Source organism: Peromyscus eremicus, chromosome 17, assembly GCF_949786415.1.
Source record: "Peromyscus eremicus chromosome 17, PerEre_H2_v1, whole genome shotgun sequence".
Taxonomy (NCBI): Eukaryota; Metazoa; Chordata; class Mammalia; order Rodentia; family Cricetidae; genus Peromyscus; species Peromyscus eremicus.
The window spans coordinates 35,332,894-35,556,331 of NC_081433.1; the positions used below are offsets into that span (position 1 = coordinate 35,332,894).

General features: G+C 42.9%; 2 protein-coding genes across 2 annotated transcripts in view; both read left to right on the forward strand.

Moving 5' to 3' along the window:
* Window positions 1–84,149: 84,149 nt before the first annotated feature.
* Window positions 84,150–206,200, forward strand: Fat1 (FAT atypical cadherin 1). Its single transcript, XM_059245074.1, has 27 exons — window positions 84,150–84,483; window positions 99,948–103,236; window positions 139,006–139,320; window positions 159,649–159,710; window positions 162,696–163,025; window positions 163,358–163,568; window positions 166,404–166,543; window positions 170,877–171,152; window positions 171,295–171,505; window positions 176,473–180,540; window positions 181,211–181,407; window positions 183,147–183,300; window positions 184,117–184,350; window positions 185,621–186,010; window positions 187,393–187,607; window positions 187,918–188,055; window positions 189,217–189,360; window positions 189,899–190,096; window positions 190,443–191,244; window positions 191,843–191,971; window positions 193,305–193,462; window positions 194,063–194,525; window positions 195,422–195,575; window positions 195,757–195,867; window positions 197,496–198,127; window positions 198,944–199,081; window positions 204,757–206,200. The coding sequence occupies exons 2-27, from the start codon at window positions 99,966–99,968 to the stop codon at window positions 205,383–205,385; spliced, it is 13,770 nt and encodes a 4,589-aa protein (XP_059101057.1). The 5' UTR covers window positions 84,150–84,483; window positions 99,948–99,965; the 3' UTR covers window positions 205,386–206,200.
* A 10,843-nt stretch (window positions 206,201–217,043) lies between these two features.
* Mtnr1a (melatonin receptor 1A) overlaps window positions 217,044–223,438 on the forward strand; it is a 20,768-nt gene continuing 14,373 nt past the window's right edge. The window contains exon 1 of the mRNA XM_059245016.1: window positions 217,044–217,056. Coding sequence (XP_059100999.1) covers window positions 217,044–217,056 — 13 coding nt within the window. The remainder of the gene's footprint in view (window positions 217,057–223,438) is intronic.

The window sequence follows — 223,438 nt, forward strand, 5'->3', positions numbered from 1 at the left end:
TAAAACATGAACCTGGGGAACACACATTCAGTCCCAAACACTACTTTTTACTACCCTTTTAACTAATGTTCAAAAATGTCCTTCTTAAAACTTAGAAATATGAAGATTTAAAAAAACTCACCAAGTTTGGGCTATAGAGATGGCTCAGTGGTTAAGAGCACTGTCTGGTCTTGCTGAGAACTGGAGTTTTCAGTTCCCAGCAACCACGTGACACTTCATAACTGTCTATAACTCTAATTTAAGAGACCTATTGCAATAGGTCTTCTGACTTCCTTGGCCACTATATATGTGTGGTGCATATACATGCATGCAAGCAAGCTCTCATGAACATAAAATAAAATTAATAAACCTTGAAGAATACTAACAGTATTGTTACCCAATAGCCTTATTTAACAAGGAAAAAGAATTAGAACCTAAGTCTTCCTCCTCCAACTCTATGACTTTTTCCACAATAATATTCTACCTCGGATTCCACAAGTTAAGGGCTGTGATTCCATGAGGCACCTCACCTGGTCTTGTGCCTAGCAACCACATATTACTGGTGTGGAACAGGGGAATCCAACTTTTTAATGGAAACAGAGCATCTCAAGGGCCCGTGGTGGATATTGATATGAGGTGACTTCTCTTCAGTGCTCTGAATGTCCAAGTGACAAATTCAATGATGTACAGGTAGATAGTGATGTAACTGTATACGTCTATGGATTCTGCTTTGGGTTATAGTCACTCTAGATGCTGATCCTAAAATGTGGAATGGAAAAAGGAAACAGAAAGACAAAATCTTGCTGATACTTGGGTGACACACTATTGTCAACTCACTTCAAATTTTCCCTTTTCTGTATTGCTATCTTTTACGTGCTGTTTACAGGTAAAAATAAAGATGAATACCAAACTATATATTACTTGTGTGAAACAATAAAATCACTCCAAAATTGAAGTGCAAATAATACGTAATGTTTTATGTGTCTCTCTACAGACTTTTAAGCATTTGACATATTACAGGTTCACCCTTACAGAAAATAAGGGGTGATTTTATATAATACAATTTTGGCTAAAGTTTTCATTGGTAAATGAACCTGATATAAATAGAATTTGTTCAATCATTCAAAGATACTATTTAATATTTTTCATGCATAAGGCACAGTGTTGCATCAACAAAATAATCACCATATTTTTGAAACCCACGTGAATATTGAGATTAGACAGCCTTTTCTGCCTGTCATGCTTACCAGCTACTTTTATATTTGTAAATAATATTTGAACTCAGACTACGAATGAGTCCTTTCCATAACCAATAATTGCAAAACTATGCGTCTTTCTTTTTTCACCATGTGTCACAATAAATGAGGTAGAGAAAAGATCTAGCATCACCCTAATGGGACGCTTGGGACCGAAAGTCCCCAGTTATCTTTGGATGTTTCAAGTGTTATGGTAAAGACAGGAGAGAGAAACATCGCCCTAGCCAATCACAATCCACCACTCTGAAGCTTCCCACAGGACCCTGGAGCTGTTTTGTTCTTACTTAACTGATAGTTTGAAATTTCGAAGACGTGTCAAAAACTCTTCTTGTTTTCCTAGGCTCGTTATCTGTACATCACAACTCCAGATAAGATGAAAACTGCAAGACAACAAATCCAGCAGGCTTCTTTCTTGGACTTTGACTCCAGTGGTGACTAACTGTGGGGTAAAAGTACTAAAGTGGTGATGTATTGCCACTGCACCGAGGGTAAAAAGGGATGAAACTAACTGCTGAGGAGAAACATGGCAGGTGGTGACCTATCACCTATTTGATGTGAAAAAGACCTGTCATGTCCTTGAAAACATCTCTGATCTCTTGCTGAGTGTGTTTTCTTTCAGGGAAATCTGGAAGCAATGTTAACGACCCACTTACAAATTTTGCCCCTGGTTACTGTGTCCAGACTTTAGATTTGATAATTAGTAAAATATTAACGATAAATCTAGGGCTTAACCGAGAGGCACCAGTAGGTAAAACTTTTGTGGAATAAGTATACTTTTGAAAAGAAAAAAAAATAATCATTGTAGCAACAGTCATATTACAAAAACCAGAAAGAAGAGAATGTTGCAGCCAGGCCTAGAGGTGGACTGGGAAACCCCTGACTGAGAAATCTCACATTCAAAGCCAGCCTGCTCTACACAGAAAGACTTGTCTCAAGACAACAACAACAAACACATTCTAACCAGAGTAGATGAGGGAATACCATCCAAATAAAGAACAATCTTTCAAGTTGAAAAAAAAATGTTTTCAAAGTCTGTTTTTCTTTTTCTCCCTTTGGTACTCTCTCTGATGGGGCTTTCCACTTATTTAGCAATGAAGGACCATTGCAGGAGAAACAGGAGTTTGAAAGAGTCAGGGAGGGCACAAAGGAGAAAAGCATATCTGCTGTGGGATGTCCTGTATGCTGTGAATGTATGTTGCCATGATTGATTGATAAATAAAACGCTGATTGGCCAGTAGCCAGGCAGGAAGGATAGTGTAGGCGGGACAAGGAGAGAGGAGAATGCTGGGTGGAAGAAGGCTGAGTCAGATGATGCTGCCAGCCCCCTCGATGAGTAGCAAGATGTAAGTTACCAGTAAGCCACGAGCCACATGGCAAGGTATAGACTAATAGAAATGGGCTAAATATAAGAGTAAGAGCTGGACAGTGGTAGGCCTGAGCTAATGGCCGAGCAGTTTAATGAATATGAGCTTCTGAGTGATTATTTTATAAGCGGTTGTGGGGGTCTGTGGGGCTGGGCAGGACCAGAGAAAACTCCAGCTACACCTACCTATTCTCTCTTGGAACAAGCTCGCTCCCTGGAAAGGAGTTCGGCTTTCACACAGTGACCAGGCTTTGTCTTGTCTTTGTCTCCCAAGAGCCTCAGCTGAGGATGAAGTTCATGGCCACGCCACTTCACGGCACATCACTATCGCCGATAACGAGAATCGAGTGAATGAGGTCTAAAACTGCATTCCAGCCCTTGCCCAGCTGCACTGTCCTGGGAGTGCTTAATCTCTTGGTGTGTTGTTTTCATTAGGAATATAAACAGTGGTGACAACAGGACCTCCTCAGGTGGCTTCGGAGGGAAAAGGCTGCTATGGTGCCTAGTAGACTGGAGGCTCATGAAAGACTGATAATAAGATTGATAGAAGGGCCGGGCGGTGGTGGCGCACGCCTTTAATCCCAGCACTCGGGAGGCAGAGCCAGGCGGATCTCTGTGAGTTCGAGGCCAGCCTGGGCTACCAAGTGAGTCCCAGGAAAGGCGCAAAGCTACACAGAGAAACCCTGTCTCGAAAAACCAAAAAAAAAAAAAAAAAAAAAAAAAAGATTGATAGAAGGACAGATAGTCACAGCAACCTGCTCCCTGTGCTTCAGTCACACATACACATGTGCACGCGCACACGCACACACACACAAATGAACACACGCACGCTCGCATGCATGCATGCATGCATGCATGCACGCACGCGCACAGATACTTTAAAGTTTTAAAGGAACTGTAGAAATTCCTAAACATATTTCCACAGTATTTGTTCTAACATGCTGTTCATTTTTCTCGGGGTAATAATACATCATCTAAGCTATTTGGGACTTAAGGATAGTGAGTTTTCATTAAAAGGCTCATAGGGTCAGGCTGGGGAGATGGCTCAGTGGTTAAGAGCACTTCCTGTTTTTACAGAGGAGCCAGGTTTGGTACCCAGCACCCACATGGTGGCTCACAACATCTGTAACTCCAGTTCTAGGAGACCTGACACCCTCTTCTGAACTCTGTGGGCACCAGGCATGGACATGGAGCATGTCAAAACACTTGTACACCTTAAAATAAATAAATCTTCAAATGGAAGGTCTCATAAGAGCCTGTGAGATGGGTCAACAGATAAAATTGCCTGCTGCTGTGCCTGACGATCCAAGTTTGACCCCAGGACCCACAGGATAGAAACAAGGAACCAAACACTGTAAGTTGTTCTCTGGCCTCCACACATGACCTGCTTATGTCCCTTTACACACAAAAATAACTAATCCAACAATTAATGTAAATATAATTTAAAACTATAAAGGACTCTTTAGGAAAGCATTTGAAATGACTTGCTAGAGTGTCAGTCATTTGTCCTCAGGTCACATCCTAGGACTATCCAGGTGACCTTCCAGTATTTATGATGTCATCTGAGATTCAAGTGCCAGGTCTTTGGCACAGTTGGCACCAAGATGAACCCTGACCTAAAAGTTACTTCCAGTGACTGTAGATCAATGTAGCAGAGACTGAAAGAGTTCAATGAAACCATGATTACAAATAGTTCTTAAAAGTACTACAGAATAGTTCAGAAAAGTATTCTTGGGTTTTAGATTCAAAAACAACCTTGATGTTAGTTATTGCTGCAATTTCCCTAAGCATTATTAGTTAACAATAATAACAATCGCATTAGAGCACACTCTATCAAAAGGAGGGAAGAGAAAGTAGGTGGTATGTCATGATTGAAGAATGGTGGGGGGGCGGGTACAAGCATGCAGAAGGTATAGGTAAGGTTAGCTTTATACTATCCTCTTCTAGGTTTTGAAGGCTTTCTCTTGTGAAGCTAGTATGTATACATGTACAGGAGAAGAGCAGGGGTAAGTGATATCTTATTTCAAAATGTGATTTTTAATCTAAGTTGTTCTGTTTACCAATAAAGACTCGGGAGTCAGATGTTGGAGTGAAAACCTACTAGATCAGAGGAGCTGAGAAGCAACCAACTGACCTTCCTTTTGGACAGGAGACCCAGCAAGAGAGCATCTGTCCACTCGTCCGAAACCAAAAAGGCCCACAAATCTCTAAGTCCCTCCCTACTGCTTCCTGTGTGGCTCTCTATCCATTTTCCCGGGTCCTCCATATTCTCTATGGCTAATTATTGTCAACTAGTCACTGGCTCCACCCCCGATCCAAGGTTAATTTTATTTTATTATATATATATATTACACACACACACATATGTTTGTTTTTTTGAGACAGGGTTTCTCTGTGTAGCTTTTGGAGCTGGAATTTCACAATGCAATCAAATATCCTGCAACATATCAAAATAAGAAGAATGGACACATTTGAATGCCCTTAGAAAATGACACAATGAAACTAATACTAACCAGATATGTCCCCTAGAGATATCTGTAGGCACAAACCTGAGGGGAATTACGTGCACTGCTGTTAGAAAACACTGGCTACATAATCATGAATAACTTTTGAATTTTAGAGAACTGAAGTTCCTGTCAGTGATGTCTGCCTTTGTATCCAAGCACTTCAAAGTCAAGAGTAAGTGGCTATTGTGTCCCATGGACAATGTGACTGTCTCAAGAACATATTGGAAGAAATATCGCCATTTTTGTCCTTTGTACACACACTGTTAAGAAATGACTTATTGTTCTAAGGAAAAGAGTTGGCCATATTAAATTGCCAGATATAAGCTAAGCATTTCAGTTAGAAATGCCACCTGTGACATTATAACGCTTATAAATTGCTATCAGAAGTTCTCAAAAATCAATTTTAAGCTTGTACAAGATCTTAGAGCAACATAGTCATGACATGTGTGGAGCCTACGAAGAGAAAACTGTGGACCCTGGAGGGTGAAATGAATAAATCCAGGCTACATTGGCCCAATTTCCATAATCAATCAGCTCTTGTTTTTTTTAGTACTCAATGTACTTTTCTACCATTATTAAAGCAATAAATAACATCCACAAAGGAAAGCGAAGAGTGTGCATTTAAAGTCTAGTTTTATAAAATAGGAAACAAAATATTGTTATTTGCAGAGTTCTGACAACTATTTGGCTCACATGAATACCTAATGTTTGATTCTTAATGCTGGAGATTCCTGTTCTTCTGTGAGGAGAATTTAATCAATTTATAAAATACATTAATGTTCCATTCTGTCCCTTTCCCATCTCTCAACAATTGGGCACAAACAGAAAAAAAAAAAGTCATAAACAGAAGACAGTGCAATCAGGCAAATCCTGACCTCACATTTTTGAGCCTCTATTCCTTCTTCCAAATCATTGCGATGCTCCTTCCTCCCTCCTAGGCCTTATCTGAGGACTAAATGCAATTAGGTCCATGAATGCCCATCTCTTATCACGTGTAGCTAGCATTCAACAGGATGAAAGGAGGAGGAGGAGCAGTAAAAACTGCAACGGTGACGTGCGTGAATCACACCAAGGGGAAGGGGATGAATTAAACAGTTCGTGGCATCAGGAGAGACGACTTCATTCATCATTCTCACAAGCGGTTCGGTGCTGCCGGTGAATCAAATAATGTGTGTAGAGAGATGGCCTCATTAGGGGTGCTCTTGCTAGCAATATGGAAATCATTGCAGTCTGGCGACAAAGCAAAATCGGCTGGCTCTGCTGTTCCTTAATTCTTTAATTCTTATTTTTCTAGGCTTTCCTTATTGCTTATTGATTGATAGCTATTTGGGTCACTTTTCTTATCCCTGCAACCAAATACATGACTAAAAGCAATTTAAGGGGAAGGGCTTATTCTGGACCACTATTTGAGTGAGGGGATCCGGTCCATACTGATGTACTGGGAACGCATGGTGAGAGCAGGAAGCAGGGTGGTGAGTCAGCTCCACTGAACAGTGAGAGGGCTGGCTCATGTCTTGAGAGACCTAGCAGGAGATCCCTGGGGCCGGAAATAGCTGTGAAGCTATGAACCTCAGTGCCTACTCCTCCAGCTAACCAGCACCTCCTAAGCCTGGCCAACCTCCCAATGCAGTGTCACCGGCTGGGGCCCAAGGGTTCAAGCCTATGGGTCTGTGGAGGCCAACGCTTATTCAAATTTCAACAAGGTCTTTGCTACTCTTTCCTTCCATATACTATCACCCTCAAAACAGTCATCGCAGGTCCAAAGGCCATTTCCCTTTCTTCCTGTGATAAGAAACAATCAAATATGGCATCCAGCTAATAGTTTGATTTTTAGAAGGACAACTGTGGTCTCTCCATTTCATGGATTTCCAAACATACTTCCCTAAAATTTAGCATTCATGAAATTTGATAAAACAGCAGAATCAGTTTTCTCTATAGTTCACCAGGCAAGAAAAGAATTCTCTGACCTTCTTCTAAAGTAGGTCATAAGAGGCTCATGAAAGAGATGCTGTCCCCCTACCTGAGAAAAAAAAGAATGTCTTTATCTCTATAGACATGCAGACATAGAAAAGAATCTGAACAAATCTTTGGCTGACACCCTCAAGTTTATGACCAACCACAACCGTTTCATGCAGTTCATGACCAATCACAACCCTTTCACGCAATCACATTTCTGCACAAGATCTGCTGCTCATCCAATGTGTGCAAGTACTCCTGTCTTTGGATCTTCGCCTCTGAAGATCCCTGTTACGTAAATCATAGCAAGTAAATCACATGCGCTGCTCATGTTTATCTGTAGTTTGTAATAATACAGAAGGATCTCATCAATAAACCTATCAATGAGCAAATGAAAGATATTAATGGTCTCCCTTGTATAAATTTTAAGGGAACATCACAGTGAACTTCCTCTCCCAAAATAAGAAGCAAGAATACGTACAACGCATACTTATATTATTTTTCACACAGTTAATATTAGTTTAGTATGAACCCAGTTTGAACTTGAGCTGTGTTGAACCTAGGATTCAACATCTCTGGACCTATGTGGGAGACTAATAAGACCAGTCTCCCATGTTTCTATTGAAATCACAGACTAGAAGTTTCCTTAAGTCGTACCCACCTTAAGGAATGAGAGACTTAAATATAGGCCTTTAATGAGAGGATGGTGGAGTAGGTGGTAGAGATCATTCCAAGTACAGGGAAGTTTCTATTAACCACATGCTCTTTAGCATGATCATGGAGCCATGCCTATGTTCTAGAGAAAGGAGCAACAATAAAACCATGTGTAAAACTCCAAAGACCATCTGATACACAACCACTAAGAACTACGTGGCAGCAAATGCTTTGTCGTTTCTGCAGGAGCACAGCTCAAGTTAAATATCAGAATTATGGGATGTAGGAGTCTGAGGTTTAGAAGCTGGACCAGTATCTGCCATCCTCCTTGAGAAGCCCTTTGAGTGGGGAGAATCCCTCCAGTGTGCTACTCAGCCACACTCCCTTTGCAGAGGAAAGCATCCTAATGAGAAAGAACTAGTGAAGGAACAAAAAACTGAAACACCTCCTGGAATTTCCACGTAGAGCATTCCCTAAGTCAATACGGAAGATCTGAACTGGCTAGGGTTTCCACAGGGTATGCAAAGGAGTTGGTGGAACATTCAGTAATTCTGTAATGGTAATCATACTTTTATTTCCAGGCATGATGGAAACAGTGGATGAGGGTGAAAGGAACATCTTATTTCAGAAGACTCCAGATCCTAGGCTCAGCTTTATAAAACTATTTCCTTCATAGTAAACCACAGCTTGGGCAGTGGATGTAGGTGGTAGGTAGAGTGCTTGCCTAGTGGGCATGAGGTTCTGAGGCTCACACCAACATGGCAAAAAAAAATTGTTAGTGAGTGATCTAATTAAAGAAACAAACCATGACTCAAATATCCAGAAGGAATCTTGTCTTTATGCCAGAGAGAAATATTTTATAATCCACGCAAAGAAAACAAGACCAAGGATCACTACACATTGCGTTCTTTCCGATTACACTTTTCCAGGTATTGTCAAAGCAGATAGGGAGGGTGAAGACTCGGGCCTCCCACCTATAATGCCAGCACTTAGGGCTGAGGCAAGACAATGGTGGCAAGACCTGTGCCAGACCAACTCTACCTGCACAGCAAGACTCTGTTACAAAAAAAAATAAACATGAAACAACACAAAACACAGAAAAGTAGTTTTGTCATGAACACAAACACAGGAAACAAATACATGGGCTCTTGTGTTCAAAGGCCAGCTGAAGATCCCAGAGCTGTTAACCCCATGAACAAATCCTATAACTTCCTGTGTCTCACTGTCCTTACTTGTACAATGACGATAGCAAGTATAAAATGCCTTGCTGTGGTGTGGTGAGGGTTTAAAAAGGTGAATGTACTTAGTGTACTTAAAACAATGCCAGATATCTGCCTGAATTTAGCCTAGGGAAAATTAGCTAATATGTAATTGAATATGGCTTGTTCCACAAATGTTTATAGAGTGCACGCAAATAAGGAACTCTGGATACTGACAATATAAGAGAGAATAACGCATGCAAGATTACCTTTCCTAAGGAGTTGATATTCTAAACAATCTCAATACCCAAGTGCTCATAATACCACATTAAAAAGTTTTCATGCTGAGCCAGGTAGTGGTGGTGCACACCTTTAATCCCAGCAGGCAGATCTCTGAATTCAAGGTCAGCTTGGTTTACAGAGTGAATTCTAGGACAGTAAGGGCTATACAGAGAAACCAAACTAATAATAATAATAACAATAAAACAAGTTTCCATCCTGGGGCTTAAAAGAAGGTTCAACAGTTAAAATCACTGCTGGATTCCCAGCGCCCATATTGAGTGGCTCACAATCCCCTATAATGCCAGCTCCTCTGATGCACCCTCTGGCTTCAATGAGTATCTGCATACACATGGTACAAGAACACACACACCATGAACACACACACACATACACACACACACACACACACACACACACACACACACACACACACAAATAAAAATAAATAAAACCTTTAAGAACTTCCCTATAATCTGCTTTTCTGAGTTCATAGTTTCTCAGCATTGCGAACAGCACTACTAATGATCAGAACTCTGCCCAATTTTATACACTTTTTTATTGTAAAAGCTAAAATACTAGAATAAATGTTTCCAACACTATATTTTAAGGAATTTATGCATGGTTCTTCAGAGCAACTTACTATCTATAACATGTTAACACATGTAAATATTCACGATGTGCTAAAATAAAGCAATGGTTATTTCACTTTAGAAATCAGGTAAAGTAATGTTTCCTGCCATTCTGATTATAATGAGTTGATAATCAACTTAGTCTTTGGAAAAGTATAAGTAACCTTAAAGTTATTAAACTGTGCTCAAAGAATAATGCTGCACAGTAAATCTCGTTTTGGAAGATAAAATTCAAGTAGAAATCACTGGGATTGAGGGGGAGAAATCTGAATTTCTACCATTCAGATAGTCTTAAATTTTCAAGAAGTAATAAATTTCAAAAGATGAATGACCAATGTTAAGATAATTTTCAGAGCTTTACTCCACACCTGACCACTTAGATCCCTGGGTTGGAATCTGATTTACTACATCACATAGAAATTCAGTGACTTAGCCATCATTTCCCGCTAGGAGCAGACATCTCAGATTCCTACATATGGCTTTATTGAAAATATATCTACATATTATTAAATAGGAAACATGCTCATTTAAAGACTACTTGTGCTTGCAATACTCAAGTCTGAGGTGCTGTGTTTCCCTTGGGGCCCCTCCCAACACTCTTCCTCAGGAGTTCACCTTCTGTGAGAACTTGAGTGTTCTCACTGGGAAGGAGCAAAGGACAGTAGTAAAGTTTTTACCTTTCATTTGTCAAGAACTCAGAGGTAAATTGAAAGTTTGGCTTATTTAGGTTCTATGCTAGCTATAACTCTCTCTCTCTCTCTCTCTCTCTCTCTCTCTCTCTCTCTCTCTCTCTCTCTCAATTTTTCTGTTTCCTTTTTATTTTTCCTGCTTGTAATGGATTTGGCAATTCAAAGTACTATCAAATTCCTTATGGAAAAACTGAGCTCAGAAGTCATACTTGGATAGATTATATTACAGCCAATTAAAATTCTTCCCCTGGTACTGGTGATGTAGCTTAGTGGCTGGGGTACTTAACTAGCATTCTTGAGATCCTAGTTTTGATCCGTACCACTGAAAAACAATTCTTCCCCAAGATCAAATAATCAATATTTTTATCCTTGTCTTACTATGGCTCTTGGTTCTGCTGAACATGGAATCAGAATGAGTCTGACAGTCTTTTCACCACTACGTATGTAAACACAGTAATGTGTTCCACTCTGTGGTAGAACATCTTTAGGGAAGAAATTAATCTCTGCACTATGTGGGGGGTATAAATGGGAACTACTAAATTTGAACTCTAGAACTACTGTCAAGAAATAATTCATTCCTTACACAAAACCATTACCAATGCCCAAAAAGTCATTTTTAAAGGAATGTCCTGGGTTGGTGACATCATAAGCAAACAGGAATTCTGTGTACTTGTGGTCAAAATGTCAATTAACACAATCTTTGAGAAGTAACACATCCCAGCACACTGCATAAAGGCTTGGCATCCAAAGGACCCAGGTCCTGGTTCTGCTCTTCTTATATAGTGATGGTATGACTTTGGTCCAGATTTAGTGCTTTTGAAGCTCATATTCATCATCTTTAAATAGATACAATGATAGTAATGAATCTATACTGTTAAGAAGATGGAGATACAGAGTTGAGCACACTGATTTCATTATTGCTTTTGTTTTGGTTTTGTTTGTTTGGAGTTATGTTTCTTTGTTTTTTTTTTTTTGTTCTGAGTTCTCATCCCATCACTGTGTAGCCCAGGCTGACCTGGAATGATGCTTCTCCCGCCACAGCCTCCTGGGGACATGCACCACCATGCTGAACCTGATTATTCCTTTTCATACTGTGACTTGCCAGTCCAAAGTAAAGTTCTTAAACATTTGCTTCTAACCCAGGAATTCTACTTTTAGGAATTCAGCCTTAGGAAATAATTACTGACCCCCACAATGATTTAACTACTGGAACACTGTGGAATTCCAGAGTTCTAATTCTGAACATCAGTGTGGGCCTTGAGTCCTTCAGCCAGAGCCAGGAGGTACAAACTGTCTCCTTAGTGACCCTGGACCAGATGTGCTGTACCTTAGCCTTTCTAAGTGAAATAAAGGACTTAAAAGTGTGATTATGAGAATAAGACTCTTCGGATGATGTAACGATTTTCATTATGAGAATGATACTCTCAGGAATGCTGGGAATTTAGGGAACAAAAGTATGTTTAAAATAATCTTACAAGTTTTATGTAAGCTGTAAGTGTGAGGGGTTTTCTCATCTCCAGTGAAGAAATGCTCTCCGATGACAATAAATTAATGAGATTAGCCCCAGGACAATGTTTACTTGGTGAAACTCCCTAAACCCTCTGTATTAAAACCCACTGGCTCGTTTGATAAACACACAGATTCCTGTGTCTAGCGGAGCTGCTAACTCAGAGCCCTGGACAAGGCTGCACAAGCTTGTACTTCTCTTAAAGCTCCAGGAGTAAGGCAGGCTAAAATTGATTTCAGCTTAACAGAGATGAGAGTCCAGAGTCCACCCAGGAGAGCAACCGTGGGCCCGCTCAGAGCTGCCTTGGCTACGCCTGGAAACAAAAGCCAAACAATAGACGATTTCTTCAAAGGAACGTCTAAGACACCATTATTTTAGTTCACTTTTCTGGTTTGTCAGAATATACCAATCCATTTTAAATGTGCCATCTACATCTGTGTCTGTTTCTGATCATGCACATTTACAGGATTTGATCACTGGGTGTTTTTTTTTCCTAGAGTTTCATCATAAAGAACATACACATAGGCATTCCATGCTTTGAGGGGCATTTTCTTATAAACTCTTATATCCCTGACAAAACAGAACAGCTGTCCAGCCCAGCGTTCGCCAGGGTCGCATTTCTCTCTTTCCACTCTGTTCATCGGAGTAAGCCTTGAATTTATTGTCACAGATGAAAGCAGCTGAAAGATGGGCTTTCGGAGGCAAATGCCGTCTGCTCTCTGGCAAGCCTTCTACAGAGCAAAGGAATCCCTTCCTGAATGTCAATTGCTTCTCACTTAGGCTGAAGAACGTGATCGTTTACTCACTTTCATATCACTTTTTCAAACAGTCCAATTTCGAAAATAAGGTAAGGGCAGCATTTCCGTTGCCTAAACTCTTGAGATTCTGGGACTGACAACAAGAAACAGAGCTGCTTCTCCATGGCGTGTTCCATAGACAGTGCCTCAGAAATCAAGTGTTTGAGGATGACAGTAGCGCAAGGAAACTTCTGGTAGATGACCAAGAAGGATGTAGTAGGTCCAGCATACAGGAAGCTTCCTTTTGTGTGTTTGTGTTCATGTGTGCGCAGATGCACATAGATGTGTGGTTGGTTGCATGCCATGGTATGCACGTGTGGGTGGAAGTCAGAGGCCAACCTCAGGAGTTATCTACCTTGTTTTTTGACACAAGATCTTTTACTGGGACCTGGGCCTTGCTGATTAAGCCAGGCTGGTGGCTTTGAGTCCCAAGGATCTGCCTATCTCCATCAACACATTACTGGGATTGCAAGTGTGTGCCACCATGTCCAGCATTTTTTTGGTTTTTTTTTTTTTTTTTTTTTTTTTTTTTGGTTTTTCTAGACAGGGTTTCTCTGTGTAGCTTTGCGCCTTTCCTGGGACTCACTTGGTAGTCCAGGCTGGCCTCGAACTCACAGAGATCCGCCTGGCTCTGCCTCCCGAGTGCTGGGATTAAAGGCGTGCGCCACCACAGCCCCATGTCCAGCATTTTTCAACGTGGATTCTGGGGTATTAAACGTATGTCTTCATGCTTACAAAGCAAGCATTTTTTCAACTGAGCCATCTTCCCAACACTTCTAAGATTTTCATAATTGACCAGTGACTATATATATAACATACTATATATATATATATATATATATATATATATATATATATATATATACACACACACACACACATCATGTAATCGATATGTGTTAAATATATGTATATCTTAGTTTATGCAGAAGGATATGTGTGCATATCTTATTATTCCACTTCTGTTAAAGGGAGCTGGAGAAACAGATCAGTTGGTGAAGCGCTTGCTGCACAAGGACCTGGAATTGATCCCCATCACACACATAAAAAGCCAGATACGGTGGCACATACGTTCAAACCCCAGCACTGGGAGGTAGGCACAGGAGGATCATTGAGATGTCTTAACCATCCTGCCTCGCCAAGCCACCAAGTCCCAGGGAAGACCTTTTCTCAAATAACAAGATGGATGGAGCCTGAGGGGCCACATCCACTGTTGACATCTGGCCTCACACACACATGCACACACAGGTATGTGAGTGTACACACACATAGAGGCTTGCACACACATGTATATGTAATCACAAGCACCTGCACATACACACACACACACACACACACACACACACACACACACACACACACACAAGGGTTCACATTAATTACAAAAAAATTATTTAATCCAAACACTTCTTTTAAAGTCTAACCTCTACAAACCTATACATATGAAATATGAAACTATATTTTTTATTCTTGGTTAACTAGGAATGGACTAGTTCTATCTATCTTATGTCTGTTTTTGTTGTTGTTGTTGTTCACATACTTCCATATGCAAACTCCCCACATGTAAATAGGCAGGATCTTCTGATGCGATTTCTCAGCAATGGAATTTCCTCTCTTCCCTGTAACCTATCCTGTCCACATGCTTTCCAGACTGCCGTTCCTGGTGTTTTATAAAGGACATTAAGTTTCTCTCCAGTGTTTACATCTCTCTTCCACAAGGGCAGGACGCCAGACTCTTAGTCTAAGAGAGTGAGGGATACTGCCAAGGGCCAGAGAAGTAGAGGAAAGAGACGATCCCACGAGATCATGGACCTGAGAATACTGGCCAGAGATGGCCTGAGAGAAGAGAAAAGAGCAGGGCTGGAGTTAAGAAGTAGAGTAACACATCTATAGAGCTCACTAAGAAGTGCAGCTAAAGCTGGGCAGGTGGGGAAGGAATATTTGTCCCGTGTTCTTACCCCGTCCTCTGGGAATTCTGTGGAAGATATTTTGTTTTCAAAGATTTCATTAACCTAATAACCTACAATCTCCATTCATTAATTTAAAATGAAATGAATTTTAGTGTTCAATATGAAATTTAAGAGGTGTGTGTGTGTGTGTGTGTGTGTGTATAAAATAACACTTTGACATACACACATTTTCTACAAAGAGGACCTAATTGTAATTAGAGCCTGTCTTGATTTAATTAAGAAGAATTTCTGTTGCTAAGCATAAAATGGGAGCCTAAATAGTAGCACAAGAGGGAAGGAATGAGGAAGGGTAAGTCAAAGGTGTATGCACAAGCCTCACTTAACTGGTTTAGGTTTACCCAGGGCCTGTCTCTCTCGTTACTGATGGAAGCAGAAGATATATGTAAACCCTTTGGGTGTTTAATATTAGCGTGGCTGAGAACACAGTGTATTGGCCTGAATTCCACCCAGCATTATAGAGGTGTGACTGATACCTCTACTCTCCTGAATTGGTACTTCCCACTAACTCAGAGATCTGCAACAAACACCCGCGTTTCTCCACATAGAGTCAGATACTATATGGTACGATATGATACACCCACAGATACTATATGATAGTTATCTGGAAACTCTCTTGTGTCTTTGTCCTCCCCATCTTACCGCTGTACCTCCAGCCACCTCATGAATATTTAACCAATTCCAAACCAGGATTCCTACTGAGGTTTTGTTTTGTGTTTTTGCCCTGGATAAGAAATTCGTTCTCATGGTTTCATGTATAATCTTTATATCCCAAACACCCTAACCTGAGTCTTCCTCCAGGAACTCTCTCGCATTCAAGACCCTAATATTCAATCTGCACTTCACACGCCTTCTTCTCCATCCAGCAGTTGCCTCAAACATCAGTACCTCCTGTTCACCTCCACTGAAGGCTGTGTTCTCCTGCTCCACTGAAGGCAATACTGTGGAGATCACTTTGATTAGAAACGCAGGACTTAGGCTGGCCGCTTCAGTTCCGTTCATATGGGTTCTCTCCTTCCTGCCATTGGTCTTATCATTCTAAAATAATGAATGACTCTCCATTCCGTGGCTTCTAGCTGCTTTGTCCAGGCAAATAAGTAATAATAATCTCTCTCCTCTGTTGAAGCCTCCAACTGGTGTTTCCCTATTTCTTTCTGTTCTCTTTAACTTCCAGTGCAAAGACCCAGAATGTTCTTTTGAGAAATGCAAACCTCACCACACCAATATCCATGGAATGTTCTACTAAAGCGCATCATCGCTTTCCAGTTACCCACAGGTCTTTTCAACCCTGGAACTGGAGTTACAGACAGTTGTGAGTTGCCTGTGGTTTCTGGAAATTGAACCCAGGTCCTCTGGAAGAGCAGTCAGTGCTGTTAACTGCAGAGCCATCTCTCCTCCAGCCTGCTGCTCTTCTCTTTCCTTGCCAAAATGACTTTCAATCCATCTTTACACATTTTGTGGTACCACGCTCTGACTTACTTCATTGCTCACTTTCCACGTTGTTCTTTTAGCTTGAACCTGGCCTGGCCACTTCTTAGTGGGAATACTAGAATTTATTGTTAAAAAGTAAAGAGGAAAATTATGACTTGAATGTGTCCCTCAACATTCATACTCACGAAGTTGGAACAAATTCCTTAGTCCAGTATTAGGAAGAAACGGGGCTTCGGCTGGAAGTTAAGTTTGGTAGCAGAACGGATGCTTAGCGTGCACAAGGCCTTGGATTTGGTTCACTAACATAATCTCCCAAACAAGAAGTGAGACCTGTTGGGTGTGTTAGACTCTGAAGGCTTCGTCCTCCTGGGTGGGGTTAGCACTGTAAACGGCCAGAGAAAATTAGCTGTGTTTTTCTGATGATACGGATGGTCAGCCTGACAGGAAGATCCATGTGGACTCACATTCGCTGCAGCTTTATTCACAATAGCCAAGATATGGAAACAATCTAAGTGTACTTAACAGAACCGGGGATAAAAAGAAGGTGGTGAAACTGAACACATAAAAACGTGGATAAAAACAGAGGGTAGAGGGTAGAGGGATGGAGAAAATGGGGAAATCGAGATCAAATGGCACAGAGGTGCAGTTATAGAAAATAACCAGCGTAGAGATCTAATGAACACCATAATGACAATAGTTATCACTGTTTCAGCAAAGGCTGAAGATGTAGGAAGAGAATAAATTGTTAGCTGTTATCTCTGATAAAGACGCATTGATAGAGATGGCAATTTGTTAGTGTAACTACTTCATTATGTGTACAGACATCCAAACATCATGTCATAAACCTTAACTATGTACAATGATAAAAAAGTAAAATATAATGTTGAGACACAATGTAATAGTGTTCAGTGTTCCCAAACTAGGAAATCCTGTTATTCATAACATTTGAATAAATGTAGCAGTCGTGTGGTAAGTGAAGCAAGTCAGACACAGAAAGATAAATGCTGTACACTTTTGAATATTTGGTATGGAATCTAAAGCAATCACACCCATAGAATCAGGAAATAGAATTGTGGGAAAATGAAGAATTGGAGGGGAAATGGTAAGATGTTGATCAAAAAGTGTGAAGTTTCACTTAGACAGAAGAAACAAGTTCAGGAGATTAATTGTACAACATGATGACTGTAGTTAATAATGTGCCACAACCTGGAAAATTACTCTAAGAAATTGTAAATGTTCTGACAACAAAAAAAATGGTAAGTATGTAAGGTGTTAGGTATGTTAGTTTCTTTTCTTTAATCATTTCACGACCTATACATATGTCCAAACATCATGTCATATACTGTAAATATATACATTTTTTCTGAATGACAGAACCCCTAATAAAATATGGTATGTTCAGGAAATGTGCTTCCCCCAGCTCTCAGGCTAGTAACATCCCTACAAATGGCTAGCTTCTTTTCCAAATCCCCTATCCCCAGCTATCATTATAACCGAACCTAGAGTCTGTTGAATACAACAATGTGGCTGGCTAAAATAGAACAGACATATGACCTAGATTCACCCAGTAAAAGTCTGGGGGTTGCTGCTGCAGAGAGATGACTTAGTGGTAAAGGGCACATGCTGTCCTTGCAGAGGACCCAAGTTTGATACTTGGTACCCACGTCCGGCAGCTCAAAACCCCCAGTACCTCCAACCCTAAGGGATCTAATTCCCTCTTCTGGTCTCCATGGATACCCAGACAGACAGACATCCAGACACATACATACATGTGGGGGGTTGGGGGTGGGGTCCAGCTCCCACCTTTCCCACCTTTTCTAAGGTTCTTAGGAGGAGGGGAGAGGAATAAGAAATGATAGACAGACCTAGCCAATGAGAAAAAAGACAGAAACACAGGATAGCTTCAGGAGGGCCTGAATCACTACCAAACAGCCTCAGAGGTTTATTCAAAAGGATTTTTATAATACACCAAGGAGTGAGGCAAAAGATTTCCCCCTTGCAAGATCAAAGCACACTGAACAGCCAAGTGTAGACCCTTCTAAACACATGGTAACCACACCTGTGGTCAAATCATCCATTATACTGCCCTACTGGGTAAAGCAAGCTCAGATTCTCTGACCTTGAGTAATTTTGGTCTCCACACATACATACACATAAGTAAAACTAAATCTTTTTATAAAGTCTATTGGAAGTCTCCTCATGGTTTTACCAAATGATTGGTCTGATTCATTTGTTTTGTTTTGCTTTGCTTTCAGTGATGCTAGGGATAAAACTTATGTGTGTGCTAGGCAAGCTATATGCCCTTCCCACCCCCATCTCCATCCCCAGAAAATGTTGTTTAAGGAACAGATGCAGTTGGGATGTATTAATTGTATTAATTCTTTGTCTCATTTTTTTTTTTTTTTTTTTTTTTTTTTTTTTGGTTTTTCGAGACAGGGTTTCTCTGTGTAGCTTTGCGCCTTTCCTGGAACTCACTTGGTAGCCCAGGCTGGCCTCGAACTCACAGAGATCCACCTGGCTCTGCCTCCCGAGTGCTGGGATTAAAGGCATGCGCCACCACTGCCCGGCGTCTCATTATTTTTTTTTACCTCAACTCTCTCTTTGGGCTCTTGGGTGATGTCTAAATGTATGGGAGAAAGAACATTTTCGGGCTAAGGAAAAAATGTTGCCATGGTGGACCAAAACTGGATCCTAATACATTAAGATGCAGAGCCTCTTAACTCTGTAAAGCTCACTGTCTTGTTCCTTGCTATGCATTTCATGCAGTGTCAGACACAAAGTAAGAACAATAACTGTGGTGTGAATGAATTAACAGATGGGTGAAGAAAGAAAGGAGAGAAAAGGAGAACATGACCAATGGTGAGAACAATGAACATGAGCATCCTTCAAACCTAAGTTTCTTCCTTCCTGTAAAATTTGTGTGTTCTAAAGGTCTTGTGAGTCTGTGACTGTAAATATCAGGCTATGTATATATAATGTTCTTTCATTAATTATCTCATTTGAAACCTTAAGATGGTTCAAAATAAATGAATTCCACAAATAGGGAAGAACACGGGTCATTAATATTCATGCTCAAATTAGTTATTATTAAATTGGATAATCTATTCATAATTTGCTTACAGGACCCTGGGATAGTGGGACCAGGATTGCAGACAGATGTTCATGGGGAAAGCAAAGTCAGTTGAGAGGATGGTAGCTGGTGGGCAAGGTGTATTCTGGAATATATAAAGTGTCCCAGTAGTATTAACTAACCTTAAACATCATCTGCCTTAGCTCACACCGGACAGCTCCCCAAAGGCCTCTGGGTAAAATGTGGTTAATCTCCTTTACATCTGAAACCTTCCCAATATTGACAGAGCCACAGAGAGGCAGTAGCATTTGTGTTCACGGAAGCAGAGCAGCTATATCACTTGTGTTAGCTGACAGAGTTTATAGTGAAGCACTGGTGTAGGACAGGGACTGGGGTGGTGGCTGAGACTTGGGTAGAAACACCCTTTTTGTTGCAGTTAGCCTCAGCAGTACTTGAGTCATATAGGAGTTTCACACTCTTATTATAGTTAGAAATACATATCTCAGATTTCAAGAAGCCCGGGACTATTGTGCCTGGATGGAAAGGCTTTGATCAAGACCAGTTTCTTGGCTTGTAGACAGTTATCTTCTTGATGCACCTGTAACTGGTGAAAAGGGGGGGGGGGCAAGGGAATTTTCTGGATTCCTTTTTTATAAGAACAGTAATTCTATTTCTGAGGGTCCCATTCTTATGCCCTAGTCACCTGCAAGATGTTCCACCTTCTTCAACTATTTTTGTGGTAGAATTTTAATATATGGATGATGGATGGGGAGGGCAGAGACATTTGAGGCTACAATCCTCAACCTGTGGGTCACGACCCCTTTGGCTGTTGCATATCAGATATTTATGCATATCAGATATTAACATATTATAATATGTTATATATAACATATTATAATACTGTTATAATATTACAATTTATAACAGTAGAAAAATTACAGTTACGAAGTCAAAATGAAATAATTTTATGATTGAGGTTGCCACAACATGAGGAACTGTATTAAAGGGTCACAGCATTTGGGAGGGTTGAGAACCACTGGACTATAACCATATGTTCTGGGGGAACATGAAAAATAAAACGGCATTGTTTTCTGAAGGATGTTATTTAACACATTTCATGAAGACAAGAAAAGACCCCGAACTTCTTGCGAAATTTTAAAGAAAAGTGGATGCTCAATAAACTTCTTTAACAATGTGTGTCGTTGCCTGGAATCCCAACTAAGGAGGCCGAAGCAGAAGGATTGTAAGTTGGAGTCCAGGCTTGGCTAAATGGCATAACCCTGTCTCAAGAAAGAAACAGGCAATACAAGCAACAGCAACAGCTCCGAACTCATATGTCACTGAGTAGGTAAATGACTGGAAAGAACAAAGAAGGGAAAGAATTACATGTGCCTTTTCTAGCTCTTTGATGCTTAACGCTTACATTTTCAAAAAACCAAAATAGACAAAAAGCAAAGCATATTCTGTTCCAACGGTTAAAAGTTGCCAATATCTCGAACAACTCATTGAAGAGTTGACAGTTGACACAGCATTGCTCTAGGCATCAGACATCAGCCAAAGTAAATAAGACGTAAATTAATCGGAATTAGAGATTTTTGAAAGCACTTCTGTTTGGCTTTAATGAATGGAAAAATTCTGAATTCAGATAATTGAATTTAGAAGATATGCTGTTTCTCTTTTTGTTTGTTCTTCTTAATGAAAGGAATCTCACCAATGTTCTTCATGTCCTGAGTGGCTGCAGCAGTGAGCATACCATGTTAAATGCTGCGGTCTGTGACTCAAAAGAGACGTGTAGGAACAGCCCGCTGTTCAACAATTGAAGCACTGTGGGGAGGAAAGGGGACAGGAATAGGCAGGACGAGCAAGGGATGGTATTTCTGTTCTTTTTGGAGGAAAATAAACAGTTTAGATTAGGAAGGGACAAAGATTGAGAATGTACTGAAAGATGAATAGAAGGCCAAATGAGGTTGTGATAAACATGTGGTCGGAGAGAAAAATGCAACTGGTAACCTAGTCCCAGAACATCCTCAGGGGGTGTCAGATTGCCAACAGTCAAAGCCTAGGAAGCCGCCTTCCTGTGCTTTTGCCTGAAGGTGATTGTGGAGAACAAGTCAAACCCTAAGGTAGGGGAGGGGACAAGAGAAATGCAGCAAAGTCTTGAAAAGGTAGTTTGCAAATGTTTTTCTGTCTTCGCACCCCACACGTGCATAATCCACACTGACTTCAAGGAGGGGTTCCCACAGCTGAAGAAGGTAGTCACCGATGGAGTCATTCCCGCAACGAAGTAGGCGCAAGAGCATCGCCACATGTCAGGTCCAGAGTAAGATTAATCTGCATGGGCGTTATAGTTTCAAAACACTAACTCAAGAAACAGCACATCCTAAGAAATGTATAGGCTTGTGGAAGCGGACGCCCCAGGGAAAGGCCAGTACACACACACACACACACACACACACACACACACACACACGCACACACACACACACACACACACACACGCACACACGCACACACGCATGCACGCACACTTCATATTCTGACTCTCGCAAGGAACACAAGTCCACTTGGTCCCAATGAGCCAGTTCCCTTAGATGAGCGTCGCACACACAGCCAGACTCTGAGGGAACGAAAAGAATTTACCAGCAAGGAAGGTTCTCTGTGCCAGGAAGCCTACCGTCCTCCCCACTTCCTCAAACTCCTCTTGGTCTAACCCAGCCCCCTCGGAATGCTAGCCTCGTGTCTAAGGCCCTCCCTAAGCATGAACTTTCTCTTCTGCAGCCTAAGGAATGCGAGAGAAACTTACGAAAACGAAGGCGAGGCAGCAGGGCCTGTGCCGGAAGCGGCCAAAACAGCTGCCGCTTCACTTGCCTTGTTACCCTCCCCAAGAAGAAAGGGCGGGGGGTGATTAAGTCATATGGCATGAGATTGGGCATGCACCTTAAACAGCGGTGCAAAGTTCAGCAGAGTCATTGCAATGATTAGTCTCATCTATGGGGCGTTTCCTGGTTGCTCGAGCCGCAGTCGGCCGTTCCCTAGTAATTACACCTCGGGATTTTAAAACTACTTTTATTGCAGAACTTGATGAACGGAAATAAAATGACTAATTTACGTGTCTGTCTTCCCTCTCAAGGCTTCTTGAATGATGAGACTTCCACGGTAGAGCTTTATCTCTTTAACATACTCCCTGTGTCTCCAAATCTGTAGTGCATTGCACTTGTCTGACACTTTTCATATATATATATATAGATAGATATATAGATATATAGATATATAGATATATAGATATATAGATATATGGAATCAGTATACTATATACGTTCCTGAAATGATTCTATCACATTTTTGTCCTCAAATATTGGAATATCTTCAAATTAGAAAACAAAGGAACTTTTAGCATATATATATATGTTGCGTGAATTCTAAATGGTCTTGTAATAAAAACCCCAGAACCAGATATTGGGGTAAATGCAGAAAGATCAGAGAGACAAAGGAACAAGCCACGACTAGAGAAACTTCTCACCACTACCGAATCCTCAGGCCAAATGGAAGGCGAGATCCTATCTCCACAAATCCTCTCACGGAACACCTCTGAGTCCTTAGCTGAAAGGTGGCTCTTGTCTCCTCACGCCTTATATGCCGTTCTCCGCCCAGCCATTTCATTCCTTCCTAGTACTGGTATTAATGGTGTGTGTCTTTTCAAATACTGGTAGCAAAGGCATGAGATCTCCAGTGCTGGGATTCAAGGTGTGTGCCACCACACCCTGGCTCTGTTCCTCTCCTAGCCTAAGTCAATCTCATGTAGTCCAGGGTGGCATTGAACTCACAGAGATCCAGGTGGATCTCTGCCTCCTGGGTGCTAGGATTAAAGGTATGTGCCACCACTGTCTGGCCCTACGTTTAATCTAGTGGCTTGTTCTGTTCTCTGATCCTCAGGCAAGCTTTATTTGCTACACAATATATCACCACATATACATATGTATGTATAATCGATGGATATATATATATATATATATATATATATATATGATTTGCAGTCAGAATCAATATATTATATAAGTTCCTGAAAATGACTCTATCACATTTTTGTCCTCAAATATTGGAACATCTCCAAATTAGAAAACAAAGGAACTTTCAGCATCCTTAGCCATGAAGGAAATGCCATTTAAAATTTCAATGAGATTCTGCTTCATCCCTGTCACTATCACTATCATCAAAAAAACAAATGACGTCAAATATTGGTGGGGGAGCTCAATTATTTCCTGTTATGTGAACTAGTAGAGCCATTATAGAAGTCAGTTTGGAAACCACACACAAAAAAAATAAAATAAAATAAAATAAAATAAATACTAAAAATAGAACTAACATATACTCTAGCTACGGCACTCATGGATTTTATTGTAGTTAGCTTTAACTATGAACTTGACACAGCCTACAGTTGCCTGAATCTCAGTCAAGGGATTGCTCAGGTTAGATTGTTGGGAACATGTCTATGGGGGATTTTCTTGATTGTTAATTGAAGTAGAAGGGCCCAGCCAACTGTAGGCAGCATTATTCCCTGAGCAGGTGGTCCCAGGCTGCAAAAGACTAGCTACAAAAGGAGCCTGTGTGTAAGCCAGCAAGCTGCAAGAAATATCCCATGGTTTGTTTCAAGTTCCTGCTTGATTTTCTTCCCCAAAGTCCCTCAATGATCAATTCTGGAAGTGTAAGCCCAATAAATCCTCCCCTGCTTGAAGTTACTTTTGGTCCCAGTCTGTAGATGATTGTTAAATGGTCTTATTAATTAAAAAAAAAAAAAACCTGGAGCCAGATAGATATTGGGGTTAAAACTGTGAGATCAGAAAAGCAGAAAGAAGCTAGCAATGTTCTCACCACTTGAAGATCCTCAGCCAAAGAGACCTACTTCCTGTATACCCATGCCTATATGCCTTTCTGTTCTGCCATCTCACTCCCTCTTCCTGCCCAGCTCTGTCACTTCTTGTCTGTCTGTACAGACCTCCAAACCTTTATGGTTAGTGGTGGGATTAAAGATATGTACCACCATGCCTGGCTCTGTTCCCAGTGTGGTCTTAAACTCACAGAGATTCAGATGGATCTCTGCCTTCTGAATGCTAGGATTAAAGGCATGTGCTACCACTGCCTGACCTCTGTGTTTACTGTAGTGGCTTGTTCTGTTCTCCGACCCCAGATAAGTTTTATTAGGGTACATAATATATTGAAGGACACAATATATCACCACACCAGTCTTATCACAGCAACTGGAAGTGAGCTAGAACAACTATATACCCAAAGGTTTCTAATTCAGATACCACAGAGAAACATGCACATCCATGTTTATTGCTGCACTTTTCACACTGACTAAGAAATTCAGCCCAGATGCTCATCAAAAGATGAATGGGTAAAGAAAATGGGAAACATGATGGGGTAGGGGGGTGAGAAGAAGGATGGAAGGGATGGGGGGAGATGAGGAGGGGGGCAGGAAGGGAGGGAAGAGAAGGGAAGGGAAGGGAAAAGGGAAGGGAAGGGGAAAGGGAAGGGAAGGGAAGGGAAGGGAAGGGAAGGGAAGGGAAGGGAAGGGAAGGGAAGGGGAAAGAGAAAGGAAGGGGGAAGAGAAAGGAAGGGGGAAGGGAAGAGGGAAGGGAAGGGAAGAGGGAAGGGAAGGGAAGAGGGAAGGGAAGGGAAGGGAAGGGGGAAGGGAAGAGGGAAGGGAAGGGAAGAGGGAAGGGAAGGGAAGGGAAGGGAAGGGAAGGGAAGAGGGAAGGGAAGGGAAGAGGGAAGGGAAGGGAAGAGGGAAGGGAAGAGGGAAGGGAAGGGAAGGGAAGGGGAAAGAGAAGGGAAGGGGGAAGAGAAGGGAAGGGGAAAGAAAAGGGAAGGGGGAAGGGAAGAGGGAAGGGAAGGGAAGGGAAGAGGGAAGGGAAGAGAAGGGAAGAGGGAAGGGAAGGGAAGAGGGAAGGGAAGGGAAGAGGGAAGGGAAGGGAAGAGGGAAGGGAAGGGAAGAGGGAAGGGAAGGGAAGGGAAGGGAAGGGAAGGGAAGGGAAGGGAAGGGAAGGGAAGGGAAGAGAAAAAAAATCCTCCAACAAGTCTAAAAAGGGAAGGGTGAGCAGCTTAGAAGTGGTTTAAAGTCAATCATGGTCCTCCAGGAAAGAGAGTGTCGGAGGGTTTGGTCTGTCACTATTCTTGGAATGAGAGAATTTGCTCCAAAAATTAATAATCCCAGCACTCGGGAGGCAGAGCCAGGCGGATCTCTGTGAGTTCAAGGCCAGCCTGGGCTACCAAGTGAGTTCCAGGAAAGGCGCAAAGCTGCACAGAGAAACCCTGTCTCGAAAAACCAAAAAAAAAAAAAACCAATAATAATAATAGTAAAGAAGTGTTTGCTGAGCTGATAGTAGGGTAGGACCACACAGCTTAGGACTCGGAGCCTGGTGGAATATCAGGGGATAGCTGTGTTGCCTGAAGGAGGAGGTGGGATCTAAGAGAGAGCCTGGAAGGATGCTGGGAGAGGCTTGGTGTGGACAGTGAGGGCTGGAAGCCGCATCTGTCTGAGCTACTGTGAGAAAGTGACCACTCGGGAAAGCGTTACTCCAAACCCTTTTCTGGGTGCATCTCAAGGTCTTGGCTCCCACTATTTTCTCTAACCTCCTTTCACTTTGAGGGTTTAAAAAGTCTTACGTTGGCATGTAACCATAAGGAGCTGTTGCAGCAGAGGAGCCTTGTTTGGGACCACCAGACAAGGGAGGTGGCCATCCACCCACCTGCCGGTTCCCAGCGGGCATTTCTTTCCTGGTGCTGCTAATCTGAAGAATAAAGCAGAGAACTGCAGAGGAGAACAGAGGAGGGACCTGCCAGAGAGCAGTAATTCGCAGAAGGAATTCCAGCAAATTCAAAGCCTGATACAGAAAATCGAAGAAAGCACACAAGGAGGAGGCAGCCTGACACATGGTCCCCAATCACCCGGGCTCGGGGCACATAGAAGACATGAAAACCACACTCCTGGAATCTGCTTGGAACAGGTTCTTACAGGGTCCCCGTCTCCTGGGTTTGTCTACCAGAGAGAAAGACTGAGATAGGGGTGAGGCAGGGCAAGAAATTTGGAAGAATCCTATGCCCACATCCATCCTATACACGTAACTATAACTCCACAGTCTTGCTTCTAGTCCGAGTTTCAAAGGTTAAATATACTGCATTTTATTTTTTAAAAAATGTCAATAAATGAAATTATAAGTTTATTAGCAATAGCTGCTCATTCTGGCCAAAAAATACAACATTATTTCACTGTGGAAGATAGGAATCTGTAACTATTCTTGTATGAAGCAAACCTGTTAGTAAATATAATTCTAGATAAAGCCCTCAGTCTTTGACAGGATGGCTCTGGCATTTCATTCTGAAGCCCCTCCGCAGAGATCAGAGCACCCTGTTGTCTCTGAGTTTGTAGCTCTTATTCATCCCAAGAGAATGCTAACGATGATATTTTTATATGTCAATTTGTCTCCTGCAAACGATTGTCGACTAAACCTCTTTAACAGTTCCCTCACTCCCATCAACCTCCAGAGGAATTCATTGTCTGCACAGAACTGTTCTTGTTTTGATTTCTACAAATCGCTGTGCAATATCAACAAATGCTTGCCTGATGATTTCGCTCGCACAAACTTGTTTGAAAATAATGCGTGTCATCCACCTAATATTCCAGGGGAATTGACATGCTCTTGCTGGGGCCTTTCCACCTGCCTTTAATCGTTGTGCTCTTTCAAAGATAAGGAACATCATTTCTATATATCAAGTACGGCAAGCACTTTAACCTGAGACAGGACACTTACCTCCTTCTTGTCTTCTTTGCACACACAAAAATATGTAATCATTTTCAATATTAAAAATAAAGTAGCATAAGCTATCAAATCAAAAAAGTCTCACGGGATCTAATTCATTGCACTCCAGTATGTAGTATTGTGTGGGCTGACCATCTGAATGCTTGTCTTAATGTTTGCTTATCATACTAATTCTGTTTGGTTTTGTTGGTGATGGGAAACAAAATACATATCTACTGTATGGGTTCCATCTGATAATTATTTAAAGCAAACAGGTTAAAAAAAGAAACAAACACATCATTATTATTTCTAACATACTTGCAGCATATTTATAGAAAGAGGATACTAATAATAGATAATGATAAATAATATTTGGTAATAATATGATAAAGTATTTAATGTTACTAAACTGAAGTGCGTACTTAATTTAATATGTATGTGTGTTGTCTGTCTGTGTGCGTGTGTGTGCGCGCGCGTGCGCGCGTGCGCACGTGCACGCGTGCACACATGTGTGCAGATGTCCCCTGCTGTAGAATTAGTGGAGATAACGGGCAGAGAAACAGCCTTCGGTGTGTGAGCTAGCCAGTGAGACACACACTAGCACATCGACACTAGCACAGCCACTTCCCCATAATTACCAGCTTGTGAAACCAGGACCTGAAACTGCGGGACACTGATTACTGGTCAAAGCATGGCCTCTCAAGAGTCGGATCGCCTGCCCTAAGAGACACAACTTTGTCAACTGCCAGGAAGATTAAAAGATTCGTGTCCAGCAGAAGGCTTTCTGGTGAAGAACAAAAACTTCTATTATTCTCTCCCTCAAGGTTTCATTTAAATGGACCTGTTAATCACCTGCCCAGGAAAAGACCCTTCAGGAAAGCCGTCTGCTCCAGACACTTGAAGAAATAGTACAAAGCTTCCCTAGACATACAGGTCTTCACAGCGGCCTCTGGCTATTGTCCACTCTCACCCCCATGAGTGTGGCTCCTCCACGGTGGCGCCTTTGATCGTCGCTCACTCTCACCTTTGGAGTGCCTCCTGCTGTTCTGTAATAAGCTGCCCGTGTCTTCTACATGACACTCCTTGTCTCCTATGAACTCATTCGACAGACATCAACAAGATTGGGATGCTACAAGGAGGCCACAGTGAGATCCCGGTAACAGGTGTTGTACAATTATTTGGAAAGAATAAGTCTAATAAAGATGCAAATGGATTCACCATCTGTAAATAAGAAAGGTATGTGGTTGGCAAGCAGATTATATGAAACTGGAGCAGGGATGTTTCAATCATCTTTCAAGATTTTTGGAAGCAGTTAAAGCGTGATAAAAGAGGAGAATGACAAGGACTGAGAAAACAGAAGGTGGTATTTCAACAGGGAAGAAGCTTCATGGAGCAAATGAGATGGGAAAAAAAGAAGAGAGACTATAAAATCAAGAGAGAGGAAATAAATGCCAATGACACCATTGCCTGAAAGACATATACTGTGGTAAAGCTATTTGCTCAGGCTTGACATGATCATTGCTACCAAGGAGTAGAGATCGTGTGGCGACCTGCAGAATACCATGGCCCTACAGTTATGGTAGCGACTAAATAAGGCCACACAGGTATAGCTTGGTCTACGGTAATATAATGGAGCTGGTAACATTCCCTCATCGAAGAGAAAGAGCGTCACCAGACCCTCACCTGAGATTCCTCCTATCACTCCCTCCTGCATCCCATCTGCACACAGTCCTGGGAGCTGCTAGAGTTCATAAAACATGGACGCTGACTGTGTTAGCACCCGTGTTAGGGTGGGACTTCCTGTGATGCAGAAGTTTTCAGCTAACCAAGTTCCTGTAAGCAATCCCTCACCCATGCTCCTGTAGCTAAGCACAATATACTCACTAGTATACCAAGGAAGACTTGGATAAAAATCAGTACTTTGTTCAGTCAGGGCCCTATGTGGGAAGAACAGATGTTTCTTCATGTCTCCTCCGAAGAAGTTACACAGCATTACAACCAAAGGATGTTGTACAAAGAGGAGAGAAAGGATATATTCAGATAGAAACTCCAGGTTGGAAACAATTTGATTGTGTTTTATAAGAAAGGGAGAGAGGCGTTTTTATTCTTCTCCTTCTCAGCACCATACTGCACTTAGTACAGAAAGTGGCGAATCACCAAGATCTGGTTTTCTAAATAAATTTACCTACTTCACATAAGTCCAGTTAGATTGACTAGATGGTATAAAGTGTGACTTTAGGCCACTTACTGATGCCATTTCATTTCTTTACCGACGTATAAGCCAACTAAACTAGCATAGAAAAGCCTCAAATATTAAAGAACAAAGAAATTCATTTCTCCTTTGGATTACTCCCTGAGGTGAGTATTCTTTATCAGAAGATAATTCTACCTCTACAAACTCATCAAGGACCAGTGTGGCAAGGTATCTCTAACATGTGGCATCACCAGTGGCTTCAAAACAAAATTTCCGCCGGGCGGTGGTGGCGCACGCCTTTAATCCCAGCACTCGGGAGGCAGAGCCAGGCGGATCTCTGTGAGTTCGAGGCCAGCCTGGGCTACCAAGTGAGTCCCAGGAAAGGCGCAAAGCTACACAGAGAAACCCTGTCTCGAAAAACCAAAAAAAAAAAAAAAAATTTCCTTTAAAAGGACATCTGATGAAAAAATAAACCCCTTCCTTCTGTTCACATTCCTTTGACCTGTCCCATGAACACATTTCACAGGCAAGGGCCTGGAGGTGAAGTCACATCCCATCCCAGCCACAGCTTCATTCGTCTGGAAGAAAAAAAAAAAGAGCAAATGTGGGTGGCAAACAAACAAAAATCTTTGCCCCAGTGTCTTTAAAAAGAAACTCTTAATTGTAGCTTGTGTCTGGAACACCCTCTCCCAAAATTAGATTTCAGAGGTGGCTTTTCTCTTAAGGAACTCCCTCCAAGAAATATGCCAGCCGAGAAAGGAGGGCTCAGTGACAAGCTTGTTTCTCAGTGCTGAACTGTAGATAACGTCCCCTCTATGGAAGAGCAGATAAAAGCCAGATAGATCATAGCTGCTTATTAATTATTTACGTAAGTAACGCTTACTATGGCTCACTTATGTGCTCTGAATCTTACCCGGGTGCAATTAATTAGAAATGAGATCAAAGCTACATGCTCCTTTTGATGTCCTATTTATATAACTTATTTCTGTCAGAGGAAAATAATCACAATGTCATGTGCCATGTGAATACAAGCAAGTCCTTTCAAACATTGTTTTGAGTTTCCTAGCTTTTTCTCACAGAGGAGACGTCCTGTGATGTGACATCTTGTCTATTCTCACTGCATCCCGTTCTATACACACACTTGGTGGTCTTTCTAACCATGTAAGTCCTCTGGCTTATTTTTTTGCTTTATTGATGTAGCTTTCCAGTGCTTTGCATTGTTCACTTCTTAATCTTTGGATTTGAGTCTTTTCTTAGGTAAACAGCCCATCAGGGTTATGGGGGCACTACTGGCTAATGTACTTGAATTGTAATTTTAGTGATTTTCACTTATGTTTTTGTCTTGTATTTTGGTAAGAATGAGGTTGCATACTTCAAAAGCTATTTAGACCAATTATTGGGTATTTGGTTTCTTTTTTTTTTTTTTTTTTCGAGACAGGGTTTCTCTGTGTAGCTTTGCGCCTTTCCTGGAACTCACTTGGTAGCCCAGGCTGGCCTCGAACTCACAGAGATCCGCCTGGCTCTGCCTCCCGAGTGCTGGGATTAAAGGCGTGCGCCACCACCGCCCGGCTATTGGGTATTTGGAAAACAAGTTATTTCTAAGTCAGAAACCAGTTAATAACCTACAAGATGCTCTCAAAATAACCATTTGTATATTATCTACAAAAAATGTTCTTTTAGTAGTCTTCATAAAATTAGTTTTTGCTCTGGCCCTGCTAAGGAGAGTTACTGCATTCGAGTCCTCTTTTTAAATTCCTGGCACATCCTCACTGGTCTGGTGGAAATAGTGCCTTCCCAACCTGCCTTGTCAAGATATGGTTAAAGGTGGCATCATGGTGGTTATTATTTTAAGGTTTTAAGGAGATTTCAATTTGCTGATTGAATCAAGGAGTGGAAAGAAGTAACAAAAGTGGTAGGAATAAAAGATCACACCAATAATCACTGAAAAAAATCTGTTACTTTAAGGATTAGAAAAATTACATTAAAGTCATTTTTTCTATCGAAGCAGACAAAAGTTTATTTCAATACTAGGAAGAAATGGGATTTGATGGGGAAATGACAAATGGCACACCTTCCTATAAGAATCACTAATTTATTTTGGCCCTTTTCAACAAAAGAAAATCATATCAGATTTTAAGTTTTCATCAAGTCAACCACATTTTTATTTTGAAATGTGGTTTTGTACTTCCAAGAGAATCTAAGGGTGGGATTAGTTAACTATGCTATGTCCAGCCCACACTGCTGTAACAGGGACATCCTTCAGATGGAAGAGACAGTTGTCTGGAGCTCATTGACTGGAGATGGATAGGCGGTCCAGTTGACAAGACATCAGAATGAGTGGGTTTGTTTAGGGGCTCACACTGGAATCTCTGGGTATCAGGGTTCGGTTGGTGATTTTGGAGTTGTCCAAGTTCTCTTGATTCAGAACAAAGAATTAGATAAAAGAGTGTAGCTAGTAGTGGGGGGAACTCTTTTTTTTTGCAAAAGATAATTAAGCAGGCAGGAACAGGGAGAACATTTAGATGCTCAAAGGGCAAGTTCTAAACAAAATATGGGGTTTTATGCTACACTGTGAATGCTTTGGGGGTCATTTACATTATGTAGGCTTTTTTCATGTATGCTCTGCTCCATTCATACAACTTCATAAATTGTATGCCTCTTTAACATCTCAACCTGATGAATAAGCTAAAAGAGATTTCATATCAAAGTAGTCACATGCATGCAGTAGCCTTTCTTCAGAATAAACTGTTCTGAAGGGGATTAATTCCATCCTAGAAGATATGGTCCATTGCTGAAGGACAGCAGGAATTCATTTGTGAGAGTGTGCTCCCATTACCCATCACTATGATAGACTAGCCCCTTCTTTGTAATGTTACCCACACATACAGGATGTGATGGCTAGCTTTAATTGGCAGCTTGACACAACCTAGACTTACCTAGGAGGAGAATCTAATGAAGGATTGTCTACATTAGGTTGGGTGTGGGAATGTCTGCAAGAGACTCTTTTAATTGTGTTATTGGGTATGGGAAGATCCAGCCCACTGTAGGTAGCACCATTCTCTATGAAGGGGTTCTGGAACTGTAGATGAGTAAAGAAAGGAGCTAAGCACAAGCAAGCAAGTAGGTACACATGCATTTATTTCTCTCTGTTTTTGACTGTAGATATGATGTGACCAGTCATTCCTAGTCCCTTCTACCTTGACATCTCTACAATAATGCAAAGTAACCTGAAACTGGTTAAATAAGCTAAAATAAGCCTTCTTCCTTCTAAGTTGTTTTTGGCTGGGATATTTTATCTCAGCAAAATAAAACCAGGACACAGGCCATTACTGGGAACCACATTTCTAACACATGAACCTTTAGAAAAGGAATATACCCACCACTTGGAACTCTTTCACCCCAGAAGGAAGCAACCCTCAAGTTTTTCAGTCAGATTTTTATACTTTTAAATTTTACAGAGGGTTGTAAAGAGCTCCTTGTTTTGCATGTTGCATAAAAATCTGTATCACATTCGCAATGAAAACAGAATGCTTAAAGTGTTTATTTGGTTCTTTTTTAAAAAAAAAACAACACATTAGCTTCTTATTTTTTCCTGTAACAAACCAATTCAACTTAGAAAGTCTCAAAACAGTACCACACTATTTGTTTACATCTCTGGAAACCAGAAGTCTAAACTCCCATGGTTGCAGGGCTACATTCCTTCTGGAGGCTGCAGGAAGAGCCATTATCTCGCCCTCTCCAGCTTCCACACACCATGCATGCACGGGATTGGATTCTGGCCCCCACCCTCGCTCTGTGAAGCTCATCACTCATCTTCTGTATTGGTTACTTTCCTCATTGCTGTGGAGAAAACACTGTGCAAAAGCAGCTTAAGCAAGGATGGGTTATTTGGGCTCAAGGGTGGTACAGCTCATCATGGTGGAGCCTGAGTCTAATAAGCCCGCTGGTCGCATAGCATCCAACCTTGCTTGACTTTTTCCTCTTCAGTCCATAATCGCCAAGCCAAAAATTGGTACCAATTTTGGTTAGTGCAGACCTTTTCTCCTCAGTTCACCCCTTCAGACAGTTTCTCACAGACATGCTGAGAGGTTTGTTTCCTAGGTAACTCTAGATCCTGTTGAGTCAGCCATCAGTATTAACTATCACACGTTCCTATCTCTATTCTTCTGGCATGCCCATCTACCTCCTGAAGAGTGCTGGTCAGTACGTTTGCCTTCCTCCCGTAAACTGGGTTACTTTCTTTCTCAGCATCCTTAACTTACTCTCGTCTGGGAAATTCCTATGTCCTACAAAGTCAAGAAGTTACAGATTCCAGCAATTCAGAGGTAGACATCTTTGAGATGTCATATTTCTACCACAAACATTAGTAAAGCCATCTATGTTAAGAAAAATAGAGGAGATATTTATGGAAAAATAACTACATTTCCACAAAACACAAACTAAAATTGAATGTAAAGAGTGGCATTGTTTTACATTCTGTAAATTTCTTCAATACCCAGATTCATAGATGATATCTACACTTGCATATCTATTTCTGCCTTCAGTTGGATCTCATGGGTTAGTTTATTTAAAGTAGTGAGGAAAATATGTCTCTACGTTATTACAGATTTGCTTTTTAAAAAGTGTTTTAAAGGCTTTTAAGATAGTTATTGGCATGCTTATTTAATTTTGCAACAAAACTTGACTGTGGGAAATTTTTTAATATTTTTATTAATTCTTTGAGAATTTCATACATGTATTTTGGTCATATTCACCCCATCTCCTCTCAGATTCATCCCCACCTTCTTGACCTCCTAAAGAGACTAAGACTTTGGGTCTTCCTTTTTTGTTTTTTATTCTTCTCTCATGTATTACATCCCAGTTAGTTTCCCCTCCCTCCATGTCTTTTTTTTTTCAATAATGTATTTAATCCTATTTATGCTACCCATGTATTCCTGAGTATGGGGCCATCCACTAGAGAGTGGACAATCTACCAGGGTCTAAATCCTTAAAGTTAACTTACCGTCTTCTCCTGGTTACACTTTGTGCCAACTTGACACAAGCCAGGGTCATCTGGGAAGAGGAATCTCAACTGAGAAAATACCTCCACCAGATTGCCTGTAGGCAAGCCTGTGGGAAATAAATTCTCGTGATTAATAATTGAAATGGGATAGTCTAGGCCACTGAGGGTGGGGCCACATCACCACCACCACCACCACAACCAGCATCACCAGCATCAACCCATCCTGATCCCCGACCATATAAGAAAGCAAGTTCAGAAATCCATGGAGAGCAAGGTAGCAATTAACATACCTCTATGAACTCTGCCTCAGTTTCTGCCTCCTGGTTCCTGTCTTGAGTCCCTGTCCTGGTTTCCTTTAATGATGGACTGTGATATGAATCTGTAAGTTAAAATAGATCCTTCCTCCTCAAATTGCTTTTGCTCACAGTGTTTTATCACGTCATAGAAACCCTATCTAAGACACTCTCCCTCTCTGAATGGCTCTCAGCTGTCCATCGCTCCTCATTTAGATATGGGGGAAGGGGGGCTGATACGTTCTCTCTGTACTAGACTATTGACTGTTTTGTTCTTGGGCAGGTCTTGCGCAGGTGACCACAGCTGCTGGGAGGACATGAGGGCAGTTGTCTTGTCCTGTCCAACAGACACTCTTTCACCCTTGTCCTCACTGACCTCTGGCTCTTACAATCTTTCTGCTTCCTCTTCCACAATGGATCTTGAGCCTTGGGGGAATAGTGCTCTGACTGAGCACTCCACTGACATTTAATTCTCTGCACTTTTACCAATTCTAAGTTTCTGCATTAGCCACCATCCACTGCACCAAGGAACTTCTCTGATGAGGTCTGAGAGCTTCACTAAGCCATGTCAGAAAGAGATACAAATTTAGGAGGCAGTTCCATACTATTTCCTTTTCACAGAAGACTACAATAGATTCACCTCCTCAACCATGTGTTCTTGTCCAGATTTACAGTACCAGGCCTGAGTTTCCTCCTGTGAAGCAGGCATTAAGTCCAATCCAGAAAGTAATTGAACATGGTAAATTTTTAAAGGTTATTGCAGTGTAGAACCTGTGACAATATCATTGAACTTTTCATATTCTGTCACATGGAAATTCACTGGTTCCTGTTGCAATTTAAATGTATCTTTTCTGCATAAGCATCATATATTCATCATGTGGAAATAGATTTACTAAGTTGTGCATACTTTTAGAATTTTAGGAAGCCTAGTACATGATAGTTTAAAGATTCATCAATACCAGTACCCTGCCCATCAAAAGAGTCTTTAGCTACTGGGACACTGCCAAGCTTATCCTGGTAGATACAAGGCTTCCACATATAATTTTCTTTTTGGTGCTTGAATTTTATTTCTGGCAACAAACACTGTCAGCTATTTTTCTTGAAGTAACAGGCTTACTTTATTCATTTTCAAGTCAACATCTGTCTCTACCCAGTGTGAATAACTATAGTGTGCCTGTTCAATAGAGGACATGAGATGGCATTTAAAAATAAAAATCTAATGAATTCTCCACTCTTAGCCTGTAGCTAGAGTTTTCCTGCCTGGCCCACAGTCAGGACAAATCTCTGTCACCCGCCAGTCCCACAGCCGCTCAGACCCAACCAAGTAAACACAGAGACTTATATTGTTTAAACTGTTTGGCCTAATGGCTCAGGCTTCTAGCTATCTAGTTCTTACATCTTAAATTAATCCATTTCTGTAAATCTATACCTTGCCACGTGGCTCGTGGCTTACCGGCATCTTCACATGCTGCTTGTCATGGCGGCGGCTGGCAGTGTCTCTCTGACTCAGCCTTCCACTTCCCAGAATTCTCCTCTCTCCTTGTCCCGCCTATACTTCCTGCCTGGCCACTGGCCAATCAGTGTTTTATGTATACAGAACGATATCCACAGCATTAGCCTACTTGCATAGTGCCCCTTTCCCAATTGTAATAGTTCCCCTTACAGTGTTCTGTGTGTATTTCTCATCATTATACATACACTGCCAAGAAGTCATTGTGACGGTTTGAATGAGAACGGCCCTCATAGGCTCATACATTTGAATGCTTGCTCTGCAGTTGGTGGAACCATTTGGGATGGATTAGAAGGTGTGGCCTTATTGGAGGAGGTGTCACTGGAGGTGAGTTTTGAAGTTTTGAAAGTCCACCCCAGGCCCATCCTCTCTCTCCCTCTCCTTCTCTCTCTTTCTCTCTCTCTCTCTCTCTCTCTCTCTCTCTCTCTCTCTCTCTCTCTCTCTCTCTCTGTCTCTCTCTCTCTCTCTCCCCGTCTCTCTCCTTATATCCCTCCCTCCCTTCTCCTCTTCTCTCTGCCTCTCCACTGTTGTTTCAACACGTAATCTCTCAGCTACTGACCCAGCGCCATACTTGACTGTCTGTTCCCTGCCGTGATAGTCATGAACTAACCCTCTGAAACTGTAAGCAAGCTCCCAGTAAACCCTTCCTTCTCTAAGTAACCACACCTGGGCTGGTGGTCCTGTGGTGTATAACAAAGCAAGCAGTGCAAACCACAGGAGCAAGCCAGTAAGCAGCACTCCTCCATGGTCTCTGCTTCAGTTCCTGCCTCCAGGCTCCTGCTTGAGATCCTGCCCTGACTTCTCTCAGTAGTGAATCGTGACGAGAAGGTATATACCAAATAAACCCTTTTCTCCCAAGGTTGCTTTTGTTAATGGTCTTTATCACAGCAATAGAAAGCAAAGTAGTATAGTATCTCATAGTCCAAGAATATATGGGGGGAAGTGGCTCATTTAGGCCACTGTCCCTGTCCACTGCCTCAATAAATGTCACATCCAGGGTCCAAATTTCAGGAAGAAGGGCTGAAAATAGAGCGCTAGCTGTGCCTTTTTAGGCCAGTGATGGAGCAGTTAAGGCTATTACTTCCACTCACTGGCCATTACTGAGACCTTAGTCATGTGATCAAATCCAGTAACTGAGGACAATGCTCAGCATGGCTTTAAGCCACTGGGTGATGGTAGGAAATAAGGCCAGTAGTTCGACCTTCCTGCGTTTGGTTAAAATTGGATTATTGTTACCAAACTGGGAATAAACTTTTAGGAAAGAAAGATCATATAAGTTACAATAAATTAGTTTCTTTTATTTCAACACGGGATCATGTCTAGAGGGACCATAGGTTATCTATGTAATGTGCATTTCTTTTTTTTTGTTTTTATTTTCAGTGTTTTATTATTATTTACATTCATTTATAGTGTGTGTGTGTGTGTGTGTGTGTGTGTGTGTGTGTGTGTGTATTGTGTATAGCGTGTACCACTGCTTATATGTGAAGGTCAGAGAACAACTTCCTGGAGTTGGTTCTTCCTTTCTACCATGGAGATCCTGGGATCACACTCAGGTGCATGCCTTCAGCAATGAGCCGTCCTGCTGGCCTTGTTTCTGGTGTTCTGGAAATGGGTAGTTCACACTGGTCCCAAAGTTGCAAATTTCTGGCCTCATCCTCCCAAGTGATGGATTATGGGTAGGTGTCTCCGTGTCTACCTTCAGGTAATTCATCTTAAGAGCTGAGTTCTGCTGACAAGTACCACAAATAGGAAGTTACAGACAGTTCAGCTGATACAGTGAAGCTGAGATGCGAACTGTGCACAGGACCTCTGGGGTGGGAGGGAGAGAATGGGGGCAGGGGATCACCTTGTCCACTAGGTGGGACCAGGCTAACTCAAACCACTGGGTAGTGTTAACGAAAAAGCAAAAATCTCCATAGGCTCCCACCAGAGCCCCTCTCCTCACCGGAGATGAGACTCTTCACTAGAGTGGCAGGAACACAGGGCTTTTTGTTGTTGGCTTGTTACTTTAGCGCATATTAATTGTATGACACGCCGAGTTTCCTTGTAGCATTTCCACACATGCATAAATGTACTTTGATCATTTCCACTCCCCTGGGTACCCTTAACAACCCTTCCCCAGATCGCCTTCCTCTTCCCTGGGAGTGCACCTGCTACTCCACATGTAAATAAACCATGTTATAGTCATCTGTCTTTCTGCTTCTGGCTAACTTTACTTAGCATGCTGATCTTTAACTTCATTGATTTCCATATACACAACCAAAAAAAAAAAAGTTAAATTCTCACTTCATGTTTCTTATTTGTAAATGTTGAGGGGTAAGGAATCCACTCATAACTGTATTTGGGCAGGTTACATGAGACAGTCTATGTGATGCACTGACTGCCAGCTACTCAACCAAAGTACCCGCAAAATGGTTGTAAATTGTTAGGTAGCTAAGTGGTGCTGCTGGTTAGGAACTGAAGGGAAAGCCCCTGAATTATCTCTAGTTTTCTCGTCTCAGCACTCTCATCCAGTGTCCAAGTCAAAGCAGAAACGAAGCAAACCCTTTACACATCCCCAAGCAAGTGAGTGAACAATGGAAAATTTCCCAAGTTCCGAAAAATTTCCCAAGTTCTGAGTGTCCTATACCACATCCCCAACTTGCCTGACTCCTGTGTCTTCATAAACATGCAGACTGGCCCCTCCCCGTGAAGGTACACAGATCTCTTTTAGATCAGATCAACAAACCATCCAGCGATGACTTTCCATTGAAGTGGGAACTGCCCAACAGGGTGAGCCAGTTGAGAAACGAACCAATACAATGGGGATTCTGCCATGTGTTCCCTTATGCGATGTGCTGGTCTCTGAGAAGGTAAATGCTAGTGTTGGCAAGTCATTGACTGCCAGATGTGTGTGTGTGTGTGTGTGTGTGTGTGTGTGTGTGTGGTGTGTGTGTGTGTGTGTGTGTGTGTGTGTGTGCAGTGTGTGCCTGTGTGCCACTGTGTATGTAAAGGTTAGAGGACAACTTCCTGGGGTTGGTTTTTTCTTTCTACCTTGTAGATCCTAGGATTAAACATCAGGCTTGGCAGCAATGTGTCGTTAGCAATAAGCCATCCTGCTGGCCTTGTTTCTGGTGTTTTGGAAAAGGGTAGCTCAGGCTGCTGCCAAACCTGTAAATCTGTCTCCTGAACAAGCTGGTCGAGGACAGGCTTACTGAACAGATAGATCCTCCTCAACCCCACAGGCAGCTCTCTGCCTTTTGTCAGTGTAAACAGAAGCAGTATCAACCACCTGCTCAATGACTGCCAAACACTGAAAACCTCGGGGACAAAGATGGTTTTCTTCTCAGTTGCTTAGTTCATCTCCAGTTCACCCATGGCACACCGAATACGTTGATTAAGAGGAAACAGGCTCTTCATGAACTTGGCTGCAGGGATCTGAGGCCATTTTGCCTACAGACTCCTGGCAGGGACAGAGGGCAAGGGTATGCAGAGGGCACAGATGCAGGCCTGTCATTCTGCTGATTACAGGGAGAATACCGGGAGGGCACAGCCAATGTGGGAACCTCACAGCCTGCCAAAAGCCCATCTCCGCACATCAAAGAGAAGATGAGACTCGTGGAGGCCAGGGGCTAAGCAGGCTGCTGTGATACTGCAGGAAAAAAAAAACAGTGTCGGTCCTGCTGCTGCCCTGACCATCTTCAGGATGGATCAATAGCCCATGGAGTGCCGTCAATCCTGCAGTGGCTCACACTGATCTTTAAAAGTAAGAAAACATTACTCCTTCTGGTATGATGCCAAAAAAATTAAAAAGAACCTGCGCCATAAAAGTTTTAAAATGTTTTCTCTTTAGAAAATGGAAAGGGAAAACTTGCCTGAGAGCGGAAAATAAGTGTTCCTCTTGATTGACATGGGACAACTAGGAACAGGACACAAACTACATCCAAATGCCAGCAGCCTCGATGCCTTTCTGTAGCCCACCTTCCTGGATGCTGCAGCCCATTTGTGTGCATGGTTAAAGGTTTGAGACAGAGCTGTGGCCAGACCCACCACACACACACACACACACACACACACACACACACACACACACACGCTCAGGAGGTTTGCAGATGCTACTACTGATACCAGCTGTTGCAGAGAAGCCCTCGGGAGTCCACATGTGCCAGCAGCCCGGCACAGGCAGCATGGGTGGAATACTAGGAAATAACAGCACATTAAACACTTAAAACTTCACTCCCTCAGCCCACCCCCCCACCCCCACCCGTTTCTTAAGGTTGTTGAAGTATGCCAACAATAACCAAACGATAGCTTATTGCCATCTAAACCACTTGTGTAATAATATTTATTCAACATTCCATAAGTCCGTAAATAAAAGCAAACAGATTATAAAATCAAAGCTCATGAAAGCAGAAATGGAGAGCCAAAGCACATTAGAGGCATAAATAATTTGGAAGTGTTTACAACTTCTCATATTTTTCTGCAAAATTTTAAGGGAGAGCCATGCTTCATAATAATTACAGAGCTCAGGGTTGGTCCCTCTTCTGCTAATATCACCTTTATCCTTCTATTTCATTTGGAGAATACATCAAACCTGTTTTCAAACACGGCAACAGCTTTTAAGGCCCCTCCCTTCTCATCTTAGCTAAGTATTTTCAAATTTTCTCTTTCCTCATAACTTGTTGAAAGGAGGAAAATTAGTCCCAATAATACACTAAAGATAGGATTCAACCAAAATTCTGAATTGGCCAGACAAATTATGCCTAGATTTCCCCCTACATCACTTTGCATTCTGGGAATGTGAATCCAGCCATTTCCCTCCATTCTGCTCCCAGGTGTTCATCTCTTTGCTTAGAGCTCAGAGTGTTTGTTTTTTTCAGTTCATGGCTGTCAAATTCTTGGTACTTGGAAGCCTGTAATACCCAACTCATGTAGAGAGAGAGAAAGAGTGGGAAAGTGCTTCATTTCATCACACTCAAAATGGAAAACATCTAGAAATTTCCACTTACAGTAAAGATCATGTCAACGTGCAATTATCTCGAATTTGAAAACTGTTTCCCTTTCTTTAACACTGTGAAAACTTCTGAGGCAGGTGAAATCACAGTCAGACATCTTGCTATGTACAAACTAAAAGTCAACCTAATTCCATCCTACATCCTAGTTATCTAGATAGCTTGAAGGAGGACCCCACTACACTCAAGTCCATAGACTTTCCCCATGTTCCCTTTGCACTGGCAACAGTCAGCAACCCCATTAACTCTGGCCGTTATTATGAGAATCATAATTACTGTGATTAAAACACTAACACTATCCTGTTTCTTCCAGGCCCAAAGGAAAGATGTTTGCTAAACTGATAATCTAATTCCACTTTAATACACCAGGGGATTATCAGTAAAGCAATTTAAACCATAGGCCTATCCTTAACCAGACCCAGTCATCTCTAATAATGCCCAAAACGTAAAACAGAGGGAATCTCAAGTTCACCTGCAAGTAGATATTCACCTTGGCAAATGTGCTTAATGTCAGGGAACAATCAAAGGGGTAAATGTTAGTAATCCATGCTGATCTTTAGTTTTCAGACAACATTTGGCCACCCTCTGTTTGACAGAAACTTGCAAATGACGATCTCAAAGCACTGATCAGTCTATGAGACAAAATTTACATTCCCTTTCATGACCTGCCACATGTGATACTATGTATTTCATATGCTGCAAATGAAAAAAAATTGCCCTGAAATAATATTTATCTCCCAGTCAGACTACATCAAACATTTTTAATCTCCCTTTGACATAGACCATATACCTCATGAATAATTAAGTAATGATTCACAATTGGCCAGTTTTTCTTCATTTTTCCCTAACTTTGCAGACATCAAAGGACTGTTGTATAGGTAAGAGGAGAAGCTGATGCAAAGATCAATCAAAATCATCTTATCACTCCGTGTCTGGCTTCGCTAAGAAGAAATGCCTTCTTAAACCATGATGAGAGGAAGCCCAAACTACAGCTTCAAAGTCTCAAACAGCGCCTTGCTCACTCCATCCCATAATTCTAATTCTGCCACACCTGTCCACGCATCTGTGCTAGCGTCTGTGTGCAGTTATGTAAATACATGCACCAGGCTGGCCAAGACTGAGTCCTCCTGCTGACTAACACTATACAAGTAGGGACCAGGGCTGCCCAGTGGGGAAAACATTGCTTTTCTGCAGTCATACAGCCTTCCAAGCACATACCGAAACCGAGACAGTTTGGTTTGTGATAAAATCTGTAGTTCATGCTCTTTAGTAAATATTTTGTCGAATGATTTGGTTTCCAATAGCACAAAAACTAAGAGAAAACAACCACTAGAGCAAGCCCTGGTCCTGGGCATCCATTCCCTTCTTATTAAAATCAACAAATGCTAAGCAAAGGATGGACTTGAATCCAATTACGGTGGATACTAAAACAAAGCATATTTCAGAAATGTGTTACAGATACTCATTTAGTATTAATTACGGCATGTTTGGCCTTCAAAAGTCATGCTCTTAGAATTTAATTATTTCTTGAAACTTTTGGGTCTGATTTAATTTCCCTTGTTTTCTTACTTTAACCCATTGTTCTTAATAAAAGATGTGCTCAACTTTGACCAATAGGATTAAATTACCCTAGTTCAAATTTAAGCCAGCCTCTGGGTCACGTTTTGCTAGAGATGCCTACAGGGACTGACTTTGGCACATGGCTGCCAGAATGTGGACACTGTTCTTGGACTAGGGCAAAGGCAAGTTTAAGGTTGGCACCAGCTTCAATTCATATTCCTTTGAGTAGACAGTTGGTACCCTCCATCTGGGATTGTCCTTCAGATTAAATATTGCTGAGAGTCGGAAAAATGATACCGTAAAATATGGTGCTTTGGCATGCTGAGTACTTTGAACTAAAGGAGCTTGGGAGGCCCCAGACACAAAGTCTCTCTCTTTGGACCTTATCCTACCTCCATCTCCTGCTGGCTCCTCTTTTCCCTCTGAAGCGTGTCATAGAAAACAGAATTCTTCTTCTCCAAGCCAGATCAAACACAGTGGAACTATTCTTCCACAAAGCAAGGCATAAGACCTATACCAATCACCCTATTCCACCGTCTCTTCTTCCTGGAAACTCTCATTCCAGAGGGATGCTACTCAGTATCCAGAGGGAAGAATGCCATGTAGAAAGACCAAGAAGATTCTGGACACATAGGACTTACTGGTGGTCACCCTCAGTCCATTATCATTATATCATATGCTACTGTCCAGGTACATTTGTACACAACTGTCCATTCTTCAATTAATTGTAAATATGGATGTGTGAATTCATTAGCTTCTGGATTCTTGTCCCACAGGTAGGAGCAGTATGGCAGAGCTTATCATCTTATTGCATGTTTTCTGGAATGTGTGTTCCATGTTTTGCCATAGGAAGAAATTTGAACATTAGAAATAAGATAGGATGGACTTCTGATCTTGTTGATCAAGAAAGGGGCTGTTCACTCGGGAGGCAGAGCCAGGCGGATCTCTGTGAGTTCGAGGCCAGCCTGGGCTACCAAGTGAGTTCCAGGAAATGCGCAAAGCTACACAGAGAAACCCTGTCTCAAAAAACCAAAAAGAAAAAAAAAAAAGAAAAAGAAAAAGAAAGGAGCTGTTTTCTGTTGTACTTTGTGTGTTCTTTATTCCCATTTCAACTAAAGAGGGAATCATGGTCAGTGTTCTTCATTTTGCTATTCTGGTGAATTCCTGTTCATTTAGAGGAAGCAAAATAAGCCCAGAGTAAGGTATGAGTGAAAACAAACAACAACAACAACAAAAAAAAAAAAAAACCACCACAGGTGCTGATCTTAGGTCCTTGTGGTTTCATCATCATTTCTGACCATTTTCCCTGGGTCTTGTTTCTAAAACTTCCTGTGCTACGTAAAGCTTTGATTACATGAATTTGCTATGCTTCCCTTTGCATCAGAGCACCAGCCATGATTCCTACAATGGATAAGGAAAGGTACCCTGCATTGTCTTCTGTAGCATGAATCTTAAAGGGTTCTTATTAATAAAATCAAACCTGGAGCCAGGTATTGAGGTGAATGCTGAAAGATCAGAGAAGCAGAACAAGCCACAGCTACCTCGCCTCACCAATTCCTCAGCTGATCTTGTTTCCTCAGATTGGAAGCCTCTGAGTTCTCATCCAAATAGATCTCAGCTGAACTGTTGCTTAAAAGTCTAAAAGCTTAACCAGCCAAAAGCTTCTAGTTTCTGGTCTTCATGCCTTATATACCTTTCTGCTTCCTGCCATCCCTTCCTGGAATTAAAGGCTCTTGTTACCACGCCTGGCTGTTTCCAGTGTGGCCTTGAACTCACAGAGATCCAGGCAGATCTCTGCCTCTGGAATGCTAGGATTAAAGGCGTGTGCTACCACTGCCTAACCTCTGTTTAATACTGTGGCTGTTCTGTTCTCTGACCCCAGATAAGTTTATTAGAGTGCACAATATTTCGGTGGACACAGTACCACCACAGTCTTCATTCATATAAAGTGCTTAGGACAGTGCCTGGCAGCAGGAGGAAACAGTTTAACAAATATGGCTATTATTTGTTAATGTTGTTCTGTTGTTGCCCCAACCCATGAGAGACAACTGGAGAAGCAAATCTCTGCCTATCCTCAGCACTAGCTAAAACAAAGGAATTGGAAAAGCAGGAAATTGATTTACATACACTTAACGTTTTTACAACCAGTTCCATGTAGAGGTCTCAAAGAAAGCCTTTTCTATACACAACATACATTATGAATAGTTTATGTTGTATATATGGATATAAGTGTATATATATAAAGATCACTGAAGACTCAAAACAAACTCTTTATTCAATTAAGGAAAGGAATTTCAGTGTTGGTGTTTTCAGAGCCAATGAGTGCTGTGGGATGGTCTGTATGTCAAGTGTGTTGCTGATTGGTCAGTAAATAAATCACTGATTGGCCATTGGCTAGGCAGGAAGTATAGGCGGGACAAGGAAAAGAATTCTGGGAAGTGGAAGGCTGAGAGAGAGACACTGCCAGCCGCCATCAGGACAAGGAAGATGTAAAGTACCGGTAAGCCACAAGCCACGTGGCAAAGTAAAGATTAATAGAAATGGGCTAAATATAAGAGTAAGAGCTAGACAATAACAGGCCTGAGCTAATGGCCAAGCAGTTTAAATAATGTAAGAGTCTGTGTGTTTATTTTATAAGTGGGCTCTGAGACTGGCCGGACTTGGTGGCGGGAGTTGGAGAGAAATTCTCCAGCAACAAATGAGCTTGTGGGCAAACCCAGTAAAGAAAGTTATAGTGAAAGAAAGTGTGTGTGTGTGTGTGTGTGTGTGTGTGTGTGTGTGTGTAGGGGGGAAAACATGTATATCTATGGATAAGCACATTTGTATAACTTGTTGTGGTATAAAGAGAGGACTAACTTGGGTAGATCACATTTCAGTACCAATCATTCTGTATCTTTCATGAAAATCAACTGTAAGGTCTAATACAGCTCCATTGTTCCCCTGTGATAAGTCCGTTCATTGAATCACACATTCCAATATATCTAAATCTATATTCAGTCATTTCATCAGTCAAGTGATATCTTTTTTCTATTTCTCCACCACCTCAATATAAAATATTTTTCAACACCAGCTTGAAGGTGTCTAACCTTCCGTCAACTGCTAGGAGAGACTTCTATTTCACAATAGGACCTCAAATACTTGAATCTCTCTGATCGCCCTTGATTTGAAAATTCAAGCTGAATTTTATATTACTGTGCTACAGTGTTACCTGGAACCAACATCTGATAGCAGTGGACATTCCTGACACACTGGGCTAAGGATGATGGAATGACCAGATACTGCAGCACATGCTTATAATCTCAGCACTCAGGAGCCAGAGGCCAGATAATTGTGAGTCTGAAGCCAGTCTGGCTAGACTACAGAAATGGCTCGGGGCAAAACATTCACTGTGAAAACGTGGAGACTTGAGTTCAGATCCCCAGAACCCACATGAAAGTCAAACACAGGACCACATGTTTGTAATCCCAACACTCCACCAGCAGGATGGCAGAAGACAGAAGAATCCTCAGAAGCTTTCGGGCAAGCTAGGCCAACATGTGCAGCAAAGCAAGAGACTGTCTCAAACAGGGTGGAGTCTGATGCTGAGGTTGTCCTCGAGTGCTATAAGGCATGTCACAGCATGTGTGTGTCAACACACACACACACACACACACACTCAAACATTCATACTGTCTCTCCCACACACACACAAGCAGACACTCACACTAACACAGACACAAGCAAATATTAACATACACAGATACACATGCAAGCATTCACACACAGAGAGAGGTAAACATTCACACACACACACACAAACACTCACAGTCACATACACGGGCAAACACTCACTCACACACACATTCATAGTCTCACACACACAGGCAAACATTCATACACACATACACATACACAAACATTCATGGTCACACACAGAGGCAAATATTCACATATATACATAGGTAAACGTTCACACTCTCACACATAGGCAAAGATTCACACACAAACATTTACACTCACATACATAGGCAAACATTTACACACACACAAACAGTCTCACTCTCCTACACAGGCAAACATTCACACACACAAACACACACACACACACTCATACACAGGCCAAAAAACCAAAATGAAACAACAAAAAAAAAAACCCATAGGCAAAAAAAAAACAAAAACCACCAACCCTCCTCCCCCCAAATAATACTTTAAAGACAAGTTAGGAGCCTTCCAAGCTTCCAGCATCAGACTTACTTACACGGGAGCGTTACTTGAATAGGAAGTATGAAAGCCCAAAACTATGTGACTTCCTAAGGCTTTGTTTTTGTTAACTACACTTTTACTTAGTAGTTAATTCTTTTTGTTTGTTGGTTTGTTTATTTTTCTGAGACAAGCTTTCTCTGTGTAGCCCTGGCTGGCTGTCCTGCCCTCACTATGTAGCAGGCTAGCCTTGAACTCACAGAGATCGGCCTGCCTCTGCCTCCTAAGTGCTGGGACTAAACGTGTGCCCTACCACTACCCAGTTTATATCTTTTTTTTTAAGATTAATTTATTTATGGAGCTGGAGAGATGGCTCAGAATTTAAAAGCACTGGTTGCTTTTCCAGAGGTCCCGAGTTCAATTCCCAGCAACCACATGGTGGCTCACAACCGCCTGTAATGAGATCTGGTGCCCTCTTGGCATACAGGTTCATGTGCAGGCAGAACACTGTATACATAATAAATAAATATATCTTTAAGAATAGGCATTCATTCTATTAACTTTCCAGGGAGCATGCAGTCGTGCTTGGAGAGGTCATGTACAAAAGTCAGTCCAAAAGAGCCCAGAGAGATGAGGGCTTGCTCGTTCCCATACCATTCCCACAGCCTCACCTGTGTGGGCATCTACTGGAAAGTGAGAAAGTGGGTACATTTCGCTCCTAGTCAAGTCTTTACCGTGGCTTGGGGGGCTCAGGTGGGTCTTTCTACAGTTACTTTATTAAGAACAAGGAATTTTTTTGAATGCCCCCCCCCACATTATTGCAGTAAATTTCCTGTTAAGTAAATCAAACTGCATTTCGTTACCCACAAATGCTAGAGCCACTCAGTCGATACTCTCACACTAACTACCGTGCCGCAAGGAGGGTTTTTGTTTGTTTGTTTGTTTTTGGTCAATGTGTTTTAAGGTCTCAATGAAGATCAACACAATGTTCAATTAATAGGTCCATATGAGTCTCTTTGCTCTCTATTATATTTGGACTTTCTTCTGGCTTTTTTCATTTCCATAAAAAAAATATATTCTTGTTTGGAGCAAGAATTTTCAACATATAAGTAAACGAGATGCAAATCTTACTGTTTTTAAGTCAGTTCTTTCAAACGCTAAAATGAAAATAAAATGGTACATGTGCAAAACACGGTCAGGTCTGGTGGTTTGAAAGAAAATGGCCCCCAAAGGGAGTGGCACTATTTGGAGGCGTGGCTTTGTTGGAGGAAGTGTGTCACTCTGGGGGCGGGCTTTGAGGTCTCTTTTCTCAAGCTTCCCTCAGTGTGACAGTCAGTTGACTTCCTGTTGCCTGCAAGATGTAGCACTCTCAGCTCTAGGACCAAGTCTGCCTGAACCTCTGAAACTGAAAGCGAGCCACTCCAATTAAATGTTTTCTTTATGAGTTGCTGTGGTTGCCGGGCAGTGGTGGTGCATACCTTTAATCCCAGCACTAGGGAGGCAGAGGCAGGCAGATCTCTGTGAGTTCCAGGACAGCCAAAACTACCCAGAGAAACCCTCTCTCAAAACCCCTCCCCTTCCCCTGCCCCAAAAGAGTTGCCATGGTCAGGGTGTCTCTTCACAGCCATAAAAACCCAAACTAAAAGGCACGCATACAATGAAAAATATTACTCCGCTTTCTCTCCCTTAACAGAAATCTCAGAGGAAGCAGGCTGAGAGAATGAGCTGGTGAAATTTCTAGAGAGATTATGAAGCAGGCAGCCTGCGGGCTTGAGGGCAGAATGTGGGGCCTGTAAACACAGGGGGAACGCATTTAAGGAACAAAAAATTAAATCAACATCAGGAGGAGGAGCGGGTTACTAAGCACTAGCACTTTACATTTAAATCTCTAAGCTGGGGAAGATTAGCTCTCACCTGGTTACTAACTCGTGGCTTGTACACACAAATAAGCAGGCTCAGGAGAAGTGGTTCAGAGAAACTCTCCCGGCCCCTGAGTACTGCAAACAGATCTGAGCCGGAGCCTGAGGGGCTGAGCAGTGGGCTCCGTGTCCCACACCTGGCTGCTGCAAGTCAGGCACGGTTTCTTGGGTGACTCGCTTCAGCATCCTTGGATCACACATATTCCACTTTTATATTCAACACACATATTTCACTGTATTCAAGCTTAGTAAAATGTACATGGACTGGGGGAAAAAAATGTTTGTTTTAAAAAGGAAAGAAAGGCTGTGGAAATGGCGCAGCGGATAAAGACACTTGTTATAAAGACGGATGACCTAAGTTCCATCCCCAGGTCATACCCGGTGGAAGGAGGAAACTGAGTCACAAGTTATTTTATGATAGCCACACGTGCACTGTGGCATGCCCCCCTTCCCCAACCCACACACATACACTAAAATAAAAAAAAAAAATAACTAAGTGTAAACATGCAAAACAAAAGGCAAAGAAATGGATCCATGGAGCGCCTTGTTTTTTGACGGACTGTAATATATAGACCCTCATTCCCTTGGCAAGGGAAAGCTATGCTGCAGGAACAAGTGAAAACGTAAAACTGCTTTGTCCCGGCAGGCACCTGTCTATGTTTCTCTCCCTAGGTGTTCTTTCAGCACAGCCTCAGATGAGGCCTGGGATCCTGCTGATAACACAACCAGCCACAGGAAGGTCATAGGGACACATTACAGTAGCTTACACTAGCTGCGGTTCTTCTTAACACTGTCCCTTCAATGGCTCCACATAGAAAGCTGAGCCAGGGAGGACCGGAAAGGAGGAAGAAGCAAGACTCCTTTCCACAAACCGGGCTTCCTTAGCTATGAAGTTTCTTTTTTCTCCTGCTCCCCCACCCACCCACCCACCCAATAGGATGCCCATCTGTTGGCCTCATGTGCCGGCAGCTGTATTAAAAACAGAATATTAACATTCTTAATGTCAGGGGGTTGTGAAATTTTGCTTTTGTGACAAGAAGTCTTCAGGGCCATAATTAACAGACCAGGGAATTTCAGCCCAAATATTATAACTTCTTTAAAACTATGCCCATCTGCTACCCTTATGTCCTCTGTTGAGCTGAGTCTGGAGAGCAGGACTGAGAGAGAGAAAGAAAATCACAAAAACTTATTTTCAGTATATGTCCAGGGAATAGGGGACGTTGAGAAGACTGTATGAAAAGGCGAGGTGTGCTCTGTTCACGGTTTCTGAAGGAAGAAAGAGGGACTGTTATAACTGAGCTTCTGTGTTAAGATTGGGCCAGTAGAAATGGGGTTATAGGTTTGGGGAGCACAGGTTTAAGGGTCTATAATCACAGAGTTCACACTTTCTGTCCTCCCCTTCATTCTCGCCCCTCTATCTCCCCACTCCTCGCCAGCCTTCCCCCAAACTTGAAAACCAGCTTCATTTTGCTCACGCATGTTTAAGGTTCATACTGGTGATTCTAGGGGCCAAAGTGGGAGGACATCCAAGAGCATGCAAGATTCTTCTAGTCCCCTTTCTCCATCCGTATATCTGCACCCTCCACTCCCAAATTGAGATTACACTAGAGGCATTTAGGCCAGATTCTGAGGCTGTAAAGACACACAGACACATTCTCTGTCCTAGTAACCAAACACACAATGGGTAAGGAGCTCATTTAATCCAAGGGTTGGATGCTATAATTAAGAAGGACCCAGGGCATCCAAAACAGAAGAATGACCAAGGTCAGGATGAATAAGACAGATCAAGTTTCCCAGAAGACACATGAAGGTCCCAGAGAAGTTGATAAGGTAGAAAGGGGTGAAGGGGAAAGCCCGAGGCAGAAACAAGCTGCCCACACAGTAAGAGTATGTCAATAATGATTCAGAACTGCTTGAGCATGGAATTCCAGCTCCGGTGCCCTAAGACCGAGCAAAGGACAAGCTAGGGAGGCCCTTATAATGCTGCTACAGAACTTAGACTTTATCCTTTAGAAAACTAATCATTTTTAATAGCCACAGTTGCCATTTAGATAGATGCTGCTCTACGCAGTATGAAGTGCAGATTTTTTAAATTAATTTTATTTTAATGTTTTTTCATAATTTTATTTTATTTTATATGCATGGGGTTTTGTCTGCATATTTTTTTCAGAGCTGAGGACCGAACCCAGGGCCTTGCGCTTGCTAGGCAAGAGCTCTACCACTGAGCTAAATCCCCAACCCCTGCCTGCATTTTTGTTTGTGTACCACTATGTGCCTGGTGCTCAAAGAGGCCAGAAAAGGCCATTAAATATCCCGGACCTAGGGTTACAGACCATTGTGAACTACCATGTGGATACAGGTCCTCTGAGCCCTCTCTCTAGCTCCTAATTTATATTTTTAATTAAGAGGTAATTACATCATTTTCCCCTTCCTCTTCTTCCAACTCATCCTATACCCACTGCCTCATAAATTCATGGCCTTTCTCTTTAGTTATTACTATTACTTATATTCAGATTATATTTGTAATAATATACATTAAGAAATATACAAATAAAACCCGATGTGTGTTTAGGATTGCTTGTATGTGTACAATTTTAGGGCTGACCATATAGTATTGGGTAACCAATTAGAGGGCTCATCCCCAAGGAAGACCAATTCTCCCTTTCCTGGTAGATAATTATCATTCAATAGAGGACACACCAGTCTGGAAAAACAGTTATCTGGCTAGAATAAGTCCAGTGGAGCAGAAAATACAGACTAGGGAGTGGAACGCTAACTATTTACTGGTTAAGTTAAGTGGACTTTGAGATTCTTGCTTATACCTAGCTGTTTCAGGAGAGAAAGGCGGCTAGATCTGCTTCAGTGAGGGGAGGCGAAAGCTGAGCACAGTTCTCTACATTTCAAATACAAGATGTAATAGGCACAGGGCCAGGAAAGTTGGAGATAAACTTCTGACAGAGGTTGAGGTTGGGGGTTGCAAGTGTATAATTTATCTGCACAGGAGAAAAAAGCAAAGAAAGCTTGAGAGCAGATAGCATGAACTAAGAGCATAAACAAAGTGGGAAGAGGTGCGGGGGAGAAATGTGAGCCTGCATGCTTCCGGCACCCCACGGCGCCCAATATTGGGGTCAACAAGTTGAAGGGTCTCACAAAAGGGCTGCTTAGTCATCGCTTAAGATGCACTTAGAGTCAAACTACAAAAGATAACATGGGGGGGCAGCTTTTCCTAAACAACTATTCCAAGTGTGTTGGCTGACTGAATCACTCAGTTGTTCAACAAATCTTTACTAAGCACTATATAAAACTGACAGTTGGAGACTGAAGAAGGGTAGGGCTGTAAAAGCTGTTGAGATATCTAGGTGTTGAACCTCCTAGTGGCTTTAGACAGTGTTTCTCAACTAAGGTGATTTTGAGCCCAGGAGACACTTGAGAATATCTCAAGACATTTTTTTTTTTTTGTCATAATGCATAGGAAGTGAAAATAGCACCTGATAGAAGTCTAAAGTATTATTAACCATCCTCCTTTAGGATAGCCACCGTGAAAAAAAAAGAATTGGTAGCTCCCACAATGCTAATAACAGCAAAATTAGCAAATCTTGGTATGTAATCAAGACGATGAACCCCTAGGAATTACCTTATCCCTTCTCATCTTCTTCTTGTCTGTCTGCTCCCAACTTCCTAATGAAAGGATTAATGTTTCCTGGGACATTTGACTTCATGACTGATGTCTATTCTGATTGATCTATTGTCATTTACTACAGTAAAATAATACTCAGGATAAGATGTTTACTATAGCATAGGACATTAGGGAAATATCGTCTCTTAAATAATTGTCAAGCCAATAATTTTCCATCCTGAAACTTTTATGTATATCTTACTAAATAGGAGGAACTAATATGTTGTTGGCTAAGTGGTACAGTATGTTTAAAGCTTCAATAGAAACACTCTAAAAATGAAATATCCCATGGAACTTTCATAGCAAAGGAAGTCTGTTTTGAATATGCTGTTTCTCTCAGAACATCTTCACATATTGATGCGGTTAGTTACTAAAGATAAACATAAAATATTAATCAGCCACCTACAATGTTGCTTGCTGTTCAGTGCTACTGGGAGTTAGACAACTGAATTATGCCTATTATAATGCGCTGTAAATTGGAAAAACAGTTTGGTAAAGGCTTATAATTTTCATGCTCATACAACTTAAAGCAGAGTAACATGCTTTTTAGTTTAACATGCTTCAAAGTTCCTTCCCTTCCACTTCATCAGAATACCCAGATCTAAATCGGTGGCATCAGTACAAACACTGCTTTCCCCAAAGGGTATCTTTTTTAGCAAATAATGTAAGCCTTATAACTATAGGCTGCTGGAAGGAAAATAAATGTGCAAGGGCTGTCTTCAAATATATTTTTATTTCTTATTTGCGCAAGCAACCGTCCTTTTAGCAGATAGATCCTACCACTAAAGGGTGGGGACACTTCCATTTAAGACTTAAGCCATTGTTTATTGTATGAAAGTGTCATTTGACAACTGACATAAAAAGTATCAAAGGATATGAACTAACCAAAGATATTTTAAAAGTATAACATGAGGATTAGGGGCGTTGCCTCCGTGGTAGGTCTCTAGTACAGAGTCTGTGAAGTCCTGGATTTGATCCACAGGAGAAGAAAATGAAGAAAGTAGGAAATGCAATCAAGCATTACCTTCACAGTCATTGAGAAAACTGAGCCTCAGAAAATAATGGTCTGGTGGGGAACAAGAGAAAACACAAAGAACCAACTGTTTGTTGCTTTTTAATGTTAAAATGGTTTCTTGCCACATGAAATCTCACCTGCTGAAATGGCTTCAAACAAGTCTCCTGGTTTTTGTTATTTGTTGTTTGTTTTGTTTTGTTTTGTTTTAACCTCAAAAAGCATGTTTATGTGTAAGCTTTTTTTCCAGTGTTTGTGCATAAAACACCTGTGTTACCTTTGAGGCTTGGTGTTATGCCCCCATTGAGAATTTGGCAATTTGAACTTTCTCATGCATGCCAAGATGTTGATTACAAGTTCACAATGTATTCTGTGCAGTCCAACAGGGCAAGAGTCTTAAAAGTCAGTTAGGAGGTAGGTTCTGGTCAAGGCCCCTAAATGATAACTGATCCTGAAGTCCATCCAGGTTATTCTTCAGTCACATTAAAAATTCAAATTCACTTGGAACCAAGAGATCCATAGTGGATGCTTATTTAATATTTGATAGGTAAATAGACATGGACTTCAAAAATGTGTAGCTCTTTCATGATATCTAATACTTGAGATATTATATTTATTCACTCAGTTCTCTTGAAATTTTAGGAAACTGCCTTTGAACACACATACATATTTGACACTCCCCCAAATCCAGGTGAAAGGCATTGTATTTTATAGAAATATTCTTAAATTGTATAATTTATTTGGAGATGTAAAACTCATCTAACACATACCAAAACCAATCTTTGCTAATGCTTTAGCATTTCAACGGACTCCAAATATCCAACTTGTTTCGTTCTCAAGCATTAACAATAGCTATTACATCACCCCTGGATGCTAAATGGCTTGGCAGTCCCTACCTATGAGTCTGAAGGCCGAATATAGTTAAACTCCTGATCAAAAGGTGATAAGAGTCTTCTTCATCAGATAACTCATTCTTTCTAATCCTCCACTCTTGTGCCTGACAAGTACGGATGATAAAACTACCCATGTCCATGTCCTATGTTGTTGCCAGACACAAGTTAAACAATGCACATGAACGAGTAAGTATATGTTTACTCATAGAAGAATAGAATATTGAAGTTAGATGAACCTCAGTTATCCATTCTGTTTAGAAATGAGACAATTAAGCCACAAGAAGGTCACATAGTTTGTCTGTGACAGATCCAAAAGCAAAGCCTTGTTCCCAGAATATCCAACTAAATACTATCTATATACTGCAAAGTTAAGCTAACTTTGAAATGATCAATAGTAAATGTTGTGCCAAAGAACACACCATAAAGTTCTATCTTCTATCTATACACATATGCATATGACACACACTAAATAATAACCCTCATCAATCTTCTTAGGTCTGGGGAGGAATTTTAGTGGAACTACAGGCTGACACGGTAAACTCTTTCTCCTCTATTGCAAACATTTAGATGGTGTGCTCTCTGTAGAGACTAGGAGCCCTTGGAATCCACCCCAAGGTGGAGGAGCAGTGGGTGGAGAGAAGGTACCAAATCCTCTGCCTTTTCTCCTTTTCCACCCTACGGTTCTGAGTGATTCTACTCTGGGAATTGTTCTGATGATTTGAGAAGAACTTGCATGTTTTAATATTCAGCCTCTGTATTAGTCAGCTTGCCATCACACTGCTGAAATACCTTAGGTTGTTCGAGCATAAAGGATTATTTTGGTTCACAATCCTGGTGGTTCCAATCTGAGACTAAGCGGCCCCATTCTTTTCTCCAGCCAGGGTTCATCCTGGTGGGCGTGTGTAATGGAGCAAGCCACTCCTTTCTGGAGACAGGAAGCAGAGACAGAAACATGTGGAATTCTCACAGTCTTTCAAAGACATGCCCCTAAAAAACAAAAGAACTTTCTTGAGGTACACTTCAATTCCAAGTAGTTCCATCCCAATGACCAAGCCTTTACCATTTACACTTTGGGATCATTCAACATCCAACAATGACAATCTTTTGTTCTAAATATGCTCAAACATCACAAAAGGCAGAATATGTAATGAAGAAAAGCATTGTTTCCTGACCATATTGAACAAACTAGCAACATTTTGTCTGTAATTTCTATTCTATATATGCACACACATGCACATGCTCTCTCTCTATCTCTCTCGATGTTTTTTTGGGGGGATTTTTAAAAAGTAAAGCTTAGCTTTCCTTCTATTATTTATATTGCTATTCTTTTATGTCTATCTGCCACATAAAGACTTTAAAAAACATAATTATAGTGCTATTATCACACTTGAAAATATTAGAAATGAATCCTTAATATCATCTAATACTTAAATTTACTCAAATTTCCTAAGTTTTCTTTTTAAACAAATTTTTATATGCTAACCAAGAAGCTATTTGCAATTGATACATGCTGGCGAGGGGAAAATCTATTTTTCACAATGGAGTGTCACTGAGTGTATCAATCCAGCTCCAGGGCAGGCCCCATGCCCAGGAGTAGTTGGCCAACACAAAATGAATTCCATGTTTTTGTTTTTTGTTGTATTTTGTGTGTAGGGGTGTGGGGGGTGCTTTTTGTTTCATTTTCTTTTGTTTGGGCATTTTTTGTCTTATTGGTTTTATGTTTGTTTTGATTTTTGTTTTGTGATTGTGTATGAGTGTGTGTGTGTGTGTGTGTGTGTGTGTGTGTGTGTGTTGAAAGAGATAGAGAAAGAACATAAGACCATAAAGTTGGGTGAGCAGGAAATTAGGAAGACCTGGGAGAAGTTAAGGGAGGGAAAAAATCATCAAACAATAGTATGAAAAAATTAAATGAAAGAAATAGAAAGAATAATTTTTCCCTTTTATTGAAAATAGATTTTTTTCTCATACAATATACCCTGATTACAGTTCACCTCCCTCTACTCCTCCCAGTTCCTCTCCACCTCCCCTCCCATTCAGATCCACCCCTTTTCTGTCTCTTGTTAGAAAACAAAGGTTAAGAATAAAATACAATAAGACAAAGCAAAAACTAACACATCAGAATGAGACAAAATAAAGAAGCAGATGGAAAAGAGCTCAAGAAACAGACAGATGCAGAGCCCCACTCGTTTGTGTACTCATGAATCCCATACAAACACTAAACTGGAAGCCATGATCCACGTACAAAGGACCTATAGGGTAAAAGGAGAGGAAAAAAATAAAGTAAAACTTAATAAGGAAAAGTAAAAGCCCTGACATGACGTCATGAGACATGGAACCTACAAAGACGAGATGCCATTGAGTTCATTTTCTGTTGGCCGTCTACTGCTGGGCATGCAGCCTGCTCTTAAGAGGGCTTTGTTCCCCCCTTGGAGATTCCCCTGTGCAAAAAGTTATCAATTGGAGACAGTGTCTGGTTTAGGGATAGGGCACATGTCCACTTCTCTTTTCAGCTCTGAGGCAAAACTGCACAGGCCCTGTGTATGCTGCCTCAATCTCTATGAGTTCATGTGAACTTTGATCATGATCATTTAGAGGGCCTTGTCTTCTTGGTGTCCTCCATCCCCTCTGGCTCTTTCACTCTCTCTGCCTCCTCTCCTACATGGTTCTACAGGGGAGAGATTTTATGGAGATATCCCATTTAGGGCTGATTATTTCAAGGTCGCTCATTTTCTGCATATTGTCTGGCTGTGGGTCTCTCTGTGTTTGTTCCCATCTGCTGCAGGAGGAAGCTTCTCTGATGATGGCTGAGCAAAGCACCGGTCCATGATTATAGCAGAATGTCATTAGGAGTGCTACCTTTTGTTTGTTTGTTTGTTTGTTTGCTTTAGTTTGTTTGTATGTATGTTTGTTTGTCTTTAATACAGAGGTATTTGGTTTTATTCTGGGTCGCTAGGCTATCTAGTCTCAGGTTTTTGGCCACTCAAGCGGTGTAGCGTATGAATTCCATCTTGTGGAGTGGGCATTAAGTCAAATCAGATATTGGTTGGTTACTCCTACAAGCTTTGTGCCACCATTGTAGATCAAAGGGTTTGTGGCTAGGTTGCTGTTGACATTTCTCCTTTGATAGTATGCAGAGTACCTTCCTGTACTGTAGACACTAGCACATAGGCTGAAGGCACTAAGTAGGCACCAGCTAGACTTCTCCATGATCACTGAGTTGTAGATGTTGTCTTCTGCAATGAGGCCTTGCCATCGGTTGATAGAAAGCAACCTACAGTCTTGGCAACAGCCTGAGTTGTTTGGGGGTTCCCCTGGGACCAAGTCCTTTGGCCAACAGCTCAATGAAAGGTAACCCAGTCCCAGTACTGGAGGTTTCATTCATGATAAGAGATGTCCAGCTGGGGCTCTGTCTCCCCATTATTCCGCAATTTCATCTAGATTGCCTTCATACATGTATATATTTTACAATGTTTCTACTGTATTATGTTTTCACACTACCCCTCAAATGGCCCTTACTTCTTAGCTGTAGAGAGAGAATGATTTCAACAATAACCAAAGCTTAGCCAGTCTGTGGTAGCCTTAGTAGACAGAGGAGGAAAGGACATGATACATTTTTTTTCAGTTGTGTATTTGTTTTGTGAAGATGGGGGATGCACACATTCTGCAGCATACAGGTGAAAGTCAGAGGAGAGTTTGTGGGAGATGATTCTTTCTCTCCACAGATGGATCCTGGAAATTTTCAGGTCATCAGGAAGTAGCAAGTAGCTCTACCCAGTGAGTCATCTCACCAGTTCCTCTTTAAACATTTTTCTTTTCCTGGGGTGCTGGAGAGCAATCTCGGGCCTATGGCATGCCTAAGCATACTCTCTACCACTGACTTACAGCAAGCTTCTTTCTATTTATTTTTAATGTGTGCATGCCACGTGTCTACCATTACTCACAGATACCTGGAGAGGGCATGGGACTGTCTAAAGCCGGAGTTAGAGGCTGTTGTGAGCTGCCTGGTGTGGGCACTAGCAACTAAATGGGTCATCTAGAAGAAAAGCAAATGCTCTTACCCGCCTAGCCATTTCTCCAACTTCCAGCCCACCTCTTAAATGTGTATTTTAAAATTAGTTTGTTTGAATCAAACCTAACCATGATTTTAAAACTGAATATTTTACATTTTCTAAGTCTCTCTAAATATTTGTTTTCTTCTCTATGCTCATTCCTATGTTGCCCTGTCTTGTTGAAAATGTACTGTTTGGTGTTTAGGATTCCCCTTATTTAGCAGACTGCATCCTCAGGGTATTAATCAATGTGTTTCTTTATCTCTTATATTTCCAATAAACTGATAAGTCAGTGGATTCTGGTTCAATTTTCAAGCACTCATACTTCATAGGCGGTCCTTGTCATCTGGCTGTCTACTCCACTTTTAGAGATGAGGGTCATTAGCAAGTTCCAGTGTTATCAGACTGTTCTGTTCTTACCAAGATTCCTGCTTAGCCCTTTGCCTAATGGTTGGAAGACTTCTCTTACCTATGCATTAATTTACTAGAGCTTTTGAAGTAAACAACCTCCATTTCTGCCTTCTCTTCTGCTTCTGCCTTTATTAGGTGGGAGTTCAGCAAAAAGAGGAATTCTGCTCACCAACTCCTCAGTTAGAGAGAAAATCAGAACAGAATAGTGGAGCCTTTTTCTGCTTTAGAAAGTTTTACTTTTAATTAATTGTCTAGCCTACCACCGTAAACTAACTTTTATATGTTTGATATTTAGCAACTCATGGTACTTATTCTTTTTGTTGTTGAAATATTTCCTCAGGAGCCCGGCGTGGTGGCACATACCTTTAATCCCAGCACTCGGGAGGCAGAGGCAAAATAATCTGTTGTGAGTTCAAGGCCAGCCTAGTCTATAAGCCTAGTCTACAAAGAACACTCCAGTATAGCCAGAGCTGTTACACAGAGAAGCCCTGTCTCAACACATCCCCCACCCCTACAAAAAAAAGAAAGGAAGGAAGAAAGGAAAGAACGGAGGGAGGGAGGGAGGGAGGGAGGGAGGGAGGGAAGAAGGAAGGAAAGAAAAAAGGTAGATCTTCTTTGGTCAGCAAAATGTCCCCCAAGTTGGCACTGGACCCTTTTAACCAGTCCTGATTTTGGCAGCCTCTTTATTTTTTGGCTCAATAAGATGGCCCAGGCTGGCTGGTGGTGGCATATGCCTTTAATCCCAGCACTCAGGAGGCAGAGGCAGGCGGATCTCTGTGAGTTCGAGGACAGCCTGGTCTACAGAATGAGATCCAGGACAAGCTCCAAAGCTACACAGAGAAACCCTGTCTCAAAAAACTAAGAAAAAAAATAGAATGATATTCTAGGCAGTGTTTCACTGCAGACTTGAAGTACCAGACCCTGCTGTGGGATTTCTTTCTGTACGCTGTGAATATGTGTTGCTATGATTGGTTAATAAAGAAGCTTCTCTGACCTATGGTGAGTCAGTATATAGCCAGGCAAGAAATCCAAGAGAGAGACAGGAAGAAAGGTAGAGGCAGAGGAGACACCATCCCACCATCCAGGGAGCAGCATGTAATGGCACACAGGTAAAGCCACGGAACACATGGTGACATATAGATTAAGAAAAATGGGCTGAGTTTAGTTATAAGAGCTAGCTAGCAAGAAGCTTGAGCCATAGGCCATGGTCATATGTTTGCAAATAATATTAAGTCTCTGAGTGATCATTTTATAAGCAGCTGCGGGATCGTGGGACCAGGTGGGATCGGATAAAACTTTTGACTACAAGACCCAGTTTACAGGCTTCCCTGGAATTGCTTAGCCACAGATTTTTGTTCAGTGTCAGTAATCTTCTAAGGAGGCCAAATGGCACGGACCGTAGCCATTTGGTTAAGAATCTTAAAAATCATTAAGTCTTATCACCACCTGCAGCATGGAGGGCAGTTGCTTGCTGTAGAACACCCCCATTTGGCTAGTCACCCCCAGGGAAGCAGATATTCTCTAGCTGCCTGTGTTGCTGGGGGCACAACTCCACAGCACCTCAGTCTACATGCTTTATCCTTCCACCTGGGGTTTTTAGGTCACCACTCAATCACACCTGCTCATGAGTGAGCCTCCAGGCACCAGGCTGTAGGCTGTAGGGAAGGGTGACATAAGTTGCACCTGCTGACAAATATACGTGGTACATTATGGCTCTGTTAGTCATGCTGCCTGAAGACATCAGGGAAGAGAATTAGGAACTAAGACAAGCTTAGACCATTATGGCTCTGTTAGTCACGCTGCCTGAAGACAACAGGGAAGAGAACTAGGAACTAAGGCTGCCTGAAGACAACAGGAAAGAGAACTAGGAACTAAGACAAGCTTTGACCATTGAGTGAAAGGAAGAGCCTGGAAATATATTTATCATTATGATGCTGTTGCAAGACACAACACAGTACAACAGAATGCATTACTCCATGCAATGGCTCAGCTGGTGTCTCCTGTGGACAGGCAGCCAGCTAGAGTTCTAGAAACTCTAGCTGGGTTTGCTCCCCTTCTTTTTTTCTCTTCACTTTTGCTTCCCTCGGGTCATCACACAAAGCAGCACACCAATAAATAGTTAGAATGAGGGTTTTAATGAGGAAAAATATCTCAATATTCCTAATAGGTAACAATAGCACATTAATTGTCAAGATCATATGGCTAGGTCAAGGAAATAAATATCATAGTAGTAGAGGCTTTGAGTGACATTGAAGAGTCTCTGGCTTTGACCTCAATGACAACAACAGACACACACACACACACACACACACACACACACACACACACATCATTGCAACAATTTCAGCTTTTAGCACACCAGCTCAGGCTTTGCACTTCCATATTCTATAGCTTAAATTGAAGAGTTATGCTACAAATCCTTTTTGAAAAAATTATCTGTAATACAAATCGCTAAATGATCTTATTAATAAAACACCCAGAGCCAGATATTAGGGTAAAAGCTGAAAGATAAAGAGAGTTACTTCCTGTATACTCATGCCTTATATACCTTTCTGTGCCCTGCCATCTTACTTCCTCTCCCCTCCCAGGTATATCACTTCCTCTTTCTGCCCAGCTCTATCACTTCCTGTCTGTCTATATAGACCTCTAGACCTCTATAGTTAACTAGTGCTGGGATTAAAGGCATGTGCCACCACACCTGGCTCTGTTCCCAGTGTGGCTTTGAACTTACAGAGATCTAAGTGAATCTCTGCCTCCCGAATGCTAGGATTAAAGGCGTGTGCTACCACTGCCTGACCTTTATGTTTAATAGAGTGGCTGGCTTTGCCCTCTGATCCCCAGGCAAGCTTTATTTGTTAGAGCACAAATAAAATATCACCACAATTACCTTTGTATATGGGTATTCATGTATATGTGTATAGGTGCACTTTTGCCATAGCATCCATGTGGAGGTCAGAGGACAACTTATGGTGTTGTCCTTGTCTTTTACCTTGCTCAACATAGGTCTCTTGTTCTCCACTGCCTACAGAAGGCTACCTGGTCCACAGGCTTCCAGGGATTCTCCTGTCTCCACCTCCCATCCCATTGTAAGAGTGCTGGGATTGCACATGCGCACAACTGTGTCTAGCTTTACCTGGGTTCTTGGGATCTCAACTCAAGTCTATATGCTTCCATAGCGAGTGCTTTACCCCCTAGCCATTTCCCAGCCACTGTGCACTTGTAATAGAGGGTGTACACACCAATGGAACACATTCTCAACACAGCTACAAAGAAATATGTTGCACATGGTAGTTTTTAAATGACATTCAAAATTCAAGGCACAGTAAGAAAACTTTATAATTATGTTTCTCTCTTTTAACAGAAGCATGTTCATTTAGAATTGTGCATAAAATCAATGCGCAGGTAATGTTATTACTTTTTTATTATTTTTTTCTGATTTACAGCTTGTCTTGTTTTTAGCCCTTTTTTTTTTTTTTTTTTTGAGAGAGAGGGTTTCTCTGTTTAACAGCTCTGGCTGTCCTGGAACTTGCTTTTTAGATCAGGCTGGCCTCGAATTCAGAGATCAGCCTGCCTCTGCCTCCCAAGTGCTGGGATTACAGGTGTGCACCACCACTGCTCAGCTTAGCACTTTCTTATAGTTTTATGACGTAGATTAAAATGGACAGTGGCCATCATTATAAGGAGTGTGTTTCTCAGTATATGTACATTTGGGGAATTGTAATCTCTTGGAGTTCACAGTAACTGTAGCAAGTCTTTGAAAGTAAAGTTTCTCAGCTTCATATTTGGAAGATTCAGTTTTAGTGGGCTCTGAGGAGAATCCCGGAAAACTACAATGTTCTAAAACTTTCTAGATTGTTCAGATTGGGTTTCAGCAGCAACACTGGATAACCTCACCTTTTCCCAGACGATAACAAAAATACATGTTTTGACAGAATCACACTTCTCCCCCCCCTTTTCCCTTCCATTGGTTCCACTTGAAGAAAACAAAAAGAAAAAGAGGAGAGGAGCTTGATCTTCACATGTGAGCTCTCAAAGCCTAGCTACATATCTTTATAGAACTAAAATCAAATTTTCTGACTGAGTGAATCAAGCTTGCAAAGAAGACGAATTAGCTGGGGCTGTATGTTTATCGCCACCACACCCGTGCATAACTTAAACACAAATACAGGGCCAGTCTGCAAATGGTTCTAGCCTCTTAGGTCTCAAACTTACCCCTGATGGACTTGGTTCTGAGTCATTAGTAAAACTTGCAAAGATAAGTTTCCATATTAGTCAGACTTCTTCAACGCTGTGACATAGCACCAGGCCTAAATGACTTAAAGGAAGAAACATGAATTTCGGCTCATGGGTTCAGAGGCTTCCGTCCACCATGGCTGTGAGGATACGGCAGAGCAAAACATCTCATATAATGAAAGGCAAAAAGCAGAGAGAGAGAAGACCTATATTCACCCCCCAACACACAACACCACCTTTAATGCATCCAGAGTCATCAACATAGGGGATGCTTCTGCGCTGGGTTAGGAGGGAAGATGGGGTCTTCCTCCCTTAGCTAATCTCTGAAAATGTGCTCATCAACACATCCAAAATATGCTTTACTAACATCCAAGGCGCTTATCAATCCAATCGGGTTGACATTCAAAATTAACCATCACAATTTCTTTGTACTATGGACCAGTCCCTTCCTATGGAGACACTCACCTGACCACCACCTAGATTTACTAAATCTTGACATCTTTTTCTCAATATGAAAGCAACTCTGTTATTCACTCCTCAGAAACCTCCCTTTTCTCCGTCCTCAAGTACAATCATTTTCCAGACTTGAATTGATCATTTTCACCTTTCAATAATTTCTCAACATATACACCCCAAAATAATCTTTGGCATTTTCTAAAACTGATATAAACTACATTATAGCCTTCCACCATGCACTTTTGGCTCCTTGACATTATTTTTAAGATTTATATGTTGATATTCATAGCCTTTGTTGATTAAATTTCACTATTGCTCTTCAGTCCACTGCCTGAATATTTCACAATGTCTATTCGCTCATTCTTTTCCATGGATATCTACCCAAATGTCACTACTTAACAGTGTTGCAATCAGAAGATATGCATTAGTTATAGCTCTGATGCTTAGAACATAAAGCATTTCTTTTCTCAGTGTGACAGTGATTTGGACATAGCTCTACTCCAAGCCTAGGGCATGAGAGAACAGTGAACAGGGGAATTCTAAACAAGTTCTGAACATTATACTTTGCCGTACTTTTGCAGTAATGTTTATCAAACACGGAATTTGATACACACTGGGAAAATGCCTTATCTCTGAGTGATCCTGAGTCCTCTGTGTTCCTTTTTCTGCTCTTCGAGTCAGAACTAGAGTATCCTGAAATGTTCTCTGCTCTGATTTCTGGGATGGTTGGAAAAAGTAGAGGACTAAGAAAACCTAAATAAAATAATAAAGTACCACGGTGAGGTTTTCTGGGATCCACCCATTACTACAGTAAGTAATGTTCAGAGTGCTCCGACACTGATTCATGAACTTTGGCTTGGCTGGTGGAGCAATAACAGCTCAGTGGAGAGACAGGGCAGCTGCTACATTCTCCATCTTTATTTCAACACTTATAGTTATGTTATGTGTCTGGGTGTTTTCCCTACTTGCAGTCCTGTGCACCACATACATGCAGAACAGTGTGTTGGATCCCTGGAACTGGAGTTACAGACAGTTATGAGTTGCCATGTGGGTGCTGGGAATCAAACATGAGTCTGCTGGAAGAGTAGACAGTGCTCTTAACTACTGAGCTATCTCTCCACCTCCAAAGTCTTCTTTATAAATTTTAAAAATGTATCTTATTGTTAATTGCACTATGGAGGAAATAGTTAAGCTTATTGATAGTTTGAATTTTTTGAGACCTATCTTGTGACCTGATAAACCTTCACTAAACCTTCATTTTTACAAATGCTTGTGAATTGGAAAGAAATGCTGATTACATCTCTTTGGTTTTCTTTCGTTTACTTTTGTAACAGCATACCTTGCAGTGTTGGACTTAACCAGTAACTACCCACTTGCCGAAGCTAACTACACAACTCTGTTGGTTTAAATATTAAGGCAACTCCACATAATTAAAAGAGAGGTTTATTTTGCGGGGTGACTTACAAGTGAAGGGATAGGTAACAGGGTCTGGGAAAGGTAAAGCGCAGTCCAGCGGTGTTGTCTAAAGAACTCTGCTCAGTCTACCTCCAGCATCCAGGATCCAGGAACCAAGAGAGCTGGCTCATCCAGATCTCGGGTCTTCAGGGGTCCTCTCTTGGCTCTGCCTTGTAGGCGTGACAGTTACCAAAGCCTCAATGGGGGTGGTACTTCCAGGTCAAAGCTGGAATGGCTACCCACTACACAACTCTTTTCAATTTGGTGCAGTGATGTCTCATTGAGAACTGAAACCCGTAGTCTGGGAGTACAACAGGTCATTAGAGGGCTTTCTGTCTGTCACAGCCACTCCCAGAAAGCTGCATCTACATGCCTCCACAAATGCCTTTCCTTCTACTCTAAGAGACACATGAAAAATGTCCAATAGTTACATATCCATTCGGGTTCTCCAGAGACAGAACCAACGGTCTATAGAGAGGTATAGATATATAAGGGAGATTTACAAGAGGAACTGGTTCACAGCATTGTGAAAACTTGATAAGCACCACTATGGACTGTCTGTAAGCAAGAGAACCAGAGAAAGGGAAAGTGTGGCTGGGTCCAAATGAGAAGTCCGATAAACCAATGGGGAAATTGTCAATCCAGGGATAAAGCCTATGAGCCCCAGGCTGCCACTGTGAAGACAGCTGATTCCAAAGGGTGAACACCCTGATGCTCTGACACCCAAAGGCGAGAGAAGGCTGCCCTGCTCCAGAAGAGGGAGGTGATTTCCTCTTCCTCTGCCTTTTTGGTCCATTTGGGACTGTGGCTGATTAAACAATATGGGTTCGCACCTAGGACTGATCTTCCCTATGAAGCCCACCACTCACGTGCCGTTCTCCTCTGAAAACACCTTCACGGACACACACTCTGGCACCATGCTTCATCCGTTGCCCCGGCACCTTTCCATCCAGTTATGTGTTATGTTGACATCTAAAATTAACCACCACAAATTGTAGTTTTAAAAGGAGAAGTTTAGGACACTTGAGCCTTGGGGGGGTGGTGATTTGAACCGCCCCTTTCAAAGCCTGGCCTGTGACCAGCACCACCTGGGGGGTTGTCAAAAAATGCAAATCTTCAGGCCCCACTGCAATCCTCCTCCGGTCGAGAAACTCAATTGGAAGGGGCTCCAGCACTCTCCCACTCTCTCTTAGGTGGCTCTGATGCCTGAGAAAGTTTGGTAACTACCAACATAAAAGAATAAAGGATAACAGTAATTAACTTCCCAAGATAAGTAAAATGAAGATGTATGTGCTCTTTAATGTTTCTTGGGTTGACAAACAGAGATCTTAAACAGTAGGGTTCTTTCTACATTGCAAAAGGTTACATCCAAGAAGTATCTGCAATCTGTATAATCTATTACACGTGAAAAACATCAAGAGATATTACATTGGCATATTTGTAAATAATTCTGATTTATGAGATAACTCAGGGCACGGCTATTGATTTATAGGGAGGCTCTCCTTTGATTTATGTTTTTGTTTTATTACTACTGACCTCTGCATGATCCTATTTTGAGAGGAAGTTCTTCGGATCACAGTACTACAATATTGGTCTCTAAATGAACACTCTTATTGGAGTTCATTTTCTGGCTAATTTGCATCCAAATGGCCCAATCTGAAACACTGATAACGGGGCTAAAGATAGTTTAAACAGCCACATCTATGGAAGAAAGCTTATTAGTGTTCAGCTCCAAGAGCTAGTTGTGTAATGCCAGAAGATCAAGTTTCCTTTATAACAGTTTTCTAATCTCTGCCTTTTGAAGATATAAAACGTACTTCCAGGTTATTGCTCAAATAAATAGAATTTGAATATATTGTATAAGACTTACAAGGGACGGTGAAAGTTGAAATATTTATTTGAAACTTTGCTATGCCCTTAATGTATTATTTCAATAACGAATTGAGTAAAAATTATTCTGTGCATTTTGAAATCAGAAACTGAGGCTAAGAACTGCTAAGTAAGTTAACCAACGTTACAAGTAGCAGCCTAATCCAGTTCTGTCTGACTTCAAAGCCCATGTTCTTGCTACTAATGTTTGTACTCTGTGGTCTAGCCAAAAAAAAAAAAATTTTCTCAAGAAGTTTCTAGAAATAAAAAGGAAGATTTAGCTCATGGAAAATGCAATAAAACTTGCCCACAGCAAAGGTCAGCTCTGGGCTTAAAGTTAATTGGTAGCCAATTCCAAGAGATGCCTAAAAACATAGATTATTCAGGTTTTTCAAAGCTGGTGTGTCACAGTAGCCTTTTTTTACATTTGGTGAGGCAATCTTGTCCAAAAACAAATTAGGGCAGCCCGCCAAGCCACAACAGTGACCACAGTGGCACAATTAGTTATGAAAATGCTGCTTAGTGAACATAACAAATATCCATAGCTGCTTTCCTGGATCCCAGGCCGGCATCGCTCCTTCTCAAGACACATCCATATCAGAGTCACCACGTCCTCCCCCCCCCCCATCTTGAGGGCACAGCTCACGTGGAGGAGGCTCTCTGCCATCTTCCGGCTATGACACTCTACTCCTGCTCTCCTTTTAAAACCCATCTGTGGCTACTTGTAAATGCTTAGGTTTAAAATAAAATTCACATAGACCAAGGCTGCCTTTATAGGAGAACTGAAATAATCGACATTTCGTGTATTTCAGGAGAACCTGAAACTTAATGAAGGCTCTAGAACATTCTGGAGATGGTCAGAATTGGCTTTACTTGAATTAAAAGACTAACATCTACCCAAATTATCCCTTCAGTAGAATAACTTGGAATACACAAAACACATATAAGAATAAAACCACTATTGAAAAATAATCTCCCAGTAGGGAATATCTAGACTTAAAGAAAATCTAGAAAGTCCCCACAACTAAACTTGGCCAAAACATATATATGCAGTCCAATGAATATTACATAAAATTTTACTTAGAACATCTCAGAGCTAGAACATTTCTTGGGAAATGGGTACCTTTAAATTATTTTTTATTCCAGCCTCTAAAATTTAGAGCATTCCCTCATCATTGCTTCAGAATTAATAGACCAGAAATAACAAATGTAGAACATGCTCAGATAAAAGAAAACAAAACCTGAACAAGAGTAATCGAATTATCTAAGGCTTCTGTAGTCAAAGTACTCAATTCCCTTCCAGAACTTTCATTTCATATCCAAGCAATAAGACACCAGGAAGCCAGTGCCAAATGAAGTGCTTGTAAACTCATTTTATGGCTGACTACTTAATCAAAATATGCTTTATCCCAGAAAGTCTTTAATAGGCATGACAAAGGAGGCTTTTTAAAAAAAAATATGAAATCATTTTTAAAGTGAATGAACAGTAGCTTTTATCAAACTAATGCTTGCATAAGGTCTTGACAGGTTATCTTCATAGGTACTATACTCATGTAGTAGGCATGACAACTTGATCCACAAGAATGCCTTGACTCCTGAGAGCTGACCATGGGTGGGAGAAGCAATTATAAGGTATTATGCTAGAAATAATTTAGTAGGTCCCTCCCAACAAAACTGTATTTTTTCCATTGGATCATTTCAGCCATTTTTGAGATGTATAGGACTTTAGGGAACCAATTGTTTCACCATGATAGCATCTCCCCAACACAGTCATGCTATCCTGTGCGACAAGTCAAGACTCACACTCTTGGCTTGTCACTTGTCTACACCGTGCTGAAAGGCAGAAGGAGCCATGAGCCCCCGCAGCACCCCTTCAAGTGGTGAATCCTATTGGAACATAAAAAGCTGTCCTTTCTTATGGCCATTGCTTCAGGCATCCACAGAGGGAACAGAGAGAGCCCTTATCTCCTCACTGTGCTCCCAAGCTCTTTCTTGAACTTGAACGGCTATCCCATACTACTTTTGTGGTTGTTGAGACTTAATTATCACAAGATGAACTCACTTTGGGTGCCTCTTTTTTTCCACTCCCTTTCATTAGTAACTTTTGAGAGGGCATGGGCTTAGGAGTTGCATGATGATCTCATTAACACAGCTCCCTTCAATAGGTTCCCTCAGTTCATTAATCTTCAATAAATTAACCTACTTAGGACATTGTTGAAATAGCCTTAAGTCACTTAACATGGTGGTGTAACAATCCACTGGAACACACTCCAATTTAACTGTGTGCAAAGGAAAAATCTTTTTTCCCCTAGTCTTTTAGCTTTACTCCTAATCTCCTCCTTCTATAGTATTGGAGAAACGCATCAACTTGTTACGTGACTTGGATGGTGCTATTTCCCGGCATGGTATAAGAAAGTGGAACAAGAAGTCAGGATTTGTATTCCCTGTCTCCAGTTCTACCATGCCACCCTCTATTTTTCCTCTTTGCAGGTAAGTAAGGGAAGATCGCCAAAAATTATTTTCACTCCACTCTCTACTTATACCCTCTGCTCCAATCTCCAGAGACTGATCTGTGTCAATGGGGCTTCCTTGTTCTTTGGTTTCCATAGTGAACCCAGATGAAGATGGGGAGGGAGGTCTATTTCTTTTCTGTGATGTTACTTCACACCGGTCGTGCCCTTGAGTGCTGCATCACCGCTGTCTCAAGGTGATAGGCTGGTACTCTTTCTTCTTGCTTTGAGCCCTCCCCTCCAGGATTTGCTCAAAATTCTGCTGCTATAAATATCAAGATGACATGTTATGCCCTGAGAGTCCCTTGTGATGATGGCTTTTATACTTCTGCATGTCTCAGAATCACAAGAAGAGCTTATTATAACAGATTTCTGTCCTTGCCCCTGAAATCTTGGATCTGGTCTTCTTTGGTGAGGCTGGCACATTTGTGATTCTAACATGTTCTTAGAAAGTGCTGACTCTGCTGATGTGAGATCACACTTAAGAATCAATTAGAAAATGCTGTTCTATATAGACACCTTTGTTTACAAGGAACATAACCAAATAGCAGGTGGCCTAAGGCTGCCAGGAAACCACTCCCAACACTTGAAAAAGCTGGTTTGAGAAATAATTAATAGGATTGCTTCTATCAGTTAGGGTCACAACTCGAAACAGATGGCATTCTTCAAACAGGGCAAGTCCCTACAACCAATCAGTAAGTGTGCAAACCGCTCTAAGCCCTGCCATTTTGTACTAAAGACCTAAGCACACAAGTAAAATAATTCAATTCTCTCATCTCCACATGCACTCACTTAAAGCACCAGACACAAAGGTCAGTTTTTGAGGTTACGGCCATCTATCTGGACAGGAGCTAAAAGGCTCAGCAGTAACCAAGCTGTACACTCTGCAACTTGAAGTTTTTCTTCCCAAGAGAACCTCGTGGCCCACCTTCTCTGAGGCACTAATTCGTCTTCACTCAAAGCGTGACTCTCCTGAGTTTAAGTATCCAGGAAAGCTTTTCTGTGATGGATCAGACTTTTATCTTAGCAGCCCTCCTTCCTTCTGCTGATCTATGGCCCATTTTTCTACGACCTACTGTAACAGCTCTTCTCTCTTCCACACATTGACAGAGAGGTTTCCTTTCCATTTCTGCAGGAGAGGTTATACACATTCTCGCTATCTTCTGTTTCTTCAAAGTCCTGTCCAAAGCATAGTCAATGGATGCACTGAGATGGGTCTTCATTTCAAGCCCCAGTGTCTTCTCAAGTCCTCACAGTCCTTTTAAAAATGGTTATCCTACTTCTTCTGCAGCCTCTCCTAAACTACGTATTGTCTAGCTTTCTGGGTGTGAGCAAATTCTCTACCGTTTCTATTTCTTACCTCCATATTATTTTCTAAGAACTCCCCATGGTATCTTCACAGTGGAAAATTCACAGTTGGACTATGCTTTAACTTGCATACTTTCCTGCTGTTGAACATTTTTGTGCTCTTATAGATATGTCCATATAAGGATGTATTTTTAGAAGGTAATACTAAATTGTTTTCAAAATAGCTGCCTAATTTATAATTCCACCAGTATTGTATAAAAATTCCTCTTTTCCATGACTATGCCACCTTTGGTATGAGCTGACATTTTTTTCTTTCTTTCTTTCTTTTTTTTTTTTTTGTTACAAGATCTCTCTATGTAGTCCTGTTGGCCTGAAACTCACTATGTAGACCAGCCTGGCCCCTATCTCACAAAGATCTACCTGCCTCTGCCTCCCAAGTGCTGAGATCAAAGGCCTATACCACTATGGAGGCCTTTAACACCCTTTTTGATTCAGGGTGTTACTGTGTAGCCCAGATTGGCCTTAAACCACAGTTCTCTTGCCCCTACTTCCAAAGTGCTGGGATTACAGGTGTGTGACACCACACCTGGCTGATGGAGGTGATTGTAGATTGCAGCCAGTTTGCTGATGCTGTTAATAAGAAAGAGTATTGATATTTTAGCTTTCATTATTATCTTAATGTAAGACAAACTGCTAAATGGTATCAATAAAAAACCCAGAGACAGATATTGAGGTGAAAACTGAGAGATCAGAGAGCAAGCCAGCCACATCTTACTTCTAGGAAATCCTCAGCCAAAGATAGAGCTACTTCCTGTATACTCACGTTTCTATACCTTTCTGTGCCCTGCCATCTTACTTCCTTTCTCTGCCCAGCTTCGTCACTTCCTCTTTCCTTCCAGCTCTATCATTTTCTGTCTGTCTGTACAGACCTCCAGACCTCTATGGTTAACTAGCACTGGGATTTAAGGCATGTGCCATCACACCTGGCTCTGTTCCTGGCGTGGTCTTGAACTCACAGAGATCCAGATGAATCTCTGCCTCCCAAATGTTAGAATTAAAGGAGTGTGCTACCACTGCCTGACCTCTATATTTAATATAGTGGCTGGCTTTTTCAATTCTTATCCCGATAAGTTTTATCAGGGTGCACAGATGAAATATCACCACATCTTAAAATTCAGTCTATTTCTCCAATGACTAATGCAATCTGTTACCTCTGCATGGATACTGTGCCAGTGCTGTGTAACAGTGTCCTTCAGAATTAAAACATTCCCTTATGCAGGAAAGCTCCTTAAACAGGAAGGTAAACAAACCAAAACAGCTTCAGGAAGTCCCCCAAACTGACAAGATTCACCAGCCCCTAGACCCTTTCCCAAACAATAAAACTACTGAGAGTCACTCTTGGACAAGCCAAACTGCAGAGAAGACTCTGATACCAGACCAGCTGCCTGGCCTGGAAGAAGCAGAAACCAGTTGAGATTCCTGGAAGAGATTCAGGCTGAGTTATTTGGAAAGGACATTCTCCAACCTGTTGAGCTGCCTGCGGGCTGCAGTGTGCTCCAGATTCCCAGCTCTGGGAGCTGTCACTCATATTGGGGTTGCTTTTGGTGATACAGCTGTCTTTGAGAATGACCCTAATAAAACTCATTGGTTCACCAAGTTGGACTTTGGTGGTATCTGTATTTGGGTCTATCCTGGGCTTCCTCTCTGGGGTGAATAAAGTGTGTGTGTGTGTGTGTGTGTGTGTGTGTGTGTGTGTGTGTGTGTAGGGCCTCCCTAGGAAAAGCTTTGTCAAACAAGAGTTATTTTCATAGAGTTGCTTTAATGAATTACCCCTACTGAGGTATCTTAAAACAACAAAAACGCTTTCTCTCACTGCTCTGTGGGCTAGAAACCCCGAATAAAGAGGTGTTGGCAGGGCTGTCCTTCCTAGCGAGGTTCCCAGGAAGCTTTCGGCCTTGCCATCTTATTTGTGGTTTGTAGTGGCTCCCAGCATCCCTCAGATTGCGGCTGTAACTCAGCCTCTGCTACTGGCTGCACATGTCCTTCGCCTCCAAGCGTCTCTCCTGAGCGACTTTCGTGAGGACGTTATTCAAGCTTTAACAACTACTTAGAAGACCCAAGTCAAGTTGGTTTTTTGTTGTTGTTAGTGTATTGTTTTTATTGTTTGCTTTTTTTTAATTCTGTTTTGTTTTCTATGCTGAGGATCAAACTAAGCTAAAATCCTAACTTCATGCCCCAGCCCCCCCATCCAAGCCAATTCTTTTTTTGGCCAGGGAAATGGGAAGGGAGACAGGATCACACCATGTGACTCTGACCGGCCTGGAACTCCCTGTGTGTACCAGGCTGGCCTTGAACTCATGGATATCTGCTTGCCTATCCTTCCCCAGTGTTGCAATGAAAAGTGTGCGCTAACACTCCTGGCTCCAGGGCAATTCTTAATTTTAGCCGTGTTTTCAAAGATCTTTTATCCCCAAAGGTCAATGTAATATAGCCTTTTTGTTATTATTTTTTAATTTTTAATTAATTAATTAATTAATTTTTTCGAGATAGGGTTCCCTCTGTGTAGCCCTGGATGTCCTGGAACTCAGTGTAGACAATGGTGGCCTTGAACTCAGATAATCTGCCTGCCTCTGCCTCCTGAGTGCTGAGATTAAAGGTGTATGCCTCCACCACCCGTCTAATGTCATATATTCTAATGATTAGGATATGGACAAATATTTTAGGAACACCATTAACACACTGTATACACAATCACCATTTCTATTTCCTCCTCTTGAATTTTGGATTCCTAATCATTCCCATTTTCCCATCAAATCTTTCTTCTCTTTTATTCTATTTAGCTTTTTTTCTTATTGCTTTATGGAACTTCTTTTCATTAAGCATATACTTTTAGAATCAATCCTCCTTATAAGTATTCTCTCACTCTGAGTTTTTCCATTTTTACTTACAATGGCGTCTTTTGACCGAGTCCCATATTTTCATGGAATTGAAGTTGTAAATCTTTTCTTTCACATTTACATCTTTTCCCTTTGTTTTGTGGTGTTGGGATGGATCTCAGGGCCCCACACAGAGTAAGCAACTGCTCCACCACCGAGCTACTATTCAACCTTGCTTAGAGCATTTTAGATTGGTCATAGTAAATACTTAAAAATAATACTGTCTTATATTCTTTCTTAAATCTTAACAACTGGCTTTATAGCTTTACCTTTTAATCCACCAAGAAAATATGTGTGTGTGTGTGTGTGTGTGTGTGTGTGTGTGTGTGTGTGTGTGGTTTGGAAAAGGATGCAATTTATCCTTTTTCCATGGATAGGGTTGATGTATTCCTCTTTATCCTTATTTGATCAATGTCTGCAGCAGCTGCAGTCACTTTATGATAAGGTGACCACACATTTAAGTGTAAAAGCATGATCTGACTTGCCAAAAGACTTAGGGATAGAGTCAATGTTAAAATGACAATTAGCTGCATTACAGATCACAACCAACATATATCATTTAGGAAGAATTAGGAAATCCATATTAACCTCCCTAATTTTCCAGCAGCATGAAATACATGGGATCCTACAAGTCATAACAGGCAATTGTGCATACTTAGAAGTCTATCTCTAGGCAGGTCTGACTATAAACACAGGTAACTTAGGGCATTAATTAATTCTGCACTATTCATCAGGAGCATACTCATCAAATGACATCATCGGATGCAGTGGTTCCAAGAAACACCAAGGGTTTAACTCTCATTCACCAGGTGAATGAGTCAGCATTGTTCTATGTCGTTCAGGAAGCCATGGTCACAGTGGTTCATTCCAAGTCTTTTCAGTCCATTGTACAAATTAGCCAATTCTGTGAGAGTCGATAGAACCCATAGTTTTCATGTCTAATAAACTGCTCAAATGCATAAAAATGGAATCTGTCTGAGGCCTCAGAATAATCCAGTTTTGCAAAATGCATTGTTCTGTTTTGCACAAGGAAGAGAATTATTGTGGAACTTAAGTCAACCCATCATTTCTGGGCTTCCTTTAGAAAAGTCATGTTCAGCGGAGAATATATGCCTAGGATTTGTTTTTGTACTGTGTTCACTTTTCTTTTTTTTTAAGATAATTGTTCTTGGAACAATTATTTGTTGCTTTATAAACAGGCGAGCACTGTCCAAAATGGTAGTCATTACTGCCTGTGGCCATTTAAATTCCAATGAATTGAAATTTACCAAAATAAAAACTCAGTCCCTCATTTTACACGAGCCACATGTCAAATATTCAATAGCACCATGCAGTATTAGCACAGATAGGACATTCCTAGCAGGATATAAAATTCTTCTGGCTAATACTGCTGAAGATATTCTCCCCCAGTCTAAGTCCATGGTACTAATATTCATACTGTCCTCGGTAGTTTTCTGAGTTTTCTCATCTGCTCGCTCGCGCTCTCTCTCTCTCTCTCTCTCTCTCTCTCTCTCTCTCTCTCTCTCTCTCTCTCACACACACACACACACACACCACACACACACACACAAGTGTGCGCACGCAGCTGTTTACATGGTAGATGCCAGAAGGCACATGGATGTGGAAGCCAGACATAGGGTGTCTTCCTTGGGAGCTCCCCACTTTATTTACTGAACCTAGAGCTGGTGGACTAAACTAGTCTATCTAGCCACACTGTATGGGAAATCCCCTTTCTCTGACTCCAGGGTGACAGTCACATGCCTGTAGGGTTTTTATGTGCGTTCTGGGGATCGGAACTCCACTTCTTCACAGCAAGCTCTTTAGCCACTGAGCCATTCCCCATCCCTCATCCATTACTGACTATTTTCTCACAGTATTATTGGTAGGAAACCATTTTTCTAAAAATTATCTATGTCTGAGGAATAACTCCCTCCCCCAACAATTGGGCAGCTAAAAACACCTCACATTTTCTAAAGTGAAAACGTTGAGAACAGCTGGGCTGGGTGGGATGGCACAGGATCCCTCAGGAGGTCGCATTTAAGGTGTCTACCGGGATTAGAGTCCACTTTTAAACTCTATGTGCGGCTGAACCTGACCACATTTTCTCATTGCCCACCATCGGTGAGGTAATATACAACCAGCCCAGTCAGCCTTCAGCAAAAATCCCATACATGGGTTTAACTAGAATCCCCACCCACCCGGTGTCACCTATGAATAACGTCCCACTCTCTAACCCCTCTGCTCTCAGCTCCATAGCGGTGGTATTTTAGGGTTGAGTTCAATCTCTCTCCCCTACTGCGAAGTCCACTGCGATAGTTCCTCTAACTGTCTCAAGAGTCAGGAGAAAGTCTGCTTTACCATTTTAAGGAATATTGAATTGTTTTCTTCTTTAACACTCCTGGAACAACTATCAAGTAGAGAGGAAGATTAGAGGAACAAATACTTATCCTTTGTCATTCATTTACTTTCCAGCCACAGGAGGAAAAAAAAAAAACTTTTATAAACTGCTGCACATAAAAAGGATGGGGTAGCTGCTGGAGTTCAGTTGTGTTTCCCTCCTAAACATACAAATCCACACAGCCTGCTTACAGAGACTCCTATCTTCAAAGACAACACAGTTATTAAAGGACGAGGCATGGGCAGAAGAGGCCACCATGAATACAGGCTGATTTTGGTTTGGGGCTTGGCATTTGATATTGGCAATGGGAGCCGCAAACAAATTTCAATTCCAAATGTCATGGACGTGCTGACAGTGGGTGCTTCCCGCTGACTAGCTTATCCTCTGGTAATTATTGGGTATCCGGATTTAGTTAACATTCACCGGAATCACTTCTGAGCAATCCTTAAGAATCTGTTAGAAAGTATCCTAGGAAATTTGGGGAATACTTGATAGGAAAAACTAGGAGTAGACAAACAAATGAAAATTCATAGTCTTATTTTGTTTGCCATCATGGTAGAAAAAAGAAACAGCCTGCTGTCCTAAATCCTTTTATAGAGAACCTGTTTTCTCAATGTGAAGGACTGACTTGAAGTTGTAACTCCTAAATGGACAGTATGATGATAGGATCATGCTCTTTAAAGTGTCACCAAGGTTAAATCACACCATGGTGGTAAGTGCTAATCCAATAGCTCTGATGTCCTTAGACCCTTAGTAGAGGAGGAAGATACCAGAAGTTAGTCAATATCTCTCTCTCTCCTCCCTTTCTCTCTCCCTCCGGCCACCCTCTCTCTTTCTCCTGTCCTCTCCCTTCCTCCAAATACAGAGGAAGTAAGTACCACTGTAGGACAAAGCAAGGACATATCATCTATAAATCAGGAAGAGGAAGAGTGGCCTCAGCAGAAATAACCCTGCTGGCAACCTGCTCTTTGTGGGGGAAACAAATCCCTATGGTTTAAGACACTCAGTTTGCCGTGTTTTCTTATGGTGCCTGAATAGGTTACTTGTCTCACTGTTGTAACAACAACAACAAAACAAACAAACAAACAAACAAACAAACAAAACCTGACAGAAGCAACTTTAAAAACAAGATTTGCCTTGCCAGGCATGGCGGCGCATGCCTATAGTCTTGCACCCGGGAGGCAGAGGCAGGAGGATCTCTGTGAGTTGGAAGCCAGCCCAGTCTACAAAGCAAGTTCCAGGACAGTCAGGGCTGTTACATAGAGAAATCCTGTCTTGAAATGAAAAAATCAAAACCAATAAAAGAACCCCCAAACAACAACAACAAAATAAAACCAAAAGATTTTATCCTGGCTTACAGTTTGAGGGCATACAGTCCACCATAGCAGGGACAGTGTGGAAGCAGGGACTAGGAGGCAGCTGGTCTCCTGGTACCCACAGTCAGGAGGCAGAAAGTGATGCCTGCTTCTTTGCAGCTCATTTCCCCTTTTTCATCCAGTCTGGAACCCCATCCATGGAATGATACTACCCACATTTAGTGTGGGTCTTCACACCTCAATTAACAGTAATTTGGATAATCCCTCACAGACAAGCAGGGAGACTTGCTTTTACGGGGATTCTAAATCACACCAAGCTAACAGTCAAGAGTAACCATCAACAAATACCCAAGCAGACTAACATACTCACTGCTGAAGGAAAACTTCGATAATCTTTCCATTTTTTTATTATAAGACTTAGTCTCAATTCCTGTTAGCCAACAAGTAGAAGAAGTATATAATGTATTATTATTTTATTTTAAATAGTTCATTGTTCATTTGTAAAGGGATTTTTAGTTGTCGTAGATCATGCCAGATTCAAGTGACTCAAATTCTGATACAAGCCTGTTAAAATAATATGAAAATGTTTGCTCTCCCATATGAAGTCCTGAAAGAGGTGTAAGTGATTCAGTGTCTCTGGGCACCTTCACCACGCCCCCTAGCCCATCTTTCCTGGGTTAGGTCTCATCCTCAGTAAGAAAGATACCCAAATCAGTCCCTGGTATGATATCCTAACCTGATCATGTCCTTAGAGATAATATTGCTTGTGGACCTTTATCAGAAAAAAGTCCTCCCCATCCCCCCCCCCCACACCGCCCCGGCATATTTACTCCAGCATCTCATTGGCCATAGTTGATTGACAGGCCTATGGTGAGGATCGCAGAGCTCCGATCATTCCTTCAGATACACCGTCTGTTAGAGAACAGACACGAGGGACATCACAATACCTCATTTTACAAGTGAGATCCTGGGAGTTTCTGTACAAGATTTATTTAAAAGCGATACCAAGATAAGAGATGGGATCTAGTCGCAAAAATGTACAGATGGGGGATTATTCCCAGGGAAAAAAACCACTTGTCCTGTTGTATTAGTTATTTTTTTCTCTGTCACTGTGACAAAACACCATGACCAAGAGATTCATAGAAGAGATTACTCAGACTTAGAAGTCCAGAGGCACCAAAGTCCATCATGGCATGGAAGTAGCAGACGTGGTGGCTGGAGTACCCAGTTGAGAGCTCACATCTTGAGCTGTAAACATCAAGCAGACAGAGTGAACTAGAAGTGGCCTTAAACTTTCAAAGCTCCTCCCCAGTGACGCACTTCCTCCAGCAAGGCCACACCTCCTACACCTCCCCAAACAGCATCATCTACCATAATGGGGGACCAAAAGTTCAAGTACATGAACCTGTATGGAAACTTCTCGTTCAAACCACCACATGCCTGTAGCCGTAGGTGGAGAAAAGAAAGGAGAGTTAAAAAGAGAATGGAACACTAGAAAATCCAGCCTGAAGACTGTGAAATGCAAAGTAAAAATTAAAATGCTGGTGGTGAAATCCTGAGATGGTCCTTGTCAGAATTCATTGAAAATCATCCATGTGTGTTTTTTTTTGTTGTTGTTCAGCCTAAACAAGTTAAAAACCAGATGGTGATTTTGAATTTAAAAACAATGTGCATAAGTGTATGCATATCCACCTAGGAAAATAAGCAATCCAAACAAATAATGGATGCATTACACATATATTGCTAGACACAATCAGGGGCACTCTCCTTCCATGATTAAAGGACCCACTTGTGAAGAATTATTTATCCACATAAAGCAGAGCTTCCGGAAAGGAGCATTTCTCCCTGGTTATGACTTGATAAGATTTTCCCTCTCTTCCAGGCCAGTTTTCAAACTACTACATTGCTGATCTTTAATGTAAAACAGCCACGGTTCATAAAAAGTGTAGATGAGGAGTAGGCTCTATGGAGCTATGCTACACGACAGTAGACAATAATGTTGGCTTTGCAGCCAGCCAGCTGAAGGTTTTCATCCAAAAGACTGAGTTATCTACTGTATACTTCAGTTTCTCATCTGTGAAATGAGGGTAAGGGATTAATGACTAATGCCTTCTAGAATTTTGTTATTAGGGACTTTTCAGAACCGATTTGTTTTAGCACAAGGTTTCAGGAAAGAAAGATTTGTTTTAGCGCAAGGTTTCAGGACACTGCCATATATCATGACATGGCAGAACAGGTCAGTCCATTCAGTGGAATAGAGTGGCTGAGCCTGCTTCCTGGTGTCAGCACAGAGTGAAGCCAGAGCCAGGGGCTGGGCTATGATCCTCAAAGGGCTGCCCCTAGTGGCTTGTTCTCTTTAGCCAGGTCATGTCTAATACATTTTCCACAGCCTGCCGACACAGCAACACCAGCCATAGAAGAACTTAAAACAGGAGGCTATGAGAGCGCTTTAGAGTCTAACCGTAAAAGACTTTGTAAGAATTAATGAGAATATATATATATATATATATATATATATATATATATATGTGTGTGTGTGTGTGTGTGTGTGCGTGTGTATGAGAATATATGTTTATATACATATACATATAATATAAACATATTATCATTATATTTCTCATATTATGCGTGTGTGATGTTGGTTGTTTTTATTCTTCGCTCTTAGCTCTTTAGCGGGGACTGCCACCCAGCTCCCAGAGGCTTATTCTTACTTATAAATGCCCAGCCTTAGCTTGGCTTGTTCCAGGCAGCTTTTTCTAAATTTTAAATTATCCCATCTACCTTTTGCCTCTGGGTTTTTATCTTTCTCTATTTCTGTATATCTTTTCTTTCCTTAAATCATGTCTGGCTGTGTAACTGGATGACTGGCCCCTTCTTTTCTTGTTCTTGATCTCTCTTGCTTCCTCATCCCTCTTTTTCTCCTTCTATTTGTTCTCTCTGCCTGCCAGCCCCGCCTCTCCTTTCTCCTGCTTTGCTATTGGCTGTTCAGCTCTTTATTAGACCAATCAGGTGTTTTAGACAGGCAAAGTAACACAGCTTCACAGAGTTAAACTAATGCAACATAAAGGAATACAACACATCTTTGCATCATTAAACAAAAGTTCCACAGCATAAACAAATGTAACACATCTTATGATATTCCATAACATGTGTGTATGTCTTGAATACAACCATAGTACAACTGGTTCTGAAGTAAATACATGCTGCAAATTATTATTGATCCTGTAAAGCATCAGAGTTGACCTGGGAGTTAATTCAAGAAATCCATGGAGTCTGATTAAAGGGCAAAGGAATTTATTAAGAAAAGAAAACTCGGCCGGGTGGTGGCACACATCTTTAATCCCAGCACTCGGGAGGCAGAGGCAGGCGGATCTCTGTGAGTTCGAGGCCAGCCTGGGCTACAGAGCAAGTTCCAGGACAGGCTCCAAAGCTACACCGAGAAACCCTGTCTAAGACAACAACAACAACACACACACACACAAACAAACAAACAAACAAAAAAGGAAAGAAAAAGAAAAAAAGAAAGGAAAATTCACAAGACAAAGAAGAGAGCAGTGAGCAGCATAGGTGCATCTCAGGTCTTAGGGTAGCTGAGAGGCCACGCCCCAGGGGCAGGTACTTGAAGGTCATAGGCAGGTAGAGCAGTTACCTGCTACATCTCTAGGGCTGTGCTTCAGGGTCATAGAACAGATATCCACTACAGGAAGTGGCAAGGTGAATTTCAGGAGAATGATGCCTAATTTTCCCCTTTGTTACTTCTACTGAGAATTTAAATAGTTCCTAGAATCCCCCCCCCCCCCCGACACACACACTTAACAAGGTAAGCTTGAAATCCTTCAGTGACTGAGCTAAGCATGACAAGGGTTCTATTTCTTTTGCAAAGATCTGTTCCCAAAGTATTTGGGGATAACAAGCTTATATTTTTGAAGGGACAACAGAAATCTACAACTATCCTGTTTCACTATATGTATTTTTCAATGAACTGAAGTTATATTCTGTATTTTTTCTAAACAAAATAGCTGTTCAGCAAATGATTGGTAATACCTCCACCTATTTTCCTGACTGAATGGTTATGTCATCTAAAATTTCACCAGTAGAATGAAAAGTTATCATTAAGATATAATTTTAAGAAAGCACTCATTACTCTGAATTGGGAAGGGAGGGGAACATCAATACATCTGGAGTTAAGCACAGCTGAATCTCACTGGGTTGAGCAGTTGTGTGGCCCAAGGTTCCTTTCAAAGAGTATAAGCAGATCCCAAAGGAGAGCTGGATTGAATGCGAAGGATAAAATAATGTTTGAGGACATGAAGAGATACTTCCTGTTATCATCTCCAGATGTGGGAGGAGGGGATGGGGAGGGGTCAGGGGTCGGGACAAAAGGAGTATGACAGACCTGAAAACAGCATAGAAAAAAAAAGAGGGTGGGATGCCAGAAATTAGTCAGGCTTATGGAGAAGCATTTGGTTCTAGGGATAGTCCTAAAAATGACTTAGAATGCTATCTTGTTTAAAATTATGATTTTCCCTGTATTCTGTACTGAGCAAAGATATAAAACAGCTAAAAGGCCATGTTAATATTTCCTTAATCACTTAAACACACCTCGCCTATTAGGACTTGAATCTTACATAATTTCACTTAGCATGTTGTTGATACTTGAGAAATATTTGCTGAATGAGTGAATCCTTTTATGATGCTGCCCTCCCCCCCATACTTTAGAAATGACTCAGTACTGAAGTGGGAGCTTGAGATTTAATGCTTGATGCAGCCTTTAAAAAAAAAAGCAGAAAAATTTAAAGATATATAACAAGGTATTTCTAGTAGGACTCTCTGTGGTAATTAAGATACTTTTTAAATTTATTTTGACTCAAACAGTAGCCACTAGCCAAATGTGGGTATTGAATATGTGATAGGCAGTTAGAAAGATTAAGGAATTGAATGTTGATTTAATTTCATTTAAATCAAAGTAGCCACACGTGGCTAGTCCACATCGACTACACTGGTCAGGTCAAAGGGTTCTGTTCAAAGTATCCTGTCCTCACTTTTCAAAGGAGCTATTTTTAAGAACTACTACTACAATAAAACATAAATTTCTGTGTTCTTTTAAAATCGAAATCCCTTGGCTTGCCTAAGCAACTCTAAAGACTAATATATCAAGCCAAATTGACTTGTGTGAGTAACAGTGCCTCGGGAGATTTCGCATCATTTTGAGGACTGGTAATACGTGGTCAATTTCTAGTATCAACTGTGGCCCTAAAAGGAGTGCTGAGCATGCGTAGTTGCCATAGTGAAGTATAGAAGTGGGCTGGGCATTGACAGACTCGCTTGACAAAACAGTCTTCCCTTAAATTACCTCCCCCCTCCCCCCGGAATCTAGCGCTTCCTGGCTACCCCTGGGTATGCAGGGGACTCTAAGGTTCTTACCCCTACCCCCTTTTTTTCCTAGCCACCTAAAGCCTCCCCTTTCCTTACAAGAAACCCCAGACTGCAAGGGAAAATATGGGGCTGGGGAAACAAGTGAAACGATAGATAGGAAGTGCCTTTTAGGTGCTCGCTAGACGCTTTCTAAGATGCTCAGTAAAAGCGGGTTGTCTGCACGAATGGATGTTACCCGTGTGGCAAACAGATGAGACCCAGTAAGGTTCGCTTTTAATGTACAATTTTTATCATGGGAAGCAGACACTGGTTCCATACTTCAGGTAGGGGAGTTCATTGGAGCTTGGAGCAGTCCTCGAGCTTAAGCACACACACACACACACACCACTCAGCCTTTTCATCTCTTTCCTTACTGTTTGACACCCCCTAGCTTGGTTGCTCTTAACCTCTCAAAGCTATACAGACCCATGTATTTGCGCAAACAGATGAAAATATGTTGATAGAAACTGCCTCCAGTCCCTTCCCTTCCTTTCCGAGGCTCCTTAAAATTTAATAACAATCTTTCGGGGCAGTGTCAATTTACATAAATGGCTCCCTTAGAATTTCATGTTGTTCAGGAGATGCATTTTGGTACTTCAGTGGCATTAAAAAAAATCTCATAGCAGATATTTTCCCGGAGCCTGGACGCTTATATAAAAGCGACGCGTCCATTTATAAAGTAAGGTTCAACAGGGTTTGCGTTTTTATAAATTTATGTCGTTTCGAGGTGTAGACGATTTGATTTGTGTATTAGGCACTATCACCACAGATCACTTGTAAGACACGTTAAAATTGGCTCCGCCCCCTTCTCTTCCCCCTACCCCTCGAAATCTATGATTCAGACTAGGTCTAAAGACAGGAACATTTGGAAAGGATTTGGAGATTAAAAATACGACGCTGTGATTTTCAATACAAAGACCGCAACAGCGATAGACAACAGGAACTATTTAAAAAAAAAAAAAATCTCATCTCCAGAAGTTGGAGGACGACAAAGTCCAAGTCCTCCAGTAAGCCTGCAGAGACTGATCGCGCTTCCGCCCAGCAAAAACCCGGGCAGGCGACACGTTGCGACGAGTTTCAGCTGCAGAAGAGGAAGAGCATCATCTGCAGTCCGAGGCGTGGGAAACGCTGCCCAACCGGGTTTAGAAGCCCGGGAGGTAAGCGCAACGGGGGCCCTGGCGGGCTGATCCGGTGCTGAGTGCGAGGAAGCCTGCGCTCGGCGGAGCTCCAAGACTCGGCGGGGAGGAGAGGGGCGGACCTTTCCTCGTGTGGACGGCAGCGGCCAAGGAGATCACTGCGGCTAGGGAAGCGGCGACAGCCTGGGCGTCCGCAGCTGCAACTGGCTGGGAGGCCGACTGAAGCCGGAGAACCCCTTGAGCGCCCGGGAGCCGGGGGCGAGGCGGAGCCTTGACGTCACCTCCCCTCCCCCAGCCGCTCCTGGAGGGAGGAGTGGGGAAAGGAGGCAGAGAGATCCGCCGCAGTTGCCGGCCGTAACTCCTCAACTCGGCAGCTGGCTGCCTGGACATGTCCTAACAAACTTGGTTTCTCCTCGGCCCTCTCGCCAGACCTCGTGCGCGCTCTCTCCACCTCCTTTGGTGCTCAAAACTTTCCCCGGGTCGGAAGCCACTGGAAATGCGATCACCTGAGTCCCGACCGCACTGGAGGCTCGCACTCTGCTTGGGGATATGCTGAAGATCCAAGGGAAGCAAAGTTGGTACTTCGAGCCCGGCTCCTAACAAAAAATTCAAACGGCGTGGGATTTACCCAACTGCCGGGGACTGTAAGGAAGAGCATCGAGGACCGGGCTACTGTGGTGAGTTCTTTGTTCAGTGCATGCCTTGTAGAATTTAAGTTTAAACGTAAATGAAATAACGTGGGGGTGTTTCTCTGTAAGTGAGTGGGGGGATTCATGTGGCTCTCACTGGGTCTGCGCTCAGGGAACTGGGCTGCCCGCGGCCTTTTCGGGGCGCGGGAATGAAAGGCAAGCATGCGCAGCTTTTGGAATTCACAAAATACACACAGAGCGCTGTTCAAAAGAACTTGAGAAGCGAAGCCGTTTGTGCATTATATTCGGTGTAACTTGTTATAGAAATGGTGCCCAGGGAGGGCGCGTTGGGGACTGGGTGATCTGCAGTGGCGCAGCGCCCTCTAGTCCGAGCACCGGGCAAGGCGCGCTCCCAGCTCCTAGCTCAGTGCAGACCTCGAACTTGGACCTGCCGAGTACTCTAACGACGAGGACCAGACAGAGCTCGATCGCTTCCACCCCAGCCTTTCATTTATACCGGTCCACACTTAATACCTTTCCAAAAATCAGCTTAGGTGGACTGGCTGCAGAAGCCGTGCAGGGGGAAAGGTTTTTAGGGGGAACAGTCCCCCTTCCACCTAATTTCCATGAGGCTCTGGGGACAGGGTCAAGGAAGATCGACTATTTAAAGGATGTTCGTGGAACTTGAACTACACTTCTCTTCATGTGAAGGCAATTCGCTCGTAGCCAAAGAGGTATCTCCATTTCGTTTTGTTGGTGGCTAAAGGATTAGCAAAATGTGGCAGCCTAGGAGACTGCATGCCTCTTTGGCTTTCGGTGGTTCCTGTAGAGACCAAGTGCAACTTCTTCCAGGCAGTGAGGTTTATCAGTGAGCCGGGATAGTTAGGAATCTTAAGAATATATTTTAGTTCTAGTAAGCACTAATTATATATGTATGTATGTATGTATGTATGAATGAATGAATGATAATTTTTCTCAGGAATTCCTTTGTGCCATTTAGAGAATCCGGCGATTTAATGTTGTGGAATGGTGTGTTTTTATACTTTTTATTGTTCTTTCCCTCTCCTAGCATCACTACCCCAGGCCGTCTCACATCCCCTCCCCCCAACGGCTGGCTTTCTAGTGTGGTAGCTGTGTTTTGCTGAGAGTGAAAATTCCGTGATGGTCGCAAACCGGTTGAGCTTGGAGATCAGGTCGTTTACCTTCTTCGCAGCGTTCCGGGTATGGAACTGACCGTAACTCCGCGAGCACTTTGCGCGGTGGTAGCCGCGGCCAGTCGAGTCTTTGGGTTATGATGATGTTCGTATTTGCTGCTGGTTGTGAATTTGTGTGTGTTCCAAATAGTGAGCAGGGGAACAGAGAGCTGCGAATCAGCACACTCATTCTGCAGGCACTACTTTTTCTTCTTAAGCATAACCTGCTAGGCACCATTATTATTATTTTCAGTCATCTTCCTTTATGGTGGCTTAAGAAGTGATATAAACTTTGAGCAAAAAAGAAAAAAAAATGCTCCCTTACCTAGTCTAGTGTCCCTGGCTGCTGTGCAGTTCGCCCTGCTGTCGCCTCCACCCGCTCCCTGGGAAATCTGATCTCCTCGTCGTCGCGGCGTTAAAATGTTCGAGCCCCACAAACTTTCCGAGGTCAAGTCCTCCCTCTTCTCTGGGCTGCGTCCCAAAGCGAGGCTGGCTTCGGCTGACTCTCAATTGCGCTTCAGCCGGTACCTGGAGCTGTGCCCAAGCCGGGGATGGACTTGCAGCCCTGGGATGCGCTGGCTGGGCGCTCGGGCGCCAGAGGGAGTTCTGCCAGTGGGGCGCCTGTTAGCCGGGGATCCCTCATTCTCGCTAGAGAACTTGTAGCTACGGGGCCAGAATCTCAGACTGCGGGACCCTTGGGGCAGAATTAAGCACTGAGAATGCGCCTAGGGAGGCTCAGCTGCCTTTGTCCTATAGACCCGGGGGCTAGGTGGGGGGGGCGTCTGTCCCGGTGGCCAGCGTTGGGGTTCACCGCCCCAGTCCAGGAGGGTCTGAGGTCCAACCGAGTCTGCATTAACAGGTCTCGGGAAAACTTGTGTATTTTCCCCGGCCTTAATGTGGATTTCAGGAGGAAGTAAATTCCGACCTAACTGCATTCCTTTCCAGACCCTCAGTAGTTTTTCACCGTGGTGGCTGCAGACTCGCTGAGCGAGGCATTCAAATGCCGATTCGGGCATTTCCTGGAGGCTGGGAACAAGTCTAAAGAGATGCATGGGGAGAGGGAGGGTGCTTAGCCATAGGTGACTTGTCCTCCTCCTTTACTGTCGATTTTTTTGGGGGTAAGCAAATGTTTGCCCTCTCCTAGCAGGGAACATCCAATAAAATTCCTCGCAGCAGCAACAGCAGCAGCAGCAGCAGCAGCTCGAAATTCTAGAACAGTCCCCAAACTGTCCCTCTCGCAGGAGTGCGAGCTGCTCCAGGGCACTCGCCTTGCTCCAAGCCGAATGCCGATCTTGGGAGTCCCCTGGAGCTTCTGACCCGGGGCGGGGCGGTCTCGAGCTGCGCGCACTGAGTCCCGGAGTCTGGGCGCTGCAGAAACGAGAGCCGGCGCAGGCAGGCGTGGCCGCGGGCGGAGGGATACACACGGCGGGGAGCTGGGAGCGCGCGGGCCGGGCTGGACGCGGCGGGGCTGGACGGCCGGCGGCGCCATGCGGACGTGCGAGCCCAGTGCGGCTCCCGGCACAGCAGCCTCCCGCCGGCGGGCGCGCTGAGCACCCCGGGCTGTGCGCCCGACCGCACCGCCGCGACTTGGAGCCAACTTTGCAGTAAGTTTGCGGAGAGTGGCGTTGAGCCTGGCGCGGCGGGTAGGTGCCCGCCGTCCCTCCCACGCTTCTCGGGCTGCACCGAGGCGGGGGGCTGGAGCCCGTCTCCTTGCCCAGTTCGCAGAGTTGAGTGGCGGACCGCGGCTCCAGGATGCGGAGGCGGAGGGGGTGGAGGGACCCGAGGGACGTGCGGGGAATGGTGATTGCAGAGTCGGGGACCGGGCGCTGCGGTTCCCGGGACCAGCGCGGTACTCCGTGCAGCTCCAGACTGTCTGACCCGGGGGAGCACGACTGCCCCGCTCCTGGTTCGACTCCTGTCCGTCTCGGCTTTGGAGAGTTTTTTTTTTTTTTTTTTTTTTTTTCCCAAGGACTCAGATGAAAGCAGAGCCGATCGCCTGAGCGTGGGATCTTTGAAATGGAGTCGCAGAGTTTCTTAGATGTTCTGTGCCCGGAGGAGTGCAGCGCCGAGGTTGAATGCGGCTCCTTTGCTAGGCTAAGCCGCGGGGGGAATTGTGCGGCCCGGCAGTTGTCTGTTTTCTGGAAGATAAACTTGGGAGGTCTTGATTAAAGCGAGGGTCGGCTTCACAGCCTTCACCATGCTTTCTTTTAGGGAGCTAACTTTTGGTTGTCTTGTAAGACTCCCTCCCTCTCCCTTCCCCCCGTGATGGGAATTGCAGGGACTTGGAAACAAGGAGACAATTGTGTGCTATAGCAAAGTAAATTCGCAAATATTTTCTATGTAGTTAATTTTTTTTTTCATGTGCCTGGACTATGGTTTCATTAAGTGGCTTTTGTTAAGCAACTCCCGAGTGCTGGGTAGAGATTTTTTTTTTAAACTGGGAATTTGCATAGACAATTACGGTCAGCAAAGATTTAAAAGGCACGTACTTACTTTGCAAAAGTTGACTTCTGGTGCTTTCTATAGTCTATATTTAATAGTTTAAGGACATATTTTTATGTCCCAATACTAAGGAATGGTGATGTTTTTCACATCAGCCTGAGAGTTTTAGCTATGCTGTCCATCCGCATACCCATTTGTTGCATGTCCTCTCCAGTTATATTGGTTCATTTTAGTTATTTGGCTTTGTGTCTTGAGGGATCAGTGCTCTGATCTGGCAGTTAGAACTTGCCCTCTCTCCTTGTTCAATATTTTAATTTAAGATATACAGATATTTAAGACACAATTTTTTAAAAGAATGACGAAACTCCCAGTTTTGACTGAAGTAGTCTTTTATAAGCTTAGTGTAAGTTTTGTTTAAAAGTTGGCCTTTGTGTGCCCATTTCTTAAAAAAAAATTAACATCTTAAATGATCTAGGGTCTTTTCATTTTTTTAAACCCCCACTGTGAAAGGAAGTAAGGTCGTTAGGGGCCTTCATAAAGTCTTTTGGGCCACCTGTGAATTCATTTTTGAGGGTAAGTAGTCTCTAGGCATGTCTTTATTGGGTTCACGTCATGTATCAGTAGACTGATCAGTTAAATGCACACTAAAGATGTGTGTTCAAAGTAGTCAGGTTTTCATTTCAATAACTCCCCCTCCCAGGGTATCTTCAGATTCAGCTCTTGAATCATCAGTGGAGAAGTCATTTCCTTACATGTTAGAAGTAGAGGGGACTTAGGGGAACCTCTGCTTAATGCTCTTAGGAGGTTTTCTAGGGCTGCTTGTTTTCCACCCAAGTCTGGCTGTTTTTTAACATAGACTCAATAAACCAAATCCAGTCGGCACACTATTGCATTAAATGCTGTCTAGGTGGCTGATTTGTAGCCTGAAGGACCTTAGTTAATAGAGGAAGCTGCAGGGCTCTGCATTCTAATCTTCATGACTGGGAATTTACAGTAGGAAAGTACTCTTTTGAGCAGATTGTGTGGAAGATGGAGCCAGGGGCTATCTTGGGAGTCTCACTTAATGCTTAAATTACAGATGTCTGTTTGTCCTTAGACCCTGGAAAGGTGTTTTCAAATGGAATGGCATCCAGCCTTAAGATCAGAAAATTGCTACTTCTCCACGGAGAAGCAACAATAATTTAAAATATAAATTTCAATTTTATGGGTGCTTTGCCTGTTTGTGTGTGCCTGGTGCCCTCAGAGGCCAGAAGAAATCCTCTGGAAATGGAGTTACTACAGATGGTCGTGAGTTCCCAGGTGGGTGCTGGGAATCGAACCTGGGTCCTTGGGAAGAGCAGTCAATGCTGTAAACTGCTGAGCCATCTCCCACCACCACCACCACCACCCCACCCCCACCCCTGTTTAAAAAATGCTCATCTTTTCTTTTCCATTTAAATGCTTCTTGGATTTTTTTGCTTAATTCCAAGAGATCACTGTATATGTGAAGATAAATACATACATTACTTACATCCTTTGTATAAGGCCCTTTGGAAATTCAGTCCTTATTTAATTTTTGTCCTTCATAGCGTGTTAAAGCATAAGGCTTTGTGACAGAGTTGCTCTAAGACCCTGATGTGGCGTCACCCGTAGCCAGTTGTGAAGGGTTTTGAAGTGGTAGTGACGTCATTTTGGTCCAGCTAGGGATTAAGAGCCATATAAAGGGCCACCATCTGCAAGGCTGTTATTGACCTGGTGGGTGGTCATGTCTGAATTTTCTTTTGTTGAGGGGAACAGAAGCACTCTTATATGATTATTCTGTGAATCCTCTCCCCGACTTAATTTTGCCTTCTATTCTCCGTTCTTAGTCCTTTATCCATCTGTCCATCATCGTCAGTCCAGCAACCGTGGGTCTTCCCTGTAAACATCGGGGCTTAGCACAATATAATACATGGGTGAACAAGTCAGGTTTCCTGTCCTTAAAGAGCTGAAGTCCGGTGAGGGAGAAGGATAAGTCAGTTCGGTGTAGGAAGAGGTCTGGTCTGTTAAGATCAGAATGGTGCATCACAACACTTGAGCAATCTGGGACTTCTGGAGGAGGTGGGTCAGGATGACTTCCTCATGATGGGTGGGGGAGCGGGGAGCAAGGGGCGGGGCGGGGAGGAGGGCTGTCGGGAATGGCAGTACAGAGTGTGTGTGGATTGTATGGCTTGATTGTGGTTTGCTGACCAGAGAGAAAAGAGACCAAAGCTACAAGAAAACGAAAGCTCTGGGGAGTTACCCCTGAAGCCGCTCCCAACCTAGGTTCACTGGACTTAGCAACTGTCTTCTTTTGGCCAGGGTGGCACACAGAACAGTAAGTGACCGTGGCGGAAGTTGGCTTGTGAAGACCAGAGGATGGTTTTTATGGGGCAAAGGTTAAGGACACGAAAACAAGGAAATGCCGAAGAGAAAGGTGAAGCCACTACACTGTATTAGCAGAGTTACATTTGCATCAGCCCTCAGCCACTGGTTGGAATCCTGGGCTCAGGACAGCTTGGCTGGACACAAGCCTGTGAGAAAGTAAGTGATACTAGGGTTACATTAGATAAGGAGGTAGAGTTCAGATTATCAAAATTCTTTATAAAAACCTAATAGGAGTATACCAAGTCAGGCCCAGTGATGATGGCTTGCTTCTTCTCTTGCAGAGGACCTGAGTTCTGTTCCCAGCACCCGCATTGGTGGCTAGCAACAGCTTATAAATAACGCAGCTGTAGGGGATGGGAGGCTTCCCATCGGTGTGCTCCCACACAAGACACATAATTTAAGATAAAGTAAATCTTAAAGAGAAGAAGAAGCTGAACTAGCAGGCAAAGGGGAAATACTAAATCTTCACATGAGGATGTAATATCCGAAAGAAAGAAGTTTGAGTAGAGGCGACAGGATACAGTGAGAAAACAGGTTTTCTAATAAAGTTAAAATACTGTTCCTGAAGAAGTGCACATAGGAACCGGGTGGTAACTGCACAGATGTGTGTGTGTGGGGGGCTGCAGTTCTGAGAAATAAAAAACAAATTGACAAGTCTAGGTAACATTCTATAAATAGAGGTTTGACAGGAGTGGAAGGTCATCCAAACTCTGAATTGGAGGGGGCGAGGGGCAAGAAGGGATGGGGAAGGGCTGCCGGCAGCTGTAAAGACTGTATTTCAATCCCCCAGTTTCTCAAAGAAACAGAGCCACCAGGATTGAGTGACCTCCCTGACTTCACTCAGTTGGATAGTGCAGAAAGCTGGGGCTAGATGTCAATTTTATGTCATTTGGTCCCTTCCTTTGTGTTTGATTCCTTAGCTTGTAGATTTGAGTGACGTGGGGAATTAGGACGGCGCTTCCCTGGAATATAGGGAAAGGACAGTGGGACAGGGTGTTACTTTGCAGTGGGAAACCCACAGGGAGCCAGTCTGACTTAGAGCATCTGGTACATCTGGAAGTTTGTTCTCTAGGTACCTGAGAGGGTGGACTCAGCTGTGGGCGGTCCTGTTGGACGCTCGGAGGATGAGGTCTTTAAGGCAGCAATAGGTTTTGTGTAGGAAGATGGCTGGGAGGTGATGTTTGTCATACTGTACTCCCATGTGAGTTGGGTACAGAGTAGAGAGAATCAGGAACGGGCACTGTCTTTTCAGTGGTTGTTTTTTAGTGTGCTGTGGGTTGCTTTTCTGTTTTAGGCACGCGGGCAATGGAAAGGACATGGGATATTGTTGAGGGAGGTGAGTGGCGTGAAGCATGGCATATATAAAGATCCCAGCAGGTGGACACAGAAGAAGGTCCTTTGGTTTGACATTAGCTTGTGATGCCTGAAGAAGCTGTGTGTGTTGCCTGCCAGGAAGGATGTGAAGGATTTCTGTAAGGCGTCTGAGGATAACAGTGGTTTTAGGGGAGAGAAGGAAATGTGGAAAGAACTCGAAAGAAGTGCTGAGAAAGTACTTTTTATTGAGATCTTTGCCAGTATAAAAGAAAAATAAGGGTGTTAGTTTAAAGGAAATGCAGGGTTGGGAGCCGTTTATTTTTAAGCAGGGAGGAACCTGTGTTTATAGACTCAGCAGAAGATTGAAGGAGGGAAGGGGTGGTTGAGGTCTGAGCTCTAGAGCTGCAGAGGGTGCAGGGCTTCGTGGTGTCAGGGTGTTGGCCCCATCTCTGAGGTGTGGGAAGAGAGAGCGGGCCTAATGACTCTCTCCGGAGAGGAAAGAAGGTGAGGCTCTCACCCCGACCTTACTCTCGTGGAACTTTCGCTTCCCTGACCTGCCATGTAGTGAAGTGCCGGTATGTGCCCTCAGGTGCACGGGGGGAGCATAATTTGGCTCTTCCCGAAGCCATGCTAATTTGGGAGTGGAAGAAGTAGCCATGGTAATTGCCGCTTTACTGCTCCAAAGCATCCTGTAAATGATTTCTGTCTGGAGAGAAAAAAAAAGCACATTAGGTGGTAGGGAGTGAAATCCCGGGAGGCAGACAGCCTGTTTCTGTGGGCAGAGTTTGTCCTGGAACGTGGGTGTGACGAGCAGAGAATGAGCAACGTAAACTTCGATGGCCCCCATCCGGAAGATAGGGGTGAAAGAGAGAGGAGAATCCAGGGATGCCTTGTCATCCGAGACGCCTGTCGTGTCCCGTCCCCCCCCCCTTTCTGTTTTGACTTACGTCAACTAGAAAAGCCCGCTTCATAATTCTCATAGCCTTGTTCCCACAGATTCATGTACCTAGTAAATTATATTCATTTGTAGATCATCAAAAACTGGGTTTACCTTTCTTAGAGTGAGAATACCTTCAACATTTATTTTGGGGCCAGTGAAATGGTTCAGTGGGTTTAAAATCAAACAAACAAACAAACAAAAACAAAGCCTGATATCTTGAGTTTGGTTCCCGGAGCCCATATGGTGGAAGGAGAGAACTTAACAAAGTTATCCCCTGATTTCCACTAGCTCTTACCCCGTGCACACATTCACATACACGCCCTTGAGAACTCATGCAAATGAGTAAATGTATTTAATTTTTTGGTTTTATTTTGTTTGGAGAAGATAAATCAGGGGAACGCTGAAGTTTTCCATTCTGAGGAGGGCTATAGTTCTGCCCTGTGTGTATTAGGTACTTGAAGATGGTCCTCAGATTGGAGTCAGAATATTGATCCTTTCAAAGTCATATTTAAGAGAAGGCCTGCTGGGTAGTCACACTGTTTGCCTCTCCAGTTAAATTGAACAGAGAGAGTTACCAGGAGTAATCACGTGATAAACACCACGCTGGAAGCTGCCACTCTAGTTCCTGGTCCCCTCCCCTTTCCCTGAAAATTCTGTTAAATTACAGGTTAAAAAAAACAAACGAGCCGGGTGGTGGCGCACACCTTTAATCTCAGCACTCAGGAGGCAGAGCCAGGCGGGTCTCTGTGAGTTTGAGGCCAGCCTGGACTACAGAGTGAGTTCCAGGAAAGGCGCAAAGCTACACAGAGAAACCCTGTCTCGAAAAACCAAACCAAACAAACAAACAAAAAACCACAAACGAAACAAAACTTGTGTGTACCCAGAAAACAGAATGTACTTGTGAGTTCTTTGTTGCAAGAATAGAAGCCCCTGTGATTACTGTCTGGCTTAATTCATTAGAAAAAATGGACCTTAGTGCCTTTTGGGTCTCCCCGTTGTAAATATTTCTGGAAACTACCAATTGATTATAACTAAGGAATGGTCTTCTTCTTTGGGGAGGGGTTTATTTTACTTCTCAATTATTTATTTTGCTTCTAAATAATTTTACAGATCATTAAATATTTTTTCTAATACACAGTATTCTTTTAAAATAAGTCACTTGCATTCAAACTATTTGGGACAACTTGTGTTGTCCAAATGATTTTTGTCCACCTGTTGCTTTGAAAATGTGATTTTCTTTTCAATTTAAGAGATACTTAAACAAACAAGCTTTAAGGATGGCATTAAGGGGGGTGTTGGCTTAGTGGCTGTGTCAGGACTTGATAGTTATGAAGCATTGGGTCCAATCTCAACACAAGCGACAGTAAAATGAACGTGAAACTCTACACTACAATAACAAATTAAACCATGGTGTCACTTGCTGATGTTGAAGAGTGTGTGGACTGCTGTGTGTGTGTGTGTGTGTGGGGCACAACACGTAGCTCTTAACTTTAATTTTGGTGTTTTTTAATCTCATAGAGGGAAAAGTTCAATAATGTTTTCCTCATATGTAGAGGATAAACATGGCCACTTGCGTGTGTCAGGTGACCTCTCTCTCTCAATTCTAAGTCTTGGTGTTGAACGGAATTCTTGTGTTTGAGATGCTGCCGTGTCTCTGAAACATGGGAACTGCTTTTAAATCTTAAAACTTTAGGTAAAAATAGGTGAAGCAGAAAAAAAAATCCACTTTTTAGGAGATATTATTAGTCCTATAGAAATTAGTAGTTATGGTCTCAGCACGGACGCTGTGTGCTGTTCATGAAGAATGTGCATTCGCAGTAATTGGAGCATTTTACATGAAGGCCTCTAGTGAAGAAATATGAGGATAGTAATATCTTACTTTTACCAGAAAAGTTATTTTTTTCTTGTGCATGTATGGGTTTTAGAAATCTACACTAAAGATATTTAAGGGGACCCCAGGCTCCTTTCCCTGAAGATTGAGCGTAGTACACATTCTGTTTTGATTTTGGAAAATATAAATTAGAAGCACAACTTAATTATGAGTTCATGCCCTGTGACCGCCTTCTAAACATCAAAGTATAGCCCTGGGCTGAGATGAGTTTTGGAGTTTAATTTTCATAAGTATGAAACTTAGATAAGAACACACTTTTTAGACAAAGTGGTGGGTCCTCTCTCCTCCTGTGTAATTGTTTGTTTTGCGTAGAGTAACAGCTGTAGTTTGATTAAGACATTTTATAGTGAAACCCAAGTCCACAGTTCCTTATTAATACTTCTGTAGGGTCAATAACATCCCCTAGAACTGATTTTTTTTTTTTTTTAAAAATTACATGATTGTATTTAGTAATTTCACCTCATTCCAGTGGCATTCTGTTAGCAAATCAGAGTTTAAAGAGAACAAATCGCTTGTGAATGTCAGTCAGTGTGGTCCAGGAAGTTACTTAGCCTGTGATGATGTGTTCAGTGGAGCCTGTGGGTTGGTTATGGAGAGAGGGGAGAGGTGTGTTTGGGGATCCTGAGAGGATGTGGGCAGGGGCAATGTGTTCCCAGAGAGAGGACAGCTGTACTGTTTATCCGTTAGGATTTCTCTTATGGCTGAGGAGTTGAGAGGGGACCCAGGGTCTCTCTGTGGTGCCAGGAAGGGCATCATGGCAGTGGCTGGCGTGCATGGGGCATGCCCAAGTCCGGATGTTAAGTCCCAAGCACTCAAGGAGACTGGCATCTGGAGTTTCTTGTTACCCTGTTTCTAGTTCTCAGTTTCCTCACCTCCTCAGTTGCTAATTTGGCTCCTTTGCCTTTCTTCTCTTCCCCTGCTGCCTCCCTCCTCATTAAGGCTCCGTCCTTGCCTGGCCTTTCCTCCCCTTCCTAGCTTTAAAAGCTCTCCTTATCATGATGGTTTCTTAGATCAGTACCTCCAGGCTGGAGCCTTCTTACTTAACCCTATCTGCTGGCTTGAAGGCTTTAATAGCCTAACCGTAGCCTCTGTGTGTTAGTCACCTATCTGTCTTCGCTGTGGTAGATACCTGAGGTCACCTACTTAGGAGGAGGCATGGGGGTAATTTGGTTCTTGGTTTCTGTCCTTGGTCACTTGGCCCTGGTTTTTGGTCTGTGATGGCATCTCGGTGGGAGCCTGTGGAGAAGGTCTGTTTACCTCGGCATGACTAGGCAGCAGAGAGGTGGGGGTGGGGAGACAGGGAGGGAGCTGGGGGTCCCAATAGCCCCTTCAAGGTCATGCCTCCAGTGCCGTAACTCCCTTCCTCTAGACCCCACCCATCTCTAGTGACGCCATCATCTCTCATGGGTGCCACAGGCCAGCTACCAAGCCTTTGACACGTGAGCCTTTGGGGGAACTCTTCCAGACAGCGGTAGTCAGAACATCTTGCGGTAGTGTGAACTGCTGGCCCCATTTCCAGGCCGTCCTTTTGTTCTCTGACCCTGCTAGTAAAGGTGCTGTCCTCCTCGTTCAACACCACGGTCTTGAAATCTTTGATACTTCAATGTGCCTTTCTGTCTCTCCCCTCGTTCGTCAGAGAACCTTGCGACAGACGCAGAGTTTGACCGCTTCTCCCCACCTCCGGCATTAATCATGATGGCTCACATAACCCTGGCTTGTCACCTGTCTTATTATGTAGCAGCCTCAGATTGGGGGTGCCCCCCCCCCCGCTGGCTTCGACCCATGCTGCCCACATTTCTCAACGTGAAGTCCATAGGGATCCCTTCTTGTAGTCAGTGACCACATGTCCCTGCTCCAAATCCCCCTGCAGGTTCTCATTTTATTAGGAGTAAAATCGAGGGTCATAAAATGTGGTTGAGTAAATATATACATGGTAAGAATGGACAAGTCAGCCTCACAATTCTGAGTTGTGGGTTGTAGTCTCCACCTGAGAAACTGTCGGCTACTTCCTGGCCTCCCTCCAGAGAGTGTCGTACAGAAAAGTGGGGAAGGGAGTGACCTGGCTGTGAAGAAAACCGACAAGATCTCAGAGGAGGTTGGGACCAGGTCAGTGTCAGCACTGGGATGTCATGTGTGTGTCACTTGTATGATATGTGGAAGATGACATGACAAAGTCCAGTGCCTGATGATAATGCTCCGTAGTACCGTGCCCAAGGGAGATGCTGATGCAGAAACTCTGCAAATATTCTCTCAATGTAAGATGATTTTACAATAAAACTCTGTGTTTTTTTTTCTCTCCCTGTCTCTGTCCCTGCCTTCTTTCCCTCCCCCACTGTGCTCCAGCCCCACTGTGCTCCAGCCCCACTGTGCTCCAGCCCCACTGTGCTCCAGCCCCACTGTGCTCCAGCCCCACTGTGCTCCAGCCCTACTGTGCTCCAGCCCTAGGGCTCTCATTTTTTTCCCCTCATCCCATTGTGTTCTAGAGAACCCAGGCGTTTCTTTCCGGAAATGTCACTCATGCTAAGCTTGAGAAGTACATTTGGATATGAGTTTCTCCTTTCCCCAGGTTCTTGTGCAGTCTCTGGCTATGGGCTTCTTCCACAGCGCTTACCCCTCATCCACCAGGCTCCTTTTCTCTTCGTAGCCTATTTGGCTTACTGGGCAGTGCATCATCCATCAGGTGTAGGAAGTTGGGTTTACTTTCAGTCCCCCAGCACCTAGAGAGAGACCTGACTCACAGCAGTTGTTCATTAAATATTTGTTGAAGGACTTAAATAGTTAAAAGAACAAGCAGATGATAAACAAAGTTTAACTAAAAATGGATACAGTGCAGAACAAATGAATATATCTCCCTGTCTGCTTATTCCTTCTCCCTCTAGATGTTACAGATGTGAGCTTTGTCAGGAATTTGTGAGACTGTCAAGCATTTCCCTCACTATGAAGCCTATCCATATACATAAATACACATGCACACGGTTTTTCTTCCCTCCTTTGGCAGACATAAATGGGGTCAGCTTAGTTTTGCGAGTCCATTTCCCTAGATCTCTTTACACGTCAATCTGTTGGATGCCATCTTGTTTTTGATGGCTGTGTGTTACTTTACATGTAAAACTAAGCAAACACATTGAAGTGGTTACGTAGAATTTTGCTGTGACCGTTCCTTGTGAAGTGGATCCTAGTAACATTGTCTCCAAAAGCATAATATGCTTCTCAAGGACATCACCCGTTCATCGTCATTTCTGTAGATAGTCTCTGAAGCATTTTCCTAACACGTACTTTTATATTCCGAGTTCAAGTGTACTTGGATTGTGAATTTGCCTTTCTTAAATCTGTACATACCAAAAATGGTGACATTGGGTAGCATGACCTTGACGCCTGCAGTTGAGGTGAATGGAAGTTTTCTTTCTGTTTTGTCAAAATTCTAGGATTTTTTTTTTTTAATAAAAATTCAAATTTCCCCCAAAATATTAGAACTGGTGAGCAGATTGAGTTTTTTTGTAGCGGTGGTTCTGGGAAACATTTTTTATTTTGTTAAGTAATCCTTGTTGGAGGTCAGAGATCTGTATGATTTCCTGACTCCATCTGCTGAGAAGGTGGGATAACTGTGGAGCAGGTTAGGGTGCCCAGCTTGAACTTAATTCAGTATCCATTAGGCTTCTAATTGCTTTAGACATACCAGTCTCTTCTTCCCCCCCCTGTAATAAAATGACTAATGGGGCAGGTTGGCAGTGGCTGAGCTAAGATGCTGCAGATTAATGTGGCCTTCCTAATTTTGCTGGGCTGTCAAGCCGGCCCTCCAGTCTGCTGTTCTTTTCACCTTTGCTAGCTCTCACAACTTACGCATATTAATTAATCCGAGGGTTACTACGCAAGGGTGCGTTTCTGTACTGTGCTGTCAGCTCCGGGAGTTTGTGAAAATGCATTGATTTCTCCTTTTTTCAGGCTGACTTTGTTGGCATGAGGAAGAACAGCTGGTTGGAGAAAAAGCCCCATTCTCTGGCCAGGATCTCAGCCCCATGGACCTGGCCTACCTTCCCACTTGTTAAAGGGCGCCCTTTGTTCAGGCTCCCTCTTTCCCCTCCTGAGTCACCCTCTGCCCCTCCTGCAGTTCTGCCTCCCTGCTACCTTGATACGATGCTTTGATGATTGAGTTTCTATGTATGCCTATCTCATCTCTTATTGGTGACTTCTGGGTGACGGGTTGTTCAGGGTTTTGAAGATACCAGACCCTTGAACAAGGGGTTATTGACAGCAGTGACCGTAAAATGGCCATGTGCATGGTGAGATTTGCTTCTTGGCCTTAGAAAGAACTGTTAGCTATTCAGGTTTTCATATTATAAAATGACCTTTTACTGTGTGCTCATGTTGGTGTTTAGAAATTACTTGAGTACGTATTTGATGGTAGTGATGACTGTAATTCCTTCAGATAGTTTTATAGTACTAAATGAGACAGTAAAGACGTGCTATAGGGAGTGAACTTAATTATTTTTATGAAGAAAATAATTTCAGGATAAATTTTGAAAGCAGGTTATAAGCTATCATTATACAAGAGCCCGTAAAAGCCCCGTTTAGGGCTTTTTTCTAGAAGCTTTGCATGTTTACAGTACTGTGTTAGCACAAGTTTGTAAGCTTCCCTGACTAGGTGAAACACGCCTGTCAGTCTAGCAGTGGGAGACTGAGGCAAGAGGATCAGGAGTTCAAGTCCATCCTCAACTCCATCATGAGTTTAAGGCCAGCCTCAGTTACAGGAAGTCCTGTCTCAAGGAATTCCCCTTTCCCTCTCATAAAAATAAGTTTATAAGATTTTGAGAAAGTAAATTCTGGTGTGTAAGAGAAGATACATAATATCCATTGCCTGTCTATTTAAAAACTGACGTTTATGTTTGCCCTGAAGACTTAAGTATAACAGTTAAATTCAGGAGAGATGGGTCAGTGGTTAAGAGCACTGCTCTTGCAGAGGACTTGGGTTCTTGGGTTCGAATCCCAGCACCCACATAGCAGCTCACACCCATCTGTAACTCTATTTCCAGGGCCTCCGACATTCTCTTCTGGCCTCTTTAGGCGCTGCGTGCATGTGCACAGAAATACATCTGTGTTCACAGATACACACTTATACACATGAAAACAATTTTAACAAGGTTGCTGCCAAACATAATTCTAGACTTGTTAGAGTGTTGTTTGTATTGAAAAGCAATTACTCATATTCTGTGTAGGTGGGAAATGCTTCCTTAAATGTAATTAATTTATAATTTATTCTTATCCTGATACAATTTATAATTTATCCTTAATTTATAATTTACTTGTGTTTTATTTTCCCAGATAACACTTCTTACTTCCTCTCTTACAGGCGGCCGAGAATTAAACAATGGGGAGACACTTGGCCTTGCTTCTGCTTCTCCTTCTCCAGCATTTTGGAGGGAGCGATGGGAGCCAGAGACTCGAACCGCCGGCCCCCTCTCTACAGTTTACACACTTCCAGTACAATGTCACTGTGCACGAAAACTCGGCAGCCAAAACCTATGTTGGCCACCCTAGAAAGATGGGCATCTACATCTTAGACCCCTCGTGGGAGATAAGGTACAAGATCATCTCCGGAGACAACGAAAACCTGTTCAAAGCTGAAGAGTATGTTCTTGGAGACTTTTGCTTTCTAAGAATAAGGACCAAAGGCGGAAATACAGCTATCCTTAATAGAGAAGTGAGAGACCATTATACGCTGATCATCAAAGCGGTTGAAAAAAACAGCAACACTGAGGCCCGTACCAAGGTCAGGGTACAAGTGCTGGATACAAACGATCTCAGGCCGTTATTCTCGCCCACCTCTTACAGTGTTTCTTTGCCCGAGAACACAGCCATAAGGACCAGTATCGCCAGAGTCAGTGCCACGGATGCGGACATCGGCACCAACGGTGAATTTTACTACAGCTTTAAAGACCGCACTGACATGTTTGCCATCCACCCAACGAGTGGCGTGGTGGTTCTGACTGGCAGGCTTGATTTCCTAGAGACTCAGCTCTACGACCTGGAGATCCTGGCTGTGGACCGGGGCATGAAACTGTATGGTAGCAGTGGGATCAGCAGCATGGCCAAGCTGACGGTTCATGTGGAACAGGCCAACGAGTGTGCGCCCGTGATAACAGCAGTGACATTGTCCCCCTCTGAGCTGGACAGGGACCCAACGTACGCTATTGTCACGGTAGAGGACTGCGATCAGGGTGCCAACGGGGAGATAGCATCTTTGAGCGTTGTGGCTGGTGACCTCCTGCAGCAGTTTAAAACAGTGAGGTCTTTCCCGGGGAGTAAGGCATTCAAAGTGAAAGCCGTTGGGGGCATCGATTGGGATAGCCATCCTTACGGCTACAATCTGACCCTCCAGGCTAAAGACAAAGGGACTCCTCCCCAGTTTTCCCCCGCGAAAGTCATTCGCATCCTTTCTCCGCAGTTCAGAGCGGGCCCCGTGAAGTTTGAAATGGATGTTTACAGAGCTGAGATCAGCGAATTTGCTCCTCCACATACACCTGTGGTCCTAACCAAGGCCACTCCTAGTTACTCCCACCTGAGGTATGCGTTTAAAAGCACCCCTGCCAGAGCTAAATTCAGTCTGAATCCCAACACCGGTCTCATCTCCATCTTAGAGCCAATTAAAAGGCAACATACCTCATCCCATTTTGAACTCGAAGTGACAACCAGTGACAGGAAAGCTTCCACCAAAGTCGTGGTGAAAGTTGTAGGTGCCAACAGCAACCCCCCTGAGTTTACCCAGACTGCCTACAAAGCATCCTTCGACGAGAATGCGCCCGTCGGTACCACCGTGATGAGGGTGAGCGCAGTAGACCCCGACGAGGGTGAGAATGGGTACGTGACTTACAGTATTGCAAACTTAAATCACGTGCCGTTCGTCATTGACCACTTCACCGGCTCCGTGAGTACTTCCGAGAACCTGGACTATGAGCTGATGCCTCGAGTGTACACGCTGAGGATCCGTGCCTCCGACTGGGGCTTGCCCTACCGCCGGGAAGTCGAAGTCCTTGCCACGATTACTCTCAATAATCTGAATGACAACACCCCCTTGTTTGAGAAGATAAACTGTGAAGGGACCATTCCCAGAGACCTAGGTGTCGGGGAGCAGATAACTACGGTTTCCGCCATTGACGCCGACGAGCTCCAGTTGGTGCGCTACCAGATCGAAGCTGGAAACGAGTTGGATTTGTTTGGCTTGAACCCCAGCTCTGGGGTCCTGTCCTTAAAGCACTCGCTCATGGATGGCTTGGGTGCAAAGGTTTCTTTCCACAGTTTGAGAATAACAGCCACAGATGGAGAAAATTTTGCCACGCCACTGTATATCAACCTCACGGTGGCTGCCAGTCGCAAGCCGGTGAACTTGCAGTGTGTAGAGACCGGTGTCGCCAAAATGCTGGCCGAGAAACTGCTGCAGGCGAATAAATTGCACAACCGGGGAGAGGTGGTGGAGGATGTTTTCTTTGATTCTCACTCGGTCAATGCCCATGCCCCACAGTTCAGGAGCACTCTTCCAACTGGAATTGAGGTGAAGGAGAACCTCCCTGTGGGTGCCAGTATAGTCTCCATGAACGCGACTGACCTTGACTCTGGCTTCAATGGGAAACTTGTCTATGCCATTTCTGGAGGAAATGATGACAGTTGCTTTATTATTGACATGGAAACCGGAATGCTCAAAGTCTTATCTCCACTCGACCGTGAAGTAACGGACAAATACACCCTGAATATTACCGTGTATGACCTCGGTATACCCCAGAGGGCTGCATGGCGTCTTCTAGATGTCACAGTTCTGGATGCCAATGATAATCCACCCGAGTTCCTACAGGAGAACTATTTCGTGGAAGTGAGTGAAGACAAGGAGATAAATAGTGAAATCATCCAGGTGGAAGCCACTGACAAAGATCTGGGCCCCAGTGGACACGTGATATACTCGATTCTCACAGATACAGATCAGTTTTCCATCGACAGCGTGACAGGGGTGGTGAAAATTGTCCGACCTTTGGATCGTGAAGTGCAGCCTGTGCATTACTTAAAGATTGAGGCCAGGGACCAAGCCACAGAAGAACCTCAGTTATTTTCCACTGTGCTTTTGAAAGTGTCGCTCGATGATGTTAATGACAATCCCCCCAAGTTCATTCCACCTAATTACTCTGTGAAAGTCCGCGAAGATTTACCAGAAGGGACCATCATCATGTGGTTAGAGGCCTATGATCCTGATGTAGGTCAGTCGAGTCAAGTGAGGTACAGTCTCCTGGACCACGGAGAAGGCCACTTTGATGTGGACAAACTGAGTGGAGCAGTTAGAATTGTCCAGCAGCTTGACTTTGAGAAGAAGCAGGTATATAATCTCACCGTAAGGGCCAAGGACAAAGGGAAGCCAGTGTCTCTGTCTTCCACTTGCTACGTGGAAGTTGAGGTCATTGATATGAATGAGAACTTACACCCGCCAGTGTTTTCCAGCTTTGTGGAGAAGGGAGTGGTGAAGGAAGATGTCCCGATTGGCTCATCGGTGATGGCCATGTCAGCTCATGATGAGGACACAGGGAGAGATGGAGAGATCCGGTACTCCATTAGAGATGGCTCTGGTGTCGGCGTCTTCAGGATAGATGAAGTCACAGGCGAGTACCTTTGTCGCTTTCGTTGGATGTTCTCCTATCTCTTCGCGGCTTTGTTTCATAATTCCCAGTTGGTTTCTGTGAGGGCTCAGCACTGAAGTACGTACATGTGTTTTTGTCCCTTTGGGCTGTGAAGATAGAGGCCTTAAGCCATGAGGTTGGACCCAAAGGAACTGAAGGATTAAGTGTACGTAAGATGCACGAAAGAGAGTTAAGATCGTTAACACCGATCGTGATCTCTTAAATTTGAACTCTATTATCGAGATCACCATTGTGGTTTTGTAGTAACTTTGAAAAGCATTCTGGTTGAGGCGTTGCACACTGGTAGATTTGCATGCTAGTGCAGTAACATCAACACCATTTGGCATGCTGTCTAGGGGGTGTTGCACACCTGCAAAATTCTGCAATGTACCCAGAGATTTTACGTGCAAAAACTTTTTATCGTCTGCTTTACCCAGTCCAGGATATGAGAGGCCATTGTAGGTAATGGAATGTTGAACTGGAAAGACCTGGCTGGCAGCTGCCTTTTTCAGTCATGGTCTTGGACAAGTAAAACACTTCTTAAAATTAATTTCTTTTTATCTATAAGGTGAACAAGTTCAGGTTTGTTTTTTTTTTTTGTAATTTTTATTTTGTTATGCTGCATGATACTGGGGATTGAACCTAGGACCCTCTGCGTGCTAGGCAAGCACTCTATACAGAGCTTGGTATATCCTCAAGGCTTACGCGAGGAAGTAGTAAAGTAACGTGTTGGATTTATTAATCCTTTTTTTTTTTTTGAAATGAAAAAAGCAATGCTTTGCTAAAATATGCTTTCTTCTAGAATGCGGTTCTAAAACTGGAATCTCCAGGGCAGCCAGTTCTTGAGTCTGTACTGTTTTTCTTTGAGTATACAGATTCTGCACAAGTCAATGTCTAATGGGGTGTGAGCTTTATAGGACAAGTATTTTCTGCCTCCAGCATCCAGCCCAAAGTGCCCAGTGCACAGAAGCTGTAACATAATAAATAGGTAAATCATGAAGGTCTTAGCTCCGACCACCTCTCCCTCTGAGTGTGCTAAATAGAGGGAAACTAAATGTTCTAGCTCCAGTCAGGTCTAGCTCTGCCTCAGTTTACTGCTTTCACTGATGCTCTTTTACAGATCTATTCATTCTAAAAGGACCCTTATTAAATTAAAGATTAGTTTGTTTGGTAATACCCCACACATAAAACTGCAACAGAAGCCCATAGGATTTTAGCCACAATTCACCCTGGAACCTATACTGTCATCTAAGGGTGCATAGCATGTAGAAATACAGGGTTTTTTTAAATTATATTTTCTATTAATTCAAGGGGTTTTCCCCTAATTGATTATATTTCACTAGCATCACTCATGTAGACTTCTCAGAATTAATTTAAGACAGAGGGAAATGGAATAATCGATAGTGTTTGGTAATCAGTTTTCGGGAGAATAGACTCATTTTGGGGGTGGGGGTGTCCTACTGCCCAATATAAATTAGAATTTCTGGTCCAGTAGCGATATAGAAAAACACTCAGAATTTAAGGTTGAAATGGATACTTTTCCTGTAGATTTTCTGGGAACAGTTATTCTTACCTCCTTTTTTTTCCCCTCTCTCAACATAAATTTCAAAGCCTATAAAGAGCTGTTAGAAGTTCAAGTTGAGTCAGAAAATATAATTTGAGCCTTATTTGCATTTTCTTCGTGACTTACATTATGAACACTGCCTTTTGGCTTTTTTTTTTTTTTTTTTTTTTTTTTTTTTTTTTTTTTTTTTTTTTTTTTTTTTTTTTTTAGTGAAAATAGCTTATATTACTGTCCTAAAGGATCACTTAGAAACTGGTATTTTTCACCTATACATTTAGGGGAAGGGGTTGTCCCTGATGCCAAACGGGGAGGAAGAGGAGGAGACAGCCAGGCATACAGGATGGCATCCTGAGAGGTCCATAGCAGCTTTGCAGCAGCCAGGCGTGGCCTGAGTTTTTCCAGTGTTAATTTAGTGGGAGGGAAGGTGGGGGAGGTACTGGGATTCTGGGCAGTGAGATTGGTTAGTGTGCGAGAGACGGTTACCTGCGTCTATAATGATATTCAACGGTGAGAGAAAAGCTGGGAAGGTCTAAGTCATTATCTTGTGGTTCTTGATTTACAGAGGAATATTTTCCCCGTGTGATAGATACGTGGGTGTGCATCTGAAATTGCTTAATTGATGTACTAGTTAGACGTTTGGACCATTGTATTTAAAGATGTAAGTTGGGCAGTAAAATTATCTGACCTCGTTGTTTTGTAGAGTTGCAGCCAGGACAGTGGGTATTAAGTGTTCGGTTTCTTCAGGGAAAATATGCATGTTTTATCCGGTAGAAATGCTAAGATTAAGGATATGGGTTAGCTGGTAATTGCTTGATATGTAAGCGTGAGGCTTGAGTTTGAATCCCCAGCAAACTTGTGAAAAGCTGGGCATGGGAGTCTTTGTCTGTAATCCCAGTCTTCAGGAGACAGACACAGGCAGAGTTCTTTCTCTGGCCAGCCTAGCCAAGTGGGTGGGCTCCAGGTTCAGTGAGAGACCCTGTCCCCAAAAATAAGATGAAGGGCCTGCAAGATGGCTCATAGGTAAGGGCTCTGCACCAAGCGTGACAACTAGAGTTCAGTCCCTGGAACTCACATGGTAGGAGAGGAGCAACTCCTGTAAGTTGTCTCCCGGCCTCCATGTGGGTACTGTAGCATGGTTCCTCTTCTCCCCCCAAAATAAATGTATGTTAAAATAAAAAATAAGGTAGAGAGAGACTGAGGAACACACCCAATGCCTCCATACACATGCATACACATCTGCACATGGACCTACGTTCACGTGTTTAAACACACACACACACACACACACACACCATAAGTACATACACAACTAAAATTAGCAAGCTGATTTTTTTTTAAATTTGGCCAGTATAGAAGTCGATAAAGATTTCTGTCTAATGAAGAAAAGTAGGGGCAATTAGGGAAGACCGGGAACCTCATAGAAGACAGTCCTCAAGTGCAAGTCAACTGGAGGTGGAGTAGCTGAAGTCAGGCTAGCACTTCGCTCCTTGCCCATTTCCACTGTGTTTACTTCTCACATTGGTGCATCTGATGTTGCTCTAAGTGATCAGGGCCTGTGCAGGGCTGTGCAGGGCTGTGCTGGTTAGTTTCTGTCCACTTGACCCCAGTTAGAGCCAACTGGGAGGTGGGACCCTCAGTTGAAGGTATGCCTCCATCTGATTGGCCTGTGGGTATATCTGGGGCCGTTTTCTTGATTGTTGACAGATGTGGGAGAGCCCCGCCCACTCTGGGTGTGCCCACCTCTGGGCAGGTGGTCCTGGGTTGTGTAAGAAAGCAGGCTGAGCGAGTCATAGGAAGCCAGCCAGAGCAGTGTTCCTACAGTCTCTCCCTCAGTTCCTCCCTCCAGGGTCCCCTGCTTGACTTCCCTCAGGGATGGAGAGCCACCTGGACGTATAAGATGCAACAAATCCTACTTCCAAGTTGCTTTGGGTCAGTGTTTTAGTCCCAGCAGCAGAGAAGCTAAGTAGGAGGACATCTGGAGACCAAGAACCCATCTACTTACCAATCTGCTTCTTGCCTTTGGCATTCAGCTGCTCACGCTGATTGAGTAATCTGACCAGATTTTCGTGGTGACTTAACCATTTCAACACGACCAAGTGTGCATATCTTTATGTGCGTTTCACAGGCCAGGGAACAGTTCGGCAGCCCGAATCAAATTCTTGCTCTGTTCAAGATTCTTCTCTTTATCGGCTTCAATTTCCAGCACCCACAACAATAGTAGTTAAAAATATTCTATGGACTGCCTAAAGTATGTCACCCAATACACCGCCATATTAGCTGTGAGTTTCATACATATTTTGTTAATTGCTTTTCAGGGAGGGGATATGTTGTTGCAGTGTGGGAGTGGCAACCATCTGCCTATCTGGTATCTCTCTGTATGTTTTTCTAAGCAGCTTCTGGAGCTCAGCTACTCTCAGGGACCCTGGCCTTCGTGATCACGCTGCCACTTGAGGTTGGCAAGGGTTGAGCATTGTGTGGAACGACTGCTTGGAAAGCTAGTCTTCTACAAGCACCAATTTCCAGAGGTCTAATTACAGCTCTTGAAATCAGTGAAGGGACTGGGAAAGTGGTACAGCAGGGAAAGTGTGTGCCACTCAGACTCAAGTTTAGTTTGCATCCCCAGCACTCTTGGCAAGTCCATCCAGTCGGGCCAGAGCTGGCCCCTAACCCGGGGCTAGGGTGGGGTAGAGATGGGCAGATCCTTGAAGCTCATTGGGACGCACGTGGTAGGAGGAGGGAATGGAGTCCTACAAGTTGCCCTTCAACCTCTGGGTGCTGTAGGGATGGTTCATCTACTCCCCCGACCAAATAAATATATGTTAAAAAAAAAAACAAAACAAAACAAAACAAAAAAAACCACGGTAGATTGAGGAGCACACCCAAAGGCCTCCACACATGCTTGTACACACACACACACACACACACACACACACACACACACATCTGCACATGTGCCTGTGCTCACAGGGATCAAGGTGAAGAGGGTTGAGGAAAAACTTGACTCTGGCTTCTACGTGCACAAGCATGTGCATGCCCACCGAGACACACCTGTGTTTGCAAGGGCTCTTGAACGCGCGTGCTCGCGCAAGCACACACACACACACACACTAAAAATATCCTTGCTGAGGATTCTAAAGAGAGATGACTAGAAATGCGTCATGAGCTATCTTTAAAGCCCGCATGAGCTCATGTTTAGATTGTGGTGCCTCGACATTATGCTCAGCTTTTCCCTTACTACTGCATTGTGCTTCCGATGTCTTTGTGGTAAACTCCTCTGTGAAACGAAAGAAACAGAACTTCCTTCCCTTTTGTACGTTTCTGGAATAAATCCTTTATCTCTCTGTCCCCCACCACATCTGTTATTGCTTGGATCTTAGCATCAGTTTCTTAGTTTCGAAAACTAAGCCAGTCTACAGAAATGCTTAGCCTGCTTTTTTTTTTTTTTTTTAAATAAATTGTTCATGGACATTCAGGTTGGAAGCAATGTTTTATTAGTTCAGTGTCTTCCCCAGAGTGGATGGGGTAATCGGATGCCCGTGGGTACAGTTCCTCTTCATTCTTGAGTAGTTTGGTTCAGTGTTGGCGTGTTACTGGAATGCATCTCAGGAACAGTGTTCCCGGTTCGAACTGTGTCTCTGGGGAGTCCATATTTCTCATTAAGATCAAACTGTAAGCTTGTTAATGCCGTGTTTACTTGTTAGACTCTTAGTCATGTTTTCAGAATTGAAATTTATGTTTCCATGGAAAAGTTGGAATGAGTTCATGTGGAAATGTAGCTGTTGTGACAAGAGAGATCCTCATCCAAAAGATGTGGGAGGGAAATTGAGGGCTTCATCGTCCCTCCCTCTCTCCTTCCCTTCCTTTCTTCCTCCCTCTCCCTCTACTTACCTACCTACCTACAGATGCTAGGCAAGCATCTGTGTTCCCAGACCTTTTATTACTTTCAGTTTGTGACACAGGGTCTCTCTGAGACTGTAGGCTTCCACCATTAGGCCCGTCTGGGGACCGGACTGCATTTATTTCTCTTGCAGGGAAATGGGGTGGTGCTCTCTTCATGGGAACATCTTAGTCACTGATTTTTGTATTGTCCCCTGGCCTCCCACTGTGACGTGGACACTGGGTGAGTGCATTTCTGTGGTGGAAGCAGAAAGAATTTCTAGTCCAGGCCAACCTGACTGCTGACCTCATTGAGAGAGAGAGAATGTTCTAGAAGTCTGAATACATTAATATTAGGTAGTTTCCTCGGTCCAGTTTTGAAAAATGTCTTTTCCTAACTTAACACAGGATAGTGTGCCTACACTCTCGGCCTCACGTTGTTATTTTTTTCCTGCTCCTGACAGGCCACAAGGAGGAGGGCCCTCCTGGGCCATGACTGCAGAGTCTGCAGAAGTGGCTGGGAGCTGGGTGGCCCTTGGTGGTGGTGTGGTTAACTGCAGAGTCTGCACAGTGGGCAGAGCCAAGTGGCCCTCAGGAGGGTGGTGACTGCAGTGGGAGCAGTTCCCCTCGCTGGAGCTGGGACTAAAATTTCTGGTGACGAGAACTTAAAGGAGAGAGACTGGTGGGAGGCCTGTTAGGGAGTTGAGAACTTGGCTGGTGCATGGGCTTCTGTCTGTCTCCTTCCTTAAGTGGCCGCAGCTGCTGTCCTGCTCCTGGTTTTTAGTCTTCTAGCAAAGTTGAGAAATCCTTCCCAGCCCCAGTGAGATGGAAAGTCAGGCTGCGGCAGGACTCATCTTTGATGGTATGCAGTTCCGGTCGGTTGAGGCAGGCCAGCCTGCCACTCCTGGGGGCCAGGAAAGGCTCCTGAGGCAGGAGGATTTTTTTTTTTGAAGGTGAAAATGAAATCTAATTAGTAATCCAGGAAACTCCCTTTTGTTTTGAAAGGAAACAAGAGTTGCTTTTCTTTGGTTATTTGTGTGGTACTTACCAAGTTGTTGCTTCTAGTGCTCAGTAAAGATGGGGATGGGGGCGGGGTTGGGGAGAAACACTATAGTTCAAGGTTGTATATACTGAAGCAGAACTCAGTGGTACTTTCTTTACTACCCACCTTCAGGTTCAAATGAACTGTGTGTGTGTGTGTGTGTGTGTGTGTGTGTGTGTGTGTGTGTGTGTGTGTGTGTGTTGGGGGCGGGGGCAGAGCTGGAGGGTATCAGGTAGAAGAGACCTTAAAACAGGGTTTGTAGCCCTGCCTTCCACAGTAGGGATAATGATGGTGAACATCAGTGTAAGAAAACGCAGCCAGTTCCAAGTTTGAAGCCAGCCTGGGCCAAAAACGTAGCAAAACCCTGTCCCCAAAACAAAACAGGAAAATAAACACCAGCCACTTTCTGAACTGTTATAAGCACTTTATGTGAATTCATGTATTAATTTTTACAACTACCAGATGCTTTGCCTGCCCGTTAGGTAAGCTAACATTTAGTATGGGGAGGCTAAGGAACTTGCCCAAGGCTGATTGGGTACTCAGCCACAGAACTTTGGATGGCTTCTCACTTTCCAACTGTGGTGCCCAGAGGGATGCTCAAAGGAAGCCCACTGGAAAGCTCCTGCCTGGCTGTGGGCTTCAGTCCTACTCTTCAGACTTGGTCTTGAAGGATCTTTGAATCTAAAGGTCTTCTGGCATAGTTTGCTCAGAATCACATACTGTATTTTAGCACCGAGGTTGACATGGGCCTCGTAATTAAAGTACACACAGCATCAGTTAAAAATCCTGCCTCTGGAATGTGGAGGGTGCAGTGTCCCCAGCTTTCTCCTGTGGAAATAATGTTTTAGGCCAGTGGTTCTCAACTCGTGGGTCTCGACCCCCTTGGGAGTCCAAGAACCCTTTCACAAGGGTCATCAAAGACCACTGGAAAGCACACATGTTTACATTACGATTCATAACAGTAGCAAAATTACAGTTATGAGGTAGCAATGGAAATGGGTTTATGGTTGGGGGTCACCACAATATGAGGAGCTGTATTGAAGGATCGCAACATTAGGAAGGTTGAGAACCACTGTTGTAGACAGTCACTAGGCTCCTTCAGAACCAGTGTACCCTGCAGGGTAGCTGAAGCTAACCTGATCAGTGCTCCCCCTTTGCATCAAGTTCCTTGTGGTCCTTGTGCTCTGTTGTTCTCCGAGATGCCCTGGCTTCTGCAACCGTCCCCACCAACCATCTGGCGCTTGGTGAGCAAGCCAGTCATCCACTGTTTTGTCAGGGAGCCATTTTTACATTCCAAGAAGGTGACAGGTTTAGAAGTTTATCGTTTGATGAGTGGCCTGTGTGTATAGAGATGTAATGTTCAGTAACTAGCTGGTCTTTTCCGATATTAACCACCTTCTCCAATTAAGAAAAATAGACTTTTACACCCTAGGTGTCTGTCCGTGTTGAGTGTTTCCCCCCATAACCATTTAATTGCTTTTGTTTTGATTATGAAGTGTTTTAGTCTGGCATGCTGGACTGGTCAAGTGTTTAGCATTTCGGCTTTTATTTTGTTTCTTGTATTGCTTTGCAGTTAACTTTACAGCATCTATTGATTTATCCTTAACATACTGCTGGTTATAAATATTGTATGTTCACCATAGTGCCACGAGTCTTTCATGGCTTGGTTACTGGGAATAAATGAAGTTGAGAAGATTGCCACTCAAGGACACATGCCTCTGCTTGCTGGGTTGGCTGCTCTCCAGTTCCACAGCAGTGATGCAAAGCAGGAAACATGTATGAACTTTAAATCTCATCATTTAGCTTACCTTGCCTTGCTGGTTAAGCTATCCCTAATCTCAGAATAGCTGATACTGCATTGAACCTGTCTCATGGCCGATGCACTAACGTATCGAATGGGGTTCTGTAACATTGTCTTTTTTTTTTTTTCCCTAAGGCTGGAAGAGGCCACCCCATGTAATTTTCCAATAATTGATTTTGTTTTCAAAACTAGAAGTTTCCTGGCTATTTCAATAATTTCTTAATACTTTTTTAGTTGGTGATAATTTATCCCACAGCCTTGCCGCTGGCGGGCTTCTCGCACCCCGCCCCCTTAATCCTCATCATCTGTATGTAGTTATAGTGAATATTTATTGAGTACTTGCAGGGTGTCACACCTGTTATAAATAGCCTTTTACATAGGCCTGTTGCCTTAGCTATGTCATGGTAATCCATGAGTAAATTTAGATGCGGCTCTCTGTTGTTACTTAGGTTTTTTATTAAATGATAACACACGTGGTGCTGAACAGAGATCAGGCACATTGATTTCAGTCATGGCATCTTGAAATATTCTTTATAAAATATTAACAGTATTACAGTTTTCCTGTATTCCTGTATTAACTCTCCAATAGAGCTGATCCATCTTTCACGGACTTCTCCTTCACCCTTCTGTGCGTCTATGTCCGTCCCGTTCCCCCCCCCCCCCCCCCCCGTTCCCTTTGTAACCCCCCTTCCCCACCTCCCACCATGCATAAAGTCCCAGCTCTGGGGTTAGCCTGTAATGCCTCATAACCTTGCTTCCTGATAAGTGTTGTGTGTGCCCCTCGCTGCCCCCTGCTTCCCCTTTGATCTGTGTGGAGCCAGTCCCTTCCTCCTGACCCACCCCGTCCCTGGCAGTCCTCAGCTTCTGGGGGACCACTGCTTCCAGTCACCCTGTTTTGGGGTGTACTTCTATTGATCAGCTTTCTTTCTTCCTGTCCCACATAACTCTCCTTCCCAACACTTTCTTCACAAGCCTTTTTCTTCACATGGAACTGATTGCCCCCCCCCCCCGCCCTTTATGCGCTTAAAAAGCTATTCTTTTCTTGTACATTGCTCATGGTGGGGAATTCTAAATCTTTTCCAGGTGGATTCTGATAATTAACAGTCAGCAAATAATTTGTTAGGTTGGTCTGATAAGCAGCTGGATGCTTCTCCTTAACAGCTTCTCCTTAGCACCAACTCACCTTGCTTCCTTGTGGTCAAGGGGATGGTGTACCCAGTGCTGAGATCCGGCTCTTCCGTTTCTATCTCCTTAGACGCAAGGTCAGAGTCCAACCCTAATCATTTTTCTCCTGTCTGCTAAGCACCCTGGCCAACGTAGCAGTACACAGTGACTAGGTCAACATGCACATGACTGACATCATAATTATAGTTATGAAGACTGAGCAAAATTCCTGCATCCCTGATACCTAAATCTGAACCTTGAACGTTACAGCGGTGCACTGTGTGTTTGGTTGCCACGGAAACTTTCGGCTCTGTTTAAAAGATGTTTATTCTTTCTTCAGAGGTGGAGCAGGCTGCTTTTAGTATCATGGGTTCACCCTGGGCTGAAGCTGTAGTCATGGACCTTCACGGTCCTTGGAGCCCCAGCTTTAAGTCCCTCTGTTCAGATGCCTCAAAGTTGCCAGTCCTCCCGAGTTGCCATGTAGAGGGACCAGGAGGGGAAGGCTACCTGGTGGTCACGTGAGTGATGTGTTACAGTCTTCATTCCACGGCGCTTCATCCAGTGTTGCTCTGCTTTTAACGTCAGTAGTTGTCTCATTTCTCTCTTACCAATGGACTAGAGAAAATTCTCTGATGGAAGAGTATGCCCTTGTGTGTGAGATGACCCAGTGGAAAACCATTTTATGTTGCGTCAAGTAAAATAACCTCTCCTTTCCTCGCAAGATGGTGCTGCCTCCCCGCCGAGGTGTGCTGGGTGCACAGCTACAAAAGTAAACATTACGGTCTCTTTTGGTTTGAGGTAAGCAGCCTTTTGGGCTAGGCTAGCATCAGGTCCTTAGGTGTGCCACCTTACCACTCCAGTCCCACTTTAGTGTTCCTTTATTTATTAGTAAGCTGTTCGAAAACTCACACTTGAGTATCACAGTTCGTTCTCTTGAAGACTCCAGTTTTATGTCCATGGACTTACAAATCAAGGGTGTGTAGGATTTAATGAACTATGTTAGATTGGTGAATAGGTCTCTTATTTAGGACAAAAGGGGAAAAAATGAATGTGCTGCTTTTGTGGGGTTTATTACAAAAGAGGGTTAAACAACCTTGGGGGAAGATGGAGTCGGGGTGCCTATGGCAGCAACCTGATCTATGGCTTACAGCCCTTGACACACATATCACTTTAGTCTTGAAGCCTCTTAACATTAGGCCACTTCAGATTTCCCTTATGCGAGTGTCTGGTGTACAGTTGATATTCGGTGACGGCCATCTTTGGGTAAACCAAATCGGTGTTACATAACATTTTTGATCTTGGGATTTGATGCTCCGCTGAAGATGTTTACTCTGTTTAAATGAGGGTGGGCTGGCCTTATAAAGGCCAGGTTAACTTGTTTGAGTGAGGCAGTGTTTCAGATTGAAATGTCTTCAGAGTATCTTTAAAGGTGTAATGATACATGCCAGGGCTTGAGGGGATGAGGTAGGAGAATTGAAAATTCGAAGCCAGCTGGCTACATATTAAAAAAAATAGCTCCAAAAAAGTGTTTATAATACTGTGATAACATGCCGGATGTGGTGGCACACACCTTTCATTCCAGCACTTGGGAGGCAAAGGCAGGCTAATGTCTGTGAGTTTGAGGCCAGCCTGGTCTACAAAACAAGTTCCAGAGTAGCTAGGGCTACACACAGAGAAACTCTGTCTCAAAAAAAAAAGGGAGAGATACTGTGATAACATTGTATAACTGATGGATGCTGATTAAGCAAGCATGAACACAAATAATTTATGTTGGGTTTTAATTACCTGTGTTATTGGTGCCAGAAAGATCTAATTAACCATCGCAGCTACAGACTGTAACACTATGATTTAAGGCCAATGAAGTTTTTTATCTGACCTAACCCCAGCTTCCCATTCACACCTCTTCATGTCCGTCTGTCCGCCCCTCATTCGTTCATTTGTCCCTCCCTCCCTCCCTCTCTCCATCCATCCCTACCTCCCTCCATCTCTACCTCCTCTTCTTCCTAAACTGAGGCCAGCCATGGTTAATGCTAGGATGGCGATTGCTCTTTTTGACTTAAGCTTGTACAGATCCTAAACCGTGGTGAGTTTTTCATGGCATCTCACAGTACGCCTCCCATCTTGAACCTTGGTTGAGGGAGCCCATTTAGAGCCCAGCACTCAGTAACCACTTATTCTCCACTCATTGACAATTTGTGAGTCTGCATAGGTAGGTACTCACTGCAGAAAGAGTCTTTTCTGGCCAAGGCTAAGAGTAGCGCTAGCCTATGGGTTTTGAGAACATTTCCATTTAACAAAACCACAATAATAGATTCCACCCTGGGGCCTCTGATCTCCTGAGCCTTTGACTTTTGACCAGGTTTATAGTACCAGTCATGAATTCTTCCTGTGGAGCAGGCCTTGGATCTGATTGGAAATCGATTATTTACCCCTATTCATGCTGCCCTCGCATCTTGCCTGGCAGGTTGCTTTCATTGCATTCAGAGTCTAGCACAGGTTAAGGCCATTGATGTCCTCTCCCCAGGTTTATCTTCTCCCCTGCATTCACCTTTCAGCACTATAAAACTACCCAGCAGGGAGGAAGTTTTCAGGTCAGTCCCAACCGGATTTCTCTTGTCTCATAACCGAAATGAGTTTTGTCTGAAGCGATAGGGTCTTAGCATTTAGTTCTGCTGGACCACCAAGACCAATGGCAATAGGTTGTGTTGTTTTGGAGACTTCTGGACCCTCTCCAACCAATAATGTATGGGGAGGTAGCCCACACCCAGCCTTGAGAGTTTCATTTCATAACCCATGTCAGTCCATGTAGGGTACCTGTGTTCAAATTGCTTTTTAAAAATTAGCTTATAAAGTAGTGGATTTCCACGAGGGATTTTTACACATCCTTGACTTAGCCTACCCTCTTCCCCTCAGAGCCAAAGATTTTTTTTTTTAATATTTCTCCTCCATATGGTGCATTTTTATAGCTACTTGAATGCATTTTAAAAATCTGCTTTGGCCTCCTTCTAGGAGATCGGGTTTGTGGGGGCAGAGGCTGCTCTGTGTCTCATGCCTAGAGCTGTGCCTGGCCCAAGGGCATACAACAAGCCTTCCTTGAATGTGTAAAAAATGGACATCAGAATGAGTATCATAAAATGGTAAAAGCAAACACCTAAGTATTAATGGGAAGACCTTATAAATCTGTCCTGTGGCTTGGCATGTTCTCTTTAGGTGGTGGCCACTTTACTTGACTAGCATTCTTTGGCTGACACACCTAGATAAGAAGTAGAACAAGAAAATGGCTCAATGCGTGATGCTGATCTCTTTCGGCTTATATTTTCCCTTTTCTAGAAACAGCTTCATTTGCCATGTTGAGTACCAAAACCTAGAATGAAGAGGCCTAGATTCTAAGCCTCCTTCCCAAGTGCACGCACATATCTGGGGTGGGAAATATTTTCCTAGGGTTGCAGAATGCCGACCTTGACTTACAGTCCTTCTGAGAAGTATTTGCATATCCATTTCCATGCTATGTTGTTTCGTTTGGCCAAGCCTTGAGCTCTTGTCCAATTCGCAAAGCAGTGGGATCTAGATTGCTTGGCACTGTTAATGAACTTCTTAACACGGCAGTGATACACTTCTGTAGTGTACAGGGTACTTTTGAAGCTATCTGGATAAAATTGAGCACGTGCAGATACCTAAGTTTTAAAAAGCCAGAGCTGGCGAGATGGGTCAGTGGGTAATGCCACTTGTACCCCTATAGCCCAAGGTCATGGGCGGAGCAAATACCACTACGCCTAAATTCAATCCCTGTCCCCACCCACATAAAGACAGAAGAACACCGACTCTATGGTTGCCCTTTGGCTTCCACATGCTCCCCCTACCCCCCTGATGGATGCCAGTGCACAACAACAATCTGAATATTTCTGTTGATGGATGCCATTGACTTAGAAACAAACTCCTGAAAAGCCAGACTGAGTAATAGGAGATTTAGTGGTCAGAGCTCTTCCGCATCCCTGTACCCCCATGTTCTTTGGTATACTGGGCGTTGAGACCAGAGCCTTGCCTACGCGCCAGGCAAGTGATGAGCTCTATCCCTAGCCTTCTTTTTACTTTTTATTTTGAGATAACCCATAACCAGATTTCTCACTCTGGCCTCAGTCTCCTGAGTGGCTGGGATTATAAGCCCATGCCTGGCTGCCCAGATGGTTTTGAGGACCGTTATCCATATGAAAACTAAAAACAAGCCCAAACAAAACATTAAAACCCTTATTTTAGTAACTATATCTGAATAAACTTTGAACTTATTTAATCTCTGCCTACTTCCTTGCTGTTTGGGCCTCCAGTTACAGACTTTTCACCTGTATTCACATAAAATTAGAAGCATCTAGTTACTCCTTGGGAAGACTGAGGGATGGGAGACGTGCCCTCTGTGTCTCCGTGGAATCCTTTCCCGAGTGAGTGAACCATCAGGGTTTCAGAAAGGTTGAGCAGCATAAATGGAGTCTAGATTAAGTTGAAGACCCATGTGGAGTAAGTGTAGGAAAATCCAGAGCTGAGCTGAGACACTCACTGTCACAGATGATCAGGACCCCCCCCACACACACACACACAGGTCTTTATTGGGAAACAAACCATTCTAAACCAGCTTCAAACAACTCCCATTTCTTCAGTCACCCTTTGTACCGCGTCTGCCAGATGTTCTCTTTGCTAGGATCCCCCGGGCTCAGTTGCTGTGTAGCTTGGGGCTCTGCTTCTGGAAAGCTTGGCTTGGTATAGTCCTTCCTCAGCCCCGGCTGTTCTTATTCACGTGGTGGCCCCAGGAGCTCAAAAAGAAGGCACCCCAACCCCAGGAGTCCTACATTGTCTCCTCTCCCATATTTGGTTGGTTTATTAGTAAGCTGATTCAAAACCAAGTAGCTAAAAGAAACTGCCTCTTGGTGGGAAGGGATTCCAGGATTTGTGTTCATGTTTCAATCTGACATAGGTACTTTTATCTGATGTTTTTTTCCCCCCTTTGAGATTTTTTTTGGGGGAGGGAGGGGATTGGGGGGGATAGCGCTTTAAGTGTGCTGAAAGAAGTTACAGGCTTTTGAAAACGGTTTATAACTGGTGTCTTAAGCTTCTGCCGTACGCAGTCAGCTCACTTCTGGTTTTTAGTACCACCAAAGCACGCAACCACACTAAAATACATCTTCCAGATATTTTTTTAATATATTTCCATTTAAACTAGAGCCTAATCCACACGTCTGGTATTTCTGCTTCAATTTCAGCATAAATGGAAATGTATTAAAAATAACTTGAAGATACATTTTAATACTGCTTAATGATTAGGCAGAATTAGTCTAACTTACGTTAGAGCCATGGTGGGATATATACGCAGCGTAATAAATACGAGGGTGCTCTGAGAGGTGAAAGTGAGCGTTAGCATTCCAGCGATTGTACTAGTTCACCAAGCATTGTGATAGCGTTTCTGTCTGGAAATTTTGAGATTGGGGTTTTTGGATACATTGATCTGGGTAAAAGAAACTTGTAGCCATCTTGAGAGGAGTGATAGCTCCTGCTTGCTCTGTGGTCAGAGGACAGCTTGGAGGGGTTGGCTCTTTCCTTCCACTCTGTGGGTCCCTGGGATTGAATTGTTAAGTTGATGTTACTTGTTGGTAAGTGCTGAGCATTTTTTTTTTTAAATGTGATATTTTAAATTGCAATGTTTGGTTTTAAATAATACATGTAGCCCATCTCACATCAACTAGTTCCACTTCCGGTTGTGTTCAGCAGGTTAAAACAGGGTTTGACTATCATATAGATGATTTCTGTCAGTTTAAAATTGGGTAGCGGGTTATCGGATTCTAGTATGAATAGCATTCATGATGTCTACGACCTAGAGGTAGGTTTAACCAAGTCACTCACTTAGATGAGCTATAATGTATAAATCATTCTTCTGGATGCTTCTGAGGTATTGGACGTTTACCATCTTAGTTACTAGTGTTGAAAAGAACTAGTAACGGTTGGTTCAGAGAAACCAAGTTTGTTTCTCAAGTACCTGTACTCCTTTTAAAGACACCTTTCTAGTGGACACTACCATGTTAATTACTCGACCTCTGGTGCTGCTCTCCAGCACCTCTCTGGAGGCAGAGCCTTGCTGTGTTGCCCAGCATCTTGTCTCTGCATCTAGCTGGGACTTTCTGCTTCCCTCACAGCACCTGGCTTCTCCCATCCTTTTCTATAGTACATTGTAATAACTAACGTTATTTACTGTTATTACTAATGTTATTTAGAGGGCCTTAGAGAGGAAGGGAGACATAATCATTAGTAACTGAGGAAGTGACTACGGAACTCTGAAAACCTAATAAAATAGCGAGGAAAAAAATACCGTTTTCTTGAACTTCTAATGAGCCCTTTGGTATCCTGATAATGGTGTTTTCTCTCACTTTCCTATGGATAGTAAACGATGGCCACCGTCAGAGCAGGGCCTCGCCTCTCAGGAATTCCCTGTGATTGGTTGGGGAGCCCTTATGAGAAATGGGTCGGTAGAAAGAGTCCCCTGCCGCTGCCTGTACTGATTGATGGCCTTCAGCAAAGACATTGGAAATCCCTTGTGCTCCTGTGGCGGAAATGCCTTTGTCCGGAGGTGCTCATGGCGAAATACCGTCAGTTGGCATGGCTTTAAAACCCAACAGTGATGTAATTCTTGCCAAGATAACCTACTTAAGCTGGTGTCAGCTAGATGGGAGCTCATTTTGTAATTGTTTGACTTTGGCACTGTCGTAGTGGATGTGGGGGGAAGAAACTCACCCATTAATGTCACACCTAGACTTTGTTTCTAATTAAAAACTATCCAGAGGTAGCTTTTGTAAGTTCTGAGTAAGTAAACGTCTATGATTGTATTGAAACTACCACTCCAATGGCTTTGGGGGTTGATGTGTAAATCTAACGACTTCACCTGTGAGACCTGACTTCTCATACGCCTGCATATGATGGCTTAAAACAGTCCCTTACTGAGCAATTTTCCAAATGATTTATTTTAGTCTGGGCCCGCCATTTTGCAGTGAACTGAAAATCTTAAGTTGTTAATTGGCAGGGGGTCCCGTGGGCTTCCAAAATTGTTAACTTGTGTAATTAATTTAAAAACTCACTTTTTTTTAAACTCCTTCCCACCTTTCTCTGGAAACCAGAGGCGTTAATGGAAAGTAGTTGCGGCTCTTTGGACTTGCTGTCTGTGGTTTCAGTATTCTGTTTGTTCAGCTATGTTAACGAGGCGGCCACGTTTTCAGGGCTTGTGGGATTTTCTGTGTGTATTTGAGGATAGACACACCGGCTGACTTTTCTGTTTATCCTTACATGGTAAGTACTTTTCATGTCACTGATTTTAAATGAACAGGAGCAATTCAAATCCATGTCACCTTGTCCCTGCTGCCCCAATATCTTACAAATAAATCTACCTCTTTCCAGTTGGGCTTGGGCAGTTTCACATCAAAAGTTGTGAATGATGCTTAAGTAAATATGTTTATTTTGTACTGGCTGCTGACCAGGAAATCCGCAGCGGAAAGCTGTTTTTTTTTTTTTTTTTAAACTCCTGCTGGGTGAACCATCATTGTGACAGGTAAATCTTAGTCCTCAATAAAGCTTGAACTCCCTCCCACTTCATTTCTTCAGGGCTGGTGAATGTAGGAATTGTCTTGCTAGGAACCCTATTGATTAGGTCATTGCCTGTTCTGCAGAAAAGGGAGCTGCCCAGGGGCCATCTCCCTGCAGGGGATTTGCTAAAGCCCCTCTGAAAGGGGCCCCTGGGGTCTCACCATTACCTTATGAACAGGAATCAGTTCAGGCAGCAGAGTACATATTAAGGACCTATTAACTTCTACAGGCCTTTCTTTGAGTTGAAAAGCACTTGGGAGCAAAGGGATAATAAAAGGAAATTATTGCCAAAGCTGCCGAAGGTGCATCTTGCCATCTCTCAGTGGGTGTATCTGTTGAATTGCAAATTCATTTCCTGCTGGGGCATCTGCCTCGTTTCTGAAGTCGCCTTTAAAGGTCCTGAAAGGGGGAATTTAAAAATGATTGCATAATGTTGATGCTTTTCTTGAAGCGTGGATTCTCCATAGCACTGGGACAGAACGAGGAAAGAACTACCTTTATTTTTAAAATGACCTTTATATTCCATAGAAGGAAAAAAAAAAAGAGTGGGGGGCGTATTGTAGAACTCTGGGAAAATGTAGAGGCCCACGCGAAGCTTAGGAGAAAGCCCCTTGAGAAAGCCACCACTGAAACTATAAGCCCAATCACCTTAGTTCTCCAACACCGTGTGATAGATTTCCAAACGGCCAAAGCCAGCCTTGTAGGTCCGCTGCCATTAGGCTGTACAGAGCTCTCTGACTTGTAAAGCTTCTTAAAAGAATGTGATCTGGGGCAGTCATCTACGCCACCCCAGAGCGTACAGTGTGTGTAGTGACTTTCATCCAGGTAAATTGTTGCCTTGTTTGTGTATGTCTTTGTTATTTTAACCTAGCCTACGTTTCTAGGAAGTGAGGTTTCTAGGTCAGTAGGTATGGGGACTTGAAAGAATTTAAAGCAGTTCCCCACATTTCTGGCCAGAAGCGATGTCACACCAGCAGCTTACTCATGCTTGGCTTCCTTGTTCGCTCTGAGTATTTAGACTTCCTCCTGAAAATCAAAACGGTACCAGTTAGGTGAGCGGGCACTGTCTAGTATTGAAACAGCCTACGTTAATTTTGTGGTTCTGGTTTTGTTTGAAAATGTAATATGCTTTTAATAAACCAACCTTTGGGTCAGGAGTCTGGTTTAACTTTAACTTTTTTCGGATTTTTGTCCCCCCAGTGACATCATAAGGCTCATTTCTTTATATTAAGTTAGTAGTGTTTTTAAAAGCCAATGTCTCCCAGTTGCGTGCTGGAGCTTGTGTGGGTGAAAAACATCTTTCCTGACTGGACACTTCTTGCTCTGTAACATCATGTTTAAAAAGAATGTATAGTTTCAGTTGCCATGGGATTAATTAAAGAAAAGAAAATGACTTTAAAAACCCAAACCATACTTTCTTCCTTCCTTCTCCAAGTGACCCTTATAAAACAATCCCTCTTTCTGGGTCTACATATATATAAAAAGCAGTCGTTATTCAATGACACAGGTCGTCTTCACAGGATGAGGTGAGAAGATCAGATACGTATCCAGGCAGCAAGCAATGGTTAGCTCTTAACTCAGGTTGAAAAGTTAGAAAAGGGTGGTGGTGGTAGCTCAGTTTATAGAATCCTTGGATCTGATTTGCACCCGCAAACCCCCTGTAAAACAGCTAGGTGAAGCTTATTACCTTACCAGTGAGAGACACAACAGGTGGGTCACTGGGGCTTCTGGGCCACCAGTCTTGCCTCCTTACTTCCAGCCAGTGAGAGACTGTCTCAAAACAAATAAACAAAACCCCAAAGAACACAGACCGAAAAACTGAGATAGATGAGGAACAATACCAAAGATTGACCTCTGGTCCCCATGCATGTGAATGAGCGTTTCATACACCCATGTGCTCATCTATTGACGTCCGTCCCGGTCTCCCCTTGATTGAGAAAAGACCAAATGAAGCACCTGGAAACAAAGGATTCTACTCACAGCACAAGAGGCCACACCAGTGGACAAAGGACAAATAATTCAAAGTCGCTCATTTAAGACAGTGGAGTTGTCTAATTTAGGAGTTAAATACACATATGATCCTTGTATTTAAGGCACAGTGGTGCACTGGGACACACAAGGCCCAGACGTTATAGGTTAACGTATGGATTTACAGGATCCGGGTTGACAGTGAGCCCTTGGGAAACAGAGCACACAGTCAGAAACTCAGAAAACTTGGTTCTCCTTAGCTTCATCTTGCCTTTTTCTTTAACTCCTGTAGTGCATAAAAACTGTGCTGTAGAATGTAGCTTACCAGCAATGTTATAAAGGTGGGAGGATGGATGTGAGTCAGGAGATCTCTACAGAATTTGATGAAGAACCAAGTGTACAAATGCTTAAGGTAGCTAGCTACATAAGCTTCCTGCTTTTGGGGTGTGGGGGTGCGGCTCATCCAAGAGGCCACAGTGCTGACCGGATGCCTCTTTTCATCATCTGGAAGTAAGGAATCCATTACTTTTCTAGCCCAGACAGTGGTTGTCTGCTTCAGTAGGACCCTTGGCTGATTATAGCTCTTCAGGACAGTATTTCCAAATGCTTTGCCCCCTGGGTATTTATAGTCCTCATTGGGATGGTCATAGGTGGTTCAGAGAGCCAGACAGCTTAGGATTCTGAGGCTTGTGCATTCATTTAGGTAGGTTTTATTTGATTGTATGTAGTGTTAACAGGACTTAAAGGAAATGATTCCAGACAGTAGATTTCCATAGCCCGAGTTCTTCGTTTGTTGGGTGCTTAGAAATTGTTCATTACCCACAAATGCAGGAGTAAATCTTTGCTGTGTTATGGTTCAGCCTACCCAATCGAACCAAGATTTCAAAACCTGCCAGGATTTTCTTGGTTGGTAGAGAGAACTTCAGTTGTAGAGAAAAAGTCTGAGTGGAAATAGCAAAAAGCCTTGTCTGTTACAGTAGCCAGGGAATGTGTGTTGGCTGTATAGAAATGAGTTATATTGCAGTTACAGAATTGGCTAAAATACATTTTTTTTAAAGGTAATTTACTGGGCAAATTCTCCAAAAAGTTCTAGAAAGGAATCTCTAAAATATACAAAGAGGAAAAGTTAACCAGAGTAAAACGTGTTGACTACACGTTCCCTATCAGAGAATAAAGGACGACTAATACTACTACAGACTTTTTTTTTAATTGTAAAATCAGAATTTAAGAATAGGAATATTTTTTAGTTGAAATAGGAATCTCTAGGCCTTTTGCTGTATGGTCTAACAGACATCAGAGTATAGATTAAATTGTTCGTTCACAGTAGTAGTCACTTAACATTGTCTGGTTGCAGTTCTGAAGGGCTCTCTGCTAGCAGACGATAGTTAAGGCCACAGATAATGGCCTGGTTCGGTTAAGTTTATTCCTTAAGGAAATTTAGGATCTGTTCTCCCTTCTCTTGCCTTTTTCGATCGCTTTGTTTGCTGGAGATTCAGTGCCCTTGGAGTGCCCTTCCTTAATGCCAGAAAGGTGAGGTACATCAAAGGGAGGGTAGATAAGCGGGGAATGTGCCCCGTGGTCACAGCTGTCATCTTGGCTTTGAGTCTGTGCTGTGTGCTTCACCTTTCTTGCCCAAGGGATTAGAGAGGGCACGGCTGACTTTTTTTCCCATTTAGCTACAGTGTTTCATGCACAACTGGGATTGGCTGCTTAATTCCTGAATTCATGGCTTGGTTTTGGATATAAAAGGAGTTTGGCAAGATTGACCTTTTCCAGTTAGTCAAAAACCAAAGGCCAGATATTAAATCAAAGCCACGTCTATGTGTAGTAAGAGGTCGCCATTTTGTTTACAGTTGTTGTGTTTTTGTTGAGTTGTTAAGCCTGTTGCCATTGTTTGCCTGAAAGTGTCTGTGTGCCACCATTAATGCTTTTGTCTCTCCCCTCCTATCCCAAAGTTAATGATTAACATCTGGCTGTTCACTTGCTCAAAGCTATTGCTTTGGAAAATACATGGTGACTGTCTCAAGCTTCCCGAAGAAGCCTGGAAGGCCTTTCTTCCTGTTGAACGTGGGCTGAGTGTCCGCTCTACCCTTCTGCTCTGGAATGCTCAGGTGTAGAAGGCACATTTTTCAAGGGATGAAGCACAAACCAGTAGTGAGTCTTGTTAGAGAGCCAACAGGGGATTTGTAAAATCATGTTCTTTCACACAGCTGGCCTTGCCCTCCTAAACCATGGTTTCAGATATGCAAGGGTAGGTGAACTGTACTGTGGAGTCTCATACTTTCCTTGGTATACTTGGAGGGATGTCTAGATTGTGTAGCTTAAGATAGAGTGTACCTTATCCTCAGCTACACAATTCATAATCATTTGAGTGAGCACGTGAGATTCCTGTGTAAAGAAGGACTTCTTACGGACAATACATCCTTTAATATGGCAAACAAATTCTGTCTTATTTTGTTACGGAGGTAGCATGTATTTATAGTTCTAGCTGGGCCTTTAATTTTCTTGTTCATTTATTTGCAGAAGCAAGTCATGGAATGTCTATGTCTTATCTCAGTGGAGTTAATAAAATAACCGTCTTAATGTGCTATCACTCTTAAAAACAGAAAACTCTTTGTTCCCTTATATTTTTATGCAGTATTTTGTGGTTTGATTTTTTTTTTTGTCTATGAAGATTTTAGGGGTACCACTTAGAGAATTTAACTCTGTTTCCTTATATTTTTATGTAGTATTTTGTGGTTTAAATTTTTTTTTGTCTATGAAGATTTTAGGGGTACCGTTTAGAGAATTTAACCATTTCCAGATTTCTCCTCGCCCATGGATATCTCCATTTCCCCCCCAGAATGAGTAACTACAGAGAATAGGAAGAATTAAGAACCAAGTAAAAGAGCCAATGATCCTTGGTGGCCCTTGTACCTTGAAGACAGTTACCTTGTTTATTGAATTGGCCCAGAGTTCTGTAGGAGGCTGTGGGAAATGCGAATGGAGTGGCTAGGGTTGGAGGGGACGGGTGTGTGTGTGTGTGTGTTTGTGTGTGTGTGTGTGTGTGTGTGTGTGTGTGTGTGTGTATGGGGTCAGGGGGGATGCTACCTGTTCCCCACGTGCTGTTCATTAACAGTGTGCATGTGTGCGTCCAGCCTGCTTTCCCCCTTCCTTTCTCAAGGGACAGTGACATTAGAGGCACCACCTGTGCCTTTCCAAAGGGGAGAGTTGGGAGCATTTCACAGGTGAAATTGCAAATGAAGGAAGTCTTAGAGCAGCAGTTCTCTACCTGTGAATTTTGACCCCTTGAGGGGCATGGTCTCATATCAGATATCCTGCCTATCAGATATTTACATTGTGAGTCATCACAGTAGGAAAATTACAGTTATGAAGTCCCAAGTAATTTTATGGTTGGGGGGGTCACCACAACATGAGGAACTGTATTAAAGGGTCGCAGCGTGAGGAAGGTTGAGAACGAACCCCTGGCTTAAGGCAAGAGCTGCTCATGCTTTCCGTTCTGAGTACTTAGCATTTATGGACACCTCCTCTGCTGAGGGCTTCAGTGTGCAAGGTAGACTCAAGGCAAACAGCGCTGCGTTCTTTTTTTTTTTTTTTTTTTTTTTTGGTTTTTCGAGACAGGGTTTCTCTGTGTAGCTTTGCGCCTCTCCTGGAACTCACTTGGTAGCCCAGGCTGGCCTCGAACTCACAGAGATCCGCCTGGCTCTGCCTCCCAAGTGCTGGGATTAAAGGCGTGCGCCACCACCGCCCGGCCAGCGCTGCGTTCTTTATGAAGCTTGCTTTCTAGGGAGGGAGCGAGCAAGGTGGAAACCACGCTGTTATCTCGCACGTGCTCCCCACGCTCCTCCTTGAGCTCCGGAGTATTGCGGGGGGAAACTAAACAGAGCTGCAGTGTGATATGGCTGTGTGTGTGGTGTTCATTGCCCTTCTAGAATGAGTGGCCAGGGAAGGATTTCTAGGGAGGAGTTCAAAAGCGGGGACTCCAGTGAGCTGAGTGAACAGACAGCTGTTTGTAGAAACTTTCTGGCCAGAAGGAATAATAGCCTCATTATATGGGGCCTGCTTGTCTGGCTGCAAGTTTGGCCTGAGGTTGGACTGGGCTGAGCCCCGAGGCTGAGGTGGGAGACTGAAGGTAAGGTGAGGTTGGATACCCCAGTCAGTTCCGGGGCATAGCGGGGGAGCATTGCTTCTCTGTCTCTCCCAGCTGTCTACATCCCACATTGTAGTCAGGCCTGTCTACTTGTCTTTTTGTCTCCCCTCTGTGCTGCCTGTCCTGTTGTCCTGGAGGCCCCATTGATAGTTTTGATCTAGTCTGAGCTTTGCCTTTGGCTCCTCCAGAGCATCAGAGATTATCTGCCCTCACTGATAAGAAGATATATGGAAAATGCTCTTCTGTGTGCGTCATGGCCCCTTTCCATTTGGATGGTGTACCAAAGCAGCTTACATCTTTGGCAGTTTTCTTTTGGATATAAACCTTATAAGTAGTTTGCTGTTTTAGCTACTTAAAAAAAAAAAAAAAAACACAACAACTTCAAAAGCACATTTTTTTTTCTTCTGAGAAGCATGTTTTTAATTTCTAAAAAGTTGTCTTCATGCATAGAACTCATAAAAGCCAATGTTAGAAGCGAGTGCAGCTTTTAGTAGCAGAAGGTAACGCAATAAATAGGTAGAAGGCACTCAGGAGGAGGTGTGGGATTCAGAGTCCTGCCTTCCCAACAGCATGGGTGTTCTTTCAGCTCTTCTAGAAGGGTTCCTGTAAATGTCTCCTTCATGTGATGCTAATAACTTCATTTGGCGACTAAGAATTAAGTCTTACATAGGGATAAAAAGTTTACCTTAAGGATGAGTTCAGCGGACTTGATTAGTTTGAAAATTCACAGTGACTAAATTGGATGGAAATACATAGAAATGAGAGCGTTGGAGGCAGAGTCCATCCTGGACTGCTGTTCCGTCACGCTCCAGGCATTTGTAATGTGATTTCTCCTAGTTTTGATTTTCATTTCATATCCGAAGTGAAGCTTTATTGTGTCTTAGAAAAACTAGCCGTGTATTTGACTGGGGTCGGGGAAACACTGAGCCTTTGTTTTGCCAACACGGATGTTCGCTGTGCACATGTTACATTTATGCATCGATGAAACTAACATTCTGAAATTCTTGGGCTTTTCTCCTTGTGTCTTTTCTAAAAAGTCAAGAGCTTCAGGAGAGCAGTGGCTTCTTGCCTTTGTAAGTCACTAGTCTTGAGGGCTGGGGAGATGGCTTCTTCCATAGTGTGAGAGTGCTTCTTCCATAGGTGTGAGGGCCTGAGGATGAGTCCCCAGCACCCATGTCAAAAGGGGGATATAGTGGCAGTACCTGTAATCCCTGTGCTGGGGAGGTGGAAACAGGAGGACCTCAGGGAGTCATTAACTAGCCAGTCCAGCCTTAAAAAATATGGTAGAGGGGCCGAAGAGATGGCTTGGCAGTTAAGAGCACTTGCTGCTCTTGCAGAGGACCTGAGTTGAGTTCCCATTACCCACAAACAGGCAGCTCACAGCCACCTGTAATTATAGGCATGCATGTGGTAGTATACATGTATGTATATAAGCACTCACACATACAAATAAAAATAAACAAATCTTTAAAACATATGTTGGAGGGTAGTAGAGGAAGATACTCAATAGAGACCTCGGGCCCCCATACATGCAAGACACAGGTATGGGCACCCACACTCCTAACATGTGCACACACACTTTTTTTTTTAAAGCAACTGCTAGTATATAAGCATCACCACCTTGGCCTTTTAGGCATATCCAACCTGTAATCCACAGGCCACTTGTGTGTCAGCCCCAGGGTCATTTGTAGATCCTGTCGCAATGTCAAAAAGTTGGTCATTCCTTGCAAGTGATTCCAGCAGCTCAGTTTCAAACACTGTTTTTGTAATAATGTGCTTTCATTAGCCCGTTTTCTCTCTGGAAAGTTAATATCCTTATAAGTACAGAGGTTGGGCATTAAGGCTCAATGTGGAGGCAAATTCCTGTAATATATTTGTAATCCGTCACTCGTGCGGGAGGTTGATGTAGGGGGCTCTTGAGCTAGTCTCCAAGCCCTAGGGGTTTACCTGTCTCTGCCTCCCCAGCACTGGGATGGTAGGCGCGCTCACGCGCACACACACACCATAGGCATGGCTTTTTATGTAGTTTTGACACACACACACACACACACACACACACCATAGGCATGGCTTTTTATGTAGTTTTGACACACACACACACACACACACACACACACCCCGTAGGCATGGCTTTTTATGTAGTTTTGGGGGACCCGAACCCAGGTCCTCATGATCACGTGGCAAGCAGTTTACCATTTGAGCCGTCTTCCCAGCCCCCGCCGATCTGTTCTTAAATTGTCTCTTCATGTCTTAAGAATCGTATTCTTCATCTCTCGACTGATGGGTCAGCAGCAGGCTTTCTCCTCTTCAACCCAGTTCACTGTTCGAGAGGACTCTCCACGACTTGCTTCCTGTCCGCTTAAAATGGTGTCTACTAGATAATTCACATCTGTGCGTCCCAGTCGCTGGCTCCTCAGAAGTCTTGGTCCTGGTGGTTCGCGAGTTTATATTGCATGCTTTATTGCATCCTTAACTCTTGATTACTTGTTCAATACTTTTAGGGTCCATTAGTAACTTTTGTCATTAAAACATCAAATGAGAAATCCTCAGTTACATAAACATGTCATTTTTTTTCTAAGAAAAATGTAAGCTTAGAAAACACACAGTGGCCGGGCGGTGGTGGCGCACGCCTATAATCCCAGCACTCTGGAGGCAGAGGCAGGTAGATCTCTGTGAGTTCGAGGACAGCCTGGTCTACAGAGCGAGTTCCAGGACATCCAGGCTACACAGAGAAACACTGTCTTGAAAAACCAAACAAACAAACAAAAAAAGAAAAAAAAAACAAAACACATATAGTGGATTCCTAAAATGACCCCATCGGTGACCTTTGTTTCAACAAAGGTTCCCAGGTGTGCGTAATCAAACCTTACACTGAAGGGAGATCTTTATGGAGAGATAGTTGAGGTAATTTGAGGTGTTTGCTAGCGCAAAATGTAATATTCAAGGTTTCTACTAAGTAACCAACTGTGTCTGTGAAGTAGTACATGAGTAGGTTAGGTTGACTTAGAGGTTTTTTAAATCCTTATAGATTTGACAGCAAAAATGGGCATTTTGGATATTAACAATATGTGAATAGTTCCTGTAAATTACTTCTGTTCAACGTGTAGATAACTGAATTTTTTTAAATTGAGAAATTACTTTATTAAAGTAAGATTTAGTTTTTTTTTTTTGTTTTTTTTTTTGTTTTCAAATTCTACTACACATTTGGTCAAAACTTCTAGCCAAGAAAGAAAAGAAAAACAAAAAACTGCTCCTTGGAAGTGGGAGAGGAAGGTAGGAGTCGATCCAGGTCCATTATCACACCAATGGCAAAAAGCAAATGGAATTTTTATTTGCTTGGTTGGCACTCCGTTTGCGTTTGCGTGGAGCACACCTTACTCCTTGTACAGCTGAATTGCATATGGATCTTAGGTTGTATTTTAAGAAAATCAGTTGCCATCCTTTTCTGCATTTCAATTTTGTTTTGTAGGAGTCCGAGCAAGCTCAGAGAAAGTCGGGGGTGGGGTGTGTGTGTGTGTGTGTGTGTGTGTGTGTGTTCGCCGTCCCGCTCAGTTATGCTCCCTTCCAGCTCGTGCATTCTAGGACTCCGGAGACAACTGGCTGTTTTGGCAGGAGCTCTGTGTGTGCAGACAGTGACCTGGGCGGTCTGGGAAGGGGCAGGCCCAGGCTCATTCCATTCCTTCTTTAGCAAGGAGCTGGGGAGGCTGGCACAGGACTGGCTGCTTCAGCTGACATTTCGCTCCCTGAATGGCGCTTTGTCTTGCTGCTGAAACATACTTTTCCATGCACATGCTCCGGGCTCTTGGTAGTCCGTTTAGGAGAGCCAGCCAGTCACTCTTAACTTCTGCCTTTTACATTCTTGAGATATCTTACGTTGTGTTGATAAGACCTTCAGTTAACCCTTTGTGAAACTTTGTTTTGTTTTTTATTTTTTTTTGTAGGATGAGATATAATTCATGTCTGTAGAGCTATTTCTTTTGCACAAATTAGAAACTATCAACAGTGGACCAAGTAGCACGCACTCATTGCTCTAACTTCTCAGTGCCTTTTTTCCCTCTGTTTGTTTCTCACAAGGTAGAGCTATGCTGTGATTATTTTGTAAGATCATGCGATCCCATATTGCCCCATGAATTTTAGGCGGGAATCCCTAACCTCAGATAGGAATTTGTGTGTGGGAGAGCTGTTAATGTACCCAGTTGTTAAAATACAGTGTTACCCCTCTCAAACCGTTGTCTGCCCGGCTGTTCTGGTGAACTAATTGTCACTTAGTTATTTTGCCACACGACCATGTTTTCTTCTTTCTTAATTCCTGGAGTACCTGGTACCATGCCTGGCACATGGTAGGAGTTTCATGTTGGTTGCATGGATTAAAACCAGGTAGTAGTAAGTAATGTGACGTTCTAGATTATTCCTAGCATAATTCAAGATAGTACAGACAACATGGAATGTTGGTGATGAAGATAAACCATGCAATAGTCAAATACCTGTTAGGTCAGTGTTGAGGCCTGCATTCAAACTAAGAAAGAATTTATCGACATTTCTTTCTCAAGGGGTTTACCTTAAATTGTCACTTTTGACCTGCCATAAACTTTTATAACTGGCTTTTGATTGAGAACTCTGGGGGTACTTCCTGCTTAGTGTTTTAACATTAATAATGTATTCACAGTTATCTCATGATATCTATCCTGTTATTATTACTACAATATATTGTTTTATGTAGTATGAGTATAGTCGGGACAGGATAGGGAGATGGTGTGTGTGGTAAGTACAGTAACATTGTACTGTATGTTATGGTGGAATGGAGTGGTGTTGAGTTCTCTTCAATTGCATTGAGTCGCCTGACTCCTGAGCTTCCTTGATGTGCCGGTTAGGCGCTTGATTTCAACTGTGTTGCTTCTGGGTCATGGTCAAGCATTGGCAAACTTCAGAGTGTGTAATTTCCCCTCAACCACTGATGGGTTGATAAGATCACCTTCCCAAGTAGATGGCAACAGCACCCTGGTTTTGCACGTCTTTAATGTAGTCACTCAGGAGGCAAATGCAGTTGGATCGCTGTGAGTTTGGGGCTAGCCTGGTCTACATAATGAGTTACAAGACAGCCAGAACTATATAGTAAGACTGTCTCATATATGTATGAGACATATATATGTACATATATATATATATATATCATGCAAAGTGCTTGTGAAGTACATTCACTAGTCTACAAGTAAGAATGTATTCATTGAAATAGTTTCCTAAAGTTCCCAACAAATGTCTAGAAATGTTACCATTAGTTTGTTGAGTTGAATATACTTTGTATTTCAGTTTCACCAAAGGCAATCTTAATATGTATTGGTATTCGCATAACTTTTCATACCCAAGGATGAGCCTCTTTACAAAGAGAGTTTCACCGTGCAAGCCCTCGTCAGAAGTATCACTGATCAGAAGTGTCTGTGATTCTGATGTGGACGTCAGAATTCGAGTCCTCTCTCCACAAGGCTTGAAAGCATGGGTCTGCGGAGCTTGCCCTGGGAGTGACTGCTGATTAAATCTCCAGACTTGAAACATGATACCTCAAATCAGATTATGCAGTTAATTAATGTGAGGCCAGTAAGCTTCTGGCCTAAGAGCTTGCTTAGATTACCTTAAAGCTACCTCAACAATTTCAGATGAAAGTTTAGAGATACATATTTTTTGATTAAAGAAGCCAGACTAAGTAGTAATAATAAAAACCAAATTTGACCATTGCTACATAGGAAGAAACTCCTTTGAATCATTAATTTATGACTTAATGCTAGATATCAAAGTACAGAAATTGTAAACCTAAAACTTTGTAAGTTCATGCAGACATACTTTGAAATGTTAATTGTTGAAGATGTTAGACTGTGCATTGTTAAACATAGGTTCACAAGTGGCTGGCACACCTGAGCACTACAGTCGCCTTTATTATCACAAATTTCCTCTACTCCCGGATATAAATGGCTTTTTATAACATGAGAGTCAAGACAAGCTCTAGTGGCTTGGAAAAATTGAGACATAGTAGTCAGTAACATGTCTTCAGCTCAGAGGGAGAGCTAGGAATTATATGTGGTTGATGGCAGTCTTCCGTACAAAGGGGTTTCTCTGTAGGGTGAGTACTCTGCCTAGCATTTTGTCTGGCCTGTAAGAGATAAGAGGTGGCTTTAGATCATGTGTTTGCTTTTATTTATTTTAACCATGTTCCTCTTTCGCTCCTTGTTTCTTTTCCTCGTCTTCCCTTTCTGTTCTGTTTTTGTTACTTAGCAAGTGCTCACACCGGAGCCCAGGCTGGCGTCAAACTCGGGGGCAGTTTCGTACCCAGCCTCCTGTGTACTGACTGAGATTACAGGCATGAGACAGCGCTTCCAGCTTGCTGCTGTTTCTTACGCAGAGTGTTTGGCGTTTGTTTAGTCATGCGACTTCAAGAAATTGCAGTTTTAATTACATGTATGTGTATGTTCATATACACGGGCCATTCTGTTTTCAAAAGTACAAGAATTTAGTTTCAGTCTTTTCTGTTCAAAATAATTATATAAATTTCTTTCTGTACAAAATGAACAATTACATAAACTTCTTACTGTAATACTGAAAGTGTTTCTTCTGTTTCATTCTCCAATCAAGTAGACCGAGTAAATAGCCACTTCAGAATCTTAACCATCCTCAGTTTACCAGAATCTTCCTTTCCATTTCTTTTCTTTATTGGTCAGTAGCATTACTTTGCCAAATAATGGCTGAAGCAGGCAAGGGCATTTTTTTCTGTGTTTGTATAAAATTATAAATTATATAATATTAACTTGTATATTATATAATATTTACATATGCATAAAATATATAAAATAATGTTTTGTATCATATATAATTTACACACACACCTAATATGATCAATCACATTGTTCTAAAAGAATTCAAGGGTTTCTTCTTATTAAATAATGTTGCATGTGAAATTGGTGGTTCTTTTAATGAAGAATCAGATTTCAGAAATTTCACTCCTTTAAAAGGCTCAGAGGCATGTGACAGTTGATCATAGTATTCTGGTGGTGTGAGCCAGAATAAACCTTTCATTACCTTGTTTTGTATTTATAATAAAAAAAAAGACACTAAAACATGAGTTTTGGAGATTGGGGTTGGGTGGGTGAGGCATGCTGAGACTCAGACCCAAGACCCTGTGCTCTCTGGCAAGTTCCCTCACCAAGCTGCATCCCCAGCCCCTCCCAGTTTTAAGGGTGGGCAGTGTAAAGTTGTGGATTGAACTTATTTTGGAGTGGGAGTAACCAAGGAGTCAGAAATAACAAGCTTTTTGTCAAAATCTCTGGCACTAGGACCTATTAACGGTCATGGTCCCTTAAATAAAATCGGCAGAACTTCAACAAGCGAGGTATTCTGTGGGCATGGAAATTTGAGTCACTTGAATTATTTTTGGCAGTGCGGCAACTTCATTTTGCCTTACAGAAGTTACTGTGTCAAAACTGGGGCCACTGTGTCATGTCAGCTGGTGCAAGTGGTAGATGTTGAGGGCAGGATTGGAAGTAAGAGTAAAGCCAACCATCCATGGTGTGCGAACAAGGCAGGCTTGGAAAGCGTGCTTTACTTTTAACTGTTTATGTGACAAGTGGTGTTATGTGCCATAAGCCTGGAGAAATCAGGCCAGGGGAGGATGGCATCTGTACCTGTTTCATTAAATATCTGCTGCATCCTTTCAGAAGGAAGTCCTGCCACAGCGATATTTCTCTTTTTCTTCATGTTTTAAACATTAGCTTTCTTTCATACAATATATTTTGATTACATTCTTTCCCTCCCCACGTTTCAAGATCCTACCTACCTCCTTACCCACCCAACTACATCTTTTCTCTTCTTCTCTTGCACAAAAGAAACAGATCAAAGGAAATGAGAATCTATTAAACAAGTTAAAAAGACCAAACAGCCAAACAAAACATCTAACAAAAAACGTGGAGAAGGTTTTGTGTTGGCCAACTCCTCTTGGGCACAGGGCTTGCCCTGGAGTGTGGTGGATACACCTGGTGACACTCCTTTGGAGAAAACTCTTTTTCCCTTTGCCTGAAGGTAATAATTACAAAGAGCTTCTTGGTTCAGGTTGGGACTTTGTGTCATCTACCCTTTTTTGGTTTTTCGAGACAGGGTTTCTCTGTGTAGCTTTGTGCCTTTCCTGGAGCTCACTCTGTAGCCCAGGCTGGCCTCAAAGTCACAGAGATCCACCTGGCTCTGCCTCCCGAGTGCTGGGATTAAAGGCATGAGCCACCACCATCTGGCCTGTACCCCTTCTTAATGCAGAGATTTTGTCTGGTTTTAACCTTTATAGGTCTTGTGCACACTGCCATGGTCTCTCTGAGTTCACCTGTCTATCAGGCCCACTGTATCTGGGTGACTCTGTTTCCCTGGAATCACCCATCACCTCTGACTCTCTGACATCCTTCCTCCTCCCCTTCCACATAGATCCCTAAGTCTTGAGTGGAGGCATTTGATCAAGACCTCCCATTTACAGCTGAGTGCTCTTTTAGAAATCACATGATCTTTCTTTCCGTTGAGTGTAGCAGTGATTTCAGTAGATGCATATTTAAAGTCAGTTTCCATAGTGACATCTGGCGGTGGCTTTGCAATCCCATCAAGCATGTTAGGAATGATAAATATTCTTAGCTAATAGTTTCATGTTTCCAGCTCTTTTTTCAGACTGTTCAGCTTATTAACAACTTTTTTTTTTTTTTTTAATGTTTTCATTGTACTCTCAAAGTTAGAAAGTTGGGCACTTAGGACTTCTGGAATACTTCTTCAAAGTAAAGGAACAGTTCCCAATTATGCTACAGTGCTGGGCAGTGCCTAGAACAAGCATGTCTGAACCCGTCTTCTGTGCTCAGCATGACCGTCACAGGTAGTCTCCCTGGTCTCCCTGATAGTCCTGTGCGGGTGGGTCCCACATTCCTCAGGAAGTTAGAATCCTGTAATTTCCTTGTTCCTCTCCATCCTCACTGGATTTTTCTTCTGCATCTGGCTGGAGGGAATTCTCTAGAAGGCAGGGTTGCCTCTTCCTCTTGACACCGTGGCTTTATCAGTCCTCTTGTCACACACTGTTAACTGCTGTCTAAGAAGGGGGAAGCCAGGCATGGTGACAGGCATCTACGATCCCAGCACCAGGGAGACGGAAGCGGGAGATTCCATCTCATAGCAGCCGTTCTGTTTTTGTTTTAAAAGCGAAGACATGAAAGATAGAACATTAAAACCAGGAACAGAGAGTGCTAGGGGAACAAAACGCAGGTTGTTGAGGACAGAATGTAAACTCTAGGAGAGTCTGAAGATTAAAGGTTTATTTTATGTGCTTAAAAAAAAATCTATAAAGACTATAGATTTCATTAGTTCCTTATTTTTCCCAGGAAGAATGAGTTTGTAACTTCTTATACGAAAGAACTTATTACAGATTATCAACAACTGAAAGTTGATTCATAAACAAGAGAGTTAAGAATAGGAGTCAAATTTTAAGAATGAGTACAGTTGTCTGATTCACACCCAGTGATGGCTTGAAGGCTTCAATTTTATTTTATTTTTTTATTTTTCATTTTTTTTTTAATTTTTGTTTTTGTTTTTCCCCTGTGTTGGTAGTAGCTTTAGGAAGTACTAGTTATAGGAATAAGGACTCAGAGTGACCCCAACACTAAACATTATTTCTAGTCATACTTGTAGAAGGCTGGCATGTGGTTTATTTTAGAAATGAGGCTTTCTATAAAGAACAGACTAGATTCCTATCAACCCCTGATTTGATCGAGGGGGTATATCAGTACGCATTCTATGCTCCTCACAGCCCGTGACTTCATGCCATAGGAAAGTGGGCCTCTCGCTCCGTAATCTTAGTCTTTAATTAACATTTGATACAACCCTGTTTTTCTTTATATCTGAGCCAGAACCACTGTGTTTCATTTTCAACCTTTTCAACCTTTATTTATATCCAGTCATAGCTAGGAATTCATGGTAGGGATTCACTTTAAGAGGAACATGGCTCCTCCTCCCCTCTTGCCCATAGCCCCTGGCCATAGCTCGGAGTTCATGGTAGGGGTTTGCCTTAAGAGGAACATGGCCCCTCTTCCCCCTCTTGCCTGGTTGACTGGGGTGCGGTGGGGAGAAACCAGTTCTCAGTAGAAGGCTACACAGATGAGAGACTAGGGGGAAAAAAAAACATGAAAGTAAATAACCAGTTTTCCATCGTAACATGCTTGCATTTTATAGTTTCCCCTTAAAGCTGTTGTATTTGAATGAATACATAATCTTCACCTGAATACTGACATTAAAGAAATGCGTGGGATATGAAGCCTGTCTTGTCTTCCGGGTTATCACACTTTTTTTTTTTTTTAATCCTCCGATTATTGTTCACAGAATAGACCTGACCAGGATCCGTGCTGGCTCTGAATTCACATGAATGCTGCTGCCCTTTACGGTGGCCCTGGGAAAGTTCCTCATTTCTTGAGTTTTTCATCAGGAGCTGAGGACAATAGCACCACTAGTGTAGAAAAGATCCAACAGGACAGTGCAGGACTACCATGATGCCTGGCATAGAGTAAACCCCGAGTAAATTGTTTATGTAATTGTCGATTGTTTTATGAGCTTATAATTACATTGGAAGGACTACGATTAAAAAAAAAGAGAGAGCAGCGTGAAATATTTGATAGTTAGAAGTGAAAGGCAGGGGGTAAAATCACCATGTGTCTGTCTGCTTGAAATTTTCTAATAATACTTCACTTGTCCAATGAATTTAATTGCATTTTAATGGAGCAGCAGCATGGGAGAGAAGCATATGCGCCTTCATTTGGTTAATATGTAATCCGGGGAGGGGAAACAGCCCGTGTCTCTGATTTCCTTGGGTGACATGATGGCTGCAGTCAACAAGGGAAAATAGAAAAGATTTATATTTGTTGCAGATACAAACAGTTATACCATATAGTCATTTAATGAATTATTGAATATGTATAGCTTGTGTTTGGGTTAGAGGAAAAGAGGAACCATTTTAATGTGTAATCGATTGTTAATCATAAGTGGCTGTAAACATTCATCTTAAGGTACTTCACTTTACATTTGGTTATTCATTATTCTGTGACTTTTTCTGATATCACCCCCAAATAAGCAAGCACTTAAATTTAAATAATCCCAAATAGGAGCACTATAATAACCATGTATTGTGTCTGAAAAATTGTTGAGTAGGTATTAAGTATTTTACACACACACACACACACACACACACACGTGCACACACATGCGCACACGCATACCTAACTATAGGAGGAGGTAATGCATGATTGATTAGCTCAGCTGAACCACTCTACATTGTATCCACATTTCAAAGCATTGTGTTGCACACAGTTAAGAGCTTCTTTCATAATTTAAATACATAACCCGGGTTAGTGGTTGAGATAAATACTGTCTTACTGCTGAGCATAGATGACCTTGGTTTTTGATTTTGTGTTTTGCATCTGATCAGTGATTCTGAGGTCGGAGGATTTCTGAAGTGCAGTCAGGTGCATGGTGTTGAGTGCTGAGGTACCATCAGTTCACAATGATCAATCATTCTGGGAGCCAAAAGGCAAAGATTATGCCATTCAGTGAAAGGCCAAATTTGCTTAAGAGAGTTGGTATTTCCACTTCTAATCACTTTGTTGGGGGAGGATTCTGGAGTCAAAGTCTTACTAGATTTCCACGACGGAGCCGGAATACACCAGTCCTCTTGACCCTGCTCAGCCATTGTACACTTTCTCTCTTACCAGTTCTCTCTATAAACATGGGTTCTAGTTTAGGTCTCAACGGAAGCCTCTGTATCCCAACGCCAGCCATCATACTGGAGCAGTTTACTCATTAAGTGGATAGCTATCGTGCTTTATATGAGGAGCCAGAATATCATGAGTAGCTAGGGAAGATACACACTTCTACAGTTTAGAACATAACAGGGAGAATTTATGTTTTTATGCCATACTGGTTTGCTTAAGATGGTTAAAAATATTAAGAAGTTTAGTATGTAAGAAACCTGAGCAGTTTCTTATGCTAGGCTTGCAAACGTTTCCCATTTTCTTTTCTTAGTGGTTTTCAAAGGACTGGGTAGTCTAACTCAGATGTCTGGAGGAATGTTCGCCCTGGTCTCTGTCCCTGGGCTGTGGCTTAAGGAGTGGGACTGAGGCCATGGAGCTGAGCCCTGACTCTGGTTTGTCTTTGGTTTCCTGCTTAATCTCCATGGAAGCCAACACATTTCAAGTAGCCATACATGTTACCTTGGGAAAACAGAGTACTTATTAGACCAGAAGATGATCTCTTAGTGCCTATACCCTGGGGTATTTTCAGATTTAGATGAGACATTTTTTAAGTAGTTGTAAATACTTCTGTAGTCGGTATTATATGCTACATATTTGACCATTATGTAGGTATTCGCTCATTTAATCAATCATTAAGGAGCTTGTAGTTACCTCCATTCTGTTGGAAGGGAAGCTGAGGCTAAAGAGGATAGATAGCCTGCTGAAGTTCCTGCGTCTAGTAAGTGGCATCTTGTGGCATCTCGTTAACTTTTTGTTTTGACTGTTTCTCTCTAGGTGTCATAGAGACGTCGGACCGACTGGACAGGGAATCGACTTCCCACTACTGGCTCACAGTCTATGCCACGGATCAGGGTGTGGTACCCCTGTCGTCCTTCATAGAGGTCTACATAGAGGTGGAGGATGTCAATGACAACGCACCACAGACATCAGAGCCTGTGTACTATCCAGAGATAATGGAAAATTCACCCAAGGATGTGTCCGTGGTCCAGATTGAGGCATTCGACCCTGATTCTAGCTCCAGTGACAAGCTGACATACAAAATTACAAGTGGCAATCCACAAGGATTCTTCTTAATACATCCTAAAACAGGTCTGTCTGTACTTTTAAATGGACTGGGTGTGTGTGAGTACACTCTCCCAGTTGAGGAGGACTAAGTTAGCATTTCTTTGTTGCTGAGCTTTCTTTGGCTTGGCTCTTCCCTTTCCTTTTCAGATAAACTTTTACGGTGGATGAAATTCAATCCAAGCGTGTTTAACCTCTTTGGGCTTCCTACCACATAACTCAGTGGTTCTCAGCGTATGGATCGCGACCCCCCAACGACCATTGGAAAACCACAGATATTTATATTACGATTCATAAACAGTAGCAAAATTAGTTATGAAGTAACAACGAAAATAATTTTATGGTGGGGGAGGGGGTCACCACAACCTGAGAAACGTATTAAAGGGTCTCAGCATTAGGAAGGTTGAGAACCACTGATATAGCTGGTTTATGATTTTGCTCACAGTAAAGCTTTGCACTCTGGGTCTAAAGCAGTTTTCGATATTTCAGTACTAGTTCAACCATGATATAATAAACCCAGAGCAAATTCTGCTACTGTGTATCTGAAGTTTTATAATGGCGCTTTATTTGGGAAGAGTATTAGGTTTTCTTTCACGGTTCATTGCTTTGTGAGTACTGACTTAAGTTTTTCCCAGCGCTCTGACTGGAGGTAACAGAATCGGGGCTAAGCCACCATAGGGTTGGAGGCCATAACTCTCATGAGCTGACACCCCAGCCATTTCCTTCTTTGTTCTAAGTCTGGCACCCCACAGGGGCTGGAGAGACAGCTCTGTGGTTCAAGAGCATGTGCTCCTCTCACAGAAGTCCCAAGTTCAATTCCCAGCACCCACTTTGGGTGGCTGTCAACCTTCTGCAACTTCTGCTTCGGGATGTCTAATGCCTCTGGCCTCCGAGGCACCTGCCCTCACAGGCACAGACTCGCACACCGATAATCACACGTGCTCATAGTGGAAGGAAGTAAAAATGTGTGGTGTGACCCTCTGCTTCTTCGAAGGTTGACTCCATGACCAGCGGATCTTCCTCCATCCTGTGAGCCCACAGTCTCTGCTCTTCTCCATTGGCTAATGTGTTTCATTCCTGTCCTGCTTCTTAGGCCTCTTTATTTCCCACGCCGAAAGGAGATGACCGGTGTAGTTATCGTTTTGCACAGCGAGCAACCTGGCTGCGTTTGAGCTATGAAAACCTTACGTGTTGAGTGCAGAAGAATTTCATTTTATTATTATTAGTCAGTTAAAACAGCAGCTACTGTATGACGTTGAAAGGACACTTTCCTTGTAGGATGATGAAGTGGCTTAGCCTGTCAGTTACTGGCCTGAAAAATAGCGTGTGTTTCTTCCATCTTTGCTGGTAGAATCTGATGAACCTGGCATTCTACAGAGCAAGATAGGTACAGCTGTCTTACCTTTGTTTGAATGTCAGAAAGTTAAGAGCTTTATCCTCCTTATCATGTCTCCTCCCCACACCATTCTTATTTCTCACTTTGTTTCCTTGAACTTAAAATGAAGCAAATCTTAAGAGGATAGGCACCTGAGTTCTAAGTTTGTGGAGGAAATGCCCGTGTGTAGCTACCCATGGAGGTCATGAAGGCGTACTGTTCTTGATCCCTTGAAAAATGTTGTTTAAGGGCTGATATGACTTAGTGACCAAGCATTTGCCCAACATATATGCAGCTAGGTTCTATCCCCTTTGTGTGTGTGTGTGTGTGTGTGTGTGTGTGTGTGTGTGTGTGTGTGTGTGTAAGGGGGCTTGAACTGTTAGTTTGTAAAACTCTTGTCAGCATATTTCAGCCTAACATTACAGAGACTTATCTTTTCTTTAATAGTTGAGTGACTTCAAGATTTATTTTGTTTAGGGATCATTATACTCTAGCTTTTTGGGAAAATTCTGGTCCAGTTTGGATTCTTAGAAAATTGAGTGTCAAGACTGATTAAGCCTTAAAAAACTCAAGTATGTAAAAGAGAAGTGATAGGATCTGAGTGAGAGTGTTCCGTTTTTTAGGAGCATTGACGGTAGCATGGTGGACCTGGAGCCTAAGAAGTAGGTTAGCATCATGGCCAGACCATGCCGAGTTTCAGGCAGTCTCTACTCCAGCAAAAGGCTTGCTTTAGCAGTGTGATATGTACTGTTTTCGCTGTACAGGTGGTAATTAGGTTCCACTTTCGTTGTGAAATCAGATGAAAGTTATCCAAAAACTAAGTAAGAGTCAGAAACTTAAAACACATTGCCAGCTGTAAAAGAAGAAACCTGTGAGTTTAAAATAATTTCAGAGGAGGGTTTAAGAGTCCAAAAAGCATGCCTGAACTGAAGGGGTGGTCCCAGTATCGAAAGAGAGAGAAGTCTAGAGGAAAAAGCCTTGATGGGATAGCTCTGCTTAAAACTGTTTAAAGAATTAAATTTCTAAAATGTTTCCATCGTATGCCTTGAGTCCCTCTTTTAGATTAGATTAAGTCCCCCGCGAAGGGGGAGGAAAGCAAGTGATAAATGCCTTTCTATTATCAGAGCAAATACTGCGGGTCTGGGCATAATTAATAGGAGAAAGAAAGTTAAAGTTGTCTAGGTTAGGTCTCAGGAATAATGACGCCAGGGTCATGTCCCCTGGAATGAGCCTGTGTCCAGTCTTGCCTTCCCTTTGAGTCTGCTCTGTGGCTCTTAGGAAATGAGGCCTGTGGATTCCTGCATCTTCCTTATCTTCTGTGTGAATACACACCCTCGAGGAGTTCACAGTCAGCTCGCACCCCTGGGTGAGAAGCACAGGTATCCTGCTGGTAAGATAGCAGGAGAAAATGCATCAGTCTCCAAACAGGTTGTTTTTGAGGGCTTGAAGGCAGATAGGAGTGGAGGCTAAGTATAGTGTGTGGGCCTAGTTGCTGAGAAGCGTGTTACAAACTGTATGTTTAGTAAAGAGAGTTCCACAAATCACCATGTCTTTAAAGATCCCAAAATAGCTCTGGCTCAGCAAGCATATTGTTAAGAAAATAGAGTAAGTACCGTTTCATGAGTTACGTCTCCAAATGGTTCTGTTCTCCCAGCTCAGCAGAAGATCTCAGCGGGGTCCTCCCAAGGCCCACTCAGGTATTAATAGGAGCCTCATCCCCTGAAACCATTGAGCAGACCCTGAGTTGTAAGAGGTGGTTTGTTAAAATGGGGGGCTGAATTGTGGGAGCTGCTGAAAGACGATCTGAAAGAAGAAAGTTCTTGTGATTTACTGACCTGGAACACCACCTGGAGACCTTAAATCAGGGTCCTTAGTAATTAACGGCCAAAGGAGAAAATCACTGGGCTGGAACTCTTGAGATGTAGTCGGAGTTAGGCCTTCCTCCTGGGACCATGGAGGAAACAGACATTGGGGGGGTTAGGCTTTAGGATTAGCGGTGAGCGATGTACACTCTTAATAAGGTTAGTCCCCCTCGAGTCCTCAGAGTCTTTTGTGGAAAATGTGCTGCAGCTTGTTTCTCTTGCATGTTTCAGTTGCTTGTTCAATGTATCTGAGACAACCAAGGTTTTAGTGGATTAATACAGCTGTGTATTTTCTTTGAATAAACAAATGTAGGGTGAAGTGCACATTGGCTTCCCCGTGATTATCGTCTGTCGAGTTAAGACCACGGAAAACCCAACATTCATAGTGTCTGTTTGGACATGAGGCGTTTTCTGTGTTTGCACTGGGAATGCGGCCCCTGTAGTGCTTTACAGGCATGGCATTTGGAGGTGTGAAGGAGGGCAGGGAAGGGCGTGTGGTGTGACCCAGCCCGTAATGAAGGTGTGTGGAGGAACTGGGCACAGACTGATGGTGTGGGACAGTCAGGAAATAGCCCCTGGAAGTGCTGTGGGGATGATTTTGAAGGTGAGGGAGCAGATGGAGTAGTTAGAGTCTAAGAGACAGAGCTAGGTGAATGGATAGCAGCCCGGACACTGGAATACCAGAGTAACAACTAAAGATAGCGTTCATGTTGCCTTTGTGAGTATGGAGTCTGTATAAAGACTTTTTTTCCAGAGTCTGTATAAAGCCCTTAGAACATTTTGTAGACATTTAAATGACCTCCTTATAGTCATTTTGTAAGTGAGGGAAACATCCCAATTATTTTTGTTCTTGTTGTTGACAAAAAAGATTTTTTTAAAAAAATATTCTGGAGCTGAGTTTGGTAAATTTTTTTTTAAGTTTTGGTCTCCAAGCGGCAAGCTTGAATGAGCTTCTTCTTTTAGTATCTTCCAGTGTTTAATTATGGTGCTGAGGCTGTCTTTCTACGTCTCAGACAGTTGTTAGTATACCAATTATAAGTAGGGTTTGATGAGATTTCTCATTTTAGGCACCCGGGCAAAAGGCTTAATAATTCATTTTCCTTTCCTAACACAGACACTTTTGTTAACAGTGTGTAGATTTTTAGTAACTTTTTTTTTTGTGTTGTTTGTTTGTTTGGTTCTATCAAATATCAGTTAGGGTCAGTTTGCTTCTTTTAACGTAAATTGTGCCTCTGCTCAAGGCGGGAGAGAGACAGGAGCCCAGATATTTTATTGTTTGGAGCCTTGACACCGGCCGGCTCACGCAAGCAGCAGCATCATAGCTCCGTGGTATGCCAAGGACAGAGGAGGAGCCCCAGACAAAAGAGACCAGTGTGAGCTTCCTTATCCTCCAGTAACCCCTGGCAACTGACTCCACCTGTGCACGCGCACACGCCTTCCCGTTATCAGCTTTGAGGAGTGATACACAGCTTACAGTTCGTCAGATAATTTTGAAGGTTACTCGGGCGGCATGTGCCCGCTTCAGAAAAGACCAAAGTCTTAGGCTCAGTGTATTTGTTATCTTCCAGGTTTTTGATGTAAAATAAGTCTTTTTTTTTTTTAACTTCTAAAAAGCTCCCTTGAGGCATAATTAACATGCAGTAAACCGCACACACCGAAAAACTGCAGTTGAGTAAGTCTTGACATTTGTCTGTTACCCAGGAAGCCGTCACCTTGTCAAGTAGTGGGCATACCCTTCACTGCAAAGAACTTTCTTTTGGCGTTCTGTAGTCCCTGTCATTCTCAGTGCCCCCATCCCTCTATGACCTCGGCTCTGCCCCTGTCCTTATATTAGTTATATACAGTACGTTTACCCTTAGAATTCACATAGGTGGGCCGACGTGATGTATCCATTTTCAGGGGAAGGTTCCACTTCTACATATTTGTTTGAGATTCATGTATGATGAAGCTCTGGATGAGCCTTAAAGTCCCCTCTTTGTGTCCTTCTGCAGATACAGTTTACTCACGCAGTAAGGGATGGGCATTTGGCTGTTACCATGTTTGGTTATAGGAAATGATGCTGCCATTAACATTGATAAAAATCTTCAGGAGATCGTATTGTTCCATATCTCCTGGACTTTATAGGAATGAATATTCTGAAAACCATGAAGACTGAAAGCTAATTGAGACTTACTCCTTTTTTTTTGGTCTGATATCGAACGCCTTGTAAACTGTTACTTCTTCTATTTTGTTTGTTTTTGGTATCTTTAGAGTATAGCTCTGACCCCTTGATGCAGATATGAAGCTCAGTTATTGCTTTTTTTTTAAATCTTAAAAATGCTCAGTTTCAGATACGCAATAAATACGCATATACTCCTCTCCCAAAAAACTTTATTAAAGGAGCAGTAGATAATTCCAACCAACGTGTGTGTGTTTAAATTATCAAAGTTGAACTTGTAGATTAATTTTAGATATAAACTTAGTGTCATGTGTTTCTGGAGCTGGTAGACAAAGAAATTCCAGTTCCCTTTTTGTCTTTCCAAACTGTACTGTTGAGGACACCCAGAATGGGCTGTCCGCTAGTTCTGGCGGATGCTCTGCAGTCCGGGGCCCTGTCAGGGCTGGAGGTGGAGGATGACAGAGCGGTTGCCTTTCACAAACAAGCTAACTGTCTCAGTTAGGGTGACTGTTGCTGTGATGAAGCACCATGACCAAAAGCAACTTGGGGAGGAAAGGGTTTATTTCACTCACAGTTCCATATAATAGTTCTACATCAAAAGCAGTGAGGACAGGATCCTGGAGGCAGGACCTGATGCAGAGGCCATGGAGGGGTGCTTACTGGCTTGCTCCTCTCGGCTTGCTCAGCCTGCTTTCTTACAGAACCCAGGACACGGATGGCTCCATCCACAAGAAGATATCGTATAGCATCAATCACTGATTAAGAAAATGCCCTACAGGCGTGCCTACAGCCTGATCATGTGGAGGCATTTTCTCAACTGAGGCTCCCTCCTCTCTGATGACTCTAGCTTGTGTCAAGTTGACATAAAACTGACTGGCACACTAACCAACCTTGAGCCCCTGCTCATAACCTTTCCTCTGTTGTGCTGAGCCACTGTCCTGTCCTGCCCTGCCTGTTAGCTGGAATCAGCTAAGGATAGCCTCTGTGCCAGCTGTTTGATGCTATCTAATCCAGCCAACCCCGAGCGCCTTTTGCCACCTTATGGTTATTTAAATACAACAGTAAAGACTCTTGTCCATGCTTTCCCATGTCACTCTGCTTAGGGAACATGCAGTGGGACTGTTAAGTAAGCAGAATCATCTTTTGGGTTTCCCCACACTGAATAATAATGCAGTCTCTATTTCCAGACACAGAGGTAACTGCTTATATTTCTTTTCACTCTTAGGTGAGCAAGGCAAAACGCTTGTTATTTTGCTCGCATCTTGTTAATGCAGGAGTTGACAACCTGTACCCACTGATAACACATCTTTCGTTCTTCCCTGAGGTACTATGCTTAGAAAAATTCCTTTAGCATAGTTATTGATGGACTTGGCACATTATTATTACTTGACTATAGGTGTGTGTCTCTCCTTCCTCTGCCCATTCCATTGACCTTTATCTCCTCTAGTAAATAGGTTACCTTTTACAGATTTTTAATTCACTGCTGTCTTTCTTCCTGTCTGGAGAGAAATATCTGAAGAATTTTATTTTGAGGCTGCACTTAATAGGTTAGAAATGGGTAGCAAGCCCAAGGAAGGCATCTTTGTTTTATATGTATGGTTATATCAGCAGGCACATTCCAAGTCAGTCTCCTGATCACCCGCATCATTTATTTCTGTCTACTTGAGATTTAAAAATGGCTTTGAAATTTCATGGTGGCTTTTTTCTTTTCCTTCTTCTTTTGGGCAGTAATGGGGATTGATCCTAAAGACCTATGTATGCTAGACAAACACTACCACTGAGCTACAACCCATGGGTTGGATTGAGGCCCTACTCAAAGCCTGTTCATTTCGGGATCGGTAGTTTAGTACACATTCGACTTTTCTAAGGGCCGCTGGTACTCTTTTTGGACTAATTTCTACTCTGTATCTATCTCAGTTGTCTTAGAGAATTGAGCTTCAAGGAGACAGTCATAGAGATGCGGGGCGTTTACCCACCAACCCCACAGCTCCCCAGAGTTTTCTTGAGTTCGAGCAGCAGGAAATATTAGATAGAAGGATTTAGATTGTGGAGATAAACAGATAGATAAAGAATAGCCTCGAGAGGGCTTGGAACCTATTCCAAGGAGCCCTGACTGTCTCTGCCCTAAGGTATTTATAGAGACGCCAAGGGGTGGAGCAAAAGACCTCCTCCCCCAGCACAGCCAAGTGCAGACCATCTCAGACACCTGCACTCAGGCCAGTGGTCCTAATCATCCTCTATTCGGACCTGCTGGGTAAAGCCAAGAGAAACCTGAAAATGGGCTCCCGCAGAGAGACCAGCAAACCTTGGGGTTTTTTTCTTTCTTTGTTTTTCTTTTTTTGTTGTTGTTGTTTACTTATACTTTCTAACCCTTCTGCCATCTCTTAGCTTCATTTTAAAGCACACTATTCTCTATGCTTTGTGCTTTGTATTTTACAATCACGTTCACACCCTGACATCTCTGAAATCTTTGTAGGGACCTTGTGAGAAGGGTAGAGATTCAAAACACTTACTTGCATTTTCCCTACTTTACAAATAATTACATGACTCCAGAGAGGTCAGGACCACCCAGGGGCCCAAGCCACAGGCATGAATCTCCTAGCTGCTGCTGCTTGGTATGGTGGCTTTGATGTGTGAGTGTGGGTTCGCAGCCATTATTATGCATCGCAAGAATGCTGTGTCCTATAATAGTTGCTTGTGGGCTGATAGTGTTTCTGTGGCACTTTTCAGATGAAAACCACAACACTCTTAAATGGCACCAGAAGTTTCAGCTTGCTGCCATTAACTGTACAGCAGGAATCCCTGGACAGTTGTTGTGTAAAAGGCCACAAAAGTTTTCAGGTAGGCAGGTGGTCTAGTGTCTGTCACCTCCATTCAGCTCTGGTTTTTGTTTTTGTTTTTGTTTGGTTTGGTTTTTTTTTTTAAGCACAGTCTGCCATCTAGGAACAAAGACACATGCCCAATGACACAAGAAACTTGGAAGTTTGTTTCAGTAGCTCAAAACGTTGTGTTCAGCCATTCACAATTTAAAGTCTGTACAAGTTGAGCAGTGGTCCCCTGCCTCTGATATGTTATGCTTAACAGTGGAAATAGTTAAGGTATTAATTTATTTTATTTTATTTTGATATGGGGTGAAGGAAGTAGCTATTTAAATTGAACTCTTTCTGGAAGAAAAATATCCAGCTTTCCCCATTGCTACAAGCAAGAGTGCATGGAAGGATGTACTGAGTGCCACCTCTCCAGGCTCATAGTCATTTACATTACAACAGTTAGAATATTTGTTGCTACGAACCCATTTTTGAGATTTAGCAAGTTCATGGTAGATGCTTAGCCGTGGATAGTCAGCCGCTAATTATTATTATTATTTTCTCCTTTAAGAGATAAATTGTTTCTCACTTGAAGATAAACTATGCGCGCATTTGGGAGACTTCTGTCCTTGTGCTGCTGGTATCTCTTATTAAAAATAACTAGAGCTGCGGATGCCAGCTCACCCAGCTCTTGGTGCTTGGTGATCTTCCACTGTTTTCTCCATTGTTCTTTTAGTAACCTTATCGGGAACTGACTAGCTCGTGCTCAGATGGCTACATTCTAATTTTTTGTGCTTTTTAGAGAACATCAAATATACTGTTGTTGTTGTTGTTTTTAGTTTCCTTGTGAACATGTAGAACAGTGCATTTAATATAGAACTGTTTATGTTGGATATAAGCAATGGTGTGATTGTTCAGTAGATGGCTCAGATAGATTTAGTAGCGATAGGATATTTACCTTTAGTAATCCCTAAAGCATTCTAAGATCACAAAAGCCCTACAGTGGCTAGTAGATGCAGTGGGCGCCTATCCATGTTCCAGGCCCATGCTCCTTCAGTAATGAGTGTTGTATTACCCGGTAATGAGGTAATAAGTAAATGGCGCTTTATTGTGGCTGGGAAGGAGACCTAACAAAGTGCAATAGGAAGGAGCTACAGCTGCAAACAACTTCCCAGGGTTTCCGGTGACATTTGATAGCTCTAGAGAGGAAGGAAATGGAGGGCCACTCACACCACAATGGCAGGAATTCATTAACAACAACAAAAAAAAGTTTACCTGTGTGTATTTGTAAGGACTGTAGATCGTTTTCTTACCCATTTCTTATACTAGTTTTTATTTTGTAATGGAATGTCTTAAAGTCTTAAAAAGTCAGATTTTATTTCTCTGCCTTTTCTGCACAGGTCAAATCTGTCTTCAGGGGATCCTTCAGGGCAGTTGGGTCGAGGAGAAGTCTGCTTTTCCGTTTCACTGAATGTCAGTGACTAAAAGTTACATGTAAGATTTTGCGCTTAAAATTCTTAAGTGGAACTGAGCTGATAGTAACCTTAAGTAGGCTGAGTACCCTCCCTCCCTCTCTCCCTTCCTTCTCCCCTCCCTCTGCTACAAAACTTCTATAGAATACTAAAAACAATTAATTCCCTGTGAATTCGATTTGCCTTCTGATCTTGTGTTTTGAAGCCACCCATTTCCAAGAAGATATAAGAGTGGCCGGTGATGTGAGTGACCTCAGCTACTCCCCGTGTGACTTCAGAATGCCCAGTTGATTGGTTTTATTAGTGTTTTCTGTGGCGCTCTGGAAGTTGGAGTTAAATGAATGCCAAGCTGCTTTCCAGCCTTGACAGCCTCTGAATAGAATTCCATTTTTGGCCCCAAGCCTAATCCCGCCGGCACCAGTACCACAGTGACAGACAATAGCTGCTCGGATGGGGCCACAGCTGCCAAAGCGCTCCCAGCCGACTGTAGTTTCGATGTGGTCTCAGAACACCACCTCAGTGAAGACAGTGCATGCTGCAGAGGCTCTGGGCTGTCAGTCGGAAAGCTCTGTCGGAGTGGATGCTGAGTGGCCGCTATAGGGAGAGCGGAACCTTGGCTCAGGGGCTGCCCGCGAGGCCATCGGCGTCCCCAGCGCGGGAAGTTGGGAGAAGTGCCGTCCCGCCTTCCCCGTTGGTCTGAGCTGAACAGGGACTCTGACTTCTTCATTGTTGGTTCTGATCTTGCCTGTTGCTTGGTTCTGTTCCTGGCGGAAGTCCTGAAGGGCCAGGACCCTTTCTGTATCCAGTGATGGTATCCATGACAGAACGGAGCCCAGTACTGAGTGTGGGAATGCTCCTCAATTCCTGCTTTCCAGTTCGCTGCTAAAGGGTTTTAAAACTCAGCCAGTTGGAATGGCTCTGCTTTTCATGTGCCCTCTTTAGCATCCGTTGCCTGTCTGTCCTTCCATCCATCGTCTGTGATCTTCACAGCTGCTACAAACGGCTTCGTTCTGATGCATTTTATTTTATTTTTTTTTTATTTTATTAGGGCTGCTTGGTACAGATACGCTGGCTAGGATGTTCTTAGAGACGGTGCTTGCGCAGTCTTCTGGGTTACATGGGATTTTGTACTTACCGTCTCCTGCATGGATGTGCCTTCACTTTAATATGTCATTCTGAAACATAATGATTTCCCCCTCATTATCTTCTCTATGACCGTAGTTTCTGAGGTCCTTGGCAATGTAACTAATGCTAAGTGTGTTTCAACATTATACCATGGAAACAAGAAACTTGCTTAGCAGCCCAGGGTTTGAGATATATAAAGTTCCATCTGGAACACTGCCTTTAAATGCTGCTATTTTATCCTAATAATTGACGTTATTTTCACAGTAAAAAAAAAATGAGTATCAATGTACAAGAGGAACAGAGAGATGGCTAAAATAGAAAAGATGAGTTTGTGAATGCAGGGAGAGTAAATGTACAGAGGATATATTGTTGGTTAGTTTTGGAGATGTCTTGATTAATTTCATTGTTGCCCTTCATATTGATTGTTAAGTGAACTCTGGAGAACATAGAAAAATTATTTTGATTCTATCTTGATCCTTAGTTCTAACAATTTTAAAATCAAGACTTTCTATTTTGTAAGCATTAAAGAAATATTTATAATTGTGGTTATTAGTGTTTCTCTCTCTCTCTCTCTCTCTCTCTCTCTCTCTCTCTCTCTCTCTCTCTCTCGACAGCGTTTCTCTGTGTTGTTTTGGTGCCTGTCCTGGCGCTCGCTCTGTAGACCAGGCTGGCCTCGAACTCACAGAGATCTGCCTGCCTCTACTTCCGGAGAGCAGGGATCAAAGGTGCGCGCCACCACCACCTGGCGCAAGTCACTTCTTATAGAGGAGAAAGTATTTGAAATACATTCAGAGAGAACTATTGAACAACTTATGTTATGCTAATAATGGAAAAAATCCAATTTGAGATGAATAAAATTACATATATACATAGATATATAAAGTACCTAATTTTCTTTAGCAGTTGTACCTCGATATAAAGCTGTTAATTTTTAAATGTATGCGTTTTCTAGGGCTACTGTAACAGATCAGGACAAAGCAGGTAGATCTGAAGATAGCTGCCTGCAGGCCACTTTCCCTCTGGAGACACTCTATAGCTTTGGCACAGCAATAAAAATTGTGTCTCTGGCTTCAGGAACTTCTCTGTGCCTCTTAGTCTCATACCTCCTCTTAAGAAGCCACTTCTGATTGAATTTAGAGACGTCTCAAAGTCATAATGCTGTCATCCAGAGGTCCTTAGCCTTCAACTTCAGAGACCTTTCTTGTGGAGAGGCCACATTTGCATGTTCCAGAATAGATGGAACTTTTGGCTGGGGCCTGCCATTCAGCTTACCGTAGAAGGCATTTACTCAAAACAAGGAAAAATAAGGCAGACATAATATAGTGCTTTAGATTAGTTTGCATATGGGAAAATGCCTTTCATTTAACTTAAGTTCTGTAGGGTTTAACGATTTGGACACTCGTCAGTGGCACCTTGGCAAGAGGATGCTGGGAGATGTTTAAGTCACTGCTGAGCAACAGGGGCCTTCGGGGCGGCTCTTTGGACGCTGTTCAGCACTTCCTACAGTTTTGTTTCTCTCCTGTCATGATTCATGTTCGATTTTTCTCTATTTCAGTGGTAGCTTAAATAAATATGCTTTATATTCAGATATGGGTGGTGGTAATTTTTACAGTGACTAAAACAAAATTTACTAAAGTAAGAAAGTCAGGGTTTTTGTTTTTGTTTTGTTTCATTTAGGCTAAAAAAAAAAAGATTATAATGGTCTGTAACGTGGCTCCCAGCATGGGAATGGGAATGTGGCTCCGCTCTTCCCACTTCGTGATCTTGATTCACATTTAAAAGTACTAGAGTCTAGACAAAAGAGCTCCAAGAACAAAAAGGCAAATGTTAGCGTGAGTCTCACGGACAGATGCAATGTGTCTGCACAAAATGTGTACGGAAATGCTGCCTTTGGTTGGAGCTCAGCTCTGTTCTCCATAGTATTGCTGAGTTTGGTAATAGGTGTACCTTTCCTGGACCTCATTCTCTCACTCGTCAAATGCAAGTGTTGGATAGGGGATTCTAAAAGTCCCTCCGATTCTAGGAAATTTGCTTTGTACAGTGAGAGGCAATTTTATAATAGAATGCACTTCATTTTGAGTTGCCTCGGCTAACCAGAAAAAGTTGTCTCCCGTATGCCGCCGTGGTAAAACCGTTTTACTTACGTTTTATCAGTGGCTGCATAGTTGAGGCTTTAACAATGTTTTATTTAAATCTTTTCAATATAAAAATAGCTTTCACTGAGTAAATTGTTCTTCTGTTTCTTTTGCTCCTAGCCGTAAGATATTTTTAAGGCTAAAGTTTCTTCAAGTACAATATTCGTTAAAAACTGAAGATCACTACCACAAAGAATTGTATAATGTAAGAAGTGAAATTCTGTTCTTTTCTTGCCCCCTCTCAGCCTCTCCCTTGACCAGTTTTTTCCTTGCTCTTGACAGCTTTGGCTTGTAAACATTTCCGTACACATTTTGTGCAGACACATTGCATCTGTCCGTGAGACTCACGCTAACATTTGCCTTTTTGTTCTTGGAGCTCTTTTGTCTAAAAGTTGCTCAACCGCAGTACGTTTTTCCAGCCTACCTATTGGTGTGTCTCAGGCTGATCGTTTTGATTTTCCTTCATGTTTTAGATTCTTAGAATGCTTAACCTGGAACCAAAGAAAGCACCCAGTTACTGTGCTAAAAAGGAAGCCAGGTATGGTGGATCACACCTGTAATGCCGCTATTCTGGGGGTTGAGGTGAGGGGAACACAAGACCCCGGCCAGCCTAGGCTAGTGATGCCCAGTCCCCCCAAAGAACAAAACGAAACCAGCTCCCACCACCAACAACAAAAAGTGCTACTTTTCCTGTGGCCAGCTCAACTTTCTCTACCTGTGCTAAGACCTTTAAGGCATAAGACAGCTCTGTATTGGAGCCTAATGTTGAGTCCAGACAAGTATAAACAGCCTGCTTTTGTGGTTAGAAAAGGAGCACTGGGTACCATGGGTTCATTTGTAATTTCACCTGTCTGCACTGTTTCTGGTTCACCCACTCAAATACCTTCAGTTAGGGATCAGTCACGGGGCCTCACCTTCCCTTGCTTGCAAGCATTTTGCTGAGTCACTAGGAGGGGTGTCCTTCCTGATTTTGGCCTAATCAAGCACAGCTGTTACTAGGCATAGCCGCCAGCTAGGGTCTAGGCCTCAGGAGTGGCTGTAGGCAAGGTCATCTGGAGGTCACTAAGTCTTGGCTTGCTTGCTGTGGATTCTTCTGAGTTGCCTGGAGCTGTCCTTACCGGAACAAGCCTCCCAAAGAAGTCTGTAGCTTTAGCAAAACCTTGCTTGGTTCAGTATCCCCCAGTAGCCTGAGCGCGGTTCCCTCAGGGCACCTTTAATGGTCAGAGCAGCTGGGATGCCTTGATTGCAGTTTTGCTGGTGCTCTAAGTAGGTGTAACTTGCTTACAGGCACAAGGTAAGGATCTGTGATAGCTGTCAATCAAAAAAAAGGTCGTATCTTCTGGTCATTCTACAGCTTGCCTTATTTGAAGAAAAAGTAAGCATGAAAGGGTGCCTGTAACTGAAGAACCACCACTAGCATTCTTAACATCATTAACACTCTCACATTAGCTCCTAGACAAAGACTTTAGACCTCCCTGCCTCTGATCTGTCTTACCTTTCAGGGCAAGCGCTCTGTGTGTCTTTCAGGGGACATAGTTGGGGAGGCTGTTTTGGCAAACACTGGAATAACAATGCAGGCAGAACCACTGGGTGTTTGAGCTAGTGAATATTAGGACAGCATTACTGCTGTTTATGAGCTTAATTTGTCAGTTTTAAACTACTAGAAAGAAGCCATCAAATGCAAAAAGAGTGTACTGGTAGACAAATTATATTCAGAAGTTGGGGTTGAACACAAAGACATGATTTTTAGGTATCAGGCAAAGCTATAAAGTAACAGTGGTAAACTAGGATTCTTCATCTCCAGCTGAGGACTGGGGGCATTGTAGAGTGGTAGCCCCCACACTGAAATACTGGAAAGCTTTACATTTGTAAGGCAGATGTTTATAGGATTCGGATTTTGATAATGGATGTATTTGCTATTGGATTGTATCTTTAGATTCTTAACCACAAACGTTTTAAAATATTGTAGATTCATGTTGGCATGTGCTTTGAAATGAGAGACCATTTAAAGGAGCAGAAATGACCGGTGGCTTTTTAAGTTATGTAAATTCAATCTGAAAATCCACTTTTCCAGTTAGCCTCCCCACATTCCAGTTGCTGAGTGGCTGTGTGCCGCTGGGGGCTACTGTATGAGGCAGTACAAATTTGAGAGACTTTCAGGCTAAGAGAAACTGCTTTGGACAGTGCTTTTTAAAGACAAAAGCCACAGCAGGTCGTATATTATTGGGAAAAGCAAAAAAAGAGGCTGAAGAGGTGGAAAAGGAAATAACCTAATGGATTAGGTGTAGTAACTGTAGGTTAGGTGGATGCCCCCAGTTGGTCTTTTCACCTTCCTGGTTTTATTCTCCACGTAGAACAATAGGAAAATTATTGAAAGTCAAGTTTCTGCCAAGCACGGTTAAGCAGGTGGCCGCACACACTCAGGACCTTGTCCTGTAGCCTTACAATTTGTAAATTTCACCGACTGCAGATCACAAGTACCTTCATGCAGTTGGACCTTAGTCCTATTCAGAAATCTTGATGTTTTTTCCCCCTTCTGGTTGCTCTCTGTTGTGTTTATGTTGTTGTTGTTGTTCAAACCTACCTTCCTTCCTTGTTTCTTCAAGAGCCTTAAATCCCTTGGCCTGTCTGTCTGTCTGTCTGTCTCCTTCTCACTCCCCCCACTCTGTCTTTCTGTCAGTCACAGGTGTGTACAGGTGCACTTGTTTGTGCAAGCCCACGTGGAATCTGGAGGTGGATGTTGAGTGTCTCGCCCCCCTTCTCACTCTATTTTTTGAGGTAGGGTCATTCACTGAGCCTAGGCTCACAATTGGTGCTAGGCTGGCTGGCTAGCAAGTTCCTGGGATCTGCCGGTCTCTGCTCCTCCAGTGCTGAAGTTACACGTGTGTACCATCTTACCAATGTAAACGTGGATTTTAAGTTAAAGGTGGGTTTTGGCAATACGAGCTCAGGTCTTCATGCTTCCAAAGAAGAAGTCACTTCTCCCACCAAGCCATCTCCCCAGCCCTGATTTTCCCTACCTTTAATGTAGACTTTAGGCACTGATGATCTGAGTTCTTAAACTGCCAACTTATTTTTTAATATGAATTAATCTTTGGAATCTGTAAAAAAAAAATGAAGATATTATCCAGTAGGTAATGTATTTAAAGATCAAAGCCTAGTCTGTGAGCTTTAATAAGCACTATAGACATTAATATAATAATCACTTGCTGTATCAGCTGTACTTAAAGAGCAAGCTATACTAAACCTGGATGGATTTTTTAAAAAAAATCAGAATTTAGATCAGAACTCTGTTAGTGTTTTCTGGCCTTGTATAGACTTGGCTGATCTTTTATACAAGGGTGGTCAGCTGTTAGCTGGCTTGGGGCTGGTTGGTATTAGGTGGCCACATTTAGGTGCTTGGCTATAGGAAAGAAAGGGGTGACTACAACCTGCAGTTGATTATCCAAGCAAACGCTAATGCTCTTGGGCATTAGCATTCTTAGCACGTGTTTTCTTTGTGCACACCACTTATCCGTGTCAAGTTCTAGTTTTTACCTTTCTTTCTCGGAGACACAACTCTTTGTTAGTCACGTCTGGGTTCTGAGTGGACAGTACAAAGCAGTCAGATAAACGTGTAGCCACAGCTCTGTCTTCACAGAGTAAGCCTTTGGTAGGCACCTGTGTGTGCTGTCTAGCTCTTGAAGACCTTTTGTTGAGTGATGCCCCTACGTAAAGATTTTTAAAATTCAATTAATATTGAAGCATTATGGCGCGTCGAACGGTCTGTCTTAAATTTCTAAACGTTGGAAGTAATGTGAAAGACTACAAGGGAATTTTAAATTATGCTCATCAGTTTCAGTCAGGTTTGGTGTGGTCCCTTAGTCACACACATTTATGAAGTAAGTTTGTAGATACCAACTAGTGGGAGGGTAGGAAATTGACCTGTTCTTTCAGCCTGCCCTGTAGGATTTGTATAGAGAATGTAATGTTTTTCCAAATTGGGGAAGGGAAATTTTTAGTCTTTAGTCTTTGTCCTTTTTTTTTTTTTTTTTTTTCTATTTTTAGCTTCAAGGTATTTGCCGAAAATGCTAAGACGTACAGTTACTAAAGGAAGGGCTTGCCTGTGCATGCTTTCTGCTTTTATATTCTCTTTCAGTTTCTGACTTGGTTTTTTTCTTTTTTTGGACCTACTAAAGTGAGTGGCAATTAATCACAGCCACTTCTCCCTTAAGTTTTGAGGAAGTCGTAATTAGGACTTTATTAAGAGTTGAAATGCCATGACACAGTAAGTTATGTGTTTGATGTGATGGGGAGTTAAAATCCTCATCTGTGTTGCAAGAGAGCTAAACTCTGTGACCTCATTAATGCATTACTGGTGACCTCGGAGAAAACTTAACTTCCTTTTAGCTCAGACACCTGACCTTGAGCATTGTGCTGACCTTTGAGCATTGTGTCTTCTAGAATTTAGGGAAGAACACGGCATACATATATTTTTTTTTTGAAGGAATGAAATGTATAATGCTGTTTCTTAGGATATTTAATGTCACTCAGATATTGACTACAAGGTTAATCACCCGGTAAACATTCAGTTTCGAAGCAGGTGTTTGTCAAGTGGGGAGGGGGCTGGGCGGGACTCAGCAGGAAGGAGACTTATAAAAGCACAGTGGTGATGATGAGTATACATGTAGACTGTGTGCATAGGCCAGGATGTTGGACTAGGCACCCCAGGGTGTTGACCTCTTAGCGTGCTTAGTAAAGTATACCCCAGGAAGGTAGAACATGGCCCTGAGAAGCTCCTAATTTTCCTGCTGAATTAAGGAATTTTATTTTCTCTTTCAAGTTCAATTTGTAGGAAAATTCTGTAGTAAACACTACTGTACTCCTCTCAGAGAAGGCATGTCCCCACACACTGTGACATCAGATGCACAGGCACGACCTCTCCTGGGGAAGGCTACAGGGAGAAAGCTCGGGACACTGTTGATAGAATTCTCTGTGGGTTGTATTCTACATTTGGATCAGTGCTGTAGCGTGAACTTCCCTTGGTGAGGGGCATGACCTATGTATGGCACCTCCATCATTGGGTCATAAGCTTTAGGGAACTTAACAGTTGACTCTAGGATAGAAATTTAAAGTGAGAGGGGATGGTAGTAAATTGGAATAGACCTTTCAATTCATTCCATTTAAGTGGAATCTCTGTTCCCTGAGTTACGGGGTGTGTGTGTGTGTGTGTGTAATTGTAAGGGGCAAGGGAGGGTAGGGTATGTTTAACTAGAAGCCTGGAGGATGTGCAAGTAATTCTAAACCTAAACCTGTAAAGGAGTGTCATGTAGTCTGGTCTCCATATTGAATTGGTAATACAGAGTGTTAAATCCCTCCTTGGCAGTTTGATGTAAGTGAAGTGTAAAGCGAAATTGTATTGGGTGCCCTTGGAGAATGACAGAGAGAGTGCCAGGCAGAAGTTCATCATGTGACCATGCCAAGCTGTGTCCCGTGCCATCTCACCAGTGAGGGTGACTGTTGTTGGATGGGAACATTAGGACAGTTAGGTGGGACACAAAAAAATTATTTCCTGTCATTTTTGAATGGTTTTAAACCCACAGTTCTGGGCTGGTGGTAAACTTTTCTTCGGGACAGGATTAAAAGGCTGTGGCACTAAAAGGGAAACTCTATGCCACATGGGGCAATACCGTCATGTGATTACAGAACTGGAAGCGTCTTCCTTGAGCCCAGTTTGTCTGTAGCTGTCGTTTGGGGAAAAGCCCAGTGTCTAGCTGTAACACAGGCTTCTGTTCCGTCGAAAGGACAGTGCTGCTTCATCATACCGTGTGGAAGTTAGCCGAGTCGTTAATTTAAGAACAAGAAGCATTGAGTTCATAAAAAACACACGCCTTGTATTCACAAATTTAGAGAAACATTTTAAAACAGTCTTTAATTGCTACTGTGAAAGTAATTAGGGCTATCGGAGAAAATCAGTTGTTAAGGAAAGTCAGATTCCTTTTTCACGTGACATGTTCGTTAGTTCTTTGGGAATTTTCTACAATGTATTTTGATCACACTCCCTTCCAACCCCTCTCCAATCTACCCTTACCCAACCCACTCCCAATTTCACATCCTCATTTTTAAACTATCCCAACAAGTCCAGTTTGTGCTCTCCGTAGGCTTATGGGTATGGGATCCACCCACTGGAACATGGTCTACTTGTTAAGGGCCGCACTCTCAAAGAAAACTCACTTTGCCTCTCCCGGAAGCCATCAACTGCCAATAGCTCTGCCCTAAGTGGTAGGGGCTCATGGGTACTCTCCTGTTCCATCCTGGAGCATCAGCTGGCTTCCTCGTGTGTGGACAACCACAGCCGTAAAGCTAGTTCTTGAATTACCTGAACTGTTTTCCTGGCGATGCCGGGAAGGAGAAGGATTGCCCCAGCACCACCTGGCTGAGTCAACTTTACCTGGTTCTCAGGTCTAGTTCTCACTCCACTTCCGATGCACCTGCCCCTGCTGATTGCATCTGTACAGGAGGCTTTAGTACAGTGGTGTTCAACCTGTGGGTCATGCGTGACTCATTGGTGGGTCACACGACCCTTTCACAGGAATACTTAAGACCATCGGAAAACACGGATATTTACGTTAGGATTCGTAACAGTAGCAAAATTACAGTTGTGAAATTAGTTTTAGGGTTGGGGATCACCAGGACATGAGGAGCTGTATCAAAGGGTTGCAGCATTAGGGAGGTCGAGAACCACTGCTCTAACGGTTAGTGAAGTTCACTTTGGTGAAGCACACAAATACGTTTTAGCTGTTTTAGCAACCTTCTAGCTTATGGCATATATTGGCAGTTCAAGAGACATTAAGATTAAAGTTCTAGAGAGAGGTTGATGCTTTTATTCTAGTTTCATGTCATCAAAGAAATGGGGAACGCAAGATTTCTTTGGACATCGTTTTCTTTTCCTATTATTGTAAATTCAGTGACTGGTGTTTGAGCAATATTCCCGGGAAGATTACATTACTTTTTCAACAACAATTCTTCATTTGAAAATAGATGATTAGAAGATAGTAAGTTACAGTAATGTGTTTTCTAATGGTTCCTTTTTCGTGTAGTTATAGAATATAGTATAATCGTTCCTTTTCAGTATAGTTACAGAAGTAAATACTCTATTTCCTCATCTCTGGAGCAGGTAATGGAGATTCAGGTAAAGATGAAATTCTGGGTAACTTCATTTTACCTTTAACCATTTATTCTAACAGAATGTCTTATGACCAGAAAATGTAGTAGATTTGAGCCTTTCTCTTTTCATAATAGTTCTGTCCATCGCCCAGGGTTTCCAGGATTCATTAAAGCAAGAAAGTGCAGCGAATTCCCGTGGCTTATAAATAAAGTAGCCAGGCATGGTGTAACCGATGGTATTTTGTTAGGATCAATAAACTTGCACTGTTTTGCAGGTCTCATCACAACCACGTCGAGGAAGCTGGACCGAGAGCAGCAGGATGAGCACATACTAGAAGTGAGTCTTCCTTCATTTCTGATTACTTCTAAAGCATTCACACCAGAGACACCTTACCTCTCGTTGCTCATATTTTGTAATGAATATCCCCCCTTCTTTTCCCCCACCTCCGCGGGCGCGCGCGCATGCACACATCAACTCAACCTACCCACAGAAAACGACTTTGTCATAGCGACCTTTCTGAACTTTTTTTGTTTTTTGGGTTTTGTTTTTGTTTTTGTTTTTCAAGACAGGGTTTCTCTGTATAGTTTTGGTGCCTGTCCTGGATCTCTGTCTGTAGACCAGGCTGGCCTTGAACTCACAGAGATCCGCCTGTCTCTGCCTCCCGAGTGCCACCACCACCCAACTCCTTTCTGAATTTTTACTTAGCCCTCACACACATTGACGAATACATAGATAACCAATGTCATTTGCATCTCATTTATGCTTACAGAAGTGATTTTTTTTTTCTCCATACCTTCCATAGATTTCTTTTTCTTCAGTTATGCCTTTAAGATATGTTTATATTTAGAGACCAAATTTAACCGGTTAAACTGTGTTTTGTTTATTTCCGGATGGTTTTACTCCAAAATCACTGCGTTAGTCATGCAGTTTTACACTTGAATTTGTTTGTAACCTAAAGAAATTTTCTAAAAATATCAAAAGTAAAAATAGGTGGAAACCAAACATTTCCTTATCTAAGGTGTTCTGGTTAATTTAAGATGTTTCTGCATTTACTTCTTTACGCCGCTGTGGCTGGGGGCCGGTAGTTTTCAGAATGGGGGTGGGAGTGAGTTGAAGGAGAGAAGTAGAGTACAACATGGAGATGGATTAGGGGCAGCCAAGAAAGGCCACCTTCGGAGACCGGGTGAGGCAGAGCCAGCCCGTGCCTCTGTGGGCATTTCTCACCATGTGCTAATCATGCTCACTAGAGAGCCAGGCCCGGAGGTCAGGTGTTTTTGTTGTTTGTGAGCTGACTGATAATGTGTCCAAGCCCTAACAATGTGGTTTGTAGAGAAAATTCGAAATGATGACGTGCTGTTTCTTTCTTTCTTTCTTTCTTTCTTTCTTTCTTTCTTTCTTTCTTTCTTTCTTTCTTTCTTTCTTTCTTTCTTTAAAAGATCTTATTTCTGATGTATGATGTCTGCTTAATTTCATCTTTGGGCAAAATATCCTAAATTATCAGTAAAATTTAATTCTTTTTAAGCCTGCATGTTCGTGTATGTGTGTGTGTTACCAGCTGGTTTCCAAAACCATAGTGTTTTCCCACTGATAATTCTGCATTTTCATTTATAGATTGTGTAGCTCCCTGGCGTTCATTTTCTTTATCACAGAGCAGGGTTTTGCATTTTCATTCACTGGCTGCAGAAATTGACATAAGGAAGGTATGGATGCTAGACAAAGAAAGCGGGGGTGGATGCCAAGAATTGCAGGTTACTGCATGCTCGTCTGGAGTTCATCCCTTCGTGCTGGTTGTAACTGCAGGTTTTATGTCACTTGTATACTTAACCTAGATCCCTGTTTCCCAGTGAGTGTCAGAGGCCAGGTGGAAGCAGGCGGGTGCTTGGAAGAAAGTACAAGGTGTTGATAGGGAGGGTGAAGTAGAAATTTGTGGACACACCACACGTGTCTCATTCTTTTGTGTCTGTATTTGAAGACTAACTCATGTCAGTTTGACTGTCTTGGACAAGAGAGTGTTTCACTTCAGATGTTGGAAAAGCTCTTTATTGTGAAACCTACGATGTACTGTGTTTGGTTATATTTCTTCTCCAGTTTTCTCCGCCTGTACAGGTCGTCTGACACAGGACAGGAAGTGTTCAGAGAGGTTGAAGTTAAAACAGTAATTTTATTTCGTTTTATCCTGAAAAGCTTAGGAAGATAAATCTTATACTTAAGTGACTGAAAGCAACTGTTATTTTCTTTTTTTTTTTTTTTTTTGTTTGTTTGTTTGTTTTTCGAGACAGGGTTTCTCTGTGTAGCTTTGCGCCTTTCCTGGAACTCACTTGGTAGTCCAGGCTGGCCTCGAACTCACAGAGATCCACCTGGCTCTGCCTCCCGAGTGCTGGGATTAAAGGCGTGAGCCACCACCGCCCAGCTAACTGTTATTTTCTAAAACTATCTTGCTAAGTCCCTTAACATTCACGCCTCTATACGTAGGATTTACAAGTACCAAATTTCATGCATAGTTGCATGAAAAATTTCTCTCAGATTTTAAAAATATTTTTAGTTAATTTAGACGGTGTTGGAGTTTGACTGAAAGAAGTCGTGACCATGGCCATTATTTATTTAACATGTACTGCTATAAATGTGAACTTCCAAGGGCGATGTTGACTCAGGCATAGGCACTCTTGCAAGCCCAAGCACATGGATAACCTAGAAGCAAGTGACTTGACTTTGCTTTTCCTGAAAACCTTATGTAATGCAAAGGGCTTGAGTGTTTGCTCATCCTCATAAGCATTTAAAACGATTTAAAAAAAATACACACATCAAAGTCATGGTTAGTATGCAAACCTGTAATATTTAAATTTGTAAAAAGTAGCATATACTTCTTTAGAATGATGCTTTAGCATACTTCACAGACAAGCTTAAAAATGGCACTCTTTTAATGTAGTATGTGGAGAATTTGTGTTTGAATATGCAAAGAGAATTTTCTTAAGAGGACTTAAAAACTATTCAGCATGTCTTTCATGAACCCAAGAATACTGTCTTCGGTAGTTTAACATTTTGGTAAAGTCGATTCTACCTTGACTATAAGGAAGAGAGAAACTGGTTAGAAGTGTGTGAGAAGGGACCACTGTTTTCTCACCACTGTCCAGGTCCCACCTCTCCGTCTCTAAAGCCAAGAGAGTTTGGTTAACCTGCGTAATTACCTGGGCAGAGTCAGAACGAGAGGAGGCAGAATGGACCTTTGTGTTGTGTGAGTTGTAGACCTTTCTACCTTCCCTTAGTTAGGAAGGGCTTCGCTTTTTACGTTCCTTAAAGATACCTCTTACTTTCGAAACCCAGGTTACTGTGACAGACAATGGTACGCCCCCCAGATCCACCATCGCAAGAGTGATCGTGAAAATCCTCGATGAAAATGACAACAAGCCCCAGTTCCTGCAGAAGTTTTACAAAATTAGGCTCCCGGAGCGAGAAAAGGCAGACGGAGAAAGAAATGCCAGGCGGGAACCTCTGTACCGCGTCATAGCTGCGGATAAGGACGAAGGGCCCAACGCCGAGCTCTCCTACAGCATCGAGGAAGGGAATGAGCATGGCAGGTTTGCCATCGAACCCAAGACCGGAGTGGTTTCCTCCAAAAAGTTCTCTACAGCTGGAGAATACGATATTCTTTCAGTGAGTTGGATTTCTCGCTCGCCTTTCCGGGAAAATAGTCACGTAGTTCTTCTTTCTCTCTGTGGAGAAAGTGGCTTCGGTGTTGGGACCTAACAGACAGAGCTCGAAAATGTTTGGGAAGTGTGGGTCTATTTTCTCTGTCATCTCTCACTCCAGTGAGTCTGGCCACGTAGCACTTACTCTTGTCACCTAGCATTAAGCGTCCGCTGTATCCAGATACAAGTTTGGAATATTTGAAGCTGACTCAATTAGACGATGCGACCCATCTAGGCTTCCGTTAGGGGATGTAACTTGCGATTGCCGTTTTCATCTCTGCTGTCCGTGTTTTATAGATTAAGGCAGTCGACAACGGTCGCCCTCAGAAGTCATCAACCACCAGGCTCCATATTGAGTGGATCGCCAAACCCAAGCCATCCTTGGACCCGATTTCGTTTGAGGAGTCGGTTTTCACATTCACTGTGATGGAGAGTGACCCCGTGGCTCACATGATTGGGGTCATATCAGTTGAGCCTCCCGGCATGCCTCTGTGGTTTGACATCATTGGTGAGCATTGCTCATGGCTTTGGTCCTCCTCATGTGGGTTGCACTGAGAACCTGATATGGTTTTCCAGAGGTGAAGAATTTTCTGTAATGGTTTGACAGGAGCAAAAAAAAAAAATCTTACCACGTATATTAAAATTACTTAAAATAAGTACTCCTGGGTATAGAGAGATGGTCCAGTAGAGGAGAGCACCAGCTGCTCTTCCAGGGGACCCGAGTTGATTTCTTGCATGCACATGACAACCCTTTAGAACTCCGGTTCCAGGGGATCGGATGCCCTCTTCTGGCCTCTACAGTCACTGCATGCATGTGGGGCAGAGACTAACATGCAATGGAAAAACATCCACCACACACATAAAAATTTAAAAGGAACAAACATATTCCAAAACCGTTAAGTCAATTCACTTTTTTTTCTGTTGTTTTGAAGACAGGGGTTCTCCCTGTAGTTTTGGTTTTGGTACCTGTCCTGGATCTCGCTCTGTAGACCAGGCTGGCCTCGAACTCACAGAGATCTACCTGGCTTTGCCTCCTGAGTGCTGGGATTGTAGGCGTGCGCCACCACTGTCAATTCACATTTTTATAAAAAATTTTTTTTGTACATGCACAGGGAGTTTCAAGAACCTAAATGTTTGGACCAGTCCATATACATAATATATATATAAAATACACATGCCATGTTATTATTTGTGATTATATGAAATTTATAGAGTCTGCAATAGCTTCTTAGTATTATTTACCTCATTTTCCAGGAAGCTTCACCCTCCTATAAAATATGCATGCTTAAGTCAGCATTTTTGCTATTTGATGAACTCACACTTAGAATTTTCAATTTACTTTTTAAAAAGAATATATTAGACTGTACACCTCACCTGACCCCCTTCACTTCCCACCGCCTCTTAGATAAACTCAGGCCCTGACCATGCTAAGCCAAGCAAGCTCTCTGCGACTACTGCACTGCACACTTACCCTTGTGTTTTTTTTTTTTTTTAATTTTTGAGACAGGATTTTATTAAGTGGCTCAGGGTGGCTTCAGATTTGTCACCCTTTTCTACGTCAACATCCTGAGTAGCTGGGATCATAGATGTGGGCTACAATGCCTAGCCTTAGGCCTTTTAAAAATTCTTTGTACCACAATGTATTTTTTTTTTTTTCTTTTTGGCTTTTTTTGAGAGAGGGTTTCTCTGTGTAGCCCTGGCTGTCCTAAAACTCCCTCTGTAGACCAGGCTGGCCTCAAACTCAGAGATCAGCCTGCCTCTGTCTCCTGAGTGCTGGGATTAAAGGCGTGCACCACCACCATGGGCTCTCCATGGTATTTTAATTACAAGGACACTTAGTGCATCGGAAGTCTGTTCCTTTATAGCCACCATCTCCAGCTGGAAGTTAACCACGTCTTCCTCTCCTCCCCTCCCGCCCCTTAGCCCTGTTGTCTCCCAGTGTGTGAAATGTTAGCTCCGAAGCCATGAGGGTTGTCCTTGAGGGTGGAAGTGATGAATGCCGTCACGCTAACCATCATCCATGGCGTTTTCTTTTCTCTCAACTTCTCTCACGTTTCCAGATTAACCAGCTTCTGTTGTACCGTATCAGACTTGCTCTTAATTCCTCACTGTTGGGAACCGGTTTGATTGACTCTTCTTCTTCTGTGCTTGCTTTCCACGCTTGCTTGCTTCCTTTGGCTGTGGCCAGGAGATACACTTGCTAGAGAAGTCTTTTACGTCTTTCAGATGACTTGTGACCTGAACTGTACAGCAGAAGGTATCTGCTGAGATCACATAATTTGCCGCGTGATTATGAGATCAGAAATCAAAGCATGGATTTTGTTTCTGGAGTCGCGCCCCCCCCCACCCCCAATCTTAATTCTTTTCGTAGTGTGTGCATGATCACCCATCCCAGTCACAAACATGTTGATTTCCTGCATCAATAATTGTCCCTGCATCAATAATTTCAGGTTTGAGACAGATGACTAGTGTTAGTGTGTGTCTCTGTGTGTGTATGTGTTTTGTCTTGGGGGTAGATTTAGCCCATAATTTACGTATGTCATTAATCCTTATTTTCATTCCATTTTTTTTTTCCATATTGGTATGAGTGTCTCAAGTTCCCATGCTTTTGAAGAGAGTTTTTTTTTTTTCTTTTTTTTTTTTTGGTTTTTCGAGACAGGGTTTCTCTGTGTAGCTTTGCGCCTTTCCTGGGACTCACTTGGTAGCCCAGGCTGGCCTCGAACTCACAGAGATCCACCTGGCTCTGCCTCCCGAGTGCTGGGATTAAAGGCGTGCGCCACCAACGCCCGGCTATGAAGAGAGTTTTATTTAGACTGTAATTGGGGGGGTATCTGGATAATACTAATAGGACAGAAACTTGCTTCTGAAAATGTAGTTTTAAGGAAATGGTCTGACTCAAGTTAAATGTAACTGTTTCAGAGTTCACATTTGTTTTTAATAGTTATTGCTAGTATAGTATGTTCAAAATAGTACAGTCCTGTTTTTCAGTAATGAAAACTGTTTTCAGTGAGGTTTTCATAATCATGCCCAAATTTTTAGACTGCCTGAAAAATCAGAAGTATTTGACAGGTAGTGAGTGTTAGCAGGGCTCTTTGCTTGTGGAGTTCCTTCTTCTCAGTTCTTGACCTCCTGAACGTTAAGGTCCAGTGTTTCCCTGAAAGCACGCTAAAGAGCCAGCCATTCTTTCCCTGCGTTTGGAAATCCTAGCTCCTTGGAGTCACTTTGATCATTGTGTTAAAAGTCTGTTTTCATGGCCATTAAGTATCGGAAAGCCATAAAGCACATGGCAGATCTTTATGGTGTGATTTGCTCTAGCACTTCTGTGTGTCCCCATTTCATCTAGGTGGCAACTATGACAGTCACTTCGACGTGGACAAGGGCACCGGCACCGTCATTGTCGCCAAACCCCTGGATGCAGAACAGAAGTCCAGCTATAACCTCACGGTGGAGGCGACCGATGGAACCACCACTATCCTCACTCAGGTAAGTGAACGCGGGCGATGCGTTCGTGAGAGGGACTGAGGAAATGCCCTCCCATCGGGATGCACAGAGTGGCCAGTTGGATGTTGATGTAGTTTACACATGTACACATCAAGAGTTCTTGTGTAGGGACAGAAAATGTCAATCCTGAGTGGGGTTTTGCCTTCTGTTTAACAGTCTCATAAAAATTTCAATAGGAGACGTAAGTTCTAACCACACATTTATCCATCAAAGTCTTCTTAGTGTTACACCTATTTTTAGGCTGTGTTGGTAGTTTTACCATGGGATGAGTTATATACATCATTTTCTTGAAGCTCTTAATATCTTAAACTGCTGACAGGGTCACCCCCCCCCCCACTTTTTCTTTCTTCCCGTTTCTTTTCATTTGAATTCAACCCAGGCTTGCGTCAAAATGAATCATGAGTGAGGTTGTACCCACAATTTCTTTTACACTTTTTTTGTTGCTATCTCCTCATCAATAGCTGGTTAGATTTCTGGTTGTCATACGTTAATGTTAAAACCCTGTAAGTGAATTGAATTCTCCTTTTTAAATGAATTCTCTGATTCTTCATAGTGGCTGTCAAAGTAAAGTTCCTGGATGACTGGTAATTGTGGGTTTTAGGAGGCAGCCTGCCTGCCCTCCCTCCCTCCGTCCGTCCCTCCCTCCCTCTCTCTCTCTCACTCATTCACAAGTACTTGTTGAACAATTGTGTTAGGCCACATGTTTCTTTAAAACCAGAGTGGGGCAGCTGGGCCCAAATCCTATTCTCTTGGATCTTAGATTAGGATGACAAGCTAAAAGACTTGTGTGTTACTTAAATATCCCTAAGGAAGCTGAGGCTTAGGGACTGGGCTGCTTCTGAATTCTGTGTTTATATTATGTTCTCTGAAATCTGAAATGAGACAAGACATCCCCTCTGGCATTTAGTTACATTAATGATTGAACATGAGAGTCTGAGATGTATTTTCAGTTAACAAATGACTAGATAATTTAAGGGTAGCTGTAAAAACATTTTATTCCCCTCTCCAAATACTTGTGATTTTTAACGTGCCTAAGATTGGTGTTGTATGCTGTAGTTTATGCTTTCGGGGGGTCATTTTGAGTTGCCCTGTGGAAGGTATAGTGCCATATCGCAGTTTCTGTTCGGTCTTTGCTCATCTCCTTGTGGTAACGAGCAGCATACATTGATTTTTCTCTCTGTGAAAAGAAGCCCCTGATGTTAAACCGTAGAGAATGAAAGTGAGAATGAAAACATCAAAAATGACAGTAAACTTTTAATAGTCATTCTTGGAGAAAGATTTAAACAGTGTTGCTGTGCACGGTCTAGTTCATAGGAATAACCGGAAGTGTAGCAAGAGGAACTTGGTAGGCTGTGGAAATGGCCCTCTGCAGCGGCCATTCTCATGACTACGACCGTGTTTCCACATGGCATGTTTACCTCATTAGGAAATAATTAGTAATGCACCCCCCTCCCCCGAACTGCATTTGTAGTGTGGTTGGGTGCTCAGTATGAAAATTTAATGTACATTACTAAAATTCCTCTGAAATGCAGGAGATGAATTAGTTTCCCTTCCTTTTAAAATTCAGGGCAGTGTTTGTAGCTCTGTAACGTACTGTGAAGCCTGTCCAGAGAGTCCCGACAGTGTCCTGAGGGACCAGTGGCATGGAGAGGTTGTCGCAATACAAGACAGTGGTGACAGAGCCCAGGCTGACCTGCGATGATGGGACAAAGGGAACAGGCAGTAATTAGGTTTAGGTTTCTGTCGGGAACTGTGCACAGGGAGATAGAGATCTGGGATGGAGTGGAATGGATCCCGTGAAGAGGCACAACAGGCCACCTGAGCCACACTGATAAGGCCTGGAACACTGGGCAGAAGCAGGTTTGTTGGTGAAAATCAAGAACCCATGTGGCAGCTTTGTGCATTCAGGTCAGTAGCTCAGGTGCCGGATGTGGGAGGGACCGGTCAGACATGGTGCACTCTGAAGAGCAGAGCGGGAAGGAGGAGACAGTGTGGATGACACTGTTCTGCACATAAAGCTTCATCCTTCCACTTAGGATGCTCCCAGCATCAGGTTGAATCGTTTTTCCTTCTCTCCTGTGTGTGTCTGCAGTGAACTTAAAAATCTAGCCACCTTTATTATTATTATTATTATTATTATTATTATTATTATTATTATTATTTTGAAAGACAGGATGGGGTGGTGTTGCATGGAAGCGGCTTCATTCAAGTTTTCTTGCAGTTTCTCTGGAACATGACTGGTGCATCATGCGCAGGCAGCCTGGTTGGAGGATTGTTTCCCCCTCGCGCTCCTGGGCAGGGATGGACCTCAGACTCCCTCTGCTTCCGTTCCCTCACCTGGAAAGTGGAGATAGTGGGTAGTGCTGGCCACCTTCCCAGTTCTGAGGGTCACGGGAGATGGCGCAGAGGACTCGCTCTTCATGCTCTTACCACCTGTCCTCGGGACATGCTCACATGGCATAGATGTCCCACAGCATCACTGTGGAGGCTCCTGACCCTCCCACACCCCTGAAACTTCACTTGCTCTCCTGTCTCTGGTCCCTGAAACTCATCTGGGGCTGCTTGCCACAGAAATGGTCCCCTTGCCTGAGAAAAGGAGGTTAATATGCATTTCCTCTGCTGAAACGGTGTGACGTGTATAGGATAGCTAACTCTCCATCCTTAGCCTGGGAGTTTAGGCTGGTGTAGATTCACTTCTGTAGTCTTCCTGGTCCTTTGTCTTTCAGGTCCAAGTCTTTCTAGTCTCTAAAGACAGGTATGCATTCTCAACTTTGACCTTACTCGCTCACCATCTTCTTCCCAGTATCTCTTGCTTTGGAAAGCCCCAGCCAACCTCTGGACTTTATAAACAACTTCCCTTATGACATGCTAGCAGATTTTAGGCTTTGTAGGACTATGGCATTGCCCTTGGAGGTTGAAAATATGATGACAGTCACTATTGCTTACTTGCTTTTCACCTCAGACCTTGTGGGTGAGAGCTGGGCCAGTGCTCAGTGAGAACGTGTCTCATGAATTACCTTGTCAAAATGGGTTGCTCATTCTCGTCAGCTTTTTGTTTGATAGTGGTTAACGGAACCCAGAACAGCATCAAACTTCTTCTCTTCCTAGTTCCCACTCCAAGGTCAGTGTAAGTTTCAAACTTGTAAATAGACCATGATTTGATTTATAGAAGGACACCCCTTTACAGCTGTGCCACCTGGGTCCTCTTTCATCTTTAGAAGTGAGCTGTCAGTAGTTTCAAATGATTACGTACCTTTCACATCACACCTTTTTTTGTGGTTTGGTGAATGAATTTAGTATTCACATAGAATTGAGGGTGAAAGTGTGTCTGTTGATGCTGTGATGTTCTTTGGCAATACTGGTACAGTTTCATGCAAATTCTGTCTTCGTGTGGGTGCAGTAGTGTGGTCTACAGTTACCTGGCATTGCTAGAGCTTTGGCCCCTATTCCTCTTAAATTAATAAATCCCTGTGTTCTGTAGAAGCCAGTGAAGCTCAGTTTTCTTGTTCATAAAATGTAAACCATATTTTATGATTGGTACTGACTTTTTACTATGCCTTATCCATCTATAAATCGCTTCATTCCAAAAATTACTCATCTGTCAAGGTAAATATTTTTTGTTTCTAATTAGGACTAAGTTTTTCAGCATCTTCCTTTTTGCTCTGAAGCTTTCATTTTATGTCGCTATATTTGACAAGAGTTTTTCTTTTCAACCTACTTAATTGCCTTTAGGAAAGAAACATTCGCTACCTGTATAGATTTTGAAGTCACAGAAATAGAGTTTAAGAACATAGTTTGGCAGTAGTGGGGTTCTAACCCTCAGCTCATGCGTGCTAGGAGGTAGCCAATCACTAAACTACAGCTTCAGTGGTTTCTAGTTGTTCCTTTTCTGTTAAAATCTTACGAGGAACTTGGAGTCTCAGAGATTAGAATGAGAAATTTAGGTACCGTTACCACCTCCTCACTGGCCTAAATCTAAGGTAGGAAATGGGTACACCAAAATTCTGATACCTTTTCTGAATCATCTCTAAAGTTGTCTTGCAGAGGTCTGCAGAGAAATTAGCCTGCGTTTCATAAAAAAGTTTCAGCTGTGACCAGAATCCTGTCTCTATAGTTATTGTTAAATATTAAGTAAATAATATACCAAAGATAAGCTGTAGAGGGTTTCTTTGATTCTGGACTTTTGTTGCTTTTCTTTCTCATGCTAATATTTAATTTGGTTCTGTAGCATTTTTCAATATACATGTATCATTTATTTAAGTATTAAAACAGCCTAATTATGAACGTATCTTTATTCTTCTGTCCCTCGCCCCAGGTCCTCATCAAAGTCATAGACACAAATGACCACCGCCCACAGTTTTCTACATCAAAATACGAAGTTGCTGTGCCTGAAGACACAGAGCCAGACACGGAGATTTTGCAGATCAGCGCCGTGGATAAGGATGAGAAAAACAAACTGATCTACACCCTGCAGAGCAGCATAGACCCAGTGAGTCTGAAGAAGTTCCGCCTGGATCCCGCAACAGGCGCTCTCTACACGTCTGAAAAGCTCGATCACGAAGCCATTCACCAGCACGTGCTCACAGTCATGGTACGGCCCCTGCTTACCCTGACATCGCGCCTCTTGACCGGAAGGTTGCCTGTGATGGAAAGGAGGAGTGATACCTTCTTATTTCTAATCCACAGGAAAGAAGAACCACAGTGGAGTAACTACAGTGTGTTGATTCTTTCAGGTACGGGATCAGGATGTCCCCGTGAAACGCAACTTCGCCAGGATCGTGGTTAACGTCAGTGACATGAATGACCATGCTCCGTGGTTCACCAGTTCCTCCTACGAAGGCCGGGTTTATGAATCAGCAGCGGTCGGCTCAGTTGTGTTGCAGGTTACAGCTCTGGACAAAGACAAAGGGAAAAATGCCCAAGTGCTGTACTCGATCGAATCAGGTACTTTTGAAGCAATGGCGTCTCTTGTCTTTCTGTGTGAAAAGTGCATCCTGCACTTTCTAAAATTACTTGTAGGTGTTGAGGCATTTCTATGTACTGCTGCAAAAATGTATTAAAATTTTAACTATTTAAAAAAAAAAAAAAAACCGCCAAGGAACAAAGATAAAGTTCTAAAAAGCTTGAGTGTCAAGAATTCTGGAGATTACCAGTATTAACATAAATTAAGACTGATAAATCATGCGGAGGTGGGGGGAACTTTATTTTCCTAATTCAGTATTTCTGGAATTATTTCAGGCAGTCATTTTAGGCTCTGAACCTAGTCAGGAAAATGCTGGCTTAGTAATTCAACATTTTAATGAGAGTATTTTCTCTGGCTCAGAGTAAGAAATGCCACGACGGTGTGATGACTCGCCCGTCTCGGGCCAATTCTCAGAGAAAAGGGAGCACCCTGCTTCCTTCACCTAACAGGCTAGCCTCCCATTCCATCTCCATGTGCCATTAGCAGTTGAGTATCATGCAAAGAATCGAGTTGTTGAAACAGGCTACAGAGTGGTTGGTTCTAGAAAGAGAAGTGTTTGGAAGGGGCCCCTGGCGTTGCCTAGAGGTAACACAGAGGTAGCCCGCCGGAGCCAGGAAGGTAAACTGAGCCTAGGCCTGGGAGTTCCAGAATAAAATCAGGAAAGAGCCACAGTTGAGGATCATCAGAGCCATTACAACTACATGACGGTTTTTGTCCTTTTTCTGCGGCTGTTCGCTTATGCTGGGGACTAAGGCAGCCCCGTTCATGTGCAGGTACTGTGCAAGAAGTCTTCATGCTGTGCTCGGTAGGTCAGGCTTTCCGTTGGCCTCACCTGGATGAGTTGAGAGAGGATCTACCATGGGGCACACGCTCATAGTTAGGAATTCCTTTGTCCTGGGCCTTTCCTAACCCTGCTCTGTAGCCAGTAAGTGACAGCTGTGACTAAGACACTTTGGTTTCCTGGGCCTCACAGTTGTTAGTATAAGAAATAGAGCCAAGTTCATTCTTTGTAATGATTTTAGAGGATTTTAATCTACTTTTTCCTTTAAGTGCAGAGCTCTGTCTACTCACACGTGGTCTCTCCTAGGCACTGAATCCATAGAGCTTGTAGATTATCTGTAGATCACAGACTCCAAATCTGAGTATATAAGGAGTAATTTTGACATAAATACTTACTGGTGTGCTTTATGTGCTGATTAAACTATTTTTATTTCCTTACACGTTTGAAAACTTCATTTGTTTCCTTTAAAAGAACTGGGTTGACTTCATTATTCACAAGTAAGATTTTATATATGGCCTATGATTAGAGTGTTAAAATGCATTGTAGTGTAGTTAGTGCCTTGGAAAGAGATAAAGAACTTTTTCTCCCCGCTGCTTGAGAAATTTAGCAGTTAGAAAAACAGTACATTCCATTCCTGCATGTCCAAGCATTTCAATGAAGTGACTTTGTCATAGACAAACTGACTGGGTTTATGTAGGAGAAAACGTTCAACTTTCCCCTTAGCTTTCACATAATTTTCAACAACTGGGTGGTTAAAATATGATTGTTGGTGCCTGAGTGAAGGCATGTACATTCTTTGAGTGTTTGTAATGACTGATGGGATTAGTAATTTGGTATTCTAAGAATGGAACTCTGTCTCTCCCCAAAGAATAGACTGAGCGAGCACCACTGGACGGTTCCCATGTGGAATTGGAGTTTAAGACACAGCTTTCGTAATGCAGTATCATGCTACAAAATACTTCCATAGGAAGCCACTACCAAATGCAGTAGCATTTGTGTGTGCCTGTGTCTGTGTATATACGTCACACCTACTGGAATAGAGTGAACTGTAAAATGTTCATCCTACCTTTCATTTAATACGTCATTCATAATCAGCTGTTCTTAACTTGTATCCAGTTGCATTTAATAAAATTCAAAAAAACTGGTTTTCAATTTTACTCGTAATACTGCATGTTTAATTAGGAGAAATTTATTGAGCAAAAGGTTTAGTCTGATTTGAAGTCCTCAGGGAAAGGGATTTAATAAAAAGGTATTTCCAGTTGCCGCTGAATTACACACCAGAGACACAGAAGCACCATTCTCCGGGCTGGATGGTGTTGACTTGTCTAAAAAGTAGACTAGAGCATTACCTCACTGCTGTTGTCACCGCTGGAGAGAGCGAAGACTTGGCGAATGTATCATTGACTAGAATTGGTTTTGTTCCTCAGACTTACATCGTCATTGCCATTGACACTTGGTAGAGGTTCCCACACTGTCAGCAAGTCCTTACCGAACGCAGGCTGTAGCGCGTGTCTCTCTCTTGTGCTATGTAGGAAATAGCCATGGCTTCAGGGCAACAGTGGCTTGTTAGTGCAGATAATTTTCCCGTGGAAAAGCCGAGAATAATTTTTTACAGTTGTACTATTCCAGCTAATGCAAATGAGTCAAGCCCACCCTAGTGCAAACTTCTGCTCACCCCCTTATTTCCATTCACAGGGAGCAGAGATGTATTTCAGGGCTAGGGAAACGCACCTGTCACACAGCAGTCCGCAGCCTGCCCTGCCTTCTGTACATCAGAAACTTTGTGTCTTGATGTATACCCCTGTGAGATCCAAATACTGAATCCCTGGCCGGGCTCCTAGTGGATCTTTTTTATATCAGTGACAAGCTGGGGGTCCCCTGAATCCAATGCTAGGATCTCCCAGCTGTTGAAAAATTGTTTTGAATTTTACACAGCTGATAAATAGCAAGAATGTTCTGCATACTATAAAGAAAATTCAGGAGCTGGGTGTGGTGGCATATGCCTTTAACTGCAGCCCTTGGGTGGCTGAGGCAGGAGGATTATGAGTAGGAGGCCAGCCTGAGATACATAGTGTGTTCTGGATGAGCCTGAGCTACACAAAAACAAAAGGCAAACCAAAAATAAATAAATAGGAAGAAAGAAAACACTTAAAATGGAAAGCTGTAATCAAGAATAAAAGTAGCCACACCCGGACAAGGAAGGCCTTCAGGCAGAGACATTGGGGTAATTCCAAGTGAACAGGTAAATCAGTGAATGGAGAAATTCTGAGAGTAGCCAGGGAAGGCTCCTTTGGGAGAGAACATGGTGAATATAGGGGTCCTGGGGCGAGAGAAGAGCAGAGAGGATGCTGGCTGGGAACACAGTCATGCATCGTAACACTGTCCATATCTGCAGCACTGAAAACCTTGGTTCATTTCTTCATTTGAGGCCTTGGATGTATGAAACTTTATTGGCAAATAAGATTTCACAATGGAAAAATAGGACAAATACATGCAGATGAAGGGATATAAATGTTGCCAGATGGGCTGTTTTCCAAAGCAGGCATAAGAAAGACTCAGGGATGGGTTGAGGGGGATAAAGTCAGTTGTCAACAATGTGAGCAGGTGTACCTGTTGGGCTAGGCAGTCACCGTAAGTTTGGAAGGTGAGAGTAACAGGCAGGTAGAACAAGAAAAGGATCTTGAGTTTCGATGTTTGCCGAAGACACAGTGACAGTCTGCGATCGTGGATGCTCCTAAATACAGACAGGCCGGAAATCGGTGTCTGAGCAGCCTGGCAGAAGCCTGGGCCAAGGTTCAGCCCAGACCTTCAGGGTCTGGAGAAGCCCGTGCTTCTTCCCTGTTTCAAACCCAGGCACTGCCTGGGGCTTGGACACAGAGCAGGCCAACTTAATGAAAACCAGGCTACGTCTGGCCTCAGAAAAAAATGTCATGGATTTTTGGAAAATGTATTTAATGAAGGAAATGAACACTGTGCAGGAAGTGCTTACTCTTCATGGGGAGAGAGAAGTGCTCATTAGTTAATCCTCTGGTTTACAGATCACACTAAGTAGTTCTAGTCTCAGGAGTCTGCCGGTGGCAAACCCGGAGGAAGGCTGGTGTGAGGACACACTTAAATGGCAAGTGAACTTGGTTTTGCCATAAAGTGTGCATTTGGGAAGAATGAATTCAGGGCTGGGGCTGATTTCTAGATGCTTATTTATGAAACGGAAGAGGGATCGTAAGGATTCATGGAGGGATCTAATCCGAAGACAGACGCACACACTGCCTTGGCCTCATCCAGAGCATCTAGAGAAGTACCGGACTCTCTAGAACTCCCAGCGTGCTATGGGGTGTTGGGGAGTTGAGGGAATACCAAGTCTCTGCGTAGGAGAGCCTGGAAAGGTCCAAAGAAACGCCAGTAAACCCATCTGTCCTAGCAGTTTGCTTCTCAGCTGCAGAAGCACTGTTGATGTTTTGAAGCAAATAACTCCGTGTTGCGGAGGCTTTTGTGTGCCGCGTGAGCTGTTTTTGTCTCTTGGCACTTCCTCCCTTCAGGTTGTGACAGCCAAACTGCCAGATGTCTCTCCCCCCTCCTCGAGAGTCACTGAAGATAAGTCAACTTGGAAAAGGTTAAGAGGGGAGTGTTGTTGAAATCTTTAAAACCCGTGATGACGTAGGGTGGGCTACAGAAAATTGTTCCTCGGTTCCCTGAGTACTTACAGTACAAAGCTTTCTTCAAGCGCAGTGTAAATTTTCTTAGTGAATTGCAGTTTTCCCTTGTAAGTGGTAAGTGCTGAAAAATTGATGCGTCCTGCAGAATTTCAGGGTACTGTTGAAAAAAAATCCTTAACTGAATTGCTTTGTGAGAGGAGAGCCATGTGTTTCTACAACACATTTTTTCAGTTCAGCAGAGAGAGAATTTTGAGTTTAGGTACAGAACAGGTTTTGATTTTTTTTTCCCCCTATTTCTTGCTTTTCATATTTGACAGCCAAAATTCTGAACAGTTTAAATGAGTAAAAATGAAATAAGTTGAAGGTTTCATTCAATTGTTGATATCTCCCGCTTTTCTATTTAATTCAGGATGTACGTTTAAAATATCTCTCTTTCTGTTTCTCTGTTATTTCTGTCATCTTTGGGTTTTTCTCTAATAGATTTCCTTTTTTTTCTTTTTTCTTGCCCTTCCAGGAAACATTGGAAATTCTTTTACAATTGACCCCATCTTGGGCTCTATAAAAACTGCCAGAGAATTAGATCGAAGTAACCAAGTAGACTATGATTTAATAGTGAAAGCTACAGATCAAGGCGACCCACCGATGAGTGAAATGACTTCTGTGCATATCTCTGTCACCGTGGCCGATAACGCCTCTCCAAAGTTCACCTCCAAAGAATACTCCGTTGAAATCAGCGAAGCCGTCAGCGTTGGGACTTTCGTTGGGATGGTCTCTGCTCACAGTCAGTCATCAGTGATGTATGAAATCAAAGATGGAAACGTAGGCGATGCCTTTGACATCAATCCACACTCCGGAAGCATCATCACTCAGAAAGCCTTGGATTTTGAAACGCTGCCCATTTATACATTGACAGTACAAGGGACCAACATGGCCGGTCTGTCCGCCAACACGACTGTTGTAGTGCACATGCAGGATGAGAACGACAACCCACCCGTTTTTACACGGGCAGAGTATTCAGGGTTCGTTAGCGAATCGGCGGCCGTCAGCAGTGTGGTTCTAACAGACAGGAACGTTCCGCTAGTGATTCGTGCGACGGATGCGGACAGGGAGTCCAATGCTCTGCTGGTTTATCAAATAGTGGAGCCGTCTGCACACAACTATTTTGCCATTGACTCCACCACTGGTGCTATTCACACAGTCCTGAGTCTGGACTACGAGGAAACACGTGTTTTCCACTTTACGGTGCAAGTGCATGACATGGGGGCTCCACGTCTGTTTGCTGAGTATGCAGCCAATGTGACTATTCACGTCATTGACATCAATGACTGCCCTCCTGTCTTCTCTAAATCACTGTACGAAGCATCCCTCTTACTGCCAACGTACAAAGGAGTGAAAGTCATCACCGTGAATGCCACCGATGCCGATTCCAGGGCATTCTCACAGTTAATATACTCCATCACCGAAGGCAACATTGGGGAGAAGTTCTCAATGGACTACAAGACGGGCACAATAACGATACAAAACACAACTCAGCTGCGAAGCCGCTACGAGCTAACCATCCGAGCCTCCGACGGCAGATTTGCAAGCATGACCTCTGTGAAAATCAACGTGAAGGAAAGCAGAGAGAGCCCGCTCAAGTTTACCCAAGATTTCTACTCTGCAGTCGTGAAAGAGAACATCACGGAGACCAGGACATTAGCTGTCATCACTGCGATAGGCAACCCGATCAACGAGCCTTTGTTTTATCACATTCTCAACCCGGACCGCAGATTTAAAATCAGCCACACTTCAGGGGTGCTGTCAACCACTGGGATACCATTTGACCGTGAGCAGCGGGAGGCGTTTGATGTGGTGGTTGAGGTGACGAAGGAACATGAGCCGTCAGCCGTGGCCCATGTCGTGGTGAAAGTCACCATAGAAGACCAAAATGATAATGCGCCGGTGTTTGTCAACCTCCCCTACTATGCTGTGGTGAAGGTGGATGCTGAGGTGGGCCACGTCATTCGCCACGTCACTGCCATCGACCGAGACAGCGGCAGGAACGGTGAGGTACACTACTACCTGAAGGAGCACCATGACCACTTTCAGATCGGACCCTCTGGGGACATTTCTCTGAAAAAGCAATTTGAGCATGACACCTTAAATAAAGAGTATCTTGTCACGGTGGTCGCCAAGGACGGAGGAAGCCCGGCTTTCTCTGCCGAAGTTCTGGTTCCCATCACTGTCATGAACAAAGCCATGCCTGTGTTTGAGAAGGCCTTCTACAGTGCAGAGATTCCAGAGAACATCCAGATGCACAGCCCCGTGGTCCATGTCCAAGCCAACAGCCCAGAAGGGTTGAAAGTGTTCTACAGCATCACCGACGGAGACCCTTTTAGTCAGTTTACTATTAACTTCAACACTGGGGTGATAAACGTCATAGCACCGCTGGATTTTGAGTCCCACCCAGCCTACAAGCTGAGCATACGGGCCACCGACTCCCTGACTGGCGCTCACGCCGAAGTGTTTGTGGATGTCATAGTGGAGGACATCAATGATAACCCTCCAGTCTTTGTGCAGCCATCGTATGCCACAACCCTGTCCGAAGCATCTGTCATCGGAACATCTGTCCTTCAAGTTAGAGCGACGGATTCTGATTCAGAACCAAATAGAGGAATTTCCTACCAGATGTTTGGAAATCACAGCAGAAGTCATGATCACTTTCACATCGATAGTAACACTGGGCTCATCTCACTGGTGAGAGCTTTGGATTACGAACAGTTCCAGCAGCACAAGATTTTTGTAAGGGCTGTCGATGGAGGGATGCCCCCACTGAGCAGTGATGTGATCGTCACCGTGGATGTCACCGACCTCAATGATAATCCACCTCTGTTTGAACAACAGATTTATGAAGCCAAAATTAGTGAGCACGCTGCGCATGGACATTTTGTGATGTGTGTCAAAGCCTGTGATGCTGACGGTTCAGACCTAGACAAGTTAGAATATTCCATTCTGTCTGGCAATGACCATAAAAGCTTTGTCATCGACAGCGAAACGGGGATTATAACTCTCTCAAACCTGCGCCGACACACCTTGAAGCCGTTTTATAGTCTCAATGTTTCTGTGTCTGATGGGGTTTTTCGAAGTTCCGCCCAGGTTCACGTGACTGTGATGGGAGGCAATTTGCACAGTCCTGTTTTCCTTCAGCATGAATATGAAGTGGAATTAGCTGAAAACGCTCCGTTACATACTCTGGTGGTCCAAGTGAAGGCAACTGATAGGGATTCTGGAATTTACGGCCACCTCACTTACCATATTGTAAATGACTTTGCCAAAGACAGGTTTTATGTGAATGACAGAGGGCAGATATTCACTTTGGAAAAACTTGATCGAGAGACCCCAGCAGAAAAAGTCATCTCAGTCCGCTTAATGGCTAAGGATGCCGGAGGGAAGGTTGCTTTCTGCACCGTAAATGTCATTCTTACGGATGACAATGATAATGCGCCACAGTTTCGCTCAACCAAGTATGAGGTGAACATTGGATCCAGCGCTGCCAAAGGAACATCAGTCATTAAAGTCTTCGCCAGTGATGCTGATGAAGGCTCCAATGCTGACGTCACCTACGCCATCGAGGCAGATTCTGAAAGTGTGAAGGAGAATTTGGAAATCAACAGACTGACCGGCCTGATCACTACAAAGGAAAGTTTAATCGGTTTAGAGAATGAATTCTTCACTTTCTTCGTTAGAGCTGTGGATAACGGGTCTCCCCCCAAAGAATCTGTTGTTCCTGTCTATGTGAGGATACTTCCGCCGGAAATTCAGCTTCCAAGGTTTTCAGAGCCCTTTTATACCTATGCCATTTCAGAAGACATGCCTATCGGGACAGAAATTGACCTCATCCGGGTAGAACCTAGCAGGGCTGTTCTTTACACCCTAGTCAAAGGCAGTACTCCCGAGAGTAATAGAGATGAGTTCTTTGTCATTGACAAGCAGAGCGGGAGACTGAAACTGGAGAAGAGTCTTGACCATGAGACCACTAAGTGGTATCAGTTCTCCATCCTGGCCAGGTGCACTGTTGATGACCATGAGGTGGTGGCGTCTATAGATGTTAGTATCCAGGTCAAAGACGCAAATGATAACAGCCCAGTTTTGGAGTCCAGTCCATATGAGGCCTTTATTGTTGAAAACCTGCCAGCAGGAAGTAGAGTCATCCAGGTCAGGGCATCTGACCTAGACTCCGGAACCAATGGCCAAGTCATGTACAGTCTAGATCCATCCCAAGGTGCAGACATCATGGAATCTTTTGCCATCAACATGGAAACAGGCTGGATTACAACTCTGAAGGAGCTTGACCATGAAGAGAGAGCCAATTACCAGATTAAAGTGGTGGCGTCGGATCATGGTGAAAAGGTTCAGCTGTCCTCCACAGCCATTGTGGATGTGACCGTCACTGATGTCAACGACAGCCCACCACGGTTCACAGCTGAGATTTACAAAGGGACTGTGAGTGAGGACGACCCTCCAGGTGGCGTGATCGCCATCTTAAGCACCACCGATGCTGACTCTGAAGAGATTAACAGACAAGTGACATATTTCATAACAGGTAAAACGCTCAAGACAAATGGTTCAGTAGAAAATGAATCCATATTATATGAAATATGCTAGGTATGAAATTATGGATGTGGGGACTTGATGTGACTTTAGTCAAGCATGTCTAAAATTAGTAGAAATAATATATAAGGTGAATTTAAGGGTTTTTAAGCAAAGCTGTTTCAGCCAAGACTCTTGTGACTTACTCTGTTAAACTTTATAGTTACTATTTAATAAATACGATTCAAAGGAAATAAAAAGTATAGGTTTTTTTGCAAGCTAAATTATCACTCTTTACGTTTGATAAATTTTAATCTCATATTTGAATAGAGATGTTGCTGATGCTTTGTTATTATAAAAAGGAAAGGTCATATGTAGCAATATGTATAGCACACACCTGTAATCCCAGCTCAGAGGAAGCTGAGGGAGGAGGATTCTGTAAGTTAGAGGCCAGTCTGGTAGACTACATAGTGAGTTCAGTCCATCTTAGAATACAAAACCACAGCAACAAAATAAAAGAAAAGCTAATATGCATCAAATTTAATTATAATGTCAGTAGTCTTAAATCCCCTTTAAACCATAATGTCATACATTTTTTGTGTAGTTTTTTTTCTCGTGATTACTTAGTTCACTTTCTAACCCAACAGCGTTGGCCATTGTCTTCCTCTCTTTTAATTTCCTAGGAGGGGATGCTTTGGGACAGTTTGCTGTTGAGAATATACAGAATGAGTGGAAGGTCTACGTGAAGAAACCTCTAGACCGGGAACAGAAGGACAGTTACCTTCTGACCATCACAGCAACTGATGGGACCTTCTCTTCCAAAGCCAGAGTGGAGGTGAAGGTTCTGGACGCCAACGACAACAGTCCAGTTTGTGAGAAGGTAGGTGTACATTGTACGTCAGGATTGTACATTACCAGTGTGCGTCTCTTCCACCCTTTCCGTAGGGCAGCCATCGGGGGCCTTGCAGTTCACACATGTTTTGTGTTACGGTTGCTTATTGTTGAGGTGGAGGAGAGTCACATGCACAGGACTTGAGAAAGTGTCAAGACTACTTGGCATGCTAAATTGGTCAAGAACTTTTTTCTAAAATACTGTAAGGTGTCGGCCCCTTATACTAGTATCTGACTTTAAAACTGCTCTCTAAACTTTTTATGAAGATAATCTCTTCATTTGAGGATTCAGTTGTTCGGGGGATGGGGAGACATCTGGCCAACAGCTTTTCCTGCACAGCACAGGTGTGCTGGAACAGACCATTTTGAGGCATTGGCTGTTCACACCAGAGAAACCAAGAGGTCAGTGGAATGACCTGCTGCTGCTGGATCCAATTTAACTGGGGCCATGGAACCGTAGCAGGGGCAATCTCTGGAGCTGAGCCATGAAAAGCTGCCCAGCGGCAGAGCTGGGTTTAACCTTTAGAAGGTAGCACTCTGATGACCAGGAGGAGATGGAAAGCCTTGCAGTGTGAAGAGTGAGGGCAGGTGTGGGGAATACCAGCTTCATTTGCCAGCCGTGGAGGGATCTGTTAGCAACCATGGAAAAGGCCCCAGGCATAGTGGCGCACACCCTGATCCCCCAGCCCTTTTGGCTGAAGTAGGAGAATTGCCACAAGTTCTCAGAGAAGTAAACACAAAATTCATTATCAGGGGAAGTGCGGCTGTTGATATCGGAGGGATGAGCTGTTGATTCCAGAGTATATTTGTATTTTTGGATGACAATATTTGATAACTGTGACGGGCTATGTATCTGTTCTTTCGGAACACCCACACATAATACTCTCTGTATATACTCTCTCTATATATAGTATACACACATACACACACATATAAAACATTTTTACCCCATTCATATTTTTTAACTATCATACCACTCTGCCTTAGGTAATAATATAATTGGGAGCACAACCACTTAAAGTAATCACTGTTACAAAATACCCAGTTTTGTGAACCATAAAATATATGTCCCTATATTAAGCTCTTACTAAGAAGTAATGCAACAGAAGCGTATTCCCTTTCCCTTACGTTCTATTTATGGCATGGCTAATGTGATAATTGGAACTGGAACCAAGTGTCCAACTGTGTGAGGATTTAGGCAGATGTGAGGAAAGCGGAAACCAGGCAGGCTGACCAACATGCCTGAGCCGCGCCTATCCCGGTTTTCCTCCCTATGAGCAGGACATTTCTAACTACAGTTATCTGGTTTTGTGTGATGAACAGTTGGTTGTACATAGTAAATCCCTGCGCTTCAGACTAAGTAAATATAATGTAACAGCTTTGTATTTCCTCTAGGTTTTGGATAAATTTGGGCTACCACTTCACATTTTCTCCTAAGTGTTTGAATTAAATGTGAATCTGTTCAGCAGCACATCCTATTTTGTATCCTGTGGATTGAATGTCAGGCCAGACTCAACGGATAAGGGGCTGGTGCCTGTTACAGGCTCTCCTTGGTTTTCACATCTGTTTTATAAGGACGATCATTTTAAAGGCTCTCCGAGTATTAACTTCACTCATTTCCACGTTTTCTGTGGCCAAAATGAAATGATTTCTTTTCCATCATTCCCTTGGCAGTCGCTGCTCACTTTGAATGCTTCTGTTATAACAGTGTTGTTTAACGTCTTGTAGACTTTATATGCTGACACCATTCCTGAGGACGCCCTTCCTGGGAAGCTGGTCATGCAGGTCTCTGCCACAGATGCGGATATCCGGTCCAACGCGGAGATTACTTATACTTTATTTGGTTCAGGTGCAGAAAAGTTCAAACTAAACCCAGACACAGGTAAGGATGGGATTTGGGACTAATTTAATTATGTATTTCCTATAGGTGGGTGACTTGAGATCATGCACAAAACTGGAAATTACATTTTCCTTTCCTCTTTTAAAATTCATTCTGATGCTGTGGAAATGACATCATAGAAATCTAAACAGCAACTTAGAGTGTAAAAGTTGGGATGAGATAAAAATGAGCAGCCATTGTATCATCTACTTCAACTAAGGACTTTAAGATTTAGAAGTTAATACAGTTTCTTAGAAAAAAAACTCAGAGCGTATCTCAAAGCCTCTGCTTTACTTATATAATGTGTCTCTTAAACTCATGGACCTAAATTTATAATTGGCATTTTCTATAATGAAAGTGTTAGCATTTAGGCATCTGTACTGGCCTGCCCTTAGGGTCCTGACAGGATATATAACCTCAGCTGCAGCCACTAAGAGCACCCCTTGTGTGCATTCGCTACCTTTCCTTATAAAAGGTGGGCCTTGCCCACCTCCCATCTCCTTTCTCTTTCCCTTCCTCGTCCCCAGGGACCCGTCCCTGCCTCCTCTGCCCCTGCTTTCTCCCTTTCCCCTCAATAAACCTCCTACGTGGGACCTGTTGTATGGTGTGACTCCTTCCCGCCGTTTTTTAAAATACAACAGAAAGTGATCCATATTTTCTTTAAGCTTTTGAACTTGGCAAGGTGGTTGTTGATATTATTTTTCCCCAAATGAGAATTGTGGTTCAGCTTTTATAATTGTAGGAGAAAAAAAGATGATGGGTAATCGTGGTTCAGATCCTAAATCTCCAGCGTCCCTGTTCACTTCTCTTTGTTTCTAGGTGAATTGAGGACGTCAGCCCTCCTTGACCGTGAGGAGCAAGCAGTTTATAATCTCCTCGTCAAGGCCACCGATGGAGGGGGACGATCCTGTCAAGCTACTATTGTGCTCACGTTAGAAGATGTGAATGATAATGCCCCTGAATTCACTGCAGATCCATACACCATCACCGTGTTCGAAAACACCGAGCCTGGGACACTGTTGACCAGAGTGCAGGCCACTGATGCAGATGCAGGTACCCTGAGTCGAGGAGATGATGTTCTGCCCTTGGGGGTGTGCAGAAGGCTGTGGGGACCCCATGGTGGAACGCACTCTCGTGGAATGTGTTTGACCATCTTCTTTTCCTCGTGCCCATGATGGAGCTCTGTGTTGTTGTTATGACAGTAACTAAGTCATTTTCCGTAAATGTTTAAAGTCTTGACTGTTACACCCAGTGAACAGCCTGTTGCAGTGTAGCTGGTGTGTCTCTAAGATTGTGGTGATTGACTATTAACTGATTGGCCTCCGGGGTCGGGGATTGAACTTGTAGCCTTCATATGACTGGCCAGTGTTTTGCTGACTTCGTCCTCAGTCTCTTGAGGTACTTTTTGTGAAGGAATCTGTAGTGATGTAAAGATGTTAACAGTGTCACAGGAACAGAGCAAGCAAGTATTGTATTGCTAAAGGTTTTGAATTAAACTCAGGACCTCTGGAAGAGCAGCCAGTGTTCTTAACCTCTGAGCTATCTCTCTAGCCCATTGCTAAAGTTTTACCAATTTTCAAAAGTATTTGTGAAGAAAAGAAGTGTATGCATTCAAACATTCTAATAATAGAGAATAAAATTATCGTCTTGAGTCATTAATATTGAATTTTTAAAAATCACATTTTAAATAATTTGTCACTGAAGCTAAATATCAAATAGATTTCATTTTAATAAGACTTAGAGATTCCAGCATGGAAGGGACAGGGGCTGAAGAGCCCCCTATTTTCCTAGCTGAGGAGCTATTGATAGTTTATGGCTTCTGTTGGAGGGAGAGTCTGTTTTCTTTAAGGCTGTGGGCCCTGGTTGGTCACCCACACTCTGGCTGGGGCTCCCATACCCCTAAGTAAAGGCAGCACAGGTTGAACATGGTGAATTATTTCTTAAGAAAGAAAGAAAAGAGCATATGAAGATGGGAAGGAACATGGGGGTGGACCTGGAGCTAGGAGTGGGGGTGAATATTACCAAAATACATATTATGCGTATATGAAATTCTCAGAGAATTAATAAAAAATATCACATTGAAAAAGGCTTGGCTACTGTCCATGTAGTATAAATGAGAGCCTAAAAAGTCAGACATCTAGAGATCATATTTCAGGTCTATAAATTTGTAATTCAGGGTATGTTTTCAGATCATCTACATGGTGGGGCGGGGAGTGGGGGGTGTCTTTATATCTGTTTGCATTTTATCATTTAAAAATGCCTCACATTTTAAAAATTTTACATTTCTTACTATGAAACTTCATAGGATTTCATGTTTTGGCAGGACTGAATCGAAAGATTTCCTACTCACTGATCGACTCTGCTGATGGGCAGTTCTCCATTAACGAGGCATCTGGAATTATCCAATTAGAAAAACATTTGGATAGAGAGCAGCAGGCAGTCTATACTCTCACTTTGAAAGCCGTGGACCAAGGGTTGCCGAGGAGACTGACAGCGACTGGCACTGTGGTTGTGTCCGTTCTGGATATAAACGACAACCCCCCTGTGTTTGAGTACCGGGAATATGGTGCCACCGTGTCTGAGGACATTCTCATCGGGACGGAAGTTCTCCAGGTGTATGCCGCAAGTCGGGATATTGAAGCAAATGCAGAAATCACCTACTCCATAATAAGTGGAAACGAACATGGAAAGTTCAGCATAGATTCTAAAACAGGTAACCTGCCCTGGAAACGAGGAAGCCCTCCTTCTGTACTGCGGGCTGGGTCTGTCTCGCCCTTCACTTCGTGCTAGGTGATGGGTGGGTCCCCTGTGGTCAGTCAGTGGGTGTTTTAAGGAGATAAAACTCAAGTTTTCTTTCTATTGTTTAAAGTGGGATTGAAAATGGTTTGGGAAACTTTATACTCTAATTCTACATGGTGACTACCTTCTGGCGTGTCCATTGTAAATTACAAGCCAATGGAGAAAACTATTGACTCTTACCCAGTCTATTGATGATGCAAAGTGTTCCTGGTTTTCCAAGACAGGATGAACTTCGTGTAGTTACTCATTTTATCCGGATATCAAAGGCATGTGGAATGGCTTCCCCAGTCACACTGTCCTTTTGACCTCTCTCAATTCCTATACTGGACATCTGTTAGTTCTTTAAGTTGACTTCTTTACTATGCTGGTTACATACACTAGTTGAAGGAGACTGGATTACACTGAGCTGGCAGTGTTATGGGTCAGCCATTACTAACTCCTGCTCGGTGAGTAGTGGTGTAGTTGTGTTAGCCTGTGCTCTAAAATACCTGTTAACTCTCAGGACATTGTAAGACGTTACTCTTTCAGACTGCACTTAGTTAAATGTTGTGTGTACTGTTTCTGATGAAGAATAGGTGTCTGATGATGGTATTCTGCAATGTATTTTTTAATATCTAATAGAAAATGTCTTTAGGATTTTGTACCAATTACTTTTTCAAGTAGGATCGACTAGATTGAGCCAAGACGAAGTGTTGCCAGTGTTGTTAAATCAGTAGGGATTTTATTTTATTTATTTGATTGTTTATTGAAACAGGATCTCGATGTGTTGTCCAGGCTGGTCTCAAAGGTACAGTCTTCCTGCTGCAGCCTCCTAGCTGCTGGTATTAGAAGCCCTGTAACCCGTATCCCATCATTCTAAGAGGGGACATTTAATACCAAATGGAGAGCTATCTTGGGAACTTCTCTTTAAAAGGACATGCATGGCAATAATAAGAAGAAAGAAACCAAAAGGCACTGAATTGAATTTTTAAAAGAATTTATTAAAGTTTGTAGTAAACTACATCAAAGAAGGAATTAAGAACTACCATCATTTTTAAAGCATTATAGCTAGCATAATTGATGGGGACAGAAAATCAGATGTCACTAGGAATATAAGGAAAATAAAGGAAATGAATGGGGTTGTTGGGTGGGTAAAAATCCTAATTATAATTATTTAATTAAACTGTAAAATGTACGAAGTTTTTGTTTTTGTTATTTTTTTTTTAATGAGAACTAAACGTGTTTAAAGGTACTCATGTTGTAATAAGAAAAAATGGAATTACAGCGTCCTAGAAGTAGTTCTGTCTCTCCATACAGGGGCCATATTTATCATTGAGAACCTGGATTATGAAAGCTCCCATGAATATTACCTGACCGTGGAAGCCACTGATGGGGGCACACCGTCATTAAGTGACGTGGCGACTGTGAACATCAACGTCACAGACATCAATGATAACACCCCAGTGTTCAGCCAAGACACCTACACCACGGTGGTCGGCGAAGACGCGGCTCTTGAGCAGTCTGTCATTACAGTGCGTAGATTCCCGTCCCCCACCCCCCAATCCCCAGCTTGCCTCTTCTGGATCTTAAAGGAGCAATTAGTAAAATCATTCTAATTCTTCTGCTGGTCCTGTTTAAAGTATGTTAGAGCATTGGAATTGCTTAGCCAGTGGTGGAGCACTTACCTGGTCGCCGTGAGGCCATGGGAATCCTCACCGCTGCAAATTAAGAAGGTCCTTGTGGAGCCAGTTACTGGCTTGAAGTAACTGCCGTAAAACAAGTAGCTGTTATTTCTTCCGCCCCTGCCTTCGCTGTTTGCTAAATGAGAGTGATGTTTCCTAGATTGTGGCCGATGATGCCGATGGCCCTTCCAACAGTCATATCCACTACTCGATCATAGATGGTAACCAAGGAAGTCCATTTACAATCGACCCCGTCAGAGGAGAGGTGAAGGTGACCAAGCCCCTAGACCGGGAAACGGTGAGTTTGAAACCGGAATTTAAACTGTCAACGAAGCACTAAAGCATGCGTCCATATCCGCTTGGTCTGATGTGGAGTCCCAAAAAGGAACCTTCATCTTAGGAAATGACATGCTAAGAGAGAAATACTTGAAAGTCAATTCAAGTTTCAGTTCTTCAGTTTTTTGTGGGTTTTTTTTTTTTTTTTGGTTGTTTTTTGTTGTTTTGTTTTGTTTTTTCTGAATTGCTTAAGAGTCTGTGAAACATGACTGGTTAGACATAGAAAAATCTATTGTACTAGGCAGAGTAAAATATGATTTTTTTTTAAGCACAGGATCTTGCTGTATAGTTCAGGTTGCCCTCAAACTCACCATATTGTTGCCTTGGCTTTTTGAATGCTGGAGTCGCAGGTCCCTTTCACCATACCTGACTGAAATTTAGTAATTATTAACACAGTGGTATCCACTATGAGACGGTAGAGGGGGTGGCCTGTGGCGTTCTCAAGGCTGTTATGGTTGAACACCTTTGCGGGGCTGCTGCCCTGCAGGGCGGTATTCTGGGGTTTAGCCATCTTCCTGGCTTCTCCCAATGCTTACTCTAAAGTTCCCATCGCGGGAGCTGCCCCGGCCCGTGGAGCCGTCTCACTCCACTTGATTTCTTTTGCAAGAGGCCACCAATATTACCTTTGAGGGATTTAGACGGCCAAGTATAATCCAGGTGTGAAATTGAAGGCGACGGTGACCCGGCATGTCTTGAGGTGTTAGAATTGTGTCTCAACTTCTGGCTCAGCAAGGTTTAGCCTCTTGGGGAGGTGACACCTCTGGTATTACAGAGGTGACAGCATGGGAGCTGGGTCGGCAGTTTCCTCTGATCATTTGCATAATTTGTCTTCTTATTTCTAATAGGACTATGAGGTTTTTTTTTGTTTTTTGTTTTTTTAAGATCAGGCACTTTAATAATAAGACCCGAACGGCAGACATCAGAGAACCTGCTTCTTGTTGATAACTGTTTCTGTTGTGAAAATAGTAAATATACACTCACTCCCACTGGTTGGGAGTTTTCATTTTGATTTTAGGGAATTGCCGAGACAAAGGGCTTGGTACATACGATCAGTGGTTCCCAGCTGATTGGCCCCATACGGATGAATGGGTGTGCTGTGTTTTTGTTTTTCCCCTAACTAAAGATCTCAGGCTACACACTGACGGTGCAAGCTGCTGATAACGGCAGTCCGCCCCGAGTCAACACAACCACAGTGAACATCGACGTGTCCGACGTCAACGACAACGCGCCTCTCTTCTCCAGAGACAACTACAGTGTCATCATCCAGGTGAGTGGGTGGTGTGCCCGGGGGCTGTGTGGCCTCCTCCATCCTTCACGGACCCCGGACCCTCATTTGAAATAGCCTTCCTTTCCAAAGACCATGTTTTCAACATCTGGGAAAGAAGAAATCAGAGGAGTCCCTCTTAGTATAGAAAAGACATTTCTAAGGCACGGGTCAATTTTTATCACTCCTTTTCATTGCCTTTTTTACAAAAAGATATCCTCACTGTCCTAGGATTAATTCTCTTCTAATGCATTGATTTCCCGCCCCCTTCCCCATTGTCCTCTTCCCTGTTACTTCTCTCCTAACCCCCATGGGTCCTATTCCACCCTCTCCACCCCTCTTGGACCTTACCCCTCCTGTGTCCGCTTCTCACTCGGCGTGTTCCCGTCCTCTCCCCTCTCCCATTTCCTTCATGCCTCCGCCTCACGTCCATCTTCCTCCATTCACCAGCAAGAAGGTTTCCTTGTCTCTTACGTGCCCCTTGCCATATCGGCACGGTCGTGTTGACAGCCTTCTGTTCCGTGTGTTTAACGTGACGCAGGAGAACAAGCCCGTGGGTTTCAGTGTCCTGAAGCTCGTAGTGACAGACAAGGACTCGTCTCACAATGGCCCCCCCTTCTTCTTTACCATCGTGAGCGGCAACGATGACAACACATTTGAGGTGAACCAGCATGGTGTCCTCCTGACGGCAGCGGCCATAAAGAGGAAGGAGAGGGACCATTACCTCCTGCATGTGAAGGTATTACGGGTCTTCGCGGTTTCCCTCGGGTGTGGGAAGAACAGCTGCAGGTGGTTGCCTTTGTGTATTTAGACGGCTGCCTTCCATGTTACGGGAAGACAAAAGGGGATGTAATTTGTTTGCTCGAGTGCACTTCCAGTTTTGTCTCGGTAGCACTTAGGCTGCCTTTTCCTAGGCAGGCTGGACCTTAGTGTCCGCATGACCAAGTGACAGAACAGTTGTCCTTTCCTTGGCGGGCTGCTGTTGAGAAATGAGTATCGAACCGTTGATAGGGTTGCGTAGGCAAACTCATGGATTTTTCCCGGGAAGTTGTAATGATGACAGGGGATGACTTCTGTTTTTGTAGGTGGCGGATAACGGGAAACCTCAGCTGTCCTCGCTGACACACATCGACATTAGGGTCATTGAGGAAAGCATCCACCCTCCTGCCATTTTGCCGCTGGAGATTTTCATCACAGCGTTTGGAGAGGAATACTCAGGTGGGGTCATAGGAAAGGTCCACGCCACTGACCAGGACGTGTACGACACGTTGACGTACAGTCTGGATCCCCACATGGACGGTCTGTTCTCGGTGTCCAGCACGGGGGGCAAGCTGATCGCACACAGAAAGCTGGATATCGGCCAGTACATCCTGAACGTCAGCGTGACGGATGGGAAGTTTACCACGGTGGCTGACATCACCGTGCATATCCAGCAAGTGACCCAGGAGATGCTGAACCACACCATTGCCATTCGCTTTGCCAATCTCACCCCGGAAGAATTCGTCGGTGACTACTGGCGCAACTTCCAGCGAGCTTTACGGAACATCCTGGGTGTTCGGAAGAACGACATACAGATTGTCAGCTTGCAGCCCTCCGATGCCCACTCGCACCTAGACGTCTTACTCTTTGTCGAGAAATCGGGCGGCACCCAGGTCTCAACCAAACAACTTCTGCTCAAGATTAATGCTTCCGTGACTGACGTGGAGGAGATCATTGGTGTGAGGATATTGGATGTGTTCCAGAAGCTCTGTGCAGGGCTGGATTGCCCGTGGAAGTTCTGTGATGAGAAGATCTCCGTGGATGAAAACGTTATGTCCACTCACAGCACAGCCAGGCTGAGTTTTGTGACTCCCCGACACCACAGGACGGCTGTGTGTCTCTGCAAAGGTAAGGGCACACGGGTGTGTGGGGGTGAGTGCTAAAGAATATTTTATCTTGGAGTCACTAGAGAGATGGCTTTGAGGACTCAGGTTTGATTCACAGCACCCACATACCAGGTCAATGTTTGTGACTCCAGTTCCAGGGACGCCCTCTTCTGGTCTTCATGGGCACCAAGGCCCCCCATGGTACACAAACATCCATGTAGGCAAAACAGCCGTACACATATAATTTTTTTAAATTAAATTAAAAAGTGTTTTGTTTGTTTGTTTGTTTGTGTGTTTGTTTTTAATTAGAAGAAGAATGTTTCATGGCCAGGCGTGGGGTAATATAGGCCTGTGATCCCAGCTCCTTGGAAGGATTATAAGTTCAAAGCTACCCTAGCTACATAGTGAGTCCAGGTCAGCCTGGGCAACATAATGATATCTCATCTCAAAATGAAACAATTAAAAAGGGCTGGAGATAAATGTAAGCCAGGGGAAGAGTGCTTGAGTTTCAACCCTCCAGTGCCACAAAAAATAAACAAATTCCAAAGAACAGCAGGGATATATATATATTTTTAATTCCTGTTTTCTCTCTTTTCTTCCTCTTGTTTTCCTAAATAAAGATGGGAAGTGCCCACCCATCCATGGATGTGAAGAAAACCCATGCCCTGCAGGCTCTGAATGTGTCGCTGACCCCAGAGAGGAGACGTACAGCTGTGTGTGCCCCGGGGGTGGCTTTGGTAAATGTCCAGGTGAGCGCTCCCATGACCGAGTGTAAATTCATTTCGAACCATCCCTTACAATGTTTCGGTAATTGTTTTCTGTATTGGAGTAAAGAATGATGTGCACGTTGCTGATCACAAGCTGAGTGTATAGAGGTGAACAAGGAGAGTGGAGCCTCCTGAGCTATCTGCTAAGTCCCTGCTCAATGGCTGTATAATCTTCCGAGCTTCATTTTTTCCCTTTTCTCTCTGTAATCCTCTTTTTTTTTTTTCATTTTTCTTTTTCTCTCTAATCCCGATTTCTCCCACAGTCCTCAACTTCTTGCTCTATTCCCCTGCTTAGCTTATTAAGGGCATGTTCCCAGCCCGTTTGTAATCCTCACTCTTTTTAAAGACTGGGCCAGGATTTAGTTACCACTCTTTATGTATAGAGACTGTAATGCGTCTCTCCTGCTAAAAATCCCTTTTAAGTTCAAATTTCCATGCTGGTGATTTCCCCCTGTTCCATGATCTTCTGAAACTAGAATCAGCTATCAAAAATTAAATACATTAAAAAAAAACTTAGATAATACTGTTATCAGTGTCCAAAAAAGTTGAACTAATAATTCCAATTTTTTCCCAGACATCCATAAAGGTCTCATGTCTCATTCTCTTACCTGTATTGAAAGCTTTCAATTAAAAACCATATTTCCTCCTTAGTGGGCTTGGAATGTTTACTTAAGATTTTAACTTCGCTGGCTGCTGCCATATGGAAGGAATCCCTGTTAATTAGTTGGTGTTAGCATTCCCTGTTTGTGTGGCTTGCCTTGTGGGCTGCCTGTTTCTGAATGTGTATAGCTCTTTATGAATTATGGATATTAACCTGCTTCCTATGGCAGTTTACCCTCCCTTGTTATTGGCCTTTTATTTTGTTAAATGTGCCTTTTGTCATTTTGAAATTGAATTTTTATTTAGTCAGTTCTGCATAACTTAGTTTTCATTTCTGGAGGCCGATACGATTTTCATCTTCTTTGAAGGATGGCGGATTGTTTTGTGTTTTGCTTGGCAGGTTTTGCCAAATCACCTTGAGGCTACATCACTATTTTCTGAAATTGCCTCATAATGACTTGCACAGAACGGTTTTTATATTTAGTTCTGTTATTACTTTAAAACTTAGTTCTTCGTGATATGGTGCTCTTCTTCTCTACCACGTGGAAAAGTCAGTTGCGCTGTGCTGTCTGTTAAAGCTGATAGACATTTTTCTCATTGCTGTCATCTTACATTTAGAAAACGAAAATCAGCCTCTGGGGAAGGAGGGGGGATCATACTTTTACTAATATGCTCAGGCTTGGTGCTGATAGAATTTTTCCTCTGTAATCCGTAGGGAGTTCATCCATAACTTTTACCGGAAACAGCTTTGTGAAATATCGTCTGATGGAAAATGAAAACAAATTAGAGATGAAATTGACCATGCGGCTGAGAACCTATTCTTCCCATGCGGTTGTGATGTATGCTCGAGGAACTGACTACAGTATCTTGGAGGTATGTGTTCGTCTATCCTTTTACCTCAGACTATGGGAGACTTTATAAATGTAAATTTATATTCTATTTCGTGTTCTGATTGTTCCATGTAAAAACAAAGGAAGAAAGATGGGTTTATTCCACGTCTCCAGGATTCCTGGCCTGATAACTTTTGACGCATGGGTGGGATCAGAAGTTCTTTCTGCTACCCAGTAGCATAGAAATTTAATTCTGATGTTCTTTAACAAACATTTTTCTAGACATGGGACAGCTAACATTCAAGTTTGTCCATTATATCTTGCTAATATTACCATAGTTTATACAGAGATCGTACATATTTTGTGTGTATGTATATACTGCGTGTGTTCAATGAACAGTTAGTTAATCACTAGTCCCTTCCATGTTATTTTTGGATGTGCGATTGATATTCAGGAGCCCCCCAGACCATCCATCTTTGTCATCTGTATAAATCGATAAATGAGTTTGTGCTCTTTAGCACCTAAACACAAGTTAATGTTCTTTTGGCCCTCATTCACTCAACACACCCTTCCTTTGGCTGTTGCACAGACTAACACTGAAGATTGTATGCGATTAGTTTGAATGGTATCTCTTCTGTTGCAGATTCATGCCGGAAGGCTACAGTACAAATTTGACTGTGGAAGTGGCCCTGGGATCGTCTCCGTTCAGAGCATTCAAGTCAATGATGGGCAGTGGCATGCGGTGTCCCTTGAAGTGGAGGGGAATTATGCTAAGTTGGTTCTGGATGAGGTCCACACTGCATCAGGCACAGCCCCGGGGGCCCTGAAGACCCTGAACCTGGATAACTATGTGTTTTTTGGTGGCCACCTCCGCCAGCAAGGAACAAAGCACGGAAGAAACACCCAAATTGCCAATGGTTTCAGGGGCTGCATGGACTCTATTTATTTGAATGGGCAGGAGCTGCCTTTCACTAGCAAGCCAAGAGTCTACGCACACATCGAGGAATGGGTGGACTTATCTCACGGATGCTTATTAACAGCCACAGAGGACTGCTCCAGTAACCCTTGTCAGAATGGAGGTGTCTGCAATCCCTCTCCGACTGGAGGTAGGCTTCCTAAAGCTACAGTCGCTCAGATGTTGCCCACGTGTCCGTTTAAAAGCAATTTTTCCCAAGTAGCGTTGGTGTGCCTCCTTTTCCTCGATGATGTCATCGCTTCTTGTGTTCGTCACAGATAGTGTAGTCAGAGTTAAGCAGTGTGTGTTGTGACTTGGGGCTAGTCTGAGGGACCAGTGTTTTTTGTTTCCCATGTTCTTTTTCCTCCTGCTGCAGTGACTATGGCCAAAGATGGTCTAGGGCCATGTCCAGCCTTTAAGGGAGCAAAGACAAACTGTCTTGCCAAGTTCCCTAAAGACATACCTTTAGGCTTACACCTTGAGGGTGTAAGCACGTTGAATGGTATTGCTTGTGTGTATATTCACAGATGCTCTGTACATTTGACCCACTAGCCTTATGTAATTATCATTAACTAAATCTAGTCACAAATATTTTCTGACTTCTCTCTTTAGCTTATACAGGATGAACATGCTAAATTTTAAAACCCAAAATCTAAAATGCTACAAAATCCAGTAGTTTTTGACTGCCAATGTATTATTCAAATTTCCAGGGTTTGGGGCATTTGGGGGTGTCAGATTTCCAATTTAGAAATGTTCCACCAGTAAAATCTATATTTAAAAAAAAAATATTCCTGAATCTAAAAAGCTCTAAAGTCTAGATCATTTCCGGTTCTAGAATTTTGGATAAGAGCTATTCCACCCGTGGGGAGTAGAAAGGAGGCTTACCCATGTGGATAGCTCTTTACTCAGAGAGAATGGGAATTTTACTGCTTTTCTTAGATGTTGGGGAATTGTATCTTCACTTAAGCATAAAGGTAAAAGCCAATGAAACATTTTCTGGTCATCGAGTGCCTGGTTATTTTTTTGTTGTTCTTTTTTGCTGTGTAGGTTATTATTGCAAATGCAGTGCCTTATACATAGGGATATACTGTGAGGCGAGCATCAACCCCTGTTCCTCCAACCCTTGCCTCTACGGTGGAACGTGTGTGGTGGACAACGGAGGCTTTGTGTGCCAGTGTAGGGGGTTGTACACTGGCCAGAGGTATGTTTGTTTGTTTGTTTGTTTTAATGAATTGTGAGGTTAACTATTTTAAAGCGTGGGATTCTGCATAGGAGAGCTCACTGTGTTCTTCGCTTGTTAATGCTTTTTGTTCCGTGTCTTTATTCGCAGTGAACTCATGAGGGTTTTTTGCATGTTGTTTTTTTTTCCCCCCCTTGTTTAGATGTCAGCTTAGTCCGTACTGCAAAGATGAACCCTGTAAAAACGGTGGAACGTGTTTTGACAGCTTGGATGGTGCTGTCTGTCAGTGTGACTCGGGCTTTAGGGGAGAAAGGTAAATGGCTTCTTTCACGCTTCCTATCCACTGCACCTCTCCACAGTGTCCTGACCATGAACACGACTTCATCCACCTACACGCATCGCTTCGGAATGTGGCGATTCTCAGTGGCCTCGTGACTCACAGACAAAAAGTCTTTGAGACAAAAGAATGTATCCAAAAGATTAATATAAAGTTGGGAAACCATGCATCTATCCTGTAGAGCTATTATTTATAGATAAAGAGTGCATGGGTCCTTGGCAGGTAGCAAATGCTTGTAAACTGGTTGCGTTCATTATGTGATGACCTGTGACACAGTGTCGTCTATCCTTGAGAAGGTTCTGATGATGGTTTCTCACAGCGTTTTGTACCAGCATTGATCCAGCATCTAAATGTTGCTGGTTTTCTCTTTTGTAACCCCCCAGTCTGAGCACAAGAATTGCTTATGATTTGGATATTTAGACATTGAGAGTTCTCGAAAAATATGCATCTATATATTTTAGGAAAAAGTGCACAAGAGACTCTGCTTTCAGATGCAGTTTTATATTTGACAAATCATTTGTCAATTCCCTTTTTAAAAGTTAATAGAGTCAGGTGTGGTGGCATACTCCTTTAATCCCAGTACTCAGTAGGCAGAAGCAGGTGGACCTCTATGGTCTACATAGTGAGTTCCTGGTTAGCCAGGGTTGTGTAGTAAAACCATGTCTCAACAACAACAAAAAGCTGCTGGGTCCATGTAATTTTTAAGTGCCTCGCACAGAACATTTAGATAAGCCTCGCTCAGTCTCATTAGGCTGCTAGCGTGGCCTGCCCCTAGTTATTCTATGTCATTTTCCTCTTGCAGTCATTATAAACCTGAATCCCGCCATTAGTTATGTGGCCCCGATTCATTAGTTGGTATTTCTGATCCTCATCAGTAAATGTTCCTATACGTTTGACAAAAGTATACCAGTATTCAGAGATTTTATTCTAGTTGCTCATGATTTGCTAATAGATATTTTTTTTTTTCAAATGAGAAAGAGCTTCAGAAGTGAGGAGGCGATGTACACAACAGCCCCATGTGTCCCCGTTTAGCAAAGCAGCAGGGACTCACTGTGTGATCTGTGCTGTGAGGGTGACGTGCTCAGGAGGAAGATCCGGGAAGGCATAATGTTTTAAAATGGGAAAGTGTGTTTTCTGTCCCCTCACAGGTCTTACAGGCTGCCATAATCCCAAACAGGACCATTTTCACTGAAGTTTAGTCTGGCCTATGAGAACAGTTTGCAGCACACACTACTTATTAAAATGCACTTCATCTTCCCAGTTTCTAAGTGATAGGCTGAACCGTCAGACCTTGAAACAGACTGATGCTGTAGCCTATTGAATTGATTTAGTAATCTGTTAATTCTGGAACAATGCAGCTAGATATTGGCTTGATATGGTTCCCTCTCAAATGTACATTCAGCGCATGGCCCAACGACTAAGTCGTCTACCAAAGGCCTTCTGTTCTAGTTCCTGTTTGTGTTGTTTTCTGATCGCTTCGCATTTAGCTTTGTTTTGGCCTCTCTTGTGAAGGAGTGGTGGTGTTGAGTGTTTATTCTGGAGGATTGCAGGACTGGTGTGCTCCGATGTCACCTTCAGAGATCTCTCCTCCTTCTCCTTGGCAGATGCCAGAGCGACATTGATGAGTGTGCTGGGAACCCCTGTCGGAACGGGGCCCTTTGTGAGAACACCCACGGCTCCTATCACTGTAACTGCAGCCACGAGTACAGAGGCAGACACTGTGAAGACGCCACTCCCAACCTGTACGTGTCCACCCCGTGGAACATTGGACTGGCGGAAGGAATAGGAATTATTGTGTTTATAGCCGGGATATTCTTGCTGGTGGTGGTGTTTGTCCTCTGCCGTAAGATGATCAGCCGGAAGAAGAAACCCCAGGCCGAGCCGGAAGACAAGCGCTTGGGGCCAACCACGGCTTTCTTACAGAGACCTTACTTCGACTCAAAGCTGAACAAGAACATCTACTCTGACATACCACCCCAGGTGCCTGTCCGCCCTATTTCCTACACTCCAAGCATTCCCAGTGACTCCCGAAACAATCTGGACCGAAATTCCTTTGAAGGCTCGGCCATCCCCGAGCATCCCGAATTCAGTACTTTCAACCCCGAGTCTATGCACGGACACCGCAAAGCTGTGGCTGTGTGCAGCGTGGCTCCAAACTTGCCTCCGCCACCACCTTCCAATTCTCCTTCAGACAGTGACTCCATACAGAAGCCCAGCTGGGACTTTGACTATGATGGTAAGAAGATGTTTTCCAGCTCTCCAAATGGCCACTGAGGTGGCATTGAGGTTGCTGGCTCTGCTGTATTTATGGAGCTGAGGATAATGCTTTCCAATCTGAAATGGTCGTGAAAACTCATTCGGATATTCCAGTTCCTGGCTGGGATTGGGAGCTTGGAGTTATTTTAATAAATTTGATCTAATCATGTTCTAAGTAATATTCGGGGAAGATTGTTTCACTTTTGTAACCAACACACCTTCTCAGCTATGATTTGGGGTGTTTTATTATAACAAGAAATAATGGGTAGTCTATGCTAACTAATTTTTATTAGTATTTTATAATTTATTTATAATTATATATTTATTATTATATTTATGATCATTATATAATAACGGGTTATTTCTATGCTATTTAATTTTTTAATATGTCCAGACAAGGTAGTTGAGTTCATATGAGCATATGAGCAGTATTTATATTAGTGGCTTAGCATATACCTGAAGATTTAGAAAAAGATGTGTGTGTGTGTGTGTGTGTGTGTGTGTGTGTGTGTGTGTGTGCGCGCGCGCGCGCGCGCGCGCGCGCACGCAATTTTAGGACAAATTTAAATTCATCATCAGTTACTCTATATAGGCTTATTTATGGAGAAATCTAATTTGTTGAGTCCCTTGAGAATACCGTAGGCCCTTTTAGTGTTCTGTTTCTAGGATGCTTCTCCAGCTCTCTCTCTCCTCCATTCCGTAGTTCCGATCCTAGCTCAGCTCAGGTGCTTGTTCCTAAACTGTGAACCGGAGGGAACTCAGAACTCACTGCTTGCCTGTCCTGTCTTCCTTTCAGCCAAAGTGGTGGATCTTGATCCTTGTCTTTCCAAGAAGCCCCTGGAGGAAAAGCCCTCCCAGCCATACAGCGCCCGGGAGAGCCTGTCGGAGGTACAGTCCCTCAGCTCCTTCCAGTCAGAGTCGTGTGATGACAATGGTAAGTGTTGGGCGATGACGTGGTGCTGTGGCCATGTTGAAATGCTGCTGATGTCCATTGTGTTACATAGTGATGTAGATGGACCGGGTCCCCTAATTAAGTATGAAAATGTCCCATGTTCCCCTTGGCGTAAATGTATACTATGGTATAAGTACTAGTTGCATGAATTGTTGCAATATTTAAAGTTAGTTCAGTCATAGGGCGCCTGCCTAGTATAGACAAGGGGCCTGGATTCAGTCCCTAGTTTACAAAACAAAACAGAGTTCTTACTGAAGTGCTGTTTTAACTATATCAATAGGAAAGAAAAAAATAGCTCATTTCACCTGTTTGGCTACTCTTGTATTATTTGTACTTTTTTTGCATAACAGTAACTGTTATGGAAGCTTTGGTTTTGTTTTTTTATTTTTCCTTCTGACCGTGCACTGCACACATGCGCGTCTGTGCACCTTCTGAGAAAAGATGTGTAGAAGTCTGAAATGTTCACTTTCCGTCACACCTTTGGTATTACAAGGTTTTATTTGTCTCCTCCCCACCCCCCACTGCTGCCCCAGCTCCCATTTGGATCAGAGCACACTGACTGAGAGCAGAGTTTAAGAGATGGCTAGTAAGTCGGATTATATTTCTAATGAAGAAGGTTTGGCAGTGGGGTCGAGGACACCAGTTGTGTTTAATCTGGTTTTCCCAGGATGGACTGCACTGATAGACAGCTTTGCTGTGTTAGTACATGTATGGAAAGTTATCAGTACTGTGATAGTGATTGTCTCCTGGAACTGATTGAATCTCAGAATATATGTAGGCTCCATTTTAATTTTTCTCCATGTGTAAAAATGCAGTGGGTTTACATATGAAGACTATTTTATCATTGTAAAGAAGAAATGTGCTAATAACTATCAGTTTCAAAGTCACATAGCCCATGACCAGAGTATAATACTGAATCACATCTGTGGGTCCCTGCGTCTGCCTGTGTATAAAACTCTGCAGAGCCCCTTTCCCCATTAGAGGTGACTGTATATTCTATTTCTTGGAGATTTCAAGCATGTTTTAACATTATGTAAAGCACACCCTTGCTTACTACTGGTGGAGAACATTTGATATATTGTTGCTTATCAAACCAACAAGAACAAACCAGGATCATTTTTTTTCATTAGTTTCAGTTTTCAAAAGTTTATGTTGCCAGCTTATGTGATTTATACTTTAGCCCTTACATGCTGTTCAAAAATACTGTTGAGAATTCTGTCAGTATTTTCTTCTTTTTCTAGTCTGGTTTTTTGTTTTGTTCTGTTTTTTCTTTTCTTTTAAACCTTAGTCTTAACAATATTTAGACGCTTTTGAAAAGTCATTGCCAGGTTAGTTACGGAAGTTAATTTTTAGGTGACAGGGTGTGAGGGAAGGTCTGCCTAGGACTGCAGGTGTTTTATCATTACATCAGTCATTTTCAGTCATAAAGTTCAAGGGCCGAGTCCACACTTAACATTCCATCTGTCATTTTCTGAGCCACTCTAGGAGTTAACGCTTAGCCACGCAAGAGCTCACCGGCGGTTTTTGTGTGGTTCTGCAGTTTAGGAGTCCACTGTGTCTCGGGACCAAGTAGGGCCACATCTCCTCAAGCTCTCCTGCTTTTCTTGTTTCTCCAGTGCCTAGAAGTCATTTACTTTCTTGCTAATTAAGGCTTTTAGCTTTCACGGTTCATTTGGCTCCCCATTCTGTACCTGTAGTAAGAATGCCAAGCTCCAACCATAGCTGGGACGGCTCCCTTTTACAGGCTGGTCCAGTTCACTCAGCCCACCCACCTAATTCAGGAAAATCTCTCCATCTCCCCTCATATGAGCCTTACAGACAGCAGGAAGGTTTTGTTTGTTTGTTTGTTTTTCCATGTATTAGGTAAAAGAGTCATTAGATCCCAGGATTAGAATGTACCAACTGTTTACATGCACATTTATGTTGACATTGGTACTTTAAACCAAATGAAAAAGGAGTCTAGACAGTATCTGTGAGATGAGAAATACATGCTAAGCAAAAGGAACATGACCAGTTTATGTTGTATACATGTTGCACATGTATCTCCCTAGATTTCCTTATTCTCGGGCAATATACTCGTTCCGTGAATGTGTAATCTTTTGTCCAGGAGATGTAAATCTGAATTGTTTTTCCCCTGATATAATCCATAATTATAATTGTAGAAAATACTTAGCCAAAGCTTTTCCCCTAACATCCACTAAAACATGGCCGCTTCATTCACTTGACTAATAGTAACAAGCCTATAGCTTGATTAGAAATGTCCTGACCCATAACTAGTGGGGAGAGTGCAGGGGTCGTGCATAATTATCTAATGGTCTCAAAGCATTCATTGTGAGTTCTTTAATTAGGGGATAAATTGCATTAGATTAAGGAATTTTATTTGATGCACTGTCTTCTACTAAATAAGGATTTTCCTAATTGACTCCTTTTGTGCCTTTTTACAAGCTTCCATAGTGACTGTAATACACCTTGTCAACGCTGTCGTTGACACGGTGAATAAAGAAGGTATAAGTGCTTGTGTTTTGTGTTTGTGACTTGAAGTGACTGTCAGCGGTGTGATGTGTTTCTCCTTATTGTCCTGTTATTAAAATAGTTCGTGTTTGGTGGCTTTCATTTGGGGAAGTATATGTTCACAGTGTAAGTGCATATGAAAATATTTGTATGTCTTTTCGTTACTTGTTTTAGATATTATGGGGGCTGCTGGTTCCCAGCACCAATTTCTGACTGAGTAGGTCTGTGTTGGGCCTGAGAACTTCCATTTTTAATAAGTTTCCAGTTGATTTGGATCTAGAAATTTCCTGATGTAAAAATCATCACTCGGGGAGTGGTTGTGTAGACCATCAAAAGCACGTGCACACACTTGACTGCACACACAGTATACACACACACACACACACACACACACACACACACACACACGCACACACAGGGCTGGGGGTGAGGTGGCCCAGTGGATAAAGTGCTTGCCATGTAAGTGGCAAGTGAGAGGACCAGTTCATATTCCCCAGGACCCATGTAAAGGAGGGTAGGCTTGATGGTCTGCTGATAATTCCTGCCTTGGAAGGCAGAGGCAGGGAATCCTCAGAGCAAGCTCTAGGTTTGATTGAGAGACTCTACAGAAGGTGACGAGGAACCAAGGATGTGTCCCAACATCAACCCTGGCCTTCCGCATGCACACACATGTACACACACACACACACACACACACACACACACACACACACACACGAAAACAAAAAAACAGCATTCAAGCATCTCCAGCAGTAAACACTCGGATTCTTCCACCAAGGACACGTCAACAAACACCTTTTAGGTGGGAGAGGCAAGGTTTCCTAGATTTGGAGGGAGAGGAGCAGGGCAAGTGTCTCATGTCAACAGTTTCAGTTACTACGGGAACTTCATTTTCCTTAAAAGTACCGTGTTTTCACTTTGTAAGTCAGAGTGTTATCTGTGTTTTGTCTACCCAGTTTTAGTTGAAACCTGACGACATTCCAATATGTTAAATATTGAGAGTTTAAAGTCTCTTCCATGTAATTTCTACTGATTTTTTTCTTTTTTATCTGAAGTGAATTTAAAGTGGAAAACTCACATAAGCTTAAAGGGTTATCAAATGCACAGTCTAAAGGTTGCCAATCCTCATTTATAAAGAAATTTACTACATTGTAGTAAACGAGCAAACAATTCCATAGATACTTTTCCTAAAATTACTCACTTTATTCATACTATTGAAACGTCTCTTTTCCTCTTTTATTTAAACCCTACCACAGATGTCAGTCAACTATTAATTTGTCAAAATTAGTCCATTGTCTTGGTTTTCAAGGACATGGTGGAGTACACAGAAAGCATGACCCCTGTTTAGAAGACTGTTCGTCCTTCTGTCTTATAGTAACGACGACGACTGATCTAAAGGGTCATATTTGACCCACGTTGTCTTGTTTAATTCTACCATAATCTGTGAAGTTTTCACCTCATTTCACATAGAAAACCAATCTGAGGTTTACCTAGGCTAATCGTTCCACTGTCCTGAGATTTTTCTGCCCACTTCCTTGGACTTGGGGCCAGAGTTCTGTGTGTAGTGCAATCCCAGGGAGAGAGAGTATAACTATAGATTGGGTGGGAAGTGGCCAAACAATAAATGTAGCTAATTAAGGAGTTCCCTAGGGAAAGGTTAACAGTATAAATATGAAATGGAAGTGAAAGGGCCTAAGGTCTTGGGAGATGGTCAACGCCTGGTTGTGAGCATGTAACATTAGTGTCTTTGAACCTGTACTTTGGAAGGTTGTGGTGCGTTGTAAAGTGTGTGCACTGTGTGGCTCCATGTGTTTTTAAATTATCACTTAAGTAACCGATCAGTATATTTTGCATTAGTGTCTGTAGTTTATAATTTTCCTAAGAAAATTCTGTTTCCAGGATTCGTAGCAAAGCCTCTAGTTTATCATCGATCATCTTTTTCCGTTTCCCCCATCCCATTCAGTTTGTACAACATGAATTTCTCATTTGCGCTCATTAGAGAGAATGAGGTAAAGACAGCGTGTCTGTCTGGCTGGCTGGGTCTTTACAAACACATTATATTGTACCATGCGCTTATCTGTGTTGCCGTTTCCGCCGTCTATCTATTTTAATTATCAATGTTTTCTTTTCTTTCTACTCTGCCACCAAAAGAATCTTTGGCTGCTCCTGACCTCAGCAAACCAAGAGGTGACTTATGCATGCCAGCTGTGCATTAATAATCACTAAAAATCTCTGGTCAAGATAGACCCAAGGCCGACTTGCTTCACTGGGGTGCTTGGTGCTGTATCTCAGGCTGTGGTTGCGCACTGCCTTGTAAGATGGGTCTCCTAACCTTCTCAAAAGAATTTTTTAAATCCTAAGAGGAGAAAAAGAAAAACACCTACTCCTAAGTAAGGGCTTGGTTTTCTTTAAAAAAAAAAAGAAAAAAAAAGAAAAGAAAAGAAAAAGATATTTTTATACTCTCCAGAATGATCCTTAGTCCCTTTAAATGTAACAAAGATTGATTGGTATAGCCTGTTACAAACTGTTATTGTTAACACTTACTTGGTTATATTTTGTTTGATTTAGGGACATGGTTTGATACATAGCCTGTATTAAAATAATTCATCACGGCTAATAAAAATATAACTATTACTGTTACCTTTACTACTGAACTTACCATGTTAAAGGCTATTTTTATTATTTTTAGATTTGCCTTAGTCAGTATTTTTTTGGATGACAGGCAGCACAGAGCCCAGTAATGTTTGGAATTTCCCCCACTAGAGACCTTGGCTTTGAAAGCTTCTTACTAACTTCCTGTACTGCCTTCGTGTCGAGCAGGGCCAGCAGTTACGGAAGGGAGGTCGAGGAGTGGTTAGGATTGGTTGTAGAAAACTGCATGTGTTTTAAATGGTGTAGACGCTTCTGTTGGAACTCTGTTGCCTTGAATGTCTGATGTATACTAAAACCACAAGTCCACGTTCTGGAGGTAGAGTCACTGTGTCGGGGTGGGGCTGTGTCTTCAAGGCAGAGGGTTTGCAGAGAGATGCGCTTGAAATGAATGCACATATACTTCCTGTGTCTTGCCTCTGATACACTGAGCTCTTTCCCCCAAGGCACAGAAACTAAAAGAAACCAACTGAAATCTTGTTTTCTTCTCCACCAAGGGTACCACTGGGATACATCAGACTGGATGCCGAGTGTTCCCCTGCCAGACATACAAGAGTTCCCCAATTACGAGGTTATTGACGAGCACACACCCCTCTACTCGGCAGATCCAAACGCTATTGATACTGACTATTACCCTGGGGGTTATGACATTGAAAGTGACTTCCCACCCCCGCCAGAGGACTTCCCTGCGCCCGATGAACTGCCGCCATTGCCTCCCGAATTCAGCGACCAGTTCGAGTCCATACATCCACCCAGAGACATGCCCGCTGCGGGTAGCTTGGGATCTTCCTCCAGGAGTCGACAGAGGTTCAACCTGAATCAGTACCTGCCCAATTTCTACCCCGTCGATATGTCTGAACCTCAAAAGCAAGGCACTGGCGAGAACAGTACATGTAGAGAACCCTATGCCCCCTACCCTCCAGGGTATCAAAGAAACTTCGAAGCTCCCACGATAGAAAACATGCCCATGTCTGTGTACACCTCCACAGCTTCCTGCTCCGACGTGTCAGCGTGCTGTGAAGTGGAGTCTGAGGTCATGATCAGTGACTATGAGAGCGGAGATGATGGCCACTTTGAAGAGGTGACAATCCCTCCGCTCGATGCCCAACAGCACACAGAAGTGTGACCCTCAAACTCCTCCAAAAGTGCCTGGACTTTAGCGAACCTAGAGGTGGTGTCCGTGATCTCCACATTGTTCTCTCTGCAGCCGCCCGCCATGCTTCTCAGTGAGCTGCCGTGGGCAGGGCTGCGCGGAATCCCACGCCTCTTGACATGTTAGCCATTTCCCGTGTCCCCACCGACTGTCAGCGACGGGGTTTTCAATCGCCTGTGCCATTTCTGAGCGTCTTCGCGTACTTAGATGTGTCTCTGTTAAAATAATGAAACCCAAGTCGGTCCTGTCATCCTGTTAGCGTGAAGTCATGTATTTATATAGATCCGATTATTTTAATTTTGCTTTTTTTGTGTGTAAATTTTATGTACAGATTTGATTTTTTTTTTCCATAGTTTTAACTACGTTTTCAGAACGCGTTGCGCGCTTGTTTTTCCTCCGGATCTGGGTGGTGTTAGTGTCGTCTGTCACCTGGCACCCTGATTCTCTAATGCAACCAGGGTTTCGCTCTGTTCTCTCCCACTGAAGTTATGACGTTTCCTTAACACATTTCAGTCTAGTCATTTTGTTTCTAGCTGTACATATAAGGTGAGGAAGACCTGTTACGGGACACGTCTTAAATGGGTTGCTGTATGAGGATTATAAACATTTTTCATTATTGGAAAGTGTAAAGGGGACCGTCTGCATACCTGTTTAGAACCAAAACCACCATGACACAGTTTTTATAGTGTCTGTATATTTGTGATGCAATGGTCTTGTAAAGGTTTTTACTGAAAACTATCATTAGCCAGCCTTTCTTACTGACAATAAATTATTAATAAAATACTTTAGCTTTACTGCCTGGTTTTCTTCTGCATTTATATCACTGTTCATGATTCACCTGGTAAATTGATATAGAGGAATCGATACAGATGTGAAGTCTCTTTCCAGCTGACAAAGCCAGGCCAGGCCATACTTACATATGTAGCCACTTGGTGACAGAATATGGCTAGTAAATTTTCTTTAAAGAGCCTCTGCATGTTCTTAAGTCCTCCTATCCCAGCTTCCCTATTGCTGGGATTATAGTTGCCTACAAACATGCCCAGTTGTAAAAACACATCTATTATAATTATATTATATATACACATACATGTATATATAGATACATGTTGTATATACACACACACATATATATATCTTTTCCAAGAAAATTTCTCCCTTATACATTTTTAATTGATTAATACTTTTAACTAGCCATAATTTGAAAATCTTTGTCAAGGTCATATGTCTGTAGCAGATTTTCTTGGGCCGCCAGCCCCCAAATCATGACACGGAGGCTGTAAGTTATGAGTGCTTGGCCTTATCTTATGCTTGTCCCACTAGCTCTTATAACTGAATTTAACCTGTTTCTCTTCATCTATGTTTTCCCTTGGGGCTTTTTACCTTTCTTTCCTGCTGTATGTTCTACTTTTCCTGTTTCTTCCATGTCTGGCTGGCTGGCCCCCAGGCATCTTTCTCTCTCCCTCATTCTCTCTCTCATTTTTGAGCCTAGATTTCTCCTCCTACTTATTCTCTCTGCCCACCAGCCCCGCCTGTCCCTCTCCTGCCTAGCTATTGGCCATTCATCTTTTTTTTTTTTTTTTTTCGAGACAGGGTTTCTCTGTGTAGCTTTGCGCCTTTCCTGGAACTCACTTGGTAGCCCAGGCTGGCCTCGAACTCACAGAAATCCGCCTGGCTCTGCCTCCCGAGTGCTGGGATTAAAGGCGTGCGCCACCACCGCCCGGCTCCATTCATCTTTTTATTAGACCAATCAGGTGCCTTAGGCAGACAAGGTGAAACAGTAATACATCTTTACATAGCATAAACAAATGTAACACACCTTTACATAGTTAAAATGATATTCCACAGCATATATATCACTTACGAAGCATTTTTTCTTGCTGTTGTCATACATTCATACTTGAATATGAAATCTAAAGGTATTTTTTGTTTATCTTTATATTATTAAAAATCCACCTGTTCAACGGGTATTTATAGGATTAGATGCCAGCCAGCGTGATATGGATTACAGAGAATCATGATCACTTAGAGCTTTAGAAAGGCGTTGGCCTTGTACTCAAGTGTGGTAAACATCTTTGTCAAATGGTCTCTGTGTGTAAGTGTGCGTGCACATGTGTGAATGTGTGTGCAGTCACACAATTTAAAAGAGCAGAAAGCTAGCATGTAGAATAGTGTTCGTCCGTCCCGTGCACTCTGCTCCTGTGACAGACAACACTTTGAGCTGTTCTCAGCATTCTCCTTCTGAATTTTCACAGTGCTGTGTTGTGCCTGTGGACACTGTAACACTGTTGGAGGACTGAACTGTTTTTAGATGAATCCACAGATAGCGTTTATATTATTGAGTGTATTGCAACTATTCCAGATTGAAACTAACTAGCACATGATGTTTCCACTGACCGACTCTTAGGCCATTCCCTTAATTTTTATTTTACCTGCTTTTTAAACATGTGTCTAACTCATTCAAGTTGGAGTGTGTGTGTGTGTGTGTGTGTGTGTGTGTGTGTGTGTGTGTGTGTGTTTTGCTTGCTTACATACAATGCACAGATTGACAAAATTCTCTGCTTTCTTGAGGCTGACATTATGGTGGGGATGATGACAAATCACTTAAGTATAAAATAGTGTATAAAGCCATGTGAATTAAGGAGACAGATTTTGATTTGGAAGGTGACACCTGTCTATGAGGGAAGAAGAGACCTGGAGTTTTGAGAAGGCAAGCTGTCGTTTGAATGAAATCCGGGGGGTGAGACGAACACATGAACGCCTGGGAACCAAGTGTTCCAGGTGGAGGATGCTTACTGGTCAAGCATCTGTGATGAAGCTGGAGACAACAGACTAAGGTAGGAGGTGGAATCCCATCTTCCCTCCACTTCTTTAGCCCTTTGGAGTTTGTACCTTCACAGGATGCCGAGCTCTCTGGGAGAGTGGACCAGGGATGCAAGACACCGCCCTTCTGTGATCGTTCAGGTGGCCATTCCTGGCCATAGCCAGTTTGCTTCTGCTCAGAGCATCAGTAGGCAGGATGGGAACGAATGAGTAGAAATGACAACCTCTTCAAGCATTTTATGAAGACTTCAGGAATAAAATCAGCCCATTTAAAAGCTGCCATTCCATAATGACTGTTACCTTTTAGTTCAGGAAGATACATGATTTTGTATGTATTCAGAATCAGCCCATCACCCAGAAGCAGCTGTCACTTCATGTGTGTGCTGAGTTAACTTTGTGGGTGCATCACTTAAGTGTGACACCCACTAAATTGGTACAATTGTTCTTGTGCCACGCCTTGCACCCTGCTGGCTCACTTCAAAGAGTGAGATCCTTTTTCAAATACTGTCTTAAGGAGATGTAAAGTAGCTCTTTGCCAAAAGTTAGCCATTCTCCTATCTGCTACTTTCAAGACTTTTTTTTTTTTTTCATTTCTTTATTGTGCGTTTCAGCATTAACAGCTTTAAATATTAATGTTTGCTTCTCTTCGGGACAGATTTCTAGAAATGTGGATCGAACATTGCTTTATGAAACTGGAATTCCAGGAGTGTGAAGCTAGAGTTTCAGCAGGCATCTTGCTACAAATTCTTTGTCACTGGCGGTCTCTACTATGATGCTGTAGTAATACTTTCTCCCTTCTCTTTGCACTGAGAGAGCAGCCCAGCAGGGCCAGCAGGGCGATAGCTCTGCAATAGACTTCAGCCAGAGAACGCAGGACAATCCTACCCTCTATTCACCTACTGAAAAAAAAAAAATTAAGAAAATTTATTTCGATGAAAATAAAATCTAGACAGAAAATGAGTCATCTGTGACATTAGCTTTAATTTTGAGTCAATTTTCAGGAACTTGTGTAAAGGTAAGTTTAGGGTTTGGCATCCACGAGACCTCACAGCAAACTATCTTGACCCTCCCCCATTCCATCTGGCTTGAGATAATGGTACCCTATGAACTACAGTCTCTCCCTGTACTTGCTGGCAATGGGGAATATTATATCTGAATTCAGGCTACTGAGACTAGTCGGGAACTCTGAAGGTCACCGTGGACTGTATTTTCTATTGCAGATTCATTCTATGGACTTTCTGATTGCTCTTCAGCAAAGACATTAGGTTCCATTTCAATTAGTGCACCAGCTGAGGGGAGAGTTGTTTGTCAGAATTTAATTTCCTCACTAGCAGTTTACAGCCTCTGCTGTGAACAGAATGAACCACTTGAATAGAATGGTAGAATGGGAATGGAAAGCTTTTTTTTTTTTTTATTTCCCCAAGAAAATTCCAACCCTTATGAACGCTTAGGCATTTAATGGCCTTGTTGTGCTGGGTGGACATGTAAGAGGCTACCTTTCCAAATGATGTTAGACCCTGGAGGAAGAAAACATGATATATTTCAAGGAAAATGTCATCAGGCCAAATATATCTTGTAAAGAGCTAATAGTGGACGTGTATGTGGAAGAGATGATTAATAGGAGCTATTTTTCTACATCGGAGCCATTATCCAATTATCTCAAGGGGTGAGATGAAGTTGCAAAAGTACCTAATGACTATCACTTCAATTCATTTTAATGTTTATGGGCCCTAACCAATAGTTTTGATGCGAGGATGCACCTCTCCTGAGTATATGTTGACCTCCAGTCAAACACTCAAGAGCCCAGTTCTGCTTTTTCAAATCCACAGTGTTAGCCTACCACAAGCGAGGGCTGTGGCGACATATTTACATTTTGTTCAAGTTTTTTTTGTGATTGGTGCTTATATTTTTCTTGTCTCAAAAGGGATTCTTATATTCTCTTTCTAATTATAGATATTAAATATATGTATCATGTTTTGCTACACATAGTACAATGATTAATTGATATTCAAGCAAATTTATATTTAGTCTATCATCTCACAGATGTTACTAGGGTGTGTGTGTGTGTGTGTGTGTGTGTGTGTGTGTGTGTGTGTGTGTGCATGTACATATGTGAAAAGTACTGAGACCTAGGCATGGTATCACAGGACTCTAATGTCAGCACTTTGGAAGGTAGAGGCAGGAAAATCATGAGCTTCAGGCCAGTTGGGCTACATAGCAAGAGAATGTCGATAAATAAACAGTACCTAAAATTTGCTCTGTTGGCAAATGTCCTGTTGAACGAGAAATGTCTCCCAGAGGCTCATATATTTGAGCACTGGTCCCTCATAGTCCCGTGTATTTGAACACTGATCCCCAGACAGTTAGTGGTGCTGTCTGGGGTGGTTTTGGTGGTAGAGCCTTGCTGGAAGAAGTAAGTCTATTACTGGTGATGGGCTTTGAAATCTCATAGGCTAGCCTCACTTCCGGTTCACTCTCTCTGCTTCATGTTTGGGGTTGAGATGTGATGATCTTTCCACATCCTGATGTGGCTCCTTGCTCTTGTGCTTCCCTGCCATTATGGATCCTCCCTCTATAACTGTAAGCCCAAAGCCAACTCTTCCTTCCATAAGTCGTCTTGGGTGTTTTACCACACAGCAACAGAAAAGGAACTCAGAGCTGTGGTCTTCATGCTGTGCATCAGCTCTCCGGGTCCTACTCAGGCTGTATGTGTGAAACTTTGTGCCCTTTGACCTCCACCTCCCCGCTCCCTCATGTCCCTCACCCCAAGTAGCCATTTTACTTCTCTCAGTTTCTGTGTATCTGTATTTTTGGTTCTGTTTGTTCGGAATTTAAGTGAAACCAGGCATTTTGCTGACTCATCTGATTTAGCACAATGGCTTCCAAGGTCATCCACGTTTGTGGCAAATGTCAGCATCTCCTTTTGCATTACCAAAAGAAGGCACCTGGTGGTTTAAGAATATGTTTAAATAAAATACATTTCATTTTCAAAACCAAAGAATGAAAGTATTAAATAAATTCAGGCCTGGGAGACTTGAAATGTATCACACGGAAAACAGGCAAATTTTTTCTGCTAAAAAGCAGAATAGAGGAAATTTGAAGCTAAAAATGCAGGGAATCTATATTTGTGAATTTATGATTGGCTGAGGATTAATTTAACCTTTTAAGAGATTTATTTTTGCTTTTTATGAGTATGAGTATTTGCCTGCATGTATGTCTTGTCTACCGTGTGCCTGCCTGCACCCTCAAAGGTCAGGAGAGGGCAAAGATCTCCCTGGAACTGGAGTTACAGACTATTGTTAGCTACTAATATGAGTGCTGGGAATTGAACCTTGGTCCTCTGTAAGGCTTACTTTTATAAGGAATAGGGCCTTTGTGGATCAGATTTTTATAAAATTTAACCTTCCCCAAATTATCAATCTCTTTTCTATATAGGCAATTTTCACAAATTTGATCATTTGGAATCCTGCAGTTCATTGCCCTCATAAATACTAATCATTTTCAATGCTCCTTTAAAAAAGTATGAGTGTGTATACCCATGTGCATGCATGTGTGCTGAGTGCACTCGTGTGGGTACGTGTGTGTGTGTGTGTGTGTGTGTGTGTGTGTGTGTGTGTGTTGTATTTGTGTAACCATGCATGCCATACTCTGTAACGGTCAGAGAACAGCTTTGTGGAAGCAGTTTTCTCCTTCCACCATCCTATAGATCCCAGACATGAAACTCAGGTCCCCAGGCTTGGCCAGCAAGTGCCATTGCCTGCTGAACTATCTCACTGACCCCATTGGAAAATGTTCTAACCCACCAACACCAGTGTTAACGTCACATCTTGTTAATTCCCCCACCCCACTGAATCCAGCCCTTGTAATAAAGAAGATGCCGAAACATACTAAAGTAAAAATAGGTCTTAGTAGGACTTTATTTATGAAAAAATGAGCAAGCCTTTGTGGAAAAACCTACATTTCCAGCTCTAGAAAGAACTAGGCAGAGAGAATCTCAGCCTCCAGAGAGCTCACCATCTGCTGTGCAGCTGATCAAACACTGTGAGTCCAGTGAGCCTTCATCTCAAAAGATGAACAAACACTGATTTCCTCTGTAAGGGCAAATGACGTCTTAGTATGCACATCCTCCTCCAGATTCCAGTAAGGGATATTTTGACATCTGTATGTTACGATGGCCTGGACTTGGCGTTCTTGAGTTGCCTTCTGATTCCAAGGACTAGGTCAAGCACCGTTTTCCTCTCCAGCTTTCTCTAGCACACTCTGGGTAGTTGATGCAGCTTTCTCTATAACATAACAGTTTTCTATTCCCTTCGCTGATTAATATGACCAATATGAAATTAAAGCCATTATGGGTAACTCATAAGCATGTCTTAATAAATATTTCTTTCAGCTGAGTTGTAGACTTCAGATCTATGCAACAAAGGTCCTTCCTCTGAATGCTCTTCAAAAAAAAAAAAAGTCTTCTGAAGGAATGGTTTTATGAGGATTTCTTTCATAGCAGTTTCAATAAGATACATTGATGGGGCTGGCGAGATAACTCAGCTGATGGAAGAGCTTGCTGGGGAGCCTGAAGACCTGAGTTTGATCCTCAGAACCTACATGGTAGAAGGAGAAAACCTACAACTTGTCCTTTGACCTTTAGATTTGTGTGTGTGTGTGTGTGTGTGTGTGTGTGTGTGTGTGTGTAGTGTGTGTGTATATATATAATATATATATATATATTATATATATATATATATAATCATTTTAAATGCACATATAAAGGAGTGTATAACACAGCTGAGGCTGCCCCTACGGTATTGTCAATTCCTATCATTACAAGTACTGGATTCTACAAATCACTCTTGGTGGCCAGACAAGGTAGCACATGACTGTAATCCTTACACTATGAAGAGGCCAGAGAACAGAAGCAAATTCCAGGCTAGCCTTATCGTCAATGCAGTCTAGGCCCACCAGACCCTGTCTCAAACCAAACCAAATAAAACCATAGGAACTATTTGGTGCAGGACATCAATTTTCACATGTGGTAGAACCCAAGGGTCAATTTTTAGTTCTTCGATTTTGAATTAAATTTCTCTGCTTGATGAATTGAAACGTAAACATCTCTCTGAAGGAGCAAAACCTAAGATAACTAACTGTTAATTGACATATCTATTCACAAGTACAAACTCGATATGTAAGACTCAAACTGTGAACCTACAAGTCATGTTATGAAGCCAGCTGCCATCTTTCATCCATGATCCTTTTACAGTTTGAACTCAAAGATAGATATATACGATACAGTAAATTTTAATTTTCTTGGAATTGTCAGACTCATCTTTAAAAAACAAAGCCTTACCAAAGTTGGTGTCAGGGATTCTTCCTTATACTCTCTTGTAGAAGCTTCATGGTTTAAGGTTGTACACTTGGGTTTTTCACCTTTTTTAAAATTATTTTTGGGCATTCTATAAGAAGGTACAGCAGGAATTCAGTTTTCTCAGCATCACGTATTGAAGAGAGCATCCTTTTCCTTTGTGTCTTCTTGGTAGGTGCATGCTCTCAAGTCGATGTACTGTTGTAAGTTAACATGAGCAACATAAAATCATATTCGTAAGCTTTGTGAAAAACACAATTTCCTCTTGCTAAATACAGTGATCACAAAGCAAAAATCCCCACCAATAGAAAGCTGTTCATGTGTAGAAATTACTTCCAATCCATCAGAAAAATGGAAGGTGAAATTGCTTTGGGATTCCATCTCACCCCAGGCAGAAGGACCAACATCAAGACAACAAGAAGTGCTGGTGAGGACACAGGGAAAGAAAAAGCCACTGTTGGTGGGAAGGTAAACTGGTGCCGCCATTATGGAAATGAGTGTAGAAGTACCTCAAAAAGCCAAAACTAGAACTACCATATGGCCGGGCGGTGGTGGTGCACGCCTTTAATCCCAGCACTCAAGAGGCAGAGGCAGGTGAATCTGTGAGTTTGAGGCCAGCCTGGGCTACAGTGTGAGTCCCAAAAGCTACACAGAGAAACCCTGTCTCGAAAAACAAAAACAAAACAAAACAAAAAACCTACCATATGACTCAGCTATACCACAGAGATACTTGCACATCCATGTTTATTGCTGCTCTTTTCACAATAGCAAGCATATGGAGTCAACCTCCATGTCCATCAACGGAAGAATGCCTAATGAAGATATGCACATGGGTACATATGCACAATGGGATTTTATTCAATTAGCAACTAAACATGAAATCGTGGGAGCTGAGGAGTTAACTCAATAGCTAAAAGCAGTTGCAGAGGACTTGGGTTTGCTTCCCAGTTCCCACATGGCAGCTCAGAACTGTCTGTAACTCTAGTTCCAGGGGATCTTATGCCCTCTTTTGGCCTCTGCAGGCACCGGCCTCATATCTGGTACACTTAAATACATGGAGGCAAAACGCTCATATACATGCAGTCAAAATAAATAAAAATCTTTTTAAAAAGAAATTTCCAGGAAAATGGATGGAGCTAAAGAAACATTGTATTAGGCAATGTGAAGGCTCAGAAAGTCCAATGCCATGTGTTTGTTCTGTCCTATATGGCTCCTAGCTTCTAATTGTTTAATAAGTGTGTCTGCAAGAGAGTAAATGTGGGTAGAGACCAAGGAACTAGGGAGGGGTTCCCACGATGGGAAAGACGAGACATTTTAAGGGAGGGGTATGGGGAAGACAACAGAGTTCATGAGATATTAAAGTAGAAAGGGATGCTGGGTGAAAGGGTACAGCATTGTAAGGGAAGAAGGGAGATGGGGGAGGAGTGGAGTGTGGGCTGTTGACCAACCAGAGCAAAGCATATCAGTAAATGATACAAGCTTACAGGCTACTTAAAATCATGATGATAATAAAAAGAAATTGTTCTTAAAAAGAATAAATTCTTAAAAATACTAAACCTTAATGTTTAATAAGGAACTTCACAAAACTGTATTCATACACAGGTCATTGAAAACTAAAATTCCTGAAATCAACTTCTGTGCTGTGGATTTGAATCTTACATGTCCGGGGACTTACTATTTGCACTGAATAACAAGACTAAGTTTGTTCTTTACTAAAATAACAGTGACAGATTGGTGTCTAGGGACCATGCTTTTATTATGAACTTCAGCTACATGATTATCACCACAGTATAGGCAGTATCTATTGCTATCACCCCCCCCCACACACACACACACATACTTTATAATTAGTCGTGCTTAATGACAAAACTAAATCTTAATGACTTTTCGGTTGCTGTGATAAAACACCATTACCCCAGCAATGTCTAGAATGAAAACTTTATTTGGGGCTTACTGTTCCAGGAGGATAAGACGTCATCATCATGGTAGGGAACCAGGCAAAATGGTGGCTGAAATAGCCACTGAGAGCTCATCACTTAAAACACAAACAGGAACCAGAAAGAGTGCATTAAAAACCGCACACGGAGGGGCTGGAGAGATGGCTCAGCAGTTAAAAGCACTGACTGTTCTTCTAGAGGTCCTGAGTTCAATTCCCAGCAATCACGTGGTGGCTCACAACCACCTGTAATGAGATCTGGTGCCCTCTTCTGGCCTGCAGTGATACATGCAGGCAGAACAATGTACACATGATAAATAAAAACCGCACACGGATTTGGAAAGCCTGCCCCCAGTGACATAGTTCCTCCAGCAAGTCCACGCCTCCTAAACCCACCCAAACAATGTCACCAACTAGGGACCAAATATCCAGATGCCCAAGAGTATGGGGGACACCTCATGCAAACCAGTGTAGTGAGGGATGCACAAGATAGTCCCTGCTCTTTAGGACTGAGAGGGGGTGTCCAGGGTCAAATTCACAGCTCTCTTCCTCTCGGCTTGCTTCACCCACACTTCTCTGCTATTTATTTCAGCTTAGCTCAAAGTACTGGAGCTGCCGAAACTCTGCCCTGGGCTTCATCCATCCATTCTATTCTCCACTTAGTTCCTCTACCTCGTGATCTGTGTTCACAACTGTCAACATAACCATGAGCAGAATTGACTTGTGAGTACTCATGCTCTTGGACTGAGAAACGGCTTCTCAGTGAGGTCAAAGGGGGCCATGCATGGAGCTATGGAGCAGTCCTTTATTAAAAACAGAACCAGGGAGGTTGGGGAAGCAGCTCAGTTGGGGCTTACTTAGCCTGTAAGAAGCCCTTGCCTTGATCTCCAGAGCTGCGGAAGGCTGGGCATGGCGGTCCACGTCTCCAATCCTAGACCTCAGGAAGTAGAAGCAGGAGGGTCCTAAGTTCAAAGCTATTGTTGGCTTCATAGGAAGTTTGAGGTCAGGGATGTATGAGATCCTACCTTGCAACAAACAAAAAACACCCCCTGTCCAACAACAACAAAGAGCAGAACTATTATTTTTTTATTGTTTTTTGTTTGTTTTTGTTTTTGTTTTTTGTCTCTCAGTGAGTAGATCAAAATTAGAGGGCCTTCCTACTCACTTTGTAAATTTTCTTTCCAAAACTAAAGCTCCTTGTTGGGGCATACCTCAGTGGTAGCATGTTTGACCAGAATGTGTGAAGCCTTGGGTTTGATTTCCAGTGCAGACACACACAAACAACAACAACAACTATAACAAAACACTACAGAGGCCTAAAGTACTGTGACTGTTACAGTACTGAGTGTTGGCACAGTAGACCTGTAGCAGGAGCTTGCCTACCATCAACTGAAGATAAAGGGACTATCTGTAAGGAAATTTCCAGTTCAAAACGCAGTAACAGTGCTATTATGGACCACTGATGGGTTCATGCCTTCACTGAAAGGACCAAGGAGAAGTGACACTCCCTGTCTTTGCCGGCATGGATGATGGAGGTGAGGCTCTTGTGCCCCTGCTTTAGAATGTCCCTGGATGCTCACAACTTCTGGGAGGTGGAAAGGGACCAAATTTGCTGTGGGAACGCCACCAGTATTATCACTCCGTTGTCTGTAAACTGTAAAAATGTTTGCACCTGGTCAGCTCCGTTTATTGGCTCTCCTTCTCCAGCACAGCCACACACAGGGACACTTCACCTGCTCTCCTTCTGGCAAAACCCCTCATTTTCACAGCTATACTTCCTGGGTTACTAATGTTTTGGCTTGCGGAGATTTCCCAGAAGTGCTCAGGAGACACTTGGTATGAAATTGCTCATGACATTCAGGCCCCAGTTCCAAGCCAAACTTTATGGAGGGCCCTCTAGAAAAATAGAACTCCTACTTAGATCAGAGGGATTAGCGTTCCCCCGTAGGGGTTTAAGATGAGGTCTGAGATGAACGCACAGCTGAAACCTAATGTTTCCTTGAGGCAGAACTAGGTTTATCAAATCTTGGACAAGTCTTTATTGCAAATTCATATAGATGTGGCAACAGTCTCTCTCTCTCTCTCTCTCTCTCTCTCTCTCTCTCTCTCTCTCTCTCTCTCTCTCTCTCTCTGTGTGTGTGTGTGTGTGTGTGTGTGTGTTTCACACTCCAATATCAGCTTTTATTTGAGCCCAGCAGGCAGTGTTCAGGTGTATAATGTGTGATCGCACACCTCCTCTGTGGCAGAAAAAAAAAAAAGGCTTTTAATGTATTCAGGACTTGTGTTCAGCAAGTTTTTAAGCAGCAGAGAGCACATTTATAGAGAAATTAATGATGCAGTTTCTCACCTGTAGTCGAGAAACATATCTTTCTCTATTAAGATGCTGTGACAGACAAGTCCTCCTGTTGTACTGGGAAGACCTCATTCCCTTCCCTGAGTTCCATTTGAGGTAATTCACCTCTCAGGGTGGCTTTGATCTCAGGCACTCTTTCAGGGTCAGTGCCGGAGTCACGCACAGAGAGTAAGTTGCCCAGAAGTGACATCTCATAGAGGTTACCACAAAGATCACAAATTCACCCTTAACCTGTTCTTGTCCACTGTAGCCCTTAATATAAACCATAAATATGAAAAATCAGCTGTCTCATGTGCCCCACTTTTCAGACTTTCTTGTTTGTATGTATGCACGTGTGTGTTTGTGCATGTTCATGTACGAGCAGGTACATGTGTTTGAGAGTGTATGTGGAGGTCAGAGGCCAACCTTGGGTGTTGTTCCTCAGGAGCTGTTTTTGGAGACAGGACCTCACATTGGAACCTAGGGCTAGGCTGCATGACGAATAAGATCCAGGGATCTTCCTAAGTGTGCCTTATCCCTGGCTTTTCATATAGATTCTGGGGATTGAATTTGGGTCATCAGGCTTGTGTATCAAGCACATTACTACTTGAACTATCCTCCAGGCCTGTAGTATTTATAGTTAATACATCTATATGTGTTATGAACCACATGAGCAAAATCATAGTTTTAGGTTTTGTTCTACCTCCGCCAAGTTTGTGTGTGTGTGTGTGTGTGTGTGTGTGTGTGTGTGTGTGTACTAGTACACACATGCCAAGGCACAGGTGTGGAGGTCAGAGACCAACCTTGAGCCTTGGGCATCAGTCCCTGACTTCCACCTTGTTAAGGGCAGAGTCTCTTGTTCACTGTTGGGAACACCACATTAGCAGACTATGGACTTATGAAGGTTCGTCTCTCTCTGCTCCCCATCGGACGTGGAGGCACTTTTATGTGGGTTCTGGGCATAAGAACTCAGGTCTTACAGAAAGGGGGTGAGATGGGAGGGGAGGTGGGGTGGAACTGGGGGGAAGTGGAGGGATAAAGAAAAACCATAATCAGAATATATTGTATGAGAAAAAATGTTTTTCACTAAAAAGGGAGGGGGGCAGGAAAGAGCTCAGGCCTCATACTTGACAAGTTGAGCCACTGGGCCATCTCTCGAGCCCAATTTTTGTTTTTTTAAGTACACGGTTTACAAGGACACATGCTCAACTATGTTCACATCAGCATTATTCCTAATAGCCAGAACCTGGAAACAACCTAGATGCCCCTCAACTGAAGAATGGATAAAGAAAATGTGGCACATATACACAATGGAGTACTACTCAGCAGTAAAAGACAATGATATCATGAAATTTGCAGGCAAGTGGATGGAACTAAAAAATATTCTGAGTGAGGTAACCCAGTCTCAGAAGGACAAACATAGTGTGTACTCACTCATAAGTGGATACTAGATGGGAAGGGATGGCCAGACTGCAACCCACAACTCCAGAGAGGCTAGCTAACAGGGAAATACCCTAGGAGGGACACATGGATGACCCTGTGAAGGAGAAGTGGATGAGATCTACATGAGCAGACTGGGTTTGGGGTGTGTGTGGCAGAGGGTGAGGAGTGGGGGATGAGAACATAGGAAAATGGGAGGGTCAAGCTGGAACAGGGACAGAGTGGGAGGGCAGGGAGGAAGATACCATGGTAGATGAGGACATCATAGGAATAGGAAGAGGCAGGGTGCTGGGGAGGCTCTCAGGAATCCACAAGGTTGACCCCACCTTGGTCTGCTGGCAGTGGTCCAGAGGGTGCCTGGACTGGTCTATTCTGGTGATCAGCCTAGCAAATAACCTAGTTGTCATCATAGAGCCTTTGACCAGTGACTGATGGAGACAAATGCAGAGATCCATGGCCAAGCACCAGGCTGATCTCCGGGAATCCAACTGATGAGAGAGAGGAGAGATACTGCAGGCGAGGGATGTAGAGATCATGACGGGAGGATGTGCAGAGATGACCGGCCACACTGGTGGAAGCCCATGAACTGTGGACTGGTGTCTGTGGAGCCCCCATGGGACTGGACTAGGCCCTCTGGATACGGAAGATGGTTGTTCGGCTCGAACTGTTTAGGGGGCACCCAGGCAGGGGGATTAGGATCTGTCCCTGGTCTATGGGCGGTGCTTCTGGGAATCCGTTGCCTATGGTGTGACACCTTGCACAGCCTTGGTGCAGTGGGAAGGGGTTTGGACCTGCCTAGGCTCAGTGTGCTGGGCTCTGCTGACTCCCCATGGGAGACCTCGATTTGGGAGATGTGGGGATGTGGGGTGGCTTAGGAAAGAGGGCTGGGTGGTAGGAGGAGGGAGGAGGGAGGGGGGAATCTGTGGATGATATGTGGAGTGAGTAGAAAATTTCTTAATAAAGAAAAATGAAAAAAAAAGTACACAGTTTACAAGAACTTCAGAGAGAAAATGGAGGAAAAGCTCTGTGTGTTTTCCCAGATATTGAGCCTTTCTGATTTTGAGGTGATGGTTCTGAAAATTAAACCCAGGACTTCAGGTTTGCTAAGCATATGCTATACTACCAGTGATAGCCCAAATTCTCAATTTCACTGTTAATCATTTTCATTTCTAACTAATTTCATTGTGTAACTGCTTGAATCATATTGCTATTGTTTTCCCCATATTCACTTGGAAAATTTTCCTTATGTTAATATATAAATTATTGCATAAATAATTTATACAAATTATTTTTATAAAATATTTTATATAATAAACTTATTATATAAAACATATAAATAATATACATTATGCTCATTAATGCTTCATTCTTAGGTACATCATATATCACTCCCCTGGTTTATTTGTGTTTTAGTAGTTTATGGTATATATATATTTTTATTATAGTACTCAAACTTTTCTGTGGTCAATTCTAGTTTACTGAGAAACACTCTTACTCAGAAATGAGGTTGGAAGCTGTAGAATCAGAGGGACTTAGGTTCAAAACCTGCCCCCAGCCACTGCCAACTGCTTACCTCTGTATATCCCTTCACTTGCCAGTGTTACAGTGTCAGAGTGTTACAGTGTCACAGTGTCAGAGTGTTACAGTGTCAGAGTGTTACAGTGTCACAGTGTCAGAGTGTTAGAGTGTCAGAGTGTTACAGCATCACAGAGTGTCACAGTGTCACAGTGTCAGAGTGTTACATGTCAGAGTGTTACAGTGTCACAGTGTCAGAATGTTACAGTGTTACAATGTTACAGCATCACAGTGTCACAGTGTCACAGTGTCAGAGTGTTACAGTGTTACAGTGTCAGAGTGTTACAGTGTCAGAGTGTTACAGTGTCACAGTGCCAGAGTGTTACAGTGTCACAGTGTTACAGCATCACAGTATTACAGTGTCACAGTTTTACAGCGTCACAGTGTTACAGTATCACACTGTTACAATGTCACAGTGTCACAGCATCACAGTGTCCCAGTGTCCCAGCGTCAGAGCGTCACAGTGTCACAGTGTCACAGCATCACAGTGTCCCAGTGTCACAGCATCAGAGCATCACAATGTCACAGTGTTACAGTGTCCCAATGTCACAGCGTCAGAGCATCATAGTGTCACAGTGTCACAGCGTCACAGTGTCACAGCATCACAGCAACACAGTGTCCCAGTGTCACAGCGTCAGAGCATCACAGTGTCACAGTGTTACAGTGTCACAGTGTCACAGCATCACAGTGTCACAGTGTTACAGTGTCACAGCATCACAGTGTCACAACGTCACAGTGTCACAGCATCACAGCATCAGAGTGTCACAGCATCACAATGTTACAGTGTCACAGTGTTACGGCATCATAGTGTTACAGTGTCACAGTGTTATAGCATCACAGTGTTACAGTGTCACAGTTTTACAGTGTCAGAGTTTTACAGCATCAGAGTGTTACAGTGTCACAGTGTTACAGGGTCACAGCATCAAACCCTGTCAGATGAACATTGTATAAGACAACCCATGTGAAATAGCTACCTCAGGGCTGTGCAGGAAGCCCTAGTTCAGTTGATGACTGAACCATCACCGTCCTTCCTATGCTCATGATGGCTTTCTGTCCTGCTTTGTTGCCCATGCTTACCAAGAGAGTCCGTTGCCACCCTGAGGTTATAGAAACGTTTGCCCACATTTTCCTTAAATGTATATTTGTCATCTATTTCTCTTCTTGCTAATTTAAATGGTCACCTTCTTAAATCTGTGTTTTATTTTTTTTTGTTTAGACAGCATCTCACACATTCCAAGATAGTCCTGAATAGCCAAGGATAACCTTGAACTTCTGACCCTCTGCCTTCACTCCTGGATGCCGAATTTACATGATTGAGTTGCCATATCCAGTTTATACAGTACTGACAATGGATCCTAGGATTTCACGAATACTAGAGAAGCACCCTATCAACCGAGCTACATGTTCAGCCCCCTCTCTCCTGCATTTCATTTCTTCTTGAAATTGTTGGTGAATGTAACAGTTTTCCTTAATAGCCTGTGATGAGACAGGACTGTACACTAGGGCACTGGTTGATTGTGTCCTCAAAGTGGCATCCATCCTCCTGTCTCAGCCTCCAGGGCTGTGACACAAGCCCCCATGCCTCGTTGGTTAATTTGTAATGTAGATTTTAATATTGCAAGGTCACATTTTTTTCTGGTGTTTATCTTATTAAAATTTCCTTTCCCCCATTTTCTTTTGACTCTTCAAAGGAACTCTGGAGATGTTTGGGAATTGGGCTGGTACAAAATATAGTGAGAACATGGAAATTTTAAGTGTTCAGTATGAGAACATCATATGTCTCCTAGCTTGTGTAAGCCTCCCTTCCCGGGTCTCAGAAGGTTTTGGAGTTTTGTTTCTTGCTGTACAGAGCTGGCTAATTTACCATTCCCCAGCAATCTTACATTGTGGATCTCTATCAACTTTCCTCATCTCATGTTCCTGTTCTCACTGATATTTTTCAAAAGAATGTTCACACCAGTCTTCTGCAAATATTTGCATTTTTTTCATTTAATTATCTGAAACCTCCAGCACAGACGTTAAATGGTGCTTTGTCAGAGCGAAAACGTATCCTTTTATTATTTTATTTTTATTATTATTATTATTATTATTATTATTATTATTATTATTATTATTATTTTGGTTTTTTGAGACAGGGTTTCTCTGTGTAGCTTTGCACCTTTCCTGGAACTCGCTTTGTAGCCCAGGCTGGCCTCGAACTCACAGAGATCCCGGCGGTGGTGGCGCACGCCTTTAATCCCAGCACTCGGGAGGCAGAGCCGGGCGAAAAGGTATCCTTTTAATTTTGTTATTATTTTCGTTTTGCACATCAGTAACTCTAAAGTTGATGAGTTAGAGTCTATTTCATTCCCACTCTGCCGACAGGGAATTTAGGGCATCTAGTGGCTAAGTTATCCACTTCAGTCCTGGTTAGGGTTCAAGTCCCTGCGTTGTGGCAGTCCCGCGCGCGTGCAAGGTCCAGATCCAAAGAGGGAACTGAGGCTCTTCTTGCAAAAACTTCCTGGGCTCCCTCCTCTTGACGGCGCCACCTGTCTCGCCGAGTCTCGCCGCACGGGGGCGCAGTGTGCACG

What these genes read in the sequence shown, in the direction of transcription:
- Fat1 (XM_059245074.1), top strand. Translation starts at nt 99,966, where the DNA reads ATGGGGAGACACTTGGCCTTGCTTCTGCTTCTCCTTCTCCAGCATTTT. An exon ending in CTGACTACAGTATCTTGGAG is followed by an intron (nt 193,463 to 194,062) that starts GTATGTGTTCGT and finishes CTTCTGTTGCAG; the next exon opens with ATTCATGCCGGAAGGCTACA. An exon ending in AGAGTCGTGTGATGACAATG is followed by an intron (nt 199,082 to 204,756) that starts GTAAGTGTTGGG and finishes TTCTCCACCAAG; the next exon opens with GGTACCACTGGGATACATCA.